The 288,358-nt window shown below is 39.0% G+C and overlaps 9 protein-coding genes and 1 non-coding gene across 22 annotated transcripts in view; 2 read left to right on the forward strand and 8 right to left on the reverse strand.

The window, feature by feature from the left end:
• Window positions 1-568: 568 nt before the first annotated feature.
• sema3bl (sema domain, immunoglobulin domain (Ig), short basic domain, secreted, (semaphorin) 3bl) lies at window positions 569-55,540 on the forward strand. 4 transcript variants are annotated; one of them, XM_067527703.1, is made up of 16 exons: window positions 580-1,101; window positions 19,044-19,204; window positions 25,025-25,084; window positions 32,079-32,198; window positions 40,536-40,626; window positions 42,255-42,371; window positions 42,559-42,701; window positions 44,062-44,176; window positions 44,255-44,324; window positions 44,557-44,701; window positions 48,876-49,107; window positions 49,258-49,349; window positions 49,591-49,632; window positions 49,757-49,982; window positions 51,191-51,318; window positions 52,746-55,540. In XM_067527703.1, the coding sequence occupies exons 1-16, from the start codon at window positions 996-998 to the stop codon at window positions 53,256-53,258; spliced, it is 2,361 nt and encodes a 786-aa protein (XP_067383804.1). In that variant the 5' UTR covers window positions 580-995; the 3' UTR covers window positions 53,259-55,540. The 4 variants fall into 4 exon arrangements, with proteins under 4 accessions (XP_067383802.1, XP_067383801.1, XP_067383804.1 ...); XM_067527702.1 differs by having other exon boundaries at window positions 721-1,101; window positions 51,188-51,318; XM_067527701.1 differs by having other exon boundaries at window positions 569-1,101; window positions 44,062-44,324.
• Window positions 55,541-73,917: 18,377 nt separating this feature from the next.
• sema3b (sema domain, immunoglobulin domain (Ig), short basic domain, secreted, (semaphorin) 3B) lies at window positions 73,918-140,375 on the reverse strand. Of its 2 annotated transcripts, none has more exons than XM_067527292.1 (18): window positions 139,814-140,375; window positions 96,372-97,029; window positions 94,755-94,912; window positions 94,151-94,213; window positions 86,168-86,287; window positions 85,920-86,013; window positions 85,615-85,734; window positions 85,379-85,521; window positions 85,136-85,250; window positions 83,043-83,112; window positions 82,815-82,959; window positions 81,253-81,472; window positions 81,079-81,170; window positions 80,498-80,539; window positions 80,246-80,403; window positions 80,104-80,159; window positions 78,604-78,743; window positions 73,918-78,393 (listed from the first exon to the last, which is right to left on the reverse strand). In XM_067527292.1, exons 2-18 carry the CDS (start codon window positions 96,529-96,531, stop codon window positions 77,881-77,883), a joined length of 2,409 nt encoding a protein of 802 aa, XP_067383393.1. In that variant the 5' UTR covers window positions 96,532-97,029; window positions 139,814-140,375; the 3' UTR covers window positions 73,918-77,880. The 2 variants fall into 2 exon arrangements, with proteins under 2 accessions (XP_067383393.1, XP_067383394.1); XM_067527293.1 differs by lacking the exon at window positions 139,814-140,375 and adding an exon at window positions 103,115-103,815.
• A 45,200-nt stretch (window positions 140,376-185,575) lies between these two features.
• Window positions 185,576-197,620, reverse strand: zgc:136971 (S9 family peptidase). The gene is made up of 21 exons (XM_067528098.1): window positions 197,122-197,620; window positions 196,510-196,645; window positions 195,835-195,910; window positions 195,680-195,755; window positions 195,405-195,517; window positions 195,042-195,176; window positions 194,717-194,808; window positions 194,456-194,493; window positions 194,244-194,365; window positions 194,091-194,151; window positions 193,891-193,985; window positions 193,190-193,241; window positions 192,430-192,524; window positions 192,174-192,306; window positions 192,016-192,093; window positions 191,863-191,943; window positions 191,658-191,746; window positions 191,255-191,448; window positions 191,062-191,164; window positions 186,113-186,219; window positions 185,576-185,982 (listed from the first exon to the last, which is right to left on the reverse strand). The coding sequence occupies exons 1-21, from the start codon at window positions 197,237-197,239 to the stop codon at window positions 185,883-185,885; spliced, it is 2,094 nt and encodes a 697-aa protein (XP_067384199.1). The 5' UTR covers window positions 197,240-197,620; the 3' UTR covers window positions 185,576-185,882.
• An 826-nt stretch (window positions 197,621-198,446) lies between these two features.
• On the reverse strand, window positions 198,447-208,553 carry ifrd2 (interferon-related developmental regulator 2). Of its 5 annotated transcripts, XM_067525832.1 has the most exons (14): window positions 208,040-208,552; window positions 207,101-207,151; window positions 203,560-203,676; window positions 203,280-203,364; window positions 203,078-203,202; window positions 202,673-202,830; window positions 202,039-202,092; window positions 201,649-201,827; window positions 201,193-201,301; window positions 200,837-200,971; window positions 200,526-200,654; window positions 200,261-200,353; window positions 199,931-200,041; window positions 198,447-199,293 (listed from the first exon to the last, which is right to left on the reverse strand). In XM_067525832.1, exons 1-13 carry the CDS (start codon window positions 208,080-208,082, stop codon window positions 199,961-199,963), a joined length of 1,359 nt encoding a protein of 452 aa, XP_067381933.1. In that variant the 5' UTR covers window positions 208,083-208,552; the 3' UTR covers window positions 198,447-199,293; window positions 199,931-199,960. The 5 variants fall into 5 exon arrangements, with proteins under 5 accessions (XP_067381933.1, XP_067381932.1, XP_067381935.1 ...); XM_067525831.1 differs by having other exon boundaries at window positions 198,447-200,041; XM_067525833.1 differs by lacking the exon at window positions 198,447-199,293 and having other exon boundaries at window positions 200,030-200,147; window positions 208,040-208,553.
• Window positions 208,554-209,087: 534 nt separating this feature from the next.
• amt (aminomethyltransferase) lies at window positions 209,088-217,023 on the reverse strand. Its single transcript, XM_067525837.1, has 9 exons — window positions 216,798-217,023; window positions 215,268-215,435; window positions 215,052-215,132; window positions 213,794-213,925; window positions 213,630-213,708; window positions 212,920-213,065; window positions 211,741-211,921; window positions 211,269-211,424; window positions 209,088-210,618 (listed from the first exon to the last, which is right to left on the reverse strand). The coding sequence occupies exons 1-9, from the start codon at window positions 216,933-216,935 to the stop codon at window positions 210,443-210,445; spliced, it is 1,257 nt and encodes a 418-aa protein (XP_067381938.1). The 5' UTR covers window positions 216,936-217,023; the 3' UTR covers window positions 209,088-210,442.
• A 1,409-nt stretch (window positions 217,024-218,432) lies between these two features.
• si:dkey-20d21.12 (uncharacterized protein LOC556245 homolog) lies at window positions 218,433-222,113 on the forward strand. 2 transcript variants are annotated; one of them, XM_067525840.1, is made up of 5 exons: window positions 218,436-218,534; window positions 218,664-218,791; window positions 219,575-219,720; window positions 219,855-220,073; window positions 220,261-222,113. In XM_067525840.1, exons 3-5 carry the CDS (start codon window positions 219,585-219,587, stop codon window positions 220,395-220,397), a joined length of 492 nt encoding a protein of 163 aa, XP_067381941.1. In that variant the 5' UTR covers window positions 218,436-218,534; window positions 218,664-218,791; window positions 219,575-219,584; the 3' UTR covers window positions 220,398-222,113. The 2 variants fall into 2 exon arrangements, with proteins under 2 accessions (XP_067381940.1, XP_067381941.1); XM_067525839.1 differs by having other exon boundaries at window positions 218,433-218,791.
• A 71-nt stretch (window positions 222,114-222,184) lies between these two features.
• On the reverse strand, window positions 222,185-227,126 carry LOC137139090 (N-alpha-acetyltransferase 80). Of its 2 annotated transcripts, none has more exons than XM_067525838.1 (2): window positions 226,750-227,075; window positions 222,185-224,124 (listed from the first exon to the last, which is right to left on the reverse strand). In XM_067525838.1, coding segments are annotated over exons 1-2 (1,080 nt in total). In that variant the 5' UTR covers window positions 226,752-227,075; the 3' UTR covers window positions 222,185-223,046. The 2 variants fall into 2 exon arrangements, 1 of the variants encoding a protein (XP_067381939.1); XR_010916269.1 differs by having other exon boundaries at window positions 224,007-224,361; window positions 226,750-227,126.
• LOC137140348 (U5 spliceosomal RNA) lies at window positions 225,282-225,394 on the reverse strand. Its single transcript, XR_010916447.1, has one exon. It is a non-coding gene; the product is annotated as a U5 spliceosomal RNA (small nuclear RNA).
• A 3,689-nt stretch (window positions 227,127-230,815) lies between the features above and the next one.
• On the reverse strand, window positions 230,816-270,387 carry prkar2aa (protein kinase, cAMP-dependent, regulatory, type II, alpha A). Of its 2 annotated transcripts, none has more exons than XM_067525850.1 (11): window positions 269,732-270,387; window positions 268,544-268,823; window positions 242,938-242,973; window positions 238,433-238,569; window positions 237,729-237,835; window positions 235,122-235,263; window positions 234,431-234,532; window positions 234,237-234,311; window positions 233,980-234,045; window positions 233,299-233,437; window positions 230,816-232,094 (listed from the first exon to the last, which is right to left on the reverse strand). In XM_067525850.1, the coding sequence occupies exons 2-11, from the start codon at window positions 268,788-268,790 to the stop codon at window positions 231,970-231,972; spliced, it is 1,176 nt and encodes a 391-aa protein (XP_067381951.1). In that variant the 5' UTR covers window positions 268,791-268,823; window positions 269,732-270,387; the 3' UTR covers window positions 230,816-231,969. The 2 variants fall into 2 exon arrangements, with proteins under 2 accessions (XP_067381951.1, XP_067381950.1); XM_067525849.1 differs by having other exon boundaries at window positions 268,544-268,827.
• A 2,503-nt stretch (window positions 270,388-272,890) lies between these two features.
• Window positions 272,891-288,358, reverse strand: part of mgll (monoglyceride lipase) — a 33,917-nt gene continuing 18,449 nt past the window's right edge. For both annotated transcript variants that reach the window (XM_067525852.1, XM_067525851.1), the window contains 4 exons: window positions 283,477-283,587; window positions 282,933-283,022; window positions 280,242-280,457; window positions 272,891-279,416 (listed from right to left, as the gene is read on the reverse strand). In XM_067525852.1, the coding sequence (XP_067381953.1) occupies window positions 279,285-279,416; window positions 280,242-280,457; window positions 282,933-283,022; window positions 283,477-283,587 (549 nt within the window). In that variant the 3' untranslated portion in view covers window positions 272,891-279,284. The remainder of the gene's footprint in view (window positions 279,417-280,241; window positions 280,458-282,932; window positions 283,023-283,476; window positions 283,588-288,358) is intronic.

Consider the following 288,358-nt stretch of genomic DNA (forward strand, 5'->3'; position numbering starts at 1 on the left):
TGATCAAAATGCAAGTTTCATATTCATATTTGTTATTCACATGCACTTCATAAGTCTTTGCAAATCAGATGGAGGTTTTCTAATGTAGTGCTTTTAAAGGCCTACAACTTGTAAGTGTAATTTATATTAAGAATTCACGTTATTTATTTATTTGAGCAATGATCCTAGAGCACATTTATCTGAATGTACCTTGATCCCAATAACAAAGTCAAATTCAGGTAGAATCGTTGTGCATTTTTATCCACAAATTTGCTATTAAACTTTTTTTTTATTTTACCCCAAATAAACGTTTCTCAACGCTGCTGAATAGAGCTGACTTCCAGATGGTGTTGAAATGGTGTTATATGACTCATGTGTCAAGTGCGGTCCGTCTGTTGTGCGTAAAGGCGGGGCAGGTCACTTGGAGCCCTCTGTCTCTCTCTCTGCCTCCCTCTCTCTCCCTCTCTCTGTCTCCCTCTCTCTCTCCTTCTCTCTCTCTGTCTCCCTCTCTCACTCTCTCTGTCTCCCTCTTTCTCCCTCTCTCTCTCTGTCACCTTCTCTCTCTCTGTATCCCTCTCTCTCTCTGTCTCCCTCTGTCTCTCTCTCCCTCTCTCTCTTCTTCTCTCTCTCTGTCTCCCTCTCTCTCTCTCCCTCTCTGTCTCCCTCTCTCTCTTCTTCTCTCTCTCTATCTCCCTCTCTCTCTCTCCCTCTCTGTCTCCCTCTCTCTCTCTCTCTCTCTCTCTCTCTCTCTCGCTCTCTCTCTGCTGTAAAGGCGTGGTGTCTCTCCCTCTCCAGCTCAAACACTTAGATTCGGCAGCTGCTTGATGCTAAGTGAGGGAGCGATAGCGGACACTCCGGTGAGCGGGTCACCAAGCTCACAGAGGCGTTTACGCTCCGGAGGAATAGCAAATGTGCGGAGAGAGGGACTCGGAATTTTCTCTTACACGCTTCTGGGACAGTGTGTTTGATTGTTGACAATACATTTGAAATTAGCATCAGGACATTTACTAAGCAAGATGAAGGGATTTACACCTTTCCTCAGCACGATCCTTGTTGGGCTACTTGTCGCCATCGCCTCAGCAACCAAGTTAAATGTCCCGAGACTGAGACTGTCTTACAAAGGTAATAAAGTTTTTTTTTATCTATCTATCATATATCTATCTACATATCTATCTTCAAGCAGATGTTCTCAAACACCTTCCTCTGGGCGCGCGTGATCTGCAGGTGGCATTAATTGACCCTGTGCAAACTTGTCTCTCGTTTTTCTTTTTCTGTGAATACTGTCACAGAGCCTAAGGCTTATTCTTCTCAAACTATTTATTCTCTTCGCGGTGGTCCGAGCTGGGAGCGCGGAGTCCGGGCCCACGGTTTGGCTACTGTTTTGTGGGGTTGTGTGTTTTAGGAGGCGCGCATACGTTCACGTGCTTGGTTCCCAGGTGGAAGCCGGCGGGGTGCGCAGCCGGAGGACATATTGGCGAAGGTTGGTCGGTTTGTGGTGAAATAAACTGAGGTGCACTGAGACTTTTATTAGGAACAGCAACCACAACTAAATACCTAAAAGAGATTCTGCATGATGCGACCTGTTCATTGTCCCAGATTTACTTGGTTTTAAACCATAGTTTGACCTATCATCAAGTTTCTGTATAAACAAATAAACCAGTTCTTTTAATTTCTGACTTGATTTTGGACCTTTTGTGTTCACAGAAATTAGTTTAATACATTAAAATTGAAACATTGCCATATACAGTATATTTTTGGCCAAATCCCATACAGCCCTCCCCTCCCCTCTCTAGCATATGCTTTTGGCCATGACTCACTCAGGTTTGTTAATAACAAGGCAGTACAGGACTCAGTGTGTGCGTGTGTGTGTGTGTGTTGTTGACTGTGTTCTTGCCAAAGTGCACACATTGTTTTGTGTAAGCCCAGACTGGGTCTGCAGTCATCATTTGCGATAGATATCACACAGGATTTCCTCCTGTTCAGCTTCATGTTTTCAGTAGAAAAAGTCATCATCTGAACTTACTTGTCTTCCTGTTGGCCGCACTGGAAGTACTAACTGATAATGAAATGATAAAAGTAAAGGAATTTCTACAATGAGGCAATGGAGCAAAAGGAAAGCGAAACAAACACAAGCAAAACTTCTGCCAACTGCTGCTTTTGATTCATATTTGTTGTTGGCCAGCAGGGCCAAAGAATGCAAATGTTGGCAGGGTGTCAATCCTTCCAACATGCAGTGTTCAGATCACATTATTTGTCCTTTGCACATTAATTTACACTTAATGTTTTTGGTGACACACTGACTGTTTTTCTTGTTTACCCATTGGCCAAAATTTCACCTGTGAAAAGTCCTGAGCTCAGTCATCCCCCCTAGAAGATAAAGCCTTTCTTTTTTAACGCTGAGATTTTCCACCGTAAAGTCAAAATATTAACTTTGCACACAAGATATCAAGATGATTCTCATATATTTTGCTGTTAGCACCAATTAGAGTCCAATAGTTATGTTGTGATTGGAATTTAGGATTTTGATGTGACCTCAGAACTAATGCCACATTTCATGCCACATTTCTGGCGCTGACTAGTGGAATTTTTTTGACTTTTGTGTCAAAGGACAGTCCTGTAGTGCAGTAATGTTGCATGTTCAACAAACTTAGTTGGGTGTGACAAATCTAACAAACCTTGTATTTCAGCCTCTGTTCCTCCAAATTTGATGTTTTTACTGCTTCAGAACATTTGCTCTATTTTGACGGATTTCAATTGGTGTGAAATGGCTTCAGATGCAAAAACCTTGCAGAGTTTACAGGACGATAATATTTAGGAAACACTACCAAACAGTTGAGGACTAGAAGAGGAGTGGAGGGAACCTCTGGTACTGAATAAACAAAGTCATGCCTTGGGCAAACATGAAAAGTGGAAAAAGCAGTGCCCGAGATTTGAGTCAAGGCATTTTACTTATGTGAAGCCTTTCCCACAGTTTCACTTGGGTAGCACAATAAACAGCAACATATAAAAGCAATTTTCTTCATTACTTGCCATCAAAAAACACTCAGCTCTAATTTTCTAGGAATCATGAAACTCTGCCACTGATTCTCATCATTGACCAACTGCTTCCTGGCTACATTTTACCTCTCTCTTTGCTCTCTTTCACATTTTTCCCCTGACTCAAGTCTTTCCTTTCCTTCGTTCTCTTTTACTAATAAATTTCTCCGTGTGTCTCATCTTCTCACAGCTCAGTCTAATTTCTCTTCTCTTCTTTTCTCTCTCCTTGGCTCTTCCTGTGTCTCCTCTTTCAGCCCCTTTCTCATTATAACCCAGAGAAGCCCAGAGGGTGTTTGTACTCCCAGGAGGATGTAGAGGTAATTTAGTGACAGGAAAAGCTGTCATTATCTCGTTGCAATCAATTAGTGTAATAGTTCAAGCAGGAAGAAGGCCATTTTTGCCTGAGAACTATTAACGTACTAGTACCCCAATTGTCTTTGCATGTTTAGTTCAGACATCCCACTCAACACAGATTTAGTGATTAGGAGGAAAAATAGGTCTAGGGTACAAATGATGATCTAAATAAGTAAAATATTGATAAAATACACATGTAAATACTGTTTTAACACTGCTACTGTCCTATCTAAAAACTAAAAGCCTGGTCTTACAATATATACAATTCCTTTGACCTGCAGGTGACCAAAGGTATGACTCTTAGTTCATATAAATCTGTTTTTTTATTTCTCCCTAATTGGCTTCATCTTCATAGGACATCATTATCTGTCTCAACATGTTCACAAAAAGTCTTTGTTTGCATTTTTTAAAACCTATTTACAATTCACATCTGCACAAAAGAGAGACTGTGTGTGTGTGTGTGTGTGTGTGTGTGTGTTTGTGTGTTTCTGCAATGACATCGGAGCAATGAGATGGTGATGGGAGTGGCTGGTTTGAATCCCATTCCTCTGCAAAATCTCAATCCTCCCATCATGCCTCTCTCTTTGTCTTTCTTTCTTTCTGTTTTTTATTGTGTTTCTCCCCTTCTTTCTGCCTTTCATTTGAGTTCTCTGAGTCTATTGTTCTCCCTCGCAGACAAACACACGCTGACTTTAGACAAACACACTCGGTCTAATACAATATTCACTTTGTCTCAAAGAAGGCAGGGGGGCCACTTGAAAACACAAACGCCCACATCAGCGTCCTCTTATGATCAGATTGCATTATTTCTTAGAGTGAAAGGTCCTGTTTGTTTTTGCTCTGCCTGTGAATTAATGAGTTTGTTTTCTCAGTCGGTGTTGCCCAGATGCATACATCCAGACGGGTGGTAGTTGTTCTTAGGCGGAGCAGGGTAATGTGTCAGCAGGAGTCTGCTGGAGACTCCAGAGATGCTGGAATGTAGGGCGTATACCATCCTTTCATCTTTCAGCTGTTTGCCTTTCTTTCACCATCCCTTTTCATCTTTATTTTCATTTTACATAAATCACTCCCTCCCTGCTCCATGTAATAGCTTACTCATTGCAATTGCCCGTCTGAATTCAAGAATTTAAGTAGTGCCAAGCCTCTGAAATGATCTAGACCTTAACAAAAGAAAGAAAACCAGGAAACAAGTGGGAGAAATGTGAAGGATTTGTTACCAAATTAACTGAATTGTCAATCGCGTTTCGTATGTGTCTATAATCTTTAGTCCTAAGAAGTTCTTTTTAGTATTTTAGAAATACTTGACATGTTCAAATCCAAAGTTCTGTACATTTAGTTGAGTAAGTTTGTCTGCAGACTTAGTGACCAATATTTTAAGTTTTCAGTACATGATTAATCATTCAAGCACTATCATAAAATAAAGAAGACAACTAGGATGGTAAGAAAGCTCTGATATAGCTTAAAATAAAAGCCACTTTTAGTAAAGTGTGGTGTATGAGATTTAGTGGCATCAAGCAGTGCATATTGCAACTATAGATATACCCCTAACCTCTGATTCCTCCCAGTGTGAGACAGCCTACAGTGTCCATCAAATGTCATGTCTTCCAAGCAGTGCTAATTCCCTCTTCAGAGCCAGTGTTTGGTTTGTTTGTACTGGGCTGCTGCAGAAACAAAGTGGTACAACGCTGTGACAGGGGATCCCTTGAAATGTAGATAAAGTATAAGAAGCTCATTCTATGCTAACAAAAACACAATTCAGATTTTTTTGCCGCTAACTGTTCCCTCTATCATCTTGCACACTATCTTCTTAAGAAGAGATGTGCTAGAAAGTATTTGAGAAAGTTTGAGATTGGCTGGTTGGTACGTATTGTCTGAGGGATACTACCCAAAACGTTGTATAGGCTGTAAAAAACTTGGGTGTTATCTTATTTAATTTGTATTAATTAATGGGAGAAATTTCCTATATCCTATATTTCCTATATGGCTATATCCTCCAGAATAAACCTGACCTAAATAGGTGCATTAGGTGGATGACAGGGAAGGTGAGAACAGGGCAAAGTCATTTCCCTCAGACTGAAGAAGCTGTTTGGATAAGGATTAATATGTCCAGCTGACATGACTTAAACTCTGGAGAACCAAACTCTGATGACTCACAACCTTCACAGACAATCCTAAATATCATTTGATTTCCTAATTAAATCTTAATTAAATCTTAATAACGCTGATAATACTATAATAGTGGGGGCCTTCTGGCTCCGTGGTCAGACACCTGCCCTGACACCAAGGGCCACCTTGGTGCCGGTCATGAGTCGGATAAAATGGGAGGGTTGAGGCTGGAAGGGCATCAGGTGTATAAATCATGCCAAGTCAAATGTGCGGAACGCTTTGCACTGTGGCGACCTCTGAAGGGACAAGCTGAAAGTCTTTGCTCTTTGACTGATAATGCTATAATGCTATATTCATTCACACTATGTTCACAAGTCAAAGTATATAGCAGAATAATTTTATCTAGGTCAGTCAAGACTGCCCTTTTTTATTCTCACCTGCTTGTTTTTCACTATTTAACTAAAACTAAGTTGCACAAACAGTAGGCTTGGTTGTTACTAGGAAACAGCTTTTTCTTCTGAAGTAGTCAGATCAATTTGAAGATTGACAATTAATACATTTCATTTATTGTAGAAAATTGCATTTCTTAAGCCTATAGTCACAAAAAAAGTCTTCTTTTCTTCTTCTGTCTTTAAAAATTGCTCATATGTAGTTGGGGGATGCCGAGACAAAGTGAGACGTTTCTGTCTAGTATGTAGACATGCTGACAGAGGAAACACTGCATGTTTGTCACACAGTGTGACACTGAGTGAGCGTGAGAGAAAGAGAAAGCACAGTGATTATGTTGCATATAGATATCATCGTATGCGTTAGTGTGTGAACAGTGTGGGTGTTTTAGTGAAGGGCATTTAAGAGGAAAAGACATAATGCCCGTGCTTTATGTGAGCCGCTGGAGTCTGTGTGTTTTTAAGTTAACTGTGTCTGACTGGGTTCTTCAAAGAGAAATTGCATCCGACTTAGACGTCTGTGTGTCTCAAGGTGTCACTCGTGTCTTGAGTCAACAGCATCTCTTGTGTGATGGGGCTCAGATGTCAGCCCGGCCAGATCACAGCCAGCACACAGATGGAGGAAGAGAGCAATGGGGAGAGAGAAGTGACAGTAACTGTGTGAGAGATAGGGAACTGGAAAAAGGATTGAGATAAACATGGGGCCGGATCAGCGAGAACAGATGGAGAGGAAGCTTAGGCGAGAAGGCGTCTGGGATATTTGAAGAGAAATGACTGAGTGAGTGTTAAGAGGAAGGACACAAAATAATAAAATTCAAAGGAGGGGAGGACTTTAGGAAATTATAAACTCTGATTAGAAAGGTTTTGCATTGAGCACTATTGATTTGAATATCTGCCTTTAATTGTTTCCTTCTGCTGTTATTGAACTACAACTTATCATGCCAACAAAGGATACACCCCCACTTGTTATTGTTATATCATTTCTTCTTCTGCTTATGATGTTACATTAATTAGCCCCTCCAGGAATAAACAATGTTGCGATTGCAACAATTAATTTAACCAATCCCCCGTGAATTTGTGCAGCCATATAATTTAAAACATCAAACATCACATGCGTCACAATTTTTGGGAAAAGCTGTTGCGAAAACAGGCATTTTAGGCCAAAGCACTCAAAAAAAAAGTCAGTGAAATCCTGAAGGGACTGATTAAATTACATATATGAAAGAGGATACGAGGAGCAGGGGCACAGTAGCTCGTTTCAGGCGAATGCTACATACATTGTCCTCTGAGTAAAGAGCGCCAAATGTGAATGCAAAAGTAAGAAGAGTAGAGAGCGACTAGATGGAAATATCAAGGGAAGAAGATAAAAAGAGGTCATGGTGGTGGAGAGATAAATGGATGAGAAAAGACAGAGAAGGGTTAAGAAAATGAAGGAGGTTAAGAGTAGGGAGAAAAATGAGACAGATGGAAGAATGACAGATAAATGGATAAAAGGAGGAGAGAGGCTAACCTGAAGCCTGAAAGACACTGGTCCCTTTCAGAAGTAAAGGTTGAGGGTTCAAGCCCCAACAATGTGGCTTTGACCATCTGTCATGTAGATTACTCACTACTCCACTTATACGCAGGAGTTATAGGAGGTGTGTGTTTGTGTCTGTGAGTGTGGTATCTCTCTTTTCTTTGTGAAATCTTTGCAGCATTCCACTTTTGTTGGACTAGTATTGTCCAAGAAAAAGACTAGATGCGTGTGTGTGTGTGTGTGTGTGTGTGTGTGTGTGTGTGTGTGTGTGTGTGTGTGTGTGTGTGTGTGTGTGTGTGTGTGTGTGTGTGTGTGTGTGTGTGTGTGTGAGCCAAAACCCAACCCCAGTGTCCACGGCAATGGTGGTTGTTTTAACATGAACATTACAAATCACAGCAGTAGACCTTCACCAAAGGGGGTTCAAGTCCAGAAAAACTATGTCTAAATGTTCTACAATCTGCCACACCCTGAAAAGTTCCCCACCCTGCCCTCCTAGAGAGGTCTGAATCCCCCTCTTCCAGTGTACTCATCTAAACTCATTGTTTTTCAGCCACTATATTAAATCATTTTAGTGATTTTACTCTGATGATGGCATATTTTAAATTACTAATAAATCCTATTTTGTTTGTTTAAAATACCCCAAAATAATTGCTTTTTTTTCTTTAATCAACATTTTGTTTTTGCCAATGAGAACTGCTAGCATTTGTTCATAACCAAAAATAAAGCACTGCTTCAGACTTGGTAAAGAAGATGAATTGTGAAGAAGCCATTTAGCTAAAACATGGTGTTTTGGGCTGGATCGAAGTCAGATCACCTTCTCAACACAAATAAACTGCTCCAGACTTCATCTGGGATGGAACCACATCATAACCGATCTTGGTATGCTTGTTTTGATCTATGCCAAGGTGTAATTGCTGTGCTCATGGCATAGGCTCATGTGATCCCTTAGAAGAATGAGCGGTTAAGATGATGGATGGGGTTTTCCTACTGCAACCCCACATAGAAATTTAAAAAATTGGTTGGTGTTGCTGCAGTTTAGCTTGTTTAAGGTTGTTGGGGGTGTGACTGTGTGCCTGGTTTTTGTTACAACTCCTCCTTCATCACTGGCTGGATTCTGAAACTTCTATCGCTGTTGGCCTGTCCGCTTTTTTTGTCTTTATCAAGCACAGGCAAAATGAAATTGTTGTCTGCCTTGTCTACTGCCTCACTTACACAAAGTGTAAGTGTTCTCGTGTCATTGCAGTGTCCTCTCATTTGGCGTGTTGGTCCATCACGGCAGTTTTAGTCAGAGACAAATTTATTGGGTGTCCTTTTTAATGCAGGATGGAAGAAATTGCATGTCACGCACAGTGAAGCGCTCCCCCCCCCCCCCTCACTGTGACAAACACACTCTCACAGCAATCAATTAGTTCCAGTGGAGCCGTTGACAGGAAGAGCTGAGTACAACAGCTCTACTGTGGTTGACGTATCTATTAAACAGCAGCTGGCAAATACAAATTACAGTTAACTGCTGCAGTACCAGGAAAAAGATCTGTTCAACATGACCACATCTGTGCGTTTGTTCACTGACACTAAGTTCTGCTGAATATGTATTGCAACTTTCTTACCGGCCTTTAGTGTCTGTACAGCTGAGCAGAACATTGGATTAAGACAGTTAGCATTTAGTTGTGTCTTTTATTTTGATATAATTAATGCACAAAACAAGTAAAAAGGTTCACGTGTGGTATAATTTAGTTTAAAAGTTATGTCTGAGACCTCCACATGAATATAATTATGAAATATATACCTTTGGTCAGACAACATTAGTTTGTTTTCTGGTTAAAATATTACAAATGTAAATATTTGTTTTTACAAATAGCTTTAACATTAAAATGATGATCAGCAAAATGATAATATGATGTTATAATATTTATTGAGACATGATGGTCAATGAAGAATATTATGATGATGAGAACGCTTTTCATTAGATGCAGGGGTGGAGGGATGGGAATAAAATGTCTGGTAGATGAGTGGTTTAAGACAAATACCATGTAACTGCACAATCCTTGATTTTATTCTTATGTCTCGGTGGCCATTTTATTTTCCACACTGTCCATTGTCAGTAATGGCAAAAAAGGGAGCATTTATCTTCAGCACAGTAGGGGTTGGTAGGGGAGTGAGTGATCTCTGGAGGAGAGGGAGGGATGGGGGAAAGGACAGAGGCTTAAGAGAAGTGTGGTTAGTCTTGAATCAGTTTGGATGAGAGCAGTAGAGTGACTAATGGAAAAAAGGTGGATTCATATTTCAAGGAAAAAAGATGAATAAGCAGAGAAACAGCAACTAGCTGCCAGAGGTGGAGGAAGAGAGGGGAGCGAGCAATGATGAAATGAGGGAGGAAGCAAAGGCAGAAGAGGTTGAGGTAACACCCTGTGCTCTGTTTTGATTGGCCCAGAATGGAAGATTAGTTAACAGGAATTCTGTTAGGCACCCTGAGATGAACAGTGTGTGTGTGTGTGTGTGTGTGTGTGTGTGTGTGTGGGTGTGTGTGTGTGTGTGTGTGTGTGTGTGTGTGTGTGTGTGTGTGTGTGTGTGTGTGTGTGTGTGTGTGTAAGAGAGAGAGAGAGAGAGAGAGAGAGTGTGTGTGTTGTGTGCAAGAGTGTGCATCTGTGTTTGTGAGACAGACAGAGAGTAAAAGAGAGAGAAGCTGTTTTTTTTAAACCACAGCTGTGTTAAAATGTGAGTTGCTTCGTTAAAATGACATCTGTGAGGAGCAATAACCGCTTATCTGTCATAAGTTAAGTGGCCTGTGTAATTTCTGCCATTACAAATCCCTATGAGTTTAGCAAGGAAACACTCGTAGCTAATATGTGTGAATCAACTTTTTCTAAGAACTCAGCTTAAAAAAGCTGAAAAATATTACCGGAGTGATGGCAAAACTGTGCCGTATAAACTTTATATACAGATCTTGCCACTTTGTAATGATATATCTATGTAAACTCATGTAATAGTGGTGTGAACCACTAATAAAAATTCAGGTGCTGTAGAAGGTAAGAAAATGCTCAAATAACACCACTTATCAACTGACTGAACTATTAATGCAGTTGCAATGCAGTTTTACCACAGTGCAGCTGAAATGATAGAGGGTATATCGCCTACTTCAGTGCACAAAAGCTTAGTTTTCATACACATATTTTTTGATTAAATATTATTAGAAATCTCTTTGAAATGACATAACTGAAAATGTCAACTGTAGGGGGCTTGAAAAAGTTGAGGTCAGTGTGGGTTTGTCATGTAGGTGATATGAAAGTCTGTACAGATGTGTCCATCATCAAAGCCAGTGTGGTAGACACTATGTCTGATTTCATTGCAATAGTTGTTAAAATATTTTATTAGAGACCAAAGAGGATTTTACTTCAACTTTATTTTTATAGCACCAATTCAAACAAAGTCACCTAAAGGAACTTTACAGAATAAAGTCAAGACTATAAAGCTGTATAAAGAAAACCCAGCAATTCCCCCTTGAGCAAGCTCTACGCAACAGTGGAGAGGAAAAACTACCTTTTAACAGAAAAAAACTCCTGCAGAACCAGGCTCAGGGTGGGCCGCCAACTGCCTTAAACGGTTGGGGTGAGTGGAAAGTCGGGAAGGTTAGTAGGACCAGTCACTGCACACTGGAAAACACACAGCTCCAAAACTGGGGACACCTGCAGAAAGGGACTGAGATGGGGAGACACAGAAGGAGAAAGACAACTACAGGAGAGAGAGGACAACGGTAATGCCATACAGTCGTGACAATAAATGTGGGGTAAGAGAGGAGGAGAGAGGGGAAAAGGGGGGTTGTCTGCTTCCCGAATCTGAACTGGGAGCTGGTTCCACAGGAGAGGAGCTTGATAGCTAAAGGCTCTGCCTCCCAGTCTACCTTTGGAAATTGATTGAAGTGGTGTACTAGGATGATATGATACTATGAGGTCTTTTAGATATGATGGAGCTTGACTGTTTAGAGCTTTATATGTAAGAGGCAGGGTTTAAATTCTATTCTCGATTTTATGGGAAGCCAATGGAGTAGAAGCCAATTGCTGCTACTCCTCCACCTCGGCCTGTCCTTCTAGGAACATGATAATTAATATGACTTTAGGGGGGTTGACTCATTTAGACTGACATATTCTTCCTGCTGCAAAGTTTCACTAAGACAAAAAAAATTGAATTGATGATCACTTATCAAGTCATTTACAAACAGATATTTATAAGAGAGAGATCTGATATTTAATAATCGACATTTAATTGTTTTGGGGGTTTGCTCTGTATGAGGAGTAGTCTTAACTTTTATTAAATTATTATATATAAAATTTTTATTTAAATTATTTTATTATTATTGTGTTCATTTTCGGTTTATGTAATCTAGTTGTATATGTAAGGACAGTGCAGAGAGCTGTGTAGGACTGGATCTCTGCATCCTAGGCTCAACTGTGGATTATTAGACTTTTGGTTTTCTAATAAAATCAGCCATATTTTGGGACAAGAGAGCTTGCTGGACAACACCTAGACAGCCAGAGGTTGAATGAGACTGACCAGCTGGCATTGGGGAAAATCATGAAATTACAATTACAGGATGTTGTGTTAATACCAAGTTGTAAATTGGCTTTAACAGCCCAGTCAAAGCAGCTTTTGGTCAAAATTGTTTTGCATTTTAATTTCTCTTGCAATGACTCACTGTACATGGAAATGTTTAAAACTGGGGAAACTTCAGAAAGGCCAGAAAGATATTTTTAATGTAGGTAATGTGTCCAGGTCTCACAAAGACCAAATGAGGAGGCTAAAATAAGAGGCTGAAACCTGGGAGACATGGGAGTGATGAGAGGAGGAGATGCACTGTGAGATGACTTTTTGTGCATGTGGCAGATTCCAGAAATACTTTGAACACTGCAACAATATACAGACGGGATCTAATGATACCCTGGGAAGTCTATCGGTGGTGTAATGAGTCTAATGACTTTTCATTTGTTGGTGAATGTGTGTGTTTGTGTTTCTGAGCTCATGAAAACAAAATGTCAAAGAGAAATATTTAGAGAAAGAGTCTGACAGAGAATTTGTCAGCAGAGATGGGAATGGGTGTGACTTAACCAGGGACTTACAACTCTGTGTGTGTGTGTGTGTGTGTGTCTTTTTCTGGTGTATATTTTGTAGCACAGGGGGTCTAATGGGCTTCATATGTGTCCCACTCCCCCACAGAGCCAACATAAACACTGATACTATTGTGTCTGTTTCCCACATGAAGTTTGTGTGTGTGTGTCTGCAGCTTAGCAGAGTTTACACTCTGCTGATGCCCAATTTGTACATTGCAGATATTAGCATGAGATTTGAACTTCTTGATTCCTGCTGCTCTTGCAGTAAAAGTTCTAATTCTGTTTCTTCTCCTGAAACCCCTTTTAATCTTATTTCTGAACCTCCCAGGGAAATTTCCATTTTTATTTATCACGTACATTTGTCCCCTTTTGCCAAATGCAGTCAGGAAAGTGATGGATAAAGAGTTTATATTGTTGTTACTCCTGTTTTGGAGGCCTGGAGTGGCTAAAGAATAATGTTTGTTCTCTGCTATTCAGAATGAAAACCCGACTACTCTTGCATGTGTTCTAAACCCCTTGGACTTATTTTGTTTAATTTTGGTGGTTTTCTACCAGAATATGGTGAAGCTGTGTGGAAGCCTTTCACAATATCAACCCATGATGTGCCTACTCCAGCACAGTTATGTGGGGCACACAAGCTCTCTGCTTTCACGTACTTGACCCAGGGCTAAATTCCCAACTTTTAGCAATGAATTTTCCACTGCCAGATGGTTGTTGTAAGAAATAATAATGCATGTTTATTCAATAATGAATCCAGGTGAATTTCAGTATTTCCAGTCTGTCTATTTCTGCACATTTTTATTGTTAGTTGCACATTCAGTCATGTTTAATGTTTTACCACAACCTGGAGCAAACAAAATTAGAATGCATCAGTAGATAGAGTGGTCGCGTACCTACCAAAGGGTCAAAAGTTCGAGCCCCGCTCTTCCTGACCACATGCTGAAGTGTCCCTAGGCAAGACACTTAACCACCAACAGCCCATCCCCAGCCACGCAGTGCCGGTCCCAAGCCCAGTAGATTTTGGAGAGGGTTGGGTCAGGAAGGGCATCTGGCATAAAAACTGTGCCAAATCAACATGCGGACAAATGATCTGTGGCGACCCTGAAGTCACAGGATAAGTGGAAAGGCCAAAAAAAAAAGTTATGACAAATAAATACACAGGAAGCAGGAAAAATCCTGCATTGCCTTTGCTTTGCTGTGCGCTTTCTCACACAGAATACTTTGCAGACCTAGAAAAGAAGTTCCAAATTATGGGAAAAACTTAATTTCCTTTATTGCTGAGAATTACATAAAAGGATTGACCCCGCACTCACAACTCTACACTAGTACGAAGCACAAAGCTAAAGGCAGCTGGAAATCAGTGTTCGCCACACTAGATCTTTTTTCTGATCTGTACTAAATCAAACGTTTAATTGGTATTTGGGTGATGACAGAACCATTCATGCTTCCAGATCAAACAACAACATACACATAAGCTACAGTAATTACACTGTCTCAGATGTGACAGACACTAGTGCATGCCTCAGCCTGACTAAGCAGAACACTGACAATCTAAACAAATCAACGAATAAATTAGTGCATACATCTTTGTAGTGGCTGAGGTTGTGTGGTATGATAGCTGAGGTTTGACACGTACAGTGAAACCAGATGCTCCTTCGCGTGTCACTTCGGTTTGGCACAGCTGCTGTTTGTCAGTGCAGCGCCGGCTGGCTGCCTTTAGGAGAATAATACACATTGGACACAGATGTAGAAATTTCCCTGTGGATCCTGCAGGGGATCTTGTAGATAGATAGGACCTTAAGTCACAAGATGGACAAGAAAGAAGGATCTAGTAGCAGACCCGAAACAGAGACAGGATGAAATTGAAGACACATTCAGAAATGCCTTCAAAAGAGGAAGAATGACACCCCAGACAGGAAGTTAAAGATGGATAAACAGAGGAGGCAGAGTATGATGAAGAGCAGAGAGGGGGTAAATGGATCGATGGACGTAAAGATAGACAGCAGCAGAGACAGAGGTGGGTAAGAGATGACACAGTGGTGCTGTTTCCACTGAGAGGCGATGAGCTGCCGGAGTGATAACAAGCTACAGATGGTAGCTGTTAGTTCACCTTTCCCCTGTGTGTGTGTGTGTGTGTGTGTGTGTGTGTGTGTGTGTGTGTGTGTGTGTGTGTGTGTGTGTGTGTGTGTGTGTGTGTGTGTCGGTGTGCTTACATTTCTGTTATTTGAAGCACATACATGTAAGTGATATTGAAGATACAAACGTTTATATCACTGTCTGAATCCAGGTCTTGTGAAATTGTGAATGTTTGTAAATTATGTAAAACAGGCTAATCTGTAAGAAAGAGGAGGTCGGGGAGTAAGGATTGCTCAACGAAATATTGGTCATCACTGTTTCCAGCTGGGACCTCGGTGCGAATCCCTGGCCAGCTGCGTGGAGCTTGCATGTTCTCCCCGTGCTTGTGTGGGTTTTCTACTAAAACCCCTCCAGTTTCCTCCTACAGTCCAAAACCACACGTATGAGGTTATAAGAAAACACTGTCCTATAAATGGTTTGCCATTTAGTTTGGATAACATGTTGTGTGAAAGAGGAATGCCATTTTCTCTTTAGGGCCAAGCCGAGAGGGGGAAAAAAAGTGTACTCCATGCCTGTCTGTATCCATCTTCTGCAATCATTCCTGTCAAAACAAAGAGGTGTGCTGTGAACATTAAATCTTGACCCGGTACCTTCAGTATCTGTTAAAGGTCTCAGCACACACAGCCACTCACTCCTGCGTATATAAAAAAACATATGTTATTCCCATCACGTCCCACACAAATCCATGCACTCAGACACGCACACTTTCATGCCATTCTTTACAGTTGTTCTACAGCTGGAGGCAATCTCAGGGCTGTGTGGAAGATAGACAGTCATGAGCTGAAGACGTGTAGAGCTGTCTGCATGTTCTGCTGATAAACTGTATCATGTGAACACTGATTAGTTCTTCTGACTGAAAGACCACTGCTTTGGTACATTTACATACAAATACAATACTGGTGAATATACTCAAACAATACAGAGAAAATAAAGCATTCGATATGAAAAAATCATACAGTGACAGATTGCCTGATGTAAAATTGTACTGAAGCATATTTTCCCTTCTGTGTCATTTGTGTTTTGGTTTCATAGGCCCAGTAAATCCATCAAGCTTTCTCTGCCCATCTACCTTCCTACTCATTATTTTCTGAGTATTACCAGCTGCAAAAGGCCACACTTGCCCCTTCTCTTCTCCCCCTTTATTCCCATAATGTCTTCCTGCAGCTCATCATTATTCACTTTCACGCCTTTAATGTTTGCTATCCTGCCTTTTGAAACTGTATTCCACTAATCTTTGTCCCAAGAGGATTTGTTTGTAACAGAACTTAACAGGCACTGATGTTCAGTGGTCGCAGCAGAGGTTTCCCCAGAGGTGCGAGCTCATCCTGGTTTTGATTTTTCTTTTAAACCTTGTTAGTGGATTTATAAGCAGTAAAGCAAAAAAATCTGATCATGTTTTGAACTGTAAATAATGTGCTGTCATCACCATAAAAGTTTCTTCTTTACTGCTCAGATAAGATGTGATCAAGGGTTAGGTTTGAATATGAGTATGTCTGTCTGTGTTTGTGTGTGTGCGGTGTGGGTGTGTGTGCACATGTGTGCGTGTGTGTGGGAGCGCGCATGCTACATTTATGTTTATATTGTAAACTGAATCACTCTGATTACTTTGAAGACATTGACTTGGGTCTGGGAAATATAAGAAGCAAACTCTTTATTGGACAATATAAGAAAATAATCCTCCCGGTTAGTGTTTGTGTGTGTCTGTCTGTCTGCAAGTGTCCCGTGATGGACAAGGTGTCACTAGCACACAGGGCCCCTGTGCTTCACTCAGTCAATACGTTGGCTGAGTGGCGAGTGACCGAGGCAAATTTCTCACCATACATGTCTGTGTTCATGTGTCTGTGTGTGTTTTTGTATTGGACCTAGTGAGAAAAGGAGAGTTGGAGAAATAACACGAGTGACAGATGAGTGATGAGAGACCGATGGAAAGCTGTTTCAACCAAAAACCACTCCACTGAGAATTTGGCATACCAATGACATCTTCTCACACACATAGTTCTCTCCTCATCTTGTTACCTCGACAGTGGCAGAGAGTAAGAAACAACGTGACACAGAAGGAGAAAAAGGACAAAAAAGAAAGGAGAGACAGAAATAAGAGGAAGCTTGAAGATGCTGTGAAAAACAAAAATGCTGAAAAGCAGCAAGCTTCTGTCTGTTTACTTGCATATGTACTGGATATTTAAGTGTGTGTGTGTGTGTGTGTGTGTGTGTGTGTGTGAAGAGAGAGTAGACATTCCATGTCTAGCTGAACTTGAATTCAACCTGGTTTCTACCACCCCTGCAGAGTCACTGCATCCACATTTTGAAGCTGCTGCCAAATGAGACAGGATGGGTGCAGTGCAGCCTGATGTGTGCAGAGTCTCCTACTGATATGTGTTTACACTTCCTGTTTTGAGACTCAATAGTGGGTGATATTGGAGGACTTTTAGGGTAACATCCTTAATGCGCAGTAACAATGTGTTGACAGCAGCCACAGTGTGATGTTAGACAAGTACTGACAAACAGGGGCGGCCAGACTGGTGCACATGTGGAAAATAGGGTGACGCAAAAGCTTTTAAATTACATTTTTTTAATTAATTAAAAAAACGTTATGAAAATAATAATCTGTACATTAATAGGCTAATAGTGTGTTAATGAAGTGTTCAAGGTCAGAAATATCAAATGCTTTAAACAATAAATGGATCTAACATTTTCAACTCCAAGTAGTCATAAAAATGTAATTATAAAAAGAGAGGGATTGAGAGGTCAAATCCATCCTCTGAAGCAATAATCTGATTGATTGCAACCGCTACATAAACTATTGTGACTAAATGTATGTAACCACCTTAAATGTACATAATAATTTTATCTTTATCTATCCATTATCCATTCCAGCGGCATACCAGGTGCCAAACCAAATCTAAATTTGGTAAATGTCAAGTAAAATTGGCATTTTATGCATTATTTGGGAATTTTGAGGATTAACTATTCATTTATCAAGCAACAAAAAAGGGAACAGGAAGCAGGAAGCAGGGGGTCCAGTGTACCTGCTCACTGAGTCAGCATGCACTATAGTAAACAAACTGCAGTTAGTGGTCACACCTTGGTGCCATTAAAACAGATGGTTCAGAGTTTGGGACATTGGTTAAAGTAGTTAATGTCAGAAAAAGTTATATAAAATTATTCTGTGCATGAGTCTGTCAGTAAGGCACGTCAAACATGGTGGTTATGCTGTGAGGGTTACGGTTAATTTGAACCAGCTGAAAGACGTGAGATAAATTATGATTGATTTTACACAGAGAGAAGGAGCACAAAGAATGCAATCACACTATTATTATCATATTGAGATGAAGAACTTTGTTATTTGTATATCTAAATATTTGATTTTTGATAAATGGTTTAAATAAAGTTCAGTGCACTGCTGTGGCATGTTGGTTTGAGTAGTACATCTTCCATGTCACTGGCTACCTTACCTCTGTCAGCAGTGACTACTCCATCCATCCCGTGTCTTACTGCAACCAACTCCTCTTCACTCGTGTCGTTTCATCTGCGGCCTGCCACTGTTTTTGTAATCTTGCTTTACAAATGAAGTGGATCGTAATGTGTCTCATTGTTGATACTGTGCAAAATCACGTGTCAAAATTTAAGGAAGTCCAAGATTAAGTAAGAAAGAGCATGTGCTGTTTAATCTAAAAATAAATATCCAGACTAAAGCAGCAAGATTCATTTAACAATATAAGCAGCTATGAGGATTCGTTCTTCTTTTAATTTTTAAAGTGTATATTGTGTGTTTTAATTTTGTAAAATTACTATAAACCAATATTCAGTGTGTCTTTTATGAAGTCGACTTCTATAAATTATTATTTCCTGCTGATTATTCACCAGCGTTTTATATCATAGCAATCTGTGTTTTATTTTACAGACAGGTAACTTCATTGAGATTCTGTTCTCTTGCACTCGGCTACATCAACCTGTTAAAGTATATTAAAAGTGCTTGCAGGCTCTTCAATGTCAAATCCTTTATTCGTACATTAAGACAACAAAGTGTCAGAGAATGGCAGTGTTTGTGAGCCAAGTTTCAGTCGCTCTGATTTAAAGCGCGTTCACTGTGCTGGCTGTGGGGACGTCTGATTTATGATGGCGAAGATAAAATCTGTCTCAAAGTTTTACTGCTGATATGAAATTCAGCGTAAGCAGAAGGAGAGAAAATATCTCAGTTTTGAGTCAGAAACATGCATCACTCATCTTTTCAACTCAATTTATCCGTCTATATTTGTTTCTGTCTCTTTCAATCTACACACACTTTTTAACAGTTCTATAGCTGCTCAGCGGCCCCCTTGTGTTTGCTTTGGATGCCATTGCTCATCATTTTTGCTCTTTTCTCTGCAGACCTGCTGTCCACCAACAGGTCGTCTGTCTTCACCGGTCACCACGGGCAGCTTTCTCTTACCGCCATCTTCCTGGACGAGTATCGTGACCGCCTCTTTCTAGGAGGGAAAGACGTCCTGTACTCTATAATGTTGGGACCTGCCAGCAGTGAGTCCAAAGAGGTGAAGTTTGTCAACAGCAGCTCAGTAGTTTCAGTTGTCTTTAGATGTGTAATGTGTTTTTCTCTGGTTTCATGATTGATGTATTGTAAAAGTTTAAATACTGTACGGTCTACATTCATTACTTTATTTACTGTAGATTTAAGATGCAGGGATTCTGCAAGTGGTTCTAATCAGTACAAGGATTATATATGACTGAAAGAGATACGCTCAGCATTTTGTGTTTTTTCAGAACTCTCCTGTTGCAGAACATCTGTTTAAGATCTGTCTATCATAAATCAACCATAAATATGGTGGTTCTAACCTGAACAATCACTCTATTTTATATCACTGCTTTTGCATTATCACCGAAATGGAAACAGTGAGGAAAATATTAAATAAAGCTTATGTTTTTGGTGAAAAAAAAAGCTCAAATTATATGGATTAAATTCTGGACCATGAGCTTTCTGCAGTACGATGCGATTATTTACACTCTCTACTTCAGGCTCTGTCCTGTTAAGACATTGAACAATCTCGTGCCCTGTCTGGGGCAGAACCACCTGGGAAACTAGTCGTAAATCAAACATTGTGTTTTCATTCTGCGCCACCCTTATTCTGTGCATGAGTCTGTCAGTAAGGCACGTCAAACATGGTGGTTATGCTGTGAGGGTTACGGTTAATTTGAACCAGCTGAAAGACGTGAGATAAATTATGATTGATTTTACACAGAGAGAAGGAGCACAAAGAATGCAATCACACTATTATTATCATATTGAGATGAAGAACTTTGTTATTTGTATATCTAAATATTTGATTTTTGATAAATGGTTTAAATAAAGTTCAGTGCACTGCTGTGGCATGTTGGTTTGAGTAGAGAACACCAGATACTATTAGAGAGAGAAGTGTATCTCATATTGGGAAGGAGTCCATATTTAATTTAATTAATTCACTGTAACAGTAGACACAGATATGACTTCTGCTGTGATTTGTGGAGTCATTATACCTTTGAGTTATTTCTTATGAGGTTGTGGATAGTTTTTATTGGAAGGCTTCAATGCCAGGGAAATGAGAAGGTTGAATTAAAACAGGATTTTATTTCACCGTCATGCATATGATAGGTGTGTGACAGTACACAGCATATATTTGTTCAGATATAAGTTTCCAGCAGCAGGGTGACCAATGCACTGTGTTCCATTACACTGGTTTTCTGTGTAAGCATGGAACAAAATTTCTCTCTCTAATAAAACACAAATCTCCATTGTGCTTTAGCCACTTCAGCTGAAAGCAGATGTGTGTGTGTGTGATTATGTGTGTATCTCATACTACAGTCTTTCTGACTGTATTATGAGATACAGCTAGACATAGAGCCAGATGCCTCTAATCTCTCTTCATCATCCTCACACTGCTCCTCTTCATGGCACACACACACAGCTACTCGCTCCAGTTTGCTTCATGCTGTTTGTGGTTTAATGCCCCTGGTTCTATCACTGCCAGTGATTGTGAAATCCATCAGTGTTGCCAGTTCAGTGAAACAACGATTAACAAGATGACACACAAGTGCCAAATGCTTCATAAACCAGCGCGGAAAGAAGCAGCAAAGAACAGAAGGAACAAGCTGAATGAATTGAAACAATGTTTGCCTTCACATAGGGGGAAAACAATAGATGTTGCTATGACAACTAGCTTCAGTGTTGAAAAGTCTTGCATATCATCATTGCATCATTTTAAAAAACATGGTCCTTTCTAAAATAATTCTGAAAGCTTAAAAAGAACGCTTCAGCATTTTTGAAATGAAATTGGAATAGGAACTGCCGTATTCAAAACTCTTTGTTTTGTCATTATTGATTAATATTGATATTATTCTGCATAGACTGATGAGCAACATTTCAAAATTGCCCTGCCCTAAAAGACATTTATAATTCCATAAAATGTGCAAAATACAAAGAGGTGTGAATAGTCTATGAAGCAACTGTAACAATGACAATGCAAATGATAAACATGAATACCTTATTAGTTTAGATGCTGCATAGGATTTGAATTTGATTTACTGTATATGAAATATTCAGTTGTGTTTTTCTGGCTCTTGTCAAACACTAATTTGTTTGAACTTGTTCAGACAACTGGGGTTTTTTTTCTGCATGTTTGATTTCACACATTATCGTCTATCACCGTGCTTCCTTGGTGATTTGGGGGATGGCCTCAGGCCCAGTTTACTTAGAATAGCATAATTATGCCGTAATCCTTTTGGCCTCTAAACAATACATTGTAAAATGTGACTTTTTTCCCTCAATGAGTTAGTCTTTGGATTGAAGAGTCCAAAGTGCCTTACAATGTTTGAGTCCAATATTTAAATTGCATTCTGATTCTGTCTATGTTCTATGATTTCATTTCTGTTGCTACCAAAGTTTGCTTCGGCTCAGCAAAACTAAACTGATAAAAAGGTGAGATGGTTTTTGTAGGAAAATTGCAACTAAGTTGCTAAAACTGGACATCTGTTTACATCAGCATACAGCAACATCATGTTGATGCAGTACATAACTGCTAATGGTATTTTATTGCTTTTAAGCCATTATCAATACACTAGTGGCAGTTTAAAAAGAGATGTCTTTGCAGCTGAAGCAAACACTGGTCCAAATTTAAATATAATAACAACAACTCAAATTATAATAATAGTCATCTCCATCATCTTCATCATCATCATCGTAACATTTGTAAATTATCTTTATGGGGGTATTAAAGTTGAAAGAAGATCTTGAAGAGGCACCTTCAGAATTTTAAGAAACAGTTTAAGAAACAGTTAAACAAAGGAAGAGTCACGGATGGCTGGTGGATCTTGGCCATATTTCCCCAAAACATGCAGAATGGGACTCTTGGATGATGGATGGAGTACTGCAGCACACTGACTCAGACCACTGCCCGCCAGGTTTCAGGAGGGGCCTGATTTCACAGTATATCAGCATCAGCCAGGCATGCTATCAGGCTGCTTTTGGTCAGACGACGTGTGTGAGCCAGTTTTTTTGACAGGCACACATTCATATCGGTCCAGGATCATGCCAAACTGGTCCAGAGATCTAAACCGCTTTAAGCCAAAGTGTGGACTGCTCCTAATTTATAAATTCACTTCAGTCAAGCATGAGATAAATCATTGTTTCATATAGATTCCCACAGTTGCAGGCCAGCTTTTTGAAAAAGACGGGTCAAGTGCTGGAAAAATCCTTAAATCAGATGTTGTGGTAATTGTTTATCAAAAGATTCAATATAACACTCATGTGCAGGTTTCACAATTAGTTGCCCGGAAGCTGGTCCAATGGATCAAACTAACAAAATTCAAAAAGTGAGGTTAGGTTAACATTTACTGTACGGAGTTGATAATATCAATCTTATTGTGGTGAATAAGATGTGAAAACTAAAGGATGAGGAGCACAGTGATTGTAAAGATGGATTTAAAACAAACAAACAAAGACAACAAAAAAAACTACAAAATGAAAAACAAATCAATCATCATTTGAAACAGATGACTAAATACTCATAGCTCAACAAAGATAATGTCTGTTTAGGGGGGAAGGAGTCAGCAAGGGAGGTGATGAGGAAGGTAGTAACTCTTCACATCCTGCCTGCCGTCTCCGGTCAGCTGGCGTCCAGGAGCCTGCGTGGGCACAATTAGTCACCCCTCTCTCTGTGGAAGCAACTCTGACTCGCTGTCATGCTCTGCTGCATCCGTGGCTTCTCACCTTTTCATTCTTACCTTCTTCTGTGACTTGCATCTTCCATGTCACTGGCTACCTTACCTCTGTCAGCAGTGACTACTCCATCCATCCCGTGTCTTACTGCAACCAACTCCTCTTCACTCGTGTCGTTTCATCTGCGGCCTGCCACTGTTTTTGTAATCTTGCTTTACAAATGAAGTGGATCGTAATGTGTCTCATTGTTGATACTGTGCAAAATCACGTGTCAAAATTTAAGGAAGTCCAAGATTAAGTAAGAAAGAGCATGTGCTGTTTAATCTAAAAATAAATATCCAGACTAAAGCAGCAAGATTCATTTAACAATATAAGCAGCTATGAGGATTCGTTCTTCTTTTAATTTTTAAAGTGTATATTGTGTGTTTTAATTTTGTAAAATTACTATAAACCAATATTCAGTGTGTCTTTTATGAAGTCGACTTCTATAAATTATTATTTCCTGCTGATTATTCACCAGCGTTTTATATCATAGCAATCTGTGTTTTATTTTACAGACAGGTAACTTCATTGAGATTCTGTTCTCTTGCACTCGGCTACATCAACCTGTTAAAGTATATTAAAAGTGCTTGCAGGCTCTTCAATGTCAAATCCTTTATTCGTACATTAAGACAACAAAGTGTCAGAGAATGGCAGTGTTTGTGAGCCAAGTTTCAGTCGCTCTGATTTAAAGCGCGTTCACTGTGCTGGCTGTGGGGACGTCTGATTTATGATGGCGAAGATAAAATCTGTCTCAAAGTTTTACTGCTGATATGAAATTCAGCGTAAGCAGAAGGAGAGAAAATATCTCAGTTTTGAGTCAGAAACATGCATCACTCATCTTTTCAACTCAATTTATCCGTCTATATTTGTTTCTGTCTCTTTCAATCTACACACACTTTTTAACAGTTCTATAGCTGCTGTACCAGAGGAGGCACTGACTCACACACATGCTCTCCATGCAAACCGAACACAATCGGTGAAACGTTTGTTTTCCTCGCAGGTTGCTTTTCTCCGTGTTGACCAAAACAAGGCCAGTTTCCCACTATACAACACAAAGAGGTTTTGTTTCAGAGAAACCCTCTCATAGTGCTCACAAACGTACAGTTTGACACACACCATTGAAAATGGATTTCATTTTTTACTGCAAGAAAGCAGTGTAAAACTAGTCCCATTGTTTCAGCTCCAAATTTTGTTTCATGCCTATGTGTGACTCAGGCAATCTTGGATCTACACTGTAAGAGCTACAGTTGAAAAATGTTGTATTAATTTTCTATTATTTATATCCAGATGGTCTTGCAGAGTAATGATATTATAAAAGATTCAATGAATAAAACTTTCCAGCTCTTTTATGCCCCAAAATGTAATGTGAATCATAGAAACAAAAACAAACGATTGATACTGGAAGCATGAATCTTTGGAGTCACAGCACATTTTCATCTGAAGTCTTACACACCATCCAGAAGATGACATATTGTGTTTTGTATATTTTATTATTATGTAGTTATATCCTTAAAGTCCTTTAAGCAAGTACTCTATAGTGTTATCGCAAGAATATATCAACTGTTAACAGTTATTCTTTCAGCATAGATTTGAAATACTCAACATAAAAATGTTTCATAGAGACTGTTGATTAAGGAGAAATTAGTTTCAAACTTTATTTATTTATTGGTTTGTTTGTTTGTTTGTTTGTTTGTTTATGGCTGTGGGCAAAATGCATTAGTTTGGAAAACTTTAGACACTGATTATCTAAAAATGTGGATATACAGAATCAAAATAATCCTCCTGGCTAGATTAAAGGGAAGTAAAAATATTGTTAACTTTTTGTAATTTGGTTGAGCAGGCCCATTTGCATCCACTGACAAAGGCTGATGGTGTTATATGAATGATAAATGTATCAATCAAGATTTTCAGTTTTACGAGCCAAAGTTAGCTCCAAAAAAGCCTTTGTTCCATTTTTACAGTAACTCAAATTTAATGACACATGGGTTGATTATGTTTTGATTGCATTAAACATGTGGCTCACAAAATGTAATTACATTTTACATTAAGGCTGAATAAAAAAGTTTCTTGCACTACTTGTAAGTTACGAGGTTGTTAATCATCAATCTGTCTTCCTTCACAGATCTATTGGCCCCCGTTACCTGGCAAAAGAGAGGGCTGTGTTGAGACAGGGAAGGAGCAGGTAAGCTAGTCACAGTCAATGCTTTCGTCTTCGACACATTTACTATTCAAACTGCCTCTGAAGTTTTTACTTTAGCAAGTTGAAACATTTGTAGCTCCCACAGCTCCATCTTACATTCAGTTGGTGCAAATGTAAATCAAATCTCTTTGTGTCCTCTTCTGTTTTCCCCAACTGTGTTTGTGCTCCTGCAACTTCGAAACTCTTCATTGGGCCTCACAATGCCTCACCCAGAGGCATGCTCCATGTTTTTGACTCTTGTGACTCATTTCCTGCATTTACTTTGTAAAACGTTTAGTTTGCATTATCCTGTCTGCTTGCATGTTGATGTAAATGTGCATAGGAAGGTTGTGGAAGAGTTCTTCAACAGTGTTTTTAAATATGGGGAGCTTGTTGCTTGCTTTGAAGCCATTTATTCTACCAGCTCAGCTTTGGTGCCTGCATTTGGATTCTCATTCTTTTTCCCAGTTACTTGAACTCTGATGGCCAAAGAAATTACCGGCCCCTTTTTCATTAATGAAATTACTGAGTTGACCTACACAGTTGAGCAACTCTGTACTCACCTGAACTGCCAGTACCCACACAGAACAGAGAGGCAGCCCTCTCCGTCTGCTCTGCTTGGAATTTTGCTGTTCTGTTATGAAATGTCTATTGTAAAAAGACATTGACAACTGTTACATAAAATATTTGCTGTACAGTAGTTTAAATGGGAAGTACACACTGAAGGGAACATTGGAGTTATAGTAAATAAAGAGCTGTTCTGTGAAAGAAAGAAAGAAAAAAGAAAAAAGGGGAAAGATGGACAAGTGGGAATTAACTGGAAAACAGTAGTTAGAAAATTATTACATGTTAGAGGAAAAGGCAGAAATAAGACAAACACACAAAGGGAGGATTGTGTTCATTATGACCATGTTTTACAACAAGGGAAAGAAAGGAAAGGGATCTTCCAGAGCAGCCACCTGAAATAATGCTAAGAAAATAACATTTTCAGATGAAAAAAAATCATCCAATGTGTGTCAATACATTGGACTGTTGGACTGGATTGTTTCCTTCTCACACGCTGACCCAGCTTTGTGTATGTTAGCCTGTAGGAAGTCAAAGAAGAAACCTCCCAGCAAATAAAGGAAAAGGGAGTGGGCGGACAGAGGAGAGGGATGGAGAGGTGATAGTTTTATGAGCATAAAGTTAATTCTGTGACCACCGGTTAATAACAATATGCACTAGCAGTTGGTTTACTGCTTTAGTCCAGACTGCAGCATTGGCAGTTTGATCAGTTTGATCTTTGCCCAAGTGTCCTTGGACAAGACACTGAACACAGTAAAAGGCTGCTCCTGGCCTCTGCGTGTTCATTTGTAACTCACTTTGGACAAAGACATCTGCCAAATGATTGAACATGAATTCGTCCAGAAATGTCTGCTTAATTTTTCAGATTCCCATCAGCCAAACCTTACTTTTGATGCTAATTAGAAAATGTTATCATGCTATCGTGTTAAACGGAGACATGGAACACGGTAAACATTGCACCTGCTGCATTAAATCCTGAATATAGCAATATCCTGATGTTGGCATTTACTGCAGCTGTGTTTGAGTGCAGCCACAGAGCTCTTGTTGCTAATATGACAAGACAAAAATAGAAAACAAGACGACAACATAAACGTAGAAAATAGGAAATAAAATGACAGACTTAAAAAGAAATACTGAATATAAGAAAGAATAAAGTGAGAAGTCTTTTCTCTTTGATGTAGTGAGACATCATTAGATTTGTCCCCAGTTGAAGAAGACACTCCCAGTGGCTTTAGTTATGCCCAGAATACATAAACTGGCATAAATTGCTGGTTCACACACACACACACACACGTAATAATGAAACCCTGTTGGAAGAGTTGTAAAATTACTATAATTTTTTAAAACTTTTTTTACTTTGTGGCAAACAGTCAACAGCCAACTCCATCTGGAACAGGTTAGACTGAGTGTGTGCGTGTGTTTGTAGGCCTGTTCTCTACGTTTGAAGTGGCAGGTGTGTCGTGGGTGTTTTATATCACTTTTATTAGGGGTTTCCTCAGCACACAGCTCACAGGGCTCACTTGACCCTAGATATATGTGTGTGTGCGTGCGTGTGCGCGTGCTACTGTACTGTCCGAAGTGGATTTATGTAATTCTACCTGTGCCAAACCAGTCATAATAAGTGTGTGTGTTTGTGTGTGTGTGTGTGTGTCTGTGTGTGTGTGTGTGTGAAATACTGTGCGTAAAAGAGAAATTTGTCTCTATTTGTTAAACTACATAGACATCTCTCTGCATTCCTTCACATCTCTCCTTTTGTGTGTAATACTGAGCTTTTAGGTGTCAAACTAGATGGATTACTGTTTTATTCAGTGGCATCTACAAAGCAAACAACACATATATACTGAACACACGCAGACACACAGACACACACACATGTTCTATCTCAGATGCTTGCTGTTTGTGTCTGTTAAACATAACTGAGTTTGACTAAATGTAGTAGAGGTTTAAAGGTGAAAGGTCCTCACATTGTTTGTTTTTTATTTGGATATGTCTGTGTGTCCGTGTGTGTGGGGGTGCTTGTAATTCTTCACAGGTTAGGGCTATAAAGAACATTTTTCCTTTTTGCTGGTCTTAACAAGTTTGAATGCCTATTTGAGGTTTAGGACTTGATTGTAGGGATATAGCGATATATAGATACATAATTAACAAAAACATATTTGCTTTATGCCAAACACTATAGATGTATGTCCACCTTACATATGTATTTACCTTCAGATTAAAAGTGGAATTACAATAAATAAAATAGAAGAATATCTTTTATATCTCTTTTATGTGTCCTCAGCCTTTCATTGGGAACTGTCTGCCACCTCAAACAGGTTTTTACTGATACTACTTCCTTCCACAGTCACAACCTCCTGACCTTCACCATCATTAATTACAGCTCTGGCAAATAAATAGCAGGCAGAGGGGAGGCATTTAGCATCGTCAGCCAAGCGTGTTCTGTCTTGCTGTGGCTGTTAACACATTTTCTGCTTCATATATCTGCACCTTCTGCTTGCATTGGATTCATTATTAAATCAGGTGGTTACTTTCTTCCTGTCTGGGGCTCAAATGGTGACTAATTATAATGCAGGGCATGCTGATCTGAACACTTATTGAGTAGGATCAGATGTAGCATGTTAATCATTTTTAATATGTGGATAATTATCTAACTAAAAAAAGGAGCTGTGCACTTATTTTTGCACACTTCATTGGATTAGTAATCCTGCCTCCATCTTGATTTGGCTTTATTAGTAGAGCTGTGAGCAATTCTACTTTGCCAATTTTTGTGTCTCAGTATTATAAAGCAAGAGCCATTCCAGAAAAATACAGTTAGATTAAGGCTTTTAAACAGTAGCCAGAAGTTTCAAAAGGTTTGAGTTTAGAATTACGAACTCTAAATCATATTTACTAATGACACAACATTTAGTAAACATTTTATTCTTGAAATTGTAATATACTACTAATATAATAAATTATTTGGGATGTTGCAGCAGCCTCTTTATTAATAAGAAAAAGTGCTGCAGAGGCTGCAGGCACAAATGATAAATGGGTTCAGCACATAAGTTGCTCAGTGTGGTTTTCCATCGTAAAATGAATATTTGCTTGAGTATTTGGGTTTTTGGAAAAATCATCTCACACACTTTGGAACAAGTTTCTTGCGATGACTGAATGTTTTCAGTGCTGTCTTGAAATCAATCAAGAGGACTTAGGAAAGTGGTTTCTTTGAGGATCAAACAGCTGCTTGAGGCCAAAGACTTGGTTCATCCAGCTCTCCAGCTTTGAACTGTTGTTAGGATGTTTGTATATGTGTGATTATGTTTGAGGAGAAGGTCCTGTTCACTATAGTCTTATGCATGTGCATATTTGTGTGTGTTTGTGTGTGTGTGTGTGTGTGTGTGTGTGTGTGTGTGTAGGTGTGTGTGTGCGTGTTTGTGTGTACATGATATGTGTTGGTTCTCATTTTCTTTTACTGTTACAGGACCTGACATCTTTCCACTGAAATCTGGCTGCATACTGGAAAACGTTCTTCATCTCCAAACCTGCTGTTCTGTCTTCACCTTCAGTTGCTTAAACAATAATACATTTCAATTTTAATTGATCAACAGCAAGCGTTATATCTTAGCAGCTGGTTTAGCTTTAGTGACAGAACAGAATACATCAGTGTATAATGTTAGATTGGTAAGCCAGCTATGAAAACACAACTTTAAAGTAAGACAACTTTGAACCACACATGTAAAGGTACACAACCAACATGTACAGGTATGACCAGTAATAGATTACTCTGTCAACTGAATGCAGAATTAAGCTGACATCAACCAAACAGCAGCCATGACTGAACTATCTTAAAGTTCGGACTCCAAGCCGAAAGTACGACAGCAGCTACAAGCTGATCGGCTTTAAACCAGTTTTTAACCTCTTGCCTTGCAGTTTTTGTTTGTGACGATTGGTATTTAATAAAGCATAAGTAAAATATACAATGCTTTGTTAATTATAAGTCCTACATTCCATCTACATTACACTTGGGTTGACTGATTTTCCAGTTTCCTCATAGCTTTTCATCAGTACATTACTTTGGTGGCAGCTGTTCCATTTTTACAGCCCCTAAACGTTCAGCAAGGTCCATGTGACAAAGCGGATGAGGGTTCCATTTTTATGAACCCACTCAAGACAAACTCTTGAGGCAAACCATATCTTATTCCTGACCTGTAGAAAATTTCCTAAATTCATCTGTGTAGAACATATTTAAACATCCTGGCCAAGTTGTGATACTGTGTTATACTGTTACCAAATCAAACCATGATTAGAATGATTTCCACCCTGTGGTGCTCTTACTGGACAGGTTTCTCAAAATAAAGAGCAACAGGCCACAAACCCTGCCTCTTTTTGTCATCAGGAAGACATCCATCTCCACTCCTCCTCTCTTGAGTCACCTTCTCTGCTTCTTTGACCAAAGTACCTCTCACTCTTTACTGAAAAAACATAAACATGCTGGAAAAATTGTAGATTTGTTAGTCCAAAAGGTAAATTAGTCTACTAGAAACATATGTTTCTTCCATTGAAGTTTTAAATATTTAGCTCTGCACTCTGGAAGTGCATTGCCTTCCTGTTTTATGCTTTAGAGGTACCTCACTTTTGTGGAGCATGTATCATGGGAAATCAGACTTACATTTCACATTATAAAGAGCTGGAGAGGCCGCCAGCAGTCTCGGCAGTCTTTCTTGTTTGTTTATGATAATGATATATTATTCCAGAGTAAAAATAGCAATAATGTGATGTTTAAAATGCTGTGCCTAGCTTTTTTAACCACCCAGATACAGTACTGTGGTTTTGTAGGCGTCCTCAAAGCTTGAACTGTGTGAATGGACAGCAGGGTATATGTGGTTAAAAGGGTTAATAAATGAACAGCCCTGGCTCTTAATTCAATTGGGACTCTTCAATTTCAATTCTGGCTTGATGTTTAAGGTTACTTCCTGAGATCTCAACGTGAGCCAAAACCAGAGTTGGTAATTAGAACACTTCATTTTCTGTTCAACACCACTCCCTTTGTTGCCACTTAATCTGAGACAAGACCACACAGATATGTAAAACCCAACATCCCTTGGTGGGAGTGCAGAGACATATTTCCTCTTTTCCACATTTCACTCCACTTCACTTTCCTAGGCCACACAGATCTTCAAAACGACCTAAGTAGTGAAACAAGAACATAGCAGAGACAGATTTGTATTCATCCTCAGTCCACTTTGTACCGTAGGCTGTATTAGACAACATGCTGTTTCATCCTTAGGAGACGCATAGTAGGCTGAACATATATTTTGCACTGATTATACAAGTAAAGCCATTCAACAATAACTGATAAATAATTAAGTGGAATCAACATGTGAAATTTATTTATGACACCTCCTCTTCTCCTATTTTGCATGTACATTTCATATTTAGTAGTAATTTTAGATTTATTGAAAGAAGTCTTAATGCAAATGTCTTTTCATTTAGTTTATCACAGGTTAACTTTGTTTGGGTTCAGACATGAGCCAGCAGGGGAGGGCAATGTGTAGAGGTAAACTATTTTGCGTAGTGCAGTGACATGATTTACATCACCACAAAGCACTTGAGGAAACTATCAACAATGTTTGAGCGTCTGAGTGCAACTTTGAGAGGGATGGGGGCCACACACAAACACAAAATGACCTTGTTAACTTAAGAGAATGAAGCCCAGCTTATTCCCTCCTTCACAGTTGACACCCGTTTTGTTGTTACAGACAAGATGAAGGAAGTAGTTGTGCCCTCAACATCCTCCGGACCTTTGATACTAGTTTCCCCAATCACTGCTCCTTTGTTCTTGTTTGTGTTTGAGTGTGTAGAAACGTTTAGCACTTGCTATTAGAGTTTCTTTATAGCTTGTTGTATGGTGTTGTAGAGTTTCACTTTGGCTGAATTCTAAAAGTCAGAGATTCATGTCCGGCATGAGATGCTGAAGCTATCACACTTCATCTAATAAAGTTCTTTGCTTGGCCCTCATTACACAACATGTGGCATCAATAAGCCTTGTGAGAAATTACATAGTTTTCGACAGTACCCTGCAAATCAACTTATCTCCATTTGAATAACAGCTGCACTGTATGATTTCATTTATTTATATATTTAAGATCCTTTCCCTGTATGTGTATGTACGTGAGCAAAGAGTAAAAGTTATGGTTTAGTAACTGTAGCAAACCCAGTAGTCACACAATAGTGCATGAACCCTGTATTTCACACACAATACTGTATTGTCCGGAGCATACCCCATGTCTCACCCTGTGCCAGCTGGAATTGGTTCCACCTACAAAAACCACAAGGATAAACACAAACACTGTAGCTAGTTGATAAATGTACGAATGGATATTTTACATTGAACTTTTTCATATATATCTGGAATAATCAAGGTTTATTCTCTGTGTCTATCTGTGTTTTGCAGAACGAGTGTGCCAACTATGTTCGCCTCCTGCAGCCCTACAACCGTACCCACCTCTTGGCCTGTGGTACCGGTGCCTTTCAGCCCATGTGCGTCTTCATTAATGTGGGACACCGAGGAGAGGTAAGCGTGGTTGAATATAGTGTGCGTGCATGCGTGCGTGTGTGTGTGTGTGTGTGTGTGTGTGTGTGTGTGTGTGTGTGTGTGTGTGTGTGTGTGTGTGTGTGTGTGTGTGTGTGTTTGTGGTGGAGGTGGCTGCTGGAGAGAAGTGTGTGGGTCTACAAAGTATCTTATAAGGGGGAATGTCTCAGCACAGCAGTTACTCATACGCCAAAGCACACACACACAAACACACACAAACAAATAACCCACCCCCCATAAGACATGTATTTCCTTTGTGTTGGCAGCTACAGGCATCCAGTTGGTGTTTTTGAGAAAAACTATGATATACAGCTGTCACAGTTGTGTAAGACCCTTCTTTTACTGTATGCATGCTGAAGTACAGCTGCAAGTTTTTTAAAGGAAATGTTTGGAAACGTTGAATTTTATTTGCTTTTTCTAAACATTAAAAAGACTTTTAAAAAGGAGTTTTGCTCTTACTTTAGTTCTATAGCAGTGGTTTCTTAACAGGAGCCCATCCACAGTTTTTTCTCGATGCATTACCCTTCAGCAACTTATCTCAAAGTGATAACATTAACATGAGTTGAATTTTTCCTGAACAGTTAATGTTAATTTGAGTAAATGTTATATTTATTAAATAATAAAACGGATGTTCTTTCTGACCACTAAGAAGTAAAAACCAAATGTAAAGGCTCTTTCCCATTCTAGCTCTGATTTGGCCTCCACACACTACTCAGAAAACAGCTTTAGCAGCCACTTTAGCTGCCTTTTATATCTGGGCATGTACCGTGTACGCTGTGTTTGCAGGAAATGTCTGTGGATTGGTAAAAGCTCCTGTAGGAGGCTCAACCAAGCACTAAATGCTAGAAAAGGCTCACAACTGGTGTATAATTTATGTAGGTTCAGTATTACAGTCAGTTCTTTCACATCACATAGGTACATTTGAACTCATTTTGTCAAATGTCTTCCTCAGTGATGTGTTACTGTAAAAGCAGTCAAACTGATTCTAAGTAAATTAACACTGACTAAAGTTAAGTACCTGTAAATTGTACAGCTTTAAATATTTACAGTGGGGAATTCTGCAGAAGGTTTCAACTAACTAAACGTACCTGAAACACATGAGAAGATAAGGGATCATTGGGTAACCTCTAAGCAATCTTTTGGAGGAAACCAGGCTAATGGAACAAATATGGTTGGTGCCAAGATATGTTTTAAAGAAACACAACTCCGAGTGGCCCTGCTCCCGCAGGGTTCAAGGTTAAGCCTCAGCAGGCAGCTTTGCCTTGAGTCCTTCTATAGGGATACTCAGCTGCACTGCTAGGCCCTCTATACATCTTTTCATCAGCACAGGCTGGCTCTGTACACAACCACTCAGCTCAGTGGGAACTTCTGCAGAGTCTCACGCTTGGAGCCATTTAAAAGACAAGAAACTGTGAATGGAGCTATTAAGACAGAGTCTTCACTAGCTGTTTCATGGCAGTCCACCAAATCCCTGTCCTATGTGCGCCCTGCTTAACCCAGCAGGAGAAAGTCAAACTGGGCATGAGGAGAGGAGAAATCTGGACAGTGGCAAAGTGCTAAGAAAGGGAAATGAGTCAGCGGGGTGGGAGTGCCAACCTTTCAGTGTAGATTGTGTGGCTTATTTGTGCATTGCCGCATTTTTTTCTCCCTTGTGGATTTAGGGCTTTTTCACAGTGTGTGTTGACCAGGTGCCATTTTCTGCCTTCCTCTCAAACCGTCATTCTCAACGTGGTTTTAGGACTCTGGGTTTTATGGCACGCCATGAAATCGCACCGTGTTTGTTGATGGCAAATAATTTTACCTGTAACAGATAACAGTCCTCCACAATGATTTAGATATTTAAAAGTGGAATCCTTTAAGGCTAGTTGTCAAATTTTAGTATTGGACAGACTTATTTTAAAATGGAGGTCACCTGCTTGTGCGTCTCCTGCCACCACAACGTTTCATGTCGATGTTTCTCTCCAGGCAGACAGCGCGACAGGGAGCCTGTCCATTTATTTAACCAATGGTTAACTGGTGAAGAACACACACTCGCCTGCTTGTCTGACCTCTCAAGAGACCTGAGGTCATTAGCCCTTGGACTGGGATATGTGTGGGATGACCTTTGACCTCTTAGGTGTTTCATCTCAGTTTGGGGCAGACATACACATATTATCTGTCTCAGTCTTGTGTTGCTATAGCACAAGTTTACACAAACTAATGAATGTAGAATTAAATACAATGTGAATTAGGTTAATTTTGTCTCAGGTGAAGAAATAGGGCATCGTTCTAAAAAGATGTTTAGACAGTTAAGAGGTGAAAAGAAAGAAAGGCACTAAAACATCTAACAATTAATACACATGAATGAGTTTCAATAGTTTTCATATTTGCTGGAAGGTGGTGGAGAACATTTTTTTGTATTTTTTTAGTACCACTGAAACTACTTTTTGAGCAATAAAATGGAATTTTAATTGGGCCATTGGGAAAAGTTTAGTCTATGTAGTCATTTATTATACAAAGATGTCACAATTTCACTATTGTAAAAATCTCTGAGTGTGGAAACAGTGTTTAGATTAACTCTCACCACATCATGCTGATCTTAATTCTCGAGTGTACATGTTCCCCCCCCAACCCCCCCAACCCCACTTGCACTAACACACACAAACTCTAGTCCCCATGGTTGGTGCCACAGCTGCCTGAGCAGTGTCATACATATGTAAATAAACCATCATTTTTTAGTGACGACATACACAGGAACAGACCGCCCGCACACACACACACAAAAACAAAAACAAACATAGTAAAACGAAACAAAGAGTTGAACACAGACACACAGAATCTTAGGACATGCAAATTCCTAGAAAATACATTGACATGAATATAAATATATAAGAATATTTGGAAAGACACTAAGCAGGTCAAAGAACAGGTACCGAACTTTCAGATTAACAATACTGACATAACTGACAGAAAAGGACATGAAATCCTGTGCACACATACACACATGCAAGACACAGATGCTGCCTGCTGCTCCTTCTCTGAGCCTTGTTGCAAATTTTCAGCTCCGTACTGTTTCACTGTTATCATAATATAAACGCTGATGGACTTTTCTTCCCACACTTACACTGATGCTAGATGAGATTTTTTTTTGCATCCAGTGGGAACAAAAAAACATTCAGCAGAGCCAATTGCACAAAAATAATTTGATATAAACTGCATAAAAGTCTACATGCAAGTCTTTCCAGACTTATATTTTAGTAAGTTTCTTAAAGAGTCTGCGAGGATGTTTGTGCCAGACAAGTGAGATTCCCCAGGCATTTCTGAGATGTACCATTGACAAGAATGGGATACACATAAGGTGACTGTGATTTTGACCTTTGACCCTTGACCACCATAATCTAATCTGTTCATCCTTGAGTCCAAATTGACACTTACAAAGAAACTTTTTGAAGAAATTTCCTCAAGCTCTTCCTGTGAGACAACCTTCACAAGAATGGGATATGAGAACCTTTTGCCTCTGGCTAAGGATTTAAAACATATTACAAAATTAATTGCCATTTATCCCTTTTTTTATTTTTCCCATGTATGTTAGCTTTGGTTCAAAGTAAAGATGACTTAACTAAAGATGACTGAGAATAAATGAAGCTTCTTTAGGCTTAATGTACTGCTTCAGCCCTTTCTAGTTTTTGTTACTCAACATTCTATATTTAATTTCCTCTGTAATAATCACCATAACCCATGATCCTGTCTCTATCTGTGTCTCCCCCTCTCTTTCTTCTTAATCACCACCTTGTTTTTTTTCTATAAACTTTCTACTCCGGTTTGTCTTACACAACCTCTGTTGTTTTTAGCAACATTTCCTTTTACTGATACATTTTCTGAATATTTCATGAGAAGCAAAGAAGGAAAGAGCTCTGGGAACACAGATAAAAACATGGTCAAAACTATTAAAAGTAGCAAAACATGGAGAAAACAGAGCAGAGTGAAAGCCACAGAAAGATATGAGAGAGCAAGATTCCCATGCTCTTGTGAGTTGTGAGAGAGTGAGGTCAGCCATTATTTGACTGGACAATGAGCAAAAAGACGAGCACAACAGCAAGTCAAATTAAGTCTGTAGTTGGCCAAGTTGCTCTTAAGGTGGATAAAGTCAAATTGGTAGGTGTTTAGACATTCTACTTTTTTAAACCATTCTATTAGATTTATTTGAGTGGTAAATGTTAAAAATGTGAAACATCTTTTAAAATCCAAAGATTAAACTCAGAAGCCCTCACAGATGATTCATATTGAGCCTTGTTCATGAAGTATCAACCTCCCTATACTTTATCAAAAGAGAAGTCCTCTCTCTCTGTGTCAAGAAAGAGAAAGAGAGGACTTCTCTCAAAATTAGAGGCTGGAAGGAGCAAGAAGCACAAAAAGTGGATGTCTGCTTTGTTTAACTCAGTAGGAGAGAGGAACAGAGGTACTGCAGGTCAGGGAAAGAAGTAGCAGCCAGGAGCCTATTTTGTGAATGGGTTTGACATGATTAACACTGAAAGTCTCATTTTTTTTTCTACTGTTCTTTTTCAACACTGTCTCTCCTCTCAAGACAAAAAGACAAGCAAAATGTAGTGCTTCCAACTCTGTCAAAGAAAAATTCACGGAGTTGTGCATATAACTACATGTCCAACCTACACTCCATTTACTGATACTTTCACTTAATGGCTTTGTCATGGCTTTTTTGCAATCTGGCCTTTTACCTTAGGACCTCTGTCTGAGGATGAAGAGAAACTGGAATTATGTGGCTGTTCTACAGTGGATTTCTCCCTCTATGACTAAATATGGTTGGAAAATACTGTAGTTATGTAGGGCTGGAAAGAAGTCTAAATAAAGCTCTTTGATTCTTTAGTGAACACCAAATCAGCTTGTTTTAGAGGAAACTGGTCCTTTTGAAAGGGACCAACTTTGCTGGTCAGTGACAGCTACGGACAAAAATTACAAATATGAGTTACAAGAAAAGATAAAATGTAGTATCTACAATCTTGATCAGTTTGTGTTTGTCAGTCTACAGCCCTGTTTTTGTGGCCTTTGCTTTCACAAAGATTCCACATATACTTCACAATCAGAGATGCACAGATTTTACTGTAGCTTTCTGACAGGTGACATGTGGTGCATTTAACGCCCTTATGTATTAGGAGTAGATGTAGGGAGAGCTTGATGTTATGTGACGAAGTGAATTATCTGGCAACTATGAAGCTAACCGTGGAGGTTTGGTACAAGAGCTGGTGCCTTAACTAACTTTTGAATTATATTGTTGAAATGTCTTTTCCTAAAGGAATGTATTGTTAGTGCTGTATATCTTATCTGAACTACGTCTTGAAGTATGTTTCAAATAGGAACAACGTAGTAAATTTTGTGAATTGCATTATTATTTGTTCTCAAAGTTGACACCATTATTGGTAGTGTTTAGTGACAGAATGGAATTGTTACCTTGCCGTGTGATGTATATTATTCATGGTAAAATTTCAGTATGACCTGCTGGTGTTTGGTATGATTGTTGTAGTAGTCTGTAGTAGGAGAACTGTGTACATTTTGTGTTTGGAAAGTTATGGTTATCGTACCGTCCCACCCACTTTTACACCCTCACATGCGCTTATTTTTATGCTTCTGAATACAATGCAACATGACCCCCCTCTGATTAGTGGTCGGATCAGACCATGTAAATCATCACTGTAGTAGGAAAATATCTGCTCGTTAAACAATGTGTTTTACTGCTAATAAATCCTGTCAAATTGCCCAAATTCTGTCATTGTAAGTGGAAAACTGCATATTTTTATTTAGAAATGTACGTAGCCTCACATTAGGCAGCACAGATGAAGGTGGTGTTTTAAAGTAAGATTGAATGAATGAAGTTTATCACATTAAATGTTACAACTGTGCATCTATGTGTATCAGTAGTCACTTGTTTGAATGGTTTTGTAGCAAGTATCCTGATATATTTTGGTTGGCACAGCTGACACAAAGTGGCCTGGATGTCTTTCTCGATGTAAATCACAGCACCCTGTGTATTTGTGTTGGCAGAGTTTGGCCATAGTGACTCTTGACAGTGTAATCAGCTGGACAGGCAGCTGCACCACTCCTGCACATCATAATGAGATAACACAGACACCCAAGTCCAACACACACACAAAAAACTAAAACTTCAGAGCCTCTAGAAAGTAGTAATACACACGATACGTTAAATTCAGTAACAAGAGAGCGAGGATGACTGATGAGTGGACTGACAGACCTCAGCAGGGAAGGACATGCGGAGCAGAAAACAGATGGAAATAGAAGAAATTTGAGATGGAGAGGCTAAAAAGTGATACGATAAATGAAAGAAAGAAATGGAAATGTTGACTGGGTGACAAAAATGAATAAACACCATACTTGCAAAATAATAAGAATTCTTAAAAAGACATTTTGTTCGGTATCTGATATACAGAATCTTGTGCTGTAGTGATTTGCCAGCAAATTAAAAATTCCTGCAAATAATAATCATACTGGACATAAACTTTAATGAAAAATTGATTTTAACTAAGAGAGCGTAGTGTGCATGCTGATGGGCTGCACACATAAAACTCACGCAAACCTTTTCAAAAACATTCAGAAAGCTACACATGAATAGATTTTTAAAACTATAGCTCCTTATTACCTGATGCCTGTTGGAAATGTAAAATATGCGATAGCTTTCTCAAGGAAGCAAATTTCTGCGTCCCTGTTGCCCATCGTGGACTATTGCACTTATGCGTTGGTGCACGTAACAAACCTAATGCGTGTGAGTGTGCCTATTGTGCACTGTGTTTTTTACAGTATTTTTACTCTGCTGACTTCAATCTCATCATCTCCCATATGACAACTCACCCTCCCAGTAACAATACTCCATTGTCTATTAGAGGAACCGAGACTCAGACACAGAGAGTTCAAAGTAAGGACACTTACACTAACATGGGGTCTTACTGTAGGTCCTGTTGCTTACTGTTCCTTTTTTTATCTTTAAGGCTACATGTGGGCTCACAGTGATCACACGCAGGCCCGTCTGGCAGAGACAACCTGGTGTCATTGAAGTGGGAGTAGAACAGCTAGAAACAAAAGGCTTTTTGTTCACAGTGACCATGATTCAACCTGATAAATTACACAATATCAGGATGTGTCTGTCAGGTGAAGTTGACAAACTGCTGAATGATGGAAAACGTACCACCCTGTTATTTAAATTGCTTCCTCACACCCAGATTTAGACAAAAAGAATATCTGACCGTAATTTGTGTTAAAATTGTGATTAAAAATATCTTTTTTTTAGGCCTATATTTGTTTTTCTGTTCTGTTGTTGCTGCGTCTGAGAACATGAATCACCTCACTTCCTGTGCAGCAAAACGTTTTTTTTTTCTAGGAAAAAAAACCCTGACACTGGGCATGTCTCAAAGGAAATAAAAAAAATGTAATGAATAGCCTGTTGCTTGTGTCTTTATTAAAAAATATCAGTTGACAGGACCGGGTGGGAAACGTTTACTTGGGACTGACATTGGTTTATGACTCTATATATATACTTGGTCACTTACTTCATAATATGTGCGGTCTGAGTTTTAGGACCTTAGCGGTCATATATAGAACCTGTGTTCACATCAAATTTCAGCATTCCTTTTCCTCTGATAAAGGTTGGATTTAAAGTGTTTTCGTTTATTTATTTATTTTTTTGTTCTCTATTTAATACAGATGTAATGCAGTACAACCCCCCCCCCCCACACACACACACACACACACGCACAACAATAGCTCTAAGCTAGGGTTGATCTGGACTGGGTGGAAAAAATTTTCAATTTGTGCAACAGGAGTGATCCTGCATTTCCTCGTTTCTCAGACAAGTAGGGTTCAGAGAAAGGACAAATAAATGTGAAAGATGAGCTGAAAGTGAAAACAGCATTTATCCCACTTATTTCTGTGAACAATGGAGGGCAGAAGAATGGCCTCTCGGTTAGTGCGATTAATAGGCCTAGGCTGGATCACCTGTGTGACCAGACCTTTTGAACTCTTCTCCCTTCTCTTTTTTTTTTCCTGAGAATTATACTCTATAATATCATGGACTTACTTACCTCTCAGCCCCAGGAGCTAAAAATGTGAACACCATTTTGTGACCTCACCACCCCTTGAATATGTGTTACTTGATGGATATTCTTACTGTTGTTTTTCTGTGGATAAGAAGTATTCACTTGTTGCATTGTCTTTCACTGTAGCTGTACACAGAGAGGCCTATATTTCTATTTGGGTTGTTTTAAAGATTTCCTGTTCTGCCAAAGAAATATAACTGTGTGTCTTTTTGGTCCTCAGCATGTGTTCACCATGGATCCTCAGAATGAGGGAAACGGAAGAGGGAAAGTTCCTCATGACCCCAGCCTCCCTTTTGCTAGCACTTTCAGAGGTAAGGCCTATGTTGTTTGATTGTTTGATAGTAAAGTTACTTTTAAAATAACTTCATTAGGTCCCTCTGTCATTTAAAAGTTGGATGTGGCAAATATAGATGTGCGTGCACACTGTTCATACACCTTTCATCTCTCCACAGAGATCTTTGTTACCCTATTACCCAATAGCAGTGGCAAGGGAATCACATATGTTCACACAATATTTGGAGCTCTGCTGACGAGGTTAAACAGCTCTGGGTGTTTCTCCCTGACTGTCATTAGGTATTTAGTTTGTGAAATAATGCTAATTTATACCAGTGATAGACAATCCTGGAAGCCACTAAGTGTGGAACTGCATGTGTGTATGTGTGTGTGTGTACGTGCATCCCTAGATCCCACCTTTCCCCGCCCCTCTGCAGCTGGGTGACTTTGGAATAAGAATTCAATCTATTGCATTTGGCAGGAACACATGAAAATAAAGCCAAGTACTCAGTAGTTGGGACCGCAGCAGAGACACAAGGTGAATACAAAGATACAGAACAGTACACACAAAGCCAAGGAGGACCGCTGTTGGGCCTGCAGAAGTACGTTACTGAAAAACCGACATTACAGAGATAATTCAGCCAGCTCAGCAGATATTTTGGGCCTGGGTCAACAGGTTTTGGATTCTGTGTGTGTCCTGACCACTTAGCTGTCTATAGATTTTCCTCTCAGGCAGCAATAGAACCCTTTTTGAAAAGCAGAAAGTGTTCATTTCTGTATACCATCAAAGTCATTTTCTTTCACCGACTTAAAAAGAGCTTGATAAGTATATTACAGCACAGAGCGAGAGACTTCGTCATCAACTATCAACCCAACTGGGTTTTCAGGATTTCCACCCAAAATACACAAAGCTTTATATCCAGTCTCTCTGTTTATGTTTGCTTTGTGAATTTGTTATGCTACATGCTAGGAGACTATGTGTTATACAGTAAAATGAGGTGCATGTTTCTATGAACATTATTGTAGCCAAAGATGATAACAATACTTAACTTACACCCATGAGATCACTGAACAAAATCTATGGCCTGATTCAGTTTCTAAAATACCAACGGTGCTGTGAACATTAAAAACAGTTGTGTTGGTTTATTGTGAAAAATTATCTCTCATAATTCTTCATTATTTGACTGTGATTTCCGCTTCCATGCCTGCTGAGGCTGACGTCCTGTCTACTGACAGATAAACCACACTGCTAAAGTTTTTTCCACGTGCCACTAGAAAGATTCTGTTTGTAGGAAAATCAATTTTTTGAGTTGCTGAGATTGAAAGTGAGTCGACTGTTGAAAGTCTCTGTCTCAGAGGAAGTACTGTACTGTACAAGTGTGTTTGAGCTCAGGTTTCACGTTTCTCTCCCAGTTTGGTCTAGATTGGATTTGTTCGAGTTTGTCCCCCCTTTCCTTTCCTTTCCTCCACCTTATTTGCTTGAGCTACAGTATTTTTCTCTGTCACCCATGATTTCCTCAGTGTTAGTCTGTGACAAAAATGCAATTTCCCCTAAATCTCTTTTACTTTATTGCTGCTGTTCCTTTAAATTTACTTGTCTCCTCAACAAATCTCTTAACACTCATCCTGTCTCTCTCTCTACCACTCTGTCCCTGCCTTTCTTTAGGTGGGGAGTTGTATACAGGACTGACAGCAGATTTCCTGGGAAGAGACTCTGTCATCCTCAGAAGCATGGGGGGTCGCCCCACCATGAGGACAGAGACTGATGAGAAACTGCTTCATGGTAACTTTCCACATTTGTATTGAATGACTAATTGCTATTAGTTTCTAATGTCACTTCCAGTGTCACTTTGGACACAAACGTTGTCTCTAAGAGGATACTGTGAAACTCTACTGAGTTATTTGCTTCCTTTTATTACCCTCCTATCACCTAACTATTTACCTCTTCATCCTATTATCTTCCCCTGCAGACCCCAAGTTCATTGCTGCCCACCTTATCCCCGACAGTGATGACAGAGATGATGATAAAGTGTATTTCTTCTTTACTGAGAAGGCCATGGAGGCAGAAGGCAGGGAGGGGGCCATACACACGCGGGTCGGACGAGTGTGTGCGGTGAGACAATTCAACGGTTTATGTGAAACCTTCTTGATACATGATGATATTTTGATTAGGCAACTTAACAACCCAGGACCACAGTGACTTTAGTGTAGCAATTTAGGTAACTGGCTTCTAGTCATGACAGGATGGAGAGTCCTTTTCTTGATTCTCCACAACTACAGATGAAAAGCTCAAATGGAAGTTGCTCCTAATAAAATCCAAATCCAAAAATGTCAGTTATATGCAGAAAGTTTGAGAAATTCTGTTGGAAGGTGGGGCTGGGTGAAGCTAGATGGTCAGGAGTACTATGTACTGCAGTCATACCCATACAGACATCCAGACTACAGCACTGTTTTACTAAGAGTTTGGAAAGGTGTGATGTGGGAAGAAGACCTTTTGGGCATTTGTGTTTTTCTGGCAGTTTAAGCCAGGATTTTCATTGTAATGTACAGTCCGTCTGCCACTGAGGTTCATTTGATGAAGGTTAGATGAGGAACACAATGACAAAGACTGAGCTAGCAAGAGAGTATAATTTGATTTATGAATCTTTTCTCTGCTTTGTCACATACATATGGCTGTGGGATTAACATCCCAGCACAGGAGTTAATGGTTTTATGGGTTTATCATCCTACTGTGACAGCTCCAAACAACGTTATGGAAAAGACAAATGTCTTTCAAGATGATCAAATATTTACATTTCCCCAAGGGACTATGAAGGCATCATGGTATTCAGAATTATATGAAGCCTTTCTCTTTCCAATATGTGTGCAGCTGTCAAAATTCCCAAATCCCCATCTGCTCTGCATGCTGTCACACATTCTTTCATGCATTGATTTGTCTCATGAAACCATGTGTTCTTTATGCACCAGTATGCATGCAGAAATACCAGCATACACACACTCACAGCTGCAGGACGTCCTTAGGGACTGCTTGGGTGCACCAGAGAAGTTTGCACAAACTTCTCAGACAAAATCCAATGTAAACCTTTAAACTTTACCTGTATACATCATATTTGTCTCCAGCTCTGCTCCTTTTTGTTTCTCCATCATCTTTCCCTCTCTCCCTACAATACATGCATTATAACATTCCCTCCTCAGTCATCCTTTTCTCCCTCAGGCACGTATAAATAGTTGTCAGCACTTCCCCTGTGGTGCCTCTTGCCAAGGAGGCAATTATCACTGCTGTATCTTGCAAAACACACGAAGATGTCCATGCATGCTGTCATGCATCCTCATGCAAACTGTACACACAGCAAGCAATTTACTCTTTTTTCAGTGAAGGATATTTATTTGTGCCTTGTCTCCAGTGAAAAATGTGTGTTTGTAAATGAACGTGCAGCTGTGTTTTATAAAGTATTTCTTGTTTTTTCTGTCAGAACGATGTTGGAGGCCAGAGAGTCCTGGTCAGCAAGTGGAGCACCTTCATTAAAGCTAGGCTAATCTGCTCCGTTCCAGGACCTCACGGCATTGACACACACTTCAATCAACTAGGTGAGATATACACAAGCACACAATTCACACACCACATTATCAAGCACACACACAAATACCATTGTGCTTTTCAAACAGAGGATGTTTTCCTGCTGAGGACAAAGGATGAGAGGAACCCAGATGTCTATGCGATCTTCAGTACTATCAGGTAAACACACCACAAAGCTTCATGCGTGTTTAAACATTATCTACACATTGTTTTCTTTAGACTCTACTACGCCTGGCAGTATTGGTTTCATATGTGGTGGGGGTGTATATTTGTGATGTCACTTTTTTATTGTGGTCACATATTCACAGAGAGATGCAAGCAATTTGAAACTCATATTTCTTGTCAAAGTATTCAGATGTAACCCTGTACATCATCCTTACCTCCTCCACAGCAATGTGTTCCAGGGTTTTGCTGTGTGTGTTTACCGTATGGCCGACATTAGAGAAGCCTTCAATGGACCATTTGCCCATAAAGAAGGCCCAGACTACCAGTGGGGGGCCTACGAGGGCAGGGTCCCTTACCCGAGGCCAGGCGTGGTAAGTGATTGTTCACAAAGTTAAATTTTGGAGCCAGAACCTTAATCAGAATGTTGCTCGACATGTTTTTGATAATACAGGCTTGGCAGCATTAAAAAGTAAAACAGTATATCCATATCAGTAGTTGTAGTGAAATGTATTCATGCACTCAGCAGAGTTGACTTAAAGCATATGTGTTTGGAAAAAAAAGCTAAAGGAAGAGTAAAGATCAACTCCATCTCAGACAGAGGGTGATGGTATTAGTTGTTTATAAATTACACTAAGATCCAAACTGCAAAACTTTCCACTTCAACAGAAAAAACCAAATGAGCATATGTTTGGCAATCACTTGTCTCTCTCTCAACTGAAGCAGAAGTTGAGACCCTTGAAGCTTCTGAGTCAACTTTAGATTGACCACACCATGACTTATCCATCATCAGCTCTTTCACTTTCGCCTGTTCTCAATGATTAAATTGGCGAGCGTGAATCTAGACCATTAGTGACGGAATATCTGTTCAACCTCGTCAGGCTCTTCAGTGAGTCAGGATCACAGGGCCCTCATATGTTCCTGGATTGGGGGGGGGGGGTAATTTGCTTCTTTTAACATCACATAAATATGATACCTTTTAACACTACAAAAAAAACTACATTTTTAAAGGTACAGTCCATGTAAAGTATCAGCCCGTACTGATTCCTTTGTTGACATCTTGGAGACCTTTTTTAGTGTTTTGTTGGATTATAAGCACAGCAGCAAACACAGCAGCTGTACTTCTCTGTAACAAGCCTAACATGAAATAATAATTAATTAAAGTATGTTTTAGTGCAGGATGTGTTATTATAATGTATTGTACGGTAGAAAACAAATTGTATAATGAAACATAAATTTAAATATTTTGTCGGTGTGTGTGGGCCTCACTAATAAAAGAAGGAAAGGCTGTGTGTTAGGAAATGTATAAAAAAATTAAACAAGGCATATAAAGTTTCCATATTTGTAAAGTAAACTACTACTGTATGTGGTAGTGCAGCTGTGATGGCTGTATACAGTACAGACCCTCTCCTGGTCTACATCTCAACTCGCAGTGGGGCTCTTGTCATGTTCCCTCAACCACATCATGGTTATTCTGACTTGTTATAGGCAACACACACACACACAAGATCATGTCGCTTGTGTAATTTCACCTCATTACCAGATTGAGGGAGCGTGTATGGAGGCATAATGTGAGAACAGAACAGACACCTCTGTGGTTTCATTCTGCTGACTCCCTGATTATCAGGAATGTTTGGCCTAAAAATGAGTGAAAGAGGGAAAGTCAAGTAGGAAATGGGGAGGAGGGGAAAAGGTGATGACTAGGGGAAAAAGGAGAGGGGAAGGAGAGTGGGGTGGATTAGTCGATCCTCAATTAGGCCATTAAAACCTTTTTATTCTCCATTATTTTTCATTTAAAAAATTCAAACCTGATACTATTTAATATCCATCATGTCAAGTACATGTTCATCTTTAGGAGTTCATTTAGGATAATTTAATAATGGTATCCTTAGATAATTATCCTGGGTTAAAAGATTACTTCATTTAGGGTTGTGTCAGAACTCATAGTCTCTTTATTGTAAATTTGACCGAGCTGTAGAAATGTTGCCTGGATCTTGGGATAATAATCAGTGAAATCTAGAATATCCACATATGGGGATAACAGAGTTATTTACATGTTATATATGTGTAAGTGTAGTTATTGAGCCTGTGTTTAACCAAACTGACCATCTAGTTACAACTGGACTTTAACTCCTACACCGATCAGCCATAACTCTATGACCACCTATGAAATGTAATGCAATTCAACACAGTGGCTCTGCCATGAATTCTACCTTTAAAAGGTTAGAATTTCTCCGTTTTTAGGTTGAAACTGTCAGAAAGTTGGTAGTGGAGTCATACTGGAGTGTATTATAAGAACAGGTGGTTCTAATGCTTTGGCCACCTCATTCATTTTAAATAGGGTGGCCAAAAAAATATAGAACCACAGTTGGGGGAGGTATTGCGATGGGTCAGTTGGTAGATTGGCCCCCAATAGGGTCAGAGGTTTGCACCCTGCTCCTCCCGACTATGTCGAAGAGTCTCTCAGCTAGATATAGAACCCCCAAGAACCAGCACTGCGTGGCTGGTCCCAAGCCTGTTAGAAATTGGGGAGGGTCGCGTCAGGAAAGTCATCCAGGAAAAAACTCTGCCAAATCCACAAGCGGATTTATGATCTGCTGTGGCGACCCTGAACTTATGGGATATGCCAAAAGGTAAAAAAACAATGGCGTAAAAGAGGACTTCGACAAAATATAGTCTCCACTTTCACATCAACTATAATAATGGAACCAAATAAGTGTTATCCAAATAGGTCTTAGTAAAATAATGCTTAGTTGTCTCTCTGACTTCAGTTGAGGATGGACTTTAATTCCATTTGAGCTTTTTATGCTGTGAAAGTGAAGGAGGCATAGTTAGTATCAGATTAAAACCGACTGACATGTTAAGGATGTGCTTTGAAAACTGCACAAATATGTGTACTAAAACCGTTACTTTCATGTTAACAAGCAGCGTGGATAGTGAGGCACTGCTGGAGAACATACTTTGACTCCTTTGACTTATACACAAAGATCATGATTCTTATCTAACTTTTTGTTAAAAGGGCTGTAAATATTTACGCTTTTTAAAGGTATAATTGAAGTGGCTGATTTGGAAAACTGACCTTGGTTTTGTATGCACACGTCAACTTCTACAATAAATTACAAATGATGTCATTTAGTAAACACTACTAACAGGAATGTGTTATAAAATCAATAGTTTGTACACAGTTCAGCGTAACCTCCCGGAACAGTTCAAGTGAAATTGAATCCAGACCATTACAGGGTGTTGTATGAACCAGTTACTGTGATAAGCAGCAGAACCATATTTCTACCACATGGAAACACAGTCTGAAATCGCAATACCAAGCAATAGGATTTATATAAATACCAAGTGATTAAATGACCAGCTGCTCCCTCCTGAGAATCACAAAATGAATCAATTTCAATTAAATTTCACCCCCTTTCTCAGCCTAAATTTATGATATTAGGTGAAGTTGTCAGCCTCCTGACTCTGACATGTGGTTTCATTTTATTCAGTTACTGCTGTTGTGTTACTTCTCTGTGAGGCCTCTCTTGTCCTTGTCATCCAGAACTGATTATCATTTTTGTCAGTTTACCTCCTCTTCAGACTCGGATTTTCAATGTTTTGTCTTTTCTCTTCTGTCCCTATCTGTCTGATGTATGCCTGAGTGAAATTAGTAGTCAAGCATCAAGCAGTAAGATTGACAAACAAATCAGTGCTAAAAGGTTTAAGGTTTGCCCTGATAAGTCTCACCCGATCACCTGAAATCAGCCCCATAAACATGGTTTCTATTGTTGTTTGAGTGTCCATTGAATAACTAATATTTGATTGGAGTTTAAATTTGAACGCTTGATACATTGGATTAACCCAGTTCAAGGGAACCATAAATAAAGAGTCCGTCTTCTATGGAGGGTAAATCTGCTTTTAATGGAGGAGCAGACAAACAAGCCATCAGTCATGATGGTTTTGGCTACTGTTAGGGACAATGGAGCCAATTACGTCTAAAGAGGACAGTTGACATTTTCATATCCCTAAACAGTTGCATGCAGAAAAATAGCAGCTGTGCGTGACAAAGATTCTGGCTGCATTACAAAGAGGACTTGCTGATCTGAATCATGAGCAAACTCATAGTTCATATGGTTATGTGTGTTCAGCCTCTTAACTGTTGGAGTGATACAAGTTTCAGCACATTTACTTGTTACTACAGTCAGTGACACTTTTTTTCCCCAAACACATACTTTTACTGCAGTGGTTTTGAACTTTCAGCCAGTATTTTTTAAGCACAATAAAACTACTAATGAGGGTTGAGAAGAGTTTAAGACCATAATTAAGTCATGATTCTTTTAGAAATCCCACCTACACTGGTAGAAAATGGTGGGAATCTGGTATCAAATAGAAAGTGTCTCTTTTGTTGCTTCAAAACGTTCCTTATGTTTATTTTTCCCTTTTTTTAATTTTAACCTTTGTTAACCTGTTAAAGATTTTTTCAAAATACATATGTTTTTAAAGATTTCCTCTTCCACCCCTCTTCTTTTCGCTTTGTTCCCACCCTTTCCTCGGTGTCTCCAGTGTCCCAGTAAAATCACCAACCAGCCTGGCAGGGAATTTGCCAGCACCAAGGATTTCCCTGATTCGGTGCTGCACTTTGCCCGCAGCCACCCGTTGATGTGGCGGCCAGTGTATCCTGCTCTACGCCAACCTGTGCTTGTCAAGGCCAATATACCTTACAAGCTCAAGCAAATTGTGGTGGACCGAGTTGAAGCAGAGGACGGGCAGTATGATGTCATGTTTATCGGCACAGGTGAGGGGCATATGCAAATTCAGAAACATTAGTAAATTACGTCAAGCATCAAAATGTTTACTTTATGGAGCCCTGTGCAGAAAGTGGATGATTGGGAATAAAAAGCAGATGTTCTGTGCCGTTGGTTTACAGTATGTGATTGTTTTTCAGACATTGGTACAGTTTTGAAGGTCATTGCCCTGCATGGTGGAAACAGTCTTGAGACAGAGGAGGTCACACTGGAGGAGCTACAAGTCTTTAAAGTAAGTTTTACTCCATCTGGTGTTTAGCAATTATCTCTGTTCTTCTCTGCTTCCTTCTCACAGTAGACTATATTAAAAAATTGCCATTCATCGTTATAAGGTAGATAACATTTTGCTCACTGTGGTTCTTAAACCCTTGTTGTAGTCAAGACACTGAAATGATAAATCTCTTCTGTGAAATGGGTTTTGGCTTTCCTTCTATTAAGCCATTTAACAGGTCAGTTATTTTTTATTATTGCAGGTGCCAACTCCTATTACATCACTGGACATTTCTGTGAAAAGGGTAAGTTAAAACTATGAAACTATAATTAGTAACTGCAATGCTCGCTTTTATTAGCTTAAAGCAGCCTGTGTCTTCATAATGCCTTATTGCCGTTTTCTTCTTTTCCTCTCTTCACTTTAAATAGCAAGCCCTGTATGTGGGGTCTGCAGCAGGTGTTGCACAGGTAAAGCTGCATCGCTGTGAGACTTATGGAAAAGCCTGCGCTGAGTGCTGTTTGGCCAGAGACCCTTACTGTGCCTGGGATGGATCGTCCTGCGCGCGATTCATACCCAACAGCAAACGCCGCTACCGCAGGCAGGACATCAGGCATGGAAACCCTGTGCTGCAGTGTGTGGATCAGAATCTCAGTGGTAAATCTTTGATTTTGACCACTTCTCTTATTTTTTCCTATGTCAACAGCTGCTATATGTATAACTCGATAAGTCAACTAACTGCTTCATAAGTGGTTATGAATATTGATTGATGACCTTAATAACAAAAAGAGAGTTTGCGTTACTCAAGTACACAAAGAGCAAACATGTGACTAAATAATGCTATGTGTCAATATCTTATTTCCAATGACTCATACTCTTCATAGGAAATGCGTTTCTGTAATATTGTTCTAACTGCTCCTTGCAGTATGCAACTTAGTATCTGTTAGCAAGTGTCTCTCATGGACACTGTGAGTAAGCTCCACTTCTTGTATTGTGTAGAAAAGGGTGGTGCTCTCCTCACACACCCTAAACAATTTAGTTGTAGATAGGAAAAAGACCAGCGAGATTCCACTCTACTGTAAACTGCACATGGTTCTGTATACACCTGAGGTCGAGGGGAATGTCACCGGACATTGGCCATCTTTTGTTTGAATACGGATTGTATGTATTTGTTTGTGTCTGAAAGGGTCAGAGTATCTCTGTGAGGCTCTTTCTCAGAATGAAACACAACAGTGCTGACGTAAGCCAGTCAGACAGTTTATCCCATCACATGTTGCAGAGTATATTATAAAGAAAATAAATGTTAACTCCTCAAATAAACATACATTTTGCATGGTGAACACAAGCTAGGATAGGACAGGCTAGGACATTTTGTTGGGTTTTGTAAGATGTGTTTAATGTATGAATGGCGAGACACACAGAAAGAGAGAGAGAGAGAGAAGACCTCAAATTTTTACAAATGTCACTTATCATATTGAGGAAGGTCAGTGACTGGGAGAAATTGCATTAAGAAAAGGTGGAAGTGAAGGTTAGAAAAAGTGTGAAGAAAAAACTGGGAGAAAACAGGAAATGTTTGCTCATCTGTCTTTAGGTGTGAAGAAAAACAAGTTCAACAAGGTTTCATAAATTGTTTCCGTATGATTCCCACAGATGTGTGTTTTCTTTGTTAAAACTGACATCTCATAATAAAGTCCGACGGTCGGTGTTGGAGGAAACATGTACTCTAGATGCACTCGCATGACAAGTGAAGTTAGACATTGTCTGGTTGACAAACAGAGTCTCTATTAAAATAGTGTTTTTTTAGAGTGTGTCTCCCTAATGATTTTTTCACAAGCTTTTACAATTCTTCTCTTGTTAACCAGAAGACGTTGATGTGACTGAGGACAGGGTGGTGTATGGGACCGAGAAAAACAGTACCTTCCTGGAGTGTGTTCCTCGATCTCCACAAGCTACTGTTACCTGGCTTGTCCAACACAACGACCGCAATGAAGAAGTAAGATGATCAGTAAATAGCCATCACATTGAAATCACATGAAAACGATGAAATGGCTCCTCAAAGATATATGATGGGAGACAGAGGATGGGTGGAATAAAATGTCAAACAGCGGCCAGAATAACTACTTCAAAGTAAGAATTGTGTGTGAATTTGGCATGTGGTTGACACATTTGACAGACATATGGTTAAAATTAAGCAGTCATATTTTAAAGGAAAATGCACAACGGCTCTTATACTCTAGGATAAACAATTCTTTGCAAACCTTGACCACATGCCTCTAAAAGTGTCACTCAGTGTCTACTTGGCACTGTGACCTAAACCCAGTTTTACAAAGCCCTTTTAAAACCCTACTTTAGAAATGATGTCGCCCTGCATCTTCAAACCCACAGTAATTTCACGTCCGTTTCAGGTTATGTTTCTTTAAGCTTAATTTGGAGTGTTTCAGTCAGCCATGCAAGTATTAAGGCATTACCGCCCCTCTCCATTTCCCTGCAAATAAACATTTGGCTGCCACTCCACCTGAAAAGGCTGCCATGTTTGTGTTGGCACAGAAAGAGGGTTAGAGAAGCTGAGGGATGGATTAAGTAAGAAGGGGAGCTAGAGATAGAGAAAAGAGGAATAAAAAATGCATAATTAAATATGAGCAGAGAAAGTTGGGCTGGAAGTAGGTACAGTTATTTATCCAACCTGAATCTACCAGTCAATGTGTCAATTTTATCTAAGTCTAGTTAACGTTTATATCAAAAACGCTCAGATAAATAGGAAAATGTTAACTGGCAGCTGATATGGGATCCGATACTCTGTTTGAATTGGAACCACAGTAACAGTCCACCTTAAAAGTTCACCAGAGGAATGCATCTCGCCTCATAAAGGATTTTTGTTTTACACACCATCGCTGTTTTTCCACTGACTTTCAGAAAGCAAACACACCTGACAACAGTTTGAGTTTGGCCTGTCATCAGTTTAGGTCCTGCCATTGAGTTAATGTTAGTTAGAGACAGCTGATCAGACCTGCTGTTTGACATTTTAACTGGAAATAAAAAAGATGATTAAACAGGGACTGCAAGCGTTATTCAATGTCAGAACCGTGGTCAGAATTCACTCGCAGGCTGTAGCCTTAGGTCAAATTTGGCAGGCCGCCACATTATGAAAAATTAAGATGACACACACAATTTATTTTCTTTAAAAAATCCCCTGTATGGATCCTAAAAGGCCCCTGTAATTATGTGTACAATACAAACAATATTTAGGATTTTGTACTTCTTTCCGGTATAGAACATACCTGTTTTACCTGTTTGTTTCATTTGTATTTCATTGCAGTCTATCTATCTATCTATCTATCTATCTATGTATCTATCTATCTATCTATCTATATAAATGTATAAATTGTATATAGACACATTCTCCCCCTGCTTTTCTTGCAGGTTAAGCTGGATGATCGAGTGATGTCAACTGAGCAGGGTCTGCTGTTTCGGCGTCTCTTCCACCAGGATGAAGGTGTGTACATCTGTCATTCCAGAGAGCATGGCTTCACACAGATCTTGGCTCGCTTCACCCTCGAAGTCCTCCACGGGGAGACTGTGGACGAGCTCATGGGACGTGACAATGCAGGCCAGTCCGATTCATTCAAAGACCGCTCTACAGGAAACTACAGAGCTTGGATGCCTTGTAGCACATATGGCAGGAGCAGCTCTTTGGGCCAAATAGGTCAATCGCGTCTGTGGTTCAAGGATATCATGCAGCTGATCGGGCCATCCAACCTGCCACACGTGGAGGAGTATTGTGAGAGGATGTGGTGCAACGACAAGCTAAGGAGGAAACACAAAAGTATGGTGGAGAAATATCGCCAGGCGCAGGAGGGTGCCAGGAAGGCTCGTAGCAAGGGCTCCAGTGAACGCAACCGGATGCCGCGAGATCTGAGCAGACGGGAAGAATAGTGAAGAAAAGGGGGTTGAGAGGTGTTGGTTTAAGGAACTCAAAATGAAAAAAGACAAAGTTCACAGTGCAGGTGAAGATGGCTGGGTCAAGACTGAAATCATGTCCTAATATTTGTAACTTTGGCACTTGATGTAAGAATAAGGCAGATGGGAAAAGTGCATCTCCTTTTATCAGCCATCAAAGGTGAATGGATTTTATCAAATCACTGCACGTGTTGGGCAGGTGTTAGGGGGTGGTTCTAACTGTGGCCCAAGAAAGTCACAAGTGTTTGTCTGTGATGACAGCAAAAAGAGACACCGCTTGTGAACTGAGGAGACTGTTGCTTATGAAATGATGTAGACATTATTATACAGGAGACAAGATATAATCTTTCAAAGACACCATAAGGAAGCTCTTTTTTTAATCTTATCCTGATTACCAAGGACTACTCTGCTTCTGTGACGTTTGCCCCTGTATACCTTTACTGTTATTCAAATACAGACACTGCCTTCATTTTATCACCTTATCTCAGATTTATAAATGTATGCATGCCCGGGGAAGGACTGTACCGATGACCCGTTTAACTATGCCGACAGTGTTGTTGGCTTTTGCAACCTCAACGACTCTTTGACAGTTCGTTTTGGCTCATTTCTTTGTTAATTGTCAACTTCTAGTTCTTCACGTAACAATCTATGCTAATCTCAAACTGTGGTTTAAACAGAGAGGAACGTGCATCAGTTGTGTACTTTGCATTGTTGGACTACATCATAGCAAATATGCCAAGCAGGGGTTTTGCATATGGACACACGCAGTTACTTTCATTTATTGATCTACTGATTAAGTTGGTCACATTTCACAAAATGCAATCACTGGATTCATCTTCTTCTCACTTGGTGTTTAATGATCCATATCTCTTGCCTTGCTCTACAACATGTTGAATATCACTTCGACTCAATTCATGACATGAGGTTTTTGAAGCTAATGAAGCACTCAGCTGAAATCCTATCACCCATCACACTGGATGAATAAGCTCAGCTAACCTAACTGGAAACTAGCATGAGACGATTGTTGATGGTTCAACAGATTAAATGATCGTTGCTTTATTTTTATTGCTGTCGGTTGCACATTCTAACACCAGTTAGAGATCAAAATCCCTCCAAATATCACTTATTTCATATTTCACTGAACATTATTTTCATAGTTTTCATACTGTACCAACTTTTGAACATACTCAATAATCACAGTAACAATCTTCAACAATCCCCAACCCTAATCCAAATTCTTAGGCAACTCTACTTAATTTAAAATAATAAGAAGAAGGATATTTTTGCCATATTAAGAGGTTGACATTTTAAACTGTACAAATGTTATTTGTGCTTATGAAATTAATTTGAAACAAAAATTTAGCAAAAGCAAGTAGCCAACTGCAGTAGTAGCCAAAGAACTGAGGGTTTGGCATGGCCTATGTGGCTGTCAGAGATTGAATTTCTCACGTAGTCAAATCCTTTAAATCCCTGTAATGTGTACACCCTCTACAAGCTTAACATGATCCAGGAAGCAGCACTAACACCAAATAAATTGGTGATCTTTCAGTGAGGTTTATGCCATGTAAATAGCCTCTGGAAGACAAATAAAAAAAGGGGGGGAGAGGAGAAAGGAAAAAGAAATGAAAATAAAGGTACTATTAGCTTCTTGTGAAGTCTTTGTTTACCTTTTATAAAAATCCTAATCCCTGTTAAAACGAATTTTCCCATCCATCAATATGAAATGAGTCGTTTAAAATGCAACACAATTTTCTCAAGTTTGTACAACACAATTAAGCATGTTTTACTCTAACAAAGTTTATTTTTCTTAGCTTTAGGATTGTTGATGTTATTAGACTCCACCTATGGTGATTTCTCTAAAAATATTGCTTGAGATGTATTTAAACTAAAAGAACATTATGACAGTAGGAGAGGAGGTGTGAAAGAAACAGAGTAAAGAAAAATGGTTAATACTAGGTTATTCTTGAAGATAATCCTTCCTAAAGCTTTTTTTTCTATTACAATTTTGTATTTTAATTTTGTCAGAATTACTTGGTCTGGCCTGCTTTAGTCTTTGAAAATGATAAAGTAAATTGTTGTTGCGGTGTTGGTATCACATGTATGTTTGAGTTTCTTCCATTGAAACTCCTGAAAGCAAAAATTTCTAAACTGTTTATACTTTCATTTTTGCAACTTTGATTTTGATCTTTGTATGTAAAATTGTCTGTTTTACAACAACTGTTGGAAGACAGAACCACCAAAATAAATGCTAACAATCATTTTGCTGAAGATTTTTGATGATTTTCAGACTTGAAATGTTTTAGAAAGGCTTTAGCAACCATTACTGACCAAATATCAAACATGTGTGCATGTTCAAAAGAAAACTCTCTGAACCTTTTGTACAGTTGTACAAAGAGTGTTGTTTAATTGCTTTAGACATTTTATATTTTTAACTCTTTAATGATGTTCATTTTCTATAATTAAATGTGTTCAGTTTGCCAGGATTCTTATCTACAAACAAAGTTTAGATTCACAGCAGTTGTCCTGCCATTCTTAATATAATAATTAATATTATCTGCTGTTTTTTACCGTTTGTAAAATACAATTCGCTTTCAAGCATAGCTGATAGATTTATTGTTTGACAAAGATAATGTCAATGTTTTCTGCAAACCCAGAGATGGTGATTGCCTCCTCCTAATTAGAGGTGCAGCAATTAATAAATGGTTATACATGCTCGCATCTCTGCAGCGAATCTACACCAAACAGAAAGGAGGTTCAGTCACTAGTTGTATATTAGAGAATGTTCTGTAGTAAGACTATGGTATTTGTGAACTGCAGTAAACACTGAACATTTAGAAACTTTTTGAAAGCATGTTTTTGATAATAACAATGATACTCAGTGTAGAATTTAGACTAAAATGTGTAGATCATTGGATTAAAAAAGATATTAACTTGGTGAACTGTCCCTTAATTGTACTGTATAAATGTGTGCTGGTAGTGGGGTCTCTGACAGAAAGAGCTTAATTTAAATGTGTATTTATGTCTTATTTAAGTGTCTTTCTATCATGCATGCTACTTGGATGCTATTTAATGAGAATAAAAGTCGATTTGCTAACATAAAAGTGACCCTGGCTGATTATTAAAGACTTTTACTGAGAGGTTTTAAGTTTGTGTTTTAGAAGGACAGGAGTAAAGGCGCCATTGACATAAACAGAGACCAAACAGCAGTGCTCCATAACTGGCCAATATTTGAGGACCTTTACTGCACTGAAACTCAGACATGGTCTATTTAGCACTAAATCAACAACATGCAGACTGCACACCTGCAACAAGGCTGTTTGGAATTTGATGTCAAGAAGGAAACAGAGTCACTTTTTATTTCCCACACCTGCTTTCATTTATGCTTTATATTTCTGTCTCTTTCTGTACAGGTCAGGGCCAAAAATGTTGTTGGCTACTTGAGTTAGGATTAGGTGCAAATACATGGCGTTTTAAGCAAAAGGATGTCTGTGTGTTTTTGCAGATTTGCAGGCCCAATGTGGACTAATTAATTGACCCACTTACTGGGTTTGGTCATGCAAGTGATTGGAGGGTAATTGAGCAGCAACATCTGTATAAATGTGCAGCAATAATGGCTGCTAGATACTTTAGCAAACAGACCATCTTACAAAAACCATTTCTGCAACTGAACCCATTTAACGACTTTATACCCTGACATTTACTCCTACACACACAAATACAAAAATATTTGTTTGGACGAGTTTTGCACACCCATATGAGAAGATGCACATGCAAGAAAACCCACAAACACACAAATTTTCATCCACACAGACCTGTGTAAAACTTCAAAATGCCAAGTCTGACGTAAATCTCCGCTGTGTAAAAGGAATTTAAGTGGCCCCAGTGTTTATATTGTCCACAGTTTAGTATGGGTCAAGCCAAGGAACCAATTTTAACACTGAACGCCAATGTATACAAATTATCCATCTACAGAAAACAGTGAAGTGGATACATGCACACTGGAAAACATATCAGCTTTTGAGATTTTGTATTCTAAAACAATACTTTATAAGTCATAGTTTTTCAGTGTCAAAACCAGCCTTCAAGTCCTGCATTTACATTGCATTTAACAGTTGAAACAAGCTGGGTGACAATAGAACTTAATCAAAGTGTCACACAATGAAGAATTTCTAGCTTTGAATACAAGAATGAGATTTTATTAGAAATCTCTGGTTCACATCATCAAAAGAAGGTGAAGCATGTTTGACCAATGCTTGATATATATATTATATAGATTAAAGCCCATGTAAGCCCATGTCTATTGCAGGGTCATCAGCTGGTAACCACACTTTAGTACATTTTTTTTTATCTCTACATTGTGTTCAATTCTCTTCCTCCAAAATGTACTGTACTGTTTTGCCCTCGACTGGATGTGATTGACATTCTATAGTCAATTTTTTATTTTTGTACTTTCGGCTTATGCTGTACATTCAGGGTTGTCACAGTGGATCATTAGGCCGCATATTGATTTGGCACAGTTTTTTATGCCAGATGCCCTTCCTGGACAGAACCCTCCTACCGGGCTTGGAACCAGCACTGCGTGGCTGGGGATTGGGAAATGGGCGGTTTGGGGGTTCAGTGTCTTGCCCAGGGGAGGGCACTTTAACATGTGCTGACCCTTTGGCCGACCCTACCAACTGCGTCACTGCCACCCCCTGACATTGTATATTCACTATTTCACATACATTGTGTTCAGTGGATCTTTTAATCACTAGTTAATGAAATGCGTTGCAGTGAAATGAGATTTACATATTTTTCCTAGCATTCTTTAAGATAAGCCAGCATGAAATGATTGGTGGATTTTGCAGAAACTAAGCACATGGCATATATAGTACACAGAGAAAAGACTGGAGGGGAGCACCCCATAGTCTATAGCATATTCTCATTAAATAATTCATTAAATGCATTAGTACAAACTATGATATCTTTAACGTTTGCAGAGAATGAAACAAACTTTAACCCCCACTCACTAACAGTCTACAACAGAAAGGCACAAAATGCAGATCTTTCCCACAATCCTCAACTCTGTAAAATGTTTTATATCCACACACAAATGGATGTGTACAACCACAAACACATTAGAAAACCCTATGTGCACACAACTGCTTGTGAGATCCAAACACACCCTGAAACTACAGCTTTTGGTTAAGGTTGTTTCCCCTCCTGTCACCTTCACTCAGTACAAACCCCGCTTCATTAGTGTAACGGGTGTGCTGCACTGAGGCCCATGTAGGAAGTTAAATTAACATTCTGTAAACATCCTCCATGCGTCATACACCATGAGACCAGTTAGTTGAAGACATCAAATGCATCAACCAACAACATAATTAATCAAATTAATTCATTCCTAGGTTTTGAATTGTAGCCTAAATGTATGTTTATGTCCTCAAGAACATTAAAAATGAATAAATAATAAACTAATATAATCTTTCAAGACTACAATTCAGATTAAGAACACAACTTATATTATAAATAAATATATTTAAATAATTCTAATTATTAATTATTTTCTCAAAGGGAATGAGGAAGAAGGCATGTCGGGAAATGCTCTCCTGTTTGACCAATCATCCTGCGGCTTTTCCTTTACCATAAGTAGCGTGGACCTGGTGTTTTCCTGTTTTTCTCGAGAATTCTATGATTTCCTGAACCAGCAAATAATTGGCAGGATAATAAACTATAATTCTTCTGCCAAACTGACAAAACTTTGCTTCACGATTGCTAATGTTAGCAATGGTGACGTGCAGACGGAAGCTAACGTTAGCTAACCGTTAGCCCCACGAGTGAGGGTGCAGCAGTATCTTAAGTTGATACAGTCGTATTTGGGAGAAGGATGGGACAAGAAAGACTCGGTGGATTGTACTGTCAACAGAGAACAGCAGAGGCCGAAACTTGGACTTGAGGAGAGTTCTAGACGAATTTGCTGACCTGTGGGATGAACGTGAATTTGGTGAGTACACGTTTCTCTCTATAACCAATGGGTCGGGGATTTAAAGCTATGACAGTGGAAATGTTCACCTGCTTTATCTGTGTTTGTGATAACATGATAATGAATTGTGTAAATTATTGTCGCTGTATTCTTATGCAAGCGACTTTGTTATCGGGCGATTACCTGCGTCAACACAATTAGTTGCCGCTAGCTGTGTGCTTATCTATATGCTCCCGTAAGACACACGTGTGATGATTCATGTAGGCTCGCTGCAGATTTTCGTTAGCCCGGAAAAGTGAGAATTAGGCTGTGCATGGTCAGCAGTGGTAAAACCGGCGCTTTGGTCATTGCTCCTGGTGCTGATGAAAGGCTGGATTGCAGGGTGGCACTGGTCTTTGAGTCTTTCCGAGGCAAAGCAGCTGTCTACTACTGGAATTGTTTGGAGTCGTTGTGTGTGCTTGACCGTGCAGCCATGCGTTTATGCACACTTCTCACTTGCATTTACTTATACATATCACGCTTTTGGGTCAGTATTTAGTTGATTAAAGACTTTCATGAAGAAATCCCAGGATTACATGGTAGTGTAAATTCATTAAAGGTGTTTTCCATTTAATAATGTAGTTGAACCGCTTTTGCTGGATGACATTAAACCAGCTTCACAAGCCCAGTTACTTATGAGAGATTTGTCTGGATGCCATCGTCTAAAGTAAGGGCTGTTTGGTTTTGCAGCTTTTATTTATTTGATGTAAATTTAAACACCATTCTCTGAAACTTTAAGCTCACCTGTTTAAAAATGGAAATATATTTAGTTATTGAAAAAACTTGCAGAACATGCAGTTGATCTAACCACTTATTTCTTCTGTCTTTGAAACCTTATCACAAGTGATCTTCAGTACTTCTTGTTGTAGAGAACAAAAATGGCTTTACAATTTATCAAGATTTTTATTTATCATGTCACTGTTGTTCGTCCTCAGACAAATGGTGTAGTTAACTACCAAGTACTGGTTGTCTGACAAAAGACCTATAGTTGGCTGAAACATCCAGATGCAAAACATTTATCCAAGAAACACAGCTTTCCACTGTCCTGACACCAACAATTATTATCATATAATTTCTGATGGCCAAAATATGAAATCTTCCTATGAAGAAGATGAGGTTAAAGATTAAACACTGTATATACAGATTGTTTGGAGTGAAAAGAAAACATAAAACTCTCTACATCTAGGTTTAGGGATATAGCATATCATTTTTTATATTTAGTGGTAAAATGCGGCTCATGTGAGTGGCCACACTGTAAGAAACCATATGAAAACACACCTGATGAAACCATATGAAACCTGATAACAGTAATCGTTTTCAAACATATAGAATTAGGAAATTATCTATGAAAATACCTATAATTTAATACCATTAACCCATAAATGAGTCTGTATTTGGGCATATTCAATGGCTATAATGGCCCTTACTGAACAGAACTAAATTACTTTAATGACGCTATACCCACTGTTTGTCAGACACTACATGAAAGTGGGAATTTTTCCCAGCAAAGGCCATAAAAGAGAAGAGGGAAAAGTATTTTACAAAATATATTTGACAGCAAAAATGACTGAATCAATCCAATAATGCGTCTATCTACTAAAATGCTGTTGCTGCTGGTGACTTTTCCCAGGACAATAAACATCATGTGGAAGCTGTAAATGTGCGGAGGAGGAGAAAGAAGTCAGTTGTTGTCCCAAGCTTTAAACGCTGTACTAACTCAATAGTGCTTCTCCCTCCTCCTTTTGGCATCAACTGTTTACTTAAAGACCAAAAATATGTTGTGTGCCTGTTTCTGGTGCATTCCTAGGACAGATGAAGCCACACTCTTGGGTTCCAGTGTCAGCGTAAATGCATTCATATACCTTTTAGACTCAAAGCTGTGGGACAGCGCAGCTTTATAACCTCTGATTTAGGTTCATTACAGCACCGCACAGCAGTCTTATTGCTCTGAGGTAGTTTTCCCAATTGGTCTGTTGGGCTCTGTCGTTCTACTATTATTCTGATCGACTACAAACAGGTTTCCTCTTGCTCATTTTCTTGTCCCGGTTGTGATCGTACCCTCTGGAGCAGTCTGTTGAACTCCTTGATCCTGATTGGAGGCATGAGGTTTTCTTTTATGCCTGTGAGCTGGAAAGCATCAGTCTCACAGTGAATGACTGCAGACCCTGCCCTTTCCTATGTGTACCTCAGCTTAATTTTGGCTCATAAGATGATAGTTGGCAGCTTTGCTTCAACTTTTTGTTGTACATTCACTTTTTCTTTAAACCTCAGCTGAAAAGACACTTTTTGATGGTTTAAAGTATTTTATTTTTTAGAGTTGCTTAGTATTAGCTAGTGCTGGTTGTAATGGGCAAAGTTTCCACATAAAGTTCTTTCAAATAAACTTACAAACCTCAGACCTTTTTCTTTTATTTAATTGCTTTCTACATAATTAACATTGTAATTACCAACTAATCCCTTTTACCTTGTATTTGTTCTTTGTTGCCACTGTCAAGTAATGAGCAAAGGCATTTTGAATTGATCTATTAGATTAAGGAAGAGTCTTTGGTAGGAGATTTAGATCTGTTGGAAATGAGTTTTCAGCATGAAACAAACACAAATCTAGATACAAGTGTTTTGAAACATGAAAGTCTGATCTACCACAGCAGATCAAATAACCTTAAAATCCGGCAGAAATAAATGCTTGCTGGATTTGCCGTTTGTAGATAATTTTCTCTTTCATTCTCTGGTTCTCTTATGATTATCTGTTTAGCAATGTTATTTTTTTCATGCCCATGAGCCTTTCAGCATTTTTAAAAATTACCAGTATCTGTTAGATGTCTTTTAATCCTGGCTACATAAGTGTGTGCATATTTAGTCTGGCTTGGCAGTTTATATTTTTGGAATCTGCTCCATAATTCTATGGATTTGATTTAGTTGCAGAATAACACAAATTTACATTGCACTTACACGTCATTTAATTCCACACAGAAATTTTGGAATCAAAGTAATTGATTTTTAGCATTGATGCCAAATACTGCCTACCATTTAGTGAGTAATAGCGTTGGTGAATTACCTGGTTAGTTTGTAGTTTAGCTGATTGCCAAAATAATACTAATAATAATCAGAGGTACAATCAGGGATCTCTTGTGCTTTAAGACTGGAGTCTTAGCGCGCGCGTGTGTGTGTGTGTGTGTGTGTGTGTGTGTGTGTGTGTGTGTGTGAAGAAACAGGCATGCCTAAGCAGCCCACAGGGAACTAGCTACAGATCCACTGACTCCACTTTGACTGATAAAGATTCATCTACAGAGAGGAGACTGGCTTAGATGGAGAGCATTCCAGAACAACTGTACCCTAAAAGGAAAATCTCTGTGAACAGCTAAAAGTGGCTCCCTTGGGGATTTGAAGTTGGCAGCTCTCTAACAAAATCTGATACTATATGTACGATGTTTTAAGCAAAAGAATATTTCATTCTGATTAATTTTGATGCCTGCTATTGCCTTATTGAAATTTTGTGTGACGGGGAAAGAGGATTTCAAAGGTATCATCACTTTCAAACAATGTTTATGATTGAATTTGGAAAAGATTTTAGACTCCTAAATTCCTAAACTTAATGCAACTAGCATATAGCCTACCTAAATAATAACAGGCTGGATTTAATTTTCTGAAAGCTGGAGAGATTGTTCAAACTAAATTCCACATGCAGCACAGATCAGACCTTCAGTTTGTCTGTCTAGACAAAAGCATGTTGACATAGCGTGCATATAAAATGACATATGGACTGCACATGATGTTTTTGTTTTTTACAGTCACAGCCACAAAATGGAAAGTAATTATTTAAATTTCCTTACCAAATATAAGTACAGAACAAGGACCGATTTATAAAAAAATTGATCATTCACAGACGGTTTATTTTAGTCATACTGAGCCTGCTTTTGGTAATTTTACAATTGTTTCTGGATGATTTAATGTCTGTTTTTGGTCATTTTGTTTCTGTTTTTGGATGTTTGGTGTCTGTTTTTGGTTAGGTTGAGCCAATTTTACATAATTTTAGGTAATTAAACATCTTTTTTGAGTTACTTTTTGTGTGTGTGTGTGTTGTGCTAAAGTTTGTTCAAATGGAAACGAATGGTTACCTGCTGCCTTGAAAACATGACAGGAAGTTCCAGTTGCAGCTGCTAAAGTCATTTTGTACCAAAATAGGTATATAAAAAAACAAAGACAACATCTATGGCTGGTTTTATTCTATTTTTAAACTCTGCTAGTAGGTGCTGGATTCAACACTAACCTTTATCATGGTTACCATAATTTTTATCATTAAAATCCACTATGTAAAAGAGTCTGAAGAATTTCTACACTCAAACAGTGCATGCTAGGATGTCTGCTAGTTTTGATAGTTTTACTCGCAATTCCTTAAGTCAGAAAAACTCATGTTTAAATGTTGAAAGTGGTCTAAAAATTAAAACTAGACATTCTAATTTGAATAATTTAAAATTAACAAAACTTTCATATTTACATTAAGGTCACTTAGTTATCGTATAAATTCTTGCATGATGTTTTAGGGGTTCACTTTATAGGCTAAGTCTCATGGGCCCCCTAACCCCTTGGGTCCTTGGGCCTATATCCAGTAGGCCTGTTCATTTATCCATGTTCGACTTACAGAATAACAGTAACACTAAAAATACTACTACTGGTGTTTATGATAGTGGTACCAACATAGTATAATTAACTTCACGATAACTAGGTCTTCTTTCATTGTGCTACATTATATCAACAGCTTTTGGATTGTCCCTTTAGGGGTCACCACAGCAAACATGTTTCGGAGGTTGATTTGTGAGTTTTTGACTTCCTGCCGCAACCCACCCATTTTGTCCGGGCTCGGGAGTGGCACCAAGATGGCCCTTGTTGGCTGGGTGGGGCCACACCTGGTGGGATGCACTTCGATCCCAGGGCCTTCTGCATCCCAACCCAATGCTCTACCCATTGAGCCACCAGTCCCCCTTATTGTGCTATAGCACATGTGGCATTTTAATCTTTGGTATGGAAAAGGAATTTTACAAATACATGGAGTAAAGTACAGAACATGAGGAAGAAAAGATAGTGATATGATAGAAAAGTGAAATTAATGAGGTGGTGTCAAAATGGATGGTTCATATGTTGAATAAAGATGTTTGAAGTGAATGATTATAATCATGAAAGAAAATTATGGACTGTAGTTAGAGGGAGGCCTTGTGGTCAAAGAGGGTTAGCTAGGTCATTAATTTCATATCTTCAATTTCACTCATTCTATGGGGCAGAAGAAATTATCACAGTGTGTTGGGATTCTAAACTGGGGCTCTTAAAGTATTTATTCCAGTGTCTTCCAGAATGACTCACTACTCATTAGATGGTGTCATTGCACCACAGTCTCACAGGACACACAGTTCATGCACAACACTGTAACATATTATTTATGATTTGGTGTTTAGACCAGGTTCATTTATCACTCAATGACTTCCTGATGCTCGGCTCACCACAGGAACCTTGCTCTCTTTCATGTTATAGCTCTGAATGTGCTCTATTTTCCAGTCTTGTTTCACACGAACCAGAGCAGAACTGCATTCTCTAGCTTGAAACAAGGCTAAATGGTGAACTTGGGTATGAAAAGCAAGAGCTTTCTGGAATAGATTTATCTAAATGTATTGATTGATGCTCCTGGGAGATTCATCATCTGTGAAAACAAAACACTGATGGATTTTCATTTAGCTTGGCTTTGGTCTATGCTCACTGATACATTTCACATTTATTAAAAATGTTGAAGAACCTTACCAAGGTCGGCCATTTCTTTATTATAATAAGATTAGCTTTCAATAGTTGTTCCTAAATTTTAGATTTGATATAAAGTAATGAATAAAATGTTCAAATTCTGGTCAATAATGAATATTGACTGATTACTGTTACTCCTGCCATTACAAAAACATTGTTACTGCCAAATGTTTCCTGTTTGTCAGAACTGTTTCCTTTAACTACCAAAGGAAATCCCAAACATGACTCATATTTATTACCAAAAAAATCCAACCACAAAGCCAAAAGCAGCTGTTTTGAATTGTTGAGGTCTCATGTACAATCACAACTGTATTTCTTCCTAGTCATAACACAGAAATAGTTGGGTTCACTGCATATTTACAGTTTTTGTACTTGAATAAAATATTAAAATGACTTCCAAATCTACATTACAGGGGACTCCATTAACAGATATAGGATCTTTAAACATTTGCATATACAATTGCATTTTATAAAAAAGGATTATTTTGCTGCTGCTATTAGATTGACGTAAATTCTAATCTACGTTAATAAAATGGCCCTGCAGGTATTTTGTGGTCTATGTTTATGGGGAACTTAGTCAGAAATTCAGGGAAGAGTTGTTTTTTCATAAATCCTTTTGCTGTTTTGTTTCTTTTATCTGGTATCAGAACTCACAACAAACTCTTGACTGCAAACCATTTGAAAGTAATCCAGGTCTTTGAGCTCACCCACAAAGTTTTAATTTATTATTATTTGTACCATATGCTCACAATGGCCCAAAGAGAAAAACAGGGGTTTGATCAAATTCATTTTTTTGTTGTTTCATGCTTTGAAGGAAGAAATATTAGAACAATAAGGCTGTGCAACTTGAATAGAACATACTGAGATTCGTGTGTCAGAGAGGAACCCTTGAGCATCATGATGTTTGAAGTGACGACCGTGAATTAAGCATTCATCCCCAGACTGTCTTCAGGAACAACATTATTCAAATTAAAAAGGCATTGATGTGAAGTTGAATAGACGAATGAGACACTTAAGAGATGACAGAGGAGATTTTGACTTTTTTCTTTGACTGTTAAGGGCATCTGAGCCAAACAGTCCATCTTCTCGGCTGCAGAAGCTTATACCGCATCAGAGGAGTCATAGGTCTGTTGCTGAACTCCTTTACTGGTCCCAATTTACGACCCCCGTTTGTAGAGCCACAAAAATATAACTACATTAATAATATTTTGGTCACTAGAGGGCCTATGTCGCACAGTGAGGGCTTCAGAGAAGGCCGTTGTGATGGTTCTCTGACCAAAGATAACCTTGGACAAATAGACTTGCTTCATAGCCTACAATCCAGTAGGTGTCATTAACAGATAGCAGGGGTCTCCAACACGTTCCTCGCAAGCACTATCCAAGTCACCAAAGGTTAATGAATCCTACATAAATTTGAAAACTCGATTAGTCAAATTTGAGTGGTCACTCAGCAAATCAACTTGCACGTATATCCAATCAAATTCATAAGTATCCCGTTTGGGTTGAAATAAGCTATGAGAATAAATGTTACAAAACACGAGTAGTTTTTGAAAAAGGTTGAAGACCCCTGTCGTATAGTCTACACTGTCATGTCTGACAGTGCAGCTTTCAATAAATTGATGCCTGCATGCAACCACTTGAACCACTTGAGGTGAAAACTTCAAAGGGGAATGATTAGTTTTTATAGGCATTGTAACTTCTTATTGTTAGTTCAGCTCCCCTCATCTGTGCTGTTGTGGCTCACCACTGGAGTCGGCTAATTTGTACTTGTCTCTACTGAGCAGATTACCACATGCTGTTTTTGAATCAACAATGTATTCATGACACAGCCTGTCATAAACAACAAGCTAATGATGTTTGTGCCTTTTAATTTCCCGACATTAGCAAGATCTTTTTTTAACATGGAAAAGAACGTTATCTGACCTTTAAGCAGATGTTTGCTGAGCACGTGTTTTCATTTGGTATTACTTAATGAGTCATCCTTTAGGTATTAGAAGCTAATGGAGCATGACCCAAAGATGTGCTGTTTTTACCCAGAGTGTAATAAACAACCGAAAGGAGGGTGAACACATCGCTATTTAAACGCGGAAGTAAACACTAACACACACATACGGCAAAAGTTAATGGCATATTGCAGGGAAGTGTTGTCAAAAACACACATACAGCACCACTTGTCACACACATGCACTTGTCTTCCTGTTCCTTTCCTGTTTTAGGAACAGTTCTGGACCTTTGCCAGATTGCCTTGATAATGTCAGATGTTAATCCAGCATGATAGTCGTGTGTGTGTGTGTGTGTGTGTGTGTGTGTGTGTGTTTATTTAGGCACAACAGCTGTATTCAGTAACAGAACAGGCTCCTTTAGAACTGCCCACCTGAGACCAAACCTTTTTATTTCTAATTGCCAATGTAGCTAATGCAGCAAAAATGTCTATTTACCTCCTTAGTTGAAGTTTTACTGGGTTGGCTCTTTGATTAAAAAAAACACATTCTGGAAGCATGTGTGTACTGTAAATCAGGTAATAGAAAAATGACAGAAAAAAAATCTTGCTTATTTTGTCCTACAGACTGTTTATTTTCTTCACCCTCTTTCCTCTCATCTTATTCCATCTATTTGCCTCATGAGAAACACACACTGTTGCGTGTGTGTTTAGAGTGTTGAGTGAAGTGAATGATTAGTCCTTCTTTGTGTTGTAAGAAACAAAATAACTGTCAGTTTGTACAAGCGGGGTTGATTATGTGGACTTTGTGTGTGCTAGTAGCAAGTACGGTTCACTTTAAAAAGCAAGCCAATCCTCATTTTTTTGACACAGAAAGTGAGGATTAGCAGGTTAGTGTGAGGACGGGACTGCAGATGGACAGGCAGATAGGTGAAACGCAGTGGTCCCTTCGCTATTTCCTTTCAGAAGCTGGGAAATTATGCCTTATATGAGCACCTATGTGTTGACTGTTGTATGTAGCACTCCCTTGGATGTTTCTCTTTTGTTTGATGTACCAGTAAGCATATGTCATACTGATCCATTTCTGTTCCTTTACTCTATCATTTGTCATTATTTTAGAATCCGCTTTATTGGCCAAGTATGGCAACACGTACAAGGAATTTGCCTGTAAAAAGGGTGAACAGTACAAACAATATAACAGTGACAGACAAAAAGCTACAGAAAACCTAACAATGACTAAAGGAAGGTAGTGTGTTTGGCATTTACGACACAATTACTTGTGTGTTTTTACAGGGAAGTTGGTAATGGCTGTTGATGAGTGTGATGACCTTAGGAAAGAAGCTCTTTCGGTGTCTGGTGGTTTTGCCACACAGGGGTCTGTAGCGCCTGCCAAAGGGGAGAAGGTGGAAGAGGTCAAGTCCAGGGAGAGAGGGGTCAGTGGTAATTTTCTTCGCCTGCTTCCTGGATTTTGATATGTACAAGTCCTGTAGAGTGGGCAGGGGAACACCAGTTACTCTTTCTGCTCACTGTCCATTGCAGTCTCTTCTTTCCCTGTTTGATGGCTGCTCTAAACCAGAGTGTGGTAGAGCATGGGAGAGACTTATTGATAGCAGTGTAGAACTGAATTGGCAGCTCCTGTCTTAGGTGAAACTTCCTCAGCTGCTGCAGGAAGTACATCCTCTGCTGAGCATTTCTGACCATAAAGCTGATGTTATTTTCTCACTTCAAGTCTTGACACAGGGCTGGAAGATAATTTGAGAGAGGCAGTGTGGGGGGACTAGAGACTTACATCCTCTTGCATCCTAACTTTGGCTTCTTTTAAGACTGCTCTATCTATTTAGCATTGTCCTCCTAAATGACTCTTTAACATTTGCAGTATTACACCTCAAGACCTGAATGGGACCCTTTTAAAGTGTGTATGTTGCTGGTATTCTCCTTTAACCAGGACAACGGGTTTTACTGAGTACTTTCAGCTGTTGACCCACCTTAAGTATGGAGGTGTTGGGGAACTCTCACAGTGAATGAATCATTTTTGGAAAAGTCAAAGGAGTCAGTTTTTAATGACCTACAATATTTTATCATTTTGATGTAAGGGAATGAGCCCTTTACTCAACTGCAGCATTCCAATATAAAGAGGTGATTTAAATGAGGTGTGATTCAGGGACACAGCAGCCCCTTTCATTGGCACAGCTGATTAAATAATCATATTTTTCCCAGAGGACATTTCACTTTGCCAGACTGTACCTAAATACTTAACTTACCAGAGTCTTAAATACTGTCTGATTTCAAACTGCCAGCTCTCTGCAATGCGTGCGATACGTGCAGAGACCTGTCATAACAGAAATGAGCAGGGCACTGGTTTTAGCATTACCTTTAGCGTCTCTGTAGTACAACACAGTTAAAACTAAATGGATTGCATAGCAGTACTGTGGGTATTAACTGTAGATAAATTAAGGTATTTTATATCACAGTCAGCGATTTTCCCACACTATTGGCTAACTAAGCATCTCACCCAGTATTGCTTTATTATTGCAGAAATCCTGATCCTAAATACAATAGACATACTTCAAACGTTGTAAATGAATAATTTACTACAGCCTAAGCGAGTCTGTGCAGGCATCTTTCATATCATAATTTTTTTTAGGCACCTGTTGCACTTTCAGTACAGATTTCATCTGATCACATTAGCAGGTGGACCATCTTGTTGTGCAGCATCTTGTGAATGCAAACAGCTGTAAAGGAAAGGGACCTGCTGCATTTATAATGGAAGATGGAAGCATTGGGAAACAGGCATGATTATTTTGTTAATGCTAAATGAAAATTTAATTTAAAATTAATCTAATTGCACAGCCTTAGTCTCAGCACTCTGTGCTTCTCTAAATCTTTTTTCAGTTCTCTCAAGTCCCTTTATGTGTATCTAATTTCTTTTCTTTTTTCTGTACTTTTTTTTTAGTTTTTTTTTTCTCATGCCTAAGCCACTTGTCAAGTTTGTGTGTGTGTTTGAATGAGTGACTAGTTGGTTTCAAAGAGGCCTGTCTTCTTTCTGTCAGCAGGTTTTCTAACCTGCTAGGGCTAATCACTGAGGTAATTACTGTTAATTAGGATCATTAATCATCAGACCTGTCAGTCCCTTTTACTGCCTGGTGTGAGTGTGTGTGCGTGTGTGTGTGAACTGACCCAGAGAGTTTTTCCTGTGTCTGCTTTTATACTGTAATCTCCCATCACCTCATTATTATTAAGTAGACACCAACATGCCAATCAATGAAGATCCATTTCAGATACTGATCCAAAAAGAAAATAATATTGATTTCATTGGTGAATTAGATTTGCAGATAACAGTTTACATGTAGCTTTATTTTGTCTCCATTTGTGTTAAATCAGGGTGTTTTTGCAGTAACGGCTCTTAGAGTTTTAAAATGCTTGCAGTGTTTTACAACATAAACACTAACAAATTAAAGGAATTATTTCCAACTTTTCATGTCATTGAATCATCTGCAGTGAAGGACATTTACTGAATCTTAATCTATGAAGGAAATTTGAGGGAAATGAAGAATACAGTTCATTATTTGGAAACCCTAAAACGCTTTAATGTAACTGTACCAAGTGAGGCCCAATGGAGAGATATAATCTGTTTATTTATGAATAAGCTGTACATAATTTCATGGGCACTTTTACAGCAATTACAATCTGTGGTAGCAGTGATGCACTTTAATACTTCATGAAAACTGCTTATATTTACCACACAATGTGTTTATAGTACAAGACACAAATGTAGTCACAGGCATTACAGATTCTCCTGTTTCACATTTAAAACCCAACATAAACAATCCTGCATGTAGTGTGTGAATAGTGTTTATTCATTCAGCAGATCCAGTGGAAGTCTCTGCAGCTCAGACTTTAAACATGCTGTCCCAAATTGAATCAGGGGTTGATGCATGGTCCCATTTTCAAGAGAGACTGTAAACATCAAAAGCTCTGTTGCAAATCTTCATTTCCTTTTCTCTATTCTTGTTGACGCTGTCATCCAGTAACAATAATCGGATCATGAAGTGAACCTGTATTGGTTATTTTTAGGAACACTGTCTCTTGAAAGTGCCTAATCTTTTACCACCCACTGTTCGGCTTTTGGGATTCTTGTTCTGGGCAGAACGTTATATGGACTACAATGAGCGATTGCTGCATGTACTGTAAATGCTGTGCTCTAATATGTACATTTTAAGTGGCCTAATTTTCAACAGCTTTGGTCCAGCGATATTAAACTGTATCTTATATGATGGCAGGTTATGCAAGCAAAAAGTACTACTCTGACTACTTTTGTCAGACCCTAGTCAGTGTTCAGGTTCAGGTAACTAAACCATACAAAGACTTAAGAAATGATGTGAGGCAAAAAGTTTGCATCACCTTAAGTAAATCAAAATGTTTGTTTTCATCAACATAATACTTGCACTTTAGTACAAATGTTCCTTCATCATCACAAATAACAAAAATGATCAAGTGTCATCTTCAGCAAAGTCACAAATATTAACAAACACAATATATCTAAGCTGATAAAGCAGAATCACATCCTTTCATGTCTTGGCAACAAAGTTTTAATAACTGCTTGAACCACATTTGACACCAATAACCTCAAGCAAAGTGCTTCCTATAGCTGTGGATAAGACCTTCACACTATTTAAGACTCTTAAGGTGTGTATAGCTCTTTTGAGGTCATTCCACCACATGTCTACTGGGATTGAGAACTGGGCTCTGCTGGACTACTCCATTAGGCAGATTTTGCGTCTCCAAAGCTCTTTTACTCTTAATTTTCAAGTGAGTGGGTAGATCTCCAGGGGAAAATTAAATGGTTTGCTGAGAACAACAAAAACAGTGAGGAAGGAAAATTTCTCTCAGGAGACCTCAAAGTCCTTTCAGGGGTCACCAGAGTGGAACGTGTCACGCCCGTTGATTTGGAATGATTTTTTTTTTTTTATGCAATTTGCCCTTCCTGACACGACCCTACCATTTTATAAAATTAAACAAAATAAATTAGATTTTATTTATTTATTTATTTTTCTATGATCATGCCGCCCTATTTTAGATCTAAGTATCCAAAAGAAACAGCAGGAGACCTGACAAAGTCCTTAGAGGTAACTGTAATAAAAGTTAACATCTCTACAGTCGTAAACTGCTCAATTCTGCATTGTTTGACAGAAAAGCGTGCAGAAGCCATTGCTTACTTCTATTTATAAGGCAGTTGGGTTGGAGTAGTGTAGGGAGCATGTGAACTATCCACACGAATGTTGAAAGATTATGTTGAAGAATGAGACTAAACTGTAACAGATATGTGTTGCGAGGTGACTCTTTCATTGAGGAGAGAAACAGAATTTCCACAGTCAAACATAGTGGAGGCTATGGCTAAGGTTCAAAATATCGATTTGGCAAAGCATAATTCTATGCCAATATGCATATTTACACAAATGTTGCGGTATCCATGCCCAAGGAACATACATCAGCTGCACATTAAACTGCTGTAGTGGTGTATCACTACAGGCATACATGACTTATTCACTACAAGGTGGTAGCATATATTTAAACTGAATCCTGCAAACTTCATCTGCTAGGACGGATTCTCTCCATTTTTTTTTCTTGAAGGAAAAAGCACAATTGCAAGCAATGCACAAGAGAAAAACAGGCTTCTAAAGCTGGCAGACCACAAACTGATGTCTTACTGATTGCTGAGTCAGACATCAGCAACTGATTGCTACAAGGTAAAATAACATATGGAGCTGGAGGGCTTTCTGGAGCAGCAGCCTGCAATATGTGCTGGTTTACTCTTCTCTGATGTGTGTAGAAGTGTGAAGAAGCTGTGGGTTGTGCTGAAGATATTGCTAAATCCTTAAAGCGGCTAATAACACTGACAAAAGTAATGTCAGAGGAGAAGACACCAACAGTTTCCATCATTGCACTGCTGAGCTCTCAGCTGACGCACAGAGCTTAGGCCCTGCATCAAAACCGCTGAGACTGAGGACCTGGCTGAATGGTACATAAGCGACAAACACTTACAGTCATGGCCTCTGCATTAGACCCCAGGTTTAAAATGCTGCTTTTCATGTGTGAGGAAGAGAAACAATACCTTTACCACTGTGATGATGGCAATAACAGCAATGATTCCTCAGGTGAGCTTTTTCAAGTTTATTTAATATGCATAATGATGAAGTAAAATTTGTACAAGACAAACGTGCAATTAAAAGTCTTTGTTGGCAAAAAAATTAATAAAACAAAGAAAATCCAAAGTTAATCTCATGGCCGTATGATGTGTTTTTGATGTGCCCTGTGCTACCTAGTGTAGACTCTACAGTACTCATTTATCAGCCACAGATGCTGAAGTACTCACACTACAACACATTTTTTCTGTAATGCTACTAAATTGGGGCAAAACTTTGACAATATAATTATAAATTAACTAATGACTAAAATCAAAGATATGTATTTGATAAAAGGTCAGCTTGTGTCCACTCCATCCACCCAGTCCCTGGTTTCCAAACAGAACACTGCAAACACATTTTACAACACACTAAAATCTGGGGAATGAATGGGTTGCCAAAGCACAGCTGCTGTAGTAATATGGACCCAATTTCATCTATGTGTTTATGACTGCTGACCACATACTACATATACAGGACTTGGTGTGTCTTTGTGCACGTGTGTGTGTGAGAGAGAGAGAGTCATGAATACTTAAACATATGTGAACATTTTTCATGTGTAAAGGAATCTGTGTGTGTTTGTGTTGTACGTTTCTGTGTAGATCTATGTTCACAGTGCTGACAGCAGGTCAAGATGACATGAAGAATGTGGGTCTTATTGTGAAAGGTGGAGACACTCATACACATGGAACAAGGGGGCTTTTCAGGGAGAGTAAGGTTGAAGTGAGGACGTTTTCCATGATTACATTTAAACAGTCATTGAGTGGGCCCTGTGAAAAGATGGAAAAGTTTGCTCAAGTACATGGCTTTCTGTTAAAGTTGTGTACTTATGTGCATATATATCTGCACATAATTAAATCTTTATCAATAACTAGGATGTTCACCTTTTTTTGTTTTTTCAAACAAAGCAGCATGGAGTGTTTGCATTACAGTAATGGCAGTATGAAATTTAACAAAGCTAATTGTCAATGTCCCATGTATCTTTTTTTTATGTCATAGCATGACTGCCCCCATGTGGCCAAACTGCAGATAAGATGGAGAATCCACAGCAAGGCTAGAGTCTTTGGAGTTTTATTAGGTTTATTATTCTTATTCTTATTGTTTATTATTAAATTAAAATCTTTAAGCTCTTTTAAGGATAGTTTTCAGGATAGTTTTAATCAAAGGCAGCCTCTCTGATCATTCACACCTGGAAGTTGCCTAGCACAACCACAACCATAATAGTAGGCCAGGGATTGACCTGGCAACCTTTCCATTACAAATTCACTTCTTTAATTAACGTTAACTTTTTTTAAACAAAATTAAATACACTTATGATTTCATTTCTTTCACATTTTATGTCATTCATTCATGGAATTTCTAACAGAAAGGAATTCCGTCTTTCCGTCCAGAAAGGAAAACCGTCCTTCCTGTCATGATTCAAAATGTAACCTTTTTATAATTACACTTTAACTCAGCATTTTTTTTCCCCCAGTGTCAAACAGATGAGGGATTTCAACTTGAAGTAACTGCATGTTTTATTGTGTTAATCAAAAACGATCTGACACGACATTTCACAAAAACCTCATGGAGTATTACCGTGCACCATGTTAACTTTGGCCTTTGATCTTTGAACTTTCACCAACCCCTCAATAGACATGCACCACAGTTCTTTCCCATTATATGCAGAGCTCTGCTTCCCCTCCCAAACTCTCTCTCCCACACACACACACACACACAAACCACAAGCACACGTTTCACTCTCTCAAACATAAGCCTCTCCTTGTGAGTTGTCATACAGGGGTGTGTCACAAGGCGTGGGAAAAAACAGGACTCTTGCATGGAGAACTGTGTGAGCAACAAAGAATCTAATAGAATACTATTCAGGAAGAGCTCCCCATTGGCCATAAATGTACAAAATAAAATTGTTGAGGATGAGTCCTATTTTCAGCAGAACATGAACAATACAGATGTAAATCTACATTTATAAGAAAAATAAAAATCCACCACAACATATCAGCTTATCTTTGCACATAAATACATAGGAGTAGTAGTAATAATAATAATAATAATAATAATAATAATAATAATATATTCAACATTGTGCTTTCTGTCTATCACTCTTTCTTGCCACCACATCATTGTCAAATGCGTTAGCCACTAACATTGGTCATGCAATTTTAAAAGAGCACAAAACAATCACTGGCTTAAAAGGGAGACTCAGGTAAGTTTGACATCACTACCGTGTAAATGATCTCTTATAAAAGCAAAATAAGATCTAAAAACTTTTTCTTTTAGCCTTTGAACTACTATTTTAATTATATTGAGCCAAAATGAAATTTCTTGTCTTATTTTAACACTGAATCGTCTGTTCCTGGATGTGATGTCAAAATGCAGAGTGTCCCCTTTACAGGCGTCATTTCAGTTTAAGGAGTTAATTACACCTCTATGAAAAAGGTGTATATAAATAACAACAACGATTCCATACATCTAAAATCCACTCATAGACCTAGTTTTTGCTGCCTCCTGCTTGCCAAAATACATTTAATTTTGATCCAAGCTTTGTCACACTAGAGCCACATGTAGATGTAAGAATACTGTTACTAAAATACATTGTCTGAGAGAAAAACCAAAATGTTCTTAATACATTTGTGGCAGCAGCACAAATTAAACCATATATCCTGAATAAAAATCATATTGAAATTTCATGAATGCAAAATATAAATGCATGTTTTATCTTACAAGGCCAGCTGCTGTCTTTCTTGTGGATATACAATGATATAATAATCGTACCACAGGTTGGCTCTTCTTCTGAGCCTGTACACACAGTGAACACTAGGGGGAAGCTACACACACATTAGCACACACAACTGAAAAACTAGGTTTGTTTACAGAGAACACACAGAGATTGGACTAAAGACAGGGAAAAGGAAGACCTTATCATACTAACTGTCCATTAGGAAGAGATGACATCATTAAGCAGCAGAAGTCAATAATATTAATGACTGTAACAGAAGTAATTACAAGTTTGAATGTGATTACGGTCTATAAAAAGTCAGAATGGAAGTATTTTTTTTTTTATTAAGATGCATTGTGGGTGGCACTGAAGAACAGCTTTCTGTACATTTTATTGTGCTAAATGAGGAGGTGGTTAAGGTGGTGATCTCCTAATATTTGCATATATCTATTTATTACAAACAGCATATGCAAGTAAAGTGTAAAAGAGCAAGGAGTAAAAGTACTGCTTAAAATACAAAAATCCATAGTTTCACTCATAAATATCATGCTAATATATGTACCATACTGTAGCCCAAATACATGACCTGTCATATGTGGAGTCCAAAATATGTTTTCTTTACCTTCTCATCATATTAATGCTTCCACCCAAGTCACCATGTTTATGATCTCTCCTCGCAATAAATACATTAACCACTGCCAAAAAAAGATAATAATTTGTTCATTTTAATGTGAGATTTTGATCATGTTTAAACTCTTATTTAATATCTACAGTACTTTCAACCACTGTAAATTTACTTTTCCAACTACAATATGGAGTTTTAGAGAATTTAGACTCTTTTTTTTTTTTTCATGCTCTGACTGGAACATCGTGGAATGCAGTAGTCTTTCCCCACCCCTCATTCCATAGTGGTTTGGAACTGTAAATCAGTATAATGACATCTGGTTGGATATGATTACTTCTCAACCAGGACTACATTGTATTGTTTGATTTATTTTTGCTGCAACATGCCTCAATGTGCCTAAGAACACTACTAAGTAACGTACTACATAGTATCACCAGTTCACCATCATGCTGATCTATTCCACAGGCTGCCCCATGCCACTTGCATTTCTTCCTCATCTGTGAGTGCATTTTGTAATATGCACATAAAAATAAGTGAAAAGTGAAGTTAAGTAGTAATATGTGCACCAAGAGCCCCACAGGAAATTAATTCACCTTTCTGTTTTAACAAATATCTGTCTGCATGCTTGTGCAATCACACAAATAACAGTGAAGAGTGTGTCCAGAGACCATTGCTTTGTAGCATATTCCAGTTGTCAAGTTTTGCCGTTCTTTCCCATTGTGCACGACACTCAAGTCCGCCATAGTTTATAGTGGTATCAAACTGTCAAGTTAGAAAAGCCATGAGGAGAGTTCATCTAAATCTTTGAGGCTGCTATTGATCGAAGTGGTCTATATAAGAGAGTAGGTGTTCGTATTGTGACTCACTATCCATGTAAGACACATGTAGCTCACTTTTAAGAGGTGATCATCCTGTGTACACTCAGTAGCAAAGGGAATAGTGGGGTGTGTGTGTGTGTGTGTGTAAGGTTTTTGCCTACAGACAAAAATTGATTTTACTCCAATGTAGCTGCTTCATTGCTCAGCTATACTAGCGGAACAGTGTAAAGGGATCGTGCAGAATCATTTTGGGCAATAGGGCAGCACATGCAGGGACTGGCCAGTGGGACAAGAACATAGGAATCGGGTACCATATAGCAGGGCATTCATAGATAAATATACACAGTAGAGGAGGTGCTCTGTGTGTGTGTGTGTGTGTGTGTGTGTGTGTGTGTGTTTGTGTGTGTTGTATCTGTATGTGAAAAACACCTCCAGGAGTTCTTGGTCTCTCAGTCTCGTTCTATCATACTCCTCCTTTCTCCATGTATCAGTCATTTGTTTCTCCCTCCTATACCACATTTTTAATGTTGTTACTCCCCTGCACTACGTGGTGCCCGAGGGTTTGGTTTCCCATCGTGGGTCCGGCGATTTCTCCCCTTTCTTATGTCCTGAAGATGTTTCCACTTCTTATTAGGTGGGTGGACAGCAGGTCCCAGAGGCAGAATGTCCTTTGCTGAGGCAAGGAAAGTCTTATCTACCTGGTCACTCCCGGCATTCTTGCGTGCCCAAACTTGCTCACAAATCTGGTCGACAGCACTTAGGTTAGGATGGTCCACGAGTGTCATGAAGTCACGGTACCAAAGTTTTTGATTGGTCATCGAGGGCCCACCTCCACTACGGAGGTCTAATCTGATATGGGCGTCGGAGGGTGGATTGGAGATAGACGTGGATGTTGAGGAGACAACTTCCAAGGTGATGCCTAGTAAGGTTTGGGTGAAGCCGTGTTCCAGTGTGTGGCACTGGTAAATGCCGATATCTCTCTTCAGGACACGGCGAATCAGAAGGCCTCTGTCTGTTTGGAGGATGCGGTCATCTAGATGCACCTGGAAAACAGAGCAGAGTGAATAAAATGAGGGGGCTAAACAATGTGTATAACTGATATATTGTGAAATAGTTTTGCCAACATCACAAAAAAGGTTACATTAATTGCACAGGGTGGGGCATTCTAGTTTGATAATATGCAAGCTCCTGGAAAGCCCTTAATGAATTTGACAAAGTTATAACCTATTCATTGTCTCACATCTCTCTCTCACCTCCTCTCTTGGGTTCTGTGCATGTTTCTGGAAGGTCCAAGTGACTCTGGCCTGAAGTGATTTGGGAATACACTCTAAGAAAGTGCTGCTTCCCTCAACTCCATAAAGCTTCCTTTCTGCCACGCGGTGCTTATGGTGGTCTGCAGGAGGCAGCAGAGACAAAGATATTATTGCTCTGCTTTAACTCAGTAGGCGTGTGCAGGGCCAGGCCAGAATTGGGAAAAAGCAAAAAGGCAAGGGCAGATCATTGCAGAAAGGCCAGAACAAAAAGTCCAAACAAGGCAAGAAGAGATGGGACCAACCAGGGAAAGACTAAGAAGTCAGAGCTAACATTTATAAACATTCCCTCATCATTACAGGCCTTAGCTAGTCCTGAGGAGAACTTTACCGTCCACTTGCATTACAATTAAAATAGGTTAACCACATTATTTATTGGTATGACAGTGATAATTGCAGCCTCTTTATTGGCAAGTTCACAACAGTCAAGGGGGGTAATCTAAACATTTGGTCAGGTTGATGTGTAGTATCAAACAGGGACTCCATTTCATCATTCACATGTGCAAGATGCATGACAGACACTGGTGTAAAACTTGGCAAATATACACCTAATATACACCCTGGGGGAATGCTACTCTCATCAGCAGCAATTACTCTGACCTTCATTAGTTTTACACAACCGAACTTTCGTGCCAAATGACGTAATTGTATTACCCAGGAGTTCCTTCAGTTTGAGTGATTAGCCTGATTCAGCTATGTGGCAGAAAGACAGATAGCAACAGAATGCTGGTATTGTGGTCTGGCAAGACAGGGGTCACTGTGATTGAATGGGGGAAGGATTTTTAATTCTGTGGCTGAGGGACAGTAAGATGTCAGATGCCAAGAGTCTCTGTTAGTCAAAGCAGGAGCAGAGTGAGTCTTTGCTCTTATAATTTGAAAAAAACTTCTGGAGAAGTAGATAGTATAAAACTGATGGATCAAAACAAGGATTGAAGGTCTGAGTGATATGTGTGCTGCTCACCTTTTCAATCAAATTATATTTACAAAATGAAAAATAAAACATTGGAAAATGTAATCATATTTTGAGTAGATATTTCATATACAATATATCAATGTAATATTAGACTTTTGGACTTTCTGTCTTTATAATATATAATGGAACATTACTTTTAAATGGAAACTTCTGATTTTCCAATTTTCTGTTTTTCTATCAGTCTTTAATACAATTTTCCAATTGATTTTATTTTTCATTTTGTAAATAGAAACATTACCTGATATGTGTTACACGGAAAAAAATTGTTTCATTTAAAGAACAAGCAATACACTAACAACATAGGTACATGGGCATCTACACGCTGAGAACTTATTTTGAGGGGGGTGGTCTTCTGTTTTCTATATTCTTCACTACTATTTGAAAAAACACATATGCAAAAACTTCATATGCATTTGGAGTTATCATTATTACAGTGCTCTCCATGGATTAAAATGGGCAATGCCTCTTACCTCCAGAGCAGAGAGTGTTGGGGTCTCCATTCCTCACATCCTGGCGACGAAAACGCCTGTAAAACATAGAAACTAGATTTTGGATTTGTGAATTAAAAAATGACATCCGGTGTTTCACATGCAATAGGTTAGTACCACAGACCTCTTGGTGTTTGGCAGGTAGCGAGTACAGGATGTACCATCCCAGGCACAATACGGGTCTCTGGCTAGACAGCACTCAGCACAGGCCTTTCCATACACACTGCAGCGGTGAAGGGGAACCTGGGCAATGCCTGTGTCGGAGCCTACATACAGCTGTTGCTGTGAAAAGAAGGATGATTGGCAGAGACTTGTTAAAATGTTAAGGTTTAAGGATTATTGTTTAAGGAATGCAGCAAGTTACTTAAGTGCTTACTCTTTTAGAAGAGATCTGCATGTTGCTGATAGATGATGCATCCTGGAGCACAGAGGAGAACAGTTTCAGCAAATTACTGCACTGCTTGTATACTTTAATGTCCGAAATTGTTTTTCAATTTTATTGGCAAATTCTTTGCACATCAAATATACAGTATAGAACAGTATACAGTTGTATAAACTCTATCCCTGCAGTGTTTCTGGCACCCTTGGCAGTCTTACTATATATTTACCCACACCTTTAACAGTTGACAGTTAAAGGGGTTCTTTTCATCAAATGCTGCTCCTGTTTTCTTGAAAGACATCGTCGGTGATTGATTGGGCCAAAAAGTTTAAGTTTATATCCTTTCCAAGCTTTTCCAGCTTTTAACGACTGTTTTATTTTAGATCATTGTATCTGGACAAATGTATAAAATTCTAACAATTTTAAAAAGTACAAGGGTGGCTAAATGCAAATTCCAATGACTCTTTTCAGTTGTTGGGAGCAGTGGATTATATTTACTTCCTTTTCCTCTTTTCCCAAGGATTGCAAGATATTAAGTTGCCTCTTTAGCCACAAAAAAATAGATACAGTATTCTTACTTTGAAGACCTCCAACTCTTCCAGTAGAAGTTCTTCCATATTGTTCCAGCTCTCCTTAGGGACATTGATGACCTTTAGCACTGTGCCTTTATCTGCAGAACAGTAATGTTTTACCAATGTTTCATTCTTTTTAGGTTTAAATATGAAAGGGTGACCCTAAAAACAAATCCGCACCTGTGCCGATGAACATAACGTCATATTGTCCGTCAGCGGCATTGACTCTGTCCACAGCGATCTGTGTGAAACTGTAGTCCATGTTGGTTCTGACGAAGATGGGCCGTCGGGTCATTGGATAGACCGGATTATACATCAGAGGGTGGTGGCGTGCAAACTGAATCACATCGTCCGGGAATCCCTTAGTGGATTCAAAGCTGCCGAATGTCTTGCTAGGACACTAATGGAAGGCATTAAAATAAAGTTTAATTCATAAGGCCATTGTGTGTGCACACTTGGAATTTAAAACAAATGTCATATATAAGTAAATTAATATACAGTTAGGAGATGCAGCACAGTTATTTTTGCTAAATTTAAATAGGTATGCAAAGTGATGCAGGGCATTTTAGTTTATTGTTTTTTATTATTATTTTTCTGTAAATCCTGATACAATCATTATAATATACATTATTTTGATAGAAATTTGTCCTGGGAAGTTGTGTTTTAATGCTCTAAGCTCCTCTGTCTTTAAGCTCCTCTGTCATGACTAGATTTGTGGTCTCCTCAAGTCCTTGAATAATCCTGCCAATTACACTGCAGCTCTGCAGAACATGACTGACTGTGCACATCCTCTTCTTAGAGAGTCTTTGCCATGTTTGCACACAAACATTCCAAAATGACTTGTATTTGATAGTAAATTTATGGCTCATTTACAACATTTCAGTTGGCCTGAGGCAAACAAAGCCACAGGCCACAGAGAATTGTTGTGAGGTCCCAGGAAGGTGAGAGAGATTTTTTCCAGGTCAGGGTCAAACTTCCTCCTCCAATTAAAATTCAAGTCTGACTTTTATTGCGGTGCACTAAAAGTTTATTAAATGTGGTGTGGCAGTATGCAGTGTTAGTAGTTTTCATATTAATTATTGTTTTTATTTCATTTCCAAGCCTTGTGATGCATTTCTTGTTGAATCCATACAGTTTGCTCAGAGTGTGGAAAAACTTTTGATCTGGGTTTTGCATTTTAACACTGAAACTGCTTACTATGCAGTCTTGCATAATTGACCTGTAAACATGATTGTTTTCATTTAATTTGATTAGTTCCACAAATTTAACAACCCAGTGAGGTGGTGATGGTGTAAGAGAGGGTTTTCTGTAGACCAAACATAATTGCTATTCAGCCGTCGTACAATGGGGATTGTTCTGCTGTAGCAGTAACAGCTGAAGCTCTGCATAGCAAATCCTGCTGTCGCTACTTTTGCGTGCTTAGCAAAATGTAAGAACCCTAATAAGCATATATTGATTAGGAAGATTGCGGAGTGCTTTTGGATGAAACAAGGGTCTAAAACTGAGCACTGCAAGTGCATGAAGTGCCGTATGCTACATTATTGCAGTTTTTAATGCAGCTTTTACAGTGAGAATACTGAGTAGCAAATATGAAGTCCTCAAAAGTGAATTCTAACACAGGCACAAATTTATCAACCAGAGACTAGTAGCAGTGCCGCATTAAAAGTACTCCTCTACAATTGTAAGATTTACATTATGGATATTCAATTTTAATATTTATAACTTTACAGTTTTTGACATACCATTCCTGGGCGAGGATAGGGGACTTTTCCCTGGAAGGGGATCCACTGGTAGTTAGGTCCCTCTTTGTGAGCAAATGGCCCCAGGAAGGCCCTCCGGATGTCATTCATGGAGTAGAGGCACACAGCTGAGCCTTTAAATACACTGCTGCTTGGGGACAGAGGGTGCAGGGTTAGATGCATCAAAATACACACATAACACACACACAGACAATATGAATGGACTCTGACCTGGAAGTAGAAAACACAGTGTAGACCAGAGGGTTCTTTCTGTCTCTTGTCTGCAGCAGGAACACATCGCCTGAGGACAGTCACACACACACACACTTACTCAGTTCAGGTGGTGGTACTCCAGAGGTCAAAGGTTGAAACAAAGATAAACAAAGCCCTATGGCCATGTCTTACAGATATTTCACTGATAACTGAGGTTCAGGTTATAGAACAAAATACTGCTGTTTAAAAGTGTGTCTATGCCACTTTATTAGGTACATCTGTAAAACCTAATGCAATCCGTTACAGCAGTTCTTCCATGAATTCCACTTTTTCGAAGGTCATAATTTCTCAGTTTTCAAGTCACAACTGTCAGAAAGATAATAATTTCACTATGTGTTCGAGGCCGTAGTGGGTGAAAGAATTGCAATCGAGTGCATTTTAGTAAGAGGTTGTTGTTATACACTCCAGTATGACTCAACCAGCCACTATGTCCTCAATGATAAACACATGGTAGAATTATCACCTTATTGACAGTTTCAATTTAAAAACTACGAAATTATAAGTTTGTAGAAGTAGTAACATTTGTGGCAGAGCTGCTTTGTTGCATTGCATTAGATTTTACAGGTGTACCTAATGAAGTGGCCAGTAAGTGTATATTTTAAAGGGAGGTCCTTTCTGAAGGTGTAGCCTCAGGTATGGTCAGAAAATCCTTGGTCATAATAGGTGAGTCACTGTTTATTTGAGGAACTCTGATGGACAGATGTAGCCTTGGGGGCTTAATCCTCATAGAATTAGTGTTAGAGTTTGGACTCGTTTTTCACTTGGTACACCTTTCACAAAATAAGCACAAAGACAGATCATATTGTAGCCCTTGGATATATTCAGTGAGACCAATCAAAAACATCTTGACAGCTTGACTGTTTGGCTGCTTAACTTACGTACTTGGACAAACAAGAAAGCGACTAGATTTGTGGTTTAATACTTAGATTTTTGAATTGTGAGGCTCACTCTAACATTAGAGACGAAAGATTAACCCACCAGTGTGGCAAATGCTGTGTTTATACATACCCCATAGCCCACAGAATCTTACTTGCTCAATCGAACACACCACACATTCCTAACACTTAGTATTTTGGTTTTTGAAAAGATTAAAAAAAAGAACATTATCAAATTCTTTAGATGCACTGTCATTGCTATAATACCCTCAAAATTTGATGAGCCTGTCATGCAGAGTTACGATTGTGAAGTTGTGATTAGTCATAGATTTTCAGAGGATGGCTTCAGTTAAGGGACAGCTGTTGCAGTTGTTGAGCTTAGGGATATTTTTCCTTGTCTTAGCAACATTGTTTGGCTTTAGGAAGTCATATTTTACCAGATCATACATAATGCACATCTCTTAGTTATGCATATTTATTAAAAGAAAGGTTGGGTGAACTGGCACTGGACAATCTGGTGAGTGAGTTTAAAGTAGAGTTATGTCTCTATCATTACAACATTTCATTTGCCACAATTTATGCTTTATAAATTTACCTTCACTTCAAGATCCTCTGTAATGAAAACACATTATTATTTATTTTGTCAAATGAAGACTTACCAGAGAGCAAGAGCTCTGGCTTTGGATCAGGCCAGACTCCGCTACCAATTAATCTCTCACTCATGCTTTCGCCAAATCTCAAGGAATGTTTGGCTGAATGGTAATCTACAATTGAGGTCAACAATCCACTTTAATTTATTATGCTTTCCTTGCATTTCTCTCCCATTGCACTCACAGTATCTGTTTCTGGGGCAAAGCAAGGTTGGAAAATCAGCCCAAATTTCTAGTCTTTATTTAGCTTTTTCTGGCTTCTGAAGTATCGGATTGCTCTACAATGCTGCTAATATTATAAAGTGCTAATGTTTGTATCAATTTATATTTTTACATTTTGTTAATTGGCTTTATAAAGTTGATGGTAGTCGTACTGGGGATAAAGGTGGGCTCCCTTCAACTTTTATTCGAGTTTCTAGTAACATGTATTAAATGTAGTATGTTTGGTCATATGAATTGATACAGATCCAGAATAGTATCTGTCGCACTGACTGTGTAAACTGTCGCACTGACTGTGTGAACTTACGGAGCTCATCAAAGTATGTGTCGCTGCCGTCAGCTCCTGGTACCGAGCAGATCAGACGCGTTTTAAGGAATGTTGTCCACTTGTTTACCAGACTCCGCTGACCACCCATGTCATTCTAGTTTAAGACAAAACAGTCAAGCCATTTAATGGGACATAAAATGTAAATTTGTTATAATGTGAAGGCAGGATACCAGTCACTCATAACTGGGCTTGCTAAACTTTGGTGATCAATCAATGTCTCACCCTGCAGAGTTGTGCAATGCGGGAATAGGTGGATTTTCCAAGCCCCTGGGCTTCAACAGCTGTCTCACGGAAGAAGAAAAATATCTTGTCGTCATCCGGGTTTTCACTCTCTGGGACCCAAAAGGAACCAACAAACTTTGGTTCTGGTAGACAGTAATAAAGATAAATCATGTTAGTTTTTGTCCAGATTCAGTAGAACATAAACAAACCGGCACAACACACAAACACGTGCATACCATTAAGCCAACGTGAGTCATGCTGTTCTGTGCGGATGGAGGGCTGTTTCCCAAGGCTTCTAAAGATGGTGAAGTCCCGCCCCATCAAGTCTGTGGCTACACCTGCATATAGCTCATCCCCTAAGACACAGAATTCATCAATGGTTCAAAAATCATAGACTTTCTAGGTGGCATTATCTAAATTTTGGGCTTGGGCTACGTGGAATCAGTCATGGTAAGACCTTCCATTCGACGAGCCAAACCTAAAGTAAAAACCAATAGCTAAAGGCTAAGTAGCTCATATTAATGTGCTTGGGTTTAGTTACCAACGAGCACAGAGGCAGCATTGTGGCGAGGATCATACGGACTCTTTCCTTTCCCATCCTCCACCTTAGAGGGGTCAATCCTGAACACATGGTCCTGATGGTGAAAGAGAGAGGGAGGAAAAGGAGAATTGGGATTAAAGAATACACATACGCATTTTGTTAATTTTGTTATACTCGCATAAAACAATGGAATATTGCTCTTAGGCAGTTTGTGTGTTTGTGTCAATTTTGTTTTGTGTATTTCTTACCTCCATTCTGTGTCCTACCTCTACAAAGGCACAGGTAGGGTGGAAGGCCCCAGTTCCACAGGCATACAGGTGGGTGCGGTTATAGTGGTGCATGATCTTCACATAGTTTACACAGTCAGACTGGAAGACGTATAAAAAATTACATTGTTAGTTTAACCATGAATCATAAATAAATACTGAATCCTTTTTTATTTATACTGACCGATCAAACTTAAGTATACACTGCAGTACAGGCTGGTGGTTAGTGGCATTTAAAGTAATCTATTCTGTGTGGATTTCATTTGTAAAATGTCAACTATTCCACAGTGTTGTGACATGTAACCTAAGCTCTAGATCAATTTAAAAGTGTAAAAACAAGCATAAAAAAGACTAAACTGAAGAGAGACTGATATAATGCCCCAGTCCCAACTCTCCCTCTTAGAACTAACGCTTGGTTTTGGAAGTTCACGTTTAGTGTAGGAATGTCCCAATAAACTTAAGCACTATGGCGTAGGGAGAAGCGGGGCAAAGTGGTAAGAAAACGGCTTGTTTTCTCTTATTGCTAATGTCGGTATATTGTGATTTTCAGCAGTAATGTTGGCAGGTGTGTATAGGAAATGTACTCAGTGTTACAGAGGTGCCCCTGTGTTTTTACATTCTTCGGTTTTACCAGGGACTTCTCAGTAAGCGACACGGCCGATTTGGCTTTGACGCATCATGGTCTTGAGGGGCTTTCCCATTTCATGGGAGATATTTCAGCCAGCTCGTTGTCGAAGGGAAACTCAAAAATCTGCCAGCACTTGAAAATGAGGAATAGAGGCATAAAGTAGGAATTGTGATTGGGCCAATGTGTGCTCTCACTTCCTTTAGACTCAGTGATCCTAGTGACGTACATTCCTCACATAGCTCATCTCCGCCTGTCCTGCTGTGACAACACTGTCGAGTTCCCAGCTCTATCTCCAATACACTGTTGTGACAGTCGGTGTGTCCTTGCTATATACGCACATTCCTCTGTGTGTGAGTGTGTGTGTGTGTGTGTGTGTGTGTATACTAAGGGTGAAATGGTCATGTGAAAAGCTCCTAACAGTTACAAAGATGCATAAAAACAATATAACGTGACAGACATAACAGACAGCAGGAAAAAGAGCCAAGGCTTTCTGCCTTGTTAGCTACATAGGTGCCTACTTTATTGGCTAGATTCTGTTATGGTTTATGTTGGCAAACGATCCAAATTCCTCGAATATGACAATATACACCCAAAGGTTGGTACTGTTATTAATACAAATGCCTTTATCGATGGATAATCTTTGGCATAATAAATATGCATGCTAATATTTCATAGAAGAGTTTGATATACAGCAATGTTATTCTTTTAGGTGAACAGTCATATCCAAAGCATAATATGGTTGAATATAAAATTGAATTGAATTTTGTCAGTTTGGTTTAGAGGAGTTTATGTTCCACCTGTAAGTTGTATGTTATCCGTGACTTGTCTTGGCATGTTTTATACAGGTTTCGGTAAAACCCTGACCCCAGGTAAATTAACAACTGAAACCTTGGGGAGCAAAAGAACATGTAAGGAAGCCCACCCACCCAGTAAACTGCACCTCAGAAGATCATCAAGAGTTACTGAACACGAACAATGAGTGGACAGATTCATAGTTCTGACCTCAACATTAGACTTTGAGATGAGTCATGTTATTTCGCTACCCCATTAAGACGAGACACTGTTATTATCACGATTATATCATCAGGACTATCGCTTCCAGTTTTTAGCATTACCCATACATGACTGTTTTTGATAGTCATGTTGTCTTTACATGACTGAAATTTTCACCCATAAATGGTCTTCACAGTGAGACCTTGCTGTCTTTACACACACTTGTAAATGTGTCTCTCACATATTATGTAACTATATCACACTATTTCTCCTGTGTACTGGTCCCCTGACAGGCCACGGTAACATCTGTCTCTAGGTCATGTTACAAACACAGTTTGACCCCTGGAAGTCACTGGAGTTTCTGTGATATTAATCTGGCCGTCAGCCACCGATTACTATATTGAACAACCACATGTGTTTGTGTCTGTGTAAGCATGCGTGCCTGTGTTGTTTTAATAGAAACAATACAGGTCTGATTTTTCTTCCCAATTTAATTTGTTAATCATCATTAGTCATGTTATAATCATGATTATGCAGGCGTGCCTAAATCACGTTGTGTGTCTATTTGTTTTTGCTATTTTTGTAGTTGACACCACTACAGTAAATTTTTTTTACTATGACTTTTCATCATTAGCGTTACTTTTTTTGTTTGAAAAGTCAACATGACTTGAACTTCTGTTCTGTTTCTAAACTGTATCTGTGATCTTGTATCTACTTTGACTCTTTTATGTTAACGTTTTTCTGTCAGTCTTTCAACCTCACCCAAGGGTGACAGACGTAAAGGCCAGTGGCACAGTGAAATTGTGGCTCATTAGGCCCCACTCACACAAACACACACACCCACACACAGCCTCATCAGTGGTTTAGAACAAAGTGCTGCTTTTAAGCCTTTGAAACACACGAGGGAGTTAGACTCGAAGTTAGTATGTGAGGGTTTGTGTGTTCATGCACATGTGAAGGTGTTCAGCCAATTGACAGAATGACCAAGCTGCTTAAAAACAGGAGACCTGTGTTTCTCATGAAATGAATCGAAACACCCACTCCAACTTTGCCTCCACTCAGGCTGAAAGACACATTTACACTATGTATGAACACATACACACTCAAAAAAAAAAAACACCACGGTTTTACTCTTCCAACATGTACATACCATAAAACATGCCTATTCATTTTCTCAGGATTCCCAGTGTGTCTCACCTACTCAATCTACTTCCCATTGTATTTCAGGATCTTAGTGCATGTGCTTCTGTGTGAGAGGGCATAGGAGAGTAAGGGAGTCAGTTGCACGGAGGCTTGACAAAGTCAATTCTTTGATGTGACAAAAGAGAATAAAGCAGGAGAGAAAGAAAAGGTATAAGGAGAAAAGCCAATTAAAAGACTTTAGAAAGATCAGAAAGGAAGGAGGAGAACGAGGGAGGTGAGTTATACCAGCAATCACATTTCCTCTGTGTGGTTGTTATAGGGTTCACCGGTCAACCTTTGACCTACTACTGACTCATTAGCTGAAACAGTGAGCGCTCTGGCTGTGACCTCACTGTCACATTGGTGCCTGAGCTTTAGGTGTTGTCTTTATGTCTTATAAAGATGTATTGTTCTGCTGTGGTTGTCTTTTTCTTTTCCTTTTCTGTCTTTATTCAAACCACTCTAGAGATGATTAACCCCACCAAACTATTTATTATTTCCGTCATTGTGTGTCCTTCTGCTACTTCTCTCTATGTCCATCTTTGTCTGTTTCACTTGTTTTCACTGGCGAGTGAGTGAAGCTCGTCCTCCTAACCACAAAAACACAATGTTTTCTGTGTGATTAGTATTTTTTAAAAAATGTGTTTTTTTTTTTTTTTTTTTTTTTTTTTTTCGCTTCGTAGAGGAAATCAAAGCTGTTTCAGAGCAGGGAGAGTGAGGGCTGGGCAGAGGAGCGGGGGCTGATTCAGATTCTCATATTTGTCCTAGATGAGGTTACATATTAAAGATGTGTTTAATTAAATAAGCAATGAGTGTTTAATATACTGTATTACCATCTATTCATGGCAGTTAGTACATTAGAATATTGCCAGGTGCAAGTAATTTATTAGAGAGAGAAAACCTAATAAATCTGGATCTGGAAAATAAAGACTCAACCTATATACACAACACATAATATCTCAGGAATACTTTTGGGCACTTCTGCTGAACAGGATAAAGTAACAGGACATTTCTCTCATATTTCTTCTGGAACAGACTGACTTCTGAGTTCTGACCATTTAGAAACTGCAGTATAACTATAATCTGCAAAGGCAAAGAGGGGCTACCTACTTCAAAAAGTGGACTAGAAAGTGCCACTGTATTTGTTGGCATTCCTGTCATTTTCTAGAGAAGGTCATTGAACTCTGAATTGTTAAGAAATAATATTTAACATAAACCTACGAGCAATGCTGGTGCTTCTGAGTCTATGACAGGCTCTCATATCCTCTCACATGTCAGATGTACTATACAGGTTTATGATTCATCCTTTATCCAGTAATATCTATCAGAGAAGGCCTATTAAAATAAGAAGTGGTTTTCAAAGATGGGCTTTTAAAATTCATGATGTAAAGATACTCACTTTGATAATCTCTACTGGATGATTGCTAATCGGAAAGTGATTAAGTGGGTGCTAAAAGGATGGCGTAAACACACAATCCATCACTTCTGTCTGTTTAAACATAGCTCCAGCTTCTGGTGCTGAATCAGGCTCAGCATCTGCCACTTTTTGATTGTGTTTATGTGCATCTGTCTGTGTTTGTGTTAGTGTGTCCGCATGCAAGCTAGGGGGCTTTTCTGTGGTGTGTGTGTTTGATGAGGTGTTTGCCTTATGTGTATTTGTTGATCTACTGATCTACTGTATGTGGTGTACATATTAATTCATTTTTGTAGTGGATAGTAATGCATTTAAATTATTTAAATATAGTGTACACTGAGGATTAAATAGAGTGCACTGCAAAACCCCAGAATGCTTTGTATAACTGTGTAATAAATACAACACATACTGATCACGTCATTCATTTCAAACAGTTTTAAATGTTACGCCAGATCGGTGGCATGAAGTGATGGAAGGTGGAAAATTCCTGTCCTCATATTTTTTTGTAAATATTGAATTATTTTCTATATGTGTGTATGTACGTAATAGTATGTTATGATTCAGAGTAATTTGAGTGATTGGCACTGCTGCGTCACAGCTAGAGCCTTTACTTTGACTGTGGCTTGTCTGTGTGGAGTTTGCTTGTCCTTCCTGTTCTTGTGTGGACTTCCTTCAGTTTACTACCATGCACCAAAGACCTGCAGTTGGCTTAACCTGATGTCTGTTTTTTTTTTTTTATATATGCAGTCCTGTAATAGACTGGCAAACTATCCAGCGTGTACCCCACCTCCCACCCAATGACTAATGGGATTAATTTGTCATTAGGTCCTCCTTCACCCCTGCGGCTTTTAGCATGATAAATGGTTGGGATAGTGCATAAATGGATAATTGTAAAGAGAGGTTGCATAAAGTTTTCTATTTTGTTAAAATTGATTATAAACAATTTTTCCATGAAAAGCAGGGAATAAGTAGACAGATACTTGAGACTCAACATAAGAAGATTATTATTATTATTATTATTATTATTATTATTATTATTATTATTATTATTATTATTATTATTATTATAACAAATAATAAGCAGTACCTCCAGGATTTTGCAGACCTTTTTCTAATTGTTGTGGCTTAAAATGCCTAAATTGCAAGGTTGTGCAAAATTCATGGAGGAATGATGGAATTAATTATTGCGATTGCAACATATCAAATTCCTAAGAGGGACTGAAGGAGACTCTAATGGGAAGAAAAAAGGACTGCGAGAAAACAAAGGGAGTAAGAGAGAAGAGATCCGGTGGGGGAGAAAGATGTTGGCCTCTTCCCACAAAGAAACACTTTTTTGTGTAATTAGGGTCGACTGTGTGAGGTCATCTCAATTCTCAGTGTGTGGGTCAGGGGTCACCCACATATTAGAAGTAAGTAGGTGTAGGTAAAAAAAACATTTTGAACTCAACAAAAGCAGAAATAATAACTGACCAGGGGGAAACTTGTTTCAATGCAACATTTGTCTTGTAAATCCTAATTTTATTTTCTTCCCTTCCTTTGTGCATCGGTAGTGGTTTCACTAATTCTCGCCACCACTCCCCATCTCCACTGTTACTCTTGCTTTCAGACACGCACAAACAGGACACATGTACATAGAAACATGAGCGCACACACACACACACACACACACACACACACACACACACACACACACACACACACACACACCTACACACACACACACACACACACACACACCTCCTGGTCAGGTGAAACTGGAGCCTGGAATCTTGTATGAATGGAGCTCGTTGTCTGTCTGCCACAGCTGTGTAATCATACTGATTAAAGGTTTGTTTAAACACACACACACACACACTTATAAGTGAACAAATGCACACATACACACTGTCCATCACATGAATATAATATATATACTATACAGTATATACACTGTATATCATATATAATCTAATTTATAGTATATGAAGACAAATCGTGGCTTGTGATTATGTGTTTTACAAGCGTATATGGGCACATGCAGATGTGGAGTTGGCTAATTGTGTGATGTAATCCTGGGTGGTCTATAGGCTCTTGGTGGCCTCTATGTGTCAGTCAGTGAGGCCGAGCCTGCTCTGCCCCACCTCTGTCCGCATACAGAGCATCACATTTAGACCCATAATAATCACATGCAATATTTATCTGTCATATTCTTGGAAACTAAATGTTTTTCTTTTGTTGATCAAAATACAAAGTCTTGAGTTTTAACTTTTTTTGGCAGCCAATATAAAAGACCAAGAGTATATGGGTGGCCTATGTTTGCAGAAGCTGCTCTGAGAATATCACAGTAGGTCACAGTCCTTGTAGTAAAGTGTAGTTCAGCATTAAAAGTGCTTCCTACACTATTGTCAAATGTAGTATTCTTTGTATATAACTCCTCAAATGTTTACAAGATAAGTAATGCAATGTCCACCTCCAACCTTCTTTTGCAAATGTATGTATTAGGGATACAGTGTGCCCCCTATACATTTATGCTATTAGTAAGTGCTACTTATTTTCAATTTGAATTTAGTTTTGGTAAAGTTTTACATAAAGTGTAGCAATCTATTCTTCTATCCTTTTGCCCTGCTGTCTCTGCAATACTGGTCATGTCTGAAATCTTTGTGATTTACTGTATACAAGGACTTCTACAAGACAGCTAATGCATCCCAAAGGATCTAAATGTAGGTACTATAGCAGAAATCTAGTAGGCCTAAACATTTACCTAACTCTTTAATCAAATTAAGAAGTTTCTCATTTTCATGATATGTAGGCAAAAGGCAATGATTCTAAAATGTCTCACTATCAAACTGCAGATTTTGGTGAGATAGAGTTTAAAACAAACAGACTTTGAGGAAGTGATCTCACCACAGGGCAGGTCCAGAAGTAGGAGTGTTGCACCTATTATTACATGCTATCTGTTTAACTGTGTCTTATGATGACTCCCATGACTCCAGTGGATTAAAAGGTAGCATTGTTTTGGGCTGGGTAGGAGTGGACAGTTTACGTCCTCCATGTGCAGCTCATCAGTTCTTCTGTTTAACTGGATACAATGTGTGATGTCTGAGGAGTCTAATGTTAAAGTACAATGCAATACAATTCTGCCTGTTTTAATCAGTCAGATATTGATTAAAATGTTTCAATGTAATCATCAGGGTAATCTTGTTTTTTTTTTTTCTAAATATTTAATATACACTGTTGTGGATTCTCATTTTATCTTTCCACTGATAGAAACCCAGAATTGTTAGATAATGACACTGTGGTTAACTCAATTAACCAGATTAAATTATGCATTATTTGACATGAGTTTGGATTAATACCCCAGATTTAAAAACACCTGCACATCTCACTTTCCTAAACATTGTAACATTTAAATCAGCTTTTTAAGTCATTTTAGAAAAGTTTCATTTCTGTATCAAGCTTTTAACAAGCATCAAGTGACATCAGCAACACCACAGAAACAAACACACAATAAGACTTATTTATTTCAAAACATTAATTACCACAGTGCATGCTGTAAGAGTTCCCAACACACCCACGTCATGCAGTTGTAATTGCATGGTCAGCACGCCACCGTTCATATGGGTTCAACTCTCTACTGTCATCCAGGATTAACAGTTATGTGGATACCTAAATATTAACACGATAATTTTTGCCTGATAACAGTATGCACAGGCCTGTTTTTCAGATGTAGCTTAAATAGAAGACTAGATGAGTTACGATGAGGACTCACTGTGATATCCTTGCCAGCCCAGTTACATTCCTCCCTCCAGTCAACAGGGGCGGGCCAGTAGATCTGAAACGCAGTAAGCAACTGTCAGATCACATCTGCTTCTTCAACATAATCTCATTGAAAACAGATTAATTTATAGTAAATCTGCACACAGCCCGTGAATCAAAGTCAGACTGTCTAACATCAGGTGCTTTCAATGTTGTGGCTGATGGGTGTACCCTAAAAGGTTTTGTCGATTAGTCATTTAGATATTAATCACAATGGCTTTTGGACAACTCTTTGATTTATTTTAAAATGTCTTCATAAACCCCACATTTCATGTAATTTCTCATAATTGCAAGAATTTTATTTAATAATTTTCATGGGCTATGTTGCTAATATGTGTCCAGAGTTTTGAGTATCCATTGAGGTCCATATTAACTCGTAAAGCATGCTGGGTCTGGCTTTGATAACAGTGTTAAATGATGAATAAGTACTTTCTGAATTCCATCCTTGGCTGATGCCAACGGCGGAGTCAGTATTGACAAATCTTTGACACGTGCCGCGTGCTTCACTCTTGACTCTGTACTATTTGGTTCCCTGATTACTGGTGTTTATGACCCACCTTGTGTTCCTGCTTGGCAATGTTGTCCAGTGAGAGTGATAGCAGGAAGTTCTTGGCCCCAACAAAGAGACGGCCTCTTTCTTCATCCAGCAGCAGAGCGCTGAAGCAGCATGATCGCTCCAGTTCGAAACGCCGCACTCCGTGGAACTGCTGTAATTCTGAAAACCCATAGATGCACAGAATTAAAAAGGGTGGCACCTCTCAAACTGCTGTCTCCTACATATGATATGATATGATTTTTGGTAACAGAATGTAATTTTTTTTAACTATTATACTGCAACGTCAAATAAGCAGAAAAAGTGTTTCTCTATTTACACATGCAGAACATTTCTGGAAAAATATTCTTTGATGCTCACATTGCTCACATTGAGCTGTCAACTTCACTTATGGTCATTTAAATAATGTGCAAGTATAAAAATAACCAAAAAAATAACTAACATTCTAAATGTAACTTAAAGACTCACTACCAAAGAAAGAATCAATACCACAACAACCTCAAGTCATCAGTCTTCCATTAGTTGACCACAGGGCTGCAACAAACCATGTGGTTGATAAAAGAGATTGAAGATTACCTTCAATTTTAGTATTTAAATAGTATTTGAGCTGTGTCTTAAGGCCAATGCAGTAATGAAACTCTATTGGTTTCAGTGGAAAAACTGAGTGTTCCTGCTGTTTCCAAATGAGCAAGAACCCATTCTGGGGGAACAGTGGCCAGGAAAAACCAGTTAGTGTTTGTAAACTTAAGCTATACAACGCACCCAAAGCCAGTAAAAAAAAAAAAAAACACAAAAAACTTCAGCTTTGTAGACCAAGAACACTGAAGAAACAAAGAAACTGCAACCTCCTCTGTTGGCAGGAACTAATCAACAGAAAAAAGACCCAGCCTTTCTGTTTTCAGACATCACCATGGCTTTATTAGTCTGCCATTGTTCTAATGTGAATTTACAGCTTTAATTACGACTCTGACACCACCCAGCAGCTGCTTAAATGACATCAGTGACTTGAATCCATATTGGTTATACACAAACCAGTGCCATTGCAGGACATCTCAGGCCTAAATTTAGACTAAGTAATAAACTAAGTTTCTTTAGCAGTGTACTAGTTTTTGACCTGTAATATATTTGCCTGTTCCATCTCAGAGACTGTATGATCCATGTGACCTTCAGTTAAAGTTAAGGCAGCACATATCTCAGCTGGGCAGATGGTGAGCCTCACGTCCTTGGTGAGTTAGTTCAAGCTGTAATTGCTGGGTTTCGGTGGAACACTTCCCTGGTTTATGTGGTCATGTTGGGTTTTGAGCTGCCCTCTTCTAACTTACAATACTCAAGATGAAACACAAAACCATGAAGGTGTGTGCATGTGCGTGCACGCATGTGTATTTGTGTTTCAGTGTGGCTGTAAATCATGCAACCACAAATTGTCTGGCTGCTCTTCAGGGTTGTTTACTTTGAACAGCATGGCTGAATATCACATGAATCAGACATTCACATTACATTGACAGCTATTATGGGCAGTGGATGAGGCAAAGGCTCACACATGTACACCCACATGAACAAATCACCATCTCCTTCAGTTATAAAGGCTGCAACTTTTCTCCCTTAAACCTTTGGTTCTTACCTTTGTATGAAAGCTTCATGCGCGGTGAGGAAGATGAAGAGGATGAAGATGAAGTGCGGGTCGTGGTGCTAGAGGAAGCATGGGCGGCGGCCAGGCCCAGCAGGAACAAAGAGCTGCAGGTGATCATCATGGCCACGATCATCATCATCATGGTCATCATCTTGGCCCGTTTAGATCACACTCCTTCCTGACAGTGGTTGACTTTGAAAATTTAAGCCTGTGAAGTGAATTTATTGTGGCTTTCAGCTGGAATATGGAGGAAATCTGTCCTGGATTCCACTTCCTTAATGCCCAGTATTTCTTTTTGTCTTTGAGTTGTTACTGTTTTAGTCCTGATTCAGTACAAAACTAAATGCTTTGCCTTTTTTGTATATTAGGTGTAGTCCTCCTGGTCTCGTACTGCTTTGGTTTGGGCTTAGTCCTTTTAGGTGAGAATCCTAGATCAGCACAATCTCACAAGCCCAACAGTTTCCTCTTTTTTTGTTTTAGCCGACCTTTGTGATCCGAAGGTCTTCCTCTCAAATTCAGATATTCAGTGTAAGCTTTGTAATCTGCTCCTTGTTCTCTTGCCACATCAACTGTTTCTCCTGTGAACGATGACCAAGATCACCTCTCACATCTAAGACAGGACACCAATGTTAAACGTGGGCACAGAGTCCTAAAAACAAACAAATAGGGATAGCATTTAGAAGTGGACACACATGCATGCTTTTACTTGAAAGCCCCCCCCCCCCCCCCCCCCCACACACACACACACACACACACACACACACACACACACACACACACACACAGAGAGAGAGAGAGACAACCCTAAGGTAAATACAGTTTAAGCTACACTGATGCTCCTGCCAGTCTGTGTCCCCCTCACAATGACACAACTATGATGTTCTCACATTACAGCAAGACTCGAGGACATTGTCCAAAATGCATACTGTGATGTGTGTGTGTTTGTGTGTGATAGAAATGCTAAGCCAAGCACAATCCCTCCATGTCTGGGGCACTGCCAGCTCGGAGCGGCTTCCCTCTTTCTCTCTCCCAACTTGAACACATTCTCTTTGCTCCCTCCACCCTCGCAGATGCAGTCTCTTCATTGCTGAGGGCTAATGAGCCGACGTGGATGGATGTTTGAATGGAATGAGTGTATCTGTGCTTCACAGCAAGCCACTTGCGAGTGAGTGCAGCAACACAGAGCAGAGGACTGTTGGCTTTTGCTATAAGATCTGACTCACTGTTGAATTCCACAGTATCAGATGAATAAAAAGTTATTAAAAGCTTCACAGTGCTGTTTTCTGTAAATGTGTTTAAATACGGAGTGTAGAGGGATTTGCTATCAATTGAGCATGGTTAGTGAGTAAAGAAAGACGTTTTTTGAGAACTAGAGTCAAAGTTAAAATGACAGAATTGGTATTGTGTTGTAAACCACAACTCTGCCAGAGCAGGAGCAAGAATGAGGTCACCAGTTTATAAGCCTACATGCATATGAGCGTTATGTTGTAAAAAACTTACTTGGGACACACACCTCTCATTCAGGACTTTGGACTCTGCAGTCAGCCATAACAACAAAGTCTTTCATTGGAAACGGTCTCCTTTATTATATTACACCTCACAGTTGGCACTCCGTCACTAACAGGCAGACAGTCTGCTTTTATGCCTTTTCACTTTAAATCAGTTTCTTCTCCCCCTTCTCACACTTGCGTTCCTCTGAAAAAAACAAACTCTTGTCTCTTGGAATGAAATCACTCTGCTCTCTCCTGCAGACTCGATCTGTCTGTCAGTGACTGGAGGTATATTGAATTTTTAAAACATGGCACTCTTCAAATAATAAAATTCAGGATGCTTCTAGGAAGTTGAATAAAATTGGATCAACAGCAGCCTAAATGTAGCACACTTACCGCGCATGAAACTATCTAAGAAGTTGATAACTGTCGCTGGTCTCTCAAAAGATCTCTCAAATCGGCCCAAGAATGCACCTCTTCTAAAAGCTTAAAACTGTATTTAGGGTGTGATTATGGGTCTTTGGGTTCACTTCAGCCAGACTGGATGACTTACTTCTTCATTTTTAAACCCACAGTTGGGAAAAAAAAACAATGCTCTGAATTATCATTTTTAGTTTTTGGACAACATCAATGAATGAACTAACCCAGGTTGTAGACTGATGAGCACTAAATGTGCACTTTGACAAACATTGTGTTCTTTGTAGTAAGTGAAGATGATGTGATTAAGTGTGGTTTTCATGTAATCTTTGAAAAAGACAGTAAAATAATAATATACCTTATTTGGTAATTTTACTTGTTTTAGCAAGCTTTACATTAATTATTTTGCTCATAATTTCTACATTTTAGTTGCTGAAAGCAGGTGTAGCTTAGAATTCCAGTAATTACTTTAAATGATACATATCCATACTGTTAAGCACACATAGGAACTTACACCCAAATGCTGGTCGTACAGACCTATCCAGGATGTTGGCACAGAGTTTTATGAATAATAGAGCTATTGAAGTGTGGAGACAGGAGAGAGCTCATAAGCTCATGCCTCCCAGGCCATAGCAGACAGCACAAAGCTGAGCAGGAACATAAACTCCAACATACCCTTTAGTATGTAAAAACACATGGACAGATACACACAATGGAGCAATGCACACAGACAAGCTTTGAACAACACACAGCCAGCCTTTGACTGCCACATTTCACTATTTCACTAGTGCACAAAGTCATGTTGTACTTATTTGAAGCCCAAGTCTAAGTTCATATATGTAGCACAAAACATACCATTTCTCTGTCAAGAATTTGATTTTAGGGACAAAAAGTTCTGTATTAATAAATGTTATGACTTTCATGTGTGTGAAGCAGAAAGAGAGATGACTTTGTGTTCCCAAGGTTTTGGATTTTACTGCAACGCTTCAGTATTTCGAAAGGAAGGACGTCAGAGCTCTGATCAGCTGCAGCTCCTTAACACAAACAGAAACAAATACTTGCGTCACAGTCCATGGGAGTTACAGAAACAACAGTGATGCCCTGACACTCCTGTTGGCTGATGTAAGACCACTTTTGTTTTTTAACTGAGTCTCCTAAGCTGTGTGTCTGTGTGCCTCCTAATTCTGCCAGGATAAACGATCGTTATTGTTCATCGCACATCCTCATCTCATCCCAGAACACTAAACAGACACATTATTTAGATAGATAGATAGATAGATAGAGATAGAGATATATAGAGATATATAGAGATATATAGATAGAGAGATAGATAGAGATATATAGATAGATAGATAGATATAGATGTATATCTATATATATAGATAGATAGATAGATAGATAGATATAGATGTATATCTATATATATAGATAGATAGATAGATAGATAGATAGATAGATAGATAGATAGATATAGATATATATAGATATATATAGATATAGATATATATATACACACACACACACACACACACTCATCTACAAACTCCTGCCTGCCTCTGGTCAACACACACACACGTACAGAAACCCCTTGCATGCTCCATAATGCATCTTAATAAAAAAAGCCACTGGGGCCCACTGACACTTGCGTTCAGTTCAGCTTCAATAGACACAGAGTAGCAGCATGCCAAGAGGGACTGGATTAAAATTAAAGACAGAGAGAATCTTTAAGGTGGGAGCAAGATGTCATGTCAAAAAACAGCCTAAATGGAGATGGGCAGACACAGCAGCCCACCTCTGGGGTGACACAAGCTTTCAGTTTAAGGTTAGAGTGCAATTCCACAGTTCAGCATGCAATAATGAATGAATTAATACCAGCGGTTTACCCTGCACTATCACCAGGTTAAATAGCTAAAGGGGGTTGGGGGTTAATATAAGGTAGACAACTGATGGAGACACTAGAGAAAAGAGGGGAGAAAAGGGAGATGATGAGGAAACAAGGATGAATAAAAGAAAATGTGGAAGGTAGCCACAAAAGAAAGTGAGATGGTAACGAAGAGAAGGTATCAAGAGAGTGAATATGTGAGACAGCAGGTAAAATCCAAACAAAGGGAAGAGAAATACTGAAACCTGTGGAATGTTTTGGCAAAGTAGTATGAGATGGGGAAAAAATCAGAATCAGGAATTGTGTATGTGAGCAAAGACGAATGAAAAAGGAAAAGAAAATTAAAGTTAAAAAGAAAAAAGAGAGGCTAGGCAAGAGGTTGTGATAGAAAAAAGAGAATAGGAGATATTACACTAAAATATGCGACTTGCTTGCACGGATACAGTGCCACTGAAAAATGGAGGGAGGGAAGCCTGGAGAAGAAAAGGAGCAGGGCGATAGGTGACTGAAAGAAAGGAGCCGATTGTTTTGCCTGCAGGGAGAAAAAGACTTTCCCTGGCCTGTGACCAACAAGTCTAAGCCCCCCTGCGACGGATAAATGAAAGGAGGGCGGGATGGATGGATGGATGGATGGATGGATGGATGGATGAGGAGGAAAAATGAGGCAGTGAGTGAGGAGGAGGGAGGGAATCAGTGCTTTATAGAGCAAAATGACTGAAACAGCATGTTACTGGTGGCTTTTGCACTGGGCTGTTTAGTAGGGTGAGAAAGTGGAGCAAGAGGAAGGTAAAAGGTTTAGCACAAACTACAACAAGCTGACACTGCGGCCTGTAGCTTTTAGTCAGCTGTTAAAGTTGACCATCAGCTGTTAATCACTGAAAATCTAGTTTGTGGACCAAGTTTCTCATCAAAAACTAGTTTTGTCTTGGTTAAGTCATTCCTCCTCACATTTGAAATGCTTAATATAAAAAATTGCTTGTAATACAGGAAGAAAATGACAGGGTGTATGTGTGCGTATTATTTTTATCATGGTGGTTAAACTAACTCCTATAAGAGAACAATTATTGAAAACATCCAGAAGCTGGATATAGGTGTGCAAACACCAGTAGTGTGTTATATTACAAATACAGCAGGCACATAAAAAGTTGCAGACTCTCTAGATTCTAACTATAGCTTTTAACAAAAATCTGTCTGCATTTAGATTCAGCTTGTATAAAAACTGCTTGCCTGGCAGGTCTGACAGGCTTCATTTGCAGAACAAACATAACAAATGCAAGTAGAAAGTCTTAGATTTAGAGAGAGAGAGAGAGAGAGAGAGAGAGAGAGGGCGAGCAGGTGAAGAAGGGCACGTGGCTGCATGTCACAAATATAAGTAGAAAGTCTTAAATTTGCAAAGGGAAGCAAGAGAGAGAGAGAGCAGGTGAAGAAGGGCACGTGGCTGCATGTCAACACACTCTGGACTTTTCACAACTATTTCTAGAGGGAGCAGTAGCTGCAACAAAAAGTGTCAAAGTTTATCTTCTGTGATGATGTTAATGATCTGAAGCATTTTGTTAGGGAGGGAACAGTGCCTCATTTCCTCTGAAAACTGGAAAAGGAAATAAATGCAGTAAGGAATTATATAAATGACCCATAAACTCATACTGAAAGGAGTGAAGAGTAAAAATTAAGGTTAAAACAAGGAACAGAAAAGCAGAAATCTGTCATACAAAGGTTTAGAAAAGAATTTAAAAGTGGACTCTTTATCCAGTTTGTAATACAGCCTAGTCCTGTTTTCAGTGTCTTGGGACAAAGCTAGATGCAGGAGTATATAAAGGTTACACACACACACACACACACACACACACACACACACACACACACACACACACACACACACACACACACACACACACACACACACACACACACAAGCGCGCACACAGAAAAGCACCTGTAAGCCAAAAGAGTCTACCAGTCTTTACAGGATTTAAGCAGAAAAATCAAAGTGAGAAAGTGAGATGATCCGGGACAGAGAGCCTGGTTGTTCTGAAAGACATCGAGTGAATGAAGGAGCCGGGGAGGCTACAGCGCTTTACTGGTCACTGGTACCAAGCCATCTGGCCCAGATTCATGACTGGAAATTTTCCCAGACTGCAAACCTGTGGCTAGCATTTGTTCATCGTGGCTACATTAGTTTGTTTTTATTGTTTCTGCTATTTAGATTGAATGGAATCATTTTTTACAGATATTGTAAGTAAATAGTTGATTCTGTCAAGTTTGAGCTTTTACATGTCTTCCTCATGATGTTTGATATAAAACCATGCCTGCATAGCCGGGAGTGAAGAGTCATAACTAGACTAACATTACTGTGGGTAATGTGATATATTATAAGGAAGCAGTATGTCAAAATGCTGCTGGAGAACTGCCTTGCACGGTCTATACAGCTGGCTCTGAAAATAGAGACACTAAAGGAACCACTAAAGGGAGGGCAGCCTGCTGGTAGCCGGTAGCCAGCTATTTGGCTATATTGAACCTAGAAGCAGCAGTAGGTCAGGAGCTGCCTCTGACTGGAGCTCTTCCAAACAACTCTCAGGGAAGACAACTTACTCTACTCCCCTAAATTAAACTACAAAGCCCATTTTAAGGCAGTCCTCTAAGGACAAAGTACCACATGTCACCAGCATGACTTGTGGAAAACTATTTGGGTTTATAATGGCTCAGAAACAGGCTGTTTCACAAGACATGTACTTAAAGAATTAGTTGCAGTTAATATTTTAGTACTTTATGGAACCTAAGGTTACTTTGTGATTTAATGTTTTAGATTTGTGACTGCTGATTGTACGATATCATCAGAAATGAGACTTGTGCACAACAATTAATTTGATTATAGCGTAGAATGATAAAAATGGATGTAAGCAGTGACCCTAAATTCTCTGACTGGACGCCGTTAAAAATGAACTCACCTGTCCATCCGTGTCCAGGGGAACCAAATTCCAAAAACCAGTTCAGACCCTTCCAGGTTAGGAGGACCATCCACCTGAGCCCAACATGCTTCTGACATGACTGATGGTTTCCATAGTTACAGTGCTGCTTTTTGCTGTTTCATAGATGATCATCCAAGAGTAGCCCTCATGATTAAGAACTCACAGTATAGAAAGTGCTGAGTACACACTTACACACAGTCACTGAGCTCTTTTGTGCTTGAAACACCCTCATTCTCAGTCTGGAGTGTTTTTGAATATACAGAAAAGTTCATCTTGCAAACAACTGATTCTATGTTTGAAACTTTGACAGACCATAAAGTAGATGGATGAATAAAGTCAAGTTTAAGGCATGTAAATTCCTGGAAAAATAGAAATCTTCAGTAACTCCACTGACAGGAATGGTGCCTAGGGGACAGAAATTGAGCACGGGTAAAGTCCCATTTTGGTGCGAAAAGTCCAGTGAGTCCAAAAGGCAGCCGGGGTGTAAGTTAAAAAGCAGCGCAGTGAGATCTGACTGCTCCCGTCTGCAGCCAGCTCTGCTGATGAACGGCTACACTCTAGCTCCACTTAGAAAAACACACAACCCTGTGTACACACATAAAACTCTACTTAACACACACACACGAGATGAGTTTTCACAGGAGCTGAGCAGAGTAGGAGTGCTCAGAGGGAGAGCAGGCAGGAATAAAGGACTTAATTCAAGAAGGGAAAGAGAGAAGGAGGGAGAGAGGGAGGGCTTGAAGATGGGAGGGAAAGGTGGGAGAGGAGCGGGGCAGGGGCATGTACAGCCCCAATTCCAAAGGTTGGGAAGATGTGAAAATGTAAATAAAACAGAATTCAATGATTTGCAAATCTAATTGACCCGTTTTTTTTTCACAATAAAACCAAACAACAAATCAGAGAACTGAGAAACTGAGACATTTTTCGTATTTCATGGAAAATATTAGCTCCTTTTGAATTTAATGGCAGCAACACAACTTAAAAATGGTTGGGAAAGTATTTGCAGCAAATCAAAAACAAATGGAGGAGCATTTGATAACTAATTAGGTTAATTGCCAACTGGTCAGTTACATCACTGGGTCAAATGTAAAGGTGGGCATCGGTTCACCAAACTGCGCCAAAAAATTGTGGTACAATTTCAGTAAAATATTCCTCAAAGTAAAATTGCGAAGACTTTGAACATCCCACCATCTATAGTATATAATATCATCAAAAAATTCAGTGAATCAGGAGGAATCTCTGTGCACAAGGGACAAAGCCAAAGGTGAAAATTGGATGAGATGATCTTCGGGCCCCAGATGGCACTGCATTAAAAACAGGCATGATACTCTACTGGACACCACTGCATGGGCTCAGGAACACAATTAACAAAGTTTGCTGTGCAATCCACAAATGTAAGTTAAAGCTGTTTAATGCAGAGAAGAAACCCTATGTAAACACAATCCTTAAACTGTTCTAGGGTGAGGTTAATCAAAATTTGAAATTCCTTTTTGAAACCATGGACGCCCTGTCCTGCAGACTAAATTGGAGAAGTACCGTCCAGCTTGTTATCAGCGGACAGTTCTAAAGCCTGCATCTCTGAAATTATGGGGATGCATTAGTGCATATAGCGCGGGCAGCTTACACATCTAGAAAGACACCATCAATGCTGAGAAGTACCTAGAGGCTTTAGAGCAACATATCCAGACAATGTCTCTTTCAGGGAAGGCCTTGTATATTTCAGCAAGACAATGCTAAACCACATACTGCATCCAGCACAACAGCATGGCCTCGTAGGAGAAGAGTCCGGGTGCTGAACTGGCCTGGCCGCAGTCCAGAACTTTTACCAATAGGAAGATTTGGTAAATCATAAAACAAAAAATGTGTCACTTTTATTTTATCAAATTTGAGCAGTTCAGACAAGAATGGGACAACATACCTCTCCTAAAACTCCACCAACTGGTCTCTTCACTGGCAGTTGTTAAAAGAAGAGCGGATGCTACACAATGCTAAACATCCCCCTGTTTCAGCTTTTTGGAGATGTGTTGCTGCAATCAAATTCAAAATGAGCTAATATTTTCCATGAAATTTTAAAACTCTTTCAGTTTCAACATCTGATACGCTGATTATGTTCTATTGTGAATAAAATATGGGATGATGAGATTTGCAAATAATTACATTCGATTATATTTACCTTTTAGACATCGTCCCAACTTTTTGGGAATTGGGGTTGTACCATGTAGTTATACTGATTGTATGTATGTGCTACTGTATCAGTGTTGGTACCTACGAATTTTTTTCAGTGACTTTAACCCAGAATAAATCTCACATACAGATGCTAAAGAGAAGTGCTACTTTTATATGGGTCAGTTTTTAGGACCCCTATGCACTGTGATTTCTTTGTATTGATATGAGAGAAATGCAGTGTTCTCTGTTCAAAGCGGTGGTCACAAGTCACACTTGAGATACTGCAAATCTACTGACGACAACCCTGTATTCCATGGTTTTGCCAATTAAAGACGGCTTGCATCAAAAATCTGTCAGAAACTTATTGTTACATTAGGCTTGATGATGAACTGTCAACCAATGTTGCACCATCAGTGAGTGTTTACCCCCCTGTACCTATGTGTACTGTAGTGTTAGCACTAGGTGGATGAATTGACAGTACCCATTGGTGAGAGCCCACTCTGAACCCTTCAGCCTATGAATCATTGCACGAAAAACAAAATGTAACTAATGAAAGTAGGCAAACAGCAAAGTTAGGAGGGCTAATAAGGACAGCTCTTCTCATCATCTTCATCTCACATGAACTTTCCGTAGTATATTTTCACAATGATATAGCCATCTGGAGTAAAAGTGAAAACTTTTGTGGCAAGCAAGAATGTTGCCTAAATATTAAGCAAATACAGCTTTCAATTGGTTTATCGTCAGTCCTAGGGCTCTCGCTTTCCCATTTTTTAAATGTTGAATACAGACAAGTGCCACATGTTGGTATAGAGACTTATTTCCTCTCGAAGCAGTAACAGAATGCATCTACTAGTTTGCCATTGATTGTGATGTATGCAATGTGTTATGGTGCCAATTCTTTGCCAAGATGAAGGTTATGTGAGACAATACAACAGTCACTCTTTGTTGCTACCAGTTCTTTGATGTCAGCTCGGCGTTTCTCTGGTGTTCGGACTTAATTGCAACAATGTGACTGCTGCCATGACCCGTGTCTTCAAGACAACCATCTGGAATATGGAATGAATCAGTGTGATTCCGAATAAACTAGCCAACATATTATTTTAATAATGACGGCATTTAGATGGAAAGTTGACTAATGCTAAGCATCATCATGCAGTGATTCACCAGGCATTCACTGTACAGCCTGACATGCCTCCAAACTAATTCTACCGTTAGACACTGAATGCCACAAAGACATTAGTGAAACAGTCCCACACAGTGTTGATGTGAACACATGACAGTGAACCAAGATCACTGCTGGAACAATATGTGACCACCTCAGGTCAGAGAAATGAGGCTTGAGGCTTGACAGACTAATGGCTTTCCTTAGCATGTAGCAAAATCTTTAGCATAGAGTATATGAATGTATTTAGATGACATATTTGAGTTGAAGCATGGGTCAAGTATTTGTGTGCAGCTACTGAACACAAATGAGTATAAAAAGCAGAGAAAGGATTATTCACTCAACAGTAATTTAAAACTTGTTGGAAAGACCTTATCATTTGGCAGCTTTTTTTAACCACACATAAGTGGTATCTGGTAAGCCAAAACAGTTTCAAGTATGATGATTTTTTTATTTTTTTTTTGGTTTGTTTTCATAGAACATTTGCTGCGGTTAGTTTCAGTACAGTCGGCTGTATTTCAAGTGTTCATGGGGGAAAAAGTATCAAAGCATGAACAACCCCTGCAGCATGTTCCATCCCTCTACTGTCCACTGATACAGTATGCACATGTTTAAAACACTAGTTTAACTAAAAGGTGATTTCCTTCTGTAACATTAGTGTGTGTGGATAGATGGTTTGAGCGCTGAGTGTCAGCCACCCACATTATTCCTTTACTGACTACAAGAGTTAGGAAGAAGCCATTTCTGTACTCCAATTTCTAGCATGCCTCATTTGTACAAAATGTGGTTCAACCACATCACACAGAGGTATACATCTTAGTCAGTATCACAGTCATGCTGGGTGGGTGTGTGTGTGTGTGTGTGTGTGTGTGTGTGTGTGTGTGTGTGTGTGTGTGTGTGTGTGTGTGTGTGTGTGTGTGTGTCCGTCTTTCCCCAGTTGTTCTACTCCTTTAATCTTCATTCCACGGGAAGGTGTGGCACTGCGCTTGGCAACCCTGCTTCACACATGCTCACATATTGGATAAGGTCCACATACAGAGAGGTCATGGGTCTCACTGTAGGGTGTTCATTGTTTGTGTTATGTTTTGTGTGTGTGTATGTGTTGTCCCCAAGTTTTCCAGTCTTTTTATTCAAGATACACACTTTCCTTCTGATTTTTCTAAAAATTGATGCACATGAGCGTGTGAATAATTAAAACGTGTGTGTGCTTGTGGTGTATGTTTTCAGCCCACTGACCACCCCCTACTGACTTGTCTGTCATAAACCAGTCTGACATCTCTACAAGTGGCAGAGTGGGTGCTGTGATCCTAACAAAGGCTTTTGTCTTAGCCGGAGCCTCTGTGCTATTGAAGCACATGGGGGCTCAGTTTCCTAATAGCATCTTAGTGAATCTTTGTTTTATTGCAAGTCAATGAACCGAAATGATTTTTGGATTGTGGTGCGACCTCAATCAGGCTGATGTCTCCCACACTGGAATCCCCCCCCTGCGGTCTTACTGTATTATTCAAGTCAGGCATTCCAAAAACTGAAAATGTGGAAAACAAAAATAGGAAACAAGAATAGAAATCAAATTAAAAGAGCAGAAACCTTGTATTAATTTTATAGCTCTTCCAATAACAATGCTTACAATGGTGAACTGTTATATAAATGAAACCCTTGAATTTGGCCTGAATTCAAGGCTTGTTTTTATTAGTTTTACTGTGTTTGTTATTAGTGAAGAGGGGAGTGTCAGTCCGAACTGTGGATTTTGAAAAGTTTTGGACTTTGGCTTAATTTTGCACATTATCCTCAGAAATATCAGCTTTATTTTCACTGTAACAATGCAGACACAGAATAACTAGTCCTTACCATGAAGTCGCTTGTCATTAAGTGTTTTAATCGAGTTAGGTTCATTCCCATGGTCAAAGCTCACTGGTTTCTTAAAGAGATTGTAATTCTGTTTCTGATTTGTGTTTTATGTTGTGTAATCAGATCAGAAGGAATGCTCAGATGACACCGCTGATTACGGAAATTACTAAGACTGTTTGAGCAATTCAATATCAGTTCCACGTCATCTTTTACCTGTGATGAAGTCTTTATATTCTCTTAACTAGTATCCCTATAGCTTTAGTGTCTCTTAACTGATTTGAGAAAATTGTCGGTTAGCTACATATATTTGTAAAGATGTATGATTGAAATGGCCCTAAAGACCACTGGTCTCATAAGATGATTAACCAATGATAATAAAGATTATAGATGCACACTGATTCCCGTGTTATTTAATGGAGTTGCACTGGAGTACATTTTATTAAGAGATGGTTCCATTGTTGAATATGACCTCAACAATAAACTGAATAGAATTATCACTTTTCTGACAGTTTCAACTTAAAAACTGAGAAATGATAACATAGTAAAAGTAGAATTCATGGCAGAGCTGTTGTAATGGATTGCATTAGATTGTAGAGGCGTACCTATTAAAGTGACCAGTGAGTGTAGTGTGTGTGTGTATATATATATAACGCACAATGCACAAACAACTCACATTGCCCTTCTACATTAAATAAATCCACAGCTGTTTCCCTTCCATTCCATAAAAACACTTCTATGGTGCTTACATATTCCAGAGGATTTACAAACATTGTTTTCCAGGAAAACTGTTATCTATTTAGCAGCTACAGTAACACTAACTGAAGTTTAACTGCACAGTGTCAACTGCTAAGAAGCCTGGATACCTTCTACTTACAGTATGGCACAAAAAAGGGATACACATTCAGGCTTTTTGCACAAAGAGCCAGAACAACACAGTAGGTCTTTCATGTAATTAGAAATACAGTAGGTATTCCAACTAGAGCATATTATACTGTTTTATGTAGCAATTAATCATTTTTGAAGGCAACCTTAAACCAAAAGGAAAATACAAGTGCCTTAGTGTTGGAAGGTCACGCTTCAATGAAATTAATGACATTTTTATCGACTTTAAGAACTGCACCTATTAACATAAGTCCTGTGGAAGCAAATGGTTAGTTTTGGAAGAGAATCCACAAGAAAAATACAGTTCAAATGGTAATTCTACTGTGGTTATATAAAAAAATATTTATGAACTGCTGATGCCCCACTTTCTGGGCCAGACCGGCTTTGTTAGAGTCAAGTTAAACTGATGCAAACATCCATGCTTGTGTCTTATTTAGTTGTGATTACTTATGTTTGACTCTACTGTGATTTCCTAAACACTTCTTTCAATTGAGCTGGATACACTAACCCAGATGAATATCAATGCACAAAGGCACATAACATGATGCTACACCCTGATGAGGAATGATCTGACAATCCTGCAGGACCAATGGTGTCAGACAGATTCTTCAATGGAAGAACAATATATTCAAATGGAATGTATTTATAGCACGCAAAGTAGAACTGTAAAATTAGTGTGGGGGTGTGTCACCTGCCAACATTACAAGTGTTTCATTATAAACATTTGCTCAACAGATGCCTACTGTAGTTGCCATACTTGTAAAATTAGCAGCATGAAATACCACTGAGACGACTAAGGACCATTCTCTTTCAACGTATGTTGTGACAATTCTGTGGGTGTTAAATTCTGACCCAGCATAAAACAAATGCCAGTAGTGGGCTAGTGTTTGAACCATCATTGCAACTATTCTAGCTGTAATACTATACTACTCTAGAATCTTTGTGTGTGTGTGTCTGTGTGTGGTAACTGTATGATTTAGCAATAATGTGTATCAGCAACTGAAAACAAACACACACATTTATGCAATATTTTTCTAGTGAAATACAGTTTGTGTGACTTTAACATGTAGCTTTATCCGCACATGTAGAAATAAAATCAAAAAGAGTAAGTTAAAAAAAGAAATGTGAAAGGGAGAATGACACAAACTACTATACAGGATGTGTCCGAACAAGTCATCCATAACATGGTCCCCTGACCCCCAGACACCAATGGGATTACAGGGGCCAGAGAGGACAGTGGAAGGAACAGAAAAGAGAGAGAATGTGTGTTACAGTTGTAGCTAGCAGGAGAGGTCTTGCTTGGGGACCCTTGGGGCACAGAAACCTGTAATCCTCACTATTTTACTTTGATGTGATCACACCCAACTGAAAGGATGGAGGACTGGGAGTGAGACGGGGGTTATGGCAGTCACACACCATCTGGTTCCAAGGGTCATCGGGTGGATAAGACCACCATCAAATACAAGCATGGCTTTAGTGACAGATTTTCACACACACACAAGACCAGGTCACTGAGTGCACCTTTATGCACACATTTTCAAAAAACTGTATTTTGAAGTGGAATGCACATTGCTGCACTAGTTCCCACCGCTATTAAATCTAGTTGGGTGATCACCAATTAATAAAGGCCTGCAAGCTGGACAATCCACTGGTTTAAAAAAAATAATAAATTTAAAACGTGACTTGACAAAAACTCACCTTTTCATCCATCTAAATTCACCCACCTTCCAGCTAATTGTCCCACTGTTTTATCAGTGTTTAACTTTGACAATCGCAGTATTGATCATACGTTTCATTGGTTTGTCTGAAGCATCTAATAGTCAGACAAATCTATCTCTATCTTTATCAAATTGAGTACAGACAAGATGTTAGATGTGTTAATATGCAGGCACAGACTGGTTTCTAGCCAGATGTACGTACTGCAGCGGGTCCTGTAATTCTGAGCTTCCCTTTAATCAAACTTGTGCTGTTTAACTGCTTCTATTTTTGACAGAATTCAGTACAGATCACAGTGAGGATGGATGAAAGACAATACCTGGGAAATCACCTACTAAAACGCTTTAAACTTCAGCCCACACAAACAGATAGCTTGAAGTCCAACACATGCATGTCACTAAATCCCCTAAATTCTTGGTTATATTAAAGCAAAACATTTTACCTTATTCCCTTAATAATTTGAATTTAGTAGCAAGTCTAACACAATGTAAAATAACCTACTAGGCTACTGAAATAACATTTCAATTTATCAAGCGTAGTGGGTTCCCTAGAACAGTGATGACCCCTAAACCTATACAAGAATGTACACACTAGTTTTGTGTATTTTTTGTAAGTTCCACCGTTTTAGATGTTTCGTTGTTTTGTTTTATTGGATAAACCAGAATGAGTGGATGAGTTAGATTAATGGATGTGAAGCATGTTAAATGGATGCAAAATGTACTAACTGGCAGACATTTTTATATGTTATGATTTTAAAACAAACTCTCAAAATCCACACATTTGATTTGTTTTTGATAGTTTGTTTTTGTGCTGAAAAGTAGACCGATAAGGCACATGGGTCTTTCACATGTCCATTTTACCCTTGGAAGACAGACACACACACACACACACACACACACACACACACACACACACACACACACACACACACACAAACACACTGCAGTGCTGCTATGCTATCTCATTAAGACATGATGGCAGTGAACAGATCAGAAGAAATGATCCCTGATGGGCACTGATCCAACTAGACAGGCTGCTCTCAGCACCATTGCGGATTAAACACATACACACACACACACACACACACACACACACACACACACACACACGGGTGATTCTACTTGTAGCAATGTGTAACATACTGTATGTAAGTAAGGTTTATGAACCAAATTATATTAAAATGTGTTATTTGATTTTACTTTTCTATTCAATAAATTACTCAATTGGTTTTCTTTATAGTTTTCAATGAAATCCTAAACTGTTAAAGAAAAAAAGTCAGTCAGTACAGTAAGTAAGTAAGAGCTTAAGGCAAAAATATTTCTGCCTTTATTAAATAATTTTAGAATTTGACCTTGCAATCAGCACATCTCTCCTGGTATTCTGTTTGCCCTTAAGTTGGGAAAAATTAATCATTTTAAATTACTAGCGTTATAGTTTACAAAAATGTGTCAAAACAAAATCCCACAGATTTATCAAACTGATGAAGAAATTACTGCCTAGTGTAGGGTTTACTTGATGGGTTAGCTGATGGTCTGTGTTCAAGAAAGTAAACACGCAGAAACCATGTAAACCTTCACTTCACTTACACCATCACTTCCCCAAATTAAGACAAAACAAAAATGGACTTGCCCACTTTTCTTTGCCAGACAAACACAGCAAGAACAACAGACACACACATACACGCACACACGCACACACACACCTGCAGATACTAATCAAACAGGCAGCCTATGATCATCACTGCTACAGCAGATTACAGAAGTAGTTGAAGTACTTTCTGTTCTGCCATAATTGTGATTTCACTTTTGCATTTAGGCAGTTGAAACAGCTGCCCAGACATACTTAACTCCCACAAACATGCACTTATGCTCATATTTCTAATCGGCACTGTGCACCATCTGTATCTAGCAGGCCAGAAATCCCCACCATCAACCAGCATTTGAAGAAAGTTAGTGGGTAGAGTGACACTCAGTGTTGCTTCTTTTAAATTTATTTTTAACCCAAATCACAATATCTCCCTAAATGTAAACAGGCTTTGTTTTTGCTTAAATTAGACCAAATTCGTTTTTCGATTAGTGTAACCATGGCAACAAAGGTCTAGCGCATAATACCGGCTAACTAAGACTTTCACTATGGCCTTACTAATCCACAGCTGAAATCCTGATAACAAACACCAATTGCAGATGAACAATGTGATAAAAATTTAAAGAACAGTGTCTAAACAACCATGAAAGTACAGGGATATGCAACAGTTATACCATCACATTCTGGCATTCATCTCCTGGTTTACCTCTGGCTATAAACCAAGTCACAAACACTGGGAGCAAAAGTTTGATTCCCATTAAGACCACCCATAAAGCACCTAGAAAGTTACTTGTCATAACCAAACATGGAGGCAGAGAACAGGGTGGATGCCAAGGAGTGGAACAGGAAATCTCAAACACATAAAAATGATTAGATGACACGAAAAAGGTAGGAGAGAACAGGACATAAGAAACCCACAAAGCCCACACACACTCCCCATCATCTTGTTTCTTTTCTTTTACTCAGTTGCATTTCTTTTGTTGCTTTTGTGTGTGGGTGTGTTGTTTTAGTTGTTCTGTTAATTTCAAATGCCCACCATCAACACTGCTACCACTACTTTTGTCCCAGGAATGGCTGCAGACAGGCATATGCTTCCTATATGGACTGTCTTTAAGCAGGTGCTCCCAGTTGGAAATGTATTCCAAGTTGTAATGTGAATTTGGCTGCCAAAGAGGAAAGTGTAACATCTCAGATTTAATGCCTCACAATTTAGACCATGGACACATCCTGACTGAAGAACAAAGGCTTTTAACAACAACCCTCAGCTGAATGTCAAGGTTATAAAGAGCAATTGAGTTCACATTTATTCCAGACAAAGCAGGCAAAAAACAGTCTGGACCCCAACACACACACACACACACACACACACACACACACACACACACACACACACACACACACACACACACACACACACACACACACACACACACACACACACACACACACACACACACACACACACACAGGGCAACAGTAAATGACACAGGATGGGATTTTTGGTTGCTAGGGAAACTGGGGAAATCACCTCGTTATTGCAGAGGCAACAGCTGTCATTAACAATAGCCCTAAAATCACACACTTGATCACACACCACAAATGGCAAATCAGTCTAAAATAAAATCTGGAATCTATATATTAGTGAAATATGCAAACATGTTTGTCTTCTAAAGCCAACTTAGCTAAAAATAGAAAAGCCTGTTCTACTTTAGAGAGGCACATTCACTCAAGATGTCGGGTCACAGCTGGATGACAGGTGGCATTATCAGGGCATCACACAGCCATCTGCAACTTTTCTGTATGGATTGGTATTTTTGCATTAGTCTCTAACCTTTGTGTTGACCTAATTTTTAAAGCAGGCAAACATTTGCCCTAACACTGGTTGCTGTGTTTAGTTAAGGCTACAGTCGTGGAAATACTGTGCTGTGCCTATTTCAAGCTGAACGTTAGTTTATTCTATTTATGGTGCTAAATTTGGTTAAATATACAAGTTACTCCACAAATACAGTATAACAAAATAATTTCTACACCACAGCCTCTGTTTCCAGCCTCCCTCCATCTGTCCTGTTTGAGGTTAAAGGTAGTCAGCCAAGTGAAGGAAGATTAGAGTGTTCTAAGTAATAGGCTGTCCTGACCAAACAAACTGTCATTTCCCTCTGTTTTGGCTCAACTCATCTTCTCTTTCCACCCCTCTATATCTTCCCTCCTACCATCCCTCCCCTCTTTTTGAAGCCAGCGTGTCAAGGAGAAAAAAAAGCTCTGAAAAGCTGGAGTAAGGAAGGAGGGACAAAAAGGTAGAGGGGGTGGATGAAAGAGATATAGAGACAAAGAGTTGCAGGTGAAATTAGAAAGTAATGCTCTGATGGAAACAAACAGTGAAGTTTAGGATCTCATTCATGGAAGATACAAAATCCCACTGATTCATAAATCATAAAGGCATCAGTGGTTAACTCTCAATTGCAGTGCTGAATAGCATGACTATCCCTGTAGTCATCTCTGATGAGACATTAAACTGTAAAAGTACAGCCTGGCTATGAATGTACTTGCAAAGCTCAAGATCCCAAACAATAATATTTGTGGAAATGTGTTATTTCATGCTAAACAGTACATCATTGATGGTTACAGCATGCTTCAAAAGTATAACAACAAAGTCATGACTTTAACATAATGATTAAACAAGAGGGCCTTTACGAGAACATATACTTAAAGAAGCCATATTATGAATAAATTAGGACTTGTATTTTATTTGAAGGCTATATTGAAATGATATATCAGTTTAAAAGTTTTTTTTTTTTTTTTTTAAGTTTTTTCTTTTTACATATAGTCAGTCAAATGGTTAATTTCACTCCTATGTCTGTAAGGCCCCCGAGCCACAAGCCCAATGATTGGCCAGCTTTTGGAACTCATCTGTTTGTGTAATTAGTGTGTGTCAGAACCGTAAAGCAGAGATTCTTTTATGGACTTCCACAATAGTTGATGTCATACTGTTAAGCATGTAGAAAGACACCCAACTTTGCAGAAGTATATAATACAACAGATCACAAAAAGCTTAATATGGCCTCTTTAAGGCAAATATAGATGAAAGCAATACGAATAGTGGATTTGACATGAAACAACATAGAGCTGTTTTCCTGACAAATATTAGATAGTACTGTTGCTAAGACACTGTTATCTTTATTATCCTAATCCATTCTAGGCAATTTTATAGGAAATAGATGTCAAAGATAAGATTAAAGAGAACATAATCTTACATTATTTAATAGCTTTCTACAATCATGACAGGTCCTGCCTGATATGCAGCATGAGCTTGTTTTGGATATTTCCCCTTATTCTTAAGTGCATCAGCTAGTGACTTAGGTCAGTTTCACTCTGTTTGCCACATGCAAACATGGGCAGTGATCCAAATCATAAATCACCACCTTGGATGTGAACACTGTCTATAAAATATGCTGCCATCCAAAGAGAAGAAGACAAGCAGAAACTGAACTATTTCTGAGACACTAATAAAAAGCCAGTTTGTGCGTCCACGTTGGTACAGGACAAACTCACCAGTACACATAGTAACCATCAGTGACAGAACGGATCAGGCTAATGCTCTTTAACATCAGCCAAGTCACACACACACACACAGACAGTTTTTCTTTGCTTTCAGCTCTTAGAAAAGATTCATTACAGAGTTGTTATGACTCCATTCTTGTGCTTCAATTTGCTCTCTACAGTGTAAACTTGGAACTTGTTTATTATCTGTACCATCTCTAACAACTAGCACAGAAACATTTCTCTTATCCAGCATCAATGAAAAGAAACCATATCCAAAAAATACGATCTTTGATTTAGTGCCATCCTTCTAGTGTGCCATGTCCAGAGACAAAAGCAAAGAAAAATCAGACGCCATAAACTAGAGTGATGTTCTGCACTGTGGGTAAGATTTGTTTGTGGCCATGACAGCATTAAGACAGTGACATAAAACTTAACAGTCCCTTATTACTCTGGATAGACCACAGAACACATGTCAACAGTCCTTACAGGAACTGTTTCTCATGTAGCAAAGAACTTCCAGTAAGTTTCCCTTTAAAATTGAATTCCCTCGTATTTTTTGAAGTGATGTTGAGATGCAGGAGCCTTCGCTCCATCAGACGCACACCTGGTTTAAGACACAGACTGTGATGAAGCAAGAGGCCTTCCAGTAGTGCAGATATGCCTCATACTGCAAATAGTCATGCAGTCCATCTCTCTGTGTGAATGAAACCGCAAGACGGTGAAGCCAGCTCGGCTAACGTGACTGCTCCCAAACACATTAAATACACACCCTGTAGCCTCCTTGGTGCGACCGCAGCACACTCGCTCCAACAACTCCACAGTTCTCCTCATGTGTTATTACTTAAGTATGAATTACCATATTGGCTGAGTCATATTAAATATCGACTCCAAAAGGAGGCAAACAATTTGACTGAACTAACATGAGAGATAGAGAAGATGACGTGGACAATGGGACATATTTGTGTGGGATTGTCTTAAAAGGACATGTTAAAAAGATAGTGAGGAGATTTTTAGATGAAGGGTTTTGGGGTGAAGATAATCTTAGGTTCAAGATAAGACTGTAAAGTTTCTCCCAGAGGGACCTTACAAGTATGAAAGAACTGTACAGGCTGTGTGTGTACTTAACCACAGTGTGGGGTACTACATCCTATTAGAGAACAAAAAGGTGTCCACTCTGTCCACACTCTCCACCTGTAAAATGAGACTCCATGGGTTGTTTGTACCCGCAGCAAAAGCATAAAACCTTCCCATAGCATTTACACCCTCATAACTGAGGTTAGTGTATATGGATGCGTGGACTTTGCCACAGAAGACTGGAGTTTTAAGTCCAGTGGTAAACTTCTGTTATTTTATTTTTATTATTGTTAGACTAGCAGTCATGTGAAACATCTCATATGACATTAAGGATACAGTTAATTTTAAGTCAAAATGCCACTTTTTGCTCATCCCAGCCATTGGGACTGTTGTAATCTAGTATTTTGTCTTTTATGCACTGGTAATGACACTGGCTGCCATGTTGGTGCTCTCACAATAGACGGTAGCCGCCATTTTGGTAATTTCATCAAACCATCCTGTTTGGGTCAGATGAGAGAAACATGATTGTGTTAATTGCCATGTAATCAAAACCATTTTATTTTTCTTTCTTGTCTGTACACAGTTAGACATATCTGAATGTTCAGCTGTTAAATGCTGTTAAATACCAGCTAGTTAAAAACCTCGAGTTTTATTTAATAATTCACAATGGGTTTTTAGCTTTGTTCATTTTTCAACAACAGCTGTCGGCAATACCCTACATCAATTGAAAGCAGTGCACAGATGCATTAAAGCTGTAGGCCAGAGAAACTACATTAGTTTAAAAAGACTGCTGAGGGTAGTACAATACTACAGCAGGAGGTTTTTCACATAAGTTATCTTCATTTTTAAAATAACAAAATTGATTATAGCAGCAATACAAATCATTATTAGCTCTCATTCTAACACACATCACGGGTCACCTGAGTTTCTAGTGACCAGTAGTGTGTGCATGTGTGTATATTATATGTGTGTCTTGGAACCTCATATAACCCTAGCATGGGCTGGTCTGGCTGTGTATTAGTCTTTTGAAGGAACATCGCCAGTGGTTTACCAAAGCTTGGCCAGAACACTTAAAAAAAATAATAATTCTGAATTTTGAATACAGATGTGACGAGCCAATATGCTGTAGAAGTTCCACCACAGACTTTTAATGTATGTTGTAGTGTGTAGTTAGTAGCATTGCATTTTTCTTTTATTTTTCTGCCATAAAGTTGTTCATTTGGAGCTTTTATTTTCAGCCCTTAACTCACAGGATAAGAAAAAAAAGGTCATATAAGCATTTACATTCAGTCTGCCAGCAGAAACAAGTGGCTTGGCTGTATTTGTAGTAGAAATAACAATGGGTGGATTCCCAATGTAAAACTAGGGCCTGACAGTGAATCCTGTAGCGTGTTGCTCAGGGGATCCACACTGCCAGTGGTTCCTTTCAACCTTGTAAATATGTGGTTGGGACTTCACCACACGACAGTTAGAGGAAAAAATGACAAAGCAAAGTTCTGATAAAGTCATACACTAGTCTGGGACAACACGCACGCACATGTACACGCACGCACGCAAAGTTTGGCAGCAGTCCATGGCCAAAAGAGCACGATGCCATTTGATGGAACTCTGAAAGGTGTTACTTCCTTCTCTTCCTTTTTAGCTCCTCCTCATTTAAGTAGTCTTTATCCTCATTTTTAATCTCCTTTTTGTGAATTACTCCTTATTTTTCCTCCTTCTCCTCTTTATAATTTTTTCCGTGCTTCTTTCTCTCTCTGTGTTCTATGCTCTGCTCATCTTTCCATGCTCCATGACCTTTATCTCCTTGTTCTTATTTCTTTTCCACCAAAAAGATAATAAAATAAAAAGAAATAAAATAACCCTAAATTAAACATCAGCCTGTGCCCATTGTGGTTAATTATTTTTGTCTTTCTCCCTGCCACGGATTTCCCCTGTACTGCAGCCTCCAGCCAGCACATTCACTTGATCCCTCAGATGGGAAACACATCAGACATCCCTTGTATCTGCTCTCTGTCTAAAGCTGGATAAACACAGCACACCTGCAAGATCCGTCTGGCAAATCAACATCAGGTGGAAAGATCTCAGCTTGTAAGTAATTCATCTCAAATAAGTCTCTGATTTTAGGACTTCCTCAGTGGTTTTACTTTGACTGCAGTCTGTTTTGACTTAAGATAAGTCAGATCATATCAAGACAGTAAGTGGTGTGAAGAATGGAACTCTTTTCTGTTTGTGCTTTAAATGTGAAGGTGAAACTTAATAGTTATGGTTGAATAATGATAGGAGAAAGCAGGGAAGAGTTGAAACTTAGCTCTTTGCCTTCTGGATGTACATGGAATAGTAACCACAACTCAGTTAAAACAAGCATTATAGTTGATATTTGCACAAACGTTTGTCATTTTATATGCTCCAGCCTGTACAGAAGCTAACCTTACTTCTGTTTAAGTCATTGGTGTTAGTCTAATTTCACAAAGGCAGACACTTTCTCAACTGAGAAATCTGGAGAAAGTTAGATTTTAACAGGCTATTGTAAATCCACTGGCAGACATTTCACTCTGGATACAGTTCACATTCTCTTGCTGGAGTGCTTCAACTATACTGGTTTAAACTATGTTATAAGTTTTCACTGTCTTTTAACAAAAATGTAAGGTCAAGCACTACGCATCTCTAAATCTGATACAACCTTTTTAAAAAAAAAAACATATTTCAGGTAATCTGGGGTATATCCATGTTCACATTTACACAAGCATTCACACCAGGAACCTGCCTAGTACATCCATAGTAGCCATCAAATCTGACCTTCTGGCTTCTGAGCTGGGGTTGGGTTGGGGTTATGGGCCTTGCTCCAAGGCAGCACAGGGATGTTGAGCAAACACTCTGGTGGCCTGAAGGTTAGAGAAATCTCCACTAAGTGCACTGTAATTATCTTAAACTGATGGAACCTGTATGTGTCCCTTCTTATATTTTTATCTTTGGATCACAGCAATCTACTTTATGCTATAATTATTTCCTCTCTGTATACTCATAACACATACTGATCATTGCTTTTTTCTCAAATTTGATTACCCATGCCTGGACTGGACTGGCTGATGGGTGATATAATGGAGCTCCTATTAATACTCACTGGAAGGTCTTTTTCAACAAGAATCTGAGCTGCAGCCCAGAGACACTTAATTAGGTTAGTCAAACAACACATGCACTATAGACAGGCAGAAGGGAGGATGGCATGGGCGGCGGGACGGAGAGAAGTCCAGTGGATAATAAAACCAGGAAAGGAAGAAGTAGAGAAGTGAGAAGGAAGAGGGGTAGTACCCAGAGGAGTAACTGAGGAAACAATAATACTACTCGCTCATAAATCATTTCTTTTTCTTCCTTCCTGACAACACTAATTTCTCTGCTATCCCACTCTGCAGCTGGCAAATACCAGAATCCTTCACATAATTACATCGGAGTAACCATTGGTGTCATCGTACTGTATATTATAAATGTCTGGATTTCGAATTTCTTTTGCCAACTTCATAACAACATAGTAACAACTAAATCTTCACCTGACCATGACAGCTTTTACTCTAAATATAATTTTTGGGGAAACTCTTATGAAAAACATCACAGCCACTTTATAATGCAAACTTTTGTAGAATTTGAGTTCAGTACTTTTCAGTAGTAGGATTACAGTGGTTATTCAGAGATCTTTATAAATTCTCATTCACACAAACTGTATTTATGTAAAAACTGGTCAAATTAAAGGTATTTTATGCTCCAAATTCTTTTTTGTTCCAATTGATGACACTAACACCAGTGGTGTGTTTTATCCCAAACATTCAGTGCCAAGCACATAGGAGAAACCCAAACATGACCTGGTTTGTGAACTGTTAAGCAACTACTTCATCTGTTAACAACTGAAATAGTTAACACTGAAATGCACAATCTCACATGAGCAGTTCACAAAGGGTTTAATACTCTAATTGTGTTTATTTTAAGTTTCTACCTTTTTTTTTTTCCTTACATCTCTACTCTGTTGTACAAATTTGTGGAAAGGTTCATTAATCTTCTTTAATCTTACATGGCTAAAATGGGCTCTTACCTTAATACCCAGGATTTACCCATAATTGTAATCTTAGGCAATAGATTTTCAACTTGCTTCCTGTGGTTAATGAATGCTATTAGACTCCCCTTTTCTTTTTCTGTATTAAAGTATCTCTGTGCTTCTACATACACTATAAAGCCTGTCCAGTTTATGTCAAACGGAAAAGGTTTTTAGTTTAGATGGTGTCATCTGGAGAAGTTCTGGAGGTGCACTTTGTAGTTCTACCAGATGACAAAAGTCAAAATCTAATTTTCGGGTAGACACTGTGTGATTTTGTGAAAAGATAAAAGTAAATGTCTGTATTAATACACCCTTAGCTGGCAATTTATTAGGTAAACCAAAGTAAAACTCTACAATTGTATTCTTTATTAAACAACATTATGCAAATAATGCAGCCTATCTAAAGAAAAATACAAAATTTCTTAGATCTGAGCAGAAAGAGGACAAATGTATAGCTGTACAAAAGTAAATTGCCTACATAAACTACATCTTGCGATTTAAAATGTGGTATATTGTACTTTCTGTCTTCACAAATCTTAAACGTAATTTTTGCCACAGTAGTATCTCGTAGTAAGTCAGACAGAGCAGTGGGAGTATTACAGGATCCACACTGCTCTCCTCATTCACTCTGCCTAATTAATTAACACACTTAACAAGTTCATACTTAACAAATTCAGTACGAACACTGCCACTAATTGGCCATGTTAAACTGCATGTGTCCCATGCTAATTGGCTCTTTGATTGGGACTACATAGAGTTCATTTGTCAATTAACCACTTCAGTCTGCCAGCTCAGCCTCACTGGGGCTTACAGTATGTCCCTGATATTGGGAGGGGGTCTGACACTGATTAGGACAGATTTGAAAACAAACCGCTGTGTATGTCAAAGTAAGACAGTAAGAAGAAAAAGAAATGTCCATATGTTTCCTATAATCTTAGCTGGGACAGCTAAAGAGTAGATGCAGTTGCTTTAAAAATCAATCATTGTATTTGGAGTTTATCTGATTTGGATTTAATTTAATACCTAGATACTGTATGACAGATGGGATTGGTTACCAAGCCGAGGCAGCTTTGGCTTACTTCATGTCCTGAGGTGACAGCATGTCTGAAGTATTGTCATCGTAGGACCAGTTGCACCATTTGAGGGTTTGACCCAAGAGTACCATGAATTAGAAGCAAATGCACAACTGTCAATGTTTTAACTCAATTCATATTCCAGGCAGCAAAAGAATGCAGTTTGCCAGTTTGCAACATGGCAAAATAAAAAGTTTGGGGTTGTTTATCAATTTAACCACAGCGTAACATTCACCAGATAAGGCAGCTAAAAAATCTTAGCATTTTGAAATTATTCTAATACATTTATTTTGCAGATGCCTTGCAGTTCCTTTATGTACAGTGATTATACTTTAAAATAATTCAACATTGCACCAGCTGTTTAGGCATCTGCAAGCATTCATTTTGACAAAGGAGCCCGATTCCAGTGGCAGTAAATAATGGAACGTGTACCTGTAAATGGCTTCAGTCCCACTGCAGCTTATAATCCTCTCAGAGAAACTGTTCTAGAATGTAATACAGCAGTGCGGGTTGGGATTCGAGACCACTTAGGAAGATGACAGATGGGATTGATAACAAATCCCCTTATCCTCAGCTCTCTTCATTTCCATAAGTGTCAAAATGACTGGAGTCATGTCGAGGGACACAAAGTTGCATCATAGGAGAGGTTTGACACGAGTTTCGGGAATTAGACAAAAACATGTAACCCTCCATACTTCATTAGTCAAAGTTGCACACTGGAAAAGTCAGACTTCACTGCAGCATAGGTGAAATCCAGCAACACTGGGTGTTTGCTCTGTAGTGTCAGCAGTTTAGGGAAAATGCAGGGTGCAGATGAACATGTCTGTAAAGATAAAGTCACCTCTGTCATTTACTCTGAAGGGATCTGAAATCCCCTGCTAGTAAGAGTTAGACACTCATGGAGTTCATGCAGAATAAACGCACACATAGACCCACACACACTAAAGCAAGATGCATTTAGACAAACCACTGAGGAATGCGGGACACACGAGAGGTACGCAGCAAGAAGGTAATAAGCTTCACCATGTGTGGTGCTGTCATAGCGAAAGGACACACACACACACACCTACACATACACATTGATAGGGATTAGAGGAAACTGGGTGTCACATCCACTCTCTTTCTGCCTCGCTTTCTCTTTCTCTTTCTGTCAGCAGGATATGCTTAGTCTACAGTAAAATGAAGACCGTGTGAGACAGAGCCAGATCATGAAACAGCCTGACAGTGTGCTTGGCCAAGAGAAAAGAAGAGTGTAAATGTGTGAATGAGTGAGGAAAACGCAGTGTGTGAGAGAGATGCAGCAGCAGAGAGGTGTATGGAAATCTGTCATGGGACAAAGAATGCACTGAGGAGTTCTTTTAATTGTCCAAACACCACCTCATTGCTCAGCCTACTCACACATCCAGGGACATACAAACTGTAGATACATACACATACCAGCCACTCTGTCTGCACAAAGCTCCATTGCCAAGACACCATTTCTCTCTTCTTCTTTCCTGGCCAACCTGCACGCTCAGCTCTGGACTCAACAACAAAAATGACTTAAGGAAATATTTTTTCCATGGCCACATCCAAATCACCTCAAACTGATTTATGTAACTCTCCTAACACAGCATGCTACATAATCGCACAGGAAAAACAAGAGAAAGGCAACTTCATTTTTTGGTTTCTTGCGTACCATTTTATGTAAAAGTGAACTGGTCTGTCAGGCAAAAAGCAAGTTTAGAACTTTATTTCTACAATATTGTGTTATGTTATTGTTTTATTTGAAAGTGTCAGTATAGATTTACTGATAAACCTTTTTACTTAATATTTTATGTTAACATTATTTTACTACCAACCCAGTTTCCTGTTTATGTTTCTGAAAATAAACAAAATTAAGTTCTAATGGGTTTATGTTCTCATTCAGTGTTTTTGGTTGTTTTGTTTCTTTGGTTTGTGAATAAATGAAGTGCTGCATTTCTTGGCAGAAAGCAAATCACTGTAATTACACAGTGAATATTGTACTGCTCGATCGCTTATTTTGGCATATAAAAATGCATCGTCTGTGAACCTTTTATTGCTTGCCATTTACAGTACGTTTAATCAACTTTAATCAGCAGCATGGACGGATTCACGCTACAGTCAACACTCTGCTGGCTCGGATTAGCTTTCTCATAGTACCACTGCAGTGTGGTTGTTAAATTTCTGCACAGCATGTAGTTTATTTTGGTTTCCCTCTCTGTTCATAGTTGTCCTCCTAAAAAGCTGCCTTTGGGGTAAGATTCACCTGCCCAGGTGTGCTTGTTGGTGTATATATTATGTATAATATTGAGTTACAGAGGCCCCACTAAGTACAGTGTAGTTCTTAGATCTAGGTGGATCACTGAAGGTTAATACTTTATATTAAACTTAACTGTTTTAAGATATGTTTAACCTGAATTTGAGTTAATTTTTTTTAAGTATACAAAGTCACGTGCAAGTCACAGAGTTGAAGTTAATGGCTTCCTGTCTCCCATCTCCAAACATTTGCTCCATTGCTGCTGCATCGACTGCACTCCGTAGCAGAAAGAGAGAAATTAAGAATATATTCTAAGGAGTAGGGAAGAGAGAACCCCAGCATAAAAAGGACATTCCTAAAGAAGGCAGCTTAGACTTGATCAAACTGCACTCATCCATTACAGGTATATCCCTTTCTTTTCATGTGTTTTCTTCTCCCAGTTTTCTTTTCCACCCCCTTCATCTATTCTTGCTTCTTCTCTTCTGCATGTACTTCTGTCTTGTCTTTTTCTCTCCTCTTACTTGTTCTCTAGGCTTTTATTATTTAGCACCTGTCAACCATGGAAGAGAAAACCTTGTCTAAAAAACTGTCTGATGCAGAAATACACACAAACACCCCCACACACCGTAACCAGTGGCCCTGACAGTATCACATGCTTCTGAATGCTGACGCATGCGGACCCATATGCACATGCTTCCAAATACTCTATACACGAACACACCACACACACATAAATGGACACAGCTGACGTTTCTGATGCACATTAGCTAATGTGGAAAGACGGCTGGGCTGAATTACCACTACACCTAATGACTATTTCATGTCAGGATGAAAGGAAGAGCAGAGAGGAGGATAAGAGGACAGAAACTGGATACAGGGTTAGATTCAGCAGATCTGACTTTACCTACTACCTACTTTCCTTTTTGCCCTTCTGTGTTTGTCTCTTCTCATGTGTCACAGTCGCTGGATGGAGACAGGACACTGACTTCTGTAAAATCAGAAGCGAACATTGATACTCTTAACCATGTCAGTTTTATTTCCCGGTGGGCTCTCGACTTTGTATGGTGTTAAGTGTGATAATAATGTTTATGCTTGTTTAAGTTTACAATGGTAATGCTCAGGGGAATATTCATACATTTAGATTTTGAAATTTTCAACTTGAGTATTTTGGTTTAAGAACTGAACTTTATTGTCTACATAGTCAAACATTGTCTTCAGTTCACCAGGCAGTTAAAGATACAACATCATTCACGAGGTAGTTAAAAATACAACATAATGCAAATTAGAAACAATACAAAACAAATGTATATAAATTCCAGGCTCAGTTTATGTTGGTTAGATGAAATGACAACTTCACATGCAGTAGCTTTGACAAAGTTTCTTGAGCAGGGCTTGACTTTACCACCCAACGGCCAAAAGTAGTTGTATTTCAGCAGTAGCAGGTCAGTGGGACAGTCAGTCCCACAAGCCACTTTGGTGGGTTCAATTTTATATTCATTTTTTTTTTAAATAAACGTGATTTACCTGTATTTTAAACTCGAGATGGCAGTTGGAGTGGACATTTACTGTTGTCTTGTTCAAGGGCTTTACACTAATGAAACGCCAATGTAGCATCTGCTTCTCTAAATAACTGCCGTTCTGCAGGACAGGTGTGTTCAGGGACACTACGAGCTTAAGGTCCTCTATGGTTAGTCAGAAAGCAGCTCTGTACAAGCTGTTCCGGTGGTAGCAGAGCCAGAGATTAACAGGGGGACAAAATGTGATTTGCCACCCCAGGTGCCTCCTCTAGCCAGAATGACAAGGAGGTAGGTATTTGCTGTAGAAATTTCAGCAGATAAATCATTATCATTATAAATACATTAAAATGTATCTACCTTACAAAAACACATGGGTTTTACCTCTCACAGTTCACTGGCTCCCAGAAAGGTCTATCATACTCGGCTAGTGAGTTAGCTTTAGTGAGCATCTGTACATCTGTGTGTATTCCTTGCTGTTAGCCCTCCTCAGCCAAGGAGGTTTTGCCCTGAGAAAAGCCACTTCCTAAACTTTAAAGTTAACACTTGGACTTTGAGATCATAGCAGAAACATCAGACAAGTCTGTGGCATTTTACAATAAACAGATTATAGAGGATGTGAAGTTGGTGTCATGTAGTCTGGAATTTCTGTTTATTTGGGCTGTGTTTTAAGGATCAGCTGGTTGATTGGCGATTTGGAGTCTGTGTTTTGACTTTCTGATTCTGAAAAAGTGTCACCACAGTAGGTTAGTGCTGCTGTCATAACATGTCAGTAGATGAACGCTGCCTTTCTTTTCCTCGATCTCAATCAAGTTTAAAGTCTTTTTAACCAAACTAAAAGAAGGTTTTCAGTGTCAAAACTTGGGTCCCCTATTCCCCGACAGTTAAGATGGTATGATGTGACTTCATGGCGTCTATTGCTGTACCAGTTAAACATGTGCAAACCAAACTCTCACACATTATAAAAATATATACGAATTATCCAGCAAACTATTTTAGCTGTTGCTTGACTCTTTAGCAGTACCTGAACACATGTAAACATTATGAAAATTAGTGAGAAAACAACCTAAACCCTGAAAACCACTAGTCTATAGTGAATTCACAATGAAGCTCTTGGAATTTATATAATTCTTTCTTTTTTATTTTTTGAATGTAGCTAAACTTCAGTGGTAAAAACAAAAGGTGTAAAGCTTTTCAGCTCAAAACAGGTCAATTCTTTGTAGTTTTGCAAAGTTATAAATAAACAAGAGCAGAGCAGAGATGCCATCAATTCATGCGTAGGTTTATAAGAGTTTAGTGAAAATAATGTAATGTAAGCACCACCATCTTTACGTTTAAGTATACATCATTGTAGAGTGAAGGTGTGTCACAGTTTGTAGGTAAAACAAGCTGCTCTTCAGCTTGTCCCAGCCTGCTCTTTTCTTTTCTCCACTTATATTTGCAGCCCACAGACTAAACTCGCAGCAAAATGCTGGTCACTCATTATGTCTCCGACTTTCATCTCTCACCATTACTGTCAAAACACAGACTGAACCACACATGCACACAACAAACACCAAATACAGATGTTGTTCAGGAATTAAGAAAATCTGTTTTCTCTGTTGACCTTTGTGCATTTTGAAGCTTCAGTTTAAGGATTAATGCCAGTTACGGTACATAATCACTAACATTTTCTTTCTTCAATAGACACAAGTTAGTGTTTTAAACTGCATCTTGAAACCACATGCACTGTGCCTGCACTTAAAACAAATCCACAATCGCATACTGGACTCATTAGGAGATGTGCAAAATTTTAGGAGGAAAGAGACACACAGAGCAATGTATGAAGGAATATAAAGGGAAGGAGATGGGGGTGTTAGATTGCCCTCAGGTAAATACCAGCATTAGCTACTGACCTCTGAGTCTGAGAGGTGAGAATTTAGGATGTTTTGGAAACAAGACAAAGAAGCAGCATCTAAACTGAGAAGATACAATGCATCATAGGAGAACATAAAATGTACTACCAGGGAGAACCTGCTGCAGCATATTTTCCATTAATCTGTAACTGTCTTAAGAAACGCTTCTTTCTATATTCTGCCTCCCTCACTCTTTCTTGTCTCCCAAGTCCATTTTGGTCTTTCTTCTCTTCTTCCTCTTTGTCCTTCCTTACAACTGCTCTTTCCAACTGTCAGCCGTCACATTCAACATGTAAGTAATCAGTCAAACAAACATTTTGTCGCAGATTTCTGTGCGTAAACCGAGGCGGTCTGGGAAAATTAAATGCATATATTCATTGTGCAGGGACCAACTATCCCTTAATTAATGAGAATTCACATTTAAAGCAGCCATCAAAAGATAAATGCACACACAGCCATGGCTAATGAGGGATGCAGTAAGCAGTATATAAGCATATGGGATCTGAAGCATGAAGGACAGTTTGAAGCCCCCTCACCCACACACAAAACACCAGCCTATTCACTTTTCCAGTTCATAGCCAGTGGTCACATTACACGCTGCCAGTTCTACATCTAAGGCGAATAACTTTTTTTGGCCAATAATAATAGTTACAACTTTGTATCTAATGTGTGTTTATTGCATCAATGCTTATTTGAGATATGTAATGACATTTTCAGACAACTACAGCAGCATTAGGTGCGAGAGAGAGAGAGAGAGAGAGAAAACATTAGTGACCAAAATATCCAGTGGGACAGAAGGAGGCCACATCATTGATATATTGCCATATACTTCAGCTTTTGGTAAACTTCCAATAGTAGGTCACTTCACCGTGTTGTAAAGTTTAGTTTAGCTGTGAATGTAAATACTTTTCCAAACATGTTTTAATATGATTCTCTTTTTACTGACCAATGAACACATTTAACAGTAAAAGTTAAAGTAAGTACAGTAAACCTGCAGTGAAATATTGGCAATATTGTATCTTTCATGTATTTGTGTACAATTAGTCAATTTTGCTGGGTACAAGTAACTGCAGCAAAAAGCAGAAGTTATTCAGCCACCATTTTCTCCAGGGGAACGTGAGGTCAGGTCTCAGGTCACTTCCGATGAATTATCTCATGAGTCTGCTTCAGAATCTGCATCAAGTCGGTGTTGCCAAGTCTAGCTCCATGCAAAGGCCTCCAACAGGAATCCTTTTAGAACAATAAACTACCTCAGTGGTCTCCTTTCTTTTAGAAATTAGTTGCTCTTCCAAATATCTAAGCTCCTTTACAGTATGCATTAGAGCGTGCTTTAACAAATGTTTGACAGATAATCTTTCCAATTTCGGAATAAATAGACAATATATTAATAAATTGTTAATTAACTAAAGTTGTACGAAATTGGAAATGAACCAAAACGTTTTTGTGATTACACCATTGTGTTTTATGGTTGTGTTTAAGGAATCACAGGGCTTCCTGAGGGAAAGATTGTCAGGAGTAATAAAGGAAAAAATTTAATTCAGACACAACAACACCCTTTTTCACTAATATATACAAACTAAGTTCTTTTGTTGCCTAAACCTAAACACATTAGTACATGGATCAGGCCAAATTCTTCTGTCATTTTGTGTGTCTGACCCTTTGTTGTCTGTTTTTTTTTTTAATACTGTACCAGTGCTTAAACCAAAGCAACATGGTTTAATAGCGCCACACATGACACTCTGTGTGAATAGAAACCAACGAACAGTAGTTTACTAAGACATGGTCCCTCACTAACCCAATCACTTCTATTAAAGGTAAATCTTTGAGAATTGATCCTTGATTTCTGCAGTTATGAGAGAGTGCAATTTTCCATTTAGTACTTGCTGGTTTAACATTGAGTTCTGTTCTCAAAGCTTCCAAAATATTTAGTTGTTTTATAGTGGCTCAAAATGTGAATCTAGAGAATCTTAAGTTTCTGTTTTAGTACATCTGTGAAAAATATGTACCTCTTCTGTTCCTCCCAAGTATATTATAAATTTAATCTGCATATAAAAGAACTAAACCATCAGTCCAAGCATTTTTCATTTGTTATTTAGACCTAGAGATGCATTTTCCACTCTTCTACAAATACGAAGAACTGGCCTGAAGTTTTTCCACATACTGTACTCTAGGTAACAACTCTCTACGTGTCAAATGTCTTTTCCACAAGACCAGGCGACCCCAAGCCTCCAGCTAAAATACTTTATCTCTCCATCTGAAAATGCCATTTACTAAAGTCCTGAACTACTGCTACATACCAAACATGCTTGGTGCACAGAATCTGTCAGAATACCCACTTGTGCTTTGCTGCTGTGTGTATACTGGGCATTTGCATGTGTGGAAATGTTTGCTGTTTAATTTCACTGTATTATAGAACTGGACCTCAGGACAGTGCTTTTGAGCTTTATTCTACCTCTCTGTTTTAGAAAAAACAGCACAGCACACATTATAAGATTCTCCTAAATATTACTGCAGCCTTTCAGCAATGCAGAAAACACGCGCATACAGAATGTGTAGTGCACTCACATTGGATTTGTGGTTTATGCATACATCACAAATCCCAGGGGATTTAAATGTGTTTTGCTTGCCTTTGTATGTGTGTGTTTTCTGCATCTCTGACAGTAGCAGATATATTGCAGATCTAAATGACGTGTTTTGATGTCCACTAATGTATTTAAATGGCAAAAACATAAGTGCAAACCTTGAATAACAGCACAGCAAAGACACCATAAACGTATTTTACAATTCACATAAATATGTTGTACATCTTGTTTGATATAAGTGAAAAATCTCATATTCCCAATCTAAGAACAATGAAGATCTTTTTAATTATTTCCTCTGATAATGAAGTGTCAACTAATCAATAACAAAATGTCTTTGTTCTGTCTGTCTGCTTGTTAGTGGGATAAAGCTCTGTATATAGATGCAGACACACACACACGCCCACTTAAACTCACACACACGCTCACGCACGCGCACACACTCACACACACGCGGGCTCACACTTACACACACACATGCATATTGAGACACGCCCTTCAGAGTCCCCAGGTGCAGGTTGTGAAAATGGAGGCTCTGTGAAAGTGAACCCCATGTTGAGCAAAGGCGGGGTGCTGCTCTCTGAGAGTGTGCCTGTATCTGTCCTTTTATGTATTCAGGTGTCTATACAGTAAATATCTGAGTTTGGGGCTGGCAGTCATGTAGACAGTCAACCATAGGGAAAAATAAAGAATGACATAAAGATAGAAGAAATGCTTAATCAACAGTCTCAACTGGAAAAAAGAAATAACAGATAATTATTGTAAAAAGGGAAATGTTTTATTGAGACCAGTAGCTTATAGAGAGGGTCGTTAAAGTATAGAGGGGTGTAGCTTTTATCTGGAGGAGGGGAGGCCAATTTAGAAATGTGGCATGATCCCCCTCCTCCTGGGACTCAGTCAATTAGCCTGCCTGGAGGAGCTGCCAAGAGGCTGGGGTTGGGGGATGGTGTCGGTAAAGAGGGTGTTGGTGAGACTGGTTGGGAGATAGCGGAGGCCAAGGGCGTAGGCACAACGGTTTTTATAGTAGTGTGTGTGCTTGTGTGTCTGGGGGGGAGTGAATGGCTGATATGGACATGATGGATCACTCATGAAAGATGAAGGGCTGCTGGACATTGTACAATACTGAAAGATGGCAGCTGAAGCATTTCCATGGGAAGTTAACATCAGTAGAGGCAAATATCTAAGAGTAACCATCTTATGAAGAAAAAACACAATTGCATTTGCTCATTTGTTGTCCTAATCATGGACAGTGGACACTTTATGCCACTTTGGTCAAATTAAAGTGAACTTTATATAGGTCTCTGTCTATTCCAATTCAAATGTATCAGTGCCTAAGAACCTTTGCTGCAGCAGTTTGCTTATTTTTGAATAGAGAAAATTATATAAGAAATATATGTTCAATAATCTATTATGCAGATAAATCATAAGGCAGGCTGTCTACTAATGACAGGTTTGTTAGTGAAATCCCAACCGTCCATATGTCAGTGTCCTTCGACTTTTTGTTGTTGTTGTTGTTGTTTGATTTTTTTTTAGTCCTTTCAGATTTTCCTGTCAGGTCCGGGTGGCCATGTTGATTTGGCACAGTTTTTACGCCGGATGCCCTTCCTGACTCATCCCTCCTCAATTTCTACCGGCCTTGAGTAAGACTCCCAAAATCCTCCTGATGATCAGGCTATCACCTTGCCATGATGGCTCACTGCAATTAGCATGTGTGTGAGGCAAATTGAAGTGTTCTAGTTGAAAAATCTCTACAAATCTTAAGCTGATTAGTAAATTGAAAACACCAAACCAATGGTATTGAAGTTTATGAATGAAACATGAAAATTGGGCTAGAGTATTTTTACATAAGCATCATACCTTTGCAATGACAGCTAATAAAAAATATATACATATATATTTTTGGCTGCAATGCAGATATAATGGATATACAGAGAATAGTGAAAAGTTGGGAGAATGCAACGTATTTATCAAAGTTTATTCATGAAGGAGATCAATATTTATTAACAAAGGCAAATAGCATAAAAATTGTTAATAATATTGACACATTAGCAGCTTAAAAATATAGTTTCTTTTTCTCTTTGTTTATTGTAACAGCTATTGGTCTATCTGTGATCCTGAGCAGCTGCAGAACAAAGGACAGAAGGATTACAGGTGATGCACAGAATGGAACAGGAGACCAGGGTGGGGGGGAAAGGGGGTGCATAGAGAAGATTTTAGAAAAAGGGAGTGGGGATACTGCGGCGGTGGAAGGTGTTAAGAACATAGAGCAAGAAAAGAAAGAGGAAGACAATACAGATGGAAGAGCAAAAGCAAATACAGGTTTTAACTATCACATTGTTTAAATATATCTTCTTCTCTCCATTAGTGTTTTTATAAGAGCAGGTTGGTCCTGGCCAAACCAGTAGGACATAGATAAAGTAGGTGTGAAAGACCTCGGTGGAAAAATCTTTGCCAGCGGTTGTGTTTATGAGTATAGCAAATGAGATACCAGAGAGTCCCTGCATGTGGTATCATCACCAGTGTCAGCAGAGGGTGGCAGGTGACTTGAGTGACAGGTTAAAGGGGAAGGAGAGGAGTCTGTACTGCACACGCTCAGTAGTGTGTCGCCAGGCAGGCCTGCGTCTCCTTGCTTATCTGACAGGCACACTGCAGAACAGCCAAATCCCCTGCATAAGCCCCTCGAGCAGTCCTCTGGGAGATGGAGAGCAAGTGTGTGTGTGTGTGTGTGTGTGTATAGGCAGACTTTTTTAAACTATAAGGCTGCTTGTATATATGTGATAATGCATGTTTGTGTTTTGTGTGTCTGTGTGTGAGAGACAGGGATGGTGAGAATCTCATTATTTTCGTAGCTACCTCTGTAAAGCTGCCCAATTCCACCTCACCTTTCACAATGCATGACCACTCAAGGTGATGGGACAGGACAGGTCCTAGAGTTTAAACTCACACTCATGCACACATCTACACAAATCCAGAGTGCAATTACAGGTCAGTCTGGCAAAGGAGAGGCTGTTCTGCAACAACGATGGATAGACCTGAGCATGCGAGGAAGAAAGAAGAAATTAGGAAGGACAGGAAGTGTGTGCGTGCATGGTTGTGTGTATAAGAAAGTGAAGTGGGCGACAAGGCACAAGGTAGAAGGGAAGCACAAAGACTATGTTGCAGAAATTTGTCCTCTAAAGAAACCTCCATATTGCATGTTTTAATTATAATATAGATTATTCAGTGTGACGGTGTGACGACTGTTGCAGACCCTTCATAACCACATAAGTCTATTATACAAACCTGTTTAACTGTTGGCATGTATTTTACATGAATGGACCTGTGGAAAAACCAAGGATGATAATATTTTAAATTTTGATAAACATTTTCTTAAACATGCTAACAAAAAAAGAACATTATATTTTCTCACTATAAAAAGTTTCTTGTGATATGATCAAAAATTAGTTCAGTCAGATGGAATGCTAATCCTATAGCAGGTCATTACCATAGTTAGGTGATCAGTTTTACTCGGACATAGGGCCATATGCTACTGTTATACCTCAAGCATCTACAACATCTGGGCAGTAATTTACCCTATTTTTGAATAAGAGTCTAATAGGCAAACTCGCTATTGTAGCTAGTGTATTAACACCAGTCTTGAATAGGTGGGTCTTTAATATATATTCAACCCTGAACAAGAAGGTACTGCAGTCATAAAGCCAGCAGGGTTAGGTGAAGTTAGGGTTAGGTACTAAATCAACATGGTTAGGAGTTGTTCCAATGTTTTGCTTCAATTTGTTGATTTCTCACATAACATGTCACATAAACCATGTCATGTGACTTCTTACAACAAAGTAACATTTGTTTCACACCAGACTAAGACTCCAGTGTCCTCTGGTGTAGTCCTGAGTTTCTGTCCCATCAAGCTTCCCGTTGAGGTTTTCTGTATCTAAATACTAGCTGACTGTTTCATGTTTGCTACAGCTACTACGCATCACCCAGGACCACATTGATACATTTATGTTAGTTGTATTTTCCTGTTTGTTCAATACAACCTTCCCAATCGTATTGTACAGGAGCCTCATGAACACAGGTGAATGTTTGACCAATTGTCTTCTAATGTCTTTTTTTGCTTCGTTTATTTGCTTCAATACAAATCCTCCCCTGTGTGAGTTAATAGAAATCTTCTGTTTCTACAAACATAAGAATCATGCCACCATGTATTCCTGTGCTGCGCTTTTAATTTTCTTTATCTTTTAAGACTTTTAAGTGGTTGCACTTGAACACCAGTTAAAGGTGTATCTACACATTTATCTATGGTAGTATATCTAACGTCTTTCATCTGCCTTTTCAACACAGTGATGAATTGGGGAAGCTATTTTTACTGACCCCAGGTTCAACCCTTTTGTTATCCCTCCATGCATGTGTTTAGGTTATGTGCACATATCAAATGACACCTTTAAAACATCCATTATCTTTAACAGTATCCCGTATCTTCTGCACTGTGTAAATTCTTGACTATGGGTTATCATGCATACTTAATAAAATAATTTTGGAGAAATAATGACATTGTAAGAGGTTACATCAGCTGTATCAAAAGTTTATTGACACCTGCAGATGAACATTATCGATACCCTCTACATGTATATTTATACACAATAAAATATGCATATAAACCGCATCATGTCCAAGATGTTTTTTTATTAATCAACAATATCAAAAAGGAAAATAAAAATAAATAAAAGAAACTGATAAAAGTTTAATGCTAACAGCCTATGCTTTTTATTTTTTTATTTTAACAACTTTGCACTCCCGGCCATGCCCTCTGGCTATATAGGAAAAAGTCAATATTTCACGAGAGCAGAGACACTCATTAAATATTTCAAACAAAAGAAACTTTGCTGCCCACTCTCTTTCTCTATTTCTATCCCTTTACACCTGGCCTCATCAGTTCTCCATAGGTTCAGCATCTTTTTTCATCCATTCTTAACTGGCATAAGCACAAATAAAAGGTAATATTCCAACACTGGTAGTCCAGGATAAAATATGTATACTGTGGATACATGAAGCCACTGGATATTGGATCTTAATTTCCTAAACCTTTGTGCTTTGTGTCTTTTACCAACATTTTTGCTGACCTGGTAGAAATTATAGGCAGAGGACAGGGTTAAGAGGAAGGTTAATGGGTTTTTCCACTGAGGAAGGGTTGAAATTGGGGTTAATGGGTTTTAGGGTGGGGAAGTGGATCAGTGTATAGCCACCTTAACCATAAAGTTACCTTGGTGGTCGATTCATCAGCAGACCCACCTTGAACCCACAAAAAGTGTTAGGTTGAATAAATGTCCACTTTGTTGCTCTCTGTCATAAAATGATTGATCACAAGAACACAACCTGTAGCCAGGGGATTATTCATATACTGTTCTGAACACACAGCTTGTCTGTCCCTACCCTCCCCTACGACACACACAATGGTGTAAAAGAGGACCTCCATCACAGCGGGCATCTATTAGCATTGGCCTCCTTTGACTCTGCCCCCTGAAATGGCATTGCAACCTGCCAGAGCAGAGCCCCGCCTCTTTTAGCATCATGATGCTGGAACTTCTGATTTGAGGTTCATGGTTTTCAGACTGTCTTGCATTCATCAAAAATGAATGTAACATAATCTGTAGGGGGCCTTGTGGCGCAGCAGTAGAGCATAGGTTTGGGATGCCAAGGCACCAGGCTTGGCCCCGACTGTTCAATATCGGTAACTGTTCAAATATTGTTTCCTCTGGACAATAGTTTTTTTCTTTTGTTTGTTTGTTTGTTTTGGTAACCTCTCATCTTGGGTGGTTTATGGTCACAGTGGCTCAGTTGGCAGAGTGGCCACCCATCGACCATAGGGTCAGAGGTGTGCTCCTGGCTCTCCCAGACCACCACATGCCGAAGAGTCCCTGGGCAAGACACACAGCCGTGCAGTGTTGATCTTATCCTGGTCAAAATAACCTGGGGAGGGTCTGTCAAATCAATCATGTGGACCAATAATCCGCTATGGCGACCCTGAATTTACGGAATAAGCCAAAAGGCAAAAAAAATAATAAATGTTGCGCTGCTTAAATGCACGAATATCTGCAGCGTTACTAGCTGATCTAACATAACTAATTCCATCCATCCATTATCTGTCACCGCTTATCCTACTTGGATCACAGGGGGGCTGGAGCCTATCCCAACTTTCATCAGGCGAGATAACTTATCTAATTAGTAAATAAAGCAGCAGTTCTAATGATAAAAAGTCAATTTATTGTACTGTGTAGTAATAACTACTCTGGGTTACTGTAGATACAAGGTGAAAATGAACAGTAGCTTTACTCAGAGGCGTAGTGCTCTTTAAGTATCAGAGCACACCTATAACACACACGTTTGTGGTTTGTTAATCTTGCTCATTACTTCTCATTTTTCCCAGTTAGGCAGTCTGGATAATGGCATGAGCTTTATAAAGTAAATGGGGTTTGTTGTCGATGTGTTACACTCTGTGTAAACTGAAATGCTATGAAACAGCTAGGTTATCGGTTTGTTCTTGGACAAAACAAACTGTCCTGCAGGTGGAAATTGCCTGCACTTGACCACTTTATTTTATTTTGAGGCCTGAACAGGCCTAATATTTCAAATTACAAAGGTTGCTGAAGTAGAAAGGGAGAGAAAGTGGGTTGAGAGAGAGACAGAGAGAAATCAGGATGGATATGTTATGTATTATCGTATTTGGAAATTGCTATTTATATTACGTGTCGGTGCTAAAGCATTGAGTTGGGATTCAGAAGGCCACGGGTTCGAATCCCACCCCACCAGCTGTGGCCCCGCCCAGCCACCAAATCAATGTACAGAACACTTTCCACTGTGGAGACCCCGGAAGGGACGAGCCGAAAGCTGTTGAACTTTATTTATGTTACATATCTACATATTTTTAATATGTTCACAGAAAATGCAAAGTTGTTGTAGTTATGTTTCTTTATAACACATAATCACATTTGCAATTTAGTTGCTAAGGAATGTAATTTTAGGAGATGGGGTGGTTGGGTGAGCGTACAACAGTGTGTATTTGCAAGTTGAGCTTCGGTCACAGCGGGTGGTACTCAGCAGCATAGCTGTAGCTGCCATAGACTTGTGTAGTCATATGTGTGAAAGCCTTGTAATAAATCTCTGTTAGTCATTTTATGCTGCTGGTATAAATGACCTATACTGTTGGACTGTTGGAGGAGACATTCTCTAATACACATACAGAATCTCAAGAACATCTAATATCAAACAGCTCTAGCATGCCGGTGTATTTTAAACAAGAGAAGTGTATTCCAAGATTTTAAACAAACCTTGTGATGATAATGAATATAATATCTTGAATTAGCTTTTTGTATTTTTCACATTATTTGCAGACCCAGTGGTTCAAATTATGATCATATGATTGTGACTCTAAAGGGATTTTCATCTTGGTTTTTATACTGTTGATATTGATTTTGTAACAGATGTCTTAATAGGTCCCAGGGCATCACATGATTCACAGCTCCACATCAAAGTGTCCACACAGTGCAGCACTTTTTCCAGGAAAGGGCTTGTACTGGCCACAGTGTCCACTTCCAAATTGTAAGACAGATGCAGCAGATTTAAGTTTTTAATTACACACTACAACACTAGAGGCATAAACAATCACACTGAATGTGATAAAGAATTGTTTGTCTGGCTAAATTGCTAACTTGGGTCACATTGTTTGTGAAAGAGAGACAGAAGGAATTGGCAGCTGTAGCTGGCAAAGCATAAGAAACGTGTAACTACACTTAATATCGACAAATTGGTGAAAATTATCAATCATTTAAAATTAACAAACAACAAAGAAGAGACATAAACAACCCCAAAATTACTAAAAGCTATGTGAGGACCTCATTAGGTGGTGTTCTGTATCTTTTTTATTATGGAGGTCCTAGGGTTGGGTGAGCCTTTTATATCTCTATGCCCAGGGGTCCATTGTATCATAATCAAGCTAAAATTGTGCATGTTTATTAAACATAGCAATGGTGCATTGTATCTCTGCAGTGACCTCTTCAAGATAACAAGGCATTTGTGTGTAATGACATTTAAATTAACAGAACACATAACTGCATATAACACCTTGGTAGACCTTTCACTGCAGCTAGAGCACAACAGCAAAGGTGAATCAAGGGTTAATGTGTGGGTTCAACGGTATGGTAATGATTGGGTTACTGTGCAGGTTAAGGTGGGTTTGCTGCAGAGGGGTTATAAAGACCTGTGAGACACAGGATTACAGGACGGAATAGGTGAGATGACTAAATGGACACCAATGAGCTTAAAAACATATACACCTACTAATACACAAAACGTGGGAATGAGAAATTGTCTAAAAGACATAAAGCTTTATAAGGCAGATAAATGTTCAGAAAGAGAAATGAGAGCCTTGAGACTGAGTAGAATGGTATAGGCCTCGGTCATTAGATGTGAGACTTCAGTGAAAACCGTAGAAAATGAAGAATTGCTGTAAATGAGATTAGAGAACAAAAGTGGCAGAGTGTGGCAGGATGGATGGTGGAGGGAGAAGTGATGGGACAAGACGTACAATACCTGCAGGTGTGAAAGGACTGTTTTTTTTTTCTATTCACCACTGATTTATTGTCTGTTAAAATTCATTTTGCTCAAGAGCCTTCTGCATAAATGTTAGAAAGAAACTGTTTATATTTTCAAGCTGTAAAGTATATCCCATTATGTCCTCAATCTGAAAATGAAACTTGTACCAACTGAAAAGGACAGATGTTCTGCAAAAGCAATATAATTTCCTCTAAATCTGCTGGTTCACCAGCAGGAAATAAAACGTCCAAGACACACACTCTCCCACATGCACGCAAACTCTTTCCTTTCTTGCTTCATCCACTGATCAATTCCAATTAAATCAAAATATTCTCACTTTCATATTCTTCTTCTTAAAAAGTACACACACACACACACACACACACACACACACACACACAGTCTGCAGCAGTGTTATTATCTTACTTAAGGAAATCAACCTAATGATCAACGCAGATATAAAACCACAAGTACAAGAGAGTTGACACATGTACAAGTGCACCTCCACTGGGTATTTCCCACCATCAGTATTCAGCATTACTCTAGAAATGTTATACTTTTTTTGGCTTTATTATTACCAATTCATAAATATATACAAATATATATATTTAAAAAAAGGTCACTTGTCCATCTCTGATAAATATTCTCACCAATGTGGACATAGGTCCTGGCAGAAAAGACGAAAACTGGAGCTGTCATTTAATGAAAATCTCACCTTCATCAGCAGCTTCTGCCTGCGTCCCGTTTCAGTCCTCAGCCTCTCTGAGTCACTTTCCCCATGGCAGGTGCCTTCACGGTCCAATAGTCCACAGGAAAGGGCTGGAGAGGAGTCTTCTATAATTTTTTTCTGTCTCTTTTTTCTTTATACTTCCTTTCTGAATTAGACAAATCTCAACCACAAGGGAAAACGGCATGTGTGAGTTTAAGTGCGTGTGTGTGTGTGTGAACAACTCCAAAAGGTCCTGGAATTCCTCAGTCCTGCGGTAGAACAGCAAGTGTGGCTGAGCTCCCTCTCTTCCTTTCTCTCCACACTCCTTTTTCCTCTTGCTCCCGGCTTGACACAGAGGAGGGGAAGACAGTCAGGGGGTGGGACGGGAGATAGAAGCTGCTTTCAGCCAACTCTTCTATTTGTCCTTTCTCCCCCTCTTTACCTTCCTCTGTCCCTTTCCCTGTGTCTCTTTTTTTCCAACTTTTATGCTCTGTCTTTCGGCTTGTTCTTTGAGACAGATACTCTTTCACTGCTCAGCAAGGCGTGAAAGCAAAGCTCCCTCTGTCATACATACACACTCACTCACTCACACACACACACACACACACACACACACACACACACACACACACACACACACACACACCCTCTTCCTTTTTAACGCCACTCCCTCTGCTTCAGTCCAGAGGTAAAGTCACTCCCTCGCTCTGTCACCCAGTCACAGTGTCTTTCCTTTGCCATTATGATTCAACCTGCTTTATCCTCAAAGGGTTAGTGTGCGTCCTTGTGTCTGTGCCAAAGTCTAAGTGGTCCTACACATTTTCTGGCTGATCTAGTTGTGATAGTTGAATAGATAGTTGTGATAAAGATAGGAATAAGGGTGCACTCAACACTTGTATTTAAAGTCAGCTTGAAATGCTTTCACATAGTTATATGAAAAAATGTGAAGCAATTTGACAGAGTTTGAGTTGTAAGCTGGAAAATTGTGGCATTTTGTTCCCCGTCCCACAGCTTTTTTTCTCAGGGTAAAAACTGGCCGGAGACAGTTCTCCTGTGAAATACCACATAGTAGGTTGTTTGTACCAGCTGCCAGAGACGATCAGCAGAACCATATTGCTGCTTCACGACATCAAGCAACTGAGTTCGAGTCCAGTTTGAAACAGCTGCTTATTTTCGTGATGATGATGATCATGTTGTTGTAATAGTAACGGGTCACGTGATGTATGTCATGTGAGATGTGATGTGACATTAAGGAAGTATTACTTTAACTTTGATTTTGATTGCTTTAACATTTATGTTTAATGACTAACTAACCCCAACTAAACTGCGGTGTTTGCACAGTTTAAATCCCACATTTGAGGGTTTAGAGCAAAAAATTTGTCTGAAACCATTTTGTTGTCGCCAACCGAAATTGTTCATTGGGTCATATGAGAGAGTTAGCTGAATATTAAGTTTATTTAAATTATGTGTAATATAAAACATTTGCAGAAAAGATAAAAGTCTTTCATGGCTTTTATCTATTGTAGTGTCTGGCTCTCAGCAGGGTCAGCACTAGTAGCATGGTTTGCTAATGTGCAGATGCATAAATTTTTACGTCATGATTCACCAGTGTTTATGTAGAGCAGCATATTAAGAACAGGGTTTGAATCTGCCAATAATGTCACAGTGACCACTGTACTTCATCTTTATCTAGGAGGCATCAGAAAGGCTTAAAGTGAAGTAATTGAAGCGATGTCTTGATATACAGTGTTACCTGCACACTTTATTCACACGTGATTTACTTATATGACATCCACAGTCTAGAGCAATAATGTTTAGATAAAGGGTAAATCCAATAGGGCAAACTCATTAGGAAAATACACTGATTTCTAATCAGACCACAGACAGCTGGGCGTGGCATGGTATCAGTCATGGGGACATTTATACTCACTCATGGAAATCCACACTTTTACAGGTACACACATATACACACAAACACCGGCTGCAAGACATGCAAACACAGTCACTCGCACAAAACACACACACTCACACACACACACACACAATGTGTGCCGTCTCTCTGGCGTCTAACTGGCACCATTCAGACGCACATCTCTAGAGGATGTAGAGGTAGCCAATCACAGCGGCCAGTCAGCAGCTTTCATTATCACACACACACTGTAGGTCCTTGAAGACTCCAGATTGGGAGTTCAAGTGTGTGTGCGTGTGTGTTGTGTGTTGTGTCTGTGCGTATGTGTGTGTGTGTGTGGACAACTGAAAATCCATTTTATCAGTGAGCATAATGGATCTGAACCAATTACAGTGAGAGCGCAGAATAAAATTTGACAAAATCACAGGAATTTGACAAATAATAAACGGTGGTGTCAACATATGTGTCCTCTGGTAGCTGCTGAGTCTTTCTAGTGTTTTTATCACGCTGTGCTTACAAAATTTCATTTTAGTCCGACAAGAGCAGTTCAACCAGCCTCTCCACTGAATGTTAGTGTTATTGTTATTTCTGTGTGGTGCTCAGACCCACAGGCAGTAACCTTCTGTTTTCTACAAACCAGACTGGTTGCTGTACATTTCAGCCCTCTCTATATAGCTCATAACTTACTTTAAAGACTTTGCCATTTTTGTGTATGTTTTATTCATAGAGTTCATTTGTGTTTGTTTTTCTTTTCATTTTCAAAGTTCATATAAAAAATAAATGATACATAGGTCTGTGTGAAAATTGGATTTTAAAACTGCAATTTGTATTAATGAAACACGCATATAAAAGTGCATTTATTTTTAATGACATTTTGTTTTAAATGTTTTAAATATTTTCTTACTTATCAAGAAACTGGTTCCAGCTGTGGCTCAGAGAGTAACCTTTCTTTGAGTTTAGATTAGAGAGTTGAATTGAAACCAGAATCCAGTTGAGATTTCTGAAATTTCCAACAACAAATCTAGAAAGCAGACAGTTGTGCAACTTACTTGTTGTGTTGAGATAAGTGTAGTAGGTTTATGAAAAATGAGAAACAATTTCCCAGCAGCTACAGTATACATGTCCATCCAACCTATTCTGTTAAGACTTAGGGGGCTTAATGAAGCACATCATAGAGCAAGAAGTGGGCTATGCCCTGGACAGGTAACCAGTCTATCTCAGCAGCAACAAAGAGAGACATACAAAGACGACGATCGTTCACAATCACACCTACAGGCCATTCAAAGGCAGCGGTTAACCTAACATACAGGTCTTTGGACTGTGGAAAGAAAAGCCACGCAAGCACGGTGAGAACATGCAAACTTCACACAGAGAGGCCACAGCTGGCAGGTCGATTTAAACCGGGGACCTTCTAGCTGCAGCTTTAGCTCACGTGTGAAGTGGCAGAGATAACCACTCCAACACGATGCTGCATGAGCCATAGGTGTTTACAACCTAAACATCAAGACTCAACATGGGGGCAGAGAGGACTGGATGCTTAGATGTTTTTAGACTGTGAGATTACAAATAGAAGTTTTAAATAATTACTTTTCATATGAGCTGTAGATGCTTAAAGCAAAATAGTTGTCTCATTGTGCTATAGTGGTACATCAATGAAATCTCAAAGAACCTGATTGCACATTCAGAATGAACGATGAAAGAAAAACAAGTGAAGTGAATGTGAGCATACTGTACATGAGTAACAAGCACTGTGATTAGATAGATTTACCTATGTGAAGTGAACGTAATCTAGTTTAACAAGTTTTCGTAGTGTCAGTGTAAAGCTGCTGTGATCTTATTTGTTTATGGAAATTATATCAATGTCTTATAGTTATTAATGTTTTAAAAGGTACATCAAAGCACATGATGACAAGATAAAACTGAAAGTAAAATCCACAGAGTTTGCCTACTGGTATTTCACCGTCATATTGGTGGGTTAGTGATTTATTGCCTTCATTTTTTCCTTCTTTCCCCCTTTACTATATATCTGTGTGTGTGTGTGTGTGTGTGTGTGTGTGTGTGTGTGTGTGTGTGTGTGTGTGTGTGTGAATGAGGTTTTTCCCATGAACTGTTAACACCAGAAACAAAGGCTGATAAGCCTTTAAGTAAAGCACTCTGTGATGTCAAAAACCGGACATAAAAAAGTCACGCCGTGCTGACAACATCAACACCGCCACATATTTTCCATTACAACAAAAGAACCCCACCCCCAGCAGTGTCCATCCACCTATCCTTCCACCTTTTCCCTCCAGTTCCCTGTGTACTGGAATCATTTCTTTTTGCTGGTGCCTTTTGAATTTTTGTAGCTTATCATTTATTTATCAGTTATTGATTTGCTGCTCTTGCTACAACAGACCAGCACACACTCACACACACTCACACTCTTTGCCCACTCAATCTTCACTTTTCTTTATTGCCATTGCTTCCTTCGTGTATCACTGCCTCCTAAATCCCTCTTTCCTTCAACTCTACTTGTCTTGGTGTTATTTTTCCTGTTTTCCATCTATTCTTATTTACCTTTTATTTTTCCACCCCCTCTGCCAGCCTTTTTCTCCGTCTGCAAGTCCCTGGACTGACACACTTCCACGTTTCCTTCATTTAAACCTTTCCCTCGATTCCCCTGCACCCATCCCTCCCTCCATCTCTACTCTGTTTGTTCAAGGCCTCTCTTAACGAAGTCAGTCTCCTCCCAGGTCTCAACAGGCTATTGTCAATACTGACGTCTGGCCTTACACAAACACACACAAAAACACACGCACACTCATGCATGAGCAAGAACACGAAAAACCCACAGACCTATAAACATGCACACTCTATAAAGGTCTCAGCCTCTTCTGCCCTTTGTTCTGTCCTTTAATCTCTCAGTTTAGTTTCTAACACTCCCTGTGTACACACATACACACACGCACACACGCACACGCACATCCAGATTGCCAAGTTCACTAGGGCTTTACCACTGAATTCTTTTCATCTCTGTATTTATTGATTTATAATGACAGGACATTGTAATCCAGAGAAAAGAGCAACTTTAACTACACGCAGTTTTCATATGTGTGTAAGTAAGAAATCAAAACTCCACATGACCTAAATCTGATTTAAGCATTTAAATAAGCACCCAAAACACATTTGTATTGTAATGATGCCAAAAGGTTTTTAACAAAGATAGATTAATTCACAATAGTTTTGAATTTGTGCTGTTTGGTATGAGCAGACCCATACTGCAAAGTAACAAAATATTAATTTAAGAGCTTTTAATCCCTGGCAAAGCCTGGATTCTTAGTCAAATTTAAATCTTAGTATATGAGGCAGCTTGGAGGTGAAGAGAATTAAACAATAAGCATGTAGTTATGCAGCAGCAAACATGAAGTGCACATTTATTATTTTATTAGTCCAGTCAGTTCAGTTTATATATAGTCACATTTAAAAGCAACAGAAGTTGATCTGCTCTACAACAAGAACAGTTAGGACACACAAAACATCGAGGAGACAATCTCAAGAACATGTTTAGAAATAAATGAAAGGTATCTTAACCAGGTTTAAAAGCAGGAGCAGCATTTTAGATGAGATGCAGACGACAGAGGGAAAGCTCGCTGGTTTCTGTTTATAAAGCTAACGTGGAGATGAAACACAGGCATTGTTATTATCATTTGAAATAATATATTCCTATATATTTGTATTGTGTTTTTACAATTTAATTTACACTGCTTTATGTGTGTGACTGGGGATACACAAATATTTTTAGGGCAATTTAATAATGGACTGGCTCTAAAAGGCATCGTGGGTTTTTGCTCAATGGTTGTTTAAACAAAAGTTCACCCAACTGCTCTCCTTTTTTTCTTTCAACTTATCCTCCCACAGCCGCACTCAAATAAATATTTCACACCCAAAACTTAAAAAAGGTCAGTTACTTTACACTTCAAAAACCCCAGTGTATGCATCATTCCCTCATACAAAAGCACACACAGCAAATGCAAACACACATGCATGCAATAATGCACACATACATTTACAGTAGCAAAACCACCAAATTACTAGTCCAGCTTACCCACAATTAAACACAAGTATAAATCTAAAGAAAGTGGAGAACATTTACCCACACAAAATGTGCTGTTGTGCACAATGTTGTGCACTACAGGCCCAGGATTGACCGGAGAGAGGTGCAAACAGATCCACACACCGCATTAATGATTTATGGAATGAGTATGAGAAGCCGACAGATCCTGCTCTCCAAAACACTCCTATAGCTCCCTGCTTATGACTAAAACGCAGATATTCAGAAGGTCCTGTCTACGTATATATTACAAAACTAACCTGTGTCTCATCCTAAATGTAACTAGTATTTTATAAAACAACTGTTTGTTACTCTGTGTTAATATGGAGTTAAATTATCTGTTTGATCTAATCTGAAAAGGCAAAGATTTCAAATGAAAGCAAATAAAATGAAAGGCATTTGAAAAAACTGTCTAAAATCACCGCTTTTATTTGTTGTACTCGTTTCACACTGGAATCCTGCATTAGTTCAGAAAACCCTATGTATCGCTCATATGTAAAATTCTGGGAAAGTGTGTCATGTTGCACGAGAAGCCAAAGAGTCTAGAAAGAAATAATTTTCTTCCATGCCTATCCTATAATTATACAAAATGATTCAACACTGAAAAGCCACTAAAATGAGGACGAATTGTTTTTGAGAACAAAAAATGTTCCCATCTCAAGTTTGGATATTAGAGGATAAACAATACGGGACAATAAAAATAAACGAGACACATCTTTTTGTATATGCATATCATTACTTAGCATATGCAGTGAGAGGACTTGGTCCCCGCCATGTAACAAGACTCAGACTCAAAAGCTGGGACAGCAATAGACTGCTATTCACTGTCAGTGGGACCTGGCACTACAGCCCAATGCCACCCGCTGAGCTACAGAGATTTTAAGAGGCACAACAGGATTTTAAAAGGGGCTCAACAGGGAAACTTTGAGAGAGGCTCAACTTTTTGAAAAACTCATGTGATGCAATGCAAATGACAACCGGGTGACAAACAACCACTGCGGCATCTTTGCTCTATATGTTGTAGCAAATATAGTTTTTATGTTCTTGGGAAACTGACCGTTTAACAGGAAGTGAAGCACTACAATGTAACGTTCTTAAGCACAGCAGTGCTTTCAGCTAAGTGCTATGTGGACCATGTAACAATGTTGATATTATATACACAACTTTGTAATGTTAACCAGCTTGATTTACTATTGCAAATTAACAGTAAACCAAAACTGACTATACTCTGCTATAATCTTATCTTTGCTTTAATTGCAAACCACTAATTTCCAGAAACATTTAAAGGCTTATTTTGTTTCATGTCTGGCTAAAAGGACAATTTAAAGGCCAACAGAAACCCAATACATTTTTCTTTGTACTGTAGTATTACCATAGCCTGTAAAAGTATACAGACTATGTGATGCATATTTGTGTGTGTCTGTGTGTGCGTGTCTGTGTTTGCGTGCGTGCACACATGCGTGCCCGCGTGTGTGCATGCTAACATACATAAAGCAGGTGTGTTTGCTGTGGCTAATAACAGTCAAACAGCCGTCTGTCAAAGCCTTTGTAGGCAGATTGAATGAACCACAACTCGGTGTGCTGGAGTCATCAAAGCCTGCCAGCACTAGACCTAAAATCATTTTACAGCTCTGGAGAGCACACAGCTGCATTGATTGGAAAACCACCTGACCTCACTTGTGTGTGTGTTGTGGAGTGCATACAGGCCCGATTGTGACAGGTGGCAACCGGAAAGTATACATGCGTGTAGACTTAAAATTCAGGATTTTCTCAAAGTGTGAGTTCTGTGGTTGGACAACCATGTTGTATAGTGTGTGTGTGTGTGTGTGTGTGTGTGTGTGTGTGTGTGTGTGTGTGTGTGTGCGCGTGCGTGTGCGTGTGTGTGTGTGAGAGAGAGTGTCATTGTTGTCCTGTGGTCTGTGTAATTGCCTGGCTGGGAAACTCTTGACTTTCTGACATTTGAGCCCACAGCAATCCCTCACTCTCTCTTTTCAAGATGGAAAACAGTGGTCCTTAAAAAAAGACAAAGTGAGTGAAAGAGCAAAAAAGACTAAGGAAAAAAATTAAAATGAAAGGATAAGAAGGAGGGAAAGAAAGAAGGACAAAGTGTTCCCTGTGCTCTTTTATGAATCCCAGAGTTCTGGGCGATTATCCCAGGACTAGGGGTCAACCAATACCAGAACCAAGAGCCAGTGATCCAGTGCTGTAGCATATGGAAATTTACACAACACCAGTGTACATTAAGTCCTAAGAGCCAGACCTTAGAGTTCTCTCAATGGTGAGTAGCTTCGGTATTGTATAGTTTATCCCTCTTTGACCAAATATTTGGAAGCACCAAAGAGCCTCAGGAACTACAAACAGGTCACAAGTTAAATGAAAAACAAAAAAGAAATACATTTAGGTAAATTGGTCTGAGCCTTCCTGGGTTCCTCACAAACTTGAAGTGCAGTGGAAATGTGCTATTTGGTATTGAACATAGTTTCAACACAGTTAGTAGTAATGCACATGCTAAAACTAATGTTGCACAACAACCATTGCACTACGTGGTTTTATGTTACGGAGGAAACAAATACACAGGCATCTTAGACTAAACACTACTGATACCCATCTACTGATCACTCTTCACTCTCCATCATTCTGGACACAAACTGGCTGAGGAGACAGTCAGTAGCTACTGCATTCATACTTCACCGTCCTCTGTCTTTAGCTCCTCTGCTCTCAAATCAGTCTTTTCTGTACTTATTTGTGAGAATGTTCTTTCTTAGCATGTATATTTGCCTATTATTGCCCATTATCACCCATTATTTGTCCTTCACTTTACTTGGGAATGACTCCCTGCTTTAATGATTTCAAATGTGCTAGTTATCAGTTCTTCCACCTATCACAGACCTGATGGCGTACACCTCATTATCTCCTCCACTCCCTCACTGATATACCCATTAATATCACAACATGGCTTCCTCCTCGTAATATGTTGTTGCCGTCCTCTGTCCAAATTTTCTTCCACAATGAGAACAACATGCATGCTGGGTTAGGTGGTGACTAGCAATTGTTCAGATGTGAATGGTTGGTGTGTGTCAGCCTTGTGATAGACTGACGACCTGCCCAGGGTGCACGCCACCTCGAACAGTGGCAGCTAGGATTGGCCACAGCCCAGCAGTGACCTTACTGTGGATAAGCAATATAAATAACTGATGGAGGGATGGGATTTCCATGTTTCTAGAACTTAGTGTTATTATGGTCCTATATGAATCAAATGGGGACTTACTTTTCTCAACACAAACAACTGCAGAATCCGTAAGAAATATTAAATAATCAATAATTTAATTGGTACAAATTTCCCCCCCAGTGACAGATTAACAACTGTAAGGCAGAATTCATAAGGTTTCAAGGCTTTGGATTTGCCTTTTTCCTTTTACCATCTTCCTTCCATCTCAGGAATGCTGATGGGGCAACATTGCCAAGTAGGACACTGACGTGATGTTGCAATGTGGTCCTGAAGACTCGCTGCCATAACCCTTACTCATTCCTGCAAGCTTTGTTTTTCATCCACCTCACTTTCTAGCCAGTTTCACTTATCCGTTAAACAGCCACCTGATACAGAGGAGTAAAAAAAGAGTCACCTGTCATTGTAGCCTGACTGCTGTCCCATCAATATGTACAACACTAGCTTCAGCTTGACCTTGAAAGTAAATTATGTTACAACAAATAGTTACTCGATATTGTAATGGCAGAAATTGTCCAAATTTTGAATTCTGTTGTTTTTTATGTTGCGTGAAGTCCAAATCTTATCAAGATTGAAGGAAAAGCAAAAAACGTACTTTTATGCAAATGTATCGTTCATTTCATCATTCATTGGTAACAGTTTTACCAGAGGGTGACGTTTTTTGTTTAATGCAATACTGCTCCAAAGACAGGAAGTCTATTATTGTGACCTGCCACATATATCACAACTACAGCACCAACTTTACTACAGACTACTTTAAATGAAAAGTGATCTTGTGTGCTAAACATCTCACTTTTTTTCCCATATGTAATGTCTGAAACAAGAAACCACTGTAATGATCTCTCCCATAGATTCTAATGTAACCTTGATTCCACCAGTTCATCTGAAAGACTGGTTAAACTAACCACGGCACTACTTGATATTCATATCTAACTTATATGATGCAGTGTCTTTTGTACTGTCCAGTAACATAAAGTGTACAGGAAGTAATGTTAACCCAACTATTATTCAGTGTATATACTAAACTGAATAAACGTACCACAAATATAATCTATGCTGATGGCCGGTGGAAACCACGTGTGAAAAAGCTGCTGGGCTAACAGCTATGAAGTTAATAGCTGTAACAAGCACAATAGAATGGCTTGATCAGTCTTGTCATGTAGTGTGAATATAGGTAAAACAAATAATTTTTCAAATAATACCAGCTGGCCTGTAATGATGACTTTGTCTGGTAAAACCACACATCCATCCATTATCTGTATCCACTTATCCTGTTCAGCAGTGTAAAGGGCTGGAGCCTATCACAGCTGTCATAGGGTGAGAGGCGGTGTACACTCTGAACAAGTCGCCAGTCTATCTGAGGACAGTTGTGAGCCTTTGAGGTGACAGCATTAATTTCTCCTGTCTGGTAAAACCATTAAATACAAATTTTAGACAATTGGAATCTGTATTGTTATGTAATATTTATGCATGCAAGGATTTAATTTGCATTAAATTTACATTTATTTTTTTTAAACTTTTGACATTTGCCTGTTTACCCCATTGCCTGTCTGTCACCTGCTACCCCACAGTGCTTTGAGGCATTTCACCAGCATCTCAAGGCAAATGTCGCATGTTCAGGGGCAGCTTTGCCAACGTTTTTTTAAGTAAAAAATGAAAATGCAACCTGTTTACTATCAAACTCTTTGTCCTTAAGTGTGTTTGCAGTGTACTTTTCCATTAGGTCTTTTATGACATCTTTTTGACCTTTTTAATTTAGATTTTATATAGCCATAGATTTATACTGGATGCATGTGTTTGGGTGTGTATAAACCACCTTATACATATCACACAACTACAGACACTCAAACAGTGCTATTATGGCATGAGGGACAGATAAGCCTGGCCCTCACAGAGCAAATACACTCACACTGTGCCGTGTGAAACAAAAGTGGCCATCCAAACTGTGTGTGTGTGTGTGTGTGTGTGTGTGTGTGTGTGTGTGTGCGCATATCCTCATACTTGCCATCTCTTTGTTCATGCTTCATTTGTTTTTAGAGTGAAATATGTCTCAATTTACTTAAGTATATGGGTTGTGTGTCTTTTTGTGCATATATCTCTGTTTGTGTTCTTGTGTTTCTTTGTGTGTTTGTGATTTTCACTGTTACTCAAGGACACTTAAACACTGATAAGTGGCACGACACAACACCCTCCCTTCTAGAAACCTTGAGACCAGTCAGTTGAAGCGACTCACATACTCACAGATGAGCTTGCACAAACAGCACTAACACACTCACACACACACACACACCAAGAAATAGACACTTGGAAATGGAAGACGCTTTAACACAATTTAAAATACACTGAATGGGACAGCAGTAGGAGTTTTATCACACAAAACACATTTCTTAAACATACACAAAAGGTGACACTGTTCTTTCCCTCCTATTTTCTCTCTATAACCATCGAATAAAGTCTTTTTTGTCCATATTCATTATCTTCCTCTCTCCTTCTCGTCTTCATTGTCCTTGGTTTTTTCTGTCCCACTCTCCTTCATATTCTCTCTCTCCCACCCTTGGCTCTTGTCCCTCGTTCTCTGTTCTGTCTACTCCTATTATCGTCTGGGGCTTTTTTTTTTATATGTGTTGCCCTTCGCTGCATTATCTCAATATAAAACCAACAAGGTGCAGTGGCTGCTGATTTATTTTGGGTACAAAGGTTTTTGAGGGTTTGTGCACATAGAAAGTCCTGATAATTTAAAATACATTAGGAGGGGAAGGAGCAAGGACTTAAATAAGATGAGGGGGTATAGCCTACACAACTGGGATAAAGCATAATTCCTTCGTGTCTACTTTTTACAAGGTTTAAAAAAGATTTTCTTTTATTTCCATATTGGTCAGTGTGGTACTAAATTCCCTTGAGTGCTACTTTATGGTTTGGTTTCCATTTTGGTCAGTTCCCTGTTGTTTCATCTGTATTTTAATAGTTGCCATTGACATTTTAGGTTGTTCATTCTTCTGTCTGTCCCATTAAATTAGTTCAGATGCAGCACAAATGTCAACCTGGAATCAATGACAAACTGATTAGATTTGGAGGCAAAAGGTCCCTTCTGTCAGTCCCATTCTTGTGAATGCAATATCACAGTAATGTCTTCACATTTGGCTTAAACCTCCACTTTGACACAGGTATGAAGTTTAGGGGTCAAAAGTCAAGGTCTCATATCCATCCCATTCTCAGCAATGCTGTATCTCAGAAACTATATTAGATTATGTGTTTCGACAGACTGCATTAAAACTAACTAGACTAGTTTGTGGAGGTGTACAGCAATGATGCAGTAACTAGTTTATGGCGAAATAAGAAACAAAATAAAAATAAATTTATAAAAGACCCATTGATGCTTAACAGACATTAAATTAGTAGCTATAGTGAATGAGCACAATTATCTGTGAAATTATACAGTTTCTGTCATAAGCATCAGTAAATTGCATATTTGGGTGTTGGGGTGTCTCAGAAAATAATCTGAAGATGCTGCTTTTGTGTGTTATCAACATGGCTCTTTTTGGCATTTACTACCAAAGTAGAGCAAATAGTTTCTCTCAATGCACTGATTAAATATAGATGATATATAGTGGAAATTTAAGGAGAACATTTTATTTTGATTGGAGGTGCACGCCTGTTCATGTTAATAAAGGTTAAGGAAACACGAGGAATGAGAAGCTAAATATGGTGAGATTATAATTATCTTTCTGGGAGACGTACACTTTATCCCAATTTTCAGTATGAGTAAATAATGAATAGATATAAGTAGGGATTCACACAATCCTAAAAAAAAAACACAAAATGGTAAACAAGGGAGCAGCTGGATAGAGGGATTGAAGTGCTGTAGGGAGAAGAGGAAGGCTAAAGCTGGGTTTTTGGCTAAAAGGATAGAGGCAAAGGTAGGATGAATGGGGTTTATGGAAGATGGGAGGACTTGAACGTGTGCAGAGGGGATAAGAAAGTGACCTAGAGGGGAAAGAACTGTGCCAGATGGATTGGATGAGAGATTGAGACAGAAAAAGAGATGGAGAGAATGAGTCAGATAGATAGAGGTAGTGGGGAGGATAGCAGCAGTGTTCAATACTGTAAACTTGTGCCAGACATGATTAAAGACTTGGCCAAAAGCATAAGCATGGGTAAACCCTTTGTAGTAGGATCAAGTAAGAGTGTAGAGAAGAGGAGAGGAAAAGAGGAAGAGGAGGAGGCAGAGGTGAAGAAGACAAGGAGAATGGTAGGGATTCCCTTAGGATTCTAAATAGGTTTATATAAGGCCCCTGCAGAGACGGGCCATTTCAATGCACACACTCTCATACACACATGCAGAACTGGTGACGTGCTGGCCAGTATCCCAGACAACTCCCATGAGTATATGTGCACACTGGCACACGCAAACAAAGGCCTAGATCTGCAGATGCACATTCTGTAAACACAAACAGAAATGCTAATACAAGAAATAGAATGTAAATCAATGGGAAGATAATGACATGATAACAAGTAGATAAACTGGGGTGAGATTCCCATGTATGAATTAACCCTAAACCTCCAGATTTAAAGGGCTAAAAAAAGATTTATATTTTTTTTTATTAAAAAAGCATGTATTTGCACTGAACACACATAAAGCGGTGTTAGCTATGGGAAGGTTAATAACTAATTATAATGTGTTCATTCTAAGAAATGTCTGATGCATGCGTGAAATATCATGTGGGATCTTTTACATAGAATTTAACATTTCTTTCTGCATAATGTTTTGTGGAGAGTCACAGTTTTAAAAAATGTAATTAATGGCCATCCTTCAAAGTGATCCTGTCCATTATTTACTAACTTTCCTACCCGGTTTCCTCACCACACACCTTCATAGGTATGACCTGTCATGGTCAGAGGCAAGACTGTAAAATGGTTAATCCTGTTATAAACTGGAACACACCTGCAGCAGCAATGGAGAGAGACAAATGTGGGGGGTGGGTGGGTGTGTGGGCCTGTATAGAAGATTCTGGGTTTTAACTGTGGAAATCCCACAAATTATCACAAAGCAGCAGTCTTCTGATGTCAAGTAATTGATAAAGAGCTTCAAGCCAATGATGTTGGTCTGGGACCAGATTCTTTTCATTCCACATCCTATCTCCAGAGTCAGCTGAAGTCACAAAGAAAGCAAAAAAGTCTAAACAAATTTCTATAGCTTTTTAGACACTGATGTCATCATTTTGATTGATTTGAACATTTTCTGATGCTTTATGACAAAGTTGGTTTGTAATAAAGATCTCAAAAATGATAATGATAATTACATGGTATTAAATTGTTTCTTTCCAGAAATGCATTTCAGAAACTATGAAGAAAAGGAATGGTCCTTGCTAGCCTTTGGAGAAAAGAACTTTAACAAAAATACTACAGTTACTTTTTTGTGAGTCAGGCAGTGTGGCTCATTGATGTGTCATCTTTTGAATTGTTGACAAAAATACAGATGATCACAGGCGAGGAGCAAGGTAATTTTGGAAAATATGAGTTCAGCACCTCTAAGGCTAGCTTGATATTTACTTGATATATTTTAATTCACAAAGCAACTAAAGTATAAAAATGTCCCATTGTGGTCATGTGCCCTGACGGCCCTGAGCAGTCTCTCTTTGGGCCAAACTTTTCCACCGGTAGTGAAAAGAAGTTGCATGCAAAGTAGCGTTGGCTTCAGACTTGTTAGTGTTGTGGAATAAAAATTCAAACATTGTTTAAACAATGGTAAAAAGCTTGATGATTCAGAATTTAATTAAAAACTTTGATAAGTTTTTTCTTTGTTTATTTGTTGTGCAACAAATATGCAAACCAGTGACCACTGTGGAACACCAAGAGAAAGTTTCCATCACAGACACAAGTAAATACGTTGAAAAAAACTTAAACAACAAATTTTTTCCACATTAAAATGCTTTTTTTTTTTCCAAGTACACATACACAAGTGCACATGGACAGCAGTGAGCAGTAACATTTTTCCTGTGTGAATGCTCTTCATTAGCTAAGATTTGATTTAATGAGAAGCAAAGGCAGTTAAATCATTACAGTAACTGCCATCACACTTATTGAATAGCGTTTTGTCATTTATTCGTCATGTGTGGCAGTGTGCTCACCCTTTTACGGACACTGATGTCAACTGCTGATACACAAAAGGTCCAACAATGATAAAGTAACAAACGTGACAAATTAAAGGAGTCTCCTGCAGGAAGCCTGTAATTATGGACAGCAGAGCCTGTACTTGTGAACACAAAGCAGGTTTCCAAAAGCTACAAACAGCAGAGGTGTCTTTTCAATGAGGAGACAGCCCTTGGATTTGGCATATATTCAACTCAAAATCAATGTTATTTACTTAGGATAAAAACCATGAATGTCTCATAACACAATACAGACAGTACATATCATAGAGGTCTGAACCAGTTATTAGCCCGTGCCACCCACTTCATTCCTGACCCATGAGACCATGCCATTTCTATTACATGTCCCCCGTAAACAATGACTCATTGAAAAAAATTATTGTTTGCCTGGTTTTGCTCTCACTGCAACTTATTTGACACTTCTTTTATATTTCAATTTATATCCCTTCACCTCTGCAGTTTATGCGAGGCTGTTCTTTTCCTTCCTGCAGCCTGTGTGTCCTCGTCCACGTGTGTCACATTATTCTCACCACATAAAGGTAAAAGCAGCTTTTAATTCCAAAACGCAATTCCAGATGACAAACTTCTTACTGCCTAACAAGACCCCATAAAAATCATTTCCTTTTGGAGTTTGACAGGCCTGAAAATCTGATCCAGACTCTACTAACACCAATGCCTCCTATATGAGTTTGTGGGGCAGACTACTGGTTTTAATGAGCCCCGATTTCACACTCTCAGTATTAAGTACGTAAAGTTAGCATGATATTTCACCTTCACCTAATTGCAAATTTAAAGACACTGGTCTTTAAAAGCCCTGCTGCTTTCAAAATTTGTTTCTCTCCTACAACTCTTGTTCTGTTGCCTTTTGGTTGTTTTTATATTTTTGATTAGCACCAATGCCACCCCCCCCCCCCCCCCCCCCCCCCCTTAATCTGTGCTATCTTGTGACAAATACATGGTGAACTATGAAGCTTTTGCACTACTTTGTTTGCACCTTCGCGTCAATAGTATCCAACATAGTATTTTTGGTATTCATACCATTTATATTCTTACACGTTTTAAATGAGCTTGTAAACATTTTTGAGTATCGTTGTTGCTAATACCCTTGTATCTCCACAGTTTATCCACTTTAGGAAAACTTAAGCTTATAGTATATGTTGTGCAGCTTTTGTTAGTTAGACTGACAACTAGCACTGTGTGTTTACCGAAAGCCTTAAACTGTGAGTCATCGTATTTGTCAGTGCTTCCATACTACATTGTATTGAGCTGAAAGTACTTATCCCTGGATTTCTATCTGCCTTGTTCCATGCTGTGAGTGATGTTATGTTTAGACAGTCCGGTTCTGGAGAAATTTCACCGTCAGCAACCTTTTGGTAACCTTCCTCCTTGTTTCACCCGAACAGAACTTTTCCTGGTTTCTCCCCATCAATAGCACAGCTTTATAGTCTTTGCCAGTATTTCCGTGATGTAAGTAGGGCTGCTCTTCTCTGGAAACTACCTATTCAGCAGCCTCTGCCTCACCCTTGTTTAACTCCATCTCACCCAGCAGTGGAGAGACAATAAAGTATTTAAGAAATCTCTATGGTTTTGTTCCCTTTTCTAAAATATAATTTAAAGGGGTAATAAAATATGCTTTGCCTCATTTGAGACATGTATGTTGCAGTTCTCATACTTAAGCAACTCTCCTATATACATTTTAAATCTGCTGTTAGTATTACAACATAACAGTGGAGCTGAGTTTATCCTTATTAAACAGGTCTCTTTCATTGTATTGAATGTGTGGTAACGTAGTCTCAACTCTCCATTTCAAGCCCTCATCACAATCCAGAAAAATCATTCCTTTTCTCCCATTGACAAATGTACAGTAAATGTGTGTGTATCTGTTTGGATGGCCTAGTAGAAAACTGACACTATGAGTTGACCCCATCTCTCACCCTAATGTGATGTAGTTACATGCCCCAGTAGTTTTTTTGCTGGAGATCCCAAAGTTGTCCACAGTCAGCAGGTCCAACATTTTTTATTCAACTTTTTCTTTTCCCCTAAGCTTTTCAAGAACACACATCCACCTTAAAGTGGCTGTGTGGAGATCAATCATGCAGTAAATCCAAATGCCATTTATTCCAGGCTTACACCGTTCCTGCTATATAGGCTCTAAACTAAGGTGCTTAGTCTAGATGCTACACCTGAATGGACTTTATCATGCATCAGTAGACATTAATAGCCCTTTTACTCTATTTGCATTATATTTGATACATGTGTTTCTGTTGATCATGTTGAAGACTTTTATGACTAGATGTTTTTGCTCTAATTTTTGCAAATGTTTGCTCTAATCATTATCTGGATTTTAAGGGTTTGTTGGTTAGGGTTAGCTACAAAAACATTGGGCAAGTTAGGTTATGGATAGGCACTATATAATAATTTTAGAATTACTGGCCTTTAAATCAAACCGCAACTTTTTTTTACTAACCCTACTACGTCCCATCACATCTCACAGTGACGTGCATCATAAGACTGCTTGCTGTTTGTTTGTTGGGTCAGTCCTTACAGGGTTAGAAATCAGTTTTATCTTTATCTCCTGATTCTGTCACAGACCAGAGTTTAGTGATAGGAGACTAGATATGGAATAGATTTTAGTTTTGTCTTGTGGAGTACAGAAGACTTTGAACACAAAATACCACAGTAGTTGACGTGAACTGGATTCAACATTTCCCAGATGTAGGACACTGGCAATGACTTTTAACTTTCCCATAAATGTTTTTTTGGGTTTTTTTTTTTTTTTTTTTTGTCTTCACTGTCCTTTCTCCCATCTCTTCTGCTGTCTCAATGGTTCACAGTTTTTACAGTTAACCTGTTACAAAAGTGAGGAGAATGAACATGACCTCACTCTTCACCTGGCAGGTTCCCAGTGATGGGCTTGCTGTAGACTAAAGGGGAAGGTTTGAACTTGGTGGAATACTTGGCTATGTAGCCACTGATTGTTTGTGCCTTAACTGGCCATTTAAATAAATATATATGCCTTAAATAATTCACTAACAATGTTTTTACCCCAAAGTTCCACTTTCAACATTGTATCTATACAGACTTTAGTCTGCTATTGATTAAAAAGATATATCTGTACATTTTCACGTGATTGTTTTCATGTTCCATGAATATAACTCATGGAAATAAATAAAATAAAATAAAAATAAGGTTAACCTTATTAACAATTTGCTGGCATTTTTTCTCTTTTTGCTTATTATTTATTCTCTACTCATCCCATGTGTTAGCACAGATGTGTTTTACAGTCGGTGCGTTCCCTAATTTTCACACTCCCTCTCTATTGTCGATTCTGCTCCATATGGCAGCAGTTCTGTGTTTTACCAGTTAACCTGCTCTGTGACCGCCACATGGCTAAAGCAGATGTCTGTCTGCTCCATCCATTACCAATAATGGCAAAAATTCTCCAGGCCTGTTTCTTTCTGTAAATTTCCCTAATTTTTCTTCCATTTTCCTCTCACACTTTTCTTCTCTCGCCTAAAATTCCTCTCTTTGACTAGTGACCATGTGTTGACTATTACCAGCAGTGATTCATCTGGATCTGGAACTGTATTCACAAAACAATTTAAAAATAGCTTCTAACGAAAGCCCAAATTTTTGCTCTATTCGTCTCAATAAAATATATGACATCATATATTTGTAAGAGCGTGTGCGTGACTGACTTGTGAAAGGGTAAATGAAAAGCGGTGTAAAGTGCTTTGGGTACAGATGAGGTAAAATGTGCTATATAAGCGCAGATCGTTTGAAGGAACTATTTCAAAAGTCTTTTTCTTTTTTTTTTTTGCTGATTGAACGATAAGTAACTAGTGATTATAAGCAATCAGTTATATCTAAATCTCTGGAAGAACTAAAATACTGAGTGGCAAAAGGTAAGAGGTTATCAGACCATAGAGCCCCAATGGAGGACAAATGTGACTGGTTGGAAAACAAAAGTCAATTAATCCAAAATGTAGTGATCCTATCACTAAAAATATTGTTATAAGGGGGAACGACAATATCTGCTCAATTTACAGTGGTTAAATGTAAAACTTTTATTCTGACCCACACATCTTTACATAGATGATACCACAAGGGAGTTTAAAAAGGTGAAAAGGGAGCAGTTCACACTGTTAAATTTACATTTATATTTACCCTTAGTCATTTGATAGATGGTATTCAAGGAGAAAACTTTAAAGCTGTTTTTCATGAGACTGCATCTCATGCAGCTCATGAAAAAGATTGATAGGATTTAATTTTCTTTTTTATTAGCATTATTATTTTTATTTTATTTTATTTTTTTTTTTTGAGCATGCAGCGTTAGGTAGCCTGTAACACTATCATGCGACTGCTGAGCTGAAGAGTTTTGCTTGTTATCTTTTGTGTGGTGATGGGACCAGCAGGCGCCATTTGTTGGCAAAGTGCAGTGGGTGGGAGGGGATTGTAGACCTGAATGAAGGAGTTCAAGTAGGCAGGAGCTGTTGTGTTGATCACTCTGTTGTGTTGATACTTTTTGGCTGATTAAAAATGAGATGTGCTGCTGCATTTTAGACCATTTGGAGGGGTTAGGCTGTGCATGCTGCCAGCACCATCAGTACCCCTTTGCAGTAGTCGAGACAAGATATGACCAGTGCCTGTACAATGCTCTGTTGCAATTGAGTAATTGAATATTTTCTCTGAGGCAGTGACCTCTTTAAAAGCAGCTGTAAAAAAAAACTTTATCTTTATTTACCCACTCACAGACTAAAGGCCTTTGACACACCAGGCTGACGGTCGGCCATCATTAAGCATACTCTTCAGCGCAATGATCCCACAATGGTGAAACAAGCTGCCAAACTCTGCAGGCTTAGCAAACTCACTCCCCAATATTCATAAAACTGCTAAAAACAGGAAACAAAAACTGTTCGACATGTTCCAATACACTTAAATCTATTAAAAAAACAATAACAAAAACTTCCTTTCTGTTCTTTCTTGCACTTGCATCTTCTGAATTGTGAACACTTTTCTGATAAGACTTTGCTTTGATGTTTTTCTCCTTGACTTAGATTTTTGCTGCCTTGTACCTCACGTTGGTTGCTTTGGATAAAAGCATCTCTAATCTGTTATAAAAAAAAAAAATGCTAAGCTAACTCTGCCGTGTTTATAGTTTTACGTCCGCATTCCCAGTTCTATGTTAAAGTGCCATTTGTTGGCCCAGAACAAGCCAACATGAGGCAACGCAACAGTTTGTCTTTGTTGCTAGTTGAGTGATGTGTCACAGCCTTTAGAGGGTCAGCATATGGATACTTTCTGGTGGCAGTATCAGTCAGGCAGCAGTGGTCTAATAGTTATTAATAATAACTCTTTCAGTGGAGCTGCTCACTGCCCAGGAGATGAGACTATGGTTGTGCTGGACAGCTTCAAGTGTGTAACTCTCAGTGTGATCAAAGCATACCTGTATAACAGTCTTTAAGTAAAACTCCCCTGAATGGATGGATGGATAGATGAATGAATGAATGAATAAATAAATAAATAAAGGGCCTGTGCTTGTATTTCTAATAAAAAACACCTTGCATATAGACTTGAGTGCACACATGCATGCAGACAGACTCATGTATATGATGACTGAATATTTTATATCGAGAAAATTCATTCATGCATACATCCATGCATTTAGACAGTTGAAATGAATAAAAGATCTTCTGGACTTACATAAGCTTTCGTGTCTTTTAGTATGTTTGTACGAGTGGACATGGACCCTTTGGCCAGTTCATTTGTAACCTCTCTTTTTCTTCTTCAACCCACATCAGTCTATCCTCCAGCTATACAGATTATGTCCTTGAAAAACTTATTTTTATTCTGTTTATTTAATCCTGTAACCTGCTGCCCTTTTAATAATGTACATATTTGTATCTCATTAACTCTTTCATATCCAAGGCCACAGCTATATTGGTGTTAGATGTAGAGCGATCATACATTTATGATTACATTACATGAATACAAGGTCAAGGCTGATAAATGTTTGACTACCTATATCTTTAATCTTTTTAATAAGTAATTTTTAAGGCTCTTTTTACTGTGACTTTAAAACTTAACTACATATTCCACACTGCAACCACTTTTCTTTACCAAAGTAAAGAAAAGACTATTACATTCAATTATTGTAGTTAGCCACTGACACTGTAGTAAATTGCAAATCGGAAAATGTTGCTGTGAGTGAGAAATGTTTTATAACAGCTACAATGAGGCAATGAGGACAAGCTCTGTGTCTTTTCTGACATCCTGTTCTCTTATGCTGTTCACCTTGAAGAGTGACACATTTCTGCTGTTTGAGCACTAATGCAAAGACATACACATGCATGAGCAGGTGTGAACAATGCAAAAATGTACATCTGCTTTGTGATGTTTACTCAGCGTTAATCATCCATCACAGTGTGAAAGAAATAACCTGCCGGTGAAGAAAGCCTGACCACACACAAAATTATACCTAAAGCAAAGGGAACTACTGAATGATGTGTTGTCTTTGAGTAGAAAGACAAGAATCTACTAATGAATGGTTAACGTCCAGTGGTTCTTGTCTTTGTGTCCATCCATCTCATCAAGGTTTTGTTTGACAAATCCATTGATACGTGTGTTTCACTTAGTCTTGATGGGTTGGTTCATCCTCTGCATGATCATGTTGAAATAATCACATAAGGATTGGTATAAATATGTGCACGGAAAAAACACATCCATCCACAATTCGAACATCTACAGTTCATTGCTGAATCGCATCTGTCCGTCTATTATAAGTGGTTTCAAAATCTGTCCTTTTCTGCCAAAGAGAGCAAAAGAATTCACTTTATAACTGAAGGTTTTCATTTAAACTGAAGTGATGAAGGATTTTGTGACCTTATGTCCTCCCTACCGTAGGCTAAATGGTTCTAAAGAAGTCTTTGACTTATCTTCCCACTCAGGAAGCTACAGAAGTGAAAGCCTGACATACCGGGGCAGCCAAAAAGCCATCCAACTCATCCATTCTCTATAGCCAAAGCAATTTCAAATATGTGATTTGTCAGTGTATTGTCTGTCTAGTCTGTAAATCCTGCTCCTGTTGTGGATCTACTGGGGGAGGTCTGACCCCAAGTTCCTGCTCTCACCCCAAAAACACACACCTCCTGCCTCTCCTTTATCACATTGTTACCTCTCCTGCCACTGCATTCACCTCTCCACTCTCTCTTTTCTGGCTCACTATTCAGTTGGTCGTTCTGCTCTGCTTCAGTCCTTTCCAAACAAACAGTGGCAGTTTTTTCATTTTTATTTTTTTGAAAGAGTGTTTCCTGTTCATGGTGCATTCACTGTGTGCGTGCGTGTGCACGTGTGTGTGGAGACAGAATGGTAAGCTACAAAGGACTATCTCAAGTAGTAAAGGCTCCATGTGTTAATAGAAAAAAATACCCCAAACTAATCACCTTCTTTTATCTTGCTGCATTTTTATCTGCGTTGTTATAGTGTTTTCTTTATTATTTAAAGCAAATAAAAACTAAAAACATTTGCTGACCTAAAATAATTGCACCCTTTTGCACATTTAAGCACGTCCTCACAAGTTCTGCTCCAGGGTCTGTGTACAGCAAGTTTCTCAGACTGTTCACACTTGGGTATGAAATGCATCTCATGCAATTGGATTATAAGTGGACAGCACTAAATAGATGGTTAAAACCACTTGCAGAGGTGGTCTGGCATGCATCTGACCATAGCTTTTGTAGAGTGAACTATAACTGGTCCTGATGTGTCCCTGTGACAGGAAAATTCTTCATCACTGTAAAATATAATGGTTGTTCTGACATGTGGGGATGTCAGATGCATGTCAGAGCTCCCTACTCTGACCTTTAGTGAGGAAGACACTGTTCTCACTGAGGACCCTTGTCACTTGCAGTGGTCTAGTTTTAATGGTGACCTATAAATACAGATGTCCGATAGCACCTTTTCCCAGCCTGAGTAGAAGTACATACATTTTAGTACTTGCTGATACGGAGTACCTATACAAGAACTAAACTGTTTTGCTTCTATAATGAGGAGCTGGACACTAAAATCGTCATCAATCCATTGCAATTAAGCAATTTCTGCGAGAACTAAAATTCTCAAATGTGCTCCTCCCAAACAAATATGGTGGCAAAGTTATTCAATAAATGGAGCAACTTTCGCTGAAAAAAGAGAGCACAGATTTAGGATGAGATCCTGGATGGAAAAATTCCAGACAACACTCCTCTTTTGCTTAAATAAAACCACAAAATCATCATATCAGAGTCTGAGCTATAAATCGTTGCTTGTATTTTAGAAAAACAGTATAAATGACATTTTGATTATCCTGATCAAAAATCACAGATTGCAGGGTGAGTTGGTAAAAATGCATAATTGCTTTTAAATTTAAATGTAGGTCAGACTCTCAGAGTCAGCTCTCACACTCACACACCACAGTACTTAAAGGGGGTGAAGTGGACAGGTTGTCCAGTGTAAACGAGTGTCAGGAAGCACTTTAAAAGATTCATGTCAAGTTTTTTTTTCCTCAAGTGTTTCTTTCCAACTGCAGCAGCCTGCTGACTTGGGATGATGCAGCTAATTGTGCACACAAAAATAAATCTTAAAGACAATTGGGCAAACGCTGAACCCCTAATCTGTCCAACCTCAGCTGCTTAGGTCATGTAACTCAGCACATATCTGAGCAATGGTTCCAAGCCTACTAAAAACTTGAGAGGTTTAGGAAGGGCATCCTTCTGTACCAAATCAACATTTGGACCACACGACCTGCTGAGTGCTCTGATGTGCTGTAAATAAAACAGTTTCCCTCAGTCCAAGTTTTCTATCATGTTGTGTCTCTTATGTGCGCTGACTGCATGCTAAAAACGGTGGTGAAGGTTACGAGACACCTTTGAGGCAAAATAAGTAAATAGAATGTTGTATCTGGAAATAAATTGTTTTTTTATATTATAATATTTTTTACTGGTGTCCTTATTTTAGCAACAGTAATCTTCATGTTATTGAGTTTGCATCATGCATTCCAGGCGTGCACAGAAGCCTGCAGGCTCCTACACGTGTAAATGAACATACTGAACTGAACATGCTGTAACTGGTATGTGTGCATATATGTAGCTTTTGCACATAAGGCTACTTGTTAGTGCTTCTGTTGTGTTTATGTAAATGCATGAGCATATCTGTGCCTTCGTATACATGTGTGAAACTATATCCCACCTCCTGTTTTTTAGTGACCCCTATTCAGATACATCCTCTGATTCATTTGGTTTATTTCATCATGGAATGAGCCATGTGGAAGCTCCATAAACCTGTCAACATTGACAGGACTAATAAATCTGACTGTGATGGGGAAAGGTGAACATGATTAATAACAAGGGTGGGGCCCTTAGTTAAGTGTGTTCACTTGTCTGTGTTGCAAAAGATATTAAGCTCTCAAAGAGGGCACTTCGGTGCAGATGTGTTGTTGAGGTTAACAGGTAAAAACAAATAGACAAGTAGAGACCATGCAAGTAGAAGTCAGTCACATGCAGTAGTTCTGTGTTTGAGGATTTAGAAATTAGAATTATAAAATTAGGTAAAGTAGTCATTCAAGCCAAAGTCTACATTGAAAAACTCATTGGTTGTAATTGGTTTCACTATGTATGAAAGACAGCACCTCAGAAAAGAATCAAGGTGCACAACAAAAATGATTTGACATGTTTTTGTTACAGGCACTTAACAGTATGTGTTGTTTAGGCAGAGTGGGAATCCATTTACACCTTATATAGTCCACATGCCAATCATCAAGCATATCTTCAGTGTCACATTTACAAACTTTGTGAAACATAAGAGCTAGAAAAATGATCTGGGAAAATAGCTCCACACTGAATCTGATCCCACCAGGACGGCTGATAATGGAAAACTGATCCATTTACATAGTTTTTAGGCCGGATGTCAATCACTGATGAAAATATGAAACAGTTATTTGAATTACTTAAAGAAAGGGATAAAATTCATACAGCAGACCAGTCTACAGATTTCAGAAGCAGATGTGAGTGAGTTCGCCTCTGGAGTAAATGTACAAACACAAAAACATCTAACGTGAGGTGGATATGTAAAGGTACTGCATGTTAAAAAACTATTCATTATTCAATGATGAAATTATTTTCCTTCCTTCCTTAAATAAGACTATGCTTTTTGTATATTTATATCTTTTATCAGGAAAAGAATGGTTACTTAATTACCCATAACATTCACTAAATATTTGACCACAATTTCCTGAAGTTATTCAGTATCTTTCACAGAGTTCCTGTTTTTAAAAACAACTTGTTAAGAAGTGAACGGGGTATTGGTTCACATAAACAGGTAGAGACCTGTTTGGCCGACAGAATGAGGAGAGGGAGGAGGAAAGACTGAGCTGATGTTACCTATTTGCTCCAGGCAGCATGGTCGAAAGTTACTTCTCATGAACCGAGAAGCCTGGGGGAGGGAGCAGATGTCAGTAAAGAGGAAAGAACAGTGATGGAGGGCGTGAAGGAAACGGGGAAAAACTGTGAGGGAACACCCTGCAGTCTCAATATTATATAAGCTGCTCAAAATAGGGTCTTTACACTACATGCAGATGATGACTTAACAAAATATAGTGATACTGATGCATTTCTACACTAACTACACATATTTTGATGTAAAGACACTTAAAGCTGTAAAAAGTAATAAATTAGCTACAGTTTCTTGCACAGTACTGAAAATTGTCCACATTTAGGAGGAACCATTTTATTTATTTATTTATTTTTACCAAGATGCGGAATAATCAGTCATTACATGCCGTCCCTTCAACCTGTTGTCTCACTGTTGGTGAATATGATGAGAGGTTAAAGGTCAGAGGTTAAGGGTTAGAGGCCAGAGAGGTGAGGAAAGATCTGCACAAGCCTGCCTTTAAACCCTAGGGCCCAAAGCCATGTTTATTTAGACACAGTAGGGAGAGTGCACACACAGTACGCACAGTTTGACCATATGCCCAGTCAAAAACTGCACAAAGTCAAAAACGTTGAGGAAGAAAAACCCAAACATATTAGTATTGTCTTTAAATAATTGTATGTGCTCTAACACATCTCTACAATTTACATCATATTTATAAACCACAAACTCCTGAGACATGTTGAGCACCTGCAAACTGCTGTTTGTAGTACAGTAACTGCACGTTTGCCAACATTCATCATGGACAGAATACATACAGCCATGTGCTGTACACAAATCCACCCATATGTTATAACTACACACATACATACACACGCCAATATTAACAGCACTCATAAAACTGACAAGCTGATACTTGTAACATTAACCACAAGCAGCTTATGTGGCTAAAAATACCTGCTGCCAACAGCACCAAGTTTATAAAGTTCTCAATTTTCATTTAAAGTAGGTGTAAAGACATGCCAAACACAAAATGCAGAGTCTTCCAAAGTACTATTAAATGCTCGTAAAAACAAAGGCCAAGTTCAGCTATAGTGATGCAATACTTCCAGTTCCCTGTGCAGATATTTAAATGTAACAAGCCTCCAGAAACACTTAAGACAGATAAGAGCTGGAAAACACAGACACAAACAGATAAACAGTCATAAGGAGAAACCAGAAATAGACAGACATCTTTAAAATATCTAGGGTGCACAAGATTAAAGGTCATGGTCTCTTGGTGACCCCAAGGGCCCTGTAACCACTTACTCTTATCCCCATGACTGAGAAAACAGTGGTGACTGATGGGACAGCAGCACCCTAACCGATGCAACTCACAAGTCGCCGCGGTGACTGACAGGCGATGACAACGTTGCTATAGTAACTGACAAGCAGTGACAGACAGGCTGTTAAGAAATGTGGATGAGGGAGCTGATCATGCTGAGATGCAGAGAGGGAGAGGGATTAAGTGCATAATGAGGCTGGGATTAGTAATCTAACCACGATATCCCGCCGCCTTGATGTGGAATAACATATTGCTTTAATTCCATGTATTCTTGAGACTTGACGTTATTCAGTTTGTGTTTTATTTCTTGTTTCTTATGGCTAATCTGTTGGCAGGTTATAAAACTGGACCATTCACATGGAGTCTTTTGTTAACATTCAGACGCAGCTAAAAGAAACCAGCAGCTTTTCCAGTCTATCACCTAAGTCCCACCTGCCAGTCACATTTTCTTTGTTACCTGCCCTTGTGTCATTGTCCTGAGCAATTCCAACAACATGAAAAATATTATCACAGCCAGATTTGTTTGAATTAAAAAAAAAAGGTTTGAATTATAACAGGAATAAAGTTTTTAAAAACAATAGCACAAAAGGACTAAAGTGATCAGTTTTTCATATACTTTTATATTGTTAGTTGGTTCTCATAACACTTGATTAATGCTGCCTAATTAGCACTTATCTTCAAATCAAAACAATAAAGGATTTAAAAATCTGCAAATGATTTATCAGTAATAATTTTCCAAAACTTTACACAAAGTTGTGTGTTGAAGAGTGAGAGGTGCGTGCGTGCCTGCTTGTGTGTTTGTGTGCGTGCTATGCTTCGCCCTCAGAGCACACAACCACAAGCTGGCTCAGCTGCACCTGGTAGAAATCACTACCAACACTTACCTGGTTCTGCAAACACATCTGTGAACACACACAGTCTTTCTTCTTCGGCTTCTTCTATCACAGGAATATAACGTATCCCCTACACCTGTGAGAACCATCCTCACTTTGTCAAAAATGTCCTTATTCTACTGATGTATAAAAAAAAAAAAAAAACTGTCCTCACTCTGCTGGCCATAGAGCAAATGCAAACACTCTCAGAGACTTACCCGGCACAGCAAACACACCTGATAATGATGAGACAAACTAAACTAACGCAGCACACTCACACGTGTAATATCTAAAACACATATTAGTTAAGAAAAGTGTGAACTTAACAGTAATAAACGGTCTAATAGCAGAATGAAATAAGATACTGTAGAAGATGTGTAATCTCAAATGTAATTAAAATCTGTGCTTATTACAGCTGAATTAACTGTTATTTGTTTGAAATATTGTTTAATAATAGCGATATTCATATTTTCTGTAGCTACTTCCTGTAAAACTACAGTATTTGTCTAATGTAGCTGGACATCCCACATAAACAACAAAGTTATAGCAGTTATTGAAAAACTGCATATGTACAACTATTCCCATGTGTCTTTTATCAACCGCTGGACGTCTGTGCTTTATTATGTGGAGTTTATAAAATCTGTGAAGCAAGTGAATGCAATGAATCTGTCTTATTTACTCTATCCTCCCTTCTTTCCTCCTCTCCTCCCTCCCCTCCATTCCTGTCTTTCAAAAGGGAAATGAGAGACGGATCATGCCACACAGAAAAGAAAAGGATTACTTGGTAGTTAAAAATCCTTCACGTCTCAAGTAATCCCAAGTGTTAAGTTATACTAAGCTCTGTGAAAGACCAGGGAATGACAGGAATGTGTGTGTGTGTGTGTGTGTGTGTGTGTGTGTGTGTGTGTGTGTAATACGTTGCTAGTTTGATCCAAGCCCTAATGAAGCTCTGCTGGTGGTTTCATAACTTACGTGCCCAAACTGACCAATGGCAAACAAGGTCAATGTCCAGTGAGAGTGTGGGCTGATCCAATCAGTGGAACGTACAGCAGGGGGGCTCTGAGGTGGCCGGAGGACATGAGGAGGATGTGAGTTTGCTCCCAAAAACCACCAAAATCTTATGATGGAATATAATCGGATTCGGAGAAGCTTAGCAAGAATTTGTCGAGAGAAATTGTCTTATTATTATGACTTCTTTGTTTAGCTGATGCCCTTATCTCCAGGCTGAATTTGGGGGGATTATTCCTTTATTCTGTAATCCATAATACTGAAAAAGGGCTTCCTTGGTAATTAGGTCTAAGTGCCCTCGTTTAGTTTGCCACAGTATTGTAGCTCTGTTAGCACCTACAGCATTAAGTGTTAACATGAATTGCTGCCCCCACTAGTTCATAGTTGAGGGGTCAAAGGAATGAAATACCTCAGGGTTTAGAATTTTAATTGTTTGTCGTCAGGAACCTCACACTTGGTGGGAAAAGTTTCAGCATTGTTTTCCTTCAATGGGTCATCATTCAGAAGTGAAGCCACCAGGCACAGTAAGAATGTAAAGTTTGCAATGAGGGAGGCCTAGAGTGTTAGAGAGCATAAAGACTGACTGTTACAGTCTGTAGACACGCACAAAGAAACCCGTGGCTTGCATGTGGCCCAGCAGAGAATGAATAGCAGTCTGGCCTCATGTTTGAACATGGTGAAGTCTATCACTGTGTCGCAGTAAAGAATTTCTTTTCACTTTAAACAGCATGTTCACTCACATTATTCAAATCTAAATACATAATTGACCGTAGTGATTTGAACTCTTTGAGCTATGATTCGTTTTTGCTGATCGTGAGAGCAGTTACAGACTTGTGCATCGCTAATCTTAAGTCACAGGCAGGTTGATTGCCTATCCACTGTGCACGAGAATTTCTAGACACTCAAGATAAGATATGGCACGTTACGTATGTGAATGTAGTGTTACGTGCTTGTTTATATACGTTCTTTTCAGTGTAGGAAATTACTACAGTGGGCTGTGGGTGGTTTTGGTTTTTCACTCCTCCCAAGAAACCATTAAATCAGTCTGAGTAAATACATCTTTTAATCCTGGGATTTTGCTTAAAGATGCATTAGGGACACATTAGATAGGTGGCTGGACAAGCATGGACATCATGGGGGGGTCTGTTGTAGGTGGGGTTTTACTATCTTAAGGAGTCTCTTGTCAAAGGATTAGTATAAGCCTAAAACAGGTGTGGCAGAAATTCTTGCATTACTAGAATAAAAAGTTGCACCTGCTTTACATGCAAGTTACTGTATGTGGATTAAACACTAGACATTGGGCAACACTAGAAATTAGGACAAGTGAGTTCTTCACATTTGACAAACCATAAAGAAAATACAGAACATACAGATATTAGTTGTGCTTTAAGAATACACACAGTCACACCTTTAAACAGCCTGAGTGCCTTTCTATCTGTAACAACATGAACCTGAATGCCTACGTGAACAGAAACACGCAGACGCAAACGCCTCTGTCTTACTTAATGGGATCATCAGTTTTCCAGTGGTTTTCAGTCTAAAAGTGTTGTAATTCCTTTTCTAATGAGGTTCACTTGTTTCATGTAATTGAAGAGTGATTGGTTTGATTTCTACAACAAAGGGTATTGAGCTAACGTCATGTTTCCGCAAAATTTAAAATGTGTTCCAGCATGTGGTGCTGGATACTAGGGGAAAAAAACTAATTCTCCTTCTAAAACCTTTTCTATTTCTATTTTTTTTTTTATTTCTCTTTTGCCAGTTTTTTTCACATCCTTCCTGTGGTCTGACTCTGCTGGTTTAACTGAGCTCGAGGAAATACTTTTCCTCAGCTGACACCCAGTTGTGCAGCCAAATACAAATGCCAAACAATATCTCCTCACCCTGTGACTAGTAACCATTTTCGTTGCCAGACTAGGTGCACTGACTGACTGACATATGGAAACGTGTACGTAAAGTATATAGATGAACGAAAACCTGTATTGTAACAGATGCGTAAATGTGCCTAAATAGAAACAAAAATGTATGATTTGCACATTTAAATTGTTTTAGAATATTTAGTTATATGAAGTAAATGCACCCAGATAATACAGCTACACGCCCTCCACCAACCAGCTATGCACATGCAAAGCCTAAATGTCTACAAATGAAGCCATCCGCAACACAAACAAGGTGTGCGATATGCTACAAATGGAGAAGATAAAGTGGAGTTTTTTTCCTGACTTGGCAGGTGCAAGTCTGCACAAAGAGCATCTATCACTCACACAGAAAATAACTGGGTAAACTTCAGTCCTGCTATGGAACTGACACACAATGAGCAAGTATTCCGGAGCCTGACATGACTTTTGTAACTCGCATATCAAGATACAACTTATATGGTTGTAATGCACAGGAGAGAAACATGTCTTTAGTCAAGTCTAGTGCATCTGTCAGTAACACTGTGAACATAGGATTTGACCACAGCGGAGGCCTCTGTACTGTGTGTGTGGGTGTATGTGAGAGAGAGAGAGAGAGAGGGGACACGACCAAACAAACCTATCCATCAATTGATCATGTCAGCGAGACAAAAAGTCAAACTGCTTTTTAAGTACAGAGGAAAATATCTAAAATACTCTTCAGATCTAGTCAGTGTTTACCTTTAACTATATGTACACATAACTACATGTGCAAAACCCACAAACACACCCACAGGTTTCTCTTGGCACACAGTCAGTTGCAGGCAGTGTTTGTGCAGACAGGCTTAGATGTGGAAATCAAAGTGTGAGAAGCTGCAGACACATAAAATAAACTAAACTGTCACGTTAGTGTGTAAGCATGGAATCCAGATTATGAAAATCAATCAATTAGTGATTCTAAATGCTTCCATGCTCAGCAGGTAAGCGGGGCTTTAGTGTAAAATTAAATAATAAATCAGAGAAAAGCTAGTTAAAACGACAACACGATAACTTTATTTCAGATACATAGCCAGCAAAACAACTACACAGGAAGTTTTTAGACATCAAGGAAGGAAAGTGCAGTGTGAAAAACCGTAGCAGCCACAGTGCAGAGTTTTTATCTTGTGCTTGGAGCAGCAGTGTTGTAATCCGTGTGTGGGTCAACATCCTGATTACAGCCCAGCATCACATTCCACTTCTGTATAAGTCAGCTGTGATTAGCATGTGGGCGAGCCTGCAGGGTGTGTGTGTGTAAGTGTATAGTAACCTATGCATGCATGGTTCCAGATGTGGAAGCATGAATGCATAGACACTGTGTAACATAATGAAGATGTATTTGTGGATGGTGGTTAAATCTGTCACCAACAGAGCAAGAACAAGTTGGCAACACATACATAATGATACATTTATGTATTATTTTAGCTCTATGCAATGCAATATTTATTGTCTGTATCATTTGTTTAGCTGCATGTATGTTTATTTTTCTCTTGCAAATGTGTTGCTTAAATATAGTAAGTAAATTGAGGCCTATCTTGACTTTACTGTCAACATACTGAATGCTGAGTATCAGCAAAGCTTATTAGTAAAACTTTGATAAAGATAATCTGTAAACATTTTTATTTGAAACATAATCAGTAGATATGTTTAGACTTGGTTTGTTATTGCTAGATTGCCATCCATTGCATTAAACCTGTAAAAAAAACTCACGGTCCAAACTAATCTGAGGATGTGTATGTGCCCACATGTCTTGCTGTGTTATATGAGAGCCCACCTGCCTGTGTGTATCAAATTCAGCCTTAGCTAAGGGTGCTGATGTTAGTTAAGGTGAATGTGGGTTTGGAGTATTGCCTGCATTACCTTGACCTGATTGTTATCACCTGCTCCAGCTCTCTAGCTCTGTACGTAATCTCTGCCGCTGACAAGAAGGAAGATGTTCCATGTGATGGGCTTTTAGCACAACATTCGAATACAATATCCTCCATGGATAGAGGGATGTTCCAGTTCCTCAGAGGATCTTTTAGCAATTCAATTCTAAAATATTAATATATATTCAAAATTCATCAATAACAGAGTACATACATTCTAATTTGAAGAAAACTAAGCATGAAAAGCTTAAAAAAGCAAAGCTACATGTGGCAGTATGAGATTGAGAGTTTTGGTTAGTTTCAAACAGGGAAGCACAACTTCCTCCACCTTTCTAGTTTGTAAACTTGTGCATTTATTGGTCGTGATAACACTGTGGGGGAAATTGTTGTTCACAGCTATAGTGCTCTAGGCTTTTTTATATCTTTATAATATGGAAGAAAACTGAGGGAGTGGGGGGGGGGGACGACATAGTAAGAGAGCACAGCATAAATCTGCAGCCTTTTAGATAATAAGCTGAGTGGAGAAAGGAGAAAATGAAAAGTGAGGCCTTTTCACTTAACCCCTAGTTAATCTGTCCTCACAGCTTCCTCCTTCATCTTTAATCTCATCACACGACCATGTTTTTCACTCCTCCAGTGCTCTTCTTTCTCTTCCAAGGGGCCTCCTCACTTTCACCTCTGGTCACCATCCACTGGTGCATGCAGAGGCACAGGTTCAGGCAGCTCTCCCGCCTCCAGGCCTCGGTCATAGTAGGATTTACTGAATCACATGGTGTGTAGGAAAACAGTCACTTTGTTAGGCTTTGCATTTGTGTCACAAACCTTCAAACGGTGTCGGAATTTTGGTTTTGTAAAGAAATAACCATAACAAGAAAAAGAAACTTGTGTGGAGGAGTAACTGCAGCACCAGGCACCAAGTGTGTAATTTCCACTGTGAAGAGGGGTGGGTTCCCCCTCACTCATCCTCATTTGTCAGAATACTTCATGCCCCGCACTAAAATCTCTTTAAATATTGTCTTCTTCCTCTCCAGCCTCGTACACCCAGAGGGGAAAACCTATTAGTGTTTAATATGCTTAACCGCGTCGCCTCTGCATGCACAGCAATTAAGCTTCAGAGCAGGAGGGAGTGATTACTTTCTTGCCCCACGTTTCACCTCTCGGGTCAACCCTGACTCTCAACAATTGCTTTTCTATACAACTAAGCTGCAAATGCAAATTTCTTCTTTTAAAGGATGTAATTACAACTAGATTACTTTTTTCTGTTAACACATTGACAATGACAGTTTACATAACTGGCAAATTGCAAATATGTTGAAACTGAATATGTTAATGAAATACGCAGTCTTGCAATACAATGTACAGTATTTCTGGCTACAGCATTATTAATCTGATCATTATTAAGCTTAGGGAAAGATTGTGCTCTGGATAATGGACAAAAACTTCACCACAAAACCTCTTTTGGATTCGTTCTCCATTAACAAATGCAGTGCTTCATTTGACAAAACAATACAATGACTTGGAGGATACAGTAATCCCCCCAAATGTTTTCTACAAGAGCCTAATTCTTAGGAGACAATGTTGCTCAGGTACAACACAATGTACAGGTTTGCACTATAGAAGCAGACCATTTATTTTTTACTCTGAGTAAATCCGAATGTTACACGTGAAGTCGGTTTTTGTTTTCACATAATTGACAAATCAAATCATAATTGTATAAGGCTACAGTCATAAGCATTGAAACATCTTGTAAGACATTTAAACCTGTCTTTATCATTTAAATGTTCTTTTGTCATAGCAACATAACCGCACACTTGTCCTTAACAACCACTATTTTCACCACACAGATCCACAGTTTAATTATAAAGTATCTTAGAAACCTTAGTTACGAAGTGCTTGACACATAGGCAACATTAATAAATGATTCAGTAAGTTTATGATAGAACTGATTACACTAATTCCTGGAAGGTAAAAGAAATACAAAGTATAAACTGAAATAGAACAAATGTACAATTAGAAGAAAGTCTGATAGAAAAAGTTTGTTGTAACAAAAGATTTGAAAGATTTCACTAAACTCCTCAGACAAGTCATTGCAAACAATACCTGCAACATCTGAGCCTGAGGATTCAAACTACAGTTCTTACTAGGAGATGTGGTACCAAGATGTCAGAAATACGGCCAAAAGATACTTAAAGGTGTACGAAATCAATTGTAAGATAATTGTAAGGAGACTGGAACAGGTGTAATGGGATCATGTCTGCTGCTGTTGGTCAGCAGGTGAAGATGAAAGAACGGAGAGCAATCACTCATTCTGTTTGATCGTAAGCTATAATCGGTGTGGTTTATTCTCAACTTATACATATGACAGCACGAAAGCTTGTTTCTTATGGCCCCGTGCTGCTACAGTTTGCATTTATGCACTGCAAAATAAAACATACAGTAGTGGAAAGTATTGTAAAAGATAAGCGGAGAAACTTATAGCTGTTTGGTAGTGTCTATCGGTCTAAGACCGCAAAAGTTTGTAAGACGAAGGTTGAGGTCTTCTCACAGAAGACAGGAGTTTGAGTCCAGTGTCAAACAACTGCTTTTTCCGTTGGTACAACTAGTGACGCGATGCACACGATGTGACAAAGGAAGCCGTGATGTTCTAAGGCAACCATTTTTTATTTTGTATTTTTTTTACTGTAAGCAGTTTACTACTTGGCCTTGATGTGTCGTAGAAATGTGCATGTAACAGTTCCAGAGTAAAAGTGTTTGCACTTGAATAGTGACGTCCATTTTTGCCTTGCTTAATTCACACAAGTTGCAGCACAACTGACCAGCATTTTTCCTTTTATCTAAGTGCATTCAGAAGGTGAACTCTTACTGAGTCGGCATAAACACAAATTTTGTTCTCAAGCTGACTTATTTTTTTAACTTTGCACAGATCCTTATCACACATAAAATATTCAAAACGTTGAAATTATGGAGTGTAACAACAAACACACATTGACACATTATTGAATTATTAATTACAATGCACAAAAAAGGTTCAAACATTGGAGAAAATGTATTGCTTCCTCTTCAGTTGGTCTATTTTAAATTGTAATTGGCCACATAAAAAAAGTTCAGTGTCTATCAAGACATTCCAGATTTAATAGGTAACAAGTTTTCATGCAGTGATGGAAAACTCAGGAATGTGGCCAGGCAAGCTCTGGCATAGATGAATATGGATTTGCTGTAAACCATGTTCGTGTTTGTAAGCAGTAAATCTCTTGGCAGCTGGTTGAGCTGACAGAGGAAGGAGAGGTGTGATGGATAGAGCGTTGAATGAGAGAAAAGAAGATGGGATGAATGGATGAGAAGGTCATATATCCCCAAAACACCAGTTGGTGAAACAAACAGCTTACTTGAGGGTGAAAAGTGGAAGCAGAAAATTGTGCTTAAGGTGAAAAAGTAGAATTGGGAATGTAATTTATAAATGTCCAAAAGTCACTCAAACCTGCTGCAGAAAAATGCAGGTCATATGGGAAGATGCACGGCATGTTTAGTGTTAGGAAAGGCTAATAGCTCAGGGTCTTACAGCTATTATTGGTTTTCCATGTTTGGCTCAAACTATTTTAAAAGATTTTAGGCAAAATAACAAAATAAATTATCTACATGCAGCAAACATAGAAAAGCGAATAAACAGATAATTCACAAGATAAAAAATCTGCAACACAGACTGCAGAAGCCTTTCTTTGTGTTTGTTTTTGGATAAGAGAGTTTTGGCACAAGACTCCGCAACACTGGTTGCACCTATTTGGTAAAAGTCTTAAGGCTATTTGTGTGTTGTTTTCAGAAATAAACCACTGCCATTTCAAACAGGCAAAAAGTGTGACGTGAAGCTCTGGATCCTTCTGCACGAGTTTCCACAGAACCACAAACGCTAAATCTTTTCTTGGTTGGATAAAGATCTGCCAACCTGCAAATGTACCTTTTAAAAGCAGATGACTCTAAAAAGATCCAGACGTGACGTGTAGCTGATTGAAACACTGCTCCTGTTACTTCATGTGAAACAGAAATCCATCTGTAGGAACTAAAAGCTGAAGGAGAGGCTGCTTCAGGGGCTATTATCTGTTTCTATGTGAACTTATTTGTCCCTTTCTTCTTTTGAATTATACACACACTGATACATTAATAAACAAAGAAGAAGAATTTGACGTGGAGGATGGAGAGTCTGTGCAGCAGAGGACAGATTTTGCTCTGGGCCTGACGATGGGCAGGAACATGGGCCAGTGCTCCAGAAGAATGCGCCAGCAATAGAAAAAAGTCCTGTCTGTAATAATATCATCCTTAAATGCCCTTCACTACACACGGCTTCTGATCAGGACAACACGGAGACGGAGACACTTTTTAACTTTAATTTGTGTCTGCAATACATTTTTTTCATTTTTTACATAGTCAATGTTGCTTTGACTTTTTCTCTTCTGTAAAGTATCACCACCTGACAAATAACCAGGTTAATTCATGTAAAACTCACATTTAACATCTTTATTTAGACTCGGGACACCTTCCTTTATCCAGGCATATTCGTGTGCCAGAGCCGGTATATTTTGCTGGAGCACTTTACCACCTTGTTCAATGGCACCTAAAAAAAACATACTGTTTTCTGTGTGGAAAAACATACATGTATATTTAATGAAAATAAATGACTTAACTCCGATTTCTACTATCCCCCCTTTTTTATGCATGCATTGCAAATCCCCGTGATATTCCCACATCTATCTACAGTACATGACACATCACACGTAATGTTGCAAATACTGCGTGTTTTCACGTACAGTATATCTGTCTGTGCAAAATACAGTTTGCTGGTGACTGTCTTTGCCAAGCATGACGGACACCTTCACCAAATCTCCAGACAGATGAAACTCAAACCCAAAATGCTGATGACACAGGGTCTCCCATGCCAGCTGCCACCATCACAACCTCTACACACAGAGGAAAACACGTGGGACAACCTCAGGGATTGTTCATCATCTTCGTATAGACACACAGCTAATGGTAATACTAACCAAATGCAAATAAAGGCTTGTGCAGACATGAAAAATAAAGTTGTGCACTCAAACTCTCACACATGCTTGTAAAGACATGAGATTCAACATGATAAGCTGTAACTTTGTTGATGTCAGATAAGAAATTCTGCTGTGCATTATATTGAATATTAATGTCTCAACATTCAGTGGAGGGGGTTAGTCAGAGCAAGTCTCATGCTACTACTGGATTGCTTTCCAAAAGTTGTAGTCTGACTTTATCACAACTCAGCAGTTCCACTACTAAGTTAAGGGCATGCATTTGATTTGGTTCTATATCATTATTGTGTGTATGTGACCTGCGTTTGTGTGTATGTGTAAGTTTTGTATAAACTGTAAGACTTCAGTATGTGTGTGTCTACAGTAAGTTCCTGTGTATGTCAGTACTTGTACAAATTACTCTAAGTGTGTCTATGGTTTGTTCTGTATTCAGAAGTGTGTGTGTGTGTGTGTGTGTGTGTGTGTGTGTGTGTGTGTGTCCTTACTTTCTTCCCCTGACTCAGCTGTTTGAGTGATCCAGAGATCAAAGTGCAGAGAGTTCGATGAACACTGCAGTGAAGTTACAGCAGCTGATGAATAAACATAAAGTGGGACATTTATGCAATGTGCACACGTCTGTTTAAGAAACAGACAGAACATAAACACTGCTCCTGCTTCTGCTGCTGCACACATGCTGCCTGGTGAATTTTAACATAACCACTGAGGGATGAACAGAAATGCATCCATAGAGTTTGTGTGCACACTCACAATTTTTTAATAAAAGGTGGAACAAAGGGAGTGTGTGTGTGTGTGTGTGTGTGTGTGTGCCTGTTATTAAGTGGGACTCAGCTCCTGCCTGTTTTTCTTTGTGCAGATTGGAGAAGACAGGGTAATCCTACATTTATGAAAGACACACACCCTCCCTTTCAGAAACCCACCCTGGATGAACCACTATACAGTAGAACAGCCAACACACACAGAGAGTAACACATGGAAAGGCACATATGTAAAAGCCTGAGAAAGCAAACACACAATGACTTCTCATCTCCACCCTATAAGAGGCAGAAGACCTTTGTAAACACTCAATTGATGGATAAAGTGTGATTGACTTCAGCAGCCAGTAGCGTGTTACTCTGCAGCCAGACCAAAGAAAAGATGCATTACAGGAGCGGGGAGAAAAAGACAGGAAGAGGACACTTAGAAAGACTCTTGAAAATCTTTGTAAATGTTCAACTCTGAAAAAAGATCACTAGTTTGTTCCTTTGACTAAAAAATAAGATCCTTAATCTTAGTAGTAGTACAGAACATAAAGATTTTTAAAATGGATCTAAGAATGTTTTATTTTGAAATTGTAACAAAGATGTATTCAAAGTGTGACAGCAAACAATTATCTGTAAATCTTCTAATTTCTTGATTTTTATGTTTCTCTTTGGTCCTATATCTCATAAGAATGGGCTGTTAGTCAAAGCATTTGCTTGCATGGATAATAAGGGACTCTGTTTGCTATATATATGCTCCCACATACTCTCTCTTATCACTGATCCATTATAAAATATTGATTCCATAACCTCTAGTCCGTCATCGCTGAACAGTACATGTGCTAAGTCATTCAGATATTTTAAGTAAACTATTATGAAGCAAATAAAACACTAAAATGTACTCACTTTTACTTCTAAAATCCACAGCATCATTAAAGACCAAATTATATCCATCATGTGCTCACAATAACACACACACACACACACACACACACACACACACACACACACACACACACACACACACACACACACACACACACACACACACACGAATCACTGAGCAGTGTAATGATAGGTGTGTCCATGATGGCATCCCATTTGGTTTGACTAATGAAAGAGCATCCCATCTCTTATCAATGAATTATGCATCACACATATTAGAAAATGGTCCACTGCATAGAATATTAATACAACCACGCATGCATAGACACACACACTCACACACACACACACACACACACACACACACACACACACACACACATTCGGAAAGCAACACAAAAAATGCTGAAATGATGAACTAAGTTAGGACTTTTTTAGTTTAGTCTTAACAACTTTAAAGGTCTGTTTGAAGGTTAAGAGTTAGTTTTTGGTTGGGATTAGACATCTGGGCCCAACCTCAATTCTTCTAAACTGTGTTTCTGTGAACCTGATTTACTTTAACAGTGTGGGGTAGGGAGAAGCATGGTTATTTGGTAGAGCTATTTGGCCCTTTAAACAAAGCTTTTTTTCTAGCAGACTGAAAAGCGAGGGCCATGAATAAATGTCATTATTTTGCTAAGAAAATATTAGTAACATTAGTATTGCTTCACCTGATGTCAATTAGCCAGTTAGTGAATTAACCTTAACTAATGGTAGGATTGTTAGTGCAAGACAGTCCTGCATTTTCAATATCTCCACATTGTTGTGATCCTTTCAGCATTGCATTCTCTGCTCAAAGCGATGCAGGGTAGCAGCATAGGACAATGGGTTTTTATCTCCTGCTGTGTATTAAAAAGGTTAAGAGTTACAGAGTTGTCTCTATGGTTTTACTGGGAACTCCTCAGATTACGAAACCTCCCTTTTGGCTCTGATGATGTACAGTGGTGTTTAAGGGCTGTCCCGTTTCCTAGAGTGAGGAAATGAAGGGTAGGAATATAAATAGGGATTGGGCCTTAGTTGGGATGGTTAGGGTAAGGGGCTAGGGAATCCATTATGGCAATGGAAGTGTTATATGGAGAACTTCCAGCTTGCTTTTGCAGATGTGCATTGGACAATGTGTTAGTGGTGAGACCAGTACCTGCTGACAACGGAACAAAAAAAAACTGTTGAAAAGAGATTGTGTGGTTTTAGGTACACGTTCATAATTTAAACAGTTCTGATTGCTGTGTATAATTAGATGAATGCCTTCACTTGTTGTTGTTAAAGGAGAGTTTTTAATGCCAGTATACAGTGTAAGTGTAAACTATAATATAATGTTAAAAATGTGTAATGATGAATATTTTTCAAAGCAATCAGCAGAGCGCATCATGTTATCCAGTCTAAGTGCAGCTTCATGTGCACATCAACAGTGAATGACTTGTTTGAGTATGTGAGGATTTGTTTGTTAGCTTTAACAGATAAGCAGAGCGGATAGGGTTTGAAGAAAAGACAAATACATGTTGAGACATTGGAGAGATGTAGACACGAAAAAGATCAAAGATAAAATTACAACATCACATGCAACGGCCGTATTTAAACTGTGTGAAGTGGATTCTTTTTCTTTTGTGGAAATTCAAAAACAGGTCATAAAGTAAACCAGGCCCACTATTTTTAGGTGTTTAATCAGTTAAGACAGATTGACAGTTTCCTGCGTGCAGACGAGTTCTCTCGGCTTGCCGTTATTATTTCTGAGTTTTGCAAGGAAATTCTACAGGAAAATGTAAAAGTATTCAACTGTGAAATGGAAATCAACAAAGTGGATTATCCAGGAAATTTAAACACTCATTCGACCACAGAATGGTTAAAGCAGAAAATATACAATGTTTTGGAATAAGTCAAAATCCTGAGCGTAATACTGTTGGACAGGAAGAACGTGAACCAAGTTCATGCAAGGACTCCAACAAACATCCCACAGTTGTTGAAGCTGCACTGTAAGAAGGAATGAGCTGAAATGCCTCCAAACCGATTCACTGGGATATTAACAGTTACACAAAACAGTCACCAGTTCACATACTTTATGTAGTTTTAGGATGTGAAAATGTTAATGCACAAACATACAAAATTCTAAAGGTTTCACAAACTTTCAAGCACCACTGTGTGCACACATAAAGGCAGCTCAAAAGCTATGATATTTACTTGCAGTAACCAACGGGTCATTTACATTTGCATCATCATAGTAACTACAACAACAAACAGTATTACCAACAAGGTTATGAGATATCCCCATATCACCAGCACAAGAGCTTTTGCAGCTGTCTTGGTGCAAGTTGTTCTCTGAATATGAGTTAAAAGCCTCAACGGTAAATGGGAGCCAAGAAATGCCCCCTCCCCCCCCCTTATCCTGCATGGCACCGATACAGATGTAGCTTAGGACATAGAAAGGGAAAAGGGAGACAGATACATGTGACAAAAGAAAGATGGAAGAGAGCCAAATGGAAGGAGGAGGAGCAGAGATGAAACGGGTTTGTGTGACAGTTCAGATGGAATATTCCCATGATCTGCTTAATGCTGTGGGCTGTGGGCTTAGATAGTACAGTAGATAGTACAGCCCAAGCAATATAATGCGTTATTTCCTGCACTCGCAATTGATTCTGGAACTGCAACTGTCAAAACTGTAGCTGCAGAAACTCTAAAGGTATTTAGATTATTCCAAGCAAAGTTTCAAATTTTAAACAAAAGTTAGGTTATTAATCCAAATGTAACGTTTTCTTTTATTTATTTATTTATTTTTTATTATTTGCATAGAACGAGTTGGTGCCTCCAACTGGGTGACAAAACCACTGAAGATGAAGAAAAAGCAACAAGAGGTTTTAATTAAGAGCCAGTCAAACCCCAGATGTTGGGAAACATGATGGTTATGTGTCATTTATTTGTTTTCAGGAATTAAACATTGGGACATTATTGTTTTTGTCTCAATTTAGCAGAGGCATGAGTGACTTGTAAATAATATGGTTCTTGCACATTATCATTTATTGCTTTAATCTGTCTTCATCACACTTTGGTGAAGGCTGTTTGGTTTTGTTGAAAACAGAAATGAAAAGGAAATGCACCTTCTGATACCTGGATCGTACTGCTGGAAAAGAGAACAGTTGCCAAAACATGTTGCTTCTTCCAAATTAATGAAACAAATGGAATGAATTATATACAGAGTGAAATAAGTTTACTGTCAGACTTTTTATTTGAAAAACAAGAGAGACACTTCACAATAACAAATACCTCTATAGAACCAGACCACAAAGTCTATGAATCTTCATAACTGATCCACACCACCGCCCTTTCTATGCAGACAATAGCTCCACCTGTTATAGACGACAAAGCCAAAACCATCACGGTCCCAACCAGCTGTGGTGTAAAACCACATGAATCCCAGAGACAAGCCCACCATTCTTTGGCATAAATGGCAGATTAAGCCCAAAAAACAAAAACAAGAAATGAAACACAGTGACATGACTGAAAAAAACATGGGATTGAGGGAATGGAAGAGAGAGAGAGGGAGGGACTGATTTATAAGGAAACAATAAATTATATAGGCGAAAGGTCACAGTTTTCATTGCGCTGATATAACACAACATGCCTCCATCTGTGAACTGGCCCTCGCTGTTCAAACAACCTCTAACAGTCTAAAGCTGAATCGAAAGGGAGATGATAAAACATTGCTTCCTCTCGTTAATGCCTGTGTTCACAGGCTGGTGAATGAAAGCTGTGTAGACACTGAAAGACAAAAACGAGAATGAAGGGCAGGAAGAGAGCTGACCCAATGGGCACAGCAAGAAAATCTAACAAAGAATGAGAAACAAGGCCAAAATTTCCTGAATCCTGAAGTCAAACTGCAAAAGAAACACACACATATATGAAGACATTACATCTTGGCACACATGTGAAGGCCATGGCTCCAAGGACTGGATGTGAAGAAGTAGTGTAAAAGGATGCAGATGTTGGAGCTTTAATGTTGATTTATTCACCATGTAAATCTAATTTATATATTTGGGAATCAGGACATTTTGTAAGAAGTTTGTAAAGAATAAAAAAGTCAAACAACCTTGAAGCTCATCCAAATCCAATTTCAGCCTATTCCCGTCATAGTGTGCACTTTTTAATTTATTCCTTAGTACACTGGACTCCCACAGTACACTATATTACTTTCCCAATCCCATAACTTAACAAGGCCTTTAAAGCCCATTTCCTCTAGCATGACAGTGTACACAGGAGTAAAGTTCAGTCCAGGACTAACAGCGTGTCCCTGTCTACTGACAGCTTTAGTCTTCTAGCACAAACAAGAGTCAACAATACACAAAAATTACATAATTTCTTTAAATCATGATGTCTGTTCGTCAAACAGGTTATCATTAAACACTACGCTACTGTGCTGCTGATGGTTGACGAGAGCCTAGAAGCAGGAGGAAACAGCTAGTCAGGACGTTTCAGCCCTTCTGTTGAGACATTGTCAAACGTGTTGGAAGCCCAATAAAACTACAGGCTGTTTTTACTCCTAGGTTTTTTTTTCCCCAGATTAAACGAATAAGATATAACATGTTGATTAAAATGGTCTCTATTGGTTCTGGTAGTTTGTTTCCAGTGTTAATTTAAGACAGCTGGCTGCTGGCGGTAGCTTCATATTCAAACTGTACAGTTCAACCTGAGTGGGCTCTCCCCTGCTTGTTCTGCTCAGCTGTTTTCATTCATCCTCTGCTAATCTGACGTCGTCTTTTCTCCTCCTTTCTCTGCAGTCGGCCGAAGAGGGGAAGCACCAGAACAAACCAACACCAAAAGACTCTTTGTCCCCCAGCGTCAGAAAACACACTTGCACTGTTTCCTCCCTTTGTCTGTCTACGTCCTACCCCCATCTTCAGCTTTCAACAATGCTTCATCTCTGTGCCCCAGCCCACACACCAGAATACCACAGAGGGATGCTGAGAACTTCTTCTATCTGGCTCATTGATTGTCTTGCACACCCGGTCGCCTGTGTCTCACTCCACTTTTCTTCTTGTGCCACTTCCTCATCAACACAATCCCCATCATTCCTTCTCTTCATCTCTCAAATCGGTGACCTCAAGCAACACCCACATCACAGTGACTTCATCGGGCAGCAGCTGCAAGTCAAGGCCATAGAGCAAAGTGTTGGTGGAGAAGACAATTAACATTGCCACTGTGTCTGGGACACCAGGGTGAGACTTCAGAAAGGAAAAATCTGGAACATATGAGCCACCTCGGTGTGTCATCTGGGTACCTGATCTTCATCTGTGAAATTTGTTGTCAGCATCAATTGAAGGATTGTGTTGTCTGGGAAATGTAAGTTGTGGGACTTTCATTTCAAGGCCACTATCAAGTCTCAACAAGGCCACCAAAGTACTGAGACAGAGGCTGTGCTTTCCTACGTAACTGTCTGTGTATCTGTTCTCCTTGTCCCAGTCTTCACATTTTGTTCTATAAAAAAAAAAAAAGATTAAGATAGGGTGGATCATGAAAGCTATCAAAGAGATGTACAGTAAACTGCAAACTAAACACACATTAGACGTGACTGTTTCACGTTTTTTTTTTTTTTTTTTTTCATCCCTGAATATGCAGACAGAACTGCCCGGTGCCAATTGGAAGAAAGATAAAGCACTAAGTAAATGGTCAGATAATATACTGTAGATATATGACAAACAAGAGAATCAAAAGTTCATTGCCACAAGAAATCAAAGAGAGCTTGTTTTGCTGGATCCTTTCTGCAGCTCTTATGTTGACCTGAAAGTCAGCATTACTGCGGATTGTTTGGTCAAACAGCTTGTGAGGAAGGTGAGAGAGAGCCTCAATTAAAAGCTCCAGATTAGGTTTCAGGTGGTGTATAATCCTGTACAATCTGAGGTTACAAGGTTTCACATATTATTTTCTAAATGTACTGGTTAAAGTTAAATGTAACACAGTTCTGTTTTTCTGTCAGCTCAGACTTGTACTAGACAAAGTGACTCCTTTTAGTTTGCAGTTGCCATTTTGCCTTCACACTTATGTAAGTGTCACATCCATTTTGTTTAGGTAAAAAATACATTTTATAATATTTTTACTAGCCATCAAGCTGATTTGATGGTAGGTGCAATTTTAAATGTTAATGGTTCTGAAAAAGAGAAGAAGCTATGATGAACAGATGCTGCCATCTGCAGGACAGTGTGCAGATTCTGTTTACCAAATATAAAAGGCCTGTTTTGTCAGCCTGCATTATTTGTTAGAAACAGATTCTTCAGCTATGAATTTGTGCCAAGCTAAGATAACCAGATGGTTTCTTTTTATTACAGAAAACATTAACAGCTATGCACTTGCTCAAATAGTACTACATACAAAATTATTCAAACATGAGTACAAAACAGTGAGGTTGTCACGTTTTAGTTTAAAAAGGTTTTACAAAACCAGCTACAATGGAACATACAGAATCTCTTTTGGATTAAAAAAGGCAGTGGTTTTTTTTTAAAGATTATTAAATGTTCTGTAAATAAACAAATTTCTCCTCTTTAAATGAAAATGTTAGAGTAGCAGAGCCCCCTTCAGCAAAGTTTTAATCCCAGTTTGGTTGTGTGTTCAGAGATGCTGGTTCAACCACAGCACCGTGTTGAGGAAGCAGTCGGCCTGCGTGTCCACTCTGGATAAAGAATGTCCGTCTTCTGGAAACCACAACAATCTACAACAAAAAGAACAATGGTAAAATCACACCATGATCACAATTATTGGTTTCAGTGTTGTGATGAAGATGTTTTTTGTTTCAAATATCAGCTGGCTGGCTTTGTTTGATGTACTGTGCTCTGTTGTACCTGACAGGTGAGGCTCTGCTCTTCAGGGCTTTATAGAGCTCCAGACCCTGGTGAGGGGACACTCGCCTGTCTCTGCCTCCCAGCATCAGCAACACTGGAGCCTTGATCTAAACAGACATAATTTGTAACACTTAAAGGTACATTTACACACACAAATACAGTTTCTTTATGAATCTCACTCGTACGTTTCCTCGAGTAGCACTAGAATCTAAAACCCTGTCACAATAGCCCGGGTCCTAAATCTAAAAACTAGTGATGGGACTTCCCTGTTAATTAGGGTGGATGGGACATATCCTTTTTTATAGGATTAATCCCAATTCAGATCAACTATCAGGTCAAAACAATCACTTTTTACAACACCAATTCAAAAAAAAAAAAAAAATGGGAAGATGTGTGAAATGTAGATTTAATAAAACAATGCAATGATTGGCAGATCTCATCAACCCATTTTTTATTTACAATAGAACCTAAACAACATATCAGGAACTGAGAATTTTTACCATTTCATCAAACTGAATTGGATGGCAGCAAGACATCTCAAAAAAGTTGGAACACGGCCATGTTTATCATTGTGTGTCATCCTCTCTTCTTTTAACTACTGTCTGTAAACATCTGGTAAGTGAAGAGACCAGTTGCTGGAGTTTTAGGAGAGGAATGTTGTCCCGATCTTGTCTGATGCAGGATTCTAGCTGCTGAACAGTCCTGGGACTTTGTGCTGGGTTTTTTTTATGATGCACCAAATGTTTTCTATTGGTGAAAGGTCTGGACTGCAGTCAGGCCAGTTCAGCCCCTGGAGTCTTCTCCTGTGAAGCCATGCTGTTGTTATGGCTGTAGTATGTGGTTTAGCATTGTCTTTCATATATATCCAAGGCCTTTCCTGAAAGAGACGTTGTGTGGATGGGAGCATATGTTGCTCTAAAACTTCCATGTTTCAGGATTGGAGATTTTACTGATGTGTAAGCTGCCCGTGCTATATGCACTAATGCATCCCCATACTATTTGTGGACAGGTTTTTAACTGTCTGCTGATAACAAGCTGGGTGGTCTCTCTCCTCTTTAGTCCACAAGACATAGTGTCCATGGTTCCAAAAAAACAATTTTAAATTTTGACCACGCAGTTTGCCTCAGAGCCTTTTACATAAACTTTCTGGGTCATGTTCACATATGGCTTCTTCTTTGGATGAAACAGTTTAACATACTAACATTTGTGGATTGCAGAGTGAAATGTGTTCAGACAGTGATTTCTAGAAATGTTCCTGAGCTGATGCAGTGATGTCCAGTAAAGAATCATGTCTGTTTTTAATGCATTTTTAGACTTTTGTGTTTGTCACAGATTGGTGAACCTCTGCTTCTCTGAAATGCTGCTTTTATACCAGTCCTGTTACTGACCTGTTCCAAATTAATGTAATTACTTATCAAAAGCTCCATTAGTTTTTGATTTGGGAAAAACTTTCCAGCCCTTTGTTCCTTATCTTCCAACTTTTGAGTGTGTTGCTTCAATCAAATTCAAAATATTTTCCATGAAATGGTATAATCTGTTTCAACGTTGATATGTTGTTTATGTTCTGTTGTGAATAAGATATGGGTTAATGAAATTTGTAAATGATTGCATTCTGTTTTTATTTACATTTTACACAATTTACAATGCAACCGCATGGGGACACAAGCCAGTGTCTTCTTGTGCCAGTCCCAAGACTTTCACACCAAAAATGACTCCCATACCGGATTGGTTGGGGCCCGGATGTGAACAACGACCTCCACCGGTGCTGTTGACCTACAGGGTACTGGTGGAAATTGGACTACTGTTGGTCGAGGGGGGGGGTAGAGGAGGAAGGTGTGTTCGTAGGCAGAGAGAAAAAAGAAAAGCTAAGACTGTAGGACTGATGGTAGGGACTTTGACTGTTAGGACAATGACAGGGAAGGCTAGACAAGGTTGACATGATGCAGAGAAGGAAGGTGGATAAACTGTGTATCCAGGAGACCTAGTGGAAAGGTAGCAAAGCTTGAACCTTAGGAGCAGGGTTTAAGTCGTTTTACCATGGGTCAGATAGGAAGAGAAATTGAGTAGGAGTTATCCTGAAAGAGGAGTTTTTTTTAGGAATGTTCTAGAGATGAAAAGAGTATCAGACAGGTTGATGAGTCTGAAGCTGGAAATTGAAGGAGTGATGTTCAATGTTCTTAGTGGTTATTCACTACAGTTAGGATGTGAGTTAGGAGAGAAGGAGAAATTCTGAAGTGAGTTAGATGAAGTGATGACTAGCATCCCCAGAGGTGAGAGAGTGGTGACTGGTGATGATTTCAATGGTTCCTGTTGGTGAAGGAAACAGAGGTGATGAGAATGTGATGGGCAGGTTTGGTCTTCAGGACAGGAACACAGAAGGACAGATGGTGGTAGACTTTGCAAAGAGGATGGAAATGGCTGTAGTGAACACTTTCTTCCAGAAGAGGCAGGAACATAGGGTGACGTATAAGAGCGGAGGTAGAAGCACTCAGGTGAACTACATCTTATGTCAATGTTGTAAGCTGAAAGAAATCAGTGACTGCAAAGTATTGCTCGGGGAGAGTGTCCCAGTCAACACAGGATGGTGGCGTGTACAATGACTCTGGTGGTGAGGAAGATGAAGAGGACTAAGGCAGATCAGAGGACGAAATGGTGGAAGTTGAAAAAGGAAGAATGTTGTGTAGTTTTCAGGGAGGAACTGAGACAGACTATGGGTGGAAAGGAGATGCTTTCAGATGACTGGACAAGTACTGCTAATGTGATCAGGGAGACAGGTAGGAGGGTACTCTGTGTGTTATCTGGAAAGAGGAAAGCGGACAAGGAGACTTGGTGGTGGAACAAGGAAGTTCAGGAGTGTATACAGAGAAAGAGGTTAGCTAAGAAGAAGTGGGACACTGAGGGGACTGAAGAGAGTAGACAGGACTACAGGGAGTTGCAGCTTAATGTGAAGGTAGAGGTGGAAAAGGCCAAACAAAGACCATATGAAGAATTGTATGCTAGGTTGAACACTAAGGAGGGAGAGGTGGATTTGTACAGGTTACTGAGGCAGAGAGATGGGAAGGATGTGCAGCAACATAAGGTGATTAAAGATAAGGATGAAAATGTACTGCCAGGTGCCAGGAGTGTGATGGGAAGGAAACTTTGAAGAGTTGATGAAGAGGAAAATTAAAAGAGAACATAGAATAGAAGAGGTGACTGGTGTGAAGCAGGATGTGGCAAAGAGTGAAGTGAGGAGGACGTTGAACAGTGGAAAGACAGTTGGTCCTAATGTAATACCTGTGGAGAGGTGGCAGAGTTTCTCACTAGTTTCTTTAACAAGATCTTGGAGAGTGAGAGGATGCCTGAGGAATGAAGGAGAAGTGTACTGGTGCCCATTTTTAAGAACAAGGGAGATGTGCAGAGCTGTGGCAACTACAGAGGAATAAAGCTGATGAGCCAAACATTGAAGTTGTGGGAAAGAGTAGTGGAAGCTAGGCTAAGGGCAGAGGTTAAGATGGGCCACACTGCAGGCTTGGTGCAGAGGAAGCTGTAGAGTAAATACTGTGTGGCTTTGGTCTTATTACATACTTGTCCTTTACACCACACACTACACACACTTTTTTAAAATTTGTGTTGCGGTGGTTCTTTATTTTTTTTTGTGTGTGTATCCTTTCTTTTTGAGCAGAGGCTAGCTGTAACAAGCTGTTTTTTTCTAGATTTGAAGGTCATTTCCATTGCAACATTAACACAGAGATTGACATTATGGTCACATTGATTTTAATAGTCATGGTTTATAATCGCAAATCCCATGTGTCAGTTTGCTTAGATGTAATTGTTGTTACACTCCCGAACTTGCCCGCGAATCGTCACGTTTTTTTAATTTTCTAGGGTGCAGAGAGAGGAGCTGTGGTATTGTATGAGGAAGTCTGGAGTGTCAGGGAAGTGTGTTAGAGTGATGCAGGACATGTATGAGAGCTGTAAGACTGTGGTGAGGTTTGCTGTAGGTTTGACAGAGGAGTTCAAGGTGGACGTGGGTCTGCATCAAGGATCGGCTCTGAGGCCCTTCTTGTTTGCTCTGCTGATGGACAGGCTGACAGATGAGGTTAGACAGGAATCTCCACGGACTATGATGTTTGCAGATGACATTATGATTTGTAGTGAGAAGAAGGAGCAGGTGGAGGAAAATTTAGAGAGGTGGAGGTCTGCTCTGGAAAACAGAGGAATGAAGCTTAGCTGCAGTAAGACAGAATACATGTGTGTCAATGAGAGGGACCCAGGGGGAATGGTGACGTTACAGGGATCAGAGGTGAAGAAGGTGAGTATTTAGGGTCAACAGTTCAGAGCAACGGAGAGTGTGGAAAAGAGGTGAGTGCAAGCAGGTTAGAACGGGTGGAAAAAGTTGTCAGGTGTGTATAAAAGAGATAAAAGAGTATCAGCAAGAATGAAAGGGAAGGTCTTCAAGACGGTGGTGAGACCAACGATGTTGTTCAGCTTAAAGACAGTGGCACTGAAGAAAAGATAGGAGGCAGAGCTGAAGATGTTTAGGATTGACAGGATCAGGAATGAGGACATTAGAGGGACAGCTCATGTTAGAAGTTTTGGAGATAAAGTCAGAGAGGCCAGATTGAGGTTGGAGCTGCCAGGCAGGAGGTCTAGTGGAAGACCAAATTGATGGATGTAGTGAGAGAGGACATAAAGTTAGTTGGTGTGAGAGAAGAGGATGCAGAGGACAGGGTTAGATGGAGGCACATGATTCGCTGTGGTGACCCCTGAAAGGGAACAGCTGAAAGCAAAAGGTGTCGTCTTTTCCTCCATGTGCAAAACAGATACATTTTACAGGCACTACGATGAGGCTCCACTACAGAAGTCTAGAGGCTTCTGATTTCCACTTTTGTTATGAAAGCAGCGAAACAAATTCAGTTCTTACAATACAGAGTTAGTTATATGTACATAATGTTTAAGGGACTGACCTGAGCAGCATGTGTGATGGGTGATTTATCCAACATGGCTGCCAGGGATTCAGCGGTGGGTATTCGGTCATATGAGAACGGAAACCCCACACTGGTGTAACGCCTTGTAGCAGGAACAGAGAGAGAGAAAATGAAACTGTAAAGCTCGTGTGCATCCTGTGTGGATCAGTTGTTGTTTGTGTGTCTGTCTCACCAGTCCACTATATCACTGGTTCCCAATAAAGTTGCAGCATTGATAACAGGGTTCCTGGCAGCACACGCTTTGTAAAACTCCGGGTACTGACCAATCAGGTGACAGGACAGAAAACCCCCATGAGAACCGCCAATCACAGCCAAGCGTTTGGGGTCGAGTGTCAGGTCACTCTGCAGCGCGGTAAGCACAGCCCTCTGGGTAAAGACAGGGAGTTGTAATCAGATCAGTAATACTGCACAGTAATACTTTATGGCTAAACACTGTACTTTAGGACAAATTTTCCTATTTCTTTTCTAATAATCAAAAAGTAGTTTCTCGCATTTTACCATTTTCCTCGTATTGTAAGGTCTGCTTCTAACCTCATTATCCAGCACTCTGCATCAAAAAGAGGAGCTCTCAGTACCTGCACATCTATTACATCCTGGCTTCCGATCTGACCGATCAGGGATAAAATGCTGTGTTGGCCAAACCCTGTGGATCCCCGGTAATTCACTGGATAAAAACAGAGAGGGAAACGGATAAATCAGAACAAAACTTTAAAGGCTTTTCAAACTTAAGGACAAATGACCCCCCCCCCCCCCCCCCCCCCCCATGTGTGTGCTTTTTACCCATGAGCACAGCAAAGCCGAGTTTAGCCAATCCAGCTGTGATGCTGTTCCACTCCGCAGGAAAGTGGGAGTGAGGTCCACCTGAGGGAGAAAACATGTTACAAAATGTAACAATTTAATATTTTACAGCAATTACACAGAGTGTACACTGACCATGGATGAAGACAACCAGAGGTATCCTGGCTTCATAGAGAGACGGTTTAACCAGAATTGCTCCAAAGTTCAAGCCAGCTGGGGAGAGAGGGACAGGGTAAGAGAAAAACAAGGAGAATAGACCTCAACATCACAAGCAGGAGTGATTGAAAGCTCACAGTACTGTGTGTTGTCCTCCTCAGGTGCAGGTGTTACATCTAAAAATTTCCACTTAAAGTCAAACGATAAGGGGGGCTGCTGCAGGGTTCGCCAGGTCATGGCCTCATTTGCCAAGGGGAGGAAACCCACCCGCTGCATACATAGCCCCACAAACACAAGGAGATAATAGGTAAATAATTATTTTCATCTAATTAATCTTGTTTAATGATACAGATAAATATGCCTGTGTTTGTGTGTGTGTGTGAACTGTCTGACCAAAGTGGGTGGTGTGTTGGGGCTGGAGCAACAGACGACCAGCAGGTCCCGCTGGATGGTCAGAAGCTTCCAGCTGCCGTAAACTTCAGAAGCAACTGCAGAGGAGAGTAAAGAGAAAAAAAAAATGGATGAAGGACAGACAGAACAGACAAAGGTCTTGAGGACTCACTGAGTATACCCACATTAAATTGCATAGGTGTGGATGATCTTATGTCAAGTCCCTGTATATCCAAATCAAAAGGTTTAAATTATGAATGAAGATGCATTTGAAATAAAATCATTTTTAATGGTTAAAATGTTTAATTTCAAGTGACAAACTTGCAATAATTGGGTTGATATGGAGTAATGTACAAGTTGTATTTGCATTTAATGTTGAGTCATTGTGTGCTTTGTTATTGCAACATTAACTCACATGGTGTTTTCATACCTTCTGGTTCTCTCTTGTGCTCCTGATGAAGTTGAAAAGGTGAAGGAGGTGAGGGAGGGAAGAAAGGAGGATCAAGAGATGGTGAAGGAGGAGGAGGAAGGTGAGCGTTAGAAGGAAGGGGAGGAACTAGAAGTGGTGAGAAAGGAGAAGGGGGAGGTGGAAGAAGAGGAGACAGGGGAGTAAGGGGAGTAGGAGATAGAGGTGGATGGGGAGGCCAACAAGGAGAAACCGGAGGTGGAAACAGAGATGAGAGGGGAGACGGAGGAGGAGGAAAAAGAAGAGATGAAGATGAGGACAGGAGAGATAGAGGTGCCGGAGAGAATTTACTCTTACTATAGGAGAGGGAAGTGACTTTCTTTGATCTTCTGTCAACCATAAAGACGTCCTGGAAGAGAGAAAGGAAAATGAGTCATGGGGGATTGTGAGTCTGACAACAAGAAGAATCCAAAATAAGAAAAACTAGTTTCATCAGACTCAAACCCCTTGAAAAATAAAGTTTTCCTTTTTTGGTTGAAATTTTTTTTTAGAAATATGCTTTCACTTTGTCACATGCAGATGAACAAAAATTGCTCTTCTTTCCTGTTTTAGTGTTTCTAGACAAAAGGTTACTGGGTCTAAATACTTCCTACAATGACTAAATAAAAACTGAGAATATTTTGTAGTGTGGGTCTTTTTTTTCATAAAACAAACCTGTTAGATAAAAACATGGCTGACACCCTCATAACTGTGTCTTGATTATAGACCTAGAGCCTGGAAGTGCTCAGCTTTATTTGGTATAAATCCTAGACGCTAATGGAATCAGGTAACCTACAAAAATCAGCACCTTTCGAGCGTTACAAATAAGAAGGAACCAGATAACCAGTGAACTTTACAGGAGCTGCTAGGTGGATTTGAAATCTGGGACACAACCAGGTTAGTTGTGTTTCTGCTAAGTTAACTGACTCTAGCTCCACAGTAAATTCAGGAATGACAGCGAGTTCTTGGAAACAAAGCGAATGAGTGAGTGCCAGGAACTTGTTTAAAATATCAGTTACCTTCCGGTTCCTGTGGGCGCTGCTGAACACCACTCTCTGACTGTCTGCAGACCAGCAGGACGATGGCAAAGCTTCATAAACACCTGCAAATTCACCTGTAAGAGAGAACTGCTCACCTGTAATATTTATCACTCTGGTCTTGTACTAAGCTCAATTCGCATCCTACCACATATCACTAGTTATTTTTGTATGTAACCTACCAGTCTGTGGTCTGTTGACAACATCCAGCAGTGTTGATGTCTTCCCGCTCTTCAAGTCCAACTGTGGAAAATTAAAACTGACTTATTAACTGTTAAAGAGAAGAAACACACAATATACACACACACACACACACACACACACACACACACAACCTCTTGCAGACTGAGACACTGATTGTGAGGGCCAAACACTTGGCCCTGCAGGTAGATCAGTGTGGACCCGTCTGGACTTAGCCTGGGACAGGACACTGACAGGTTGTCCCCCGACAGACACTCTGGTTTGTAGAAAGGAGGATACGAAGAGGTCAGAGAAGCAGAGCAGAAAGAACATATCTGATGAACTGACAGAGACAAAGGGAACATACCACAGTGCCCATCCAGGCTGAGTTTGAACAATGCTGACCTGAAATAGTTCAGAGAGACATACAGTGAAGCAGCAATGCAAACCAAATGGTGCCTGGTAGTTGTTACGTTTCCAAATCAAAACCACGACTTCGGGCAATTAAAAAAAAATAAAAAATAAAAATAAATAATAATCAAACTTGACTGAACTTTAGTGCTAAGGTTGTTTTTTTTTTTTTCATGGTGACTCAGACTGAGTCAGAAAACAAGAGGATCCATCTGACCTGCGATTGGAGCAGAATTTCAGTCCCAGTCTGAACGGTTCGTGATACCAACCAACAAAAATCACCGACTGACTTCCAGGAGCCCACAGAGCCTGGGAAAAAACATTCATAAAACACACGCAGGATTATTAAACCGAGCAGAGTAAGAAGCCAGAAGAACATTCTTATGTTAGTTTGTATCAGTAAAATTAAAGGTCATTCAATCATGTCAATAAATCCACATTAACATTTATATCAAAAACAAATGCTCACTGGAGCTATGTCTCCATAGACTGAAAGACCAAATAAATCCTTTTAGTATAAGATGAGTCCTCTCTGTCCTTACCTGACCAGGTGAGACATCAGTGGGCACACCCTGCAGCACACTGACGGCACCGTTCTGCAGATTCACCACACAGAGCACTGGGGTGCTCTTGTTGGTCAGACCTTCGCCCCAGTCCTCACTGTATACACTACTGTCCTAGTTTGGTACAATAAGACACGAGAGAAATGAGAGACATGTACACATTTGTGTGACACAGTTTTGATAAACTAATTTTTGGCTTTACTGGCTTAATATGTAATCAATTATTGTAAAATCAAGAGTGAGTTAGTGAACTGTTGTGATAGTTTAAGAATGTGATTGATATTATCCTTAATACATTTAAGTTCTTGTTCACTGTGTGTGTGTGAGTGTGTTGTATAGTACCGTCCCATATGCAGATTCCCCATCATGCCTTTGTGTCGATGGGTTCTTGGTCTTCTCAGCAACATACAACAGTTTATTCTCGCACCCTGACCACGACAGACAGCCAAACTGAACTGGAAACACACACACACACACTTTATTTTAAAATGCATGAACACACATTATTGTGAAGGCACTACAGTAGATCCTGCTTAGCCATTTTTGGGTGGCAATATATAATATTGCTAAGCGACAGAGAAGCAATTGCGAACAAACATGTGAAGCATCCTTCTTACCATCGTCATAAACTCTGCCGTGTATGTCGAGGGCTGTCAGGTTGAGGCATTTCCTGAGGCCATGGCCATCCCATATCTACACAGCAACAAAACACAACCTTGTCAAAATGCTCAAACAACAAACTAATAGCAGATGCTACTGCCCCTTTTCTCACCTCCAGAAGCTGGTGGCTGCCTGTTTCCCTGACAACAGCCCTGAGGGCTCGAATTGGAGAGAGTCCACTGAGTAACCTGAGGAGCAGGAGTGTAATTAACTCTGTTAACAAAGACTGCTTTCAATAATCAATTCATCATCTACACTACTTATCCTGGGTCTTGGAGGATGTGTGAGACCCAATTGCACCTGTCATTAGGAGAGATGTGGGATAACGAGTAAATGGTCTGCATTCTACCTTACTGGACAAAGCACTTAATATTGCTTCCAATTCACACACACACTCGCACAATGATGACGGCAGGGCTGCCGTGCAAGGAGTTGCCACTCAGTGTCAAAGATACTCTGACAAGAGGAGCCAGGAATCGAACTGCTGACCCTCCAATCGGCAGACAACTGATGTGTCTCCAGCCATTCAACATGTCCAGCTATCGCAAAGCTACAAATGGAGAGACAACCACTCGCACATTAAAATTAAAAGTAAAAAAAAAAAAATTAAACCTGCATGTCTTTGGATTGCAGGAGGAAACTGGAGAACCCAGAGAAGCCTCAGCCAAGCATGGCGCTGACATGCACTTTCAAACCCATGACCTTCTAGCTGCGAGACGGGAGTGCCCCCCAGTGTAATGTTTTCTGAGACACATTTGAAATGACTACCCCCTTCGGTAATACTCACTCTCCTGACACCGGCACACAGGGTCCAGGTGCGAGGACAGTCCCGATGCTCTTGTGGTCCTTGCTGTTTGGGATCAGGGTCCACCGCTGTGAGTAGCGAAGTCTGGAGGCCCGGACCAAGTCACTCTGGTTCCAGTCTGAATGAAGACACAGTGAACAGTTTTACAAATTGCACTCACTCACTCAATCTGCACCATGTTTATCGACTAATGACCTCCAAGAAAATGCCTGGAAATCTTTCTGGAATATAATATAAACAGTAATGCTGGTTAAACGATAAAGTATATCTGTTGGCAGATATGGACGAAAAACAAATGTTTCACAGTTAATGATATATCATTTTTTAACATGCAGTATCAGACTGATTTATCAGATATTAAAGGAGGGGCTAGTTCAGACGTCCCTCCCTGAACTTACAATAATAGGCGTCAGGCTGCGTGGTGTTCTTCCATAAATACTGTGGAACCTTCTTTAACCCCTTACAAAGTTTCAGTAGCAGGTTACAAATCAACATCATCAGGTCAAAGTCATCTCTATTTTACAATTCCCCCGCTCCACTACAAAACAGCTCTGACAGCAAAAGGGGAGGGGGGGGGTTGTACCAGCGGCTCACCTGCAGTCACGGTGTAGATCCGGAGCTCTGGGAGCTGTTCTTCGCTCACACGAGCAGAAACAGGCGCAGGGAGGCCGCTGACTTCTCCGAACAGCTCGGTGATTAGTCTGGGTTCCATTGGCGTCTGCAGCCGCACGCGCCACGAAGCACGCCGACCTCAATTGGGACACAAGCAGTGTATCACACGGGGGGCGCACGCTCATGAATCAGGCACCGGAAACACTCGTGTGTCCTGTTCGCAGCTGTTCGGGGAGTTAAACGCTCGTCCTGCTCGGCTGTGTCAGTGGCTTCATCGCCTCTCCTCCGAGACTTGACTCAACACTTCACAACAATCTCGGCTCCACCAGCGCCTCCATGTTGAATCCGCGAATGGACGAAACCACCTCGGTTCAGTTCGGAGGGGTGGTATTAAGGAAACTGACCGTCTGTGGAGCAGTACTCACATTGTTAAATAAAGTAAAAGTACCCCTTCAGCAGTGAAGATTTACTCTGTTACAAGTACAAGTCTTACGTTAAAAAATGTCTTAATTTTTATTTTGCTTTAAAACATTATCAAATCTTTTTTAATTTCAATTTAATAAAACTACATTTCTCTCCAGATGTGTTGCTTGCTTGTTATTTATTGATTTATTTCCATGTAGGCATTGTTTGTCACTAACGTCCTGCATTTAAATCCTTACATAGGATTTAAAGATCTTGTATATAATAGTAAACTGGAAAATGGGACTAATATGTAACTTAGGTTGTTACATCTGGACAAAACTGGAGCTTGTGTGCTACTTTAGTCCACTGTTTTCAACCTAAGGGTTGGTCCCTTTCAGAGTGTCACAGGAGAATTACAAGGGGTCATGAGAGGATCAACCGCAGAAAAGATAGTTTTCCATTAGCGTCTTGTGTGAATTTTCTCCAATAGTTGTTTATCGGGGAATATTGGATGTTACCTCTCTGGAGCCTTGAGCAGTAATTTCGATAAAACCATGTGGGGATTTTTATTTTTTTTTTGTAACGTGCCAAATGTCTGTTGGTACTTGAGCAAATGTACTTGGTTACTTTGCATTGCTGTTCACAGTAATGATGCATTCAAAGTAGTATATTAAATTGTGTTTATCAAATCATTGAATATTTTAAACTGCAGCTGGAAAATACATAATTATTAAAAGGCAAAATCTGTGCCTCAGGCTGGTTAAATATTTTTTATTTTTACTATTTATTATTTTCAGTGTATTAAGATAGCTTCCCAACTGATCTCTTATTTTTCCGTATTGGTCTTTCCTGGACAGAAAAACAAATTCTCTCTGGGATGACAAAAGACACAAAGAAACATCTCAAATACTCTTTATTTAATCCAAGTTTTACCCATTTCCCTTAACAGCAGAACAATGGATAAGAGTTTGTTCCTGTAATGTGGGAGGCCCATTGCTCACTTTCACCTGATCAAAAGCAGAAACTATGAGAGCAGTAACTTTCCAATTAATATTGAAACTTACAGGAAGCTGTTGTGTTGTTTCAAAGTGTAAAAATTGCAATTGTGCTGCCACATGAACCACAGTGAGGTTTAAATGCTGCCTATTAAAACCAGCAACACCATGACACTTCGGCTCAGCAGCTATAGTTAGTGATTAGTTTATATTTATAGTTCATCAAAAGAAAAATCATTCAAATGTATCTAACAATTCAAGTAGAACTCTTTCTAGACATCCCTTTGCAAATATACTTGTAATACAAACCCATGGACTGTAACTGCATTTAAAATGCTTATGAAAACAAGATACGAATTCTTATCGACATCGTCACAATTTTCTGTACAGTTCGTAAGATTCTTAAATTTCTTTAAAAAAAAAAAAAAAACAACACACAGTACTGCTGTTAATAAATTAGAAAGTAAAATACAATTATTCGCCAGACAAGGTACAAATGTATTTCTCCTCTCAAAATATATGAATGAAAGTGACATTCTCAACTCAACTTTGATTTAATTATATAAATTTTCCTACATCAAAAGGTCTATTACAGGCATCTTCTTGTCATGTTATAATTATGGTTCAAATGTTTTATTTCATGGTGTTAAATAAACTTCAAACAACACACACACATACTCACACCACACACATTTTCTTTAAGGTTGCATTGTTTGTAGAGTCAGTTTCAGGTTTGGCAGCTGAAGCAGCAACTCTGGGTGTAAAGACAGAACAAATGAAGGGAAACTAAGAAATAATTTAGCCCAGAGAAAAGTTTTTTACAGTATTTGTGGCTCTTGTCAATGTTTTTGTTACAAGTTTATCCTCATCAAAACATGAAGTTTTAGAACTAAATGACTTATTACGTCTAGTAAAAGGCATCAGACACTGGCTTTAGCGGGATTTGACTGAGCTATTAAACACCAGCATAGTAGGTTGAGCTGAATAAAAAAAAAAAAAAAAAAAAACTATGCATCAATACAAAGAGTGATTGTTTCAGTGATGGTCCACAGATCTGATATGCATCATAAAGCTTCAAAATGGCTCTTACAATGAGACTTAATACTTCATTTTGTCTTATTTTACATCAATAAAATGGATAAAAATATGTCCTGAAATATAAATAACTCAGTTCTGCATGCACAGACAACTATCCAGAATAATGAAGTAGTTTTCACCTGCACAAACAGGTTTTAATATGTTTTACCATTTGTTTCCACTGAACTAACAGTAATTGGTGGATCTTCATTCTGGAGAATTAAATTGTAGTAAAAAAGCCCTGTTAAGTGTTTGTCGAACATTTGTCTGACAGCTGAAGCATTGAAGTACAGGCAAAGTCTGTCTTCGCTTACTGATCCATTTTCTCCATTCTCGTCCTTCTCTCACATGACGTCAGCACGTTTATCCCTGACTTTGTTCCTCTGTTTAGTCCTGGCTTTGAAGGCAGCTGAATTGAAGTGATGCTGTCGAAGAGAGGGGAAGAAAAAAAAAAAAAGATGATTTCCAACATATTCACACTTCTCAGGCTGTATTCACAAAAAAATACTGTTTGAACCTTAGCTCCAGCAGCTGTTTATTAAGGATGCAGCATAAAGACAAGAGGAGAAAAATAATGAAAAATACCACTACACATAAGTCAAATTGTTCTTATAACATTGCAATGCCACCAAATATGCGTTTACCTTCTCAAACCGTGATATCTTCTGGCCTTTAACAGTAGGGTCCAAGATGAGGGGAGCACCAAGGCCAAAGATGTCTCTCAGTAGTGGGTTGAACTGTACCAAAACAAAACACACACAATGCTGATTTGAGACGGTCAACAATTGGCAGTAGTGGTGGGCGATGTAGAAGTAAAACTGTTAATGATTTAGCAATGCAGCATTAGGGTTACCGGAGTAATCTTTGTGTACACTCTGAGTGCATTACTTGCTTTGGACATTTGCTGACCTGTAGGTGATGTCTGACTCCAGATTCCAGGATTTCTTTGAAGGCATCGTAAATTCGTCTCCTCATCCAGCTGTCGATGTAAACACTTTCCACTCCAAACCTAATCTTCTCCTCTGTGAAGTCCTCATTCTGCAGAAAAGAAGGGGTCACATCACAAAGTCAAAGCTAAAATAAGCATTGTAGGAAAAAATAATAAAAAATTATAAGCAGATGTCTGCAGCCTAAAAAATGAAAAGACAAATAATTCAAATAAATGACATAAAAGTACAACTCAATAAAACAAATATCATCTTTGCAGATACAAAACCAACCTCTATGTAATGCAGCACCTCTCTGAAGATTGAACGTTGTTTTCTCCTGTCATTCTTGGCTCTGTGTTTGTTGCCGTCTGTGGCTAAACTCTTCAGACATTCACATAGACTTTCACTGTCCTCTACCTCAAAGTCCTATGCACACAAACACACCATTTAAAAAAAAAAAAAAAAACTGTAATGCAACAATAATAAGATGTTGTGTTTAGGTATTATGAGCAAAAGAGTAATACCAGTTCACCAGATAAGGAATTCCTACCTGTCCTCTGTTTTGCTTATTAGCCTGAAATTCTGTCCCCCATTTAGTTTATGCAAAATCTTGCATCCTGAAGGAACAACTGTTTGTGTGCGTTTACCTCATCTATATCTCGGCCCAGCTCTACCAGCAAGGAGATGGTCTCTCCTACGGCGATCCTGTAGTTGACGTCACTGCTTTGCAAACAGGACTGCAGTTTGGGGAGGTGACTAAAGGGAGGCAAACAGAAAAATGCATTTTAATTAACATAGTGACCACTGCGGGCAACGTCGCTTATTGAAATGTTACACTCGTAAAGCATGGAACACAAGTTAAGTGAGTGTGATGGAAAAAGGAAAAGAGCAGAGATGGACTTTATTTTATTCCAAATTACATTGTTGTTTTTCACAAACTTAACTCTTTATCCACCTGTGACAAACAGATTTACACAAAAAAATAACATAATAACAAAATCTTTTGCATTTTCTGACAATAACTAATATAGAAAACATCATCTCTTCCTTAATTGTTTTTTCTTTTTTTTGTTCTTTCAAGTTGAACTGTTTGTTTCACTCACAAGTCAAGCAGCAAACTCAGTTTTGAAGAAGGACAGAGGGTAACAAGTAGCGACCAGGCCTGAAGGGCAGCACTGTGGAGAGCTGGACTCCCAGGTTTTGGCATAGGCAGCATCCCCTCTTTGTTGGGGTACGAAGACATAAACACATTCTCCAGAAGGGTCAATGACTTGATCAAGTCCTGAGAAGGGTAGGTGGTGGTGTAAAGGGAAAAGGAACAGAGAAAATGCAATGAGGATGAGAATATGGAAAAAAAAAAAAGAAATGTTGGCTAGTCCATGGCAGAATGAAACTTTTGACTGTCCTAACTCTCAAATAAAAAGCAAAAAAGCCAAATGATTTGCTTTAAGATTTCCCTCCCCAAAAATTAAAAGGTGCCAAGTTGTTCCCACCTCTCCATCTTCAGCAGCAGAGACATAGCAGCACATTCCCAGAGCTCTGGCACACTGTAAGAAGAGTCCAATAGCAAAATGTGGTTAAGAAGAACGAACAATCCACTGTGACTAATATATTTCGAGGTTAGCTAGCACCAAAAAAATTAAGGGCATGTTTGACCATTTCATCAATAAATTCCATTTTTTTTTTGTCTCTCTCCATCCAATAACAGCCAACCATAAATGTATTTGCAGATTAAGGTTTTCAGTTAGAAAACACTTCCATGTGGTAAACAATGTCATTTCTATTAAAAAAAAAAAAAAAAAAAAAAAAAAAAAAGGAATAATTGTATAATGCGTATTTATTAAAGGCAAAATCTTTCTTTGTGGAGTCAATCTATCAGTCACAAATTTCTAACTCTGAAATGGTGGCAGTTAATGTTGTTGAGTTGGATTTGTCGTTGTTATTCTGTAGCCTTTATCATCACTGTAATTACTAATATTTAGGTTGCAGTCCACATGACAAAGTTTTGATCCATTACTATGTATTTACTTACCATTTTTAATATTTGGGTCAGGATTTTCAATAAGTGAAGCATAATCCCACCTATACATTGTGGATCGTATCATACAGGTTTACGTAATTACTCACACTTTGGCGGGCTGCTATGCTGGCACTGTTGTCAATCAGGATAGTGGTAAGGATGGGGCGAAGCATCTTTAAGCCCTCCTCTGCCTCATCTCCACCCTCCAGCTGAATACAGAGCAGGGTGAAAACTGTGGCTGCTGCTGCCTGCTCCTCTCCACTGCCTGACACAGGAAGAGGAGAATGAAATTCACTGTTTAGTCTTAATAACTGCATTTTCTGTTGACTCCATTTCTCCTCCAGAATGAGAAGCATAAGATTCATGAATCATACAATATATTCATCACGACAAGTGTCAAAAGCTAAATCAGGGCAAAATCTTATACAGAAATTCTTCATATAAAATCAACTTGATGAAACACAGTTGTCTGTTTTGCTAAGTTAAACACACATCAGTTTGTTTTGTCTCACCTTTTTTGAGGCTTCTCTCCATACAGTCACTGATAGTGAGTCGCCTCTCTCTCAGGAAGTCAGTGAGCACTCTGGAGGAGAAGGCCTGTCGCAAAGACTCAAGCGCTGCTAGGCGGGTCTTCGCACTGACACAGAGACAATGAGAGCATAACACTTGCCATAATTCATATTGACTGGATAAAAAAATAAATAATAAACTCACCTTTTATCCATCAGGTTGTCTATACACTGTTTGAGTTTGTCTTCTGTTTCTTCGTGGGCAGTCTGCTCATCCACCTGCTCGCTTCCTGTGTTTTACACACACACACACGGATTTGGATAATAATATGCATGTTTACTGCTAAGTACAATGTTTACAGCTACAGTACAAAAATAATAAAATTAAATTAAGGCTGTTTTCTCAGGGACACGTGGTATCTTTTCATTTTTCAAAACAAATAATTTCTAAACAGTAAGTGTTATATCTGCAATAAAGTGCTAACCTGTGCCCTCTTCCAGCACAGAGGTGCTCTCGCTGGCACTGCTGCAGTGGCTGAGAATATCAGAAGTCAGCTCATCGTCGCTGGCACCAGACTCTCCCTTTAATCCATTTTTAACACCTAGAGAAAACAAAACACAAGAGATGAAAAAATTGGCAAAACAACAGAAGAATGGAGGAGAAAGGATGGATATGAAAGGGGTTTTGTTTATATGATAAAACATGTAAGCAAAACATGAAGCAAATTAACTATGAAGTCTACAAAGTCCTGCGCCATGACTGTCACAAGTTGAAAGGTCATATAGAAATCAACTGATCTAAATAAGGCAGAGCAACTCTGTCAGAACAGGTATGATTAGGACTGAGCTAAGTGTCATCCGATGTTAAGAAAGTGAGAAGAAAAAAAAAAAAGTAGAAAGTAATGATCAACACTAGGTCAAGTGTTGTTGGAAAACAAGTTTTGTTTTTCTTCTTTCTAATGTCCAAAAATGTTGCTTTGTACCGTCTTTCTCAGCAGGCTGCAAAACAAGGTATTGTACAAAATGACAGAAACACTTTACAGTGTGTGTGCTGTAAATAACCCAGCAGCAAAGCTCCAAATGCTCTGTTTTTGGTAGAGATATCATTTAATTTCCATGGTAATTTGGAACAGTATAATTGGAGGCACTTGCACAATACAGTTATGGAAAAAAACATTTCAGTCCGTTATTACTATCGGCTGGCATAGAGACTTAAAATTATAATTCTGAGATGGAAATATAAACAAGACCAAACCAGAAGCAGCCTAAATTATCACTGTTTGGTTAGAGAACATATCCAAGCAGTGAGTAATGCCTTGTTTAGGGAAGATGACCATAGCGATACACCACTAGTATGAATCTAAAGGACTTCTGTCACATTTTTTTTTTTTAAGGACTGATTTTCCCATTTATGTTCCATTGTTTTTTTACAATTATTATTATCATCATTTTATGCGTCTTTGTTGTCTTTTATTGGTCTAGCACAAACACAGGAAGAGATGTTCGCTTAGTCACTAAGGATTTTCCATTGGGAAACTCCCTGTTGCTTTGACTAGTACCAAGTAGAAATTTACTGCAAAGTTGCCATGTAGCTCAGCTCTGTCTGTATGAGACGTGGGACAAGTTGTTACAGTCTGAAAAGAACAAGAGGTCTGCTGGCTGCTGGCTCAGGACTTTCTAATGTTGGTGGGATTACTGGTGACCAGAGTGGCCATTCATTTATTCAACTGTTCAGTGTGTACCATCCAGAAAGGTCAGATCTTGTACGAGAGAGTGCGTTCATGATCAGGTCAACCAGGACAGTTGAGGTGACCCAGAGTTTACTGATACTGTTGCAGAAAGATAAGAGCGGTAGGTGAAGAATTAAGTCACTTTCTCAAGAGTAATGATATTTTACTTGGTTGTTTTGTTCATATTATTTATAGACTAGGTAAAAGCATTTAACAAGTTTTCAGCCGTGCTCAGGCATTCGAAAAATCATGCAGAAGAATTTAAGTGCAAATCCTTTAAAGACCCAGGAATCGGTTGAAGTTCAGGATCTTTAATCTAAGTAAAATGGGCTGAATGTTCAGCAATAGTTTGTAACCACTATGTACTAGACTTTAATTTAAGTCCTCGCCATTCTCAGCTCTGCTGAAACGGCCATTGTCTGGTAAATAGTGAAAGACTTGATGGAATTTCCTTATAAATAACTGTTATTTATTACTGTTAGAAAACCTGAAAGGTTGCATACAGAATTTCAAAACATTTTTATACTCTCTCTTAGCATCGTAACACCAACAACTATTTTATAGTTGTAGTGGACAATGATTGGGCAAAAAAAACATGTTAAAGAAGCTAATATTAAATCTGAAAAAACAAAAACATTTCTATTCATACACCTCAGGGATAAACTAAAACAAAATCCAGTTAGACAATTGTCATGTAATGTTCTGTCTGCAGGGTCTCACGCATAAACCTACTCAAAGCTGAGATAGTGTTTTGTCCAAGCATGTATAAGTTAGTAATGTCCAAGTCAAAGTCCTTGAACCTCGGGCCACAGCAAAGGTCATTCCCTCACAGCCATTACCAGTATTAGAGGCTGACTTTACTGTGTCAGAGCACTCACTGGCATAATGTATCCCCTACCCCCGTATCCTCACTGTACAAACCAAAACAACCAAATCCTTACTCAAAACACTAAAGCCCAAGTCCTCAGACTGATGTTACTGAAATAAAAGGTGTCCAGCCCACATAACTACAGAAAGACATGTGCACACCTTTCCACGCAGGCCTGCGCACACATAGCTCAGTTATGTGACGTGTGAGAGCTCTGCCTGCGACAACTCACGTGTTGTCTCTCTTTGCGACTTCATGCTTACAAGTCAGTCACTCACAGGTCCAGCGGTCAGTCAGTTCCTAAAGAAGCTGCTCTTATGACAGACAATTTAGAACTCTTAGCCAAAGGTGTGAGCTTTCCTTCAAGTCCCCTGGTTGCTGACCAACAGCACAAGCTTTAATATCAGGACCAACAACTCAAAATTAAAATAAACAAATATGTTTCTCCTTGTATTTTGCTTTGGAGGTTCAAAGTTTGGAAAATTATCACCAACTTCACTGATGTTTTTTGTTTAATTCTGTAAGGATCCAAACCTCGCTCACATGGTCCAAAACAAAATTGTATAAGAAAGCTTTTACTTTGAAAGAGAGGATGTTTCTCTAAAAAGATTGTGCTGCCAAAAAAGATTATATAAAAACTAAAGTTACACAGCTTAAACTATGTTACAAACTTGATTTGCCAAAAATCAAGTCAATCAATCAATAACACATCGCTTAAGCAAATATCACAAACAAATACATGGAAACAGAGTAAGCAATTTGGGATGGGAGCCCCAATGAGTAATAATGAGAAAATTACAAATAAAAAAAGTGGTTGTTCCGTACATAATAGACTACAGTGAATTGTTTCAAGAATATCAAAGTAATATGGCATTAAGAATGAATAAAACAAACCAGGCACAAAACTAAGTGCGAGTGAGGAAAAAGGGCTGGACAACTAAAAGGATTTCTAACAAATGAATGGCCTGGTGGGAGCACACTTAGGTTTGAGGTAATGAAGCAAGACTATGCGTTAGCGGCCACTGGTAATCGAAAAGTGGGACAGATGCAACGGCCTGATGTGGATCAACTTGCCGTATGGACCACTGAATAAAGTCTTTTAAATAGGTATCAACATGTCAACATGAAGTCACGATGTTCAAGTGCAACATGCATGTGAAGTGAATAAATTGAAATTATTTTACTGACACTGTGCTGTAAAAGCACAAAGAAGCTGTGGATAAGTTGGATAAGTCAACAATGTAAGCAGCCAGGTCAGGAAATGTTTTAGGCACAAGTTTGAAGTTTTCAGACTGTTAGAACAAACACGTGGTGGGTTAACAAGCACGGGGTGGTTTCACTGCATGCTGTACTGCAGTTCTAAGCTTCTGGACAAGCCTCAAGTTGGTTGTGAAGCAGAGGTCAAGTGTCGAAAGCCAGAGGAGTTACCTTTTAGGGACGCTTTAGCTGACAGCTGCAGGACCTCCTGACGTAGAGAGCCTAGAGATCATGTGTGAACGGAGGATCCAATGGATGGATAAAATAAAGGATTCAGGAAGAATGGTGGACAGGTGGATGAATAAAAGAGCAATGGGTAAAATGTAGGAATGATCATAAACAAGAAGAAAACACAAGATGTGAACCTCATCTTCCACTGATTAAAAGAAAAAAAAACGTTAAAAACAGTCTTGGACTCAGTTTTGTCAATAGCATGAATGTATGTATTTAGCCATTGTGTGTGTGTGTGTGTCTGTTTAGGCGGTAGCACGTGTGCGAAAGCCCTCCTGGTAACGTCATTCCATAAAACGTGAGAGCTGTACAGGCACACGAGCACCTCAAAAAATAAATAAATAAATAAATAATAATAATAATAATAATAATAATAGGTGTCGCTATGAGCAAACTCTCTGAATTCATGTGAGGGTACAGTAATATCCTGTTGCATGCTTATTTCCTCTGCCAACACTTTTGACTCGTCAACTTGTTCTGCGGGACATAGCACTGTTTCTAAAAATAACCCTGTAAATTTGACTTTAGAAAACCAGGGTTCTGAATTTGAACTCATCAATTAGCAACAAAATGAGATCTGTGAATAATTATCCACCTACATTAGTTCCCTAAAGTGCAACAGTGGCGTCATCACAAATGTCCCTCGTACACGTTAACCTGCAGCACATGGTGGACTGAAACAATATTTAAACAAAGTAGTTAGCGGAGCAACGAGCTGTTTCATCGGTCAAGCCATATGGCACGGATACTAAAATGCTAGTCTAGCGTAAAGATGGCGTGAGCAAGCGTAACAAGCCTTTTATAGTATCTGTTATACTAATTTCTCACATTCCTGTTGTTTTCTTGGCGGAGGCTGGCTGGCGCATGGCCGCTACTTACCCGGCTTACCGGAGCCACGTTTCCCCTTTTTACTCCGTGGCATTTCGAGCCGTGATCGACCAGTTCACAACAATGCTAGCGGAGGCTAGCGAGCTAAAGTTAGCCTGTTTTCAGTCCAACTGTAAAGTCAGATTTGACAGGTGGCGTGAAGGCGGCAGCAGCAGCAGCAGCAGCAGCAGCTTATCTCGGCACTACCGCAGAAATCGACACTCCGAGATCCACCTTCTTCACACTTCTGCCCGCTGTTTGCTAGCGAACCTCAGTACCAACCACCACCACGTTCAGCAACTCTCCGCTGTCCTCCGTCCTGGAATTACAGAGTTGTCCGAAGGAGTGGGAAGAAGTCGCTTTCCTCGACGATTTTCACAAAATATTATCTATAATTGTCCCCGGGTAATCTATATCTTATACCTGGTTGAGACAGTAAGTATTGTTCAAAGTGTTTGGGACGGAGTTTCAAGCACGCGGCTGTTGCCAAGTCCACCATCTTCCCCTCTGTAATGACTGATCAGGCCGGCAGCCGGGGTTGCCAGGTTTTTATTTTTTTGTTAGCATCCCCCGTTTCCGATAACATGCCCATAAACCACCTCAAACAAGACGGAAGTGTAAAAATATAAGAGTAATCATTGTAAAAGTCAACTTTGTGTCAAGTTAATTTTATACAAATACTACGCACAAATTTAGGCTATTATTTAGACTGTTAGAATGGGACTTCTCAGAATTTAATTTTAATAGATTTTCATAAAACTTAAAATACTAACATTCAAATTAGAATATTACGTGTTTAAAAAATCATTAACAATGAAACATTATTCAATTCAAATCTACATCTGGCTTTACCTAAAAGGATTATGACACTAATTATGAGAGAGACAAATGGTTTTTGGCAATTTTAGCCACTGACGTCCCAATCTTGCTCCATTTCTCTGGACCCCTCTAGATCCTCATCAAGATCCGACAAGTAATGTAATGTAAACAGTAATGTTAAAAAGAATGATTAATATAATCGTATTTTCATACCAGTTTCTCTTTAAAACATTACAGCAAGTCACAGGCAATGAAAACTTGCTTTATTTAAAAAAAAAAAAGTACATCCTAAAAAAATTAATTTAATGTTTACATAAACATTAAGCAAACTAGCAAAGTCTATACAGCATACCTTGAAAAAAACCTAAAAATCATTAGATTCCTATTCAGTAATTCCTATCTTCAGTGTATTTTAATTAAAATATACAGAGCTCCACAATAGAGACAATGTCCTAGTTTTAAAAAGTTTGACGAATAAACAGATTAAAAATATCTTCTCATGTTAGTCTATTATTGCACAACAAAGTATAAACATCTCTTAAAGGTTCAAAGGTCTAAATAAACCAGTTAGGTTTATCTAATGCAGTGATTAGGTATATGTTTCATATCAATAGAGAAAAGCAGAATGCCTGAAAAATTACCCCAAAACAAACGAATTGAGAAAAAATGTGCCTCTTAACACAAAATACCACAGAAATCTACAAACTGGTCTGGCATGTTTGTGTTAATTAGTAAATTTCAGGCAGGACTTTTATGTTAAAAAGTTATAGGCTTAATCCCTTAATCAAGCTGTTTACATAAAAACAATATTAATGGGAATTTGGCATGAAGTGGTTTACTGAAAGAACCATTTGGAATGCTTTTTTTGGTTCAGCACAGCACAAAATTGTATTAGCAAAACCTGTTCTACAGCAAAAAGTTAATATATTAGTGATTAATGGAGCCACGCAGCCACAGCGTCATGCATTGATTAGGCTCAGTGTTGTGTCCACTTTCAAATATATGAGTATATAGGTCCATATTGTAGTCATACATATATTGTATGAGCCAACGGGAGTTTTCTCTTTTTGTTGTGTTGTTTTTTCTGCAGTCACTGTGTCTTGAAGGGTTATGTAAATTAAATGTATGTATAAGTGTACCAATAATCAATGACATCACATCACTGCCTTTGAAGTGTTTGCCTTTAAACTTTTGACTAATCAGTTGTAGCTGTTGGAGCTACAAGGTAGTAAGGGAGCTCAACAAGGTAGTAGTGCAAAGTGTGTAGCTGTGGAGGTACACTGTTTCTTACCGTGTTCGGTGGAATTACTTTATCCGCTCAATTGTGGAATGTAGAATTCAATAAATGTTCAGTGTCTGTCATACAACGATCTCTGGAGTGGAAACTTTTTTGGATCACCGGACAGGAATAAGCCTGCCTCTACATATATTCTTAGACTCACAAATATTGCTTGTAATTTATTCTACACATCTCATCTATAAATTGCTCACACTTCTCTGTACATCCACCCAGGGGGGAAACATATGTGACATAACAGAGGAATGATCCAGTTTGTGTATGTGTGTTTATATAAGTTTTTACTTTATATGCATATATTATCCAGAATAGTATTTTGTGGGGACGAAGGGCATCTTGCTGATGGTGGCCGGCACTGCTTTCTTTCGAATCTCGACCTGGATGGCTGTTCCATTCTTAGCAAACTCCGCATCTACGTAAGCCATGGCAATGTTCTTTTTCAGGCATGGAGAAGGGCAGCCGCTGGTCACTTCACCTAAATGAAATAAAATACAAGTGGAAAATAAATTTATCTGGAAGCTACAGACAAAAAAAAAGCCACTATAAAATCTTCTATACCAAAAGTTGGTCCCAGTCTGTGAATAAGATTATTTTCCCATGAGCAGCAGACCTGTCTGTACATCTACTTTTTAGTTCGCTTGAACTTTACATTAAATTATGCAGTCAAATGTTTTAAATCAAGTTTTCTCACCTATATCACAATATGGCTATTCAAGTCAACATGTGTTAAACTATAGTAATTGTCTATTAAATCTAAAATGTGTAGGATTTTTATATTGGTGGCTCGCAGTGGTAGCATCAGAAGGACACGGCTGTATACGACAATGCACTCAAGTTAACACAGAGAGATGTACGCTGACATGCTCACATCTACACCTACAGGTCACCAATAAACCTAACTTGCATGTCTTTGGACTGTTTTAAGAAACGGGAGTATGCAGATGAAACCAATGCAAGCAAAGGAAGAACATGCAAACTCTACACAGAAAGGCCAGAAAGCATCTGAAGTGGCAGCACTAGCCACTACAACACCTTGCTGCCATGGTATTCCACTATTGTTAATTAAAATAGAAATCGACCACAGGTCTTTCCTGTTCACCTATCCTATAATAATTGCTTTCTGACCTATGACCTTCCCATCAAGGCTGAGAACAGGTGTGTGTTGTCTGATGGGAGGACCGGTGGTCACGAGACCAACTCTCTTCCTGGCTGTTTTGGCTTTGATCTGAGGTATGATGATGTCAGCACCAGGGAAATCCTTATTCTGACGCCGACGCTTTCCTAAGTGTAAGAATATAAAGACATACAAGTTATAAAGGATACACACAACAGAATAGAGGAACACATTTTTTTTCTCCAATCTTTGTTGCCAGGTTTGTTTGTTGTTCACCAGATTCATCATGCCAAATAGCCCAGATTGCCTTCTGTCTTTGATCATTCAGTTCTGAACTGACTTTAGCTGAATTCTGATTGTCCCCTACATATTAATGTGTATCTGTAAAACTAAATCAAGAATTGTATGCTTGGCAAATTACTTTTTAGGGTAAAAAATAACAACTGATTAAATAAATAAATCAAAATAACACTGAAACGTCACCTATGGTCCAGACTAAGGTGGCCTCTACAGGTGTGGTGGTCTCATCTATGTCGTTGCCATAGAGACAAAGTCCCGCCTCAAGCCTCAGACTGTCCCTTGCACCCAGACCGGCCAACTTCACCTCACTGTTAGCCAGCAGCTTCTCAGTCAGCTCCACAACTCTAGTCTTAGGTATGGAAATCTGAGACACAGAGATGCAGGAAAGCTGTAGAGCTGGGTCTTATGAACTGAAAACAGCCTATTTTAGCTCATAAGTACTTAAGATCAAACAGTTTTAATGCCATAATTTTTTAAGAGGCTACTGACAACGTCAAAGAGCAGGTTGTACAGTTTTTTATTTTGATGTTTATGTAGCATTAAGTTTTTGCAGGACACCCCAAGTTATCCATATAATAAATCAGCTATAAATTCAAAATCAAGTAACAAGCTCCTTACAAACATAAATTTACCAAGTCTTTAACAGTGTTACCAAGAGAGAACCACTATGTACCACAAGAGTAACAAAAAAGGGAAGAGCGTTAAAGTAGATTAATACTAACTGAGGTCTTTGTGTTTATTGTCACTACACGCCAAATTTGTAAATTAAAGGCTCTAGTAATCACAAATTATCTTTACATCTATGAAAGTGGACTCTGTAAAGTGAATGTCTTTTTAAACGTTTTCAGACTGAGTTGTAATAAATATAGTGATCCCTTCACATTTCACCTTGTGCGAACATTAGTTTACAATTTTAATTTGTCCACTTCTTTTTTACCAAATACCTGCAAAACATTCCGCAACCTCAGCTGTAGTGTTCTGGGCTATTTCACAAATGTTAGCATGCTGGCATATAACACCAAGATGGTAAAAAAAATGTATAACTGCTAAACATGAGCAGGTTAGTATTGTCATAGCATGCTCCTGTTAGCATCAGGCTAAATTTTTTCACGATGCCTATTATAATCCTACACAGCTGCTACCCTTTTAAGATAGACTTGAAACAGTCAGTCTGTTCCTGCCGCTCTGTCCATCTTAAGTAAGCAGTATTAAAAGACTAGGTGTCATATAGGTGATACAAATAAAATGGTGAATGCACAAAGTGTTGTGTTACCTGCCAAACAACAATTTAAAAAATGCAAAATATTCTGATGAAGATCAATATTATAAATGAGAAAAAGAAAGAAGAAGAAAGATGCTCACCTCCACCCCATCCTCACCAGTGTATCCACAGCGGGTAACCCTACAGTCAGGAACACCAAACACAGTGGCCAGGGTGGAGGTCATGAAGGTGAGATTATTGAGGTCCTCCTTTATCCCCTCCTGAAGCACCCGCGACATTGTCGGACCTAGCAACACAGAGATAATAAATTATCGAATTATCTATATAATCTAAGCAAAATGTCATGAAATAGTGAAGTCAAGTAGTCTAATAACCAGAAACAAACTGCAACATAAACATGAAATAATAAGAAAATACTGATATGTCAAACTGGAAAAACAGAAATGTTCAAATAAATCAAAGAGAAGGAAGGGGACGTAAGAGACAAAAAATAGAGACTCAGATGATGAAGAAGAAAAAAAATGGTAGGGTGACAAAAAGAACAAAACGAAAGGATGAAAAGTAAATGGTCTGCTCTTATATAGAGCTTTTACCTTATCCGTGCTCAAAGTGCTTTAAACAAAATGTAAGTGCTTACACACCGATGGGGGAGCTGCATTCACCAGGAGCAGCTAAGTTGGGGTTTAGTGTCTTCCTCAAAGACACTTTGACATTTAACAGGAGGAGCCAGGATTGGAATGAACAAGCCTACGGTTGGTGGACAAGTCCGCTACCTCCCAAGTAACGATATGGACACAGAAGGGGAAAAAAGAAGGAAGAAAGGGACAGAAAGCCCATCTAAATATTTTACCTTGTAGCGCAATTAGTGCTTCATCAAGGAACTCCAGATCCACATCAAAACCTGCAGCTTTTAACTCTGCCATCCTGGCCTACACACACACACACACCAAACACTTTGTATCAGTTTACCTGACCTCAGACCCATCTGTCTACACACGGTTTCTCTGTATTCACCTTCATATGAACAGAATCCTTGTCAGCACAACCAGCGTTAGAGACAACATAGAGGTAGCCCTGGTTAGTCTTTGTCACTATGAGGTCATCAATGATTCCTCCTTTTTCATTGGTAAAGAGGGACAATGTACCCTAAGGGGTGAGGGAGGAGAAAGAAAAAGAAGAGTGGGTAATGATTAGAAATATTTGAAATTTTGTAGGTAAAGTTTGGATTTTAGGGCTGCACGATATTGGAGAAAACAGACTAACAATGCAATATTTTTTTATTAAAAAAATAAATACACCAATTGTCACCAGATAGTCACCAGTTTGAATAGCTTCTATTGAAAAAAGAAAAAGAGAGATAATTCTCAAATGACTGGGGTAATATTTTTAGTTGGAACACAACTGACCTACACTCTGCACAGTCCCTGAATGCCTCTCTGTTGAGGGAAGATGAGGGAGAGCTGACAGTTGACCAGAGCATAGGAACGAACATGTTAACTGAACAAAGCTTTTGTCGCTTGTGTAGAGCCTGTGTGTTAACAACATTCAATCTCATGTTCTTGCAAACAGAAACGATCAGTTTACCTTTCACTAAAAAATATGCGTGTTTAATGAAAGGTGCTCGTTTAGCGTGTTAATGCTCAACCCTGGGTATGGTTTCAACTTTGACTGTCTTGCTGAAGTGGTTTTGGAGGGAGAAATTAGGCCGTTTAATACACTTGTTGACTCACCGTGGAGACACTGTTGATAAGGTACCTGCTTTTGGTCAACGTTATCCTTTCTGAGCTGAAATAATTACATACAGCTGACGTTTGATAAACTGGTCAAGTATCATTGGTGATTCGCTGTCCATGGAAATTATTCAGACAGACTTCTCTTCTATATTATGGTGGAAAATGGGAAGAATGGGAGAGTTTTCTTTTGTATTAATCATTAATCCACAGAGAACAATCACTTCCTCTCCAGTTATAATACAAATAATACAATTTCTTCAACATTGTCTCAGCGTCATTAGGCTCATTGTTTTGGTTTTCTGTCCTGCAACTGTGTTTTGTTTCCGGCTCACTGCTCTCATCTGTGTTGTCTCCAGAGAACAACACAACTTCAAAATAATGATAATGTTGCTTAGGACCTTCTGGATGTGTAAAAACGTAACTGTTTGCAACATGTTCAGCTTATCACCATTGAATATAAGAAGTCTGCTGTTTAAAACTTGTTTTCACTGCCCCAAGTGGACAATAAAGGTTTATGGTGAAACAAGCCTTCATATCACCTGATTGTCCTTTAGTTCTGCAATATCTGCAACCACCAGAGATTCCATGAACTTCACCCTGTCTTTGCCATGGACTTTGGTCTGACAGAGAAAAAACAAAAAGGAATTAAATAGGACATAGGAAATAAGACATTAAATATAGCAACAGCAATAGACATCTGGTGGGTTGGGGCTTAAACTAGAAAAAAATAAAAACCGTGTCCTCTGGCATCTCACCTGCAGCATGTGGCTGACATCAAAGATTGAGCAGTGCTCTCTGGTGTGCATGTGTGAGGCTATGTGACTATCCTTATACTGGACGGGCATACTCCAGCCTGCAAACCCCACCATTTTTCCCCCATAGTCTCGGTGGAAGTCAAACAGCGGAGTCTTCTTCAAGGCAGCCTGAGAGAAATAATATATAAATATATACATATAAAGATGTATAGTTATATTGTGATATAGTTGTTTTAAAAATAAAAACACTCCAAAAACCATATAAATGTAATGAAGATAATAAAGATAATTTCTATATGCTAAGGAAAATATGCATGTTCAGAAAGGTTTCTTTGTTTTTCAATGAGTTTAACATTTTTCTGAAATGATTTACCAGCCTGCATTGTAACAAAAAGTGAAAGGTTTAATTTGTTTACCATGCAAGTACAGAGTATTCCTGTTTAGTGCCATTGAGCAACCTAATAACCCCCCCAAAAAAACTTTGCTGTCAATCTTAAAACTGATAATTCTCTAATGATTCTATAATGAATGATTTTCGAATATTAAAGTAGTTGTTATTTGTTAAATATAAAGCCCAGTTTATAGTCTGATTAGACAATATTAGATCAGCCCATTCCTATGCTTGCGTTTTCTGTTCCCTAATTTCTGACTAATTTCTGACCTTTGATCGAGCCAGGGAACAGTGGAGTGTGTCTGCACTTTACTTAACCCCTAAAGGGTTTTTACAAAATGTGCAAAAAAGTGCAAAATCATCTATTATTATTATTATTTTAAAAATAAACAGACAAACTGAATGAGTAGCTCATGGCTGTTATAGTATTTCAGTAATATCCTCCTCAGTACCAAAACCTGTGAATTTGCAGCATAGAAAATAATGAATCAATTGCTAAAGGGCTAAATGAATGAATTCTGTGCAGCTTACTGAAGTGAAGCAGGCAGAGAGAGGGGCAACGACAGCCTGCTGGGACAGATGTACATTACCTCTGCATGAATTCACTGCTGCTGGGACACACTCGGCTGCGGTTATTGTAACATGCAGAAACATTTGAGCCAGTGATTTATTCTGTGGTTTTCTGGACTGTTGTTAAATTATGACAATAAAATACGTCCTAAACTTCCAAAGGAATGGAAAACATTAAAAACGGCTGAGCCCACTATTTAGCATAGTATTTATCATGGCAAAGACTGGCACTGTTTAACTTTTTCACAAAAGGAAGATTGTAGGAGTTTCACATCTATCTTATCTTATATCTTAGGCGATAAAGACACACACGGTTATACAGGCCTACATTTTTGGAAAATTACAAGAGGTGTAAAAAAGGTGTACAGTTGTTTTAAAAAAAAAGGCATAACCATGAGAATTGTAGAGACGTGCTAAGCTTTGTACAACATAAACGTCCAAAGAATATTATTTATGGTCTGATTTAATCATCCTGCGGTCTGAAACCGGAATTGAGCGAATCAAAGTAGGTTAATGCAAAAAGCTCAGAATAACTTGTTGAGAGACGGGACGCTTCATGGTTCTCATACCTCTGCACTTGAAGCCTGTCTCTGCTGCTGCCTCCCGGCCACACATCCAGCTCCAGCGCCCCGCAGCAAACCCTCTGAGGAAGCCCGCAACCCGAGCCCCGAACCCCCGGGCCCGAGCAACAACCGTGCGCACATCATGGCACCTGAGCTCCCGCTGCAGCCGCGCGCACACTCGGGTGCTCCTGACAGGGTAACACTTCCGCTGTGTTTCTGAACTCTTTGGACTCCACACACTGGAATCCTGCTTTCCTTGCAAAAAAGACACAAAGTGTCACTGATTGGAGGAAGGCGCAAAGATTTCTGGGGAATGTAGTTGATTACTTTCTTTTTTTCGTGCGGGGCTTAGTGTGGTGCCGTCCCATTTAACACTTTCACTAGAAACGAAAGGCGGTGATCTTAACACACCACAGCTTAAAGTGATCATGTGTGTCGATTTATTAGTGAAAAAATAGCACCGTTGCTTTATATGTCAGCTTAAAAAAACTGAATACCTTTTGTTTAACAAAATTAAACCGTAATTGTAACGCGCAAATATTTAGACACCCATACACTGGTAAAACAATTCATTAAGCTGAGGTTTAATAAGCCTTACGCCTGCAGGTAGATCAAGAATAGTCAAACCTTTGGGCTAACAGTTAAAAGACAACTTCACTGATTTTAAATTTTGGTTCTTTTGGTTCTAGTTTGGGTAGCACATGTAAATAAATTCCATTAAACCCTCTGACTTCCTTACATTAAAATATGCCTCTACTTTTAGCTGTAAAAAATGCCTCCCGGTGACATCACTCTAAGGAACCTTCAGTTCAGACTATGTTAACTCGTTGCTCTTGCTATCCAGTTTGTAATCCTAGTCAACCTGCTTTTCCAGAGCTCCTACAGGTGACCTCATCTGGAGGAGTTTTTCGGCTAGAATCAGACAAATATTTTTATATAGGGTAGTTAGAGGGAAGTTTAAAAGAATTAATGTACATTTAGACCCATAAGTTAAACCCATAGAAAGTCGCCCTTTAACAACCACACAACTGACGGGGGTTCTGAAAGGTGGGAAAAGATCAAGTGCTTCCAGCTTGAAATTTCTATTGAAAAACAAATGACAGTTAAGGGGAACAGTGGCTTAGCTGACACAGGAGGTGGTGCACTGCTCCACTGTAATGCACAAACAAAGGTTACCTACAATCCTAACAGAAAAGTTTTCTGGACAGTTGTTGGATGGATAGCTGCGAACACAAAAGCTGAAAACAAAATTTTCTAAACAAGTGTATTTTCTTTAACACAAATATACACATCTTAAAGATTAAAAATAATGTTTTCTAGTTTTTAGCTCTCACAGGAATATAGATTCTGTGTCACAAGAGTTTCTTAAAATGTCAAACGTGTTTAAAGATAGAGACTGAATAAATCTGTTTATCACATGATTATTTACACAGTGTGTTTATATATGTACCCCATCATGCTCTCCACTCAGACCACCGAGTCACCCTTTCGCCAGAGAAACTAATAATACCCCATATCTCTGCTGCTATTTTAGGCCTCATGGCCCTGCAGGGTTGGGCATGTTTGGAGGGGGTAACAGGGCTCTAAAGACTCTCCATGTCTCTAGCTCTCTTTACCTCTCTCACGCGACAGCTAGGGTGGGTTAAATTGGAACATGGACACAAACATGCGGGGGTGGTACTGGGGCGTCCTGCAGTTCCTCAGTGACACACACTCACCATGAGCAGGACCCTGAGAAGGAAGGTACACGTTGGGATTCATACATCAAAGATTTTATTAGTATCCCTTCTAAACCGTTTGGGATTTGATCTCAGTTTGATGTGATTACTTTTGTCACTTTCTGGATCCTGGACATCCTGTGTGGATATTGAGATATCCTGTGGGTACAGACACATGTTTTGGCAATCAGTATGAGGCGACCGGGTGAACAGTTGGGTGAAGAGTGACAGACAAGAACAAACAAGCAGAATCCAACACATTCTTTTTCATGGTGGAAGAAGGTAAGTGGGGAAAAGTTGTTTTTCAGTCTTTCTAAAGTGTCTTGAGAACGGTTAGGTAGGCTGTAAATCAGGTAGTCAGGCAGTAATCAAGTTAATCATCCGTTATAGCATAGGAACCTGTTCTGTCCTTTGGCCTTGGATTCAAATTCCATCAGTGCCTTTATTGGTTTGATAACCAGCTCTAATAATAGCTCAGATAAATCATCTACATATAAAGTACAACTGTCTTGTTTCATCTTCATATAGACACTAAGATGATCTATTTGCCCTCTCACATGATACAAAGTGGAAAGAATTTACCATAATAAGGAAAGTGTTTGAGATTCAGAAAAACGTGGTTGGCTTGTTTCTCATATGAAGCAGCAGAAAGTACTAACACATGGCGTCTGCCTGTCTATTATAAACACATCATAGCTGTTAGATTCAGAGACCAGTTCCTTCAGGCGACGTGATGCTGGAGCAACAAAATCTTCAGACTTGTTGATAAACTAATGGCCAGAACAACTTGTAGATCATTGCTTTTTTCCCCCTTGGCATCCACTGAATCTCATTATCCCAGTTTGTGCTGTGTGGTGGTGTCACCTAATAGGATTTATTTATAATGAGATTCAATGACAGTATAAAAACAATTCAAATCTCACTGCCATTGGAAGGTAACACTGTGGATGACTGCTTGGCACAGCTTTAGGAGGTTTATTTACTAGAAAAGAGTTGTTAACTGGTTGAGAGTCATCTTGAAGCACCTCACAATAACGATCTCTTCATGCTTAATTTACCCTAAAGAGGAGGTGTGATGTCTGGGCCTCCTTCCTCACAGACCACCCCTCAGTTCTACAGGGTCAGTGACAGAGACCTCACTGAGATCGAGCTACATTCTGTGGACTCTATCAATGATCTCCACCGAACACATCCCGAACACAGCCACAAAGGTACACACACACACACACACACACACACACACATACACACACACACACACACACACACACACACACAGATCTTACAGATAAAGCCTGAAAAGCACATACACTACTACATGACTGAATGTGCTGTGTGATTTCAGGGATGAGACCTCCTCGTCCTCTTTACACACCATCCCCTAATGGGAACCTCCAAACATGCAATACAGTAGCAGCGGATCAAAGAGCCCACCCAGTCAGCAGCAAATGGCAGAGCCGTCTGCAGGATATGTTGACACCCAGTTCATCACACGCCTACGCCATGGGCTGTGCTATCATCACTCTGCTTCTGCTAACAGTGTTACTCATCTTCTATTTTTTGGGTAAGATTTCATATTCATTCATTTTGATGTGTCCCCCTTGGTAGTTCCAGGATTTTATGAATTACACTTCACCCGAGTGGTTACTGGGCATTTGTGACGTTACTACGACTGAATTTATCCTTGTGTATCTTAGTGAAACCCAAGATGGGCAGACTTGATGGTTTACTTTGATCTGTTTCTTCTTTAGTCCAGCAGGGCAGTGCGATCCAGATGCTGACAGAGGCAGTGAGGGAGAAAGAGGCTGCAGCCACAGAGCTGACACTACTGATTCAGGAACTACAGGCATTGAGACGCAACCTGACGGCCGTGAGAGGGGGAACATGAGGAAGATTGGTACAGAGAACCATTGTAATACCAGACTGTGCATAATAGTGGATTTTCATGCTTAAAGAAGAAAACGTCTTCAGAAAAATCTCCAAATAGTGTCTGTGCTTCAACATTAGATACGGGGAGATGTGGGGTTTCTGAAATCTTTACTCTTAAACTCATGTTGTCATTAATGAAGTATGACATGAGGTGGTTTATCTCATAATGTAATGTCACTATTATTACTAAAACCAGTAATCAATTTAAAATGTTCCAATTATGTGTTTAAGTGACACATCTTGTGCTGGATGTTCTATTTCACCCGGTCACTTTTTGCAAATATCATTGATTATTGATCAATTGATTATTTACCTCTGTTCATCACACTGTGTGCAAATTACATTGTATGTATCCATTTGGCCTATTTGCGTTACTGTTTAACTGTTTTTTAAAAACTTATTATAACTGGATACTATTTTTTCAAACTGCCCAAACTATATCTAATCCTATCATAATGCTTTCATAAGTAAACTACTTTCTGCCTAATGATTTTTTACTAAAACTATTCTTTACTCTTTTAAATGGAATAGAGAACTTTAATTTTCAAATTGATTTTACAAACCCAGGCCCAGTCATTTTTTTTAATTGTCCCTCTTGTGATGAGCAGAGTTCAGAAAAAGTTCCCAGAAACAGAGAGTTTAAAAAAAAAGGAAACTTATGTCCAATAATTGAAGGAAAAATAATCAAAGAGACATTTTGATTTCTGTGCATATGTTTGCATTATATATGTTTTGTGAATTTCAGCATTTTAAGTAATATGTTAATGGATACTGTCAGAATTATACTCTTGAAACCCTTTATCATAGCACTATATCATATTCAAAAGGAGCACATAATGAAGATGTATTAGATGACTGCAATGATCTCTAATTTATAACATTTGGATACATGTATGACATGAAATGACACTGGTTAATCCCTTAGAACACTGAATGGGCTAAATATACATTTTCATTTTGTACTAAGACCAGAAAAGTACCCTCCACTAGAATGCTCACCCTGTTCCCACCTCCCACCGAACAAGCCTATCCAGGTCAGTTGTGGGACAAAGGCCTACTCTGGAGGCTATAACTGGTTCCCTGGCACTTTATTCAGACTGAAGAAGCTGCTTGGATAAGTAGCGAAATGTTTCTAACCAAAAAGAAAGACGTCCAATTGACATGATTCAACCTTCACATCACTCATCTTCCTTTGGAATCTCTGCTGCCAGTTCACCACTTGTGGTGTTTGCATGTTCCACATCACAACGGAAGGCCGTTCATGCAGGGTCAGATGTGCTGCAGCCAGGCGGAAGAGTTGTGGAGGAGAGAACTTCTTCGTGGGTAAAGTTCTGTGGCAGGGAGATACAGGGTAAGGAGACAGGGAAAGGAAATGAGGTAAGGAGACAGGGAGGTGAGATTGCACCGTATCTGTTCACCCACTGATGTGTCCTTTCTGACAGGTGTAAGAATAAATGGGCCTTTAAGACTTATGGACTTTTTTTACTTTGGGATAAAGTTATTGACATTTACAGCTAAAGTCTGTTGCCATATTCAATGAAATGCAAATATTTACATAAATTTAAATAGCTCTTATGAAGGTTTTTGCACTTGAACATATTCCAACCCTGTATGGTTATTTTTGATTATGAAAAATAAAATGTCAAAATAAACAAGTCAAAAATATTTTATTAAATTATCTTTATTTGCATAAAATGTCAGAAAGATCTGAGCAACTGAAACATCAATATTATAAATATAATAAATCATCAAAACTTTAATAAGACTTCTGTGTAACAAGGCCTCTTTGAGTTCAACAGTATTTCCGGCTTCAACAGTTTCTCAAAGTTTTACTGCTGGACACAAAATGTGTCCTACTTCACAGAAAAGGCCTTCCTCAGTGTACTGTGTGTGCGCTGGCAGGTTTCAAGTTTCACCTCTTGTGCAAATGGCTTGTTGGACCTTGACTGGGTTCCAGACTACAGAAGTTTTGAGGTCACAAAGTCTTGCAAGTTATAGCCAAACTTTGGACATATACTGTATCATTCTGGACAGTTCAAGCATCTAATTAACAACAACAATAACTAAAAAACTATTTCGAGCCAGTTTGCAATTGTTCTTGGTTCTTGTTTTTATATTGTTGGCTACCAAAACACGAGTTGTAGATAAACCACCATTTGTTATCATGCAACCAGTAAAGTCCAAGTCAGAAATTTTAACAATGACCTTCATTTTCATTTTAAAAGTATTAAATTTTTAAAATGAATAACCATTATTTATTTTCATGTCAACTCTTTCCCAATCTTGTAATTTCATATAGTTAATAGATAAGAGGTTTGGTTTGATAGTTTACAGTACATGACATCTCTTTTTGCGCATTGACAGAGGTGAAACAAATATCACATTTATATCTGCTATTTGTGTGAGTGTTGGTGTATTCTAGTATTTAAATGATATTAAGTGATATTCTTTGGCTTAATTTGTTCTGCAATTCTGTGTGTGCTTTATATGTTTGTGCATATTTTCCCATTCAGTGTATTTTCATGTGTGCACATAATTGAAGGAAAAAAACATACATCTGGGTTAATGCGGGTGAAAGCATTTCCAAGTGGGATTGGTACTGTTTTCGTCAAATATCTTTGTGCATCCAAAAGATGGGAACTCCTTTGGCATCCCTGTAGGGAGTTATAGTCAGAGTCTGAATGACAAGCTGCCCTGCAAGAGGAGGAAGAGGATTTGGAGGAGAAGGGCTGAATGGAGGAGGGGGAGGAAGTTGGATGGAAGTAGAAGAAGGAGAAGGAAGAGGAGGAGGAAGTTGGATGGAAGTAGAAGAAGGAGGAGGAAGAGGAGGAGGAAGTTGGATGGAAGTAGAAGAAGGAGGAGGAAGAGGAGGAGGAAGTTGGATGGAAGTAGAAGAAGGAGGAGGAAGAGGAGGAGGAGGAGGAGGAGGAGGAAAAGGTAAACTACTGGGTTGTGGTGACCCTACAACAGAAGCACCACCTGAGTCTCTGTTCCCTTGTGGTATTTGAGAGTTCATCTTTGTCCTTCTCTGCATGCTCGCGCCTTCACTCTGCATTCTGGAGAACTTTAACAGCATCTCCATGGGGACGAATGCAGTCATGGACCCTGCATTCTGCACTGGCATCGACAGCACGTAGCCAAGGTGTGCGTAGAAGTGCTGTTTGTCATGGGTGGTCAGGCACAGGCGCTTGTATCCTCGGCTTTTGGCATAGCGCTCAGCCTCCTTCATCAGAATCCGGCCATATCCCTTCCCTCGCTGCACCTTGGGCACAACCACAGATTCGATGAACAGGCTGCTGCTGTGGCCTACAACCAGGGACATCCTAACATGGCCAAGCAGCTTCTCTTTCTCTTTATGGCCCTGCAGGAGGACCAGGGAGACAGGGAACTCTGGACTAGACTTCTGAAGGGAGTGCACACGGGCAGCCTGACTTCTCTGCCACTCAGAGTTGACCAGGTCTGCACAGGGAACCAGCAAGTCTGGACGCCGGTGGATTGGAACTGCATAAATCTTATCTGGTTGTTCAGCATCTGTGTGCAGCTTCTCTTTATTTTCTCCATCAAATGTTGAGATATCATGAACTTTGTCAACATATTGACAGTCTGATGTGGAGATGGACTGAAGGTCAACATTCTGCTTCTCACCAGTCAGTGGTTTGGAATTTGTCCATGTTATTGTTTCAGACCTGTGGTGATGAGGGTTTAACTAAAGTCAGTCTTCATTCACTTCTCATGACCAAGTGTAAACTTTTAGTACATTGAACGTGCAGTTTCTCATTTTGTGGTTATCCTGATTACATCAGTCTGCTTTGCAAAACACGTGGCTTGAGAGAAGTCTAAATGAACTGGCAACTGAGAATACATATAGATTACATGTGTAGGCAACCAGCATCCTGACAGTTGCTAAGCTCAGCTCTGCTGTCCTGTAAGAGGAGACACAGATAGGAGGATAAAACTAGAGTGTTGATCTTCCACTAATCTCTTTCTATATTCTCTATTTGCACTGTAACATTTACAATCCACACCTATTGTTTCTGTAATAGACATTGCACAAAATTGACCTACAGAACATGCAATTGAGCTCAAAGGTTGGACAATTATATTCGTACCAAAAATGTTTAGAGGCAAAATCCATACTTTTTAAGTACTGTAATACAAACATTAGACATAATCATAGTTCTGCATATGATTTATGAGATATCTTGATGGCATCTTGTTCGGCTGCTCAAATTAAAAAGTAACAGCACACATACTGTGCATACAGAAGTCACTCAGAATGTAAGAGATCTTCCTCAAACATAAATATTAACACTGACTTTTAATGCATACTATCTCTCAAAAGTTTCTTGTTGGCCTTGACGCCATCTGTACAAGGCCAACAAAGCTGGGTTAGTAATTATGCATTAGTCATTTTGATTTGTATTTCATAATCATATAGCTAAACCAAGTGACTTATATTTATCTATAAAGTGATTAGTGACTACACCTGTTGAATTAGTGTAGAGAAGTAAAAAGTACAATCATTCCTGACGTTAAGTGTGGAATACAAGTATAAAACACATAGTTGATAATAGCGCCATTTTAGTAAATCCTTCACCGCAGTTGCAGACCGTATCCACTGGTTGGTCGTATGACATGACGTCATAACTTTTGAATTCCGAACGTGCCGCGTTACCTACTCAAACTGGCGCTAGTGGTACAAGTCAGAGTACACATGAGCCGTGAAACACTGGGTAACAGTGTTTGCAAGAAGAACATCTGACGTAAGACTTTGCGACGAGTTGATCACTTATGTCGCCGCAAGCCAGCTGCTTGGGTTAGTTTTACTTTTACACTGAGAGAAAGCCCCGCGTGAGCAGGGCATCAAAAAATTGGATAAAGCTCTTGTTGTTCCTCTCCACGGAAATCTTTAGTAAAAGGCGAAAGATTTATACGATTTGAAGAGAAACAAGAGTGTGCAGAATAGAGCGCAAACCCCAGAACCCCATTCTCCTCCTCGCCTTTCTCTGTTACGGTTCATCGATCGGCGTCTATAATCACACAACTTCATTCTGTGTCGACTAGTAAAAGATCATTTTATCATTGGTAACTCGATGTATCTCGACGTTTAACTGAAATTTCCTTGGAGTATTTAGACAAAAGTGGTTGCACTCGCGCAGTGCACTATGGGAACATGTCGAATATAGCCACGCCTCTGGAAGTACGATACAGTTTCGCCTGTTAAATACTGAGATATCTTATCAGAATCGTGGTTATGTGGCATCTGAACAAAGCAAGGATATTACACGTATTTAGTGTCATTCATAAATTAACTTTATTTACCTCTTTGGAGCTAAAGTTCTGCGCATGCGTAGTAAACGCTTCAGAGCCTGCGTTCGAACATGCGCGGTATCCACAAATACTAAAGTTATGCAAACTTATTTCCTCAAGTGAAACAAAATCTGATGATTAATATACCGGTAAGGACATCAACGAGTATTGTGCAGTTTACATTTCGAGCTGGATCTACTTATATACACACCTGGGTAGTTTATTGGGTGATATACTTCAAACATCACTACATATACCTGACACGCGATGCTTTTATATATTTAGGAAGATATTTGAACAGGTTACAAAACACGTGGCATTAAAAAAATTACGCCACTGGCTCCCAACCTGTTAGGGTTGTATTCTCTAACAAAGAAATCTACTGATGTCTAAGCAGATCCAAAAATTCCAGTGACAAATTCCTCGGATTAACAATTTTAACAGTTTCTAAAAAGGAGGCATAACGTTTAAAGTCCACATTGTAAATACATTGTTGAAACGAGCTTCTCTTCTTTCAGCAGACGGTAAAACCTGAGACTGACCTGAGCTGCCACTGATGCAGTATATACATGGACTATTAAAAACGGACTACTGTAATATAATGTCCTGTAAAGTACTACTTTTATTTGTTTACTATCTCAAATGGATCTAGCTGATTCAACGTATGCGCCTTGACTCAATTAAGGGCCTTAATGCAGGACTTTACTTGTAATGGATCATTTAAGTATGTCAGTAGTAATTCCACCTCTGATTCGTAAGGGGCACGCACACACTTCCTTCTTCCCACTCCTCCGCTACCATCTAAGGTAAAACTTCAAAACCGACAGTTAAGACTCGCTTCTCGCATGCTAGCTAGCTCATTTGCTAACTTATGGCTTCAACAGTGCACTCGGCCCTATAACATCGGGTATTATTAGGAGTAAACGAAACTTTGGTGTTCATAAGGGAACAAAAATCAACATTGTCGCTGGTTTTTTTCCCATGCTGAAAACGTTACCTACATGTTTCTTTCTTGTGGCTCTTCGCCGGTGCTCGTTCTCTCAGATTTCACGTGTTACACTGACGACAGGTCTGGGACCAGTTTCAATTCTCGCTAAAAGGATCTCAACGTTTGATAGGAGACAGAACAATCTGATCCACGATCAGTTATTAACCTAGAAACTTGTTTTTTTCTGTCACCGGGAATGATGCTGTTGATATTATGAGTGTAAGAGATATCTGCCTCCAGGAGGATGGGGGTGGTATTACACAAACATACATTTACAACTTAGATTTCTGTCCACACTTTGCACAATAAAAATCAGTTGTAAACTGCCTCTTAATGGTGTGGTTACATTTTCAAAACATTTTCCTTTTCATCAGAAACCTATAATGAACACCCTATGTAATATGAATTCTTATATCGCAATCTAGTACGACTCCACTACTACTACTACTAATAATAATAAACACATAGAAGAAGTAGAATTATCACCTGTCAGTTACAACCTAAAAACAGAGAAATTATACTACCTTGTAAATGTATATAGCTTAAGTTTTGTCCTGACATTATGGAAGCTTATTTATAGACAGTTGTATTTAACTATTTAGACCAGCGGTAGAGCATTGGTTTGCTATGCAGATGGCAGTGGGTTAGAATCCCACCTTGGTGCCAGTCCCAAACTCGGACAAAAATGGGAGTGTTGCGGCAGGAAGGGCATCTGGCGGAGAAACAATGCCAAATCAACATGTGGAACATGTTCTGCTGTGGCGACCCCTGAAGGGTCAATTCGGGAGCCACATATCAATGTTGCAAAGGGGTTGAATAGTGATTTCAGATAATAAATAATAAATTAGCAAAACATTTCGTAAGGAATTTTCAGTTATTATAGGTTATTGGGTGTAAATCATGGGGGAAAATAGTAGTCTTCTTTTCCTTTCGGCAGTTCCCTTTCAGGGGTTGCCACAGAGAATCATCTGCCTCCATCTAACCCTCTGCCTCCTCTTCTTTCACACCAACTAACTTCATATCCTCCCTCATTACATCCATCAATCTCCTCTTTGGTCTTCCTCTAAACCTCCTGCCTGGCAGCACCAACGAAAGCATCCTTCTGAACATGTCCAAACCACCTCAATCTGGCCTCTCTAACTTTATCTCCAAAACACCTACCATAAACTGTCTCTCTGATGTCCTCATTCTTGATCCAGTTAATCCTCGTCACTCCCAAAAAGAACCTCAACATCTTCAGCTCTGCTGCCTCCAGCTCTGCCTCCTGTCTTTTCTCCAGTGCCATTCTAAGCCGAACAGCATCGCTGGTCTCACTCAACACCTTTCCTCACATTCTTGCTGATACTCTTATCACACAACACACCTGACACTTTTTTCCACCCGTTTTAACTTGCTTGCACTCATCTCTTCACCTCTTTTCCACACTCTCTGTTGCTCTGAAACGTTGACCCTAAGTACTTAAAGTCCTGCACCTTCTTCACCTCTGCTCCCTGTAACCTCACCGTTCCCCCTGGGTCCCTCTTATTCAAACACATGTATTCTGTCTAAGCTTCATTCCTCTGTTTTCCAGAGCAGACCTCCACCTCTATAGATTTCCTTCCACCTGCTCCCTCTTCTCGCTACAAATCACGTCATCTGCAAACATCATAGTCCACGGAGTTTCCTGTCTAACCTCATCTGTCAGCCTGTCCATCACCAGAGCAAACAAAAAGGGGCTCAGAGCTGATCCTTGATGCAGACCCACCTCCACCTTGAACTCCTCAATCTGTCACACCAACAGCACACCTCACCACGGTCTTACAGCTCTCATACATGTCCTGGACCACTCTCACATACTTCTCTGCCACTTCGGACTTCCTCATACAATACCACAGCTCCTCTCTTGGCACCCTGTCATATGCTTTATCTAAATCTACCAAAACACAATGCAACTCACTATGACCTTCTCTGTACTTCTCCATCAGGTCATCTGTTGTCTCTTTCTAGGCATGAAACCATATTGCTGCTCACAAATGATGTTCACCTCTGCCCTTAGCCTAGCTTCCATTACTTTTTCCTACAACTTCATTGTTTGGCTCATGAGCTTTATTCCTCAGTAGGTGCCACAGCTCTGCACATCTCCCGCGTTCCTAAAAATCAGCACCAGTACACTTCTCCTCCATTCCTTAAGCATCCCCTCACTCTCCAAGATCTTGTTAAAGAAACTAGTCAGAAACTCTACTGCCTCCTCTCCCAGACACTTCCATACTTACACAGGTATGTCATCAGGACCAACTTCCTTTCCACTCTTCATCCTCTTCAACGTCCTCCTCATTTCACTCTTACTAATCTTTGCCACATCCAGCTTCACACCAGTCACCTCTTCTACTCTATGTTCTCTTTCATTTTCCTCATTCATCAACTCTTCAAAGTTTCCTTCCATCTTCCCATCACACTCCTGGCACCTGTCAGTACATTTCCATCCTTATCTTTAATCACCCTTTGTATCTGCACATCCTTCCCATCTTTCTGCCTCAACAACCTGTACAAATCCACCTCTCCCTCCTTAGTGTCCAACCTAGCATACAAGTTCTCATATGCTCTTTGTTTGGCCTTTGCCACCTCTACCTTCACATTAAGCTGCAACTCCCTGTAGTCCTGTCTACTCTCTTCAGTCCCCTCAGTGTCCCACTTCTTCTTAGCTAACCTATTTCTCTGTATACACTCCTGAACTTCCTTGTTCCACCACCAAGTCTCCTTGTCCACTTTCTTCTTTCCAGATAACACACAGAGTACCCTCCTACCTGTCTCCCTGATCACATTAGCAGTACTTGTCCAATCATCTGAAAGCCCCTTCAGACCACCCAGAGTCTGTCTCAGTACCTCTGTGAAAAACTACACAACATTCTTCCTTTTTCAACTTCCACCACTTCGTCCTCTGCTCTGACTTAGTCCTCATCTCCCTCACCACCAGAGTCAGTTTACAAACCACCATTCTGTGTTGTCTGGCTACACTCTCTCCTACCAATACTTTGCAGTCTCTGATCTCTTTCAAGTTACTTCGGCATAACATATAGTTCACCTGAGTGCTTCTACCTCCGCTCTTATATGTCACCCTATGTTCCTCTTTGCAAAGTCTACCACCATCTGTCCTTGTGTGTTCCTGTCCTGAAGACCAAACCTGCCCATCACATTCTCATCACCTCTGTTTCTTCACCAATGTGACCATTGAAATCTTCGCCAGTCACCACTCTCTCACCTCTGGGGATTCTCTGCATCACTTCATCTAACTCACTTCAGAATTCCTCCTTCTCTAACTCACATTTCTACCTGTGGGGCATAACCACTAACATTGAACATCACACTTTCAATTTCCAAAGTGGCAAAACAACTTGAACCCTCTCCTAAGCTTCGAGCCTTGCTACCTTTCCACCTGGCCTCCTGGACACACAGTATATCGGTGGGGGTGGCTGTTAACCCAGGCCCCGACTGATCCGGTATGGGAGTCATTTTCAATGTGAAAGTCATGTCTCGCATGTTTAATTTGCCATGTGTTTTACGTTGGATGCCCTTCCTGACACAACCCTTAGCATTTATCGATACTTGGGACTGGCACAAGAAGACACTGGCTTGTGTCCCCTTGCGGTTGCATTCAGGGGGGAAAATATTAATTTTCCAAATAAAATGAAATCTACAACAGCAATAAACTTTTGCAATAAACACAAGGTGATGTAAATACCTTATCAAGTAAATGTAAGAGCCCTGAAAAAACATTATTCATTATGTTAAAACATAATGAATTCATTCATTAATTGAATCATGACTACCAGCGTAGCTACATTCCTAAAAGTTATGTGCACTGTAACTATTGTAGAATGTGGCCTTTGGAAAAGTTACAACAAAATAATGTGCTAAAAAAGGCAATTTTACCAGATAACAGTTGAGACTTACAACTGAATATTGCAAGCTACCATGCAAACACCGTGTCCTGTTTTGCAGTTTAATTTTGTGAATACCCTGCATATTTGCACATCTAAAAATAAAAAAGGCCTGTCACAAACAATGCACTCTTAGCTGAGAAATTAAATACAGGCAAGATGTTAACAAAATGTTTGCTTTATTTTTTCTTTTTTTTCCCAGGACAACTCATTCAAGGATAATCAAGGAGAAATAAGCACTAATATTTTTAATAGAATTTTGTTTTTACATTTTGTCAGAGATGGATGGTTAATTTTATCATAATTGGTCAAAGTAAAACAAAAACATAATAAATGAATATATAATAATACATTAATAATTAATTCAATACAATGAAGTGTGGCATCAATGATAGAATAACAATGGCCCAGAAAACATAGGGTTGTTATTGTTTTCACTGCTTCTTCTGTGGTACTGCAATAATCACCAGCACTAACTCAACTCAATCAACAACAGTAGAGGAAGAAATGGAGCACGCACACAAAGTTCTGCACCCCGGCCTCCCAAAGAGGAAACACTTTTTTTAATTTAAATAATATTTTATCAAAGCTTCTGTCTTTTATATTCATAAAACATTTCTAAAACGTATCTGTCTTCTTTAAAGTTTTCTCTCTTTTTTGCATTTTTGAATTATTTTCCTTTTGAGAGATTTTTAAAGTTTTTTTGTCTCCATTTTACCACAATGTGTCCGTTTTTGCAAACGTGGTTGCCTATGTGTTTGAGTTTCTGTATCTGTACGTGTGTGTGTGTGTGTGTGTGTGTGTGTGTTGATGTGTCCTTGGCTGAAGTTCGATGAAATTTTTAATGGGCGTTTTCTGTGTTTTTTGTCCTTACACTGCTTTACCTGTATTAAGGTCATCGCAGCAAAGACAGACATACTGAGAGGTTTAAGCTGGCTCAAGCAACAAGGTGTGTGGCCTTGAGCTAATTCTGAGTGTGTGTGTGTGTGTGTGTGTGTGTGTGTGTGTGTGTGTGTGTGTGTGTGTGTACAAGTAAGCTTATCCAGGAGTGTATTGAGCTAGTATGTGCACAACGGTGAGTTGACTAATTGAAGTGGGCATCTCTCAGTGCCTAAATAGGTGTCAGTGTAAATGTGTGTGAGAGAGAGATTATGTTTATACTGTTTGCACATATGAAATTGGTGTATGTTTCATGGCTGTTTTATTATGAGTCTAAACAGCATGAGAGGATGTATGTATGTATGTGTGTGTGTTTGGGTGCATTCGCATGTGCATGTGTGTGTGAGATAGAAGGCACGGAGGGTGGTGTGGGAGGCTCAGTCTCTCAGGTCCATGCTAGAGCCGAACAGGGCCACCAACTGCTCCTCATAATGAGCAATGTTCCTCTTCATGATCTCTTTACAGGAGCCCAAGAGGCGCTCAAATGCTTGCACATCTATTACTGCAGAGAGAGAGAGAGAGACACAGATGTTAGTCAAGTCTGTGTACACTGATTTGAGTTGATTAGTCAGTAGGATGCAACAACAAATTACATTTGTCATCCCATATACACGGCTACAGTCTCTGCAAACATAAGGCATCATATAACATAATGAAAACATGAAACCAGCAGGTGATAGATGTGTCCAGTGTTCAGCCCATAGGAAAATGGCGTAAAAATCAGAATTAAACTAGTTTGTACACAAGAGAAGTGGACTAAAGACACATTAAACTATAAAAGCATTTAGTTTTCTGTACATCGACACCCCAATCCATACATTCTGCTTTTCCTCTTAGTATCGAAACTGAAACAAACCTTTGAATTATCTCTAACATGTTTTAGGTTTACTTTCTGCTTACACACTTTTAGATACTGCATGGTCAAATTGTTCTAACAGGTTCACAGGGAACCCTTATTTTTATTTACAGATTCAACACGACAGGAAAAATAATAAAGTACAACAGGCAGTGTGTTGCTGCAGTACAGTTGAGTGATGTAGTTCCCTGCAAACAAACTGAAAACTGTTTTTGTTCCTGTACTGTTACTACTTTAAGCAAATAATATACTGAAAAGCATACAGGTAGACTGTATAGGTAGTTAATACTGAAGGGGAGAAAATGAGATAGTAAAAGGCACAAGACTAAATTACACTACATTTACCATGAAAAAAATAGCAACCTGTGTGAATAAACAAATAAAAGCTGTTCTATTAGAGCTATAAAAGCATACGCAGATTACACAGCAGAGACAGAAGGTGACAGAGAAACATAACCAGCTGCTACAAATCCTGCGTTTTTTTTTTCAAAAGTGAAGAGCGGCTTATCTACAGTGGGGCCTTAAAGAGTGCACCCACTTTAAAAGGGAAATAATTACAGTAGAGCCTTCAATTAGCAAAAATACGAGGTCATGACAAATGAGATCAAGAGACAAATCGTGAATTCATCAATACTCAAATGGCTCTTGATATGTCATGACAAACTGCTTGTCATTATTTCCTACAAGCAAAAATAATATAGGCATTGTTGTAGGACTAAGTGGTTTAAGTATGTTGGTAGAGTTGAAAGAATACTATAATCAAATTCCACTATTGCATTTCCTGACACTGGCATTAGCATCAGTGCTAACAGACAGCTTAAATGAGTATATCAAAGTCTGTTTTTCTTACCCAAACACTTGACATCACCCACTGCGTAGGCTGAGGCGGCCCGGGGCTTGTTAGTGACCAAGGCCAGCTCCCCAAAGTACTGACCCCTGCTACAGCGTGTTATCTCCACCTCTGCATTGTCTGCGTGGCCTGCCTTCGTCTGCAGAGACGGGGAAGAGGACAGGAGAGAAAAGTGGAACAAAGCACGGGGCAGATTTAAAGGTTAGGAACCACTGAGCACCTAATTCTTTCTCTGCGAGAAGCACTCTGCATCTGAGCGGACACTTGTTATTTCCGCTGTTGCTAGGCAAGTAACACTTTTGTGCTCGGGTGGTTTTTAATGTATTGTGTGGGTTGTCATTTTCAAAATGTGCTGCACAGCTACTACGTGAAAAAAAACAAAAAAACAAAACATAAATCTGCTATTATATTCATGCATATTTTAAATACACTTTTAGAATATCCAACAGCCTCTGAGAAGAACTATACCCTGCCTTCCATCTATATGATTTGGCATTCTGTTAACTTACTAGGTCTTATTTTCATCTGAAACAATAGAAAAATGTAGAGTAGAACTGAAGGGGAAAATTACAATCTCCTATGTGGGTTGTACTGTTCAATAAATTTACCTCTACAGTTAAATCCTTGAATTAACACTGGTGCAATGAAAGAAATTGAGGAAGGCAAGCAGAAGCATCTTACTTTACTCTTCATCATGATCTTGACCTCCCCAGATTCTACAATGTAGAAGCAGTCAGCCTTGTCTCCCTGAGGAGAAACATAACATCACAAGTTATAATTACACGGAAAAATATGTATTGTATATAAATGGCTAACCCTAATAAATAGCAATGTTTGTGTTATGTACATTGACAAGGAAAGTTTGGAAACACAACTGAATCCAAACGTTTTCTTGGCAGTGTACACGTGAATATACATAAGATTTATTCATGTGGTACCTGTGTAATGATGCGTTCACCATCTGAGAACTGCTTTGCTCCTAATACATCCACTATCTTCATCCTCTCTGTTGGCTGGACAGAGAAAATAGGGAGAAATACAGGTGGGCTGACATAAACAATGACAAAATTGTGGGGGTAAAGAGTTTCACTTAAAGCCACTGAGAATATTTATTTAACAACAATTGACTCACCTCAAGTGATTTGAGTAAGGGCACAGACTCAATGAAACACTCGTACGTCCTCCTCTTCTTGGCATTGTTCTTCACAATGAGTCTACGAAATGTGGCTCGGTCCTAGGAAAAAAAGTCACAACACCCTAAAACAGTGACTGCTGCTGGTCATCCTCTTGTTGGCCACAGGGAGGAGCTGCAGCAGCAAAAGCATACAACGTTTGAGCAGAACCCTTGCTCCATTCACATATAACAGGGTTTCATTGTTAACAGGCCTGAGCATCACAGCTCAATGTAAATGTATTTGGGGACCTAACTGTACCCAACCTTCTGACACTATGGTCGTTAAGAGACCACTAGAGAAAAGTGGAGTTTAAAATTAAGCTTCTGTGAATTGAAAAAGGTGAAACTCACAGATGGAAATTAAAAAAAACAGAACATTAGAAAATGTGGTAGTAATGTTTCGGTAGTCATGTTTCATTTTTAGTTGGCATGTGTTTTATGTCTGATGCCCTTCTTGACACAACCCTCTGCATTTATTCAGACTTGGGACTGGCACAAGAAGATAGCCTGGGATTTCTATAAACCCATTATTTGAAGAGTAGCAGCAGAGTGTCACACGTTTAACTGTCTGGTTTTGGTGTTCATGTGTGTGTGTTTGTGTGAAAGAGTGAAAGAGAGAGAGAGAGCGAGAGAGATTTAACATTCTTACCAGTCCCCACAGTGCCCCCTCCTGGGTGGCAATGATGGTGGCGGCACGTGGCGTGTTGTACATTAGTGCCAGCTCCCCGAAGCTGCCCTTATTGTCATACTGACCCACACATTTTCCTGATACCACTATGTCATACACACCCCTGGAGATTTAGAGAGATTGGGAATTGGGGGGGGGGGGGAGATAAAAAGGAAAAATAATTAACAGCAGCATAGAAGAAGCAAGAATTAAATCCAAAAAGGAAAAATAGAAAATAAACTAGAGTAACTTATTTATTTAAAAGAGAATATTGGTATGTTGTTCTTTAAGCTACTGAATAGTTTGAATAAACAAATACTTGAGATTATCTATAGCCTATTCATGTGCAAGTCCTTCACTTGCGTATATAAAAGTGATGGCAAATTTACTTAACAATATTACATATTTGCATGTAAAGAACTAACACGTTTGTTATGGTTTACATGATGCTGACAGACTAGCAGCCCTGACTCCACCTCCCCTTCTCTGTCTGTACTGTACAAGGATTAAACCTAGTGAAGGTAATTTGCAGGGCTGTTGCTCGCCAGGATTAACTAGTCATTTTAGAGAGCCAGTCCTCCCACTGGCTGTGTAGTGGGGCTTAGACCCTTGTTACTGGAGTATTAATTCAGTATCACTGGATTAGCATGACGATGGGGATGATGATCACTTGTGTCATTGACTGGCTGAATGCAGTTAAACAAGACGATCTATGTGCTTATTCTCTTTATCCAAGAGATGTGAACACTAGGTCCTAGATATCTTTTACATAACAAATTTGCTTGATCCAAGAGGAATAGAACTAAAAAAAAGATAATATGATTGGTGTACTTGAAAGTGTGCCACTGTAGCCTGAAAATAAATGTATTTTAATTCCTGCACTGACAGGATGTGAAAACAATAAGGATTTTCTTTGCCAATTTGACCCCTGAGCAAAAGGTTTTTTTTAACTTCTTGTGAGAGAAGTTGGAACATCTCACTATCTACAAAATAAATCTGTCTTGGGGGCCAAGCTTCTCAGTGATGGGTAAACACCCAAGATAATTCAGCTTTTTATAAAAATGCAAGCATTAAATCTGTAACAAACAGACTACTGCAAGATCAAGTGACTTTTCATTTTCAAAGTAATGACAACAACATTAATTGTATATTCAAATGAACAGAATACTGCAGCAAAACATGCCACTGTATATTTAGCCCCTCATGCTGCTGGTTTTAAGTCATTCAGAAGAGTGTGCTTTATTATATTGTGGCACCCAGGCCTGTTATATATTTAAAGCGTACAGCTTTACTTTCATTCTCAATTGAAATCTCCAAATTGTCAAGATTCATCTCAGCAGAGGCAGTGGCTAGCCTTAACAATACAGGAATTCCAACATAAATGGGAACATGCATTCATAAATGGCATCTGAGTTCAATGACATAAGTGGAAACACTTAAACAATGTCTTATTGGGTCCTGTTTTCTTTCCTGCTTTTCTTTTTCTATTGATGTTTATCCCTTTATCTTTGTGTCCATGGTCACACCCCACCCTGCTGGTGACATCAGTACCCACCTATGCTTTTTACAAGCCAGGGAAAAACTCCAGCATAGTGTATGATCAGGCAGGCATATGGCTCTTAACGGTCTTGTTTCATGTCAGGGAATACGCTATGTGTGCTCCATCTGCATGTATGTTGCTCCATCTGCATGTATGTTGCAGATGGAAAGTTAGCACACAAGTGGAAATAAACTGCTCGGCTAAACTAATACGTGTCATATCAACAGAACAGAAACTAGAGTAATATATGACTATGATATGTATATATGACCACCAGCCAAACATTGGTGAGACCTTAGTCCCTTTGGCAGCAGCCATTAAAACCTGCTAGAATTTACTATGTTAGAACTAAAATATGCAACTTAAGAACGGGCTTCAACAAGACAATCCACCGAGCCTTCCTCTACCAGTTCATTTTACACTGCAAAGACCCAAATATGGTATCAACTGCAGCTTGATGCATATTTATACGCATAAAGTCAAAAACACATCTGTGTTACAGATTAGAATAAGCAGAATCATTTAACTCGGTCTGCAACTTGCAACACTGCTTTTCCAGCCCAGGAAACAATCATTTTCAAAAGGCCTTTGTACACAGCAGCACTTTATCTTACCAATATGAGAGGAAAAACACACACCTTTGTACATCTGTACAGTATCACACATACACACCACCAATAATCATAAACAGTCTAATGACACCTAACCCCTACTATGAGGCCAGCAAACTGTCCACAAGGATTTTAATGACCTACTTTATTATTCGCAACATTTAAATACAACACCCATGTAATTATAACCCCCCTTTGAGAAACATCTTAGTTTTTGTTAACATCATGAGATTCCGCTGTGTGGTCATTTGTGATTAAACTGCCTTAAATGCTCAGTTGTTTTTAATGGTTTTCACTCCTGTGTATGTAAAGAAGCTTCTTTTTATACAATAAATTCAAACCCTCACATATGCAAACAGGTGTCATCATCTTTAGCCTCATGTATCTGAACAAAGAAATTGACCCAGTGTTATTGACAACAGGGTGCCTGCCTCCTACCTCTCTATAACGTAGAAATTGTCTCCATCGTCTCCCTGGTCGATGACGTGCTCCTGGGGCTGAACCAGTAACTCAAACATGGCGTCCAGCACCTGTGAGAACTGCTCCTAGATAGGAAGCATGAGGAAGGAAATCAGGAACAGATGAGAATTTCAACAAGCAGCTCAACGTACCATCCACAAGACAAAATGTGACTAATTATGACGTTCTTTATGTTTTACAAGAAACACTATCCATGACTGTATTGCTGTCTCTTAGGTTTAAGTCCATCATAAAGTCCTATTTATACTGTAGACACCAACTGAACAATTAACAATAGAAACAGAAATAGGTTTTACAGTGTACAATTTATATTTAACCATGTCTTTTCAGCCAGAGCATACACAGAGAAATCCGATATAACAATGTCGCAGAGACAAATGATTTAAAAAATGCCTTTAGAACAGGCAAGACACCCTATTGATGGCCAGACATGGAAGAGTAAAGTCATGTCATACACTTAATGACCACAACGCAAACTCCTGTACTCAGTTAGTCATCTCAACAAACAAATAAATAAATAAAAATTCATACAGGTTACATGTATAAGTGAATTGTTAATGAACACTGGGGCTGTTTTTATATTCAGCTCACAAATAAGAAACTTTCTGCATTGTTATATGCCTTCCTGTGTGTGATCATGTGTGTTTATAAGTTTTATTTACCTGATCTAGTGTTTTGAAGAGTAGGATGTCTCGACATGCCTCCTGCAGTCTGCAGCGCTGTTCGTCTGTTTTTGGGTGAACAACTCTTGGTTCTGTGTCTTCATCGTCATCATCTGGGTTGAACGCTTCTGCACAAACTAGGAGACATATAACCTCACTTTACACACACAGCAATAACATGTCCTTTGTGATTATACTGCAATGGTCAAATAATGCAGGTAACGAAGTATTTATAAAAGTACCAGTAACAAAGAAGAAGATGAGGAAGGTGTGTTCATAGGCAGAAAGAGAAGAGGAAAGCCAAGACTGTAGGACTGACAGTAGGGACTTTGAATGTTGGGACTATGACAGGGAAGGCTAGACATGGTTGACATGATGCAGAGAAGGAAAGTGAATAAACTGTGTATCCAGGAGACCTAGTGGAAAGGTAGCAAAGCTTGAACCTTAGGAGCAGGGTTTAAGTCGTTTTACCATGGGTCAGATAGGAAGAGAAACTGAGTAGGAGTTATCCTGAAAGAGGAGTTTTTTTAGGAATATTCTAGAGATGAAAAGAGTATCAGACAGGTTGATGAGTCTGAAGCTGGAAATTGAAGGAGTGATGTTCAATGTTCTTAGTGGTTATTCACTACAGTTAGGATGTGAGTTAGGAGAGAAGGAGAAATTCTGAAGTGAGTTAGATGAAGTGATGACGAGCATCCCCAGAGGTGAGAGAGTGGTGACTGGTGATGATTTCAATGGTTCCTGTTGGTGAAGGAAACAGAGGTGATGAGAATGTGATGGGCAGGTTTGGTCTTCAGGACAGGAACACAGAAGGACAGATGGTGGTAGACTTTGCAAAGAGGATGGAAATGGCTGTAGTGAACACTTTCTTCCAGAAGAGGCAGGAACATAGGGTGACGTATAAGAGCGGAGGTAGAAGCACTCAGGTAAACTACATCTTATGTCAATGTTGTAAGCTGAAAGAAATCAGTGACTGCAAAGTATTGCTCGGGGAGAGTGTCCCAGTCAACACAGGATGGTGGCGTGTACAATGACTCTGGTGGTGAGGAAGATGAAGAGGACTAAGGCAGATCAGAGGACGAAATGGTGGAAGTTGAAAAAGGAAGAATGTTGTGTAGTTTTCAGGGAGGAACTGAGACAGACTATGGGTGGAAAGGAGATGCTTTCAGATGACTGGACAAGTACTGCTAATGTGATCAGGGAGACAGGTAGGAGGGTACTCTGTGTGTTATCTGGAAAGAGGAAAGCGGACAAGGAGACTTGGTGGTGGAACAAGGAAGTTCAGGAGTGTATACAGAGAAAGAGGTTAGCTAAGAAGAAGTGGGACACTGAGGGGACTGAAGAGAGTAGACAGGACTACAGGGAGTTGCAGCTTAATGTGAAGGTAGAGGTGGAAAAGGCCAAACAAAGACCATAAGAGGACTTGTATGCTAGGTTGAACACTAAGGAGGGAGAGGTGGATTTGTACAGGTTGTCGAGACAAGGAGATAGAGATGAAAAGGATGTGCAGCAAAATAGGGTGATTAAAGATAAGGATGAAAATGTACTGACAGGTGCCAGGAGTGTGATGGGAAGATGGAACTTTAAAGTGTTGATGAATGAGGAAAATTAAAGTGAACAAAAAGTGGAAGAGGTGACTGGTGTGGAGCAGGAAGTAGCAAAGATTAGTAAGAGTGAAGTGAGGAGGATGTTGAAGAGGATGAAGAGTGGAAAGGAAGTGGAAAGAAGTCTTTTCCTTCATTTGCAAGACAGATACAGAAGAAAAAGAACGGTAACAACCATGACCACAAGCCAGCTAACAGATTGCACATAGTTCCACTAGTAACAACCTTGTTAATTTACAAGTACAACAAAATGTTCACTGTGTTTACTGTCTAAAGGACAGGCTGACATTCACTACTTATGACAGCATTTATATGGTGTAACATCTTTTCACAGTTACTGCACTTGAGTCAGGCAAAGCTATGGGATCAACAATTCGACACTAAACTACTAATAGCAGCAGTAACAAAAATATTTGTTTCCATACAAAATATATCCATATCAGAAAATCAATTTAATATGGTGGAACACGACAGTTAAAACATTTCTGGACAAAAAGTAGACAAAAAAATGCAAACAGTGTGAAGAGGCCTAAATTTTGTGTTTCTTTACACCTCTCGTTTTGAACACATGCAAACAGACAAGCACATACAAAAACACACAAAGCCATACATTTCAGGTAAATCTTTCTGCACATACACACATACAGTTCCCAAAATACAAAAAAAGGTAAACGGTTACACAAGCAGAGGCCCAAAGCAGAGAGGAAAATATTGTATAACAGAAAATGTGGCAATGGCCTGGAGGAGAAGGAAGCAAGGACATCATAACTGCAGGATGCCGAGGAAGCCAAAAGGTAAGGAAAGTATACACAAACAGAGACACCTTTTACCATAGTGGGTACAATATTGACAGTCCTTGCTAAACGTCTACATATCCCAGTTTTATCCAGCTCTATGTAAAGCACTTCTCACATGGCACTTACATACACTCACTCACACTGTGGTATGTATGCATGCATACATGTATGTGAGAGAGAGAGCGCGCGAGAGAGAGAGAGCGAGAGAGAGAACGAGAGCGAGAGAGAGAACGAGAGCGAGGGAGAGAGAGCTAGAGAGAGCAAGAGAGAGACAGAGAGAGAGAGAATGAGAGAATATGAGTCTTATCTCAGCATTCCTACCAATCATGTTTGGAGCAGTGTGTCTTCTGAAGTGTTAAATGATCAGTCAATATTAATGTGAGTTGCTTAGAAGTAAAAGCAAAAATCATTCATGGGTTTTCAGTATGATGCACAGATATTCAACTTTGAGGGTGTTCTTCTTCTATGAACACAACTTCATCAGTCCGGGAAGGCACATCTACCATGACTAGATCAAGTTGCTGGAATATGATTTTTTTTAGTTTCCCCCATGCTGCCATAGCCTCGATCCAACTTTTGGCAGGATGACAGGATACCAAAATACCCATCAACAAACAAGCTGTTTGAGAGTCTGTGTTCTGTTTACAAGCCCAGTTCAGTTAAATGGGTCAGTTTCCAATCTAACGTGTAAATGTGTCAAAAATAAACAAACAAATAAACAAAATAGATAATTGTGGCCAATGTTATTATGTAGGAAATTACTGATTTAATTCTCCCTCACTATAGTGTATGTCTTTTTGTACTTCTATATTACAACAAACATAGAGATCCAGTCTTCAAATTTCTCGTCTAAAAGTCAAATACTTCTACATTGAAAAAAGCTGCCTGAACATTTTTCTAAAGTATTTCTTTTTAAAATGCAAAAGCAGTGCCAAATTTGTGGTTCCACACAACCTTATCAGGCAGTTAATTTTTTTCTCACTATCAAAAAACTCTATATATCAGAAGTCTATCCAAAAAATTAATACAAAAAAAAAAAAAAAAAAAAAAAAAAAAAAAAAAAAAAAAAAAAAAAAAAAAAAAAAGCTGCCTATACTCCTAGACTTTAAACAGACTCAAGCTTTACCTGGAAGTGATAAGAAGAGACGACAATAGCAGCAACTCACCAAATTGTGTTCTGTGTCAGAGTGACCAAAATCAAAGAAATCCCAAAGGTCACAAACAACATCCAAACAAGTACGGGATACTATAATATTTACCAGTTGGCTAAAAATTGTCCAACACTGATATCTAGTGTCACAACTTTACATTAACCCATCTATTCTAAAAATTAACTTCCTGAACCCACAGGCAGCATTGTTATGCCCAGTGTAACAGGTGTTTGGAAAAGAAAAATACTCCAGAGTGTAGCACATACAGAGGTTTTTCCTACTCTCAGAAAACAATCTTGTTCAACAATCTTGAAATCTTGTCAACACAAGTAAAAAAAAAGGGAAAGTATTCTTCTAATACACATTTGCCCAAAAAACAAACAAAAAAAACTAACTTTGAAACTCTTCTTCCCACATCAGAACTGCATGTTAACAAATTAACAGCACATACTCTAAAACCAATCTTTACGATGCTGCTGTATAAACAGCCAAGTCAACAGTAACAGCAGAAGTGCGGTAAAGATAAACATCAGCTTACACACCTAGGACATAATCAAAGTGCAGCGCTCTGTGACGGCTGACGACATTCAATTACTCAAATGTAAACACTAGACGGGTACAACCAAGCGTGAGAAAACATAAGCACAGTAGACACATCAGACGATCACAGGCGCCAAAACAGAAACGGAGACAACGCAGACACAAAACCCAAAATATACTGCAGTGGCGCTTCGTAACACTGGGTTTTAAATACATACGCAAATACACAGAGACAGACACGAGTCAGTACGTCTTCCACTTAGCCTTGACACAGTTTCACATGCATGACACCCACAATAACACGCACACAAGCTGTGGGTGAGCCACTTAGGCTGTGATGTATGTAATGTTGTCCCCAGTGTGGATTACACTTAAAGGACATGACGTCAAACACACACGTCTTAATGTCTTACCTGACACTCTCCTGTTGAATCTGCTGGGTGGTGGAGCTAGAGAAAGAGAGAGAGGAGAGAGAGAGAGGTTAACATCATTGCTTTTTCAATATGATTTTGTGATTGCCTTGAAATGGGCATCAGGTCAATACACTGTACAAAAACTGGTACACTTTTAAAGATTATATCATAGTCTGACATGAAGAAATAAGGAAAAAACAGGTGTAACGGAGAATAAAAATGTTAGCTAAGAGATAAATTCATTAAAAAAGGATAAAGTTTTCAGTATGACAAAGTTAACAGAGTCTTTATACACATAAATGCTACTGTTAGCGGCAGCTACAGCCTGAAGCATCACACACACACACACACACACACACACACCTCCCCTACCCACCTCTCTCTTAAAAAGAAAATAGTATAATTTTTTTTAGGACTGCAAATTGAACAGTAAGCCTAAAGTCAAACAGATATAACCTAATAAAAGACGTCTTTGATACTTGTTTAAAGTAAAATTTAAGTTTAAAGTATGAGTAAAACATTAATGAGAAACAAAACAATTTGAGGGACAATGACAGTTCCCACTACATAAAAAAATGTGGTTATCTGAGCAAAAGCACAAATGTTGACCCATCTTCATTAGTTATTTCCTAGTCAACAAATTCTAGTTCGTGTGTTCATCACTAACCAATAAATACGATGCTTGCACTTGTTTACGTTTTGATTTGAGAAGCAGGGGTCTGCTTCCAGTGTTACCTGGCGTAACTGCTGCTACGTACTATTTAAATTAACAGATGCTTTGGGGCACTTAATGTTCCTGGGACACTATTAGGACATCTTTGATGTGTTTTAGCTTTGATATTCAGTTAAATTAAAGTAAAATATTGCCAAATGCATGATGCACCTGCATAAAACGCTACCATTATTGAGCCCTGCTCATTATTGCTCTTAAAATGGCATTTAGTCAGAACCTGTAACTATAATATAAATGTTTTTCTTAAAGGATCACTGCAAATTCCACCTTTGGCATGCACAGAATAAAAACATTGTGCTAATAAATGTGTTCATTTTATTCCAAATATCATCACAGTGTCACTTTGTGCTTATTACCCTTTGTTAGAAAAGCCAATATGCTGATTATAAAATAAATAAGAAATAAGTGGTGAGAGAAAAAAAAACAAAAAAAAAAAACACATTCATTCATTGACAACGTGAACCATCAGATCCTCTTGTCTGCACTCTCTTGACTTGGCCATCTCTGGATCAGCTCTAGCCTGGCTTTGGTCTTACTTATCTGGACGAACCTTCAAGGTATCCTGGCAGGGGCATGTTTCTAACTATCATAGTCTCTCTGCCAGTGTGGCATAGGACTCAGTTCGTGGTCCTCTTCTTTTTCCCCATTTATACTACATCCCTGAGTTCTATCATCCACGCATATGGCTTTTGCTATCACTGCTGTGCTGCTGACAAACAGCTCTTCCTTTCCTTTCCACCGGATGACTCCACTGTCTCATCAGGCATTTCTGCCCATCTCTCTGACATCTCTGCTTAGATGAGAGAAAGACATCTTAAGCTCAACTACTCCAAGACCGAAGTTCTTAAATTTTCAGCCAGACCTTCAACATAACACAACATCAGGATCAACACGGGATCTGCAGTGACTGTCCCCACTAATTAGGCCAGAAATCTGGTGGTCATCATCGAAGCCCAACTGAGCTTTACGGACCACACCTCCTCAGTATTTAGCGCATGCAGATTTGCCCTCAACATCATAAAAATGTGGCAGCACGCCTCATTTTTAATAAACCAAAAAGGACTCATCCACAGATCACACCACTCTTCAGATCTCTACACTGGCTTCTGGTAGCTGCCTGCATCAGGCTCCAAACTCTGTCTCTTGAATACAGGATGGTCAACACAACAGCTCCTGCTTACTTCAACTCCCTCATTCAAGTCTACAATCCCTCCCATCCACTGCGTTATGCCAATGGACACCATCTGGTGGTCCTAGCACTGTACAGAAGACACCAAGCAAAACTCATGCCCAGCAACCTCACTCCCAATATTCAAAAAACTGCAGAAAACAGAACTCTTCTGCATGTTCCTTTTTTTTTTTTAAACTTCCTTTCTGCCCTTTCTTGCACTTGCATCTCATGAAACGGACACACTTCTTCTGATAGGACTTTGCTTTGGTGTTTTTGTCCCTGACTTTGATTTTTTTTTGGCTTGTACCTCAATTGTGTGTTGCTTTGCACAAAAGCGTCTGGCAAATGTCTAAATGTAAATGTACAAGCTGAATGTTCATTGTTATGTTATGTTTAGGGTTAAATGTGCACACCCTTACATTGAAATGGCATATAAGGGAAGTTCCCCCAGTTCTATTCAGGTTAATGCAAAGCAACTGCTTTGTTTAGTTGCTGGTGTTGCCCTATGTGGCATGAGTCCAGCTTTGAAACCTTTGCCCAGCTGAGCCCCAGGAGGACAAATTACCATTCCAACTGCTTTCCATTCTCCCAGACACGACATCAAACGGGGCCAAGGACTAATAAAACAATGAGGGTTGTAGGGTCTTTGTATGTAAAAGCAAACACTGCAAATATGTTTAGTGTTTTTACAGATATTAAGCAAATACAATAGTTTAAGCTTTTATCTGTTGGCAGTTATTCCATACTTCAGCAATAATTTTTGCCCATTAATAATAATACAGAACCTGGCTTTAACTACTTCGACATTAAACCAAATGCAAGAAAAAGAAATCCTGGAAATTTCTGCACAGCAACTCTAATCAATTCTAATCAAATAAATTTTTGGTCATAATTAGGATACAGTGCACCTAACAGAGGTCAGTATCATACAGGACAAGTTTGGATATTATATGAATCACTAATAAAGTGGTAAGTCAAGAAATGCTGTGTTATGTGGGACTGTGTAAAAGAATATGTAATCTAGTAATCTAAGAGTTGTGCAATCTAGTGCAATATAGTCAAGGTCTTCTGTGGAAATGGTTTCTTGCCTTGTGCAGCATTTGTGTTTTTATAGAGACATCCAGACCTGGTCTCTGTATAACGGTGTTCATTTACGCTCTCAGAAGGTGAGGTCAGGGTCCTCCTAAACACCTGTTTTCTAACGCTCAGCTGTTACTAGGTACTAGTTAGCATAGACATAGTAGTTCACTGTTGCCACACACACACACACAGTGTCCATTGCTACAGTATTACCGTCCCGTCAAAGCCCATTAGATCTAGACTATGAAGATCATCCCAGAGAGCCTGGAGAAAACTCACATACACACTCACACCACTTTCCCCTGGTCACCATAAGAGACAGAGTTTAACGCCACTTTCCTCGGAGATCACACTTAATACCATTCAACACTAATCATGTCATTCCAAATCCATGTATTCCAAACACCTGCTAAACTCCTTGGCAGATAAAGATTTAATTTTATTTCTCATTAACCAGTCAAATCCAGTGCTCTATTCTATCATAGATGAATAATAAACTGTTACACAACTACAGTTCCTGTTGCATATATTAAAAGGTTCCCTGTAGGGTGTTAGACCTCTACAGTGTTACAGAGCTCTTTTCCTTCTAAGTTTTGTTACTGTTGGTGCGCACACATGTGCATGCACACACACACGCTATATCATACCAATAGTACATGAACTGGTGATGGTAACAATGACCGAAAAGGAGATTATTGCAAGCAAGAGTTCCTTTAATACAATGTATCTCTAAATTTATGTGTATCTAATAGCCTGTTTGAGTCCTGCCAGACTTGTGTACGGATATTTATTTAATCTTCTAAGCACATTTTAGAAGACTAATAAATCAAGACAGTAAATAGACACTGGTTAGCTGCTGAATCAGGAAGTTACATATGAATCACACAAACCTTAGTATTCTGGGATATCTGCACAGAGTGTATTCATATAACACTGTTGCAAAGTGCATTGCTTGACATCAAGTTAGCCCAATATGATGGAGGGCACTAATAATTTAACAACTGAAATGGGCGAGTCCTCTCCCTAGCATAGTTATACATTTGCATGTGGTGAATTGTGTCATGAAGTGAACAAATGGATTTTGGGGACTGTGGCGCATGAGTTAGAGATGTCATCCACCAATCCCAGGGTTGTAGGTTCGATCCCCGGCACCTCCGGTCACATGTTCAGTGTCAAGCCACTGAATCCCAATTTAGTTGCTCCCGGTGAGTGTAGGCAAGATCCATAGCCGCTCCCCCATCTATGAGGGTGTGTGAATGAGAAGCAGTGTAAAGTGCTTTGAGTACCAATAAGTAGAAAAGCGCTATGTAAGTGCAGACTATTTAGCATTTGTACACTATTAGGGATATTTTCATTCAGACCAGGCCATGAAACTGCATTTAATGTATAACTTTTCTTCTGTAGGTTGTGTCTCAGACCTAATGATTAAATAGCTTTCACTTTAAACCACTCAATTGATTTTTAAAATGGACAGCAATCCTCAAACAATGTTTGGTTGCCTGCCAACAAGAAAGGCAGACAATCCCTCCAGCCATCGTGCAAACAGTAAGAAGTAAGTAGCAACCGAGTCTTTGTCTCCCTTCCTATCAATTTTTTACTTAAACCCCATTCAAATACATAGTGCAGGATAAATCATGTTTATGATAAAACATGCAAGGTATTTAGTGAAATTAACTTTAAATAATCTCAGTTTTCTAAAACATTGTACACTAGTTTTAGATTCTTGTAAATCTCTCAGAAATGGGAAAATGCTGTTGGTAGTAGTAATACATTTACATACCTATGGAGGTATGGAAGTGTCTATGAGAGGAGGCAGGAGAGTTTCTGACTAGTTTCTTTAACAAGATCTTGGAGAGTGAGGGGATGCTTAAGGAATGGAGGAGAAGTGTACTGGTCCCGATTTTTAAGAACAAGGGAGATGTGCAGAGCTGTGGTAACTACAGAGGAATTAAGCTGATGAGCCAAACATTGAAGTTGTGGGAAAGAGTAGTGGAAGCTAGGCTAAGGGCAGAGGTGAACATTTGTGAGCAGCAATATGGTTTTATGCCTAGAAAGAGTAAAACAGATGTAATATTTGCTTGGAAGATGCTGATGGAGAAGTACAGAGAAGGTCATAGTGAGATGCATTGTGTCTTGGTAGATTTATAGAAAGCGTATGGCAGGGTGCCGAGAGAGGAGCTGTGGTATTGTATGAGGAAGTCCAAAGTGGCAGAGAAGTATGTGAGAGTGGTGCAGGACATGTATGAGAGCTGTAAGACCGTGGTGAGGTGTGCTGTAGGTTTGACAGAGGAGTTCAAGGTGGAGGTTGGTCTGCATCAAGAATCGACTCTGAGCCCCTTCTTGTTTGCTCTGCTGACGGACAGGCTAACAGATGAGGTGAGACAGTAATCTCCATGGACTATGGTGTTTGCAGATGACAATGTGATCTGTAGCAAGAACAGGGAGCAGGTGGAGGAAAATCTAGAGAGGTGGAGCTCTGGAATGCAAAGGAAGGTTAGCCGCAGCAAGACAGGCCTTCAGTGAGCTTGTAAACCAATCAAAGCCCCCAACAGTAACGCACAACTTTGGCTGTAACAAATCTCAGCTGTTACAGCCAACTAATGTGATGATGTGGTTTCTCTGTGATCACATGACGACATTGTAGCCAATGAAATAACTCTGTAAATGGGAGTTGTGCCTATATGCACAACATTCCAAATTTCAGATACAGCCATCTTACTTCTTATTTACGAAGCATTGACAAACGTTAGGTTTGTCTAAGTATTTACTTAATCGCTTACGTTGATTACGTCGATGCATCAGGCCACCCCTACTTGAGTGTAATGGAGAGTGTGGAAAAAGGGTGAAGAGGTGTTTGCAAGGAACAGGTGGAGAAAAGTGTCAGGTGTGTTGTGTAATAAAAGATTATCAGCAAGAATGTAAGGAAAAGTGTTTAAGACGGTGGTGAGACTAGTGATGTTGTTTAGCTTAGAGACAGTGGCACTGAAGAAAAGACAGGAAGCAAAGCTCGAGCTAGCAGAGCTTATAACATTGAGAGATCAGAATGTTCTCTATCATGTCCATGTTGAGAGATCATTATCTCCAAGACATCATGTTAGATGTCTTGGAGATAATGTCAGAGAGGCCAGATTGAAGTGGTTTGGACATGTTTAGTGGAGAGATTGTGAATATATCTGCAGAAGGATGCTGAGGTTGGAGATGCCAGGGGTTGGGAGACCCAAGAGGAGATTTATGGATATAGTGAGAGGACATGAAGTTAGCTGGTGAGAGAGAAAAGAATGTAGAGTATAGGTTTAAATGGAGGCAGATGATTCGCTGTGGTGGACTCTGAAAGGGAACAACCAAAAGGAAAAGAAGAAGAGTAGTAATACATTTACATGAGTTCAGCACTGCTCTCAGTTTCTCCAGCTCCCCACTCCTGTCATTTATTATATACCTCTCCCCCTTTGCCGTCTCAAAGTAAGACCTTCCTCCCCCGTACTGCTCCAAAAGCTTCGTGGCTCCTCTCCCTCCTTTGAGCTCATGTTCTGTATCCAAGTCTGGTTTGTTAATACATCTACTTTACCTTAAGACATAAATCATAAATTTTCAAGTACTATGGATCCTTGTGTTGTTTGAGAATTGTCTTTGTGATTTTGTTGTTGATGTAATTTTATGACAGATGTTAGACTCCAAAGCCTCAGTCTTAGTTCAGAAATAATAACAATGTATTTTCTTATTGTATATTAGGTGAAAAAATTACAGCATTGGCTATATTAACTATTACAAAAACGCCTCTGCTGAATGAAGGCTTTTTAGCCCAAATGCAATCACATCAGCTATTCATAATACAGCGATGTTTTGTTTTGTACTGGACACTTACACTAGAAAAGGTGAATGGTACCAAGATTATGGCTATTGTGCCTGGTAAATGATATTATATTTAAATGTTTTTCAATGCAGCACAAACACAAAGACAGCGAGATCCCTGAACATGACAAAACTTTTAAATCATTTAAATATAATTTCAAAATGCCCTTTTCCCATTACTTTGATTAAAACTGAAACCCCTCTTTTCCTTCAGTGGTGAAAAAATGTTTTATGGACTCTTCACATGAACAATTTGGGCCCTTCTCTTCTTTAACAAAGGTAATTTCTAGTACCACTACTAGGATTCTTAAGTGCTTCATTCACAGAAAACATGGTGACCTGCAAAAGGAATCATAATTTCAGAGACCTGTCTTTACCCTCCATTAATTCCCAGCAGGGCACATTCTGAACAGCTAGCTGCTGTACAGAGGCACAGAGCAACAAACTTGCACACACACAGAACTGAAGATCTACACATAGAGCCAAACAAAGCCGGTCATGCATAGGAGCACTGACCTATTGTATTCCCCTAACAAAGTGTAAAACCACATCTCTTTCTACTATTAAATATACTTTGCGATAGTAAGTATTTTGTTCTGTTAGTACATTTTTATGGCTGCAGTTTAAAGATACTCTGGGATTGTTGTTGCAGTGGTTCAACAGATTAGACTGAAATTTCAGGTTACTTTACAGACTGTACTTCACCTTTAAAATAATAAACCATGTTTGTGGGAAAACACATAAGAGTCAAGAAAGTAATACATACAGCAGTAAACTTTTTTTTTTTCACGTCCAACACGTGTTGTTTTGGGGGTCAGGCATTTCCTGCCAATTTGAAAATGAATTATGTATTGTCTCCATCAGTACCGTAAAAAGCAGTTTAGTCTGTCAAGAGCAGGTGGATATAATATAAATGTGTGTGTGCACGTGCTTTAGTGTCTTTCGATGTGTGGGTGCATAAGTCTGAGTGTGCAATGTGTGAAGTGCTCTCCCTACAGTCATGTGGCTGGGGGTGTTGGGGCTGGTGGTGGTAGTGGCTGTATCAAGTGTATGTCTGAAGTTGCCTTGGCAACCCTACACAAAGAAGATCTCATTGCCATAACAACACTACCCCCATCACCCCCCCTTCCTCTAGCCAGCCTGGTAACAAGTGGCAGATCACCCCCCCCCCAGTGTTCTACGTCTCCCTCTCTCCATCCCTCCATACACACCCACTCATTGCCATAACAGCATTAACAGATGGAGAGAGCAGAGAAAGAGGGGAACAGAGAAAAAAAGAGGGGAGGACAGAGGGAAAATCAAGAGTGGAGAAACAGAAAGACAGACCAGAAGGGGTGAGAGAGTAAGGTCTACTGCATAATGAGTAAAAAAAAATAAGAAAAAGAAAGAGTTATTGAAACATAATATGAGTAGAAAGTGGTCTGTTGACACAGAAAAAGAACACAAAGAAAAAAGACAGAAGGTGACAGAGGGAGAGAGAAACAAAGCCCACTGAGTGAATATAAAGTGAAAGGGGGAGTTTGGTGTTTCCATTGATTTTCTCCTACTGCCATTCTAAGTTTGTCACTGTCTTCTCAGCCCATCAATACATTATCCAACTAGCTGTAATGGAGACCAAGGCATCACTGTGATCACTGTATCACAGACACACTAAATTGTTTTTAATTTTCGTATTTTTTCCTTTAGCTTACAAGCTACAGAGTGGTTTGGCTGGTAAGGCGGATAAGAAGATAGAGAACAAATGAAGAAAAACGACAAAAAGGCACATCTGGTGACGCGGTTGGTAAGGATTTAATGAACCCTAACCTAAACTGCGGAAGCAATGACTGGCTTTCAAGTGCGAGAGAATAAAGTAAGGAAGGCAACATAAACTAAGTCTGGACGGGTCTGTTATTTGTCCTCCCACCAGTTGCTACTCACACCTCCTGGTTTCCCTCTTACCACTCTGCTTCCTGGAATAGAAACAGTGAAACGCAGGAAAAGACTGGCTTTTAAAAGCACAAGTTTGTCTATTATAGTACCTACTTTGGCAGCATCACCATTTGGAGCCTTAAATCTAGTGGACAGTATAAATTTGGCAGAGTAAAATAGTGACAGAGGCAGGATTATGTTTGGCGAATGGTGTGCTGCTGCTGGTTTTGCAGACAATTTTCAGATCATCAACATAGTCATGTAAAGGGATTTCTTTTATTTGAAATGTTGGTGCAGACAATTAAGCAAAAATTTGCCCTAAATTAAAATTAAATTTTGATGTTGATATTTCATGTAACATCTAAAGCAATATTATTGATTAATTTTGTAACATAGATTAAACAATTAAATTGCTAATAAATTGTCTGGCTGACAGAAAAAATATATATTTCTTATGCTTTTGTTTGAATTATTTAATCAAAAAGTTGACAATATTTTTAAATTAAAATAAGATTTTCGAGAAATCTCGAAAATGACCTATTTTCCATGAAATGGTATGGATGTCAGCTTGAACATTTGATACATTTACTTTCTATTGTGACTAAATTATGGATTGATGAGATTTACACATCATCCCAACATCTTTGGAATTGGGGTTTTAGAAGTATTTAAAGTGAATCTTTACAGTATGGAAAACATGAATATTGCATTAATAAACCAGAACTAAAACCTGAGTGTGTGATACCTAAATGAATGAAATCTATTTAATCATATTTAAAAGTGTAGTGTGCAGCTTATACAGCTCAAGTGTTGTTTTAGGCTCTAGTGAGCCCAGTATCTAGAACCATCTGAACAGCAATGACTGAAAGTCACTGGGTTTAATGGGTGTGTTCAATAAAGAATTGAAAGATCATAAACATTCGTGTTTTATCAGCTAAGAAACATTGTGTCCATTGATATTTATGACTATGGTGAAGTTCCAATGACATTTCATAATTAATTTATATAGAGGAAAAGAAAAAAATAGGAAATTGCAAACAGTGCTACTGATTTTTTCTGACTATGTGAAGTATGTTTACAGTTCTCTCAAACTGTTTGGCTTAGACTGGACTTTTTTTTTTTTTTTTTACTTGTCCAGATCTCTTTTTATTAGATTAAGCTTTAATTTATGACTTGTATAATACATAGAATTTTGCATACAATATTGTAAATTATATTTCATATTACCAGGATCAGTTTTATTTCATTTTATTCATTTCATTTTAGTAAATATGTAATAAATTAAATTATCAATAAAGCTAATACATTATTATTGAAATTGGCACAATCAATTGCGGCATAACTTTCCACAAGTTTGTACTGCCAGCATTGAACAGTTGTTTACCTTCTCCAAGCTCTGAGCTTTCATTTTAAATCATGATCTGTTACCAATATATCTTTTATTGTTCTAGTCCCTCTCTTTATTTTTTTCCCATCTGACCAATCTTAACTGTCCCTAAGACCCATTCAGAGAGGAACAAACAAATCATACCTGCACGTCCTCCTCCTGAGAGACGACACATGTATATAGTCAGCCTCTATATGCCTGCAGTCAATGTGTCCTGATGTGCTGACCTAAGCAATTACTAATTGCAACCTCTACAGCTTACCCTTATGCTACAATGCCCGGTGACTAACACTATTTAAACCCCCATAACCTGTGTCGCAGGAGGTAAATGGTAAATAGTCTGCACTTATATAGCTCTTTTCTACCTGTTGGCACTCAAAGCGCTTTACACTGCTTCTTATTCACCGATTCGCACTCACAACCACACACACACACACTGATACACCAGCAACTAAGTTGGGGTTCAGTGTCTTGCTCAAGGACAGTTTGACATGTGACCGGAGGATCTGGGGATTTAACCAACAACTGTGAGATTGGTGTACAACTGCTCTACCTTCCTGCGCCACAATCCCACAGTTTTTGGTTCAATCCCCAGAGTCTCACATGGAATGGTCACATGTCTGTTTCCACTAGCAAGCCACTCAACCCCAACTTAGTCTCTCCCGGTGAGTGTTGTGTGCAAGTGTGTGATTGTGAGTGTGAATAGGTGAATGAGAGGCAGTCTAAAGCGCTTTGATTACCAATAGGTAGAAAAGCGATATATAAGTGTAGACCATTTACCATAATATCTGCATAATCAGGCATAATACAAATTTGCACACACATTCACATGCAGACTATGCACAGACAGCAAAGTTGGGACACAAATACACACCAAATCTGGCTTAAAACTTATTATTGAATTCTTTAAATAAAACTATGCACCACAAAATAGAATTTGCATACATTTCTATAAATACACTGAGGTAAATATATTCAAGTTACTACTCCATAATTATAGTTTTAGATAAAACACATGAAGTACAAGACAGGTACCAGGTATGGTGGTGGGTAATATCTGCTGGCTGCAGTGTACCATACCAGAGTGAAATTATGAGCATCATATAAAATGTCAGCTATTGCCTTCAGCAAACTGGGGCCAACCCAAAATGGATTGAGCACATACTCAAAATGGTGAATAATACAACAGTACTTTGCATAACATCCATGGAATCACATTTGGTGTTGAAATTCAGCTTCATCATAATCACATAATGATAAAATGTGTAATTCAGCAGCTGTTTGTATATGAGAGTCTGCTGGAATTCAGGTTCACTATAGAGTGCCGACAGTTTTAACATGTGCGTCTGGGGAGAATAAAATAGTCTACGTGGCGTTGTGACAGAGACAGAGTAGTCTAGGTGAATCTCTAAAGTACCGCTATCTACAAAATGTGGAGATCTCTTACTTTGAAGTCACGTAACACTGTCCATAAAAAAGAACTATAAATGAAAAGTAGCACCAACATGGAGAGAACATACTGTATGAGTTTAAGTAGTGAGCTCTCTGTAAAGATTCTAAGCTCTGTGATGTACGGTATGATAGTGAGAACTTGTTTGAAAGTTTGTTTACATCCTCTGTTTAATAAATTTAACAGAGATAGGCAGTTATGAGAAATCGCCAACTCCAAAGAAGAGAAAGTTAAAGATAAGCATATGCACAGGCTACTTTCACTTCACAAATACCTAAATCACAGAGACTTTATGATTTCCTCTGACAGATGAACATCACAGGTCCATTAGATTAGATTACATTAGTTATTTATCAAATTGTCACCTTGTTTTTTTCTCTCCTCCAATACACAACACTTCTGCATTTTACTACTACTCCCTCCATTTGTGTTGCTCTTGAAGCTGCTTCCTCACCAGTTTGTCCCCTCCCTCATTCAGTACAGTTTTGCTGTAAGCATTGTACATCCTTCTTTGCTCTGATTTAGCTCATTCTTTCCCTCCATCCTTGCCATGAAAACTAATCAGATCTCAGTGCTTTTATACTCCCCTCTCCCATGTCATCAAGCTTTCTCTCCCCCACTATTATTCTCACGCTCTGTACTGTTTCCCACCATGAAACTCCCTCCTTGCTTTCTTTACCTTTTCCATTATCAAACTCTGTCCATTGCCTTCCCACAAAACCCTCTTTAGCTCACTTTCTCTCCCCTTTCCCCATATATGGCTCCACCCTTTCCCACTATCTCCCCCTCTCTCTCCCCTCTCCCTCACTCCCTAGAAGACTTAGGTCCTTAAAAGGAAGTAGCCCTGTCCTGCTTATAGCTGCAGTGACATTAACCCTTTGCTAACATCACAGGGTTTGCTGATACTAAATAACCCTTTTAGAATGACATTACCGGTTACCAGTTCCCATGTTGGCCAGTGTCTATGCTTTCACTAGCATAATGTTCAGTTGTCATTTACTATATACTAAATGTCTCCACAACAGCCTATTCCCATCCCCAGCTGTGCAGTGCCGGTCCAAGCCCGGTAGGAATTTGAGAGGGTTGCATCAGGAAGGGCATCCGGCGTAAAAATTAAATCAACATGCAGACAAGGGATCAGCCGAAAGGACAAAAAAAAAAAAAAAAAAAAGTAGTGAAATAGTATTACTATGATTACAACTACGAACCACCAAACTTCAACTACCAATTATTCATCATCAATTAAAATCAATTTTCTTACTTAATTACTTGAAAGTTGTCCATTATATTTATCATTATAATATACCTATATTAATTCTTTTATTTGACAGAGACCAAAAATAATCCATTTACTAACATATATTAGGTAAATCTAGAAACTTTTGAAAAGCTTGCACATTTGAAAAGCTGACAATTAAACAAACAATTGGTATTCCTTAACTGCCTGTTCTACTTTGGGACAGAGGACCTGTGGCTCTGGGACTAAAAACCAAATTTCTTGCAAACACATACCTGGAAATGTTAAATATAATAATAAATATTAATCAATAATAATAATAATAAATAATAATAATAGTAATAATAGCTGGGTCTTGTGTTTATCATTCAGTACAAAATGTCATCTTGACATCAATTCCACGTGACATATTCAACTAAATTAATGCCATGCTGCAGCTGTGACTTGAGTCTATGGGAGACACCAACCTAAACAACTGACTGCAATGTAGCTTGTTATGACTTGATTTTCCCAGACTTCGTTCCTCAGGGGGAGCAGCAAGCAATTTCTTCTCATTGACATGTTTCCTCCTCCCTCCTCCTTCACCCCTCGCCACCCAACCCCCCAAAAATTTCTTGGATGCAACACATTTGTACAGAAAACTGGCAGGCACTGCTTTTAACCAAAGACTGCTTTGTGTTTACGTCAAAGCTGGTGCACAGTGTAATGCGAATGTGATATTTACAGAACAACTTGTGGACACACTTTCAAATGCTGAAAATATCACAAATCTGTCAAGCATTACTATACATGTCTAGTATTTGTCTTAGATGACATTACCATTATCATTCAGGCTATGGTCACACAATGTTATCAGTGACTGCTTGTTTTTAAAAATCTGCAGAACAAGGACAATGTTACCTGCCTCCTGTAAAATGTGGTTGTCAGGAGTCTTTTTCTGAATTTATCTCAAATTGATTTTTAATCATTCTTGCTGCTGTAGGTTTTCTTGAACATTTATAATCTCAGATCTAACAAATAATTTATAGTCTCCACATAATAAGTACAGCAAAACAGTTTCAAGTCATCAGGATGATGGTTAATTTATTCATGTTTTTTTTCCAAGGTAAGGAAGTTTCTAAGCATACAGGCTAGAAGCTGAATGACAATTAGCACACATACATCCAACTGCAGAATAACATTAGCAGCTATCCTGCGGGTAAGAGAGCACAACATGCTCTCATCAAACCACTGGGGTGTAACATAAACAAGGCCAATCTGGTCTCCCATTACGTGACCATTTACAGTCACAATAGAACTCCAAAAGGTCCAAGCCTATGTTTGGAATGTAGTCATTAAATGCAATACCATTTGACTTGTATCGCATGGGCTCTAGTTACTGTACAACAGAAACCAGAATGTAAAGTTACATTCATAGTGTAAATCAGATTATTACTGCAGGCATGAAGAGATGAAGCACCATCACGTGTCCTGGTTCTTAAGTGAAAGGAACACTTAAAACTTTGCATATGTTAAATAATACAACCAAGTATACAAAAGTAGGTAGTGTATGCAATGTGTACAATTATGATAAGTATAATTTAAATATCAAGAACGAACACAAAACAAGTTTTAACTTGTTCTCTCTTCCTCTCCGTTTTCATCCCTTTCTCTCTGTGACAACTATTCCTCAACGACTAACAGTAAAAAAGGTGGTAAGTAATAACAGGGTTTTATACACACACACACACACACACACACACACACACACACACACACTCTGAATTGCAATACAAAGACAGTGATATGGCAGTCTGTCGTGCCAAGGCTATGTAAATATACTGATAAAGACACTTGTATGTACAAGCTGTGAAATACTAGTGACCTCCCAACTTTCTTTATCTGAATCATGATTAGGCAAGGCCACTGCCTATAACTGTCAAGTCCACCAGCGATTGGCTGAAAGCAGTATCAAGGCCAGTGGTTTCTATGGTGACCATAGCTATGTAGATTTAGGGCACGTTTTTTAAAAAATATGTTATTTAGCCAACTGTAAAAAACAGGTTGTGGACTCTGTGTTTCATCTGTAACGGTTACTGGCATTTTCCCTGCTAAAGTCCAATTACACCCCACACTGTACAACATTCAATGCAAGTGCAACCTCTTACTGCATCGAACAAGGAGGTTATGTTTTCTGACATTTTTACGTGTCTCCAAGTGGTAAGCAAGACATCTCACACACACACACACACACACACACACACACACACACACAAATTATCCCCTATGATTTGTTGGAAAGGAATGCCACACTGTAGGGAAAAGACCAAGAAATTATTTTTTGTTATGGAGCCAGATCCAGGTGCAAACTTAGGTTCAGTGGCCTTCATCTATCCTTTTAACGAATAACTATGATGTCTGTGGTCAGGTGTGATACAACCACCAGATCCATGCTGGTCTTTGCCTGTTCAGTTGTGTGCACTAGGAGCCAATTTGGCAGGAACCCAACCATCACACTTAAAACTCATACTAGCTGGATCTTCAAAGTCTTTTGTTCTCTCCCTACAGTAACAGGTAACTATCAAAGTACATTTATCATACCCACCAGGAATTTGCAATTGCATCAATTAATCTAAGCAACCCCCATGAATTCTGTGTGACCTTGCAATTCAAAACATTTTAGCACTATGCATTACACATTTTTTTAAAACCACCAGAGAAATAAGCCATTTCAGACCACAACAATCAGAAAGAAGCTCCGCAAAATGCTGGAAGGACCACTTCATGGTGAAAAAGTGTAGATTTTGACATACTGACATTTTGTATTTTATGGGAATCCATACTTACAAATTACTCCCTACTCACCAGAATTTGGGAACTCAGACCATTCTGATAACATTCTGATCAAATGGATAATTAGCACTTTGCTTTACACAGAAATTCAATGTATGGTCATGTTTAGCTGTCCAGACACTTGATTGACATGGATAATCAAAGTTGGCTGGAGCTTCCTGCAGTCAATTACATTCTACTTGCCTGCAAGTTTAGCAAACCTCCACAAATCAAGTGTCTTTTAGAATACCGCTGTGTCATTTCTAGATCCTGTCTGCCAAACAGGCTGAAAAGGTAGACAAACTTAGCAGTTCAAGTATAAATTCCAGCTCCTGTCTTTTATTTCACTGTCTCTAAGCTGGTCTCACCTTTCCTTTCTTTCTCGCTGATACTCTTTTATCACACAACACACCTGACACTTTTCTCCACCCGTTCCAACCTGCTTGCACATGCCTCTTCACCTCTTTTCCAGACTCTCCATTGCTCTTGACCATTGACCCCAAGTAATTAAAGTCCTGCACCTTCTTTACCTCTGCTCCATGTAACTTCACCGTTCCACTTGGGTCCCTCTCATTCACACATACATATTCTGCCTTGCTACAGCTAACCTTTATTACTCTGCTTTCCAACACACACCTCCACCTGCTCCCTGCTCTAATGTATATTTGTGTAAATAATGTTTTTTGTATTAATATCTTGAAGGGTATACTATGGTAGAAGAAAGCTGCAAGTGATAGGTAAATGCTACATAAATTGACATATACTATATAAATACTAGATAAATACTGGAGGGCACACGAGATGGTGGCCACATTTATCAGACTATGCATATGGACCAGTTCTTTAAAACAAAAGATCTACTGGGTACAGCTTACAAAAGGATTATTTAAAATGAGATCAATAGTAGGGTCATTGAAGGCAATGTAAATATAGTTAGTGATTTTATTCAAAAATTTATCACGCCTGTATCCTGCTTTATCAAGCCTCCAGATTTTTTAATTAAACAATGGCTGGTTGCTCAACACTGTGGCCATATGATTAGATAAACTCTTCGCTCATAATTCTTGTTTGTCGGCGTTTCCCAACCTAGAAGTGTGAGATAAGAGTGAATTGACCAGGGATTTGGAATTAGTAGGTTTCCTAGCATTCGTTTGTATAAAATTGCACCTGACACTTGCACAAGAAGTGCTTGTGAAAAAAGGTCACAGTATCACGTTCAATTTGTGCTCCACTGTTGGGATGAATGTGTGGCATTTATTACAAACACTCATGTTTTTTCTCCCCCCTTTACTTTTTTCAGCCGTCTTGAGACAGTCATAACTTTGTTTTTCACCTGTCGATCCACCTACCCTTTCAGGTGGTTTCCTATGAACTTACTCTCCCAGTCTCTCAATCCCCTGTTCTCTGTTGCTCTGTGCTTTATTGGAGTTGGTCTAATTGTACAGGCTCAATCTTATTAGACAAGATGGCTTAGAGAGAGAAGGGGTCATTAGTGCAGGTTGGCAGAACTGGTAAGAGAATTAGCAAAGGGGTAGGGGTGCAGAGAAAGAAGCAAAACATAAATGAAGAGAAAAATACAATGAGGGAGAAGGTTAAAGCCAGCATTAAATGCCAAATAAAGTTGATTAAGTTCATCATTAGGAGTTCAGATGATGTCATCTGGAGGAGCTCTGGAAAAACAGCATTGCCATGATTACAAACTCCACAATATGAGCAACAAGATGACATAAACTGAACTAAAGTCTCCTCCAAGTAATGTCATCTGGAGGCATTGTCCCACCAGAAGTAGAGAGAAATTTTAATATTGGGAAGTCAGAGGTAAGTTTAGTGTCATTTATTCACACTACTCAAAGTAGAAACAAAAGAAGCAAGTTAAAAAATCAGTGAAGGCATCTTTTAAGATGTTGAGGTTCTCTTTGGGAGTGACGAGGATGGATAGGATGAGGAATAAGAACATCAGAGGGACGGCTCATGTTAGATGTCTTTGATACAAAGTCAGAGAGCCCAGATTGAAGTGACCATATGGGTAGAAGGATGTTGAGGTTGAAGCGGCCAGGCAGGAGGTCTAGCGGAAGAATGAAGAGGTGATTTATGGATGTAGTGAGAGAGGAGATGGAGGCAGTTGGTGTGAGAGAAGAGGATGCAAAGGATAAGGTTAGATGGAGGCTAAAGATTTGCTGCGGTGACCCCTGTAAGAAAACAGCCAAAAGAAAAAGAAGAAGACATTAGAAGACTCAGCTGGGAGATGACTCAAAGATGGCCTCAAGGAAAGACAAACCACTTGGAAAATGATCACACAGGATACATATTTGAATGGAAATAATTTGTGGCAAGAGTGCTTGTAAATAACAAACAATAAAGATATATAGAGTGTTGCTCTTGTAAGGGAGCATCTTTGGCCTTCACTGTAAAGCAGATCTCCAGATGTGACAATTGAAAATCATGCCTAGTGTCCAGCTCCTCTTTCTCCAATGTTTTCTTTCTACTGGGGAATAGAATACTGATATTTGGCCACAAGTAAACAATACATTTTTTTAATTTGTAATCTCTTTATATCCTTTTTACAAGAACATTTTCCACTACGACCCACCCGATCTTTCTCATCCCTAAAGCCATAAATGTCCCTGTGTTTTCTCTCCGTCCCTGTGTATAGAGGGACACAGGATGTCAGCTTGGGTCTACCATTATTAGGTGGTTGGCTTTAAACATAAGCCACGTGCACAATGAATAAGGCTCTCGTTTAAAAACAAAAACCTCAAAGTTGCAGATCTCCATCTAATTTAAATAGTGAATGCATGTGAATGCATTTGCATGTTTTCTTTACATTGCAGGGATCTCCTTAAATAATTTGCAATCTTATCTCTCAAAACTGTCTCACATTCTCTTAACCTCGCTGACGGTTCAGAAATTATTCAATTATTGCACCTCACTGCACATAGTTTTAAAGACAATACATTTGAAGTACAGTGGCCTCAACAACTGGGAAAAGGAAGAAATTTGGAACCACTTGGACTCTTCTAGAGTTGAATGTCCAGGCAAACTGAGTGACTAGGCAACAAGGACCTTTGTCAGGAAGGTGATAACCTAAGGTTACTTTAAAAAGAGCGTTGGAAGTGTTCTGCCCAGACAAGAAAACATGCTGAATAGAGAGAATAAATGACAGAGTGGATGTGACCTGAGACTAAGGCTTTGGCTCAGCAATGAACTAAAGCAATCAGCCAAGATGACACTTAAGTAGTTTTGGGATACGTCTGACTGTCCTTGGGTGGCTACGGAAAAAACATCTGTAAAGAAGACTGAAAAACTGACCAAATCAAGTTTTAGAAAACTGGTAGAGACTTAAAGCTACAACCTTTGCAAAAAGGCATGTACTGGATTGAGTGTATGAATACTTTTGTAAATGAGAAATTTCAGTTTGTTCTTTTAAATACATTTGCAAAATATCTAAAACGAGGTTTTTACCTTATCATTACAAGTTACTGTGTAGACTAAAAGGCAAAAATTACAATTTTATGCATTTAAAACTAAAGTTACACCATAAAAAACTAAAACGATCACATGGTCTTCAACATTTTAGCTTTAAAGCAGTTACATATATTATGTAACACAGGATATACAATAGCTGAATGGGACATGTGGCTTTTATTCTGTGTCCCTGTTTTATTGCCAACTAGGAACGCTGTCTGAGGTGAAAGGTAACTTGTACTGACTTGTAAATTGACTGTAAGAGCAGGAAGAGAAATAAGAAAAGTACAGTCTCTAATGTACATGACTTGGACCAAGAGGTTAAAAATATTTTCATATATGAATTTAGATTATGTCTATTATGCTTAAGCACCAAAATTATAAAATAAACTTTTGTAAAACTTGTTCAGAACTTTGTTTGGTTCTGTAAATGGATTGGTGGAGTTATGGTCAAACAACATAATGACCTGGAGAAAATGTGTCACAAGAAGGGGGATGGTGAACCCCAAACATGAACAGCAGAGGATGTACAGTCACTGGCCTAAGCTCCACGAGCTTCCCCCTTTTCCAAATTTTTTCTTTAGTGGCACAATTTCTGTAATAGTACTAGAGATGGCTTGAGGACAGAATGAGGAAGTACCAAAGTTCAAATGATGTCTATCAGTAAATGCAGGCATACCAGCTTGTGCCCGTCTCATCTGTTTTTACTCTCTCGTGACATCCATCCATCGTGGTTTGTTCTTTCACTGACTTCTGCGTGTATTTTTGTTTTTCACTTTCTTACAGTCTATTCTCTCTGTACTATTGCAAAGAAGACTAGCTTTCCACTATGGCATTCTAATATAATATCCTAATGACAACCAAATAAATATGCTGCTCTGTTTGTGTCCTTTTGTTGACCACAAAAATGTCCTATTGAATGAATAGTCACATCGCCTTACATGGAGATCAGATAAAGCCGGCTACAGGATTACAGACTTTCAATGCGTCATTTGCACATGGTTTAAACGTGTGCCTTTATAACTTGAACTGTGGCCTAAGAATTGAGAAATGCATTTTGTCAACTACTACACTGCAGTATTTCAAGTTGGTTTTGCTTTATGGCTAGTATATAAGATGCACAATACTAATTATGCCTCAAACCAACACTAATGTGTTCTACCATGTAAGGTGGAGAAACACAGATATAGAAAGGTAACATTACAGAGAGATTCAAAGAAAGACATTAAAATAGATAAGAAAGCAAATGGAGGATGGCAGTGGGCAAGTAGAGAGAGCCAAACTAACAGACTGGCTTTCAAAGGAATGACACACAAACACAAAGAGATCAAGACAAATAAAACATAAAAATTCCAGCCAACAGACATACAGGTAACGCAGCCAACTGGGCACAGTGCCGAAATGAACAGAACCGATTTTTCTATGAATTTTCTATTGGAGGTAAATATAAATACAGGCAGAGGCACTGTATTAAAAACAGCCAGCCAGACTAAGTATTATGAGCTGTCTGAGAGCCTTTTCACTTAGTACTGTCACTCAGCCAGTGTATCAGGTCTCTATAGGGATGCTCGGCTCCATTAGAATTGCCTGTAGGCTAAAAGCTCAGTGGACACACACTGAAGCCTGCTAATCAGGTCACCTGTTGCACAATACTGCACTGAGACCTGCCACATGTTTGTGCAGTGTGCTTGCAGACACACACGCTCCTTTATAGAAATATAAATTTATACACTATAAGCATGCACGCCGCATTACAACTTTGCACAGACATTCACACAGAGCCAAGATAATAATTATGGACGTCTCAATTCTACTTACTGCACTAATTACCAGTGCGTACAGGGCCAATGTTCATCTATCACACACACACACAATAGAAAGAAAATTTCAAAGCAAAATTGTGTTGGAAAAAATACAAAATAAAATTAAAAGATCCAGCATAATGAACTGAACACAAATGTGTAAATTACTAGAAAAGATAATCAAATAACAGAACACAAGGAGAAGAATCACTTATAAGTTGCATTATCCGTATTTACATTGTTATAGTCCTAAAATTACTGGATCTATAAAACACAGCCTGATTGTTATTGTACCAGAGGGAAAGGAACAAGGGAATAGAGGGAGCAAAGCTGAACAGTAGGGGGTAAAATATAGGGACAGAGAGAGCAAGCCAGGGTGACAGAAACCAAATAGAACAATGAGGAGGTAACAGAGCAAGAGAAGAGACAAAAGCAGGTCAAAGAGGCAGAATTACATGTGTTGTGTGTGATCATGAGCTGAGCTACAATAACCTTAAACCCTAACAACAACCAAACATGCACGAAGCAGAATTATCTGCTCTAGACATACAAACAGCTGAGTATAGACCACAAACTATGGGTAGATGACCTTGACTCTTTAGACCATATGGATGTATAAAGTATTTATATTAAGTTTTAGTGCATCTAGCATTGCACGATACTTTTGCATTCATATTGGTTTTTCAAAAATAAATTAATTAATCTAATTTATTAGTCTAAATGTAATCTAAACAATTTCAATATTTTGCAAAGTTGTAGAAATTTCTTTGGTACATAGACCCATATACAGTAGCACTGTCCATGTATTAGGGCTATTTCAAGTTTTGGCTGTATTCACCAAACAAGAAAGCCTTATGTTAAAACTTAGCAGTGTTTAACACCAACATAAGAACTTCAGTCCCAAATGAACACTGACCATCTGGGAAAATTTGCAAGAGTGCAAGGGTGCAATAGGACTGCTGCAATGAAAAGGAAATGTTCTTTGGGCTTCTGTTGATGTTATGAGATTACCAGACCTATGCTTTAAAATAGCAGCACTTATAAATACCCAACAGGTCACATAGGTATGATTTTGAAAATATTGACTGATGTTATAGAGAAAAATGAAAGTACATTTCCAGTAGTTTTGGAAGTAAATCTTCCAACTTTCTATAATAAACAAAGAAAACTATGATGTCCCACCCGCCAGTAAAAACTACACTGATCAGGAAAAATAAAAGCTAAAAGTCTGCCTTGTATCAAGGTGGCGGCAAAGCTTTATGGCCTGATGAGTTAGCATTAGCTGTTCTCTCCCCCCCAAACGTGTTCCCTAAAATCGCTTTTTCATTTAGCCTCTGCTTTACCCCTGCTGTCTTTTCTTATAAAAACACATTTAATTCATTTCTCTTATCATCCCTGGGACTCATCTGTCCCTCCATCTATCTTTTAATAAAAAGGTCCTCTCATCACTTCAGTCACAGAGGCATCCATTCATCCCCTTCTGTTACTCTCAGTGAACACACTGCCAGACTGACACTAGACAGGCCAGCTTAGAGAGAAAAGAAAAGCATGTACGTATTAGGAGCCCTCCCTTGTAATGCTTTTTTAAATTTTTTACACAAAGCTTGCAGTTTCCTTCATCTACCACTGCCCCTTTGTATCCCAAGTGAGTAAAATGGAAGATTTCAGGCATCACCTGGATTCACTAGATAAATTCATTTAAAAAAGGAGACAACAGGTTATCCTGATACTTAGTAATATCATTTTAGTTAAACTAGATTTATTCTTATATCTCCTAGCAGATCCTATGCTTTAATCTTACTGAAGTCGTAATTGAAATACATCATCTGCAAATTAAAATAATATTTCAATCAACCATTTAATTTAGGTTTAATGTCCTCACAAAAGGGTTACTTAAAAAAAGTGTGACCCACCATCACAGTTTTGATGGAGGCACAACTGTTTGTATTCAAAACAATATCTCCTTTTGTTAAGCAGCTTAGGCTTGTGTAGTGATCCAGCTGTGGATTTGGCTTCAGGAGTCAGGGAAACAGAACATGTAAAATAGGACGTCATGTTTTAGAAGTACTGTATACTTTTACTATCCGTGGGAATACATAACCAGCTATCTACTTCATTTGAATGTCAGGCGCTGAACCGACACTCATATACAGCGATTTCCTGCAGCAGATAAAAGGTTAAGAGCACACTGGTGAATCATCATAACTGTAACCCTAGCAGCCTAATAAAAGAAAACACAAATAGTGTCCACAATTTTTAACAAAGATCATCAGATACAGATCATGTTCGTTTTATGCAACATGATCTGTATCGGTCTCGAAGGTCTTATAAATGTACCAGTCTCAACTAAAGAGAGTTGTTTTTAATTAAGGGGTAAAAAACAAAATCTGCCTACTTCCATTTGCCAAGGTATCGAATAGAAGTGAGGAAATAACTCTCTAGGCTTCACCTTGATTATTTTTCAAACCTTTAGAAGAATGTACAACATTCAGGACTAAGTATTTATGGGCAGTGTTTCTTTTAGTAAGTAGTGTGCACAGTAGATTCCTGAAACAACAGCAGAGAAAAGTGATGACTAGACACAGACCAGGGATATTGGGATTACTTGACCAGCATATTAAAACCCCAGGCCACCAGAACACCCTGTCAATGCTGCCTTAGTGACACTTACGCATAGCATTTAGCTGCACACTACAGTGAAGTTTTTGCATTCTAGCATTATACTGTGACACTGTTACCTTAGTGTCTAAAGGTTGTTCAGTGTTGCAAGGGTTGAAACAATAACAACCAGGGTAAACCTAGAACATCCACATGACTCTTTTGTGAATCTTAATTTAAAAAGGTGTATTGTTGGTTCTGCATAAAAGCAAGCTATTCTGGAGATTGTGTAGCTGAAATGGAGAGACTATGGTACTCTTAATACCTATAGGCTACACCAGTGGACAGGCAGGAGCACATGATTTTGTTTATTATACAATCTTGTGTTGTTCCCATCAGAAATTAAAGTACTGGGGGCAATGTATGCCAGCTTGGCTGGATAATGTGGTGTCATGGATGTCATGTGTGTGACCCATAGCTACCAGGCACAAACTTCCTCAAAAACAGTATTAACTGGCTGTCCTTTATTGCCACCTTGAATAAGGTGTGGAAAATGGTAATGATGAAAAAGATTGTTAATCAAAACGTACCATGAAGAACTACTTCATGACGTCAGCAGGCTGGAATTTGAACGGGTGTGAAATCCAAGTCATAACACATCTGTTTGTTTTCCCGGCACGCACACACACACACCAATGACTTGCACATGCAAAAACACTTAGACATAACATGTCAAGGCACACATTGCTGCCTCGACTGAGGTCACAGCTGTTTGACAGCATCCAAACCCCACTTGTGTGAGCATACAAACAGAAACAGTAATCCTTTATTTACCCTAAGCCAGCTTGTACCATTTTAAAAGGCTGGCCAATATCACATTCAGCTAAGATGAACACTGATGATCACTGAACATGACAAATACAAATACAATAATAAACTATAGACATGGTTAAGCTATATTGTCAGCCTTACTGTTTCTAACATTTAAAACAACAAATAATATTCATGTCCTAGGAAACAAGCCTGAGTAGTTAAAGAATTCACATTGATGTTGACCATTTCATCTAGTAACTTGTTGTTCCCATTATCAAAGCTCTGGTATTTGCCAATTGTATTGACAGGTGTCACAGAATGAAGCCCCACTCAAACTTCAGAAGCGTTTGAATTGTTTAAGATTCCCTTCACAAAAAGTACTGTAAAATTCTTCCACTACCTTTAAAAGTTACTCGCACGTCACTAGGTTTCAGAAAATATACCCATGATAGAATCACAGTAGATAAGCTCATTGAGAAAACACAGAATCCCCATTCACAAGGTAAAAGCCCCTGGCTCCACAGCACTCTAATGTGATCTAGGCCACTCTCAGCAGCAGAGGAGAGCTGAGCTATGGTGCAACTTTCGCCTTCCAATCTGTCAAACGCAAGGAACTTGAAGCAAAAGTTACAGGTCATTGCTTCTGCTGAAAGTAATATATGTCAGATACTGATCGAGCTAAAAGATTAGGAATTTAATGAACTAATTTAATATATGCAATATAAAAAGTTGCTTACAAAAAAAGAAAAAAGCATTTCATTTTAAAAATCCTTTTTTCCCCTCCAAAAAGTTCCAACTTGCTTTTGATTGTACACTGAACTTGTTTTGGTTTCCTGATAGCTGTTGTTTTTCCAATGTAGGATTAAGAGCCCCAATTTGTCAATTTAACAAATAAAACTGAAATCTTCACCATCACAGCATAATTTTCAATTGAGTTTGATTGCAAAAGTTTCTTGCAAAAGTAATTTTTGACTGGAATCTGCTTTCAATAAAATATGACCTTTAACTGCACTACACTTTATTTGTTTAAATTAACATAATACAGTGTATCAGACAGATGAGATAGAGAAGACCTAGACTACATGGGTGGCATATGAGCGCTGCCTTGCAAAATTGCCTGTTCAATGACAAATGACGGGATTTTGACAGGGACAAGGCTTCAAGGATAACCTTCACTTTCTTTTTTTCCCTCCCCAACATACTCACACCCATACATACACATCTTTCATTCAGTCTAAGTTCACTCCCAAAGATGCATTATAGGCAGAAACAAACAATTATAACACCAAAACTACTTACGCTCAAAGTCAGAATCATCATCTTCGTCATCATCTCCATTGGACTCGGTTTGCATTGGCTCCCCATCAAACATCACTCCTTTGCCGATCTTGCCACCAGCGCTGGCCCCATCTTGACTTCTGGTGTCCCTCAAACGGGTGAAATACTGTACTGCAAAATCCACCAGGTCTGACGGTCTTTGTCGCAGCACCTCCACAGTGTATCCCTGCAGGAGTTCTGTCAACCCCACCGGTATCTCAATACTCATGGCTGTGAATGGCTCAGTGGCAACGTTTGCTGTCTATCTACAACAGAAGGGAAAAAAAGATTTGTTTTGGACATAGAGTCATACTTGTGCAAGAGTATGGGAATAGAGAGGAGTTTCATGGTGCCTAATAGTTTACTTTAACAACTGCCTTTGACTTTTCATATGCCAGTACTCTGAGTTACTGCCCATGTGTGACCTGTGAATGAAAGTGACTGATGGCAGCTCTGCAGGTTAACTCCACTGTACTAAGACAGCCTGCTTAAAGAAAAATAAAATAACCATGAAGTGAGATGCTGGAAAGACACAACGCTACCAATTGAAAGTAGTAGTAGTAGTATAATGTTCTGCACGGTGTGGTGCTGTGAAGCAACTTTATCTAAGGTTGAGCATAGGAACACACAATTCCTGCAGTTACACTAAACGGATAGAAGTCTAATCTTCACTATGTGGGGGGGCACATATACCTAGAGACTTGCGCGATTTCTGCAACACTGCTGCTTGATATCGTCAGAAACTGAGCTGTCAACTTAGGTGGGTGGTCGGTTGCAACCAGCTAGCAAAGCAGCTAATTAGCCAATAATCCTGGAAACAGGCTGGCTTACGATTCTGTCCGATTCACAGGAACGAGCTGACAATTTGGGTAAACGTAACAATGCAGTTAACTTAGTAGTAGCTAATAAATAATGAATGCAACAAAAGCAGTCGAGCTGCAATTCATGGGTGCTCTCACTGTCAGCCAGCAGGCTTTAGCTATCGTGCTTAGCTAGTATGCCACCTTCAAGGAAGGCTTTCCCGTTAGCTTATGGCGCACTGGCTGTGGGTGCCAAGCCGAAGATAAGTGGTTTTCTGAATAGGCGCTGCCATGCAAGCACAGCAAGTTGTAGAGCACCGGTAAGCCGTCTGGTAGGCTAACCTAGCCTTAGAAACAGTGTGTGACTTACGTCTGATTCCGTCTCCCCGGCTAAACTAGCCAGTGCCCTCCTACTCGGTGTCTTCCTTGTTCTCTCTTGTTTCGCCTCTTCTTTCTAGCCAGTCTCCTTGCCAGTGTAGCGACCGTAACCTTCCAAAGAAAAACTTGTAACGTTACCGCGTAAAGCCAACAATTTCACGTTAGCCTCGCCCAGCTGACGTTTAGAGCGCTTCTAGCCAGAGCTCACCAGTCAGCTGTACGGTACAGCGATGCTGGCTAAGTTGACAGGAAAAAGCACTCGACTTCACCGCTGCAGCCTCTTACGACGTCCACGCACTTGGTGAGGGTGGGACTTGCTGTGGCAGCAGGGAGAGGTGGCTAGCTGGCAGGCTAACTGGCTGATTTGCTAACTACTTGTTAGCAGCTGCTTGTTTTCTGATGGCAACTGCCTCGCGACTCCACGCTCCTCAAGACACAAGTAAAGCAGGTGTTGCAGCCAGTCGCGAAATCCTCAACTCGGCCTTACAGCGCTAAGCCACACCGCCGTTAAGTACAACCCGTTTTGCAAACAACGTTATTCCAGCAGTTAAACGGTTAATTACAACGAACGAAAAAAAAATTAAGTGAAAACCCGCTTCTTGCCTCCCGGCGAGGTACTCCACAATTGCATACGCACGAATAAACCACTGGCTCTAACAAGCGTGAGGAGGCGTGGTTGGTGAGTGAGCAGAGACAGTTTGACATTGATTGGCAGAAAGCGTGGGCAATCAGATGAGAGCTTTAGAATATTCTAGCCAATTGAATTTTTGCATGTAAGTAAGGGCGGGATTAAAGGCAGAGCTATATTAGTAGACTCAGCATTAGGACCACACCCACATAAGTGGCCTTGTCATTTTGATAGATAATTACAAATATATCATAAAATACCATGTCGAACATATTCCAACAGATATGTCCTGAGCGTTAGAATGTACTGGTATAGCAACCCATTAGTGTATGTTTTGAGAGAGTTTATATTTGTGGTGCAATTATTGCTTCAATCGCTCACTGATTTCCTTCACTATATAAAGGTTCTTCAGACAAATTCCGATATAATTTTGTGAACCTATGGCCTGTAGTGCATCAAATCTCCATGTTACCCTATAAATCGTATTTCATCTCAGTCTGTTTTTCCTTCTGTTTATACACACAGCTTCAGTACATTATAACTAATGCTTCTTGTTTTACCTTCAATCTCCTGATCTAGTTTACTTTGTCTGAGCAACAGACAGTTTTCCCCTGCAGGAATGACCAGGATCACTGTGCATGGAGCTATACCTATTTTGAGAGGTTTGCTAAGCACCACCTCAATCCATGTAGCATCTCCTCTTCTCCATTCCCATTCATCAGCTGTCACAGAACTAAAGCCGTTGCCATGGCCACAGGGAACCAAGATTTAATTCCTCAAACTGGTTTCTGATTGGTTTAGGTGTTTGTTTCCAACAAATACAGGGGAAAAGACCGCCAAGCTCCCTCTGCTGGAAGAATAAAGTTTAGAAATACGATATTATTTCAAAAGAAAGAACTTGGATGCTTATTCCAAACACTCCAAATCAACAGAATGACATTTCTGAGTTTAATAGGGGATGGAGGTTGAATACACTGCTTAAATCACTTACATTGTGAATATTACTGTTCTTCCTCATTCCTCATTCCTCAATTTACCCATAATTAGACTCGTGTCTGTGTATCCCTCTGTGGGACTGCAATTTTCTGTCCACAGATTTCCCAGTGGACCCAGAGGAACATGAAGAAGTGTCAGTTCAACCCTTACTGAAAGTGACTCTGGTCTTGGCTTTCCTTGAAGTGCCATGATTCGGGGCCTGCAGTAGTTCAAACAAACTCATAAAATGTCTCATGTAAAGCTGTCAGCCTACATTTTATGTGGGACAGAGAAACCAGAGGCAAAAGAGTGAAAGTGACAGCTGGTACTGTATCTGTGTGAGACTGGGATGATATCGAGCGATCCATCCTCTCCAAACATCTCTGTCAGGAGCTGCTGATGTACAGCCAGTTTTCCCTTTAGTCGTTATCAGGTGTTGACATGAGGTTGAACGAGGGGGAGGATGAGAGAAGAGAGCTTTACCAAGAGAAAACAAAATGATGATGAGTGTTGAACCATATGCTTGCAGTGATGGAGGATGTCTGGCTTGTAAACCTTATTGCATTTTATCCTGACGCTGCCTCATCTGTGCAATCACTCTCCAACAAAGGGAGCCAAATTAAAGCAATAATGACACTGCTGTCCTACTCCTTCAGATTAGATTAATAATAATAAATTGCACTGTTCAGACAGAGTAACACAATTATTAATATGAGGTTTTAAGAATCACTGCTTTTAGAAATTACAGCTTGGACTCATAATGGGTCAAAGTGGTTAATAAAAAAGTGTAATGTCATTTTATTACATTATATGTATGTAACGTATGTTCAGTGTTTGGTAAAATAAGGGTTAGGATAAATAAAGTCAGGGCAAATCCATGCCCCAAGATTAAAAAGTGTGAATTTTAAAACCAAATAAAACCCTGTGAAGAAATGTATTTAAGTCTTCAGCCAAATCTGTTGTTCATTCATAGCTTGTGCATGTGTGTATGTGTGTTCATTGATCTGCAAACACTAGCACTGCATTCATATGACTTTGGCTTTAGTAAATTCTGTGATGCAATATTGCCACCTACTGGTTGATGTGTGCTTTTAAATCCCCTGACAGCCAATTTAACTAATGGCATGCTTTGTATAAGAAGCCTACAGGATGATGTTTCTCTTCTACTTACAGAATAAAAATGTGCAAAAGTCATTGTTCCCATGATGATTCATGTTCTACCATACCTGCATCCAATGATTTATTACCAAAGGTTTGCCTGCAATAAAATATTTCTTTAATAGTACAGTGGTTACTTGAACGATTTGCTTTATTTTGTTTGGGATTACGCTGAAAACACAATAACATGTCAGATGTTATTATTTGTGTTTGTAACCACATTGAATTTCTCCAAAATTCTGACATATGATGGTCTTCTCTTCTTGTACTGGATTTGAGCTCATTCTCCAAATAGAGTTGACAATAAACTGAACTATGAGGCTAGAGGAGAACATTCACCCTCTCTGTGTGAAGCCATTCTGACAGTTATCCAATCAGGTCATGCAGGTAAACAGTCATACAGTTTATTCTGTCAGGGAGTATGGACAATATGAACATTCTAGTAACAAGTATTGTAACTTACAGTGATTCAGAAGTAATTTTGTTATTACATTGTACTGTACACTCATTTTATATACAATGTCCTGTCACACTTCAATTAAAATGACTAATGCGGATAACTTACAATGAAGCGACTGAAGCATCAGTGAAAATTGTACAGTTCTGAACATTTATTATCAGGATGTGACTTTGAAAATGTGGATTGAATTTCTATCCTTTGTCACTTGAGGGTTAAATATCAGTACTGGACAATCTGAATGAAGTAGTGCCTAGAATTTATTACTGCCCAAACTAACGTATTTTACAGGGAAGACTCAAGAAAAGATGCCTCAACAATGATGTGCTGCTGAAACACTAACTCCAATTTGAAGGATTTGAATGTGTTCTGATTTATATTTTGATTGCACAATGTAATGAAATACATGAATTTGTTTTCTATTGCATTGATAACATACGTTTTGTTAGGATGACCATTGATTTACTTCATCTTCCTGGGTTATACATCACATTGCTGAGATTTCTGTCACTGCTGACTGAAAGGTCTTAGGTGACAATGTGTTTAATTAACAACAGTTACATTTCTGTATTTTGCTAGTCATGCATATTGAAAAACCACAGTTTAAAAAGCAACCAAAAAAATAAGATATAGTCCATCCATTTTTAGGGAGTTTTATAAAAGGCGTTTTACATGTTGATTCACTCTGTTCATTTGTTTCCATTCATTGTGTCTTTTTATTTTATTTATGTAAAGTTTGTAATTGCATACACCATGTACAAAAACAATAAAGAAAATTGACCATTCTAACAAGTAAGTAGATGGATACAGAAAAACAAACACGTCTTGTATAATTATAATTATAATAATAATTATACAGTTTTATTTAAACTAAGGAAAGAAATAGTCCAAATATTATATAGTCATCTGCCATTATAGACACATTATATTTCATAGTGTTTTTAGATACTTTGAATGTGTTTAGGCAGATTAAATTCAATAATCAGAAACTGACTTTGATGCATATTTGCTTACATCTCTTGATTAAAGAGAAATTTTGAAAGACAGATAGATAGACAGACATGTAAACACAAAGAAACAGATGGATGGAAGACCAGTAGGTAAGCACAATTGCTGAATGAGAATCAGAAACTAATGTGACAACAGTCACTTGTCAATAAAACACACACAATCATTAACTCACGCACACTTTTGTTATAGTAATAAGGCACAAGCAACATTAGATCACGACCCCAAAATAGACACTAGAGTATATATACATTTCTATAAACATCTCTTAAATTGTGTGGAACTGTCAGCCAAATAAATCTGGGGCTTTTCTCAAATGTTTATGAAAGAAAAGTGTGATATATTTGTCATACTTTCATCTTAGATGTCACCGAAGGTTTTGTACATGGTAAAAGTTCATTTAGATCCATATACAATTTTTGATATTTCAAGGTTAATGTGAGTGAATATATATATGTGTATGTATATATATATATATATATATATATATATATATATATATATATATATATATATATATATATATATATATATATATATATATATATATATATATATATATATATATATATATATATATATATATATACACACACACACACACAGACACACACAATACACAAACACTCTAACAGTGTTTGGGGATTGAACATTTAGCCAGTTTTCCATCTCAAACTATGATATAATTACAGAGAGTGAGTAAAAAAATGTATGTGTATTTTTTATTGTATAAAAAGTGCCTTGTCATGATGTGTATTCAACATATAGGATAGATACATAAAAATTAATTCCTATAAATACTCTAGGCAACTTAAATAAAAGACTTTAATTTTTTTTAATACTTTAGGTGTTGTTAGCGGTGCTAATCTATTATAGAGTGTATTACACCATTACCAAAAAACATTGTTGATTAAAAAAGGCAGCAAGATTTGAATTAGTGTTTTGTTCCAAAATTCAATGTGAAATGGCAAAGTTATACTTTAAAAGCATGTTTTCTCTGTATCTTACTGATTCAAACAAGTTAAATTTTCATGCCTTTACATCATTTTGGAAAAGGCTTCTTCAATTCTTGCTGTCCGCTTGATCGAAGATCACGCAAATATGCACTGAATCTTTCCAGTGCACTTGAATCTCATAAAACTATAGAAAGACTGGCCTCTGACCCTTGGACCTCCCTTGTACATATATAAGAGCTCTTTTCTTTGAAACAGTCATAAAGTCATGATACAAAAAAGAAAAAAAGGAAAGAAAATGCGGCCCCATGGAAGGCCAACTGAATTTCATTCATTAGAAAACCTGCAGCCTAATTAGATTCAGTGGTTTCCTGCCCTCATTATTTTCTCTCCCCAGTTTAATATAGAACTTCTGTCCTAAATAAAAATATATTAACAGTCGAGTGGATTATTAAATATTAACAGAGCAATGCATCTGTACATGGCTGTCTCTTTCAGTATGGCAAACATGAATCACGCCTGTATAATTATGATACCTGTAATAAAGAATACTGGCCTGGACAGGGGGGCTTTCATGACTGTACAATAAGGATTGTGTCTCAATGTCATACTCTTTTGAGACAGGTGAGTATGAAACCTACAGAGAAAGTTGTGTTGTCTCCCTTATCTTCAGTCATCCACCACAGTTTAAACCAAGAACAGGAATGATGGGGACAAAAGTGAACGTGTGCAGCTCTTATTATTCATTGTGAACAGATGGCACTAATTGTTTGCTCTCTTATCTTGATGCTCACACAAAAGGGACTCCTCTAAGCAGCAAAAGGACAGCCAGTCTTCAAGGTGTAGCAATGTCTGATCTACACCCTGCACCCTGCACCATTAATGAATACATGTTTTCCCTGGTTGATTATGCTGCAGAAAAAAAACTGCTGCCATGGTTACTGACAGCTTCTCTCCTCTCTCTCCATCTCCATCTCCTTTCGCATCTATGCCTAATGATAGCAGTAACATGCAGTCATGAAGCCTGACAGGTAGGGTTTTTAAAAATTACGGTTTCATAGTATCATGCAAGGCTGTCTCCAGTGTGCTGATGCTGAGTGGTAGGGGTGCTATTTTGAGTTTGAATGCTGCTGGGACTGTGTACCCTTTGTGTGCACTGTGCCTACAATGCAGCCCAATCAGGAGTTGATTGTGTTGGAAGTGCTTGTGATATAAACTCATGCAGTTCAAGCTGAGGTTAAGGGTCTGAGTCCAACTGCGACTGCTAATAAAATCTTCATCTTTGTCTGCAACCCTGGCAGTGTAACTTTTTTGGCCTGGGGAAATGTCTTCTGATGCTTGAATAAAAAGAGGATGCCCTTACATTCCACAGTCTTTTCTCCCTGCTTTTGAAATTGAATTTCAAGGCTAACATTATTATGAACATCCTAGTTGATTCACTATGTTCATTCTATGGAAACATGATTTTCCATTTGTGTAGGACACATACAATCTAAAATCACCTAGCCCTATGTTTCTGGCTGCTCTTGAGGGAGGCAAAATAAGAGATGTAATGTAACCTGTTACAGTTCAGATAATTGACCACTAGGGACAGTACTAGACAGTACTAGATGTCCGAATCTGTAGTCGAACAAGGGGCTCTGTGATGGACAGAACAAAGAGCACTGGTCATGTCAACTAAAAAAGAAGCAACCAGATGCGGGGAAACTGGATGATACAGCATGAGCGAGGGCAACACAGGCTGGGAGAGCAAATGAGCCACAAAGTTATGTAGCAGTCAGGAAGCCAGAAATTCATCTAATTCTTCATCAGTCTTATAGTGATCGCCCTGGTTACTAGACATGTAAATTGGAATAAAAAAATCTACTACCTGCTGTGCTGCTGTGCTTGCACGTGATTCATTTGACTAACAGTCACCGTGGATACTGCACAGTGATGCCCTTCACTCTGCCTTTGTCCCTTTGAACTCTAAGTAATAAATAAAAAGGCTAAAAAGCCAGTGTGACACACTCAAGTCTGTTTTCAAGAACTGCAGCCTACAGGTATTTTCTTTAGGTCATGTATAAATTGCCACATAATGTTTGATGTTGGGATTGGATGAACACATGCAACTTTAAAGCTACTGACTCATGTTGCTGAAACTTTATCAAGCCTGATGAATAGGCAGACAAAGCTGAGTACATGTGACAATGCCTTCTATTTATAGTCCACCCTTCAATATGTTAAGCTCAGTGTGAGTCTGTCTAACTTATAATTAACACCTACCAAAAACATAGGCTATCATAACATTATTGCTATGGTTTTGTTGAAAACCGATTTGAAGCCAGAGTTGACTTGTGCTGAACACTATTAAAACTTTGGGAACCGGCAGGTTTGTACCTCAAATGATACAAATGGAAATTGTGAGATTTACAATGCTCTAGACTAACTTACTGTAGGTGGAATTGCAATTGTAATTATAATCCTTAATAATTCTCCAGGAATGGCCCTGCACTTGTTGTTCAAATTAGATAATTTTATTTATTAAAATGTGGATTCTATACTAGTACTGCCGTGTTTAGGTCCTCACATTATTTCTGGTGCCAGAAGTTTATTCCGGTGTAATTTCTTCTGGAGAAAGTAATGTTCTCTAAAAAAATGATGACTATGGTGTTGTTCTGAGACAGGATTTGGATTCCCACTGTGGCAAACCATGCTAGAAATGTATGGAGCTCTATTATTTTAAAGTGATTTTGATAAAAGAGTCCACCAAATGGCAGGTGTTATATGTGAATAGAGATCAACTTTTGTCCAGAGCAGTGAAAAGTGACGTGTCTGGCTCTATTTTCCAGCTGGGCACTAGTCTGCAGCCTGAGCTTAATGAAGGTTTGGCTTCTAAGATTTAGGCTTAACATTCAAGTCAGCTGTGACCTCAAAGGTCATATGCTGAAAAGACCTTTTGACTTCTTGCTCTCACTCTAATTTCCACCTACAGAGAGAGAAAGACAAAAGCACTTCACCTGGTTTGTCCCCTAGAAGTTTTTCTGTGCTCTTAACTAAGAAGTAGAATGGAAAACCACTGTGTCCATTATTACTCAATCAATGGTAAAAAATATACTTAACAGAATGCATTTCCCCTAATTTGTAGAATATTTCACATTAATATAACGATTAGGATCTGATACACTGATACTGTCTATTATATATCTGCTGATACTGTGAAGACTTTGAATCAGTGTGAGGAGCTAGTAATTAAACATTCACTGAACCTCCTCTAGCTGACCCCTGACCTATCTGTCAATGGAGGATGAACAAAAAGCAAGAGACTGTCCTCTTGTGCAATACAACAGAGTAGGTTGTTGGTGCATAACAGATGTGTATTACAATTTAAAGACATCAAACAGCTGTTGTGACATAAGACTGAAATGTAGTGTTTTGTTTCGCTAACATTTGTCAGGAGCCAGGTTGGGGGTGGAGGGGTCGGGGTGTCACAAGATGTAGGACTTTTACACAGGAAACAGAGTTTGGGTCCAGTGTGAAACTGCTATTGCTATTGTTTGTTGTCGCAACCAGTCATGTGACGTGACATAAAGGAAGTACTGATTTTCAAGGCAAACTGCAACTTTGTTACTAATGCCTACATCTTTAATTTGTGCCTAACCCGAAGTAACCCTGAAGATTTTGTGCCTAAAATCTAACCCTAATGAAATTGCTGCATTTGCACATGTTCTTGAGTGTTTAGAGCAAAAAGTGAGTGTGAAAGTGGTTGATATTCTGACTCCACTGTATGCAACAGTATCCACTATTTTGTTGCGTGATGAGAAAAGGGTTGCAATGTTGAAAGGCGTCTGCTTCAGTATGTGGCAGTGTTATTTCAGCTTTTTATTTGGTTATATGAAACAGCCTATAGAGGTATAAAAGTTGGAGGTTGGAAAGAACATGCCACATTGCAGGTCAATACCCTATTGAAAAAATCTGGCCTGTATGCATATATGATGGAAACCTCATTATTGCACTTGAACCCCAGCATACTGCAGCTTAGTCTTTACTACTTTTGAGTTTCACTTTAGTGAGGTCTAATGGAGGTGAGGTAACAATAATTAGCCTACAGGCCAAAAAAATAGGACACATCCCTGATAGTAGCTTTTGTAGTTAAACGGATCTCTGCTGAGTAGAAGTTTCTGACTCGATAATTAAATTGAAATTGTGGGATGACTGATTCACAGCTGAACCTGTTCTACATTTCTACATTATTTGCCCAGAGGATAGTTAGTAAATTATTTGTCTCACTAGTGCAATAGTATTGTTATGCCTGCAGACCAGTGGAATGTGAGCAGGCTTCTTGGGGTTGAGGTTGGCAGGTGCCTAGGAGCTCTGATTGGGTTGTCTATGAGGCTTGCGTTTGCGCCGATGTCGCGGCTGGAAGGCGCTCTGTGATCCAGCTGGTAACCTCCTTTAGCACTGACTCAGCCATCTCTGGGAGCTCATGGTGAAGGGCATGGTAACCTCCCTCAAAGAGCTGCAATGACATTTAGAGATAAGATTTACGCAAGTGTACTCTCAGTCCACGAAGTCAGGTTGAGGCAATACACAGGTGCTTTTCTGTGCTTAACAGACGTCACGACTTTTTGCTGTGTTTGAGAAATCCCAGACATTTGCTTGGCCAATCATGCCTTTCATAAGATGTGGTACAGCAGTTGCTATACCTCATGAACACCACTTGCATCTGGCACGTGAAACTCACAGAAGAAAACCATGCATAAAGAAACGTGGTTTCCCACCTCTTTTCCCCCATGTGGCAAACCATGTGATAATGTGAACATGTGTGTGTGTGTGTGTGTGTGTGTGTGTGTGTGTGTGTGTGTGTGTGTGTGTGTGTGAACTTCCTTCTTTTCAACACACATCCTTCTACATCTGTCTGTCAGTTAATGCACCCTGCTGGATTCAGTTAGGTCTGTACAATCTGGCAAAGCAAAAGTTATAGCTGAAGGGTTAATTTCTATAATGCAGTTTTCAGTGATTGATTGTTTTTCAGTATGTGCAAACATCTTTAACTTCAAACTGCTTATAATAGTGGCTGACCTACTTTAGACTGCTTGGTTTTCTAGTTTCTTTATTAGTCAGCCACAACCTTACATTTTGACCTATAAATTTAGCAATATCCACCAACAACATAATTTATACCAGAAGGCAGAGGTGTGGCACCTTGTTTCGCAGTGTTTTGGTATCATGTACAACAAATGAAAGAACAAAAGAAACAATATCAACAAAAATGAAGTGTGTTTGTTCTCAAAAGAGATAAAAGGGAAAAAAGACCAAATTACTATGAACATCTCATACCAACCGATATTTTCTTGTCAAAGCTCGGAGCATTCTTGTACATCATCTTAGAGCCTCTGATGTCGCACAGCTTGTCAGCCTCACCGTGCAGGATCAGGAAGGGCCAGCAGATGGATGGTATCGCCCTTTCTATGCGAGCTGCAGCCTCCATCAACTGCATGCCGAACGACACCCGGATCCCGCCATGATAGATTAACTTATCAGCATTATACGCCTCCACCTGCCAGGAGACAAAGAGACAAAGAAATTATGGTACTGCACTGTATACACAGGATATCATGTTGCTCTTCAATTTCATTTCAAAAACATCATCCCAACTTCTTTCTATAAAATCAAGACTTTTGTTTAAAATGGTCTAAGTATTCAATATTTATGCCGTGAATATATTTTGTATTTATTTTGTATTTAAATTGTTTATTTCTTCTCTTTGTTCCTTTAACGTAACCATAGCAACTAGTTTTTTGTAAAGCATTTAGAAAATGTTAAGGCCTGCATGCATTTTTGCATCTATATTTAACAAGCACAATAGAATTTGTAGTTGGATACAAACATGGAAGAAGAAGTGGTTCCATCACAAAAAAGAGGGTGTTTAGAATGTGAAGAATCCTGATATAACCACAAGAGCTGTCAGGCAGAGGTAAAGATGGTAACTAAATGGGTGGAGGGCTATTACGGAAAAAGACATAAAAGTGAGCGAGAGAAACAGAAAGATCTAGGAGACGGATGCAGGCAGTTTAGTTTAAGTCAGAACTGAAAAGCAGAGCGAACACCTTGGTCCTTTGACATTAAACATGAATTGTTTCAAATTCCTTATTCACTTTCATTTAAGTCGCACACCCACCCACCCACCCAGTTCTATTCGTGCTAGTGTAAACATAGCTGATGGCCCACTTCAAAAGAAGCAGCTTTTCACAAGAGCAACTGCTTTGCATAATGAATGTCTGTAAGTTGAGCAGTGACACAAAAAGCTCTGTCTCAAGGGTGAAAGATTTCCTTCCTGATTGAGATAATGTTATATCACAAGAAGGAGTAAAAAAAACTCAAATTACACGTTAAAATTTGTATTTCAACTGGTATCTATAAGAGTTTTTAAAATATTTAGTTCTATTGACCTCACATTATCATTGTTTGCTGGATTCTATTTCACTGTGGAAAGGAAATGGTAGTACACTAGTCTGAATGGTAAAGGTTTGAGTATTTTTATCCATCCAGTCATTATCTGTGACCAATTATCCTGTTTAGGATCGTGGGGGGCTTGAGCCTACCCTGGCTGTCAAAGGCCAAGATGTGGGTTACAACTTGGACAGGTCTCCAGTCTGTTTCAGCACCAACACAAAGAGATTTACACAGACAGATAACTATTCACATTCACACCAGTTTACCTGTAAATAAATTGACAGTTCAAGTGCATGGCCCAAATTATTCATGCGTCATCTTTCTCTTTATCTATGTATACATTATTTACATAGCTATTATTTACATAGACAAAGAGACTAACAAATTATGGTACTGCACTGTATACACAGGATATCATGTTGCTCTTCAATTTCATTTCACAAACATCATCCCAACTTCTTTCTATAAAATCAAGACTTTTGTTTAAAATGGTCTAAGTATTCAATATTTATGCTGTGAATATATTTTGTATTTATTTTTTATTTAAATTGTTTATTTCTTCTCCTTGTTCCTTTAACGTAACCATAGCAACTAGTTTTTTGTAAAACATTTAGAAAATGTTAAGGCCTGCATGCATTTTTGCATCTATATTTAACAAGTACAATAGATTTTGTAGTTGGATACAAACATGGAAGAAGAAGTGGTTCCATCAGAAAAAACAGGGCCACAAGAGCTGTCAGGCAGAGGTAAAGATGGTAACTAAATGGGTGGAGGGCTATTATGGAAAAAGACATAAAAGTGAGCGAGAGAAACAGAAAGATAAATGAGACTTATGCAGGCAGTTTAGTTTAAGTCAGAACTGAAAAGCAGAGCGAACACCTTGGTCCTTTGACATTAAACATGAATTGTTTCAAATTCCTTATTCACTTTCATATGCTATCTACAGAATGTATATGGAGATTCTCAGTTATCCAGGTCAAGGTTATTCTAAAGGTGCTGTTCAGTGGCAACTGCACTTTCTTTAAGTTTCAGTTCTCATACAAAACACATCTTTAGTTCAGCAACATTTTGTGAATCTAATGTGTCTATGAGTGTACCTGGGAGAAGTGAGGACACTACTTCCTCCAACAGACTATAGGAAGCAGAAGTAGAAGAGTATCTATTTTTACAACAGAATCTTTCTGAAAGGCCAACTTCAGTGTGTCAATACTTACAGACCGCAAAAAAACCCACGCCACACAAACATGCACAGACAATGGTGTGCAGACATATAGGCATCATTCTATGATTGAGTTTAAGTTTATAGATGCAAACACACACACACACACGCTACAATTTAATTTTGTTCCTTTCTACATATAATCTGTGTAATTATACATCTGTGTAAATCTCACACAGATGCAATATACAAACACAGAAATGTGGTCAGGGATTTGAAATATCTTTCTTGCGATGAGACTTTCTAGAAATGTTTTGAACTGTATTTTCCTCTACACCCATACCTGGTTTTTCACACAGATCACAGATAACAATACAGCCACAAAACCAAAACACACAGCAAGCAACATGTGTCTCTCACCTGTTTCTTGTCCCGTGAGATCCATCTGGAGTCAATGGAACCCAGACTGAGACTGGGTAGCATGCGGTTCAGGACCTTTGCCAGAAAAACCTGAAAACAATGAAAAACAAAGCCACTAAGAATAAGTAACACATGTTCATAAAAATATATTTTTTTTTCTCTCCATTGTGCCTATGCATTTCTGGTTGTTTACCTAAAATGTATGATTCACCTGTATACAATCAGTTTACAGCCACTGTATGTTTATGCAAGTGCAGGAATTAATAACACAACTCATATTGTTAGAAGTATCTACATCAAGATTTTGACACTAGTGTTTTCACCGTCTGACCTGGACAAATGGATGCACTTGTGTCTGCAAATCAGTAAGAGCCAACTAATGCTGCTCAAGTGGTACTTCAACTGATTCTTGCCCTTGAAATCCAAAAAATCCCAGTATTGCAGTCATTACCTACAGCAGGCCTGAGTGGAGTAAGATGACTGAGTCCCGGTAATTAGGAAGGAGGCAAGAGAGAGAATGAGAGTAGGAGTGACTCTGTAGTACCTTGAATGGTGTTGCTGAGTCTGGGTTCATCTGGACCATCGGAGCTATCAGAACCACTCCAGCAAAATCACTGGGACTTTCGCAGGCAGTCAAAATGGAGATTGCACCACCCTGAGGCAGAATAAAAGCATAGAGTTAAATTGATGAGTCTTTATTTTTTCAAATAAGGTAATTTATGAAATCAATCTGGCAAGAGAGTTAAATAGTGATGCTGCTTCAAAGGCCACAGAGCCTCTAATATAGACAGGTTGTATTAGCATGTGATGCACAGGCCTTCTCTGATTGGCTAGAAGGGCAAAGCACAGTCCAAAGCCTTTAGAAGTGGATATCTGTGACACTGAATAGTCAGTGTCACGTGAGACTTTGACAGCCCATAGCCACAGTAAGATAGGATATGGAGCATATCTTAGCCAAAAATACTAACATTGCACACATTACACAGTTACATAGCTTTAAAATGGATGGAGGGTTTTTTTTGCCAACAATGAACACGTTAACAATTCATAGTTCCAGCTACTAAGTCTACGAAACACACAGAATTATTAATACATTAAAAATTAATCCTGATAAAAAAAGTTAGTAGTTTATGCTTAAATTGGTTAATTTATTCAGATTACGATCCAACCAGATGTAAAAGAAAAGACAGATTTCAAATGAGGACAACAGTGGAATTGGTTTTGACTTTAGACATGCTAAGAAGGTTATCTTGTAAATATTCCAGTGGAAAAAAACAACAACAAAAGTAATAAACAAGCTGTCGAAAAAGTTTTTAAAAATACATGGCAAATTAAGGTAACTTGAGACAGAAGACAGGGACCATGTTGTCTTAGGAAAGTAGGTGAGATGTTGTATTGAGTGGGAAAGATAGTCTGAGGTCAGGACAAACAATCTGTCTTTTGTTTAGACGGGCGTGAATTTCTACCCAGCTCTTTTGTTGCGGTGTTCTACACAGTCTGGGAGGGAAGTATAGCATGAGCCCACGACCCTTGGGGCACAGGATGCAGTGTGTCACTGCAGCCTTGAGCCGCACAAGGCCACACCTTGTCACCCATGGTGACATTTGCGATTGTGATTTAAATCCCATGATGTAGGGCAATGATAATTAGCAGCTCTGTGGCAGCCAAGACTCAACTCAATTTGCCATGGTTAACTTTGCCGTGATCCCCCACACAAGTGCAAGTGTCTGTACACACACACACACGCATGCAGGGATTCCCATCCCTCTCTTTTTTCTGGAGACTAATTGGCTTCAACTTTGTTTATGTGGGCTTTCTTTGTCACTTTTGTGAATATTCATCAGGCTGAGGCCAATGACAGGCTCATTTCATGAAAAGAAGCACTAAGTAGAGAAAAACAAAACATTTCCCACCAGAAAATCTCACTTTCTAAAGACACGAGGACACACTCACACACTGCTGCTTGCATGCATATGCCCACACAAACGCACAGAGTTGGAGGTTTGTTAGATGAATGCAGCACATACTCAAAGCTAACACTGAAATATCCACTTGTAAACACTATGACACATGCACTCATAGAAATGATGCTCGTACAAATGGTGAAATGTCCTTTGGGTGATCAGTTCGGCACATTTAATTTCTTCTTAAATATAGCAATAAGACTCAATGTAATTTGGTGCAAAAGGCCCATTCTGTGTCATACCCTCAGTCTCACACTCATGCACACGCGTTTTGTGTAGTGATAGTGAGAAAGAAGTGTGAATAGGGATGAGGGGACAGAATCCGAGAGGCCGGAGAAGGAACAGGACACAGAAGTCCTTTAAGAAGCTCATTAGAGGCCTTCTTGCACTTTCTCTCTCTGAACTTGGGCAACTTACAATACTGGTATTGTATGCTGTCTGTATGCTATTAGTGGGTAGACTTCATACATCATAAATTCCCTAAAGGGCTAACTGACAGTATGAACTAAAAGGCTTGCATACTTATATTACATGGCATATGCAGGAATGTGCATTATATTAACTATTATATGAGCAAAGTTGTTGTGTAGTGGGCCTCATTTAGGCTAAATAACTTATTAACACAAAGCACTGTAAAAGTTATTGGTTTTTAGTCAAAATGTTGAACACATTACCATCTTGACCAAAAAATGAAAAATCACTAAAGACATCAGGATCCATCGTCTAAAATGTCTGTTACAGTTGAAATCCAAACTTATGACAGTATTTCTTCAGCTCTCATTAAATTTGATCAAACCAGGTTGTGGCAGTGGTTCACGTAATATGTGAGGAGTGAGATCCTTTATGACTCACTCTAGACGACAGCATACTGCATCACAGGCTCTTCCATTGTTTTTCATTGTCATCCATCAAACAGTGATTCATAAACATGGGGCAGCAAAGGAAGTGGCTGAAAGTTACAGGATGAGGAGTCCCAATAGCGTAAAAAGCTGGAAGTGAGGCCTGGAAAAAAAAATGATAACAAACCTCTGATTTGGGTTGGGTTTCCCTTTCCCAGATTTTAGTTTGTTTTCAAGGAAAGGTAAGCAAGGGCCGATGTGTGGATTGAAATAAAATGGGATCAACCAAAAGGTATCTAAAGAAAAAGAATGAAGCATTGCAAACGGGAAGATGAAGAAAATAAAAGCTGACTTAAGTGATGTTTGCACAGGAGAAAGGAGGGCACAACTAACACTACAAAAGACCTAGTGTAGAAATACAGAGGATAGACTGGTCAAAAAGAAGAGGATGAAGAAGGCATAAGAAGGCAGCGGGTGCAAGGAGGTGCAGCTGTGACTTCGGTCAGCAATGCCCTAATATTTACAGACTGGGAAGTTTAAACAGATGCTCAGCCTCCATCTGGGCTGCCACAGTTTAATTTACACAAAACTATGTGAGTCTCTGCTCCTACTAGCTTGGGTTGTTTTGAATGCTTCCTGATTCTTTATATAAATATAAAACACGCCTGCACACTAACTCGTGACCTTAAAAGGTTTGCGAAAACAGGCTCATGAATTAAATGGAGTGTTGTTTAAACAACTAAAAGCTTTAGTTTTGGCAACTTTGTCATTACAAGGTAATTAAAAAAAAAAAACAACTTTCCAGTACAACACAAATTATGGAGGCCTAATTTGGTTAAAATGTGGTTCTGAAATAGACGACATGCACAAACTGATGCTTTTTGGTAGAAGTGACTGGCATTTCTAAACATTTTTTAGTATAAAAAAACGAATTAAATGGGACAATCCATTCTTACTAGATCATGATACCTGTAGGTGGCTACAAAATGGATTTTGTTCTGCTCTGCAGGTCTTTGCTAAACAGCTAAGTGATGTAACAAGTCATTAAAAGAGTGTCATTTTTATAAAAACAAAAGCTGGCTATATTCTTATGGACAATGTATTGCTGAACTAAAAGGTTTTCATGAATGGTTTATTAACGTGTGACTGTGACACTGACTAAAAACTAAATGTTCTTACATACTGTATGTTTGCTATAAACTTACTTAAATCTACAATATTCAACTTTTGGAAATCAAGTTACATGTAGTATGTGACACCTAATCAACTCACCCCGTGTCAAAGCCTTTGTCATCTCACAGATACACACAAGGTACCCTTTCACATCAATGCGTGACGCACAGGGCTTCAGCTTCTCTGACTGGGAGGACGGGCAAACCTTGCTCAAAAACCATTTGAATTTTATGTGGATCTCTACTGTAAAGGTTATATTTCTCCTCTGTATTCTCTGCTTGAAGCAGGTCTTCCAGCTGTGAGCTAAAACATTAAACAGCAGCCTGTTTAAAACACTTTTTGTGAAAAACGCACTGATGCACTTTGAATGAACTCAGAATCTGAACGGCATGATTGAACATCTGATATTAATATGAGCACAAACTAATCTAACCTACAAACACTGAAAGTAATCATTTATTATATAACAAATTACTACTGTTTGTGTTCTTTTAGCTGCTCTGAGAGTTAGTGGGTCACTGAGCACAAAGTGAGAGGCTGTTGAATGCAGCTCTATGAAAAAACTGAATAAACCGATGAGTTAAAAATAGCTTCCTGGCCAGCCTTGATTCTTTTTGTGTCCAGGCGTTACATAATTTTTCAGTGGGAATTTGGATTTTATTAGCTTTTATAAAGCCTCTGCATTACTTTGTATGCCTTTAATAGCTGACTGTTTGCTATAACACATTATGCAATAAATATCACAACCTGTCAGTACCACTGTAAATAGTTCTTTACCCAAAGAAACTGCTTCATCGTTTTGAAAAATATGCCCTTTTGCTTTTTTCCAGGCATTATGGGAGGGGAATGATACCCTGGTGGAAGGTGGAAATCACATACAGGGACAATTAGCATTTACATTTACATTTAGTCATTAAGCAGATGCTTTTATCCAAAGCGACTTACAAGTGAGGTACTAAGCATTTAACTTAGTGGGAGGACTGGAAGAAGATGGAAACAGCTAGTCTGGCTCTCATTAAGTTAAACCATTTGAAAGTGATTGGAGGGGTAATTGCTGGAAGTAGTTTTTAAGTGAACATTCTTTACATTCTGGAATAAAGATTATTAGGAATATTGCTACAACTCTTGGGCCTATGTAATAAATATATGACTAACTGACTGTTTGATTATCTCAGCACAGAGAAACAGCTTGCCTAGTGCTTTATAATGTTAATAAATGTTATGTTAAGTTAATAAACTCCCAAAATGATGACTGTTTGACAATCAATGACTAATGATTAATAATAGTGAAAAAAAAATAATGACAATAGTGCTCAATAGCTCTACATTAGGTTCATTCAGGAGAAACCTCTGTAGGCTACACAGAAAACATTTGCCTTCAGTATTCTGGGAAAAATAGAATAAAGGTAAATAGTGTCGCAGACACAGAAGGTCAATAGACCATTACAGC

This window comes from Channa argus, chromosome 13, assembly GCF_033026475.1.
Source record: "Channa argus isolate prfri chromosome 13, Channa argus male v1.0, whole genome shotgun sequence".
In the NCBI taxonomy this organism is placed as follows: domain Eukaryota; kingdom Metazoa; phylum Chordata; class Actinopteri; order Anabantiformes; family Channidae; genus Channa; species Channa argus.

What these genes read in the sequence shown, in the direction of transcription:
- amt (XM_067525837.1), bottom strand. Translation starts at nt 216,935, where the DNA reads ATGATGTGCGCACGGTTGTTGCTCGGGCCCGGGGGTTCGGGGCTCGGG. An exon ending in AGCACTAATTGCGCTACAAG is followed by an intron (nt 213,066 to 213,629) that starts GTAAAATATTTA and finishes CTGTGTTGCTAG; the next exon opens with GTCCGACAATGTCGCGGGTG. An exon ending in CCTTGATGGGAAGGTCATAG is followed by an intron (nt 210,619 to 211,268) that starts GTCAGAAAGCAA and finishes TATTTCATTTAG; the next exon opens with GTGAAGTGACCAGCGGCTGC.
- zgc:136971 (XM_067528098.1), bottom strand. Translation starts at nt 197,239, where the DNA reads ATGGAACCCAGACTAATCACCGAGCTGTTCGGAGAAGTCAGCGGCCTC. An exon ending in GGGAATCTGCATATGGGACG is followed by an intron (nt 195,177 to 195,404) that starts GTACTATACAAC and finishes GTACCAAACTAG; the next exon opens with GACAGTAGTGTATACAGTGA. An exon ending in AGTGTCTCAGTCTGCAAGAG is followed by an intron (nt 194,152 to 194,243) that starts GTTGTGTGTGTG and finishes AATTTTCCACAG; the next exon opens with TTGGACTTGAAGAGCGGGAA.
- prkar2aa (XM_067525850.1), bottom strand. Translation starts at nt 268,790, where the DNA reads ATGAGTATTGAGATACCGGTGGGGTTGACAGAACTCCTGCAGGGATAC. An exon ending in TCTTCAAAACACTAGATCAG is followed by an intron (nt 237,836 to 238,432) that starts GTAAATAAAACT and finishes CTTCCTATCTAG; the next exon opens with GAGCAGTTCTCACAGGTGCT. An exon ending in CCTTACTCAAATCACTTGAG is followed by an intron (nt 234,312 to 234,430) that starts GTGAGTCAATTG and finishes TTCTCTGTCCAG; the next exon opens with CCAACAGAGAGGATGAAGAT.
- sema3b (XM_067527292.1), bottom strand. Translation starts at nt 96,531, where the DNA reads ATGATGACCATGATGATGATGATCGTGGCCATGATGATCACCTGCAGC. An exon ending in TGCTGCCTCTGTGCTCGTTG is followed by an intron (nt 85,735 to 85,919) that starts GTAACTAAACCC and finishes TCTGTGTCTTAG; the next exon opens with GGGATGAGCTATATGCAGGT. An exon ending in TACCTGCCAAACACCAAGAG is followed by an intron (nt 80,160 to 80,245) that starts GTCTGTGGTACT and finishes TATGTTTTACAG; the next exon opens with GCGTTTTCGTCGCCAGGATG.
- sema3bl (XM_067527700.1), top strand. Translation starts at nt 996, where the DNA reads ATGAAGGGATTTACACCTTTCCTCAGCACGATCCTTGTTGGGCTACTT. An exon ending in ACTGAGACTGTCTTACAAAG is followed by an intron (nt 1,102 to 19,043) that starts GTAATAAAGTTT and finishes TTTTCTCTGCAG; the next exon opens with ACCTGCTGTCCACCAACAGG. An exon ending in TTTTGCTAGCACTTTCAGAG is followed by an intron (nt 40,627 to 42,254) that starts GTAAGGCCTATG and finishes GCCTTTCTTTAG; the next exon opens with GTGGGGAGTTGTATACAGGA.
- ifrd2 (XM_067525832.1), bottom strand. Translation starts at nt 208,082, where the DNA reads ATGCCACGGAGTAAAAAGGGGAAACGTGGCTCCGGTAAGCCGG. An exon ending in GACAACCTGATGGATAAAAG is followed by an intron (nt 203,203 to 203,279) that starts GTGAGTTTATTA and finishes TCTCTGTGTCAG; the next exon opens with TGCGAAGACCCGCCTAGCAG. An exon ending in CTGCTGCTGAAGATGGAGAG is followed by an intron (nt 201,828 to 202,038) that starts GTGGGAACAACT and finishes TACCCTTCTCAG; the next exon opens with GACTTGATCAAGTCATTGAC.
- si:dkey-20d21.12 (XM_067525839.1), top strand. Translation starts at nt 219,585, where the DNA reads ATGTCTGGGCCTCCTTCCTCACAGACCACCCCTCAGTTCTACAGGGTC. An exon ending in TCCCGAACACAGCCACAAAG is followed by an intron (nt 219,721 to 219,854) that starts GTACACACACAC and finishes GTGTGATTTCAG; the next exon opens with GGATGAGACCTCCTCGTCCT. An exon ending in ACTCATCTTCTATTTTTTGG is followed by an intron (nt 220,074 to 220,260) that starts GTAAGATTTCAT and finishes TTTCTTCTTTAG; the next exon opens with TCCAGCAGGGCAGTGCGATC.